This window comes from Musa acuminata, chromosome BXJ3-1 (assembly GCF_036884655.1).
Source record: "Musa acuminata AAA Group cultivar baxijiao chromosome BXJ3-1, Cavendish_Baxijiao_AAA, whole genome shotgun sequence".
NCBI classification, from domain to species: Eukaryota; Viridiplantae; Streptophyta; class Magnoliopsida; order Zingiberales; family Musaceae; genus Musa; species Musa acuminata.
Window position 1 is genome coordinate 585,308 of NC_088349.1, and position 275,922 is coordinate 861,229.

Consider the following 275,922-nt stretch of genomic DNA (forward strand, 5'->3'; position numbering starts at 1 on the left):
TTACATGAGAAATGAGTGAGTGGGAGCGTCGCTACTACCCTCTCCTTTTTCGCCTATAGTAATTCTCTCATTCATCACTGGCAATTGATGACAAGAGAAATTTGTGGACCTTGACGATGAGAAAGACGTATAGATACTAGTGAGAGCACACCCTCCCCTCATCTCGCAAGGCACTATAGGTAATAACGAGAGGAATTCATGAATCTTAATGATGAGGCCCATTCTTTCTCGCTCGAGGGTATAAGAGAGAGGAGGGGATAACTAGGTCTGGTGAGAGCATAATACAGTATAGGGTGAAGGCAGGAGTGGATCGAAAGGAAGTAGTGGTATCATAATTTTTTTATGTGGTCGAGAAATTCGTTTTATCGAATATATATATATATATATATATATATATATATATATATATATATATATATATATATATATATAATATAAGGAAAAATAGAGCCTCGTCTCTGAAGCTGGTTGGCCGACGGCACGCAAAGCTCTTACCTTTTCCTTCGTGTTCCCCGTCGTCTCGATCTCTCGCCGGTTTGGCGATCTCACGAAGGCCTCACGTATGAGCCGGTATGACCTTTTGCTTCGCGTTCCCCGTCGTCTCGAACTCTCGCCGGTTTGGGGATCTCACGAGGGCCTCACGTATGAGCTGGTTTGATAAGCTCCGTGGCTTCCCCGATCCGAGGCACCACGGCCTCATGATTCGATTCCTATACGTTCGTGTAGTCTTTTCTTGAATTCTCTATAATCTTAAGCGGAGAGCGGAGATCGGTCGGCTCTTGTGGCGGTCGACCGGCGTCAAAGGGGCAAGGGCTTCTCGAGCCGGAAGAAGTCTAGAATTGGCGGTATTATGCTCTTCTCTGACGAGTTTCCTTAACTTTCTTTCAATTGGATTTTCTTGAGATATATACATTGTTTGTTTTTCTTTACTTCCCAAGAAAGAAAATTCTATTCTTGGATTTGGTATATGTATCTTGTTTATTGGAAATCTTGATTGATTCTATTATCTATCTATAGATTGCGTCGGCGTTTAGGGCACGCTTGGAAATGCAATCTTATTCTGTGCATTGTAGTGTATAACATTAGATTACGTATGTAAGTTTTAGGATAAGGAAGATGATGGAAATGCAAGTGAACAAGTGATGATTAGATTAGGTTCGAACCCATATGGTTTGTATAAGAGGGTGTCAATTAACAGATGGCTAGCCATAATTTTAGGGTCAATGTGTCTAAAACAGAAATGTCATGTAAAATTTCTGCTTCTTGAATTCTTTCTCCCTATTGTCATTATTTATAGAGGACATATCTATTGCGGGGTCTGGGGAGAGTCAATGTACGTAGCTTTGCCTTTAAATATTTAAAGAGGTTATTTCTGTGATTTAAACCCTAAGTCTCCCGGATCGCAAAGGAGCAACCTTACCGTTGTACTAAGGCCCGCCCTCTGTTGTCATTATTTATCCTATCCAGATATAATGAACTGGTCTTTTAATTGATATCGATGGCAAAACTGCTGTCTGTTTACTATTTTTTTCCTCTTGTAGAAGATTTTGGCATCTAAGCTAATTTTCTATGGTTCTCCTTTTATTTTAAGCCTCTTGGTAGACAACAAAAGGGGAGGAATAGATGCTTTTTAGGATATTATACAAGAAACAATGAGGAACAAGCCCCTGGAAATAACAAGATGGATCAAGTAAAAGGCTCATCCACAGAGAAGATTTGGAGAAAATCTACTTAGAAAATCTTTAGGTTTCAGGACCCTGCTTTTGAACCCTTCTCAGTCTGTAGAAAAAACATATCTTGAAAAGAATGTTCTAGACGTGGCGTGTGGGCGAACCATTTCTCTCTAACGCTTTAGTGATGGGAATAAGAAAAATGTGATGCTCCAGTGTGGATTTGTTGCATACCTTACTAATTAAAAAAAAATGAAATTCTCTAGGATTATCGAAAATAACCGAGATCCAAAGTAATGTCTGAAAGAGGTATGATAGATTTTTCTGTTGCTTAATATCTTAAGTGGCACCAAAAAGGGCAGTAGAAAATGAACAAAATGTTTTAAACAAGATCTAGGAAGTTAAATGGAAGCTGGCATCATTCATGTGAAACTTCATTGCCTTGTTGTCAGCGGATTTTGAAGTTGGCAGCATCCTGTATATAATTGTTCACTAACCTGCCTAGTATGTCTAGGCTGCTTGCTACATTTCAGATTTTAGCTGTGACGTCTCTGTTGTTGATTTCTCAGAATTTGTTTGTCACTGTTTCCAATATAATGCTCTTCATTGCAGAATGTGGTTTCCATTGTTTCAAACACATGGGGTAAAACTAAACATGAAGTTCCTAATCTTTTGCATTATCATCACATGAGCCCGAACCTAAATCGAATGATATTTGAACAGACAAATGGTTGAAAATTTTATTTTGCTGATTAGGGTGCATGAATGTTTCTTAATCTGGCACTTTCTTTTTTCAATACCCAGAAATCTCCGAGTCATTTACATCTTAGCTTACTGATACCAGTGGCTAAACTGTGAAGTCGTCAATTTCAACTTAATATATTTCTTTTCATTGACTAACTTCACTTAATTCACCCCTATCAGGGTAATAACAATTGTGCAGCATGGCAATAGAGTAATAATCGCGGTGGACAATATAAGTACATTTGTAGCTGATGCTGCTATTATTACTGTTCCTCGTGGCTTCCAGAATGGAAACTCTGCAATCTCTGATCTTGGTGTTGGCATAGGTAATAAGATTGCTCTTCGCTTTAGCACCATCTTTTGGCCTAACGTAAAAGCGTTAGGGTTAGTAGCTCAGGCATCTTATGCCTGTGGCTATTTTCTCAATCTCCACAAAGCCACAGGACATCCTGTTCTTGTTTACATGACTGCTGGAAGGTTTGCTTATGACATAGAAAAACTTTGTGATGAAGAAGCTGTAAACTTTGTGACGTTGCAGCTGAAGAAAATGATACCAGATGCGACAGATCCGGTTAGTTTGTTTGCTCGTATTGACCATACGGGTACTTCAATTCCTCTAAAATCAAACGTAAATAAACTTGTTGTGATCTGACAGATACAGCATCTGGTTTCGTGCTGAGGAACATATCCAGACTCCCTCGGGTCCTATTCTTGTGATCTAGTAGGGAAGCCATCCCACTTGTATGAGAAACTTTGTGCTCCTCTTTAAAATGTATCTTTTGCTGGCGAAGCAGCAAGTGCTGGTCATTCTGAATCTGTTCATAGAGCCTACACCTCTGGCATGACGGCTACTTAAGTCTGCCGAAGGCGCCTATCGGTACAGCATAGTGTATCAGATCTCTTCTCGTTTGTGGTGAGGGAGGAATTTGCAGAAGCTATCATGCTTTAGGACTTGTATCTATTTAAAAGATGTTTTAGGTACTCTAAAAACTCTTGTTTTCTCTCTACATTTCTTGGTCTGCTCAGTTTCCATGACATAATCGTGATGATCTCTTTGATGTTTGTTGATGTTGTCTATGAACTATGCCTCAAGCACATAAACATCCTTGTTTATGTTCATGCCAGTAGTAAAGAAAATTTACATAGCACTCTTTGGGTTGAGCTTTTGCTTGTTTATACAGACATATTTTGGCTCCAACCTGTGAGCTATCTAATATAATTCTGTTAATCCTGCATGAATACAAAGAATAGGGTTCATTGATTGTGTAGAAGAGACTGTGTTGCTGACCGCCTGAGCTACTAAAAGAGTGAGTGTATAGGCTATTCGAGACGAGAGAAGAGATAAGCCGCGGTTCAAAACCATAGAGCAGAACACGGTTCGCTCCTCCTCCTTGCATCTCCTGATGAGTACGTGCAGGTTTTGCTCCATTAATGGCTGGCTTTGGCTTCATCTCTCGGGGTGCCCTTCTCCAACCTGTGGAGTTCGGGGTGCTATGATTTATGAGACGAGCTCATGAAGGTGATGGAAAGGCCCGGAAACCCGCACCGGGGGATAAGCCCACCAAAGCTGGAAGAGCTCTCTCCGACGAAGACGGTGGCCCGGCCCCTGGACCAAACAACAAACACCTCTCTCTCTCTCTCTCTCTCTCTCTCTCTCTCTCTCTCTCTCTTGGTAGACATAGAGATGTTGATGATGATGCTGATTAGTCGTGGACGGAAGAACCAAAGCAGACGTACGTCTGAAGTGGGAGCTACCAATTGAAATTGAAGACAAAAAGGTTGCAAAGTAATCTACGTTTGAAGGGTACATTCTAATCGACTCTCACGCAATCACATCGTGGACCACAACAAGAACAATATCGTAGTCCTTGATCCTATGGGTATAGATAGATAGAGAGAGAGAGAGAGAGAGAGAGAGAGAGAGAGAAGAGGGCTCGTGAACCCAAGATGGGGGCCGCAAGGGTCCCCACGCGAGGATCACATGCCCACAGGCAAAGAAAGCAGTCAGTACATGCAAAAACTTGTAAGAACGTCGCATGTGAGGACGCCTCCTCCCATAGCACGTCAAATATAATAAGATGGATATGTTCCTTTCAACATGCATGCATGTCATCAATTATGTTGGAGGTTGTCTCCATGTTGGATCCATACTTGAATTTTCACCTTACCTTACTTGAATTCAAATTCTATTTACTGACTCCAATGTGTCTTTTTCTTTTTCTACTTCAAATATTATTTGAGGAGGAGGAAGAGCTGACTAACATTCCAAATACCAAATATATATATATATATATATCTCATCTTTTATAGAAAACTCAAAGATATATTTCTTTCTAAACATCCAAAATATTCGTCACTCTCGTTGAAACCTTAAAGATACACGAGATATTTATAGAGGAATCGAATTTTAATTGTCAGGTTTTTTTTTATGATGATTTTTTCTTTTACTAGAATTTATTATCCTCCTCCCAAGACACTAACCTCAAGATTCCCAAAATAATTATTAATCTCAAAATACTTAAGTTCATTAAACTTGAAAAACAAACGACCCTAATTTCATGATTTTATACCTTTGGTTATTATAGTCTTAAAAGAATAATTTTGTTAAAAACACAAACTATGATACATATCGAATTTCACGTATAAATCGACTCGAACTCGATATGACCATCATTTTCTTTTTTATAAAAATAATAATATATAAGATATTTAAATGGTCGAATCAAACCCAAATCCGAATAAAAGATTCTTAAGCATAGACTCAAACACCCTAAAAAATAAAAAACCCTCCTGATTTCTATATCATTATCACCGTCATCATTATTTTTCGTGAAAAGATAATCTTACCGAAATATATAAGGACTCAAACTATAGTACATATCTATAGTACAGGTCATATGTCATATATTGCATGTACTATGATCATGGGATCCAATGTTACAAATGCATCCGTCATCAGGTTATAGTAATCATGCAAAGAGAAAAAAAGGACATTTGATTATTGTTGTCTCTTCTCCCATGATCTCCTCCACATGACCACATACGTAAGAAAGACATTCTAAACCGGTCCTCCATATTGTTTCTTTATGTGATACCTTCTTCCTTACACTACGACACTACATACTATTTGGTGCGTATAGGAGTTTTCGAGGGAGAAACGATAAGGATGAACTTTATCGTTAAAAGAGCCCCCCTCATCGTGTTGTTTGCTACCATGGGAATTGATTCCCAACAAAGATGCCATGGGACACAAGATGGGTCCATCCGTACCAATTGGCCCCCATTAATATATTCAAGAGAGAGAGAGAGAGAGAGAGAGAGAGAGGAATGAAACCACTAAGAAGTTGAGTTGCCCCATTTGGAGATTTGGGAGTGTGTAGATGCTCTCTTTTATATTTGTCTCGATAATTCTTTTTCTTTCTTTATTTGTTTGTTCGTTTGGTTATGCCTAAACTAACTCATTTTTAAGTAGAGAAAGAAAGGCTTTTAAGTTTTTATTATAAAAATACATACATGAAACATAAAAATATATATTTTTATAGTTAGCCTTTGTCGAGCACTATCATTTGATTGTTAATTATCTTTAAAACTCTAATTATGTGAATTATCGATGTAGATTCAACTCAAATAGTATTTTTTTAATCGTATATGATTCGAATCCTTTCTCTATGGATAAAGATTTAGGAGGTATACTCGCTACTCTTTTTTAATACATTCTATTTAGAATACCCAATTGACTTGAAAGTTGAAAGAGTCTCAGTGTTATACCTCCAAAAAGTTTTTTAGAAGTTGGATACTTTTGTCAAAATTTTTACATTAATGGATTTGTTTTTTCACATGGAACAAGCAATCACTTCTGATATTAATAAATATTAAGAGATTTTTAAATATTATTTTATGCAATTTTCAATCCAACAAAAAGATGTTAATCATAGTCCATGAAGAATGAATGCTTAATAAAAATTTATAAATATAAATAATATGGATGTCACTAGGGCGGAACGGAAAGAGTGCTTCCTTGTTCTCGTGCCCGTCTCATCCTCTATCCTACGCTCTCACTTTATTTTCCAATTAGATAGGATAGGGGTGAGGACGAGGAACTCTCGTTTGAGGCGAAAAGCTTGTGACTTCTTCATATTCTTTTACATAATTATTTTAAAAAATAAAAAATATTATCAAAATTAATTAATAATCTTAAAATTTATAAATAATAATAATATTTATAAATTTTATATATCATAATAATATTAAAAACATTATTTATTATTTTTTTTAAATATATATATATATATATAATTAGTTTAATGGTTAATATTGGAATATTGAAATTATAAATATTAGATTTAATTCTAAAATTTGTATGTATATGAAAAGGATGATAACGAGTACAAAATATGTATATATAAATAAGAGCGATCTACTTGTTCTTACCTTATAATCAGACGAATAATAAAAAATATCTCATTTATTCCTTCATCCCCATGAAAACGATGCATTTAATAAATAATGTTGCTTAGACTTTGTAAAGATGGAAATGTAAACCACCTTAGTCATGGGCTCATGATGGATTCATGAATTAGTCATAGGTGTCGAGGAGGATCAAATAGACACACCATTCTTTGCCCCAAGTCCTCATTTCAAATGAGCTTCCGAGCTCAGTCAACTTTGAAGTGACATCAAAGAATTCGAACGACAATTCTCTGCCTATTGTTTATCGCTCTATCACCGACAAATTTGATGAATATTTTGTACACATTCAACTCCCGATGGCTTTCATTAGCAGCCATTAGACGAATCATGAAATTACACCAAGTGAAATGTCTTTTGTACCCATATATATATATTTATATATAGGGAGAGAGAGAGAGAGAGAGAGAGAGAACAAAAACTAATCGACATGCTTATAGAAGATCTAAGTTGGTCAAGTTAGATGGAGATTCACATCATCAACGTCACGTCAAATTATGATGTGCCGATTGCATTGCTTTGAATCATCGGATGCCTCACATTGACCATATCTTCACATAATCGATCAAAATTTGACTATGATATGAAAGATTAGACAGATTTCACGATAAGTGGTGAAAGAGTGAAGATTAAGAGTTACGTATCGAAAGAGTCGGATGATATATATTAGATTTATCTATGACTTAATGTTCACGACATGAAGTATGATGTATCATGTCATGTGAAGATATAATAAATTTAAATTTGTAGATTAAATTATTATTTTGACTCACACTCCTCATCATTAATCTTAAATTCACATCATTTTTGGATAGTTGTGGACGTCTTATCTATAATTTATTCGATTAATTTGGATTTTTAGGTTTGTAAGTTTTTGGACAAATTAATCATGTTTTCTTTATTGCATTGTCAATCTTGATTTGGTTAAATGCTAGATAGGTTAATTGCTGCTGATGAGATGACAAGATCATAACCTAAAAATTAATTATATGATTACTAATCTTAAAAAAACTTAAAACAAATAAAAAGAAAGTGCATGAGATAATGATTCTATATTTAGTTATCATACTATAATTTTCATTTTCTTTTATTAATATCCCTTCTTTTTCTTTTCTAAAGTTGCAAAATCACTTTTTTCCCTTTTCATTTTATAAATCGATTTGCTTTTTCACAAGTTTTCCTTTCCTTTTAATAATAATGATAATAAATTTAATTTTTTTTACAAAGGGTAAGTGAGGAAAGTGAGATTTGAGCTCGAAACATTACGATAAATTATCAATTAGTCAACACCGAATGAGTTTTCGAATCCTTAACCTTTGATAAAAGAATTTGATATATTATCATGAGACCCATATTTTAGATATGAATTAGGAATCTAATGTGGACTTAATATGTGGATGCCAATTATTCCAAATATGTTACAATGACACCATAAATTAAGGGTGGGGGGAAAAAATATATTTCATACATGAACATGAGAACATGATGTTTGGTGTAATTATTGACACATGTGGAGAAAATAAAATAATAAAAATAAAAAAGACAACTTTGTAAGCGAATCTTGATTCACACGAGGCACGATTCTACGAGCTAAATAATGCCAAGTATCGCCAATTGATGTGTCTTTATCTCTACGGCATCTCTATGTCCCATTGAGGCCCCACAAGAAAAGACTCTTCCTTTTTCTTCTTCTTGAGAAAACCCAAAGGCTTGATTAATGATGGAATTAACAGTTCTTTTTCTCCTTTTAGCTATTTTATTGTTGTTTTAGTAGGCCATGTCATGTAATTTTTCGATATTTAAGCTTTAAATTTTAGAGAAAAAAAAGATATTTTGTATTTCTCAATAAACGTACTTAAAAACACTAAAAGTATTTTTTTTCGATTAAACTTGTCGTAAATAGATAGTCATCATATACATTTTGGAGCATGTTTGATCGTGAAATCTGATTCTTTTTTGGTGAATGATTGTTTGAAGTTGGGGAATCGATGTATATTTATTTTTGATCTATTGAAATAAATATATTCTAACCAAAAAAAAAAAAAAATAGAACGAGAAGAACACAAGTTGGAGACAAAGGGGAGCTGTTGAGTCCTTGTCGGCACCAACTTTAGCTGCGGGATGAGCTTCTCCTGTCCTAACATTTTGATGCATGAGTTGCAGAGAGAAGAACAAATCAAGGCCCGCATTGTTCTACACTTGCCAAGCATTTCTTGCCTTTCCCCATCCAAATCTCGCTTTTCGACAAATAAAAAATGACATGGTATTAGAGCCAAAGATTCTTTCGTTACGATATATATATATATATATATATATATATATATATATTATTCGACGACTCGAAAGTAACTCTTTGAATTTGTCCAACTTTACATCTTCTAAAATTGTGTATTTCTTATTAGTATTTCTATCTAAAATACATGACAAAAAAAAAAGTACTATTTGGTTGAAAAGCATAAGAATTATTGGTCTTTTTAGTCAGATTCGATACAATAACAATAACAACAATAATAACAACATCTTAATCGTGAATTACATGGATCTTTTCTCGACATTGAACCATCTACAAATTTCATTCTTAAAACTTGATGGTCACCTCCACCTAACTTTCTCATGCGTGATATGGATGTGATGGAAGCATCCTTCATCTTTTAATCATGCTTCCACATATATTTATTTTCGTTTTGGTACCTTTCTCTGTGGCTGATCCACCATGGACGAGGGCAGCTCCTGCAGCAGAAGCTAAAGGAACACCCCATGAGGTTGACAATTTAGGAAAGAGAACCCACAAAGTAACTTTGCATCGAGACCCAAACCTATGTAGTCACTTTCTTCTTCTTGTCATCCTTCCAGCTTTGTTGCTGTTTTGCATACAGTACATGGCAGTAGCTGTGACGACAGATGTATGCCTGCCTTCTACTCGCTATCATACACACACACAGCACCAAACATTGTTGGTTTGGTGTCAGCACACAATCTCTTGCTCAGTATATTCTCCATTTTCATACTGCATGGATTTCCGTACCTTCAGTGTTACTCTCTCCTCTTATCAGGGCACCAGAAATGTTTTCCTCCTCTTCCTTCTTCTTCTTCTTCTTCTTCTTCTTCTTCTTCAGTTCAGTTTGAGAGCCTAACCCAATCGATGATGTGTTTGGTACAAGTCACTGTTGTCGGCTTTCCATGATGTGTTTTCCTAGATATGTGAGGAACTCATGCACACAGCTTATATATATATGCCTTGCAACTCCCAAGAAAGAAGGGGTTGCAACCCTGTAGCAAGGTGTTGGCATAGGCTGGTGATACTTCTCCATCAGGGAATATTTACATGTTGGGACCAGAAACATGTTCTTGCAAAATTAGGGTTTTGTAGACAGTAGTACTCCCAAGCAGCTCTAGAATTCCATTTTCTATTATCTTACAAGAAACATTTTTCTTCTTTCTTTTTTTTATATTTATGCATTGAAATGCAATCAGTCCTACAGAAAAGCTTCTCCGGAGAAGGTGTTGTTGGTAACATCCACACACTGAATTTTCCACATCTCTTTGTGGTCTTGCTAGTTATTCAACATCATATTTGCTATCAACTATTTAGGGTTTAGATTGTGACCAGATGCTCTCTCATGCGAGACTCATTCAAAGATGGAAAGAAAATATACCCCCAAAAAAAAATCTTATGTATCAATCAAGTCTAGTCAGCCATACATATGGATTCTTGTTAGATAATTGAGGGTGAGCCAATGAATCTTGTGTTAGCTATTCATTTCAATCATCCTACATTAACATGGATAGGTTTATTAGGCATGTAAGCAAGAAAGCTTTTTCCAATGATCTACATGTTTTCTTTGATTGAGAGGAGATTTGCAATAAGTGATAGCAACTGTGCTCTCTTTTAATCCTAAGTTGCAATAGTTTGAGCTTGTTTGGTAAGTTGTATACCTTGGCTTGTGGCCTCAAGATAAGTCAAAGTCAACATTAATATATAATTGTTAACATCTTAACAGGCATATATCTATCCTTCTTGCCTAACACTTGGAATTGTATTCAAGCATAGAATCTACTGGAATAAAAATTGGAAATGCTGTAAGATTTCTTTTATCTCACATCACACACACATATATATATATATATATATGCCTTCAGTTCATCACTAGAACAGTTCTTCAGCTCACACTGCAGAGTAAATGAAGTGTGGCTTGCTGCATATTCTATGCACTTGCGTATGCCAGTCTCTCTGTAGTGCATATTCTATACTGCAAATTGGAAGACAGCATATCATCTCACGCGTCAGATGCCAAGTCATCCATCATATTTCAGAGATTTCATGCACATCTTTATCTTCTTTTAGTCCAAACTTGATGTCACTTTTCCATGGATAGTTCTCGTACTCCCAACTGTGTGTTGTCTTGATTATTCTTACACTGAAGCAACACGAACCTAGCAAGCAGCAACACAGAGAGAGAGAGAGAGAGAGAGAGAGAGAGAGAGAGAGGGGGGTGGTGTGATTCAATTCAAGCGTCCTACTCCACCACCATTACAGTCGGTGATGGAGATGAGAGGACGTCACTCGAGTGTTTCCACTCACCGCCGTTGGGGTAAAAGAAGGTTGAGACGAGCGGTTGGCTTTTGTCTCGTGCCGAGAGGAAGAGACCAAATGGAGAGGGTAAGGGCTATGGGCGTCTGTGGGACCCAATCCTTGCCACATACCGACACACTTGCCTGAGCCAGACGCCATCTACAGCAGCAACACACACACACACACACACACACACACCCTCTCTCTCTCTCTCTCTCTCCTTGTCGATATAGATTATTGGTGGAGTTTTTATTTGTGGCGTAAAGAGGTGAGGAATAAGAGGAGGGAGGGAGGGAGAAAAGTGGAACAGAAAAGAATGAGAATCGAGATGAGAGAAGGAAAAGTATGACAAGTAACTCGGAGATATATCACACAGCTGAAGAAAGAATTCCCGGCTTGGCTAGCTGTGCTGCCGCCCTTTGCCTGCCGTCTCCCTTCGTTTCCTTGCGCTTTCCTCCCCTCCCAAGCTAGAGTGAGAAAGAGAAGATAGATCACATCTTCTGGGTTTGAGCCTGCTGCAGTTGTTTCTCCTCCTCTGCTGTCTTCATCTTCCTCTCTCTCTTTCTCTCAGACACTACATGTCTCTTTATGCTTTGTTTCTGAGCCAAGTGTTGGTTTACTTTGCCAGCTTTCTTTGTTCTCTAGTAGACTTGGGGGAGCAGTAGCCAAGAGATTGAGGGTCGTCTGGTGGGTGCCTGGATCCACTCCTCTTGTACCATTATTTGGGTTTTTTCTCTCATCTTCCTCTTCTTTGGTTGTTTCCTTGTCTGTAGATCTGAAGGAGGCCTGAGGTTTGAGGCGAGCTTGGCCGGATTGATTCTTAGCGGTAGACACAACAAAATCCCATTGTTCCATGTTGGGTAGTGAGTGTTCCATCTGCAGCACTGATTTGGACTGGTTACTGATCCTTCGCAGATACCAGACAAAGAAGAGCGAGCGAGACTAGCATCTGATCCGGTTTAGAAGATGAAAGCCGCTTCGTCGTCCACGCATTTCTTCGGAATCAGGGAGGATGGCCAGCACAGCCACCAACAGCCACAGCAGCCGCCGCAGCCGCCGCAGCCGCCGCCGCCACAGGAACTAACAGCGACAGCCTCGTCGGCCAATACTCCACACTCTGCTGCTCCTCCGAAGAAGAAGAGGAACCTCCCTGGAAACCCAAGCAAGTATCTAAGCCTATTCTCCTTTACATCCTTCTTGGTAGCGACGCTGACTTGATCATACCTCCGTATGATCGAGCAAGCATCTTCTGGAACATCAACGTATGCTTTCTTGCGTCCTTATCCTCTCTTTCAACTCTTAATTTCTTCAAGAAAGGTAAGAATCCATGCATGATGGATCTCAACTCGATTTGGTGACCTAGGTTTCGAGAAAAAGGTCTCCCCTCTTCCCTTTTCTTGATGTTACCAAGTCAACCCATAGTCAAAAGCATGCGTTCTCGTGCACAGCATCTCTGCGAGTGCTCACTTTCTTTAAACCTCGGCCTTTATATGCGTTCCATCATGATTACAGATCCAGATGCGGAGGTGATAGCTCTGTCGCCGAAGACGCTGATGGCCACCAACCGTTTCATCTGCGAGGTGTGCAACAAAGGGTTCCAGCGGGAGCAGAACCTGCAGCTGCACCGGCGCGGCCACAACCTGCCGTGGAAGCTGAAGCAGAAGAACCCCAACGAGGTCCGCCGCCGGGTGTACCTCTGCCCCGAGCCGACCTGCGTCCACCACGACCCGTCGCGGGCCCTCGGCGACCTCACCGGCATCAAGAAGCACTTCTGCCGCAAGCACGGCGAGAAGAAGTGGAAGTGCGACAAGTGCTCCAAGCGCTACGCCGTCCAGTCCGACTGGAAGGCGCATTCTAAGATCTGCGGCACTCGCGAGTACCGCTGCGACTGCGGCACCCTCTTCTCCAGGTACTGCCGCCTGCATGCACCCATCTCCCATCTCCTTCTGATGCACTACACCCATCCAATCCACCCATGATTGGGCTGTCATCACACTGCAGCCTGCTGCTTCACATTGCACTGGTATCAAACACACCCTCTTGTTGGTGGAGTTAGGGTTAGGGTTAGACATGTTTTCGGATTCAGAACTGCTCTCACGTGAATCACAGCCAAGCAACACACTCATCTAATTTCTCATTGAAACCAACGCCTCTCTCTCTCTCTCTCTCTCTCTCTCTCTCCGTCTCCATTGTGTTCACGTGGGGCCTTGAAGGCAAGGCCGAGCAGGATAGTTTGTTGCCTTGCGATTTGGAGATATGTGGGCAACTGGGCATCCTCTCGGCATTGCAGGTCCACACCGATTCACAAGCATTCCTTTGGGTTGTGATGCATAGCGATTGGAAACCGAGTGCTCTCTACCTGTGTTTAAATGAGTTGGTAGAGATGGTTTACTGATGATTTGTAGCTTTCATTCTTCTGGTAACATTCTTGCCTCGGAATCCATGAGGGAGTGCATGAAGTCTGGGACTTGCATTGATGCAAGAGGAGAGCTCATTCATGCATGCTCTTGTTGGTATTCGTATTCGCTGCAAAATCTCCCTCGTTGCATTGATGCAAGAGGAGAGCTCATTCATGCATGCTCTTGTTGGTATTCGTATTCGCTGCAAAATCTCCCTCGTTGCATTGATTGATGAGTCAGTCCTAATAATGGGTGGTCATACACTGACCTTTTCCAGCTTCAAGGAGGCTTCATTCTTCGGCCCTTATTTTAATGCCTCACAGGAATTGAACTCTCTTGCCTCTGTACCTTTTAATATCATGGATGGTTTGGTAAAAGAACTGACCGGCACCTGCATCGGACTTGGTGAAGAAGCTTGTCTGTATGCTTTATCAGAATAAACTTTAGATGAACATTCATAGAACCCAAGTACTAATCTTGATTCCCTTTATTTCTTGCTGAGAAAGCTCATAATCTGCGTCGCCCTCTGTTATTCTGTCAGAACACAGTGTTCTTCCGAGTATTGTTGTCTTCTTCGATTCAATGAAACTGAAATCTTGACGGGTTAATGCTCAAAATGGATGCAGGAGAGACAGCTTCATCACCCACAGAGCCTTCTGCGATGCATTGGCACAGGAAAGCGCGAGGCTTCCAGGCGGCATAAACACCATCGGCAGCCACTTGTATGGAGGCAGAGGCATGAACCTGGGGCTCCCGCAGCTCTCCTCCTTGCAGGACCAAGCTCAGCCTTCCGCCGACCTCCTCCAACTGAGGGGAAGCAGCGGCACCGGCCAGTTTGATCACCTCAACGCCGCCTCCTTCCGGCAGCCCCATCAGCTGGCCCACTCATCCCCTTTCTTCCTCGGTGGTGGGCCGAACCAAGGCTTCGGCGAACACCCGCAGTTGCTCAAGCCCTTCCACGGGATGATGCAGCTCCCAGATCTCCAAACAAACGCCAACGCCTCATCCTCCTCCTCTGCTGCTGCCGCCGCGAATCTTTTCAATCTTGGCTTCTTCTCTAACACCGGTAGCTCGAGTACCATGAACAATGGCAGCGACGCTGGCGGCCAAAGCGGCCATCTCCTGGGCCCCGACCAATTCAGCAACGCAGGTGGAGGTACTGAGGCCATGTCGCTGTTCGCTGGAGACCTAATGAGCAATCACACTGACACCACCATGTCTTCTCTGTATAACCCCTCTGTGCACGCTGAATCAGTAGTACCTCAGATGTCAGCCACCGCACTGCTTCAGAAGGCTGCCCAAATGGGTGCCACATCCAGTGGTGGCAGCGGAAGCTCGATGCTCAGAGGTCTCACCGCCTCCTTCTCCGGTGGTGGTGGTGGAGGTGGTGGAGAGATCTCCAGAACTGGCGTAGGAAACGAGAACCACTTCCAAGACATCATGAACTCGCTTGCCAACGGGAACGGCGGGGTGTTCGGTGGCTTCAACCAAGGATTGGACGGCATGGGGGAGAACAAGCTGCACCGCAACCTGTCGATGGGCGGCTTCGGAGGATCCGACAGACTCACGAGAGACTTTCTCGGGGTTGGCGGCATGATGAGAAGCATGGTGGGAGGAATTCCGCAGAGGGAACAGCACCATCTCGGCATCGACACGACGAGCTCTATGGATCACTCGGAGATGAAATCGGGATCCTCTACTCGATCCTTTGGTGGTGGAAGACTGCAGTAAGAGCCTCCGAGAGATCGATGTAGGAGAACTCAGTAGAGGTATGTAGCCAATTGAGCTTGTTAGGTGCGATAATATAGTAGGATCTATCAAGCTTTGTCTTGTAGTCGCATGCATGTATTAGTTGAAGACGACGTCTCAGTCGAGGATATCTTCCTTCCTTCCTTTCTTTCTTTCTTTGTTTCTGCTGCTGTTGACCGCTTTACTTCTTCCGTTCTTCTAATAATAAGTCTGCTCTTTTTTCTGAACATGGTAATCAAACATATCGATATGCTGCTGCATGCACCACGCGCTTGTCGACGTGGTTCTTTGTGCTCATGCATGCATGCATGCATGTGTTGAGTCAATGAGAGATGAGAGAGAGAGAGAGAGAGCTGGAGTTTGACTTGATATGGCATGCAGCTGTTACGTGAAGAATGTCTCTTATGTTTCTATATTATATTTGAGTGATATCATAACGAATCCACCAACATATATGTATGTATCTATACATACATACATGTAGAGCTCCGCATATTGGATGCGTTTTCGTCCGATATCGTTCACATGAGGCTGCCTGTGTGATCACGTGAAGAACAGTGTACTCTCACTTCACGTACTTCATTGGCACATACATACTGCAAGCTGGCTCGGCTCACATGCTTTGTACACCTGATGATTGCATAAATCTTAGATAATAATAATAATAATAATAATGTACATAATTATAGCATTGAAGAGGTGACATGGTTTCTTTTTTCTTTTTTCGCCTTGAAATAATAATAATAATGATGATGATGATGATAACATTGATGGCACATTCCTTTGGGACACTAAATCCAATGCTTAAGAATGCCTTGTGATGTTTAAAGACCAATATACAAAGAGTAATTGAGATCCTATTTAGCTTAGACGAATTATTATATTATGTTGATCCAGCTGCAAAGTAACATGAGTTTTGTCTCATGTCTTGTCCCTGTTGTGTCGAATTACGTGGTATGAAGCATTTATTTACTGACATCTACGCATGCATCGAAGGTCACTACAGAGTTTGGCTGGCTCCCGTTTTGAGATGGGAGACTGCAGATTGAGATCCAGCCAGAAAAATCTACGTACGAGCTTTGTTATCTCGGAGAAATTAGACCACGTAGAGCGTCGATGTGAAGTTTTAATCTTACTTCTGTTGGCTCGATGGGAGTTCACATAATAAGGCCATAGTGATTGATGTAAACCATATAAATGATTCTTACAACATAGAATTTACATTGATAGGTCTTGTGATTGTAATCCAACATGTGGAGAGTAATCGTCATGGATTTAAAAGATTAACATACCTTGTGAATGTAATCCAACAGCATCGAACTACAGAGTTCTATAAAAGATTAACATGCTCGAGCATTTTGAAGGCATTAATTGTGTGAAGCTGAACTTTACTGGAAAAATGAAGATTAAGGAATACGAACGATTCAATTTTCTCATCTTAACTCCAATCATGGCTTCTTTCATCTACAAAGAGAAAGGATTTGCTAAACAAGTTTCATGTCTGCCAAAGATATCTGAGTTGTGTACATCGGTTACAGGTCATCATCATGCGGGACGATCAATGTCCCTTTGACCAAGATACTGCAAAGAACAAACATTGGCAACAGTCGAGTTCCAAGAAATGGGAGACGCCACGGTGACACAGATGGATCGGCTCAACAGTAGAACATGACTTTCTTGATGTTTTCTTTCAAGGCCGGAAGGGGTCTAACTGGTGCACCACCACCCAAGAGGTGACCGCCGCGTTGAGCACGTCCAACTGCCCCACTTGCCATCGAACCATTGTCCGACGTCTCTGGTTCCATATAAAATCGTGCTCGGAATGCAGCCAGATGCGCATAGTATGCAGGTGGCACTGTCAAAACCATGAAATAGTTTCGTTTGGGGTTTCATTTGTCCAAATAGTGTAAGTTGATGAAAAGTTCTCAAGTATCACTTCGTAAGATGTGTGAGAGAGAGTGAGAGAGAGAGAGAGAGAGAGACGGCATACCTATAGACACGGATCGCGTGCACCTTGCGTAGCTGCAAAAACATTAGTATGTCTTTAATAGACAGGGCGATGATAGCAGCTCGCAAGAACGAACAAAAAGAAAAGAAAATCTTACGTGTAACAAAGGTTGTTGGTCAGTGTTTGTAGTGTATCAGCTGTGAATTTGTTCTCGTCCCACAAGACATGGTAGTGAGCAGGTCGGCTTGTGCCCTTTTATGTGCACCATGACAAGATCAAATATAATTACCAAGCATATCTTTTATTTTCAAAAAATGTGTGCTTTCAACAAAGAGGAATAGGGAAAGGAAGTTTACCTGGATGCCAGCATGACTGCACAAGTAAAAGTCAAACTCAGTAGGGTGACAGATCTTAGAGTCAACCACAGTACCTACAAATTCCAACATCGAACCAGCTCACGGTTAATTTTTGACATCCAAGAATGATGTGTTATCATGCAGGACTCTTATTATATGCATCTAGCATTCGAGAAAACTAACCGGGCAGAATATTTTCGTTCTTGTCAAATGAACGCTGATCCTTGTGGTTACTTGCAAACAATCTAGTGTGATGACGTTTTTGAACCACTATGAAAGTTACAGGTGGCTGATAATTTGGTTCGAGTGAGGCGCATGCCTGAAGAATATTGAAGTGAAAGAAATATAAAATCGAAAACATTTGATTAAAGACTGAGTCAATAAACAAGTAAAGGTTGAAAATCTGAACATGGCAAAGACCAATCATTGTACCTTTCTGATTGCATCAAGTTCGTAAAGTAAAACTTGATAAAATTGCCCCTCGCTAACTCCATCCCTGCATCGAGACTCGAGAGACCATCATTAATCTTCACCAAAGGAAATTAATCAACCCAAACAACTCTCTGTGGTTATACCTATAAAATATTATTCGCTGCGGCTTTTGTCCAGTGGCTCTTTTGAAAGAAATAAGAAGTTCCCTGCAAATTTGGCGAAGTCAGATGGATTTCTTGGTGCAAAGATAAAGCAAAAATGGTTACATTCAGCTAGTTCTCAATGGTGAGAAATGACCATAAACATACTTTATCATTCCACCAGTTACTGTTCCACGCTGAGGATCTTGCCAGACTTTAAATAGATCTTGTATCAACTCCTGGCGATGGGCCTGAGCAGAAACCAAACCAGCATACTTTGTTATCTCTGGCCAGTCTTGAGAAGCAACGACCTGAAAAAAAGATAGATTAGGCATCTATCAAAGTCAAAATCACAGCCTAAAGAAGAAGAATGTTATTTATCATTCACATTAGGAATATCTCACAGCCGCAATAGAGGGGCTCGTATCTTCCCCAGGATGAGGATGTGTTACGTCAGCACCAAATATAATTGTAGGTCGGTCACTAACTAATGGTATGCGCCCACTCAAGGCATCCACAAGAACTGTATTTCTTCCCCCAACCTGTCCGATTTAACGCTCTTATCAAGCTCAAAAAAAAAGAGAGAAAATGAAAACGGATCAATTTTCATAGTCTTAACCAACCTTCACATTTATCTTGAGAGCAACATTAGCGAGGTACTGCTGCTTGTTCATTCTGGAAACATGTTTAGTCAAGCAGCACTGTGAAATCAGTCCAAGCTCTGTCTCACATATCCGCTTTAGATCACCTACATAAATAAATGATAACAGTTTCTAGGAGGGACCAAAGGAAAAGTAAAGTTAAAGAGCTCAAGCATAATGGAATTAAATACTGATAGTGAGCAAGCATTCAGGCATCATAGGCAGAAAAATATGAGGAATTGCATGCTTAAGAGGAATCGCACCATAAAGAGAACCATTATTATCAGGCAAGATCACAATAAGCAAATCAAGTTCTTTTCCCTGGGGTTGTAGTATTCTCCTTGCATCATGACAGAGTGCTTTTAAAGCTCGAACCACTTGGTCTGGCCTTGCACTTAACGGATGAAGCACTGGTTCAAGTGAAAATACCTGCAATAGTTAAGAGTCACATTGTTATGCTAACGTAATATCAGAATCAATGGAACAAGATAAATCATGCACAAATTAAGGAAAAAAAAAGATAAAACACCGTACCATTCCAGATGTCTGGCACATCAGTGCAAGCTCATGACAGAAGTCACGAGCAACACTTTCTTGGACATTCCGTGCAAAATTGATGCAAGTCCAGTTGTTTACTATTCCACCATTCACCACTTTCTATATGTTAAACAAAATGGAAGATGACACGATAATGAGAAGATATCAGGGAAGTACCATAGTATGCTCAAATCGCTCGATGATAGTTTTTATAACTGCAGTGACACATAACACATTGCAAAACTATAAATGCAGCATGAGATCATTCGTTGAAGTGAACAAACCATCAAAAGATGAAAAGTTTTCAGTACAGCAGTGGTAATAATGGATTATGGATGAGCAATTAGAGGCATGAGAGTGAGGATGAGCCTTATAAGAATAACTTAAATTTTGGATAAAGAAACTTTTAAGTACAACCAACTGAAACAAAATCCAAGATAGAAATTCATGGGAATGTGAGATGTACAAAATAGTACAACTCAATATGGTTTGCAAAATTATTCAGTGCTGCATGGGCACAAATCTCACTCTGGTCTCTGATTACACTTTGATTGTTGATAAGCACAAATATAGCATGCACCCTGAGATGGTAAGATGACTTTGTATTTTATACAATGACATTAAAATAAATTGCTCTTCCAGGTGGTGGGCAACATTTCCAAGCATATTCAGCAAAATCCCTTTTGATTATGTTAGTAACTACTTCAATAGCAGATAATATTGTAAATCCAACTTTCCAAACACTCAATATGATTATTACTATGTTTCAACACAATAACATATTCTTGAAACCACTTGAAGCAGACTGCAAGAGTGCAGCCTGAATTGGGTGCGGTGCTAACAACACAATTTGGAAAATTGTTTACATTTCACATTACTGACTTGAAGCTCCACTCAGCCTACAGTGTGCTTCTAATAAGAATTGACGAATGTGAGATCACTCAAGACATCACTTCCAAGCAAAAACAATTTGGAAAATTGTTTACATTTCACATTACTGACTTGAAACTCCACTCAGCCTACAGTGTGCTTCTAATAAGAATTGACGCATGTGAGATCACTCAAGACATCACTTCCAAGCAAAAACATTATATTACGGAAATCCTACAGTGTCGTAGTCAATCAAGAAGACAGTTGTTTGCACTTCATATTACACAATCACTAAAAAACTGCTGAAAACACCATCAAGAACTACTATCCTAATCAAATCTATAAGCCAGCCACTAAAAGAGCAGGACAAGACAGCAATGGGAAGAAAATGACAATAGGCCTATAGGAGTTGATGACCTCAGCAATCTTTGCCTGAGTGCCATTATCTCCATTCTCCACAATCTAATTTAATCAAGTACAATCAAATGGGGCTCTTCCACTCCTTTTCCCGTGAAGGCTGTGTAGATAATTCCTACCATCAGGTTCCATAAACCTAAGTTCCTTAAGCATAATTGATAAAATTGGATAAGCTTAAGCTTCAATATTGTACACAGATCCAAAACACATCAAGAGTTTATTGAATCCACAGCCACTTTGACACGGACACGGTGGTGATAATAGCTAAAGATAACCAAGTTTTCACTTGAGCATGGTCCCTAATTCGAGACAAAGATTACCCATCAGAGATATGCCCAGTGAGTAGCATAATTTGATCCAGATGTTTTACAATAGGTTATTTGGCAGTCCAGCTCAAATTTTTGTGACACAAATAAAAATTTTGATGTGTACAAGTTTGAGAAAAATTCAACATAAAGCTCGAGCCGAAGCATAAAAAGACAACCTATTTATGATACCAAAAGTGCATTTTCACAAAGTTATCATGATAACTAAAATAAATACTTTTAATGTCTCGGGTGGTACCTTATTCATCATATTCCACTGGCCGATTCTTGGCAAGCAGTCCCTCTCTCTGCCATTGTCATGGTATTTAAGCTGCAAAAGCAAAAGTCCAGATCAATGATACTGCAGCATATCCAATGTTTTTACTTATGAAAGCAACAACAATATCAAAATAAAATTGATCTCTGCTTACGTACCCATGGTGCAGGTAAAACACGTGCCTCAACTGATGCTAGTCTATCACTGATTTTGATACCAAATTCTCTGGCATAAGGGTCTTCATGGTAAGCATTGTGATGAACCGTCTGAAGAGCAAAATAAATATATTAGGAAGATAGACCTGCATCGAAACAAACTAATGGTTGTGTTTCATTGATCCAGTCAGTAGTTCAAGTGAATCCACCTAACTGGAGATCATCAGATTGTACCTTCTTCCAATCCCACATGAGGATTACTTCTACTCAAACAAAGGCATAACTGGACATGCAATCCATAATTTTAAACTGTCTTGATAGCATGAATTACAGCAAATTTTGTAGATTCAAAGACAACTAAAAAGTAGAGAGAGCAAACAAGAACTTGCTGCAATAGTTGACAGTCAAAACACCATATGCATTCTTTCTCCTGCGACTAGAACTGAGAACAAAAAAGACAAATTTTCTAAAAAGAGAGCAGAGATACTAGGACATGTGAAGGAAACAAAAACTTGACTCGTGAGGTGTCTTTGCCACATGGATTATGAAATTTTATACTTCACATGCAGGACTCTAAATTTCCCCATAACCTATTTCAAGATTCAAAAATTGGCAAGTCAAACATCTCAAAATTCTAACTTTCCATTGCTTAGGCATTGTATAAAAGGATTTTAAAAGGTTTATGAGGACCTTCGTTAACATTTTTCATATCCACCATGATCCTTTTAACACCTTATCATCTCAATTCTGACATAATCATGCATGAAGTAGAAACAAACTGGCAGTAGATACTCTATTGAAAAATAGAAATAAACAAAAAAAAAGCCTGCCGATTGTTTCCATCATAAGGCTGGGATATAAAATTGACATCACAACAATAATCCATAATTGAATGGTTATCTCACTTGTAAGGAAGAATCAACTCAATGCATGAACTAAAAAACAAGGATACAGAAGATTCAACAACTAAAACTGCCAAAAACCTTAAAAAGGGATCCCTGACAGGATCAGAGACTATTAATTAATGAGGTTGAGCCAAATATACCTGCAAAATGTCAAGCGCTCGATCGTGAGGACGCTGGCATGTCACCTTCAGAAGAGCAGTTATTTGTTTCTCATTCAATCTTTTGGAATATCTCTGTCCTTCCACAATCTTGCAGACCTAAGATCATATAAAAAAATCAGAACATGTATTCTTCATTATGAGGTCCTAACTGCTTTTGTAGTCATAAACCTAGAAAAGGGAACTCAAACAAGTACTTCAGGATCCATAAAACAGATAATGATATAGGTGACCTCACCTCCAAAGGCAAATAGTTTGACCTCTGCTGGCTGCCAACTTGTAGACAAGGCAAATTGGTGTGTTTGATAGTAAAACCGTATGTTTCTTGAAAATATTCCACTACAAATTTCATCGTTCCTCTTTCATCAACTGGGAAACTAATATTCCAAATTTTAATGTACCAAAATCATGTTAGCATCAAGAACCATAGTAGTAAAATAAAAAGAAAATCAATAGATTAAAAAATTAGTAGACACATACGTCAGCTCCCTAGTTGCTTGAGATGTTAAACCAGATATGCGATACTTTCTGCGCATATTCCCACGATGGGTGACCTCAACCTTTACTCCTCTAAGAGCCTTCTTGATCTAGAGTACATGTATATACACATACATATATATGAGATAGAACACCCACATGATGAAACAAAAATGCCATGCGGTTCTTCACACCTATCCATGTGAATATATAACAGAAAGGTGACAGCTTTCTCTTATATTTTCTAAAGTAAAACTAACCATGTAGAAGTTTACAGAACATTGGAAAGAGCAAACTCAAATTAGATTACAAATACAAAGAAACAAACAAAAGAGATTTTCAAAATAATAGTAAGGGAAAGACATGTGATGAGAATAAACAAGATAGTAGAAATATACCTTCACTCGATCAGCATCAGAGAGCTGTCTTGCTCGAACATCCCTATTTATGAGTTGGGTGACAAAGTCAATGACAGGCAGGGGCTCAATGAAGGCGGAAGAAGACATGTCTGCACAAAGAGAGAATTTTAGCATATACACACAACATGAGTCATGTGACCCTCCCATTTGACATCAAGCTGAAATCCAAGTCTTGTTTTGAAGGAAAAAAAAATAAACACTAAAATCCAGGTTACTTCTAACGAAATAAAATTTGTTGATTTTCTCCAGTTTGTTTAGCTGCAATTCCGTTGGTTTGTCTAACGAAGGTACCACCATCTAAAAACCAAAAAGGATCTAGAGTGGCAGCCATAAAACAGAGGGAGATATAGAGATGTCACTACCAATGTTTAGTGAGAGTCCCATTTGTGTTGGGCGAATACTCTGATAAAAGCCCCGCCAGCTTTCTAATCCATCCCCAAGTGGTTGCCTTCTCCCCAGATCAGGTGAATAGAAGGACCGACCAACAGGAAAATACCTACACAGAATCAAAGGAGATAATGCTCAGATAAAATTTGACAAAACAAATAAAAAATAGCTCAGCATACAGATATTAGCTGTTACCTTGTGGTAGGGCGTTCACGTAGCACAATGTCTAGAACTTGTAGAGCTTCCTGGGGAGCATCGGCCTGTCGCCCAGATAAAAACATTTCAAGGTGGTGGAGATCCACACGGGCAGCAAACTTTATAACAACTTTAAATGGCCTCTGCTTCCTGCGGGACAGGTATACACATCAAGAATTTCATTTGCAGAAAAATGAAATCAATATATTATTGCACCACAAAAAGGTACAGATCTCCACCTAATGGACCTTTCTGTCCCTAACCTTTCTTTGCCTGAACCATCATCTTCATCAACTAGGATTATTTGAAACTCTCTAAAAGTGAAGGGAAGAGGCCCAGCAGTGTAGAGACTCTTCCTGCCATCATAGACTGGAAGCCGTCCTCCTAAACAAGACTTTCTATGCTGTCTGACTAGCTGTTCCATCACAGCACGATTGACACCACGTGATATAACTTCCGGAGTGATTGACACCTGTGATCAAGTATATGTAACAAATATAGTGAGATAATAAGATACATAGGAAATGCACATGAATTTGAAGCACTTCTGAGAGATGAGACTAACATCATATTGATGAAGGTCTTTATCAGGTAATTCAGCTACGAAATGATTTGCCTTCACCACACATTTAACCCCACAGCTTCCTTTCCCAGGCCGTAATGGAAACCTCAAAGACTTGCTAGATGGAGCTACAGGAATCACAGTTTGTATTGCTTGAGTAGTAGCTCCATCCTCAACAAAGCATTGCTGAAATTTTTCAGTAGAGGAATCCTCTGAATGCCATGATGAACTAGCTTGTGATGATGCTTGGTGCAGATCGGGAGCTGGTAGCCTCAATGGACCTGCAGCTGAGGGGTCAGCCACATGTCCACTTGACAAACTGGCACCGCCTCGGTGTCCATATTGTTGCTGAGGTGGCAATCCTCTTCTTCGTAGAAGCAAACCTAGGCCATCATATCCTGGAGATGGTCCACATGGCTGCTGCGGTACTGAAGCCCCATGGGGCTGTTCGCTTCCTCTCCGACGATGATAACTCCCAAAACCATGACCTTGCTGGGAATGCTGAGGGTTGGCTGGACCCCAATCACGTCCTGAACCACGGACCCGTTGTTGTGAAGCAGTAGCCCTTTCAGGCAGATGCTGGCGAAAAACTCGCCCACTTCCACCACTGGTCTCGTGGAAAATTGAACTATCCCCAGCATCAGGAAGTTCAATTCTGTGATTCCTTACCATGTTGCCAACTGCATAAAAATGTGAAGTACAAAACTTAATTTAAAATTCAGAGAAAGAAATAGAATAAAGAAATCTTGCAGCCAACAAATTATGAACAATCAAGGAGGAATCATCTATACTTACTCATTTATCCATCATAACTTAGAATATATAAGCAGAAAAATTCCTTTAATTTGCTTCTCAGAATAAGAAACATACAAAAATTTGCAGTATAAAATAGTGAATGTGAGAGCCAAACTGAAGCATATCCCAGAACATACCCATAGAACAATTCCACGGTATAGAATCTGATAATGCATTGTTAAAAAATATTGAGCAACAACAAGAAACAATTATGTCGATAGGCAAACACGATATTATCAAAATCAGTGAAGGACCAACATCATCTCGACACAGTGCTTCCAAACGTGGAGATCAAATGTTTATGCTCAAATACTATGTCATAAGATTTACAAAATAAAACAGCAGATCGAACAAGAAAAGTCTTCTATTCAAAGAAATCTTGAGTACCCAAAAAATCATATTTCATGAACCATAGATATCTTTACGCTAGGTGAAGATATTATAAGATTTGTAAAAGAATTGTGAATCAAACCACACTATGCTTGCAGCAAAATGACATAACGACATTGCTGATAAAATAGTAGCAAAATCCATGAACAAAATGATTTTTTTTCCATTGTCAATGTACCTTGATCGTATAAAGGTCAACTCAGTTAGCTTAAATACAATTATGGATTATGTAATTCACAGTTCGAAAAGGGGAAATAATAAACTATGACTTAAGGACAATCATTAACCAGCTCTAAAATCAAGAAAGACTCCCAAGTTGAAACTATTAATCAAGCACGAACCGGCAACACTACTAGAACATATGCAAACTACTCCGTGAATGGAAAAAAGGAACGAAGAGCAACCAAAAATACATCTATAGAGCACGCTAGACAAACTTCAGAAAACGCCACGATTATATTCCAGTTATTACACTTAAAACTGAGAACGGTATCGGGAACAATCTATACTACAACTAAAACAAGCCAACGATCAACTCAAGGAACCACAAATCATGTTGAGAAGGAAGTATAAGATCGTCGATCCATGACAGGGAAACGATTCACTGCAACTATTAGGTAATAAATCCTCGAAATCATGAACAAAAACGTGGAATGGAAGTCGGCAGCTACGAGAGAAGAACCCCACAGATCGGTTGCCTCTGAAGCCAAAACCCAAAGTCACAAGGCAAACATAGACAGAGCACAGTACACGATCGTGCTCTAAAGATCTTAGTACTAAAGCTTTAAGAACCACCATGAAGGAGTTCGATCTCGGATCCTTAACACCCGAACTAACGACACCACCGAAGATCGATACCCAGAACCAAAAGATGACCGCAGCGATCGAACAAAAAGCAAGAAAACCTCACGAATTTGGTACTACATGCAGCGACATCAAGGGAAGCAACCACGTAACAGACCGAATCATTCGGGTCTCGAGGGGAATCGACGAGGAATACGGGAGGGGGGCTGCGAAACCCGCCTTACCGTGATCGGAAAACCGGTTGATCGGTCGGGAATCCGCTTGTCGCCTCGGGAAGCCCTCCTCTCTCCCTTTGTTCTCTACTGAGAGCCGGAGGAGTGGGTAAAAGCAGAGACGGGAGTAAAGAACAGGAGGAACTCGCACGCCTACAGACGAGATAACGCAGGCGATGAGTCGAGGAACTCGGTTGGACCCGGTATTTAAAGCCACGTCGGGGCGAGTCGGGGACCGAGTTGCACGGTGCGGTGTTGGTGACGGCGCGACGTCAGCCACGTTTCAGCTTTCAGGTGAATTTTTCTTGCGGGTCCCTCGGTGGCCCCGAAATTTCAACGAGTGTGGTTGGGCGACGCTACAGCCCGCTGCATGCACCGCTACTTGTGATCGGAGGGCTTCCTCTTCTGTCAAATCCATCCATTTCTTCCTACGTGTCACCCACATGGGAAACGTCAGTGGGCCACGTGGACGCAGGAGCGAAAACGGCGGGCCGTTGTCAGAGACCGGGAGTCTTCCGAGACTCACCTCACGGTTCGACACGTGGTTCAAAATCTGGGGCCCAGCGCTCACTCGCAAATGCAAACGAGACGTGGCGAAGATATATTGGTCCGTTTCGCGTACTGTTTTAGGATTAGTACGCTGTAAGGGATCCTTGCATGCGTGGAACGTGTAATTGAGACAGAGGACAAATGTGATGGCTGATTAGATCCACACTCGAGTTCATATATGATCATAGAATAATACGGAGATTAGATTGATGATTTGGCCACAGGGATTGCTAATCTACCACTGAATCTACTAATTAGAATATGGATTGGCGCACCCAATCCTGAGATCATGGCAAGAATTGTTGGGAGGATAACAATTTAGAAAGGTATTGCTAATTGTCATATTTAGGGTTCGCTAATAATCGAAAGTTTTGATTACTGGAATAAAAAACATTGATGAGACTTTTCTCAATAGAAAATTCTATGTATATTAGATCGAGTGATGACACATGATGCACGATAATTCTATTAGATGCAGAGTTCAATGAAAATCGATGCATAATTGTTACAAAGTTATTGGTGCAATGGCATGCTCGATCGTATCTTTGTGTTGCGTCTTTTGAACATAATTATATTTTTTTATTCAAATAATATAAAAAAATATTAAAAAAATTATTTAGGTCCTTTATCATTATTGAATTATCTAATAAAATTTACTTAATAAAAAGGATTTGTATTTATGAGAAATGTTTGTTTTAGTTTAGAAATTATTTATACATGTTTTTTTTTAAATATATATAATTTTGAAAATACCCATTTAAAATGCTTAAAATATATTACGAATGATATACGAAGTGAATTTCAAAGCCAAGGTCTTCATTATTTTAATATTGAAGTAAAATATTCACTCAATATCTGAGATTTATAATGCAGTATTTGAGGAGGATCAATATATGTCTGATTTTATTTCTGATTATTATAGCATTATTACACACAATTATAAAGAAACTAAATAGGTAAAAAATCAATTTTGTTGGTAGACTCTACCCATTGGCCCATTTTAGGTATGATTTAGAACAGCTAAAAGAATTACATTTAGGTCACTTTTCATTATTCTCATGGGATTTAGAAGAACTTATGTTTCAATCAGAATTGTTTTCATGTGTTCTTCAAAAAACATATGATTTTGGATTTACCCCTTAAAATTATATTTTTAATTATAAAAAAAAGTTGATATCTAAATAGCATTTCAACATTTCAAGGAGTATTACGAAAAAATTACTTGAATAAAGAATTATTTCTATGATTTAAAACTATGCTTACATAAACTATGATGAACACAAAGTGTGACTCAGCCAGCAGTGTGTTGATTCTGTAGTGGGTTTGCCACCCAACAAGTCCTAATATAAGATAAACACCATGGTGGATTACACATAATAGTTCATATATATATACATACATATATATATATATATATATATATATATATATATATATATATATATATATATATATATATATATATATATATACATACATATATATATATATACATACATATATATATATATATATACATACATATATATATATATACATACATATATATATATATACATACATATATATATATATACATACATATATATATATATACATACATATATATATATATACATACATATATATATATATATATATATATATATATATATATATATATATATATATATATATATTGTGGGGGTTTAGATCTTAGGGATGATAACAATGAGATTGGGTAAAGATATAAACATTGAGATGGTTAGTTCCAATAATTAACTAAATATTGGAAACAAAATAATCCTATTCTTATTGTCATTACTAAGTGGTATTACCTTTTGAACCCAAAAATATAATTATTTCACCTACTAAGGAATAATTTGAGATTCCCACAAAAAGATACATATTCAAATAAACATAAAAATATAACATAATGTTAAATGCTAAATAAAAATTTCAAATAGCTTGAATTTTAAAAGCAAATATAGAGTAGCAAATGTGAAAACAATACCAACTTGATACATTTTATCATGAATTTATTGCAATGTAATCACAACATAACATTGAGAATATCATATAAAATGATAAAAAAAATTATGACATAACTATATGATATTGTAAATACAAAAGGAATACTTTTCAAATATAAATGTAACATATAATAAGAGTATATAAAAACAAAAAAACATTTCATACTTAAAACTGTAGGGTTGAACATAGCTGGCTAAGGTTCATGTTTAAATATGGTATGCTGAAAAAAAATCATTTTTTAAATCATGATCATATCATGTAGCTTTTTCATGACTAAATCCACAACACAAATTTGAAGTCACCTTAACAAAATTATTAATTTTTTTTTTTCTGAACTTGCAATTTAACAGATAAAAAATATATTCATAATCCCTTAAAAAATTAATAAAATATTTTTTGTTCTTTATAATCCTAGTATTATCGATTTTATCAAAAAAAATTCTGATAACCCTACTGATGCCATTTGCCACTCCTAAAAGAAAAGAAGAGGGAAAGAGAATATTTATGTATATTTGTAAAGAGATGATTACAAATAAAAATCTAAAATTAGATTATTACAAATAATACTCTACAATTTTTAAAATTAAATTATAAATAATAAAGAGAGGGTTACAAATAATAATATAAAAAAAGTTTTAATACCTATCATAATAATTTTCTTAAGATCAAATCATATACCTTATTATTGTTGAAATTTTTTATTTTCAAAGAGAACTTTTCTAAAAAAAAGTTTTTATTGTGTTCTTATTTTTAGAATGAAACTATTATTTTTACTATTTATAATTTTATTTTAAATTTTTTTATATTTTAAAACTAATATTCCATAAAATGACGTAAACACTATCTTTCTTCCTCCTCTTCTAAGTTTGTGCCAAGCCGCCTCCGGTCGGAGACGTCCGTAGTCCACTCTTCCCACCAACGCATTCGCCACGCACCGGCTCTGCACTATCGAGCTCGCCTGCACCGTGCTGGAGGAAGATGGCTGTGGTAGCGTGGGAGGGGAACCACTGCCTTTGTTGTCGCCGTTGGACCTTCCCGTCTTCCTCCCATCGCAACCCTCGCTGCAAAAAGTGAACAGAACGCGTCCCGCTCGATGTGCACCGCGACGACCACCACCTTCTTATCCAATGGACAGTGCTTGCGCTATTCCACAAGCAGCCGCCCGCTCGGATACTTTCGTGCACGGGTTGAGGCACACCGAAGCCGACTGGGAACCGCCACCTCCTTGTCCAACAACCCTCGCTCGGGCAATCACCTCCTTACCTATTAGCAAGTGGGAACTCGATGTCATAGACCTTCCCCACGGACGGGTATAACAGCTCGTAGTTCCTCTTCGACGTCCGGAGAGGGGGAGCATTGACAAAGCACGAGGCGGCAATCGTTGGTGGAGAGAGCATCAGCGAAGCACGGGGCGATAGTGAGCGCATGCTGGGGAAGCGTCGGCGGCGGCAGCAGGGTGCACAGGACGGGTTGTGGAGGGAAAAGAAAAATAAAAAAAGAAAAAGAAAAATAGTATATTATATTATATTATTACTTTTTAAGGATTGTGAATAGTAATTTGGGGTTCCAAACAGTAAGCTTCTTATAGAATCCCTAATATTTTTTTACCTGATATCTAAAATATATTTTTTCTTTCCTTTTTTTATGGATCGATCAATAGAGGGAAGCTATGGATTTATTAAAATAAAGATATTTAAAAAAAATATTTTTTTGATGAATTTTTGAAAAAAAACTCGTAACTTTGGTTTTTTTTCCTCATACAGTGCCCAAGTTTTAATTTTTTTTAAAAAAATCTTTTTTAAAATGACTATTTTGCTTTTATCGATCATCGTTTCCCATCGTACCCCAGTCATACATTTGGTAGTCTTACTCATCGTGGTCGACCGTAGCCCTCATTGACTACCCTCCTCCTCCTCTCTTAGTCACTTATATTTTTAAGTGAAATTTACAATCGACCACGATATGACCAATGGGTCGAGCAAATAGACGATGGAGGTAATAAAAAATTTCTAAAATTACCTAAGGAAAAAGAATCTTTTTCACACGGTAAGCAGTGATCTTTTCAGAAGTGAAATATAAGGTTAAGGGGCTTTTTCTCATAAAATTTATTTTTAATTTTTTTAATATATAATTGTCACGTCAACTATTTAAAATTCCATGATTCCACCAATCATGCCAAGTGATGTTGTCCTCCTCTTTGTCAGCGCCACGTTGGCATCTCACTACATAACATAAAATAAAATAAAATAAAACCAAGAATCCTCCTTTGGGCCGGCCGAGTATTTGGCAATACATCGGAAAGGAAAGATTTCGATGACGATGACAGGTCACGACGATCGCCTCCTCCTTCCCTTCTAATTCCAACCCTCCGCGATCGGATTCCCCTCTTTCCCCAGCTCGATCTCGTCTCTCCCTTCTCTCTCTCTCTCTCTCTCTCTCTCTACCGAATCCCAAACCCTAAGTCCGACCTTGCCCCTCTCCGCCCTCTTCGACGCAGGCACGCAGCGACCTTGGGTGGATTCAGGTCAGTCGTTTTCCTGATTTGGGTCCGTAGGTTTCGATGTTTGCGGTTGGGAAGATGAATCGTTGGTTGGGAGAAGAGCTGAGCAAAAATCGGATTTTGATTGTACTGCGTGGAGAGGAAGCCGGCGAATTAGGCTGGCTTTGGTTTCTGCTTAATCGTGAGATTTTCAAGCGAATTCGTGATTTTCTTTCGGTTTCTTGATAAATCTTGGATCTGCTTATCTTTTTTCTGTGATGACCTTTACTGGTTGTACAGTCTTGCTTGGATTTACTATTTGTGTGCCCGAGATGGTAGTTCTCTTTCCGCTTTGGCGATGGGATTATGGATGAATTTAGGGATTCATTGAGTTTGTGGTTTTGATGAATTTTGGTCTGCTTTGGAATTATTGGGCTTCTAAAGAATGTTGGCAAAGTAAAGGAGCCTCATGTTTCCTGCTTGTGGTTGGTTATTTATTATACATGGTGTATGAGTGTCCAGTTATTTCAGACATTTATATTGAATTTTTTTTTCTTCCAAAATTGATCTTTATTCTTGGGCTTGTTTTAGATATTGTAGAAGTTCTGTTACTCAGACATGCTATATCGGTTTGATATTTTAGCCAGTGGAGTATTTTTCTTCATTTTAAAAAGTTGGTGACTGTTTTGCATTATCTGCATGTCTCTTTGTGAGCTTTTACCAGCCAGATCGGTTAAATATCTGATTGTAGTTAGTGTAGCTAGATTTTCAGTTTGGGATATTATACAAGACATCTCTCTTGGTGATGGGTCTGGGAGCTTAGCATGTGTTCTCCTGAAAGTAAATTTTTTGTGACATCAAACATTTCAAAGAGGATTTTTATCAGTCTATAACATAACAAAGCGTGTTCTAGGACTTTGTTATGTAAGATTGGTTTTCTTATGTTGAATGAATGTCATGGTTTTTGACAATTTAGCAAGAGTGATTAAGTAGTACATGTTTAGTTGTGTGTGTTGGATAAGACTTATTGATAATGAGGTCTTAACATCTGAAATGAAACTTGATTAATGATCGAAATTTTGATCCAGTACCAATGTCACAGCAGGACTAATACGGTGAGTGATGGTTTGGGTTGGTACTAGTTGGACCTCTGCAAGCAAAGATATAGGGATGGAGATCTTTGTCCTTTGAAGGGCAGACGAGTGGAATGGTGGTATAATCAAGGGAGGAATGGTGATGGAGGGCAGGGGAGCGGAGTGGAGCAGAAGCAGTGATGGTAGCGGAGAGTCTGCGAGAGCAGGGAGCTTCAACGAATAGGGATGACAAGAGGGCAGGAAAGGTAAAGATTGAGGGTGAGAAGAGAGGAAAAGAAGGGACCTAAGTCCCACTACTGGGTGGTCTAGGGCAACACTACTGCTGGATAAGTTTGACATTTTAAGCATACTGCATGTTAAGCCCATACCGGACTAAACCGGGTGAAATAGTCTTGTTATCGCACAGGTCAGCCATCGGACCTGGACAAGCAGTTTTTGATTCTTTAAGCTTTTGATAGCATATGATTTCTGTAATAATCTTTTATAGAATTAGTAGGTTAACCTTCATTAAGCATTTAGGACAAAGATTTATGAATACATGAGACATGTTATGATGCCAACATGTTCTTTTTCTAGTATGTTCATCGATTTATTATATGGTTAACAAAATCTCATAGTTTATACAATCAAGCTTATTGTACGTTGTTAAATTGATTGTGACATGGAGATGAATTGAAGTAATATCTCATCATGTACAACAAGTAATTTTGTAGGAGTTCCCTATTCCTTTTTCAATATGAACTACTCTGGCATACATGTCAATTCAGTAGTCGTAATGCATGATGAGACAGTTAAAGTGTCTTCTAAACATGTTAGGATGTTATATTTTTTGTTTATTTAATTTTTTGTTATCCAATTATTGACTCTTCAAGAGCTGTAAACCAAAAAAAAATCATCAGGTAAAGTTTTCTAGCTTACAGCCTATGAAAATACATATTGACTGTTGTAAGTTGAGAAATAAACTGCTCAAGAAGATACATATTCTGTTACAATTTATATGAGAAGCACATCGTATTGAGTTTCCTTTGAATCATTATATCACAGTCACAATGGAAGGATCTGGCAGAGGGGGCAGTGCTGATGTCGTTCTACAAAATTATAAGCTAGGAAAAACTCTTGGCATTGGCTCGTTTGGCAAGGTTAAGATTGCAGAGCATTTACTGACAGGACACAAGGTTGCTATCAAGATCCTAAATCGTCGTAAAATAAAAAACATGGAAATGGAAGAAAAAGGTATGCCATAAGCATTATTTCGGAAAGTTAGATGGATGTTATAGTTTTTGTTATTTTCTTAGCTGAATTCTGTTATTCATGCTTGCCTTTTTTCCATTTGTAATATAGTCAAATTCTAACATCCATATAAACATATTGATGTATCATCTGCAACCTAAGTGTCTGAATTCACAAATGAGTGGTGGGCTTCAGGCATAGGATCACACTAATTGCCCTCGAATTTGGTGATGGTCTTTTAGAAATTTCACTTAATTCATATCCTTCTATTTTTTCTGTTAGAGAGTTGCAAATTTGCGATTTGGTCCTATTAGCTGCACGAATGATCTAATGTAATATCTTATTCTATTAAATTGCAACAAGTGATACTAAGTTTTAACACATGAACTACTAATTGAATAGGGTGATATGTACATTTCATTGTCCAAATTTACTTGCAAAATTTCATGTAGCAACACAGTATGGGTGAAGTAAAAATGAATCTAAAAAATATGAGAATCTAACTGAGCTCTTTGAGAATAATTTTTTTATGTTTATATCTTCTTCACAGATAACATTCAAGATTTGACTTAGAAAATAATATTTCCCTTTTGATGATATTGTTCATTAACATACTTTTATTTTTATAAAAATGAATCTACTTCGTAGAAATAAAATATTCAATCAATATTTTTAATCTTCAATCAAAATAAAAATTTAAATGTATTTCTTTTTTCATATTTGTTTTATTTTTCTTCTCCTTGAGTAATCTAGGAAACTAATTCAGAAATTATCAAGATGTTGGCGTGTGACAACTAATAAAATATGCAAAATACCCCCTAAACTAATCAATGTTTTTAAAATAAAAAAAATAAATTAGTTTTGCATCATGTTTCTATTAAATAGGAACTCATCACTAGTTCTAATTATCAAAATTTGGACCAGCTTTGATTATGGAATATTTGGTTAAATCAAAGACTCTGATTCCATTCCATATTTGATGTAGGAGAACAAGCTATGATGCTAAATCTAATGTAGGACTCATATGAGTTGATGAAGTTTTTATTTAGAATAAAGGAAGATAAGAGAGGACGAAAAAATAATAAGAAAAAATTGGATCAATAAATTGAGTTTATTTTTCACATTATGTTTAGGTGGTATGAGATCAGATTTATTTATTTTTCTGATGAATTGAATTCATTATCCACGTGTGAGACATGGGAAGGTGTGGAGTCTTCACTATGAGAGTTTTCTTCTTGAGCTATAGACTCATAGCGAGTTTTCTTCTTTGTTTTTTATTATCTTTCAGTCCATCCCTTCTCTCTCTTTCTCGTCCTTTGATCGTCATACATCAGATGATCAGATTTGGTGTAGGATGAATTAATTATGAGAATGAGAGTGAAGAGAAACATTGAATGATAATAGAAAAAGAAATGTATAACTACCAAACTCACTTTGGTTTAAGAAGAAAACTCCTAGGATGGAATCTCAAAAAATACTCTCACGATGAAATCTCACACTTCCGCATGTTTCACGCATGGATGCTGAATTTCTACCATAGGAAAAACTAGCGTGGTCTTGCAAAACACACATGATATGGGAAGTAAACCCGTTGATTCATTTTCTGATGTCTTATTACATTTCATTTCCCGACCCCAAATATAATTAAAAAGGAAAATAGATAAATAAGAAAAAATTATAATTACATCAAATAAAATAAATCATTTGCTCGTTTCTTCTTCAATGGAAGACAATGTTGAAGATTTGATTTGGAAATAACCACAGATAGATCTGTTGTTTGCAAAAGAATTAGAGTCCCAACTGTCCCAAAATCCAGATATTGTTTAAAAATTCTGTTAAGCAGAAGGCTAAGAAGCTAAACATATAAAAGATGTCCTGAGGCAGGAAAATGAACTAAGAAAAAGGTGCAAGCCTGGTAAAGCAGGCACATGCTTATAGGTGCCTAAATTCCTTGAATTTCTTGGTATTCCTGTCATTGAGTGGGGAGCTTCACCTCCTCAATTGCATTGGTAGAATCACGAGGGTAAATTCATGATAACCCTCGATGGCTAAAAACAGTCTAAGATACTCATGGTTATATTCTGAAAGACTGCTTTGAAGTTATCATGTCATTGTTACTTTTTCTTCCTTGTTTTGGTGTACATAAGCTTTGGGTTGTTAGCACTTTGGCTGATGCATATCCATGTGATAAATATATCACTTCTCCATCACGGCCATGGCATATCCATGTCAGATAAATATGATGTGCCCAACATGGCCATGGCTTTGAAATTTGTCATGTCTTCACTTTGGTGGAAACCAAATATTGGTTTTGTAAACAGCTTCTAACATATCTCATGTTCTCTTTGATTGGTTAATGTGATGCTATATGACTATTCTCTGTACTGCAGTTAGACGAGAGATCAAAATATTGAGATTATTTATGCATCCCCATATTATCCATCTTTATGAGGTAATAGAGACTCAGTCAGATATTTATGTGGTGATGGAGTATGTTAAGTCAGGCGAGCTATTTGATTATATAGTTGAAAAGGGAAGATTGCAAGAGGATGAAGCTCGCCGTTTTTTTCAACAGGTACTTTAAATAAATTTCTTGTCTTGCATCACCTTTTCTGAGGTGCATATGAATATCATAGTTGTGGTGTTTTTCTTTGATAAATACAATTTACTAATATATACAATAATCTATTTAGTTTTCTGTGTTATACTGGTTTGATCTCTGCTTTAACAGTCTTTTTTCCTTAATAAGTTTATCAATATATTACATTACATGTCATGTAACAATCTATTCATTGAAACATTCCTAACTTTTTCTTTTCTTCATTTTTGGTAAAGATCATATCTGGTGTTGAATATTGTCATAGAAACATGGTTGTTCATCGGGATTTGAAACCGGAGAATGTGTTGCTAGATTCAAAATGGAATGTTAAAATTGCTGACTTCGGCTTAAGTAATGTTATGCGTGATGGCCATTTTCTGAAGACTAGTTGTGGGAGCCCAAATTATGCTGCTCCTGAGGTATGTAAATGTTCCATTATACTAATATATATTTTTTCTGTTTCCTTTGGCCTTTTACCATGTTGTCATATCCATCCTTTGTAGGTAATTTCTGGAAAACTATATGCTGGACCTGAGGTTGATGTATGGAGTTGTGGTGTCATTCTTTATGCTCTTCTTTGTGGCACCCTTCCCTTTGATGATGAGAACATACCCAACTTATTTAAGAAAATAAAGGCAAGCAATCTTTGAACATCTTAGATTTTGTTACCCCAGCTTTGCATGCAAACATAATACTCTGACATATATTCTTTCTTATCAAAACCTTAGGGCGGGATATATACCCTTCCTAGCCATTTGTCTCCTCTTGCACGGGATTTGATTCCCAGAATGCTAATTGTTGATCCTATGAAGCGAATAACCATTCGTGAGATTCGTGAACATCCATGGTTCCAGACTCATCTTCCTCGCTATTTGGCTGTACCACCACCAGATACTATGCAGCAAGCTAAAAAGGTAAGTTCCATTTGGAACGACTGAAGTCATGTTCTATTTTTAGATGCAAGTTCTAATCTTCTGGATGACTTATGTTGGTTTAGCTAATAACAGTATGTGTATTTTTGTTTCTGTTATTGGCTAATACTAGATGTTTCAGTCCATTTGCCAATTAAATGCAAGGGATGAGAAGAAATAATAGGGTTTGTTGCTTTCAGAAAGAAAATAGATTAAATTAGCATTATTTTGCATAATATGTGATGGAGATGATTTATAGTATACCTTGTGATAAATGGTTTCGGACAGAACTTGCTTATCTGTTAGCAAGCTTTTTTTTGGTGGTGAGAAAATGCTCGACATTCAAGATAAAGAGCATTTTATGTAATAGTGTTCATTGTTTTTTCTATTTATTTCACACTGTTGCCAGTCATCATACTGTATAAGCAGTAAATAAATGTATTTTCACTCTATTTTTTGTGCCTTTCTTTGTTGTGTACCTCATATGTTGTTCCCAAGTGCACATGCCAGTTCTGTATCTGAAGTAGGTTAATCAATGATTCCTGTCTTTGCAATGTCACAGTTCTAGCTGTTCTTCAGTAAATGCCATGGAAAATCCTACAACGTGTCTCAAAGAATTTGCATTCTTGCAGATCGACGAAGACATTCTTCAGGAGGTAATCAAAATGGGCTTTGACAAGAACCAGTTGGTTGAGTCTCTTCATAGCAGAATCCAGAATGAGGTATTTCATGTGATTTGTATCTTCTTCGAGTCATAACCATTCTTTCTTGTCACCATAACTTCTTCTGTTCTATAATCAGGCAACTGTATCATATTACCTACTTCTGGACAATCGTTTCCGTGCTACGAGTGGCTACCTTGGGGATGATTTTCAAGAAACTATGGTATGTGATGCATTTCTCCAGGTCTAACATATAGTTCTTACTGATGGTGTTAACTGTGTTCTTGCTTGCATAACATGCAATACGAAATGTGTGTGTTGTGTAAATGCTTGTTTCTCTAGGATGGTGGTTTCTCACGTATGGGTTCAAGTGAAACTCCTGCTATTGCACATCGGTTTTCGGTATATATGGATCAACAGGGTATTGGTTTGAGGTCACATTTTCCTGTTGAAAGAAAATGGGCTCTTGGACTTCAGGTCATCACTCGTTTATCTTGTTTATCTTTGCATTACTGTCTAGTTAATCCTCCTCCTGGCTTGAATATTTAATTTTTATCGACAGTCTCGAGCTCATCCTCGTGAGATAATGACAGAGGTCCTTAAAGCTCTACAAGAACTAAATGTTTGTTGGAAAAAGATTGGACATTATAACCTGAAATGCCGTTTTATTCCTGGCATATCTGATAATGCTGAAAGCATGCTTGATAATTCTCTGCATGCTAACCATAGCTTTAGTGATGATTCCGCCATTGTTGAAAGCGACGATGTTGCTGGGAAAGAATCCAGCACAGTCAAGTTTGAGATTCAGGTATCACACTTCTCTCTTATTTTTCAGGTTTAATCCGAAATGTTTGTCGCAAGTGTTAAGCAAAATGTTTTGTGTTTAGCATGTGGAAACAACAAGCAATGTGGCTCTACTTAATGTTCTTCCTATGCTTCAGATAACACTATTAATCGAATTTATAATTAGATCATGTGGGTAATGCTTCCTTTTTGCCTTGACCTTTGTTGGATTGCAGCTCTACAAGACCAGGGAAGACAAGTATCTCCTTGACTTGCAGAGGGTCAGTGGGCCGCATCTCCTCTTTCTCGACTTATGTGCTGCCTTACTTGCCCAGCTTAGAGTCCTATAACACTGGCCTTCTTTTCTTCTAAGTTTTGTTGTTCCTTCTTCTTGTGAATATGGAATTTGCCTAATGCTGATGTCATACACGTTGTAACTTTCACGTTGATGTGTTGTCTCCACAAGATCACACGGTTAAATGATTGCCTGATTTTTTTGGGCAATGTTTACTAAGTTTCTGATACCTAAGTCTGATCAACCTCTTTTGATCTCAAAGAGCACTAATTACATGGCTTGTTGGCATAAATAATGGGTAGAACGTGATCTCTATGATGCCCGAAATTTATCGCATCGTAAGCAATTTTGTTCATGGTGACAGTTTTCTTGTTAAGGACAGTGAGGCTTTCATGGATTTGAGGTCTTAATATCCTATATTCTTGCTCTTGATCTCCATCATTTATTCTTTATCCTTTGCTCTTGTTGCTCCGAATGAGGTACTCCAACGTTCGTTAGCAGCCCTGTGGCCTTCGTCGTCCGCCGCCGCCGCATAGGACGCCTTTCGCCGGCCCAAATTCCTCTGCCATTCCTATCAAATGGCATGCTATTGCATCGGCTTTCGTGGGAGAATTGAGTGTTCGTGCTTTAATGGTCAGGATCGGGTCGGAACGTTCGTCTCCTGGGCGGAAGGCTTTCGATCTTAAGGTGTTTGATGAAATTCGTAGCAGACATGTTGTCTCTTGGGATTCGATTTTGGTGGGTAATACGAGGTAGGTGATTCGTCAGGAGGCACTGGACGTGTTCGGAGCGAGGAGCAATGCTGATCTGGTGCCTGATGGATGGGAAGCGTGGGAAATTATACCAGACGCCAGAATGCTTCGACAGGTCTGATCAATACATTACCCACCAACTACGGCTCAGAAATCAACACTTTTGATGCGGTTGCAATTTAGAGATGTTTGGTCACTGTCGCTTTCTTTTACATGTTCGATGAAATGTTTGCGAACCTGAGCAAGAAAAGAGCTGCCTGTGGCTTCCTTATGGCATCGTGCGCAAGTAGGCGCTGAGCAGCTGACATCAATTCATGGCAGTGGCAATGCAAGTCCGATGTGAATGAACTCATGCGCGGAACTCTTCTTTTGTTGTACGGATCGAGGAGGGTGTTTGAGTAATTACACAAGTGAACGATGGATCCTGTCGGGATATTCTTGGAATTTTCCAAGCGACCGGATATAGTGAGATAGATAACAGGTGGCTTCTGTCCATCCCGAGGCCGATGGCTGCAACGCATGGCTGTCTGAGGTCGCTTCGTCCTGCTCCCCTCTTCTCCTCCTCCTCAGCCGCAGCAGCAGCAGCACCGAAGCAGCTATTCCACTATCCATGTCCTTCTCGCACTTCACTCCCCATTTCGAGAAGGGATGCGCTTCTGATATCTGTTCTGCCCCTCAGCTTCATTGCGCTCCCCCTTCCTTCGCAAGCCAGGGAGAGAAGAGGAAGGAAGGCCATCGCTCCCGAGGAGTACTCCACCAGCCGTGAGTTCCCTTCCAGTTCTTGTCTTTTTCACCATGAATGAAGTCCTTAGCTGCTAGAATTGTGCACTGGTAGCATTGTGGTTACTTTCATCAGTTTGGTTTCTGTGACTCTGGTGATAATTATGCTTACATATTATGTTTGTTTATCTTTTACTACACACTTTTTTGCAGCATATAAAATTGGATGTAGGCAGCATGGCCAGATTCAAGAGTCGATTTTTCTTTTGCTATGTTAATTGGACCTTGTATGTCTGCTCTTAATTGTTACTTATAGGAAGGGTTTAGCCCCTTGAGAGTGTTAAACCTTCACCAACTTCATCATTTTGTGCGCAATGACTGAGACAACCAACCCCTAGGTCTGAACCTGGTTGCTTTTGATGTGTCCCGAAACAGATCTGTTAGAGTAGCTATGAATTAGGCAGTTTCTCCTTAAGATAATTAACATATCTGAAAATAACGAAAAGAAATTGGCAGCATTGATAATATATAAGGCAGACTATTTAGTCCAATTAATCACAAAAATTTAGAGATAGAAAGATCTATAGCCATCATTGCTCCGGTTCCAGAAAAACCAAACAAAAGCAATTCCATTCTTTTTGACAAGCGCATAATCATATTGTTCAATTTATTAACCACTGTGAGATTTTAAAAGTCCTTTTTTTGAGATGGATCTGTTTGTTATCTTAGCATCTTCTTAAGCTATATACCAACTTTAGCAATAAAAGAACACCTTCAATTGAAAGGAATCTTATTTTTCAAAAATAAGAAAAAATAATCTTGTTTACTTATTTAACATAAGATGTTCTTTGACATGATGTTATTTGAGACCTTATGGCTCCATCCTGTTATAAATTTATGTCCAATCACCTTTAGAAATTTGAGAACTACAATAAATTTTGTAAAGAAAAGGTCGACTTTGTGGCGTTGAAATGCATTCAACAAACTTTGTGGCCCTGAATCAAGGTTGCATGAGTTATCATCTTGGCCTCACTAGATATTGCCCATAGCCGGTTCTCTGTTATGTTTTTTCCATGCAATTTTATCCCTCATTTTGTCCTGCTTTTCAGTTTGCCTGAAATCTAAATGTTGAAAACAGCTAATGGTCTGAAGTATTATGATCTTATTGAGGGGAAGGGCCCCAAAGCTGAGAAAGGTTCCACAGTTCAGGTTGGTTCTGAAATCTACTAGACAATATCTTGATCCACCTGAAAAAGTCTTTCTGGGCAAAAATGAATATCGGAAACCACTTCAAGTTTTGGTGACCTGTGTTTTTATAGGTACATTTTGACTGCATCTATCGAGGAATTGCAGCCGTCTCAAGTCGTGAATCTAAACTTCTAGCTGGCAATCGCGTTATTGCACAGGTTCTTTCAATAAGCCCATCTTGACAGGGTTTTGATATTGTCTTTAACTGATGTTTTGTTCATCATTGACTACTCTATTGAGCTTATATAATGGAGACAAACTTTTAATATACTGTTTTCAGTCCTCTCATCAAGTATTGTTTGACCATCAGGACTTGTGGAAAAACATAAAAGCTTTTAATACATGGTATCATCAATCAACTTGAGCAAGGTTACTAGTCCAAGGATACATGGTACCAGCTTCTTGGGCAATTACCATAGTGTAATTCCTACTCTTTTGCTGGTGATTGTTCACAGTTGCAAAAGAAGATCATTATGTTTTTTTCAGACCTATCTCTATTATGAACTAATGTCTTGATAGGGATTTATTTCTAATTAGTTCATAAGTTCTTATAACTATCTGTTCTCAGTGAGTTGAGGAATGTTCCAGGATTACTCAACAATTGTCAAGAGAATGTCATTGCTCGTCTTAGTATCTCCTCATATCCGGTTGGCTTGCAATTCTAGTACTGACAGAGCTTCTCTTCTTTTAGTAGCCTTATGAATTTACTGTCGGGTCGCTACCGGGTAAGGAAAGAAAGCGTGAGTTTGTGGAAAATGCAAATGGCCTCTATTCAGCCCAGGCTGCACCAAAACCCCCTCCAGCTCTGTATTCAAAAACCGAAGGAATGAAAGTCGGAGGGAAGGCAAGCGTTCCTGAAAAGTAGCTTTCAGCTTTTTCTTAATGACATAATTCAAACAGATTTTTGTAGCTTATGTGCAACTAAATGTAGTTTATCTGAGTTTCTCTTGTCCATGTTCCATCTTTATTTATGCAGAGGACTGTGGTCATTCCTCCCGAGCTCGGTTATGGAAAAAAAGGAATGAATGAAATACCAGTAAATGCCGATACTAATCTCTGATATTTTTTGTTGAATCTATTTATGAGTTTTGTTAAGAAATTAAACACCATTTCCGTGCTACGAGTGAGTGGCTACCTTGGGGATGATTTTCAAGAAACTATGGTACGTGATGCATTTCTCCAGGTCTAACATATAGTTCTTACTGATGGTGTTAACTGTGTTCTTGCTTGCATAACATGCAATACCAAATGTGTGTGTTGTGTAAATGCTTGTTTCTCTAGGACGGTGGTTTCTCACGTATGGGTTCAAGTGAAACTCCAGCTATTGCACATCTCTCTATGATTTCTATGATGCCCGAAATTTATCACATTGTAAGCAATTTTGTTCATGGTGACACAGTTTTCTTGTTAAGGACAGTGAGGCTTTTCATGGATTTGAGGTCTTAATATCCTATATTCTTGCTCTTGATCTCTATCATTTATTCTTTATCCTTTTCTCTTGTTGCTCCGTATGAGGTACTCCAACGTTCGTTAGCAGCCCTGTGGCCTTCGTCGTCCGCCGTCGCCGCCGCATGGGACGCCTTTCACCGGCCCAAATTCCTCTGCCATTCCTATCAAATGGCATGCTATTGCATCGGCTTTCGTGGGAGAATTGAGTGTTCGTGCTTTAATGGTCAGGATGGGTCCCAAGGCGATCGAAACTCGACGCCATGGAGCATTGAAACTTTTTTTTCGACATGTGAAGGATGCGTCCGAGACAAGGCTGAAGTGTGCAGCGAGTTCAACATGTTGCTAGGTCTTGAGTGGTGCAACGCGGGCTGTATTGACTGGAAGTTACAATCTAGCAAGTGTGTTTGCAGGAGGCAGAACAATGCACAGTTTGTTCAGCAAATTGGAGTAGTTCAAGGGGAAGGTGGTCTCCGAAACTTTTAGAGAGAAAGAAGTGTAGAGAAATATTGCTCCAACGGGATAATTATCTAAGAGGGATAGATCCCGGTTCTCCAGAGGGAGAATCATGTGCAACAGACCGTACATGTTGAGGAGTACCTCAGAAAACAATAACTCCATGAAGCTCAATGGACCGAGCAAGCGACGAGGAGTCGTCGCATAATCTCGCTTGAGAGAATGCATTGATGGATGCATTGCGAGATCAAGTGGGGGAGTGACCCAAAGCAACACAAATGAAAACACACTTGGAGTCGATATGGAGATCAGACTCAAGGGAGGGCTAACCCGTGGTATGGTGGGCGCGAGGGCTACCATCAACTCAATGCAAAACGAGGAGCGGAGCAACATGGGTGTAACTTGGCGAAGTACCCAAGTCGTATGAAGTGAGTCGACATAGAAGATGAAACATGGAGCGAAGGCACAGAGCTTTCCTTGGACAAAGGTCAAGGACATGAACTCTTGCAGAGGCAAGAGCAGGATCATGTTGTTCCATGTGTCCTTCAATATGATGGAGTAGACTCATCTTGTATGGTGCCAAAGACGAAGGGAGCTTCTGGGCACATGCATCTTATCTCGGAGAAGCATTTGATGGAGGAACTAAGGCAACTCAACTTGTGGATGCGAAGTTGGGTTCAGAAGGCCTTGACACAGGACAAGAGGACGCGGAGGCGGATACTCTTAAAGAATATGCCACAGTGTTGCCATGAAGGAAGCGGTGCGCAATGAAGATTGTGCTAGTAAGGGCAGAGACCTAGGATCCAAACAATGATGTACCATTTTTAGCGAAGTAGATGGACTTCGGGAGCTACTAGGCGACAGACTGTCCTAGAGCGGTGCTTCATCTAGGTGTGACCCAAGAGCGAGTGGATGAAGGTTGATTTCCAAAGAAGCGAACAAAATTGAAGGTGGAAGAGACCTTGGGATGTATTGGCATAGACCACATATGAAGGGATCACAATTCTAGTTCATCCCACAAGGATCAAAATGCAATGGAGATGTCACCAGGAGGCGACATGGTGCAGTGGATCGTGATAGAATAGTTCGTGGCAATGTGATTCACACGACAAGTCCCATGAGGGACTAGATCATACGGAGGTATAATCGGGAGCTACTGGAAGCTCCACTTTAGTGAACAACACGACGGTAAGAAGGGCTATGGATTCAAGGAGTAAAGGCAATGGTATCGTAGAGGCGGGTCTTTCGTGCGTGCATCGAATTTTACATCAGATGAAAGCCTTGGTCATCAGCATATGGGGGTTGTGCTCCACCAAGAAAAAAGTTCGAATGCAAGTACCAGTGAGTTCCATGGGAGAGACTTGATTATGCAGAGGTATGATCGAAACAGCTGGAGAGTTGGACTACTCCAAAGCTCATATTCGCTTTCGGGAGCCCAGCAAGTCAGAGGACAAGATCGAGTAAGCGAACGTTGCTACCAATGAAGCTAAGGAGAACAGAATCGATGCAAACCCTACAACGTGATGGTAGATGCCACGTATGAGAGTTGCAGTCTGTCTTTCCATTGACCAAAGGGAGCTGTTTGGAGAACACAGAGGTGTTGAAGCAGGGGGTCGAAAAGGACGAGGAAGCGACGACGAGTCTAGAGGGACTTAGCTACCCAAAATCAAGCATCAGATGCCATAAGGAAGCCACAGGCAGCTCTTTTCTTGCTCAGGTTCGCAAACATTTCATCGAACATGTAAAAGAAAGCGACAGTGACCAAACATCTCTAAATTGCAACCGCATCAAAAGTGTTGATTTCTGAGCCGTAGTTGGTGGGTAATGTATTGATCAGACCTGTCGAAGCATTCTGGCGTCTGATATAATTTCCCACGCTTCCCATCCATCAGGCACCAGATCAGCATTGCTCCCCTCGCTCCGAACACGTCCAGTGCCTCCTGACGAATCACCTACCTCGTATTACCCACCAAAATCGAATCCCAAGAGACAACATGTCTGCTACGAATTTCATCAAACACCTTAAGATCGAAAGCCTTCCGCCCAGGAGACGAACGTTCCGACCCCATCCTGACCATCAAAGCACGAACACTCATTTCTCCCACGAAAGCCGATGCAATAGCATGCCATTTGATAGGAATGGCAGACGAATTTGGGCCGGCGAAAGGCGTCGCATGCGGCGGCGGCGGCGGACGACGAAGGCCACAGGGCTGCTAACGAACGTTGGAGTACCTCATATATATATATATATATATATATATATATATATATATATATATATATATATATATATATATATATACCTTTTTCTTTAAGGAAAGTGGATTCTTGATGTCCATGATGAGATCATTCGGATTCCGGCTTTAATGGGGGATATATGAGATGGGGAATCTAAAGGAAATTGGATTCGTGCGGGCATGATTTGAAGTGGGAATAAAAGCGGCTTTCTTGATTGCCATTCTTGGTCTCAATTCTTTTTGTTGAACTTTGGCCCTCATATCTATTGTTGGCTCTGGTATTTCACATTTGAACCTTAAGTAACTTCCAACTTGAAGTACTGAATTGAAGACGATGAAGTAAAATAGAAGCCTAGTAAGTAGGATTGGGCATCACAAGACTTTTCATAGAATTTGATGAATTGATTTGTTTATGCATGGCATGTAATTGAGGGTGAGCCGATTACAAGTCTTGGAAACAACATCCGTTAAAATATTTTTAGAATCAAGACTGTACATATTTACCCCTTCAAAGATGCCAAATTTCTTGTATCTTTTTGCAATTTCTATTTTCATCAGTGACATTGCTCATCTCATTTTCCGAACTTACTATCTCAACACATCTTCTTCAGAAATCTAACCAAAAGAGGAACCCTAACCCTAACCCTAACCCTAGCTAGCCTAGGGCCCCAAACCCCGCCGCCGACGTCGACGGCGGCACTCGAAAAGGGACAGCTCAACCACCGAACCCGTAGAGAGTACGGCCCTGGCGCTTAAGAGCGTAGACGACGTCCATGGCGGTGACGGTCTTGCGGCGGGCGTGCTCCGTGTACGTGACGGCATCTCGGATGACGTTCTCGAGGAAGATCTTGAGGACGCCGCGGGTCTCCTCGTAGATAAGGCCACTGATGCGCTTGACACCACCACGGCGGGCAAGGCGGCGGATGGCCGGCTTGGTGATGCCCTGGATGTTGTCGCGGAGAACCTTTCGGTGACGCTTCGCCCCGCCCTTGCCGAGACCCTTGCCTCCCTTTCCGCGGCCGGACATTGCGCCCACAGTCGATCGATCCAAATGAGAACGGTTGGAGACGAGGAAAAAGGTAAAAGACGCGATTGTAGCAAAGGTGGACGGTATTTATAGAAGAGGGAGTCTAGGGCGGTGGCAGCGGTCGATCCGTGGGAGTGTATCGTTCTGCTGTTGGATCTCGTATTGACGGCTACGATGGGTTCTATTCGTTTGTTTCGGATGCGTGACGGGGCAGGTGAGCGGAACGGGTGTGGTTCCATGGTTCGCACGTGCGGAAGGTGTGGCACCCTTGATCTCGTTCGAAGCCCATAAAAGGCAGCTTCGTCTTCGTGGGCCGGCCCAATATGACGAAGCCTTAAGAGGAAGCGGAGGGAGAGGCGAAGACGAAGAAGAAGACGGCGGAGACATGAATAGCAATGGCGTGTGGAGAGGAGCCTATCTACCCTGCAAATCCACCTCCACGAATCCGAGGTACCACCCACCCTCCTGATCTCCTCGTTTTATCCTCCGAATACGAGGAAACACGTCCGCCAATCCACAAGTTGCTCGTCTGTATGTAGTTTCGTCCGTCGTTGCTTTCTAATCTCCATATAGTTTATAGCCCTAAATTTGAAGCCGTCGATTGCCTTTGCTTCGCGTTCCGATCTCATATATGATCGATATGCTTCCATAGATTGTTTCTTGTAATGTGAACCTTTAATTTATTGATATGAGTGCTCTAGTCGTGTCCATGTCCGACACCAAAACTTGCAGGATTTGTACTTAAGCATATATTAGGATTCATGTATCACCTGCAATTTCTTTATGTTGATGTCAGATACGAAGCCCTTCGTATCATTTGTATAAGGTTTCTAAACACATTGAATAGTGGAAATATATATGTTCTTTTGATTTTTAACTTACTGTGACTTGAATGATCTATGTAACTTTTATAAATAAGTATCTTTTGCCAATGGTTGATAAAAGTTAGATTTGTGATGATCATAGAGTATCTAAATTGGCTTGATTTATATTAATAGACAAAATTATAGCAACGTATGAAAATTATGTATTGGTAATTGTTGTATCACGAACTTAGCTAATTTTGTCTAAGTCGGTGCCCTTTCATGTCCATCCGCAAAGAGTCAGTCTATCCGAAACCTTTTAGGGTCCTTAAAGGACCAACAAAAAAGAGGACGAGTTAGCAGAAGCGTTCAATTCGGGATTCCATAAGTAGTCATTTTAATAAATACTTGATAAACAATGCAAATTACAAGCATAAACTTCACAAGCATTGAATGATTGTGCGACAAAAGATCCAAGGTTGATGCAGGACAGAAACAAAAAGAAGAAATTACTACTAGAAAAGATTCTAACAACTGACCTGATGAGGAAAATCAACTCCTTATGCTGGAGAAACCTTCACAATAGTTGAAAATATTTTTTTTTTATGATTTCATAGGCTTAGAAGAGGCCTTTATTTATATTAGTTCTAGGCCTTCAAAACTAACTAACTAACAATGTGGGACTATTGAAAGAAATATAAAACATAAAAATTAACAATGTGGGATAAATAAAAGTGATAAGTGGGTAGGTTGTTCTTTGAAAATAGTCTTCTTCTGCTTGTTCTGCATTCATCCTCGCCACTTGTGAAAAAACTCGTCCTCGAGTTTATGTTTGGATAAAATGAATTCTCATTTGAAAAGTAGCTATGTAAGTCTGCAACATTGAAGGTCTTTGAGATCCCCCAATCATCTGGTAAATCAATTACATAAGCATTGTTATTGATTCTCTTTAAGACCTTGTAGGGACCATATATCTTCGGATTCAATTTGTTGTAAGTGCATATAAGAAATCTCTCTTTTCGCAAATACACCAAAACCATATCTTCTTTCTTGAATATATTCTCTCTCCTATGCTTATCAATTGCTTTCTTGTACTTGGCATTACTAGCTTCCAACTTCTTAGGTCTCAACAAAGTTAGGACTGCACTTTGGCTCATACTTTTTTGAATATGTCTCTTTTGTATTAACTTTTCTACCTTCTCCCTCAGCATCTCATTCTCTTTTGGGTTCATCCGGTAGTGAGGAAAATTTGGTAGACTTGCTCCTAGAGTCAAATCAATTTGGTACTGAATATCTCTTATGGGTGGAAGTTCATCTGGTAACTCTTCAGGGGTGATCTCTTTGAAGTCTTCCAATATCGATCTTAGTTCGTTTGAAATCTTTGCTTCGGGTGGCTTTTCTTCCTTTACAATAAGAGCATAGCATACTCTTGTTTCTTTAGAATTGGCAATGAAATTCTTGCACAGAGTTGGAAATAGATAAGAGAGACTTCCCCTCTACTTTAGAAGTGTTGGTTTCATCTTCCTTTTTGTTAGTCGATAGAATGACAATCTTCTTTCCATTCCACCAGAACACATAAACATTCTTTCTTCTAACGTGGGTTGCATTCACATCATACTACCATGGTCTTCCAAGTAGTACATGACACGCATCCATGTCAACTACCTCATGTATAACTTCCTCCTTATAACTTTTCCCAATTGAGAAAAGAACTCTACAATTATTAGTTATGGTGACAATTGGGCCTTCTTTAATCCACCATAGCTTGTATATTGTTAGATGAGTCTCTATCTGTAATTTTAGGTGCCTCGCCAGTGATTTGGATATAATGTTGTCATAACTTTCATTGTCTATAATCAATGCACAAATTTTGTTATTAACACTGCATTGAGAATAAAAGATTTTCTTACGATAGAACTAATTGCCTTGGGATAAGTAATAATCTTTTCATATTCCCTTTCGTTCCGATAAGGTCCCTTTGATGCCTAAGGTAGTAGTTGATTCAGATGATTCAACTAGCTTTCAAACAGAAAAGATTGTGTCCTTGGGAATGTACTTGAGGTGCCTTTTATAGTGGGTTTCGAGTGTCCTTATCTCCAAATAGTAAATAGCTGTGCTTCTTTGGCAATTGGTTAGCATTAGAAGTTTGTGTATGCTTTAGTTTCTCCTCTAATGCTGCAAATTTTTAGAGTTATTTCAGTGAAATTAACAACTGAATGATGCAGGCTATCACACGACGATGAAGAATGCCATCAGAAGTAGTCTTTGGTCATCAACTCCTAATAAATATCATGAACTCTTGAATGAAAGCACATAGCTGATTCCAGTTTGAAGATTCAAACCCATCAACACAGCGAGAAACTTTGTCAAAGAAACATCATCCAGATGCCAGCAGTCAAGTAAACCTAAGCTGATTTACATTCAAGGGATTGAGCCTGATCTGGACATTCCATTCTGTTGGATGGATAATAGCCTGTAGAATCCTGACTCCTTTCTCCATGTCTCCTTGTCATAACATCATCTGTCAGGCCCAATGCAACATGATTTGGGGACTGACAACAATCATACTGATGGGTACAGTTGTACTGACTGATAGTACTGAGCATGCTAATTGTGGTATAAGAACTAGCAAAATTTCAATGACATATGTCATATATTCTCTTTTTTGAGTAGTCAATTGAACCATCAGCACTGTACAAATGTAAAAAAAAGAACGATGTTGCTGCTGTTAGAGGTGACAAGTTCAGGTTTTGGTTCAAAAATTGTGATTGTGGCAGAATTCGCAATTCTTAAATACTGCTTTGTGTTGATAAACATACAAGTGTGCACTAGTTCTTTTGAGTTCCTTCTTCAACACCTGTGGCTGGCTGCAAATGAGATGGTGGTAATGTGTGGTAAGCTTAGAATTGAGACAAATGATTTCCTATTCTTTACATGGATCATGGACTCAGGAAAAATGTGAACAACAAGCTTATTTGTTCCAGCAGATGATGAAGAGTGAGATCAACTGTCTCACACTGACTGCATGTATGCTTTATTCAACAGATTCTTACTAGTGGATCTCAGTCTGACTTGACAAAACACAGGATAAAGAGTTCATGAATTTGCCTGCACAAGAATGACAGCCTATGAAAGAAATGATAAAAATTACAGGATAAATTTTCCAACAGAAATTACCTGATATTAGATACAAAAAGGAAGCTGAGATTGTATCTTACAGCATCTGTCAGCCTATCTATGAGAGTATATATGAGATACAATTCACGTGATGTTTACAAACATCTGTGCAGACTGCCCAAGACGGATACAAGGTTAAAGGTCTCTACAAGCACATCCTTAGCTCAACTGTCTCCATTGTTCATCTCCGAGTAATCCTGTGCTTATTTTCCAATCTTACATCTTTCATAGGGCACAAAGCCCCTCGTGGACTTGATCTTGCTTGCTTTGACGCTAATGAAAGCTGAGTTCTCGCTCGGCTTTAGCTTGAAGGCACGCATGTGCTCCTTTGGAAATCCTGAACCTTCATAGCCTACCGCAGTGTGGTTACCGTCATCCATTATGCTCTCATTCCAAGCAGAAGGTGAATTGGAACCAACTGAGGAACCTTCTTCTATGGCAATTGTTTGAGAAGGGGCTTCAGTACTGGTTTGAGGCAGATCCTGTTTCGACCTCGTGTTCAGTTGGTTGGTGAATGAGATAGGTAGACTTCCATAGAATGTCGGCCAGAAAGGCATTGGAGCAACCATTTCATCAGCTGAGTTCTTTTGAACGCCATTAGGGGCCAAAAAGTAGTACATAACCTATATACCAGGATCGAAAGATCTCATTTGATTTGCTAAGCACCGTCTATCCGCTGCAGGCACCGTCCGTCTTCTAATCCAAGATCGTTGGAATCTACAAGAAGTGCAAAGGAGTAGATCCTTTCTCCTGTCCTTTTATAGGCGAGAGCGGTCTACTATAAGATCTCAGGAGATTTCCTCCTATCAAGGTCCGTAGACTTAGTCTATTGGGCCACAAAAACCTAACATTCTCCCACTTGACCCATTTAATTGATAAGATATAAAAGAGATATTCAAAATCAAAATAAACAAAACAAAATTTGTTTGAAAATAATTTTACCTAATTGGATTCAAAAGAATTTTGAAAAAAATATTTTATACATGGCCATATTTTTTAAAATAAGCCAATAAATCCAATAAACATAATAATACTATATTAAGTCCAACTATCAATGTGAGTCATAGCGGTTATATTTCATCAATGTCATACTCCCTTCTATGTACCACAACATTATTAGTCTTTCCTAATATAGTCCATAATGACCCATGTAATTTGTCTTGTCAAGACAATTATGTTATTACATTCAACCATAATATGCATAAACATAAATGTAAACAGGATAGCAGAAACATATAACTTTAATTAAGAAAAAAGAATGTCAATAATAACATCCACATAAACATGCGTCACCATATCCTTTATGATTTACTCACAAGCCACATTCTAAGAACATGTTCTTTGAATATTTTGCACTATAAGGCTTTTGTCAATGGATCAGCAATTATGATAGTGGTGCTCAAGTTCTCAATTGACACTTGTTGTTTCTGGACTCTTTCTCTAACCACCAAATACTTTATCTTAATGTGCATGGAATCACTAGAGTACTTGTCATTCTTAGAGAAGAAAACTACTGCGATGTTATCACAAAATATCTTTAGCGGCTTGGCAATTGAGTCGACCACACCAAGTCCTGAGATGAAATTTCGCAGCCATAAAGCTTGATTTGTGGCCTCAAAGCACTGGCAATTGATGCCGTCGTATGGACGGGTTCTGTGATGCCCGCGGTTCTGTGATGCGCACGCTACCCGACGTAGCCGCAGATTCGCAGCAAGCTCAACGGTGACCATTACTACTTAGCAGTTCTCTTGAAAAATAAAGGTAATTTATGCATCGTAAATAAATTTACAGATCTAATGTATTTGATCTTAAAAACCGAACTCTGATATCAAATGTAAGCATAAAATCTATAATTATGCTATATCAAAAATGCAAAAATAACCTATATGTTAGGATTGAAATCAACTACATAGATCTAATTTAATACGATACGATGCGTACCTTTTGATGTCATATGTTCAGAGATCTCGTTTGATCTGCTAAACACTGTCTTCGATCTGAGATATGCTAAAACTGAAATCCCTGTCGTTTTATAGGCGAGAGCAGAGGGTCTACGATAAAATCTCAGAGATTTCCTCCATCTCCATCTCTTGATGAATCGTAAAATATCTGAACGGAACCCAGTTAGTTATCTCATCCAATTATAAAAGGGCCACAAAAACCTAACACATAGTGCAGCAACATCGCATGGAATTCTGCCCATTTTCCCACTTATATTCATGTGACAGAAAGTGTCCCAATCCTAGAGCTTGATTCTACATATCTGTGTCAATTTTCTCTTCGTGAGAGCCAACATCAGCACTTGGCAACGACATGAAACATCGTGTTGCATTTCCATCATTAGAAGAGCATGTTTTCTGAGAATTGGCTACCAAGACTGTTCTTCCAAAGAGTTTCAGACTAGTCAGTTGTGGTTCCACCAGTGAACATTCTTTAGGATGGATCTGATCTTGCCAACCCAAATATAACTCCTACAACATGGAATACAGCAATTCAATACTAATAGATTTTAATTTATCTTCATAAATAAATAATTAGGTATTAAAGAATGTACCAGTGGAGATTTATCTAGTTTATTTGAACCATTAGATGCTGGATCTTTGGACAAAATTCTTTCCTCTCCTTCCACAGATGAGGCAGGCGAGCAACATCTATTCTTTGGTTCACTCAGTGACAATTCTACTGGATCTGATCCAACCACAGATGACAATGGTGATGTTTCTGATCCAACCACAGACAAGACTGATACAGGTGATCCACTCTCTTGTTCAGAGAAAGATGGAATTGGTGAAGAAGATTGTTCTGGTCGCTTCGTATCTGGAACTCTGGTTGTGCATAAATTCTCCAGCTTACGAGGATACGGGTGCACCGGCTTTCGCTTTGGTCGAGGAGGAGGAATCTCAATCGCATTTCCTGTACCCCAGTTGCGGTCGACCTATATTACAAGGCAACCGAAATCAGAAATGTTGTGCACTAATTCTGTGGGAAAAAACCCACATAGGAATAGTTTTGTTGTTCCTTCTTCTTGTGAATATGGAATTTGCCTAATGCTGAAGCCATACACGTTGTAACTTTCATGTTGATGTGTTGTCTCCACAAGATCACACGTTTAAATGATTGCCTGATTTTTTTGGGCAATGTTTACTAAGTTTCTGATACCTAAGTCTGATAAACCTCTTTTGATCTCAAAGAGAACTAATTACATGGCTTGTTGGCATAAATAATGGGTAGAACATGATCTCTCTGATGCCCGAAATTTATCGCATTGTAAGCAATTTTGTTCATGGTGACACAGTTTTCTTGTTAAGGACAGTGAGGCTTTCATGGATTTAAGGTCTTAATATCCTATATTCTTGCTCTTGAACTCCATCATTTATTCTTTATCCTTTGATCTTGTTGCTCCGTATAAGGTACTCCAACGTTCGTTAGCAGCCCTGTGGCCTTCGTCGTCCGCCGCCGCCGCATAGGACGCCTTTCGCCGGCCCAAATTCCTCTGCCATTCCTATCAAATGGCATGCTATTGCATCGGCTTTCGTGAGAGAATTGAGTGTTCGTGCTTTAATGGACAGGATGGATCCCAAGGCGATCGAAACTTGACGCCATGGAGCATTGAAACTTTCTCTTCGGCATGTGAAGGATGCGTCCAAGACAAGGCTGATGTGTGCAGCGAGTTCAGCATGTTGCTAGGCCTTGAGTGGTGCAGCGCGGGCTGTATTGACGGGGAGTTACAATCTAGCAAGTGTGTTTGCAGGAGGCAGAACAATGCACAGTTTGTTCAGCAAATCGGAGTAGTCCAAGGGGATGGTGGTCTCCGAAACTTTTAGAGAGAAAGAAATGTAAAGAGATGTTGCTCCAACGGGACAATTATCTAGGAGGGATAGATCCCGGTTCTCCAGAGGGAGAATCATGTGCAACAGACCGCACATGTTGAGGAGTACCTCAAAAAACAATAACTCCACGAAGCTCAATGGACCGAGCAAGCGACGAGGAGTCGTCGCATGATCTCGCTTGAGAGAATGCATTGATGGATGCATTGCGAGATCAAGTGGAGGAGCGACCCAAAGCAACACAAATGAAGACACACTTAGAGTCGATATGGAGATCAGGCTCAAGGGAGGGCTGACCCGTGGTATGGTGGGCACGAGGGCCACCATCAACTCAATGCAAAACGAGGAGCGGAGCAACTTGGGTGTAACTTGGCGAAGTACCCAAGCCGTATGAAGTGAGTCGACATAGAAGATGAAACATGGAGCGAAGGCACAGAGCTTTCCTTGGACATAGGTCGAGGACATGAACTCTTGCAGAGGCAAGAGCAGGATCATGTTGTTCCATGGGTCCTTCATTATGATGGAGCAGACTCATCTTGTATGGTGCCAAAGACGAAGGGAGCTTCTGGGCACATGCACATTTTCTCGGAGAAACATTTGATGGAGGAACTAAGGCAACTCAACTTGTGGATACGAAGTTGGGTTCAGAAGGCCTTGGCACGGGGCAAGAGGACGCGGAGGCGGATACTTTTAAAGAATATGCCACAGTGTTGCCATTCAAGTTGCCATGAAGGAAGCGGTGCGTAGCGAAGATTGTGCTGGTAGGGGCAGAGACCTAGGATCCAGACAATGATGCACCATTTTTAGCGAAGTCGATGGACTTCGGGAGCTACTAGACGACGGACTGTCCTAGAGCGGTGCTTCATCTAGGTGTGACCCAAGAGCGAGTGGATGAAGGTTGATTGTCAAATGAGCGAACAAAATTGAAGGTGGAAGAGACCTTGTGATGTATTGGCATATACCACACATGGAGGGATCATGATTCTAGTTCATCCCACAAGGATCAAAATGCAATGGAGATGTCACCAGGAGGCGACATGGTGCAGTGGATCGTGATAGAACAGTTCGTGGCAATGCGATTCACACGACAAGTCCCGTGAGGGACTAGATCATACGGAGGTATGATCGGGAGCTACTGGAAGCTCCACTTCAGTGAACAACACGACGGCAAGAAGGGCTATGGATTCAAGGAGTAAAGGCCATGGTATCGCAGAGGCGGGTCTTTCGTGCGTGCATCGAATTTTGCATCGGATGAAAGCCTTGGTCATCAGCATATGAGGGTTGTGTTCCACCAAGGGAAAAGTTCGAATGCAAGTACCAGTGAGTTCCATGGGAGAGACTTGATCATGCAGAGGTATGATTGAAGCAGCTGGAGAGTTGGACTACTCCAAAGCCCATATTCGCTTAAGGGAGCCCGGCAAGTCAGAGGACAAGGTCGAGTAAGCGAACGTTGCTACCAAGGAAGCTAAGGAGAACAGAATCGATGCAAGCCCTACAACGTGCTGGCAAAGGCCACGTATGAGAGTTGCAGTCTGTATTTCCATTGACCAAAGGGAGCTGCTTGGAGAACACAGAGGTGTTGAAGCATAGTAGGGGCGAGAAAGCGACGACGAGTCTAGAGGGACTTAGCTACCCAAAATCAAGCATCAGTTAGAATGGAGGTGGACTCGAAGGAGTACCACAGAGACATCTATTGATCGTGAAGAAAAGGAATGCAGATGCGAGGCGACGGATAGTAGGGCTATGGGCATGTCAGCGCCAGGTACCACAGAGGCGGGACTTCCGTGAAAGTCATTGATCCCTTGCTCTCATGGAGGGAGAGCGCTTGGTCGTGAAAGGGGCCGAGGAGGTGGAGCATGCAAAGGCAAACTCCAAGTACCGTAACAAGGCTGAAGGGCAGAGGCCAAGGAACTTCGTAAGACCGGTGTCAACGAGCTTCTCATCAAGATAGTCGAAAGTGAAGGACTTCGGGTCATGCAAGAGTGCACGACCAAGGAACGAAGCAGGCAGTACGCGGTGCTGTACCTTTGCTACTCAGTGGAGTAGGCGGCCGGATTGATAGGAAAGACGGTACAATCCCAGAGGCGACCAAAACTATTAGAGACTTACTCCAAGTTGGGGTGAAAACTTCCTACATTTCAGAAGTTCGATGGCATTGAGAAAGTGAATCATAGTAGCTAACTCAATGCAATGAGTGCAAACACTTCGAGTGCTTCATAAGTGTGAGCAAAGAGCAGACGAAGGTCACTAACCAGCTCAATGCATGGAGTACAACCCTTGAGGAGGCGGGCGAAGTCAAGTAACCATTGCCTTCTCAACTCTTAAGAGAATGGGCGAAACCGAGTACCATAATTCTCTTATCTATACAGCAGAGGAGCGCTGCACAAGTTCAAAGACCCTTCGAAGATAATGGAAGATAATAGTTGTCAAATCCTCACCAATGGTGATCAGTGCTATTGAGAGTAGATTATCTGCTTCATTTCCCAACAGAATGTCAATCGAAAACGGAAGTGATGCGAATCTACTTGGAAGTGACAACTAAATGAAAGAAGAGTCGATGGACATTTTGTGGAGGAAAGACCCAAAAGTTCGAAAGTTTGCGAGGCGATGCTCGTTAAAGCTCCAACAAGCATCCACTCAGTTCAAGCAGCATATGGTATTTGAGAGATTGACGCATAGTAAGGATAGTCTTTTCCTTCATATGAATGATCCGTAAGAACCAACAGGGATCAACACAACTCAGCCAACCCTACACTAGAGTCAGAGTCATTAGCGAGTTAAAGCAACATGACGGATCAAAGGTTCGACTACTCAAAAACAACAGCGGAGAGCAATTGGGAGCCAAGAGGCGCATTGCAGTTGGAGCAAAAGATTGAAGACTCAACAAAGACGATGAGTTGCAGTATCGGCAAAGGCTTCGACGAGGACGTCAAAAGAATAAGTAGGAGAGAATGTCACGGACAAAGTTCTAAACAGGATGTTTGATGTAATACTTGTATATGTCCGTCTCTTTCTATTTGTTCATACTTTGCACAGCATGTAGATGAACGGTTAAAGGCTTAACAGCCTCATTTAGTTGGATTTAATGGTCTTCTTAGGCTTGTAAATAAATGTTGTGTCATGTGAACACTTGTGAGAGATATTCGATCTATAGTGGACCATTTTGACCCTTTGTTGCGCAATCGTTCAGAGCTTGTAAAGTTTGTTTGTAATTTGATTGTCTATGAAGTATTTCCTGGAATGTCTGCTTGTGGATCCCGAGTGAGGTGCTTTCTCTAATCTGTTTTATCTTTTGTAGATCATAAGGGACCATGAGAGGTTTCGGGGAGGCTGACCTTTGCGGACGGACACACAAGAGTATCGCACGACTTAGGCAAAACCAGCTAAGTTCGTGACAATAAGCCAATGCATTGAGATGGAGACACCTATACCTGGTCACAAATTTTGTATCTTATTTTAATCCTCACGTCTTGGTCCTTTTGGAAATTGAATATGCTCCACGCCATCTCAACTGCTCCTATTGGCTTCCTCTATAAAGAGAAATAACAATTGTCAATATTAAACAAGAAATTTCAAGCATATCATTAGGGCTTTCCGATCCTCTACAGAGAGAAATAACAATTGTCAATATTAAACAAGAAATTTTCAGCATAACATTAGGGCTTTCCGGGTGAAACGATAGAGGTTGACAATCAGTACAAGAATCAAGTAACTTTAAACATTTACCATGATCAATTAGATGGTGAGAAAGCCCATTGGTTGTTTTTCTTATTTTCAAATTATTATGATGAACTGAATGGAATGAAGATTTTAAAATAAAAAATGTATAAAGAATGGCATACTCACTTTAAATATAAAGATATAACAATCACAGTCAAATTGCAAAAAAGGTGCAGTGTTCCTAAAAAAGAAGCAGCTAAATAGATTGCATGCGGTAAAACTCTTATCAACAAAAATTTTGGGTGGATCTTCAATCAACCTTATTAAATTATGCCAGGGATGCATGGAGAAAATATAAATATTTTATTAGAATATAGTCAATTACTCAATTATCACATCTGCAGGTTTACCTACTATTTCATGGCTAACCGAGTAACATAATTATTTCAGATCTGCCACTGGAAGAAGGTTCTTGCCAACAGTGAAGACACCTCAATTAATTTTCCTTGGTGCTGCTATTGTCCAACTATTGGGTCCGCAGTTTTACCTACTATTGCACTGTTCATCCAATCAATATGATGTTTCAGATCAACCACTGCAAGAAGGTACTTCCCGACAATGATGACATCTTTAATTTTCCCTCAAGCGCTGCTATTGGACCAGGCCCAAATGACAACCTGGTACCGGGTTCAAATCCAAATCTTAAATCAACATCCAAGCCTAAAGTTCCCACAGGGTGTAATCTTATATTGTGACTAACCCATGGGACCACAGGTTTTGGATGGATCTGGTTCGACACCATGTAATGTGGCGCTAATCCAACTCTGACCAGAAGCAAATAAATCTTTGCTTAGACGTAGCACCACCATATTTATGCCGATAATGACAATAATAAGAAATAGAAATCTACAACATTTATAAGAAATCAAACTTTTTGCATCTCAACATGTTGCCAATTACGATGAATTTGATCTTGCACAATGTTTCGGTGACATGCATAGACAATACATCTAATCTTATTGTACATCTTAATGCAAGGCTCACAAGATCAAATCAGGTATAGATCAATTGTATGATTTTAGATTAGGATCAGTTTCAGCTGATCATGGCTCCTACTACTGCTCTTATAATATTGCAATGATTGGAACTTGACCAGGAAAATTAGAAATTTTGATGTTTCCTTGACCCACCAACAAATGACTAAACTTCCTGATTTTACACAAAACTTGGTCAAGATCAGTAGGATCACCAAAATCCACTGTTCTTGGTGATCCCTCTGAAAAATCAAGGATTTTTCAATAACTGATTCTTTACGAACCATGATTTATGATATCCTCCTAACTCCTAACATTTGTATTTTAATTACCCACTACTTCAAAATGGAAGGCATCTTCAAAGCTCCAATTTTTAATTCTGCAGCCAACACAAGGATCATCAAAAGACAGGCTGGGATATTGATCGGATATCTTTTGTGCCTTTTAACCTCAGATGGCATGTATTAACCGCAAACACCAAATAGAACCAAACCTAGATTGCTTGGGAACCACCTAACAGAGACCTACATAATTTTATTTCTAAAATTATAAGACAGGTCCCTACCTAAAAATGGCAAGTTAAAACTATAAGAAGATGACAAAAAATGCAAAATGAGATGAGCAATGTGACTGATGAAAATAGAAATTGCAAAAAGATATAAGAAATTTGGCATCTTTGAAGGGATAAATATGTACAGTCTTGACTAAAAATATTTTAACAGATGTTGTTTCCAAGACTTGAACTTCCGTCTCCCATGTCACTAGGGAGCAATCGGCTCACCCTCAATTACATGGCATGCATAAACAAATCAATTCATCAAATTCTATGAAAAGTCTTATGATGCCCAATCCGACTAGGCTCCTATTTTACTTCATTGTCTTCAATTCAGTACTTCAAGTTGGAAGTTACTTAAGGTTCAAATGTGAAATACCAGAGCCAACAATAGATATGAGGGCCAAAGTTCAACAAAAAGAATTGAGACCAAGAATGGCAATCAAATCATAACTTGAGATTAAATAAGTTCTATCATCGGAAAGTCATTTTGATTAAAAAAAAATCAACTTTGAAAAGTAACCATAAAACGATCAGGCATTAACCCAAAACTTTGATGAGAACATTGCATTCAACCCAAATCCTTATTGAAAATAACCAAATTTTGCACAAAACAACTTGAACTCATCACAGCTGGAATAGAGCTCAACCAGAGAAAAATTAGTATGTTTGTGATAATCACGACATGCTTATGCTTAAGGTGAACTGAACTGGTCTTCAGCCTAAATCGGATCCAAAAGCCCAGACCCATTAAAAAAATCTTGCACTACACCCATTTACCCAAGACCAAACACAAAAAATAACATTCATTTTGCTGAAGAAAATTCACTAAAGCTTAGTCATTCTATGAATTGGAAGACCACAATAAAATTAGACAAGAAGTGTGGGATGGAACATGGGACGTATTTATCTTTACTATATCAAGGTAAGTATGAAAAACAGATAATCTATAAGCAAAATAGAATATGCATGCACAGTTGAACCTTCATAAAAGAGATAGTGCAGCATCAATAATACAAACCTCTTTAAATTCTTTGTCAAAATAGCACGTTCCTTTCAAGTCTATGCCCACTAGACCGTTGGCTGTGATTGGAAATGACTTCTTTCCCCTAACACTGTAACTGAGTTTTTCTTCTTTGTTGAGCTGAACACCTATACCCATGCTGGCTGATAACTACATGATAAGAACAAAGGCATTTCGCATCCCAATGTTTGGTTAGACGCTTTAAATTCAAGATCGTTGTTATGTTGCTAGCCAGGACCAGAGCATGAGACTTACCTCAGGATAGAAATGTCGAACAAACAGGGCAAGAAAACTAGGAGTCCCAGCCCCCGTGTTTAATTCTCCATGAGCCTGGCAGGACACATTTATAATAAATTATCAATCTGCTCATTCCTGACATATTAATCATCTTACAAGCAAGGAACACCGTTCGAAGCATTGAACAGGGCACATAGAGTAGAAGATTTACTGTAATGCTTTAACCAAACCAAAAAAGATCACCATTCTTGAACGAAAAGCACAAGCTGAAAGGATACTTAAAACTGATGCGATAAATTAAACGATAACCTCTAATGGACTGTTCCAAGAAATGCACGCGAGACATTTTTACCATCAATTTCCGCTTTAGACGGACAAAGTTCAACTTTCATTTCGAACATTAAGACCGGAACTTCGCAGAACACACAAGAAAACGCTCACCAAAAGAAGATTCCAAATTTACACTAATCCCCCATCCACACGAACAAAAACTTGCGATCTGTTTCAAAGCTTTCACAGGAATGTGCGGCGCAAATCGCAGGAGGGTAGAATGCAAAAGAGGGAAGAAAGAAATGAGGGGGGCAAACCTGCAGTAGGGTTTTGGAGGCGAGAGGAATCTTCTCCTTGGCGTGGATCCTAAGGGATTCGGAATCGCCATCGTACCTGAGCGAGCTCTCATCCCCTCTCCTCTTTCGAACCCTAGCGGACGAGGAGAAGATGGGACGGCAGGGACTTCTTGTGACGCCCCCACTCCCGCCCTCGCTTTTATACCCTGCAAAACCACGCGAAGAACCTTGCAACCGGGATTCATGCTACTTAGCATGGTTGGTCAACCGATGACATTACTGCATGACTACAATTAAAGAGTATAAATCTCGACAAAAGCCTATTAACAGAAGCAAAAGAAATTTCAAGTTTTAATGATATTAATCAAAATAAACCAACTTTAATTTGATTTTTAAAGGATAAATTTATCTCTGTCACAAAAAAAAATAAATGAAAGAATTAGATTATCGTAAGTTAAATTAATAACGACAAGAAAATAAGTATGATTTTTTGGTTAATTTTGGTTGTGATCAAAGAAAGTCAATCAAATTATTATGTGGTGAAGTTAAATTACTTTGATAACTCCTTAATATTGTTTTCATGTACGATATAAATGTTTATTTTCTTAACTATATGACTTCTAATGGATTAAATATCTAAATATTTAATTCTTTTTAACTAGTAACAAAACGTTATATAGAAATAGATAATTGTGAAATTGTAGAGTTGGAGATATGATATGGGGAATATTCACTTTTGCTTGGGCTTGACAAATAGAATAAAATATTTTTCAAATATCTTTTATCTCAAACCCTATCTTTCTAGCCACTAATAGATAAGAGGGGGGGCTTTGATTAGTTCAAACACAATCAAATTCATTCCTATCTCATTCATCTTGGTATTATTAATTAGAGAATGGAAAATATCCAAAGAAATCTAAGTTTATCGTCGTGTTAAAATTAAAAGCCCTCAGCGACATCGACACCCGTAGTGTAGTGTAGGTTGGATCTAAATTAGATTTGATTAATTGCCCTACTCAAAGGTGATCACCGACATCAAGCGATAATAAGATGTTTGTCAATTTACTTACATTAATGGAGTACATCATTAGAATGTACTAAAAAGATCAAAATGGTGTAGAACATGTCTATCATCGCAAGTCAATTGTGATATTACACGGATATGGTGGCAGATGACAAGGTTTAAGCACAAAAACAAAAAACAAAAAAAGCTCCTTCGGTTCTTAGCACATACTTTATACCCAGTGGGATTCTGGTTTTGAGTTCAGCTACTAATCACATTTCCAGTCTAATAACTGCAAACAATACAAAAAAAAGATCTAAAAGTCACATGTAGCTCCAAACATATGAAATGTATTGTCATAGAAACCAAAATTTCTGATTTCTTGTTGAAGTACAACATTGAAGTAGCTCAACTTGCTAGCAAAAATTTCAACATTCTAGTTTGCAGGGTTAACAAAAAAGATCTATTGACCTTTCTCTTGCTTAAGAATAGGTTTACTAACACAGAATGATGCTCTTTATTTCCACTGAAAGAGGAAATTAGTACTGAAGAAATCATAAAATATACATATAAGAAACAGTGCTCTTTTCAGAACATGGCTTACTTTTCTCCTGGACGTATCACTTCCAAAAGCTCCACATTCATTTCAAAATCAGCTCCAGGCTGCAAAGCAAATGAGAAGATCAAGCAAATATAGGAACTCATGCAGCCCAACTGAAAAACCACATTAGAAATGGTGTTTAATTTCTTAACAAAACTCATAAATAGATTCAACAAAAAATATCAGAGATTAGTATCGGCATTTACTGGTATTTCATTCATTCCCTTTTTTCCATAACCGAGCTCGGGAGGAATGACCACAGTCCTCTGCATAAATAAAGATGGAACATGGACAAGAGAAACTCAGATAAACTACATTTAGTTGCACATAAGCTACAAAAAATGGACAAGAGAAAGATGGAACATGGACAAGGGAACTCACGGCTGGTGGAGTACTCCTCGGGAGCGATGGCCTTCCTTCCTCTTCTCTCCCTGGCTTGCGAAGGAAGGGGGAGCGCAATGAAGCTGAGGGGCAGAACAGATATCAGAAGCGCATCCCTTCTCGAAATGGGGAGTGAAGTGCGAGAAGGACATGGATAGTGGAATAACTGCTTCGGTGCTGCTGCTGCTGCGGCTGAGGAGGAGGAGAAGAGGGGAGCAGGACGAAGCGACCTCAGACAGCCATGCGTTGCAGCCATCGTCCTCGGAATGGACAGAAGCCACCTGTTATCTATCTCACTATATCCGGTCGCTTGGAAAATTCCAAGAATATCCCGACAGGATCCATCGTTCACTTGTGTAATTACTCAAACACCTTCCTCGATCCGTACAACAAAAGAAGAGTTCCGCGCATGAGTTCATTCACATCGGACTTGCAATGCCACTGCCATGAATTGTTGTCAGCTGCTCTGCGCCTACTTGCGCACGATGCCATAAGGAAGCCACAGGCAGCTCTTTTCTTGCTCAGGTTCGCAAACATTTCATCGAACATGTAAAAGAAAGCGACAGTGACCAAACATCTCTAAATTGCAACCGCATCAAAAGTGTTGATTTCTGAGCCGTAGTTGGTGGTAATGTATTGATCAGACCTGTCGAAGCATTCTGGCGTCTGGTATAATTTCCCACGCTTCCCATCCATCAGGCACCAGATCAGCATTGCTCCTCGCTCCGAACACGTCCAGTGCCTCCTGACGAATCACCTACCTCGTATTACCCACCAAAATCGAATCCCTAGAGACAACATGTCTGCGACGAATTTCATCAAACACCTTAAGATCGAATGCCTTCCGCCCAGGAGACGAACGTTCCGACCCCATCCTGACCATTAAAGCACGAACACTCAATTCTCCCACGAAAGCCGATGCAATAGCATGCCATTTGATAGGAATGGCAGAGGGATTTGGGCCGGCGAAAGGCGTCCTCTGCGGTGGCGGCGGACGACGAAGGCCACAGGGCTGCTAACGAACGTTGGAGTACCTCATACGGAGCAACAACACCTTATATATATATATATATATATATAGAAGAGCAAACGATAAAGAATAAATGGAGTTCAAGAGCAAGAATTTACTATATTAAGACCTCAAATCCATGAAAGTCTCACTGTCCTTGACAAGAAAACTGTGTCACCATGAACAAAATTGCTTACAATCCGATAAATTTCAGGCATCATAGAGATCATGTTCTACCCATTATTTATGCCAACAAGCCATGTAATTAGTGCTCTTTGAGATCAAAGGAGGTTGATCAGACTTAGGTATCAGAAACTTAGGAAACATTGCCCAAAAAAATCAGGCAATCATTTAACCGTGTGATCTTGTGGCGACAACACATCAACGTGAAAGTTACAACGTGTATGGCATCAGCATTAGGCAAATTCCATATTCACAAGAAGAAGGAACAACAAAACTTAGAAGAAAAGAAGGCCAGTGTTATAGGACTCTAAGCTGGGCAAGTAAGGCAGCACATAAGTCGAGAAAGAGGAGATGCGGCCCACTGACCCTCTGCAAGTCAAGGAGATACTTGTCTTCCCTGGTCTTGTAGAGCTGCAATCCAACAAAGGTCAAGGAAAAAAGGAAGCATTACCCACATGATCTAAATATAAATTCGATTAATAGTGTTATCTGAAGCATAGGAAGAACATTAGGTAGAGCCACATTGCTTGTTGTTTCCGCATGCTAAACACAAAACATATTGCTTAACACTTTCGACAAACATTTCGGATTAAACCTGAAAAATAAGAGAGAAGTGTGATACCTGAATCTCAAACATTACAGCAACTAGGGAGCACTGTTGCCAGCAGAAGACGAGCTTGCGCTGCCGGCGTCGGACGATGACACTGGCGGCACGTTCAAATCCACCCGATGCTCCCGCCGTCTCCTCTTACTACTTCTCGATATCCCCTCGACCGCTCCCCCTGACGCCGTAGGTGCCTCCGCTGCACCTTCTTCTCCCTCCGCCTCGTCCGCCTGTTCCTCGGCCCAAGACGTCTCCCCGCCGATTCTCCCTGGATGTTGCTCTTTCCTCTTGGAGCCGCCCCTTGTTACTTCCTTGGCTCTTGCGTAACAGCCTTTCCGGTTCCTGTGGCTCGCACGGTGGCCGCCGAGTGCCTGCCGGGTGTCGAACTCTTGCTTGCACCCGTCGCAAACGTACTTCCTCTGCTGTGCTATCCCCGCGCCGGATAGCAGGAGCAAAGAGTCCGCGGCCTCTTGCTCGAACCCCGGACGCATAGACGGCGGGACGGCCCCGCGCCACTTCCGCGCCGGGTGAGATCTCATGTGGCCGTGCAGGGACTTGGCGGACCTAAATGTCCTGCCGCAGACGTGGCATTGGTGCGGAGCGAGGGCGGGGGCAATGTCCCTCTGCCACCCGCTCAGGTGGGGGGGAGGACGAAGGATATCCAAACGGGGCAACCGGTCAGGTGGGATGTCAGGGCCATCTTTTTCCTCCTCCTCTTCTTCTGCCTCCTCCTCCGAGAATACGGGGTCGGCGTCGACAGTGTGAGTCCGCTTGAGGCGGGACGGGTCGTTGCCGTCATCATCACCGCCTGCGCCACCATCATCAGCGGCAGCGAGGCCGCCGCCGCCGCCGCCGCCGCCGCCAGAACGGTGGGGCGGCGGAACAGGGGCATGCGCAGCGCTCATCGGAGTTGTACGGGCCGATGGAGTTGGTGTCAGACGAGGGAGTAAACATAGCGCACCGAACTGAGGCGTCGCACGGGGAAGCGCTGCGTTCCGTTGGCGGTTGGTTTGCACGGTTTCAGAGAAGCACAATTGTGATGATACATGACCTTTTTCAGGCAAGCAGAGGAAGTACGTCTGCGACGGGTGCAAGCAAGCTCGCTAAACAGAATGAGGATCACTTTCCATTAAGAATCTCGCTAAACAGAAGAAGATTATAACAGTATTAAAGTTTTTTTATGGGAGAAAAATACCTTAATAGGCAGCTCCTTTGTTCCTCGTCCGCCGTCTTGGGCCGAGGAACAGGCGGACGAGGCGGAGGGAGAACCATAGCTTTAGTGATGATTCCGCCATTGTTGAAAGCGACGATGTTGCTGGGAAAGAAACTAGCACAGTCAAGTTTGAGATTCAGGTATCACACTTCTCTCTTATTTTTCAGGTTTAATCCGAAATGTTTGTCGAAAGTGTTAAGCAATATGTTTTGTGTTTAGTATGCGGAAACAACAAGCAATGTGGCTCTACTTGATGTTGTTCTTCCTATGCTTCAGATAACATTATTAATCGAATTTATATTTAGATCATGTGGGTAATGCTTCCTTTTTTGCCTTGACCTTTGTTGGATTGCAGCTCTACAAGACTAGGGAAGACAAGTATCTCCTTGACTTGCAGAGGGTCAGTGGGCCGCGTCTCCTCTTTCTCGACTTATGTGCTGCCTTACTTGCTCAGCTTAGAGTCCTATAACACTGGCCTTCTTTTCTTCTAAGTTTTGTTGTTCCTTCTTCTTGTGAATATGGAATTTGCCTAATGCTGATGCCATACACGTTGTAACTTTCACGTTGATGTGTTGTCGCCACAAGATCACACGGTTAAATGATTGCCTGATTTTTTTGGGCAATGTTTCCTAAGTTTCTGATACCTAAGTCTGATCAACCTCCTTTGATCTCAAAGAGCACTAATTACATGGCTTGTTGGCATAAATAATGGGTAGAACATGATCTCTATGATGCCCGAAATTTATCGCATTGTAAGCAATTTTGTTCATGGTGACACAGTTTTCTTGTTAAGGACAGTGAGACTTTCATGGATTTGAGGTCTTAATATAGTAAATTCTTACTCTTGAACTCCATTTATTCTTTATCGTTTGCTCTTCTATATATATATATATATATAAGGTGTTGTTGCTCCGTATGAGGTACTCCAACGTTCGTTAGCAGCCCTGTGGCCTTCGTCGTCCGCCGCCACCGCAGAGGACGCCTTTCGCCGGCCCAAATCCCTCTGCCATTCCTATCAAATGGCATGCTATTGCATCGGCTTTCGTGGGAGAATTGAGTGTTCGTGCTTTAATGGTCAGGATGGGGTCGGAACGTTCGTCTCCTGGGCGGAAGGCATTCGATCTTAAGGTGTTTGATGAAATTCGTCGCAGACATGTTGTCTCTAGGGATTCGATTTTGGTGGGTAATACGAGGTAGGTGATTCGTCAGGAGGCACTGGACGTGTTCGGAGCGAGGAGCAATGCTGATCTGGTGCCTGATGGATGGGAAGCGTGGGAAATTATACCAGACGCCAGAATGCTTCGACAGGTCTGATCAATACATTACCACCAACTACGGCTCAGAAATCAACACTTTTGATGCGGTTGCAATTTAGAGATGTTTGGTCACTGTCGCTTTCTTTTACATGTTCGATGAAATGTTTGCGAACCTGAGCAAGAAAAGAGCTGCCTGTGGCTTCCTTATGGCATCGTGCGCAAGTAGGCGCAGAGCAGCTGACATCAATTCATGGCAGTGGCAATGCAAGTCCGATGTGAATGAACTCATGCGCGGAACTCTTCTTTTGTTGTACGGATCGAGGAGGGTGTTTGAGTAATTACACAAGTGAACGATGGATCATGTCGGGATATTCTTGGAATTTTCCAAGCGACCGGATATAGTGAGATAGATAACAGGTGGCTTCTGTCCATCCCGAGGCCGATGGCTGCAACGCATGGCTGTCTGAGGTCGCTTCGTCCTGCTCCCCTCTTCTCCTCCTCCTCAGCCGCAGCAGCAGCAGCACCGAAGCAGCTATTCCACTATCCATGTCCTTCTCGCACTTCACTCCCCATTTCGAGAAGGGATGCGCTTCTGATATCTGTTCTGCCCCTCAGCTTCATTGCGCTCCCCCTTCCTTCGCAAGCCAGGGAGAGAAGAGGAAGGAAGGCCATCGCTCCCGAGGAGTACTCCACCAGCCGTGAGTTCCCTTCCAGTTCTTGTCTTTTTCACCATGAATGAAGTCCTTAGCTGCTAGAATTGTGCACTGGTAGCATTGTGGTTACTTTCATCAGTTTGGTTTCTGTGACTCTGGTGATAATTATGCTTACATATTATGTTTGTTTATCTTTTACTACACACTTTTTTGCAGCATATAAAATTGGATGTAGGCAGCATGGCCAGATTCAAGAGTCGATTTTTCTTTTGCTATGTTAATTGGACCTTGTATGTCTGCTCTTAATTGTTACTTATAGGAAGGGTTTAGCCCCTTGAGAGTGTTAAACCTTCACCAACTTCATCATTTTGTGCGCAATGACTGAGACAACCAACCCCTAGGTCTGAACCTGGTTGCTTTTGATGTGTCCCGAAACAGATCTGTTAGAGTAGCTATGAATTAGGCAGTTTCTCCTTAAGATAATTAACATATCTGAAAATAACGAAAAGAAATTGGCAGCATTGATAATATATAAGGCAGAGTATTTAGTCCAATTAATCACAAAAATTTAGAGATAGAAAGATCTATAGCCATCATTGCTCCGGTTCCAGAAAAACCAAACAAAAGCAATTCCATTCTTTTTGACAAGCGCATAATCATATTGTTCAATTTATTAACCACTGTGAGATTTTAAAAGTCCTTTTTTTGAGATGGATCTGTTTGTTATCTTAGCATCTTCTTTAGCTATATACCAACTTTAGCAATAAAAGAGCACCTTCAATTGAAAGGCATCTTATTTTTCAAAAAGAAGAAAAAATAATCTTGTTTACTTATTTAACATAAGATGTTCTTTGACATGATGTTATTTGAGACCTTATGGCTCCATCCTGTTATAAATTTATGTCCAATCACCTTTAGAAATTTGAGAACTGCAATAAATTTTGTAAAGAAAAGGTCGACTTTGTGGCATTGAAATGCATTCAACAAACTTTGCGGCACTGAATCAAGGTTGCATGAGTTATCATCTTGGCCTCGCTAGATATTGCCCATCACCGGTTCTCTGTTATGTTTCTTCCATGCAATTTTATCCCTAATTTTGTCCTGCTTTTCTGTTTGCCTGAAATCTAAATGTTGAAAACAGCTAATGGTCTGAAGTATTATGATCTTATTGAGGGGAAGGGCCCGAAAGCTGAGAAAGGTTCCACAGTTCAGGTTGGTTCTGAAATCAACTAGACAATATCTTGATCCACCTGAAAAAGTTTTTCTGGGCAAAAATGAATATCGGAAACCACTTCAAGTTTTGGTGACCTGTGTTTTTATAGGTACATTTTGACTGCATCTATCGAGGAATTACAGCCATCTCAAGTCGTGAATCTAAACTTCTAGCTGGCAATCGCGTTATTGCACAGGTTCTTTCAATAAGCCCATCTTGACAGGGTTTTGATATTGTCTTTAACTGATGTTTTGTTCATCATTGACTACTCTATTGAGCTTATATAATGGAGACAAACTTTTAATATACTGTTTTCAGTCCTCTCATCAAGTATTGTTTGACCAGCAGGACTGGTGGAAAAACATAAAAGCTTTTAATACATGGTATCATCAATCAACTTGAGCAAGGTTACTAGTCCAATGATACATGGTACCAGCTTCTTGGGCAATTACCATAGTGTAATTCCTACTCTTTTGCTGGTGATTGTTCACAGTTGCAAAAGAAGATCATTATGTTTTTTTCAGACCTATCTCTATTATGAACTAATGTCTTGATAGGGATTTATTTCTGATTTGCATTTCTAATTAGTTCATAAGTTCTTATAACTATCTGTTCTCGGTGAGTTGAGGAATGTTCCAGGATTACTCAACGATTGTCAAGAGAATGTCATTGCTTGTCTTAGTATCTCCTCATATCCAGTTGGCTTGCAATTCTAGTACTGACAGAGCTTCTCTTCTTTTAGTAGCCTTATGAATTTACTGTCGGGTCGCTACCTGGTAAGGAAAGAAAGCGTGAGTTTGTGGAAAATGCAAATGGCCTCTATTCAGCCCAGGCTGCACCAAAACCCCCTCCAGCTCTGTATTCAATAACCGAAGGAATGAAAGTAGGAGGGAAGGCAAGTGTTCCTGAAAAGTAGCTTTCTGCTTTTTCTTAACGACATAATTCAAACAGATTTTTGTAGCTTATGTGCAACTAACTTAATGCGGTTATCTGAGTTTCTCGTGTCCATGTTCCATCTTTATTTATGCAGAGGACTGTGGTCGTTCCTCCCGAGCTCGGTTATGGAAAAAAAGGAATGAATGAAATACCAGTAAATGTCGATACTAATGTCTGATATTTTTTTGTTGAATCTTATGAGTTTTGTTAAGAAATTACACATCATTTCTAATGTGTTTTTTCAGTTGGGCTGCATGAGTTCCTATATTTGCTTGATCTTCTCATTTGCTTTGCAGCCTGGAGCTGATTTTGAAATGAATGTGGAGCTTTTGGAAGTGATACCTCCAGGAGAAAAGTAAACCATGTTTGAAGAGAGCACTGTTTCTTCTATGTTTTTCCATATATGTATATTTTATGATTTCTTCAGTACTAATTTCCTCTTTCAGTGGAAATAAAGAGCATCATTCTGTGTTAGTAAACCTATTCTTAAGCAAGAGAAAGGTCAATAGATCTTTTTTGTTAACCCTGCAAACTAGAATGTTGAAATTTTTGCTAGCAAGTTGAGCTACTTCAATGTTGTACTTCAACAAGAAATCAGAAATTTTGGTTTCTATGACAATACATTTCAAGTTGAGCTACTTCAATGTTGTTTGCAGTTATTAGACTGGAAATATGATTAGTAGCTGAACTCAAAACCAGAATCCCACTGGGTATAAAGTATGTGCTAAGAACTGAAGGAGCTTTTTTTGTTTTTTGTTTTTGTGCTTAAACCTTGTCATCTGCCACCATATCTGTGTAACATCACAATTGACTTTGATGATAGACATATTCCACACCATTTTGATCTTTTTAGCACATTCTAATGATACACTCCATTAATGCAAGTAAGTTGACAAACATCTTGTTATCGCTTGATGTCAGTGATCACCTTTGAGTAGGGCAATTAATTGAACTTGATTTAGATCCAACTTACACTACGGGTGTCGATGTTGCTCAAGATACGAGGGCTTTCAATGTGACGATAAACTTAGGTTTCTTTTGATATTCAAGTTAATAATATCGAGATGAATAAGATAGGATATATAAGGGCTTTCAATGTGACAATAAACTTAGGTTTCTTTCGATACTTAATAAAATCGAGATGAATAAGAAAGGATTGAAATTGATTGAGTTTGACCTAATCACACCCCTCTTATCTATTAGTAGTTAGAAAGATAAGATTTGAAATAAAAGATATTTTAAAAAATATTTCATTCTGATCGATTGACATGACATATTTTTGGTTGGGTTGAGACTTCCATTTGTCAAGCCCAAGCAAGAGTGAATATTCCCCATATCATATCTCCAACTCTACAAATATCTATTTCTATAAAGACATTTGATTACTAGTTAAAAAGAATTAAATATTTAAATATTTAATCCATCGGAAGTCATAGAGTTAAGAAAATAAACATTTCTATATTACATGAAAACATTTCCCAACACAATATTAAGGAGTTATCAAAGTAATTTAACTTTACCATGTAATAATTTGATTGACTTTCTTTGATCAACCAAAATTAACCAAAAAATCATACTTAGCGATGCGATGAACTTGATACATCAAACTCCTATCAAAACTATTTTCATGACTCGAATCCTATCATGTCGTCCTCTAAGATCTACTTGTGTACATATATTTCATAAATATATGCCAGAGATCTAATTATCAAACCCTTAATCTTCTTTATCTAAATGAAAGATTGAATCATCTTTTTTTTCCTTTTATCCAAATTAAGAAAGAGCAAATAATCATATATTCTTGTCGTTATTAATTTAACTTAGGATAATATAATTCTTTCATTTATTTTCTTTTTCTGTGACACAGATAAATTTCTCCTTTAAAAATCAAGTTAAAGTTGGTTTATTTTGATTAAGATCATTAAAACTTGAAATTTCTTTTGCTTCTTTTCATAGGCTTTTGTCGAGATTTATACTCTTTAATTGCACTCATGCAGTCATGTCATGAGTTGACCACCCATGCTAAGTAGCATGACTCACTGTTGCAAGTTTCCTCGCGTGGCTTTGCAGGTATAAAAGCAAGGGCGGGAGGTGGGGGCGTCACAAGAAGCCCCTGCCGTGTCCCGTCGGCTCCTCGTCCGCTAGGGTTCGAAAGAGGAGAGGGGATGGAGAGCTCGCTCAGGTACGATGGCGATTCCGAATCTCTTAGGATCCACGCCAAGGAGAAGATTCCCCTCGCCTCCAAAACCCTACTGCAGGTTTGCCCCCCCTCATTTCTTTCTCCCCTCTTTTGCATTCTACCCTCCTGCGATGTGCGCCGCACAGTTCCTGTGAAAGCTTTGATACAGATCGCAAGTTTTTGTTCGTGTTGATGAGGGATTAGTGTAAATTTTGAATCTTATTTTGGTGAGCGTTTTCTTGTGTGTTCTGCAAAGTTCCGGTCTTAATGTTCGAAATGAAAGTTGAACTTTGTCCGTCTAAAACGGAAATTGATGGTAAAAATGTCTCGCGTGCATTTCTTGGAACAGTCCATTAGAGGTTATCGTTTAATTTATCGCATCAGTTTTAGCTTGTGCTTTTCGTTCAAGAATGTTGATATTTTTTGGTTTGGTTAAAGCATTACAGTAAATCTTCTACTCTATGTGCCCTGTTCAATGCTTAGAACGGTGTTCCTTGCTTGTAAGATGATTAATATGTCAGGAATGAGCAGACTGATAATTTATTATAAATGTGTCCTGCCAGGCTCATGGAGAATTAGACACGGGGGCTGGGACTCCTAGTTTTCTTGCCCTGTTTGTTCGGCATTTCTATCCCGAGGTAATTCTCATGCTCGGGTCCTGGCTAGCAACATAACAACGATCTTGAATTTAAAGCGTCTAACCAAACATTGGGATGCGAAATGCCTTTGTTCTTATCATGTAGTTATCAGCTAGCATGGGTATAGGTGTTCAGCTCAACAAAGAAGAAAAACTCAGTTACAGTGTTAGGGGAAAGAAGTCATTTCCAATCACAGCCAACGGTCTAGTGGGCATAAACTTGAAAGGAAAGTGCTATTTTGACAAAGAATTTAAAGAGGTTTGTATTATTGATGCTGCACTATCTCTTTTATGAAGGTTCAACTGTGCATGCATATTCTATTTTGCTTATAGATTATCTGTTTTTCATACTTACCTAGATATAGTAAAGATAAATATGTCCCATGTTCCATCCCGCGTTTCTTGTCTAATTTTATTGTGGTCTTCCAATTCATAGAATGACTAAGCTTTAGTGAATTTTCTTCAGCAAAATGAATGTTATTTTTTGTGTTTGGTCTTGGGTAAATGGGTGTAGTGCAAGATTTTTTTTAATGGGTCTGGGCTTTTGGATCCGATTTTGGCTGAAGACCAGTTCAGTTCACATTAAGCATAAGCATGTCGTGATTATCACAAACGTCCTAATGTTTCTCTGGTTCAGCTCTATTCCAGCTGTGATGAGTTCAAGTTGTTTTGTGCAAAATTTTGTTATTTTCAAAAAGGGTTTGGGTTGAATGAAATGTTCTCATCAAAATTTTGGGTTAATGCCTGGTCGTTTTATGGTCACTTTTCAAAGTTGATTTTTTTTTATCAAAATGACTTCCCGATGATAGAACTTATCTAATCTCAAGTTACGATTTGATCGCCATTCTTGGTCTCAATTCTTTTTGTTGAACTTTGGCCCTCATATCTATTGTTGGCTCTGGTATTAAACATTTGAACCTTAAGTAACTTCCAACTTGAAGTACTGAATTGAAGACAATGAAGTAAAATAGGAGCTTAGTAGGGTCGGACATCATAAGACTTTTCATAGAATTTGATTAATTGATTTGTTTATGCATGCCATGTAATTGAGGGTGAGCCGATTGCTCCCTAGTGACATGGGAGACGGAAGTTCAAGTCTTGGAAACAACATTTGTAAAAATATTTTTAGAGTCAAGACTGTACATATTTACCCCTTCAAAGATGCCAAATTTCTTATATCTTTTTGCAATTTCTATTTTCATCAGTCACATTGTTCATCTCATTTTGCATTTTTTGTCATCTTCTTATAGTTTTAACTTGCCATTTTTAGGTAGGGACCTATCTTATAATTTTAGAAATAAAATTTTGTAGGTCGCTGTTAGGTGGTTCCCAAGCAATCTAGGTTTGGTTTTATATGGTGTTTGCGATTAATACATGCCATTTGAGGTTAAAAGGGGCAAAATATATCCGATCATTATCGCAGCCTGTCTTTTGATGATCCTTGTGTTGGCTGCAGAATTAAAAATTGGAGCTTTGAAGATGCCTTCCATTTTGAAGTAGTGGGTAATTAAAATACAAATGTTAGGAGGATATCATAAATCATGGTTTGTAAAGGATCAGTTATTAAAAAATCCTTGATTTTTCGAGGGATCACCAAGAACAGTGGATTTTGGCGATCCTCCTGATCTTGACGAAATTTTGTGTTAAATCAGGAAGTTTAGTCATTTGTTGGTGGGTCAAGGAAACATCAAAATTTCTAATTTTCCTGGTCAAGTTCCAATCATTGCAATATTATAAGAGCAGTAGTAGGAGCCATGATTAGCTGAAACTGATCCTTATCTAAAATCATACAATTGATCTATACCTGATTTGATCTTGTGAGCCTTGCATTAAAAGATTAGATGTATCGTCTATGCATGTCACCGAAACATTGTGCAAAATCAAATTCATCGTAATTGGCAACATGTTGAGATGCGAAAAGTTTGATTTCTTATAAATGTTGTAGATTTCTATTTTCTTATTATTGTCATTATCGGCATAAATATGGTGGTGCTACCTCTAAGCAGAGATTTATTTGCTTCTGGTCAGAGTTGGATTAGCGCCACATTACATGTTGTTGAACCAGATCCATCCAAAACCTGTGGTCCCATGGGTTAGTCACAATATAAGATTACATCCTGTGGGAGCTTTAGGCTTGGATGTTGATTTAAGATTTGGATTTGAACCAGGGACCAGGTTGTCATTTGGGCCTGGGCCAAAAGTAGCGGTTGAGGGAAAATTAAAGGTGTCATCGTTATCAGGAAGTACCTTCTTGCAGTGGTTGATCTGAAACATCATGTTGATTGGATGAACAGTACAATAGTAGGTAAAACTGCAGACCTAATAATTGAACAATAGCAGCACCAAGGAAAATTAATTGAGGTATCTTCACTATTGGCGAGAACCTTCTTACAGTGTTAGATCTGAAATAATTATGTTACTCGGTTAGCATTGCGATAGTAGGTAAACCTGCAGATGTGATAATTGACTATATTCTAATAAAATGTTTATATTTTCTCCATGCATCTCTGGCATAATTTAATAAGGTTGATTGGACATCCACCCAAAATTTTGTTGATAAGAGTTCTACCGCATGCAATCCTTTTAGTTGCTTTTTCTTTGAGGAACACTGCACCTGTTTTTGCACTTTGACTGTGATTGTTATATCTTTATATCTAAAGTGAGTATGCCATTCTTTGTACATTTTTTATTTTAAAACCTTCATTCCATTCAATTCATCATAATAATTTGAAAATCAGGAAAACAACCATTGGGCTTTCTCACCATCCAATTGATTCTCGTACTGATTGGCAACCTCTACTGTTTCACCCGGAAAGCCCTAATGTTATGCTGGAAATTTCTTGTTTAATATTGACAATTGTTATTTCTCTCTGTAGAGGACTGGAAAGCCCTAATGATATGCTTGAAATTTCTTGTTTAATATTGACGATTGTCATTTCTCTTTGTAGAGGAAGCCAAGAGGAGCAGTTGAGTTGGCGTGGAGCATATTCAATTTCCAAAAGGACCAAGACGTGAGGATTAAAATAGGATACGAAATTTGCGACCAGGTATAGGTGTCTCCATCTCAGTGCATTGGCTCATGGCAGCTTATATGTTTAGCCTACTCAACAATTGCTAGTCATACATAAAATTTGATTTCAATCACATCCATGTGTGCTGAAAAAGATGAGCATTTGCTGCATGTAGAGCAGTTGCAGGGATCTTCTGAAATTTTAAGCACATAATTTACTTTATTTAGTCAGTGCTTTTACTTTTTATGCATACTTCCTAAATAATATAAGGAGTAAATCAAAACTTAGGAAATTGACATTTAGCTGACCAAATTGTTTACATCTGCTTGTATGATTTGGAATTTGACATTTTAAAGATGCTTCTAAGAAATGTGACTCGCCGATAAGAGGAAATCAATTTGACAACAATAATTAATCTTGAGGAAGCAGTAAGAGGGACATGCATAGTCTATCTATATATGAATACAATTTAGGTCTTTCTGATATGATTTATGTTCTTTTTTTTTGTCTTCGTAATGCAGGTGCCGTACTTGCAGATCAGGGAAAATAATTGGACCCTCGGTGCAGATATCCATGGTAAATGGAATGTCAGATTTGATTTATGATCCAAGAAAAGAGATGTCACATTATGCCATCGAATTCCTCCATAGGTCAAACCGAGATTGTCTGAGACGGCATAAACCTCTTCTAATTGATTGGTTTTGTCATGTGGAGTGAACTCCATTAAATGCTATTTGTTGGAATATCGTAGCACACTGATGTCCTCATCTTTTCTCGTTTGATTTCGGATCCAAATCCAAAAATTGCCAGTCTTCGGATCTTTGTGGATCTTATGACGTGACATATTTGGATCCGATTGCTCCCGAATCGGGCGTGTCTTGATGTTAATTACGGAGTCGACCGTCACCGCAACGGAAGAGGTGAAGGATTCATGTCGCCACGTGGAAGAAGCGTAACCGTGCCCCTGCTTCCGAAACTACCCTTCTATTATGACTAGAGATCCCCTTGAGTGTTGGGACCGTCGGAGGAATTTTTTATATTGTTAGGGGGTTTATGGTAACTTTGTGTCTCCGAGGGTTCAGGGCTTAAGACCGCCGCCGGTTGGAGCAACGTGGTTCGTTTTCCTTCGAGCGACTGTGGCATTCAGCACGGGAACTCCGTTTCCCCGATCTCGCAGGTCGTATTGGAGGAGGGAGACGTGACGCTGCGGAGGTGGAGTGGGAGGGCCAGGAGTAGCGATGGGCGCAGGTGAAGCTGGGAAGGGCAACGGCTGGTGGAAGGGGATGCGGGTCTTCTCGCCGGAGTACTATGCTGTGTGCGCCGTCGGTGGGATGCTCAGCGCCGGCACAACCCATCTCGCCATCACCCCCCTCGATGTTTTGAAGGTCAACATGCAGGTGAGTTGTGGTTGATCCCTTAACAAGAGCTCGTTTTTCCATCGTTTTGCACTTACCTGCCCTTCTTTTGGATCAAAGTTGTTCCTTTTTCTTTAAGGAAAGTGGATTCTTGATGTCCATGATGAGATCATTCGGATTCCGGCTTTAATGGGGTATATATGAGATGGGGAATCTAAAGGAAATTGGATTCGTGCGGGCATGGTTTGAACTGGGAATAAAAGCGGCTTTATTGATTCTCTAGGAATCTGATGCCGTTGGATATTGCGAGAGTATCAAAAGGAACTCTACGCTTTGAATTCTATGTGGTAGGAATTTCCACAGAAGTGGGAGTAGAATCAATGCTTGTCATTGCAACTTTAGTGCGGGTTTATGTTCTTGCTCTAGAATTATGTCTAGGGTTGCACACTAACCATGGTGGCACTAATTTATCTAGATTGTATACCTGAGGTATAACTGGAGCTTGTTCTTTGTGGATATACTTGGAAGAATATCTGCTTACCGTACTTAGGATCCATTTTCCTCTATAAATATTTGATCTTTAGATTCTTTGGAAAATGACTTTGCATTCGGTATTATTTGGTTAAACAGTTATTTTAACCAGAAAAAAAATTCAAAAATATATATAGCACCTAATCAATATACAGGAATGACGGATTTGGCACTTAAATCTGCTTTCCTTTCAATCATAAATTTAATTGCTAGGTCAATATCTCATTCCTATGACTTGTATCTTTAATGGGTTAGGTTGTTTTCAAATTTATGCTCATAAAGCAACATTCTAGTGAGAGTATGTTTTTTATGTTTTTCTTAAGTCTATCGTTGTTTGTAATTGCTGCTAATGACAGGTGAACCCCCTTAAATACAACAGCATCTTTTCGGGTTTGCATATCCTTGTCAAAGAACAAGGGCCGTCTTCCCTTTGGAGAGGCTGGGCTGGCAAACTGTTTGGATATGGTGCTCAAGGCGGCTGCAAGTTTGGGCTCTATGAGTATTTCAAAAAGATGTATTCTGATGTATTGACAGGATATAATAGGAGCACAATCTTCTTTGCAAGCAGTGCATCTGCACAAGTAATAGCAGATGTTGCCCTTTGCCCATTTGAGGCTGTGAAAGTTCGTGTTCAAACACAACCCAATTTTGCTAAGGGCTTGATTGATGGCTTCCCAAAGTTATATGCATCTGAAGGCCTGTCTGGGTAATCATCTTAGAGAGATGGTCTTTCTTTGTCTTGTAACATAGTTTAATCTGGAACCTAGTCTGCATTAAGATCCTGAAATGATCCTCCCTAACTTTCAATCGTTTGTATGTGAACAAGTATTTTGTTTTCATTCCCAATGCAGCTTCTACAAGGGACTTTTACCACTCTGGGGCCGGAATCTACCATGTAACTTTTTCCTTCTCTCCCTTCGTTTACTTTATTTGCATGCATGATTATCATAATTTGTGTTCAAGTTATTCAATTTCCCAGTGATTGCATTTCCTTTTGTGTGCTCTAGTGCTGTGCTACTGTACAGGTGCTTTAGGTACTGTTGAGGTTGCTTCTTAAAGCAGTTCTAAAAAGAGAACATGCCTAATTTGTCCCTAGAATTTAATGATCTAGGAACAGTTTCTATGCTGTATTCTTTTTCTATATCTAAGTATTTCTTGTAGAAACTTGAAACATCTATTAACTGATGTGAATATAACCCTGTTAACTTTATCGGAGTATCCCTGTTAGCAACATTTGCTTATTGTGTTTAGCTTTGACATCTAGTAAGTTGAACGCTTTCAGAAATATACTTAGACAGACGAACAAACAGAGTACACTTCTCTATACCCTTATTTAGATAATCAACATCGCCTAGCTTTATCATGGTTTTTATGGTGTGTTTGTAATTAAGTTTCTGTCTTGTAAATCTGTTAGGCTCTTTCTATTATCATATCTCTGTAAAATAATACAACTCAAGTTTGACAAACCACCATTTATGCAGTTTCTATTCTCATGTTCTCCACATTTGAGCATACTGTGGATATACTATACCATAATGTTATCCAAAAGAAAAAGGAGGACTGTTCAAGAGCTCAACAACTTGGGGTGACTTGTATAGCTGGTTATGCATCCGGAGCTATCGGTACCGTTGTGTCAAATCCTGCAGATAATATTGTTTCTTCACTTTACAATAAAAAAGCTGACAATATCTTGCAGGTTATTATTATCTCCCCTGTTTTTCTTGGATTGTTTCTTCACCCTACTATAGATGCTTAAGCTACTCCAACAAGAAACTTGTCTTACATATATGCAGGCTGCGAAGAACATAGGATTTCCCAATTTGTTTACAAGAAGCCTTCCTGTTCGATTTACACTTGTTGGACCTGTTATAACCTTGCAGTGGTTCTTCTATGATACTATTAAAGTGTTAACTGGATTGTAAGTATCTTAAATCTCTGGAAGTTGCACAAAATCTACAATGTTCCATAGTGGTTAGTTAAACTACATTTACTAAACTATTTCAGTTGCACTATTTCTACTTCACATGAAACACTTAAACATTTCCTAGCTTTAGAACACTTGCCAATTGTAGATTCTCTTTAAATACCATTTTCACTTAAACCTGTTCTGCATTCTGTAAGGACTGGAAGTATGGAACAGATTAATGTCATTGAGCAAAAGGGAGTTGCCTTTAAAATCAGTTCCTCCGATTCATGATAGGTCAGATGTGCAGAATAAACATTATGTGAAATGAAAAGAATATGTGCATATAGATTGGGTTAATAGACTTAGGCTGTTGCACTAGATGTTGAAACCTCAATCGTGATCATTAATATATAACCTCCATTCCCTCCATATTTTAGCATCTTCTTTTAATATTTTTGAGCTAAAATGGAAAAAAAAAAAAAACTGGCCTTAAGTCTGAACCAGGCTAACAGCATCCATCAACATATGCTCCTACCTAACAAAACTAATACTGCCTATTGCCTAAGGAGTTAAGAAAGAAAAAGGTGTATATTCAAAATGTTGTTGAGATATCTACATTGATTGAAAGAACACAACATGTAATTTTTGCATTTAAATGTTTCAGGCCGACAAGTGGTGGTATTGCCCGTGATTTTGATGAAGTTAATAGCTTAACCTGATGAGATGCTTGGAATTGATGTTGATAGATTGTGCAGTGAATGAGAAATGATTGACATTCTACCATACTCCTGTATGGTACGGGAGATGGCTTCTACCTTCTTAATGGCTATGACCAACACCTAATTCCAGCAAAGCTGATTTTTTCTTGGAGTAAAAGGTTCTGCAACGAAGTGAAAAAAATCAAGGCAACACATTTCTCTTTGCAGTATGAACGATTTGTGCTTTGGACAGAAATTTTTTATGAGTTGTTTTTTATTGACTAGTGCACACCACACTTCTTTACACAGAATAATGTCATGTACTAATGATGATAGTATTTTCTACAAGTTTTCGCTAGACACATGTACACTTCTTTGGTAAAGTATATCATAATTCGAAATGTTACCATGCTTTAAAATTGTCCTACTGCCTCAGTAATGACAATTGATAGATAGCTGAAGTTGTCATTGTAATTATGATCTTTGAGCATTTCAAACAAGAAAACAGAATGATGGTTGGTCCATAGGGCCAGATGACAATGCCAGGCAGTAGTGCATAAGCACAAAAAAGATTGAAGAGTAGGAGCAGTCAATATCTTCAGAATGTGCAATGCATATGACATGGTAGAATAGCATATGACATGGCAATGAGTTGAGCTTCACTGATGCTTCAGCTATTTTTAATGATTGGATATGATATGCTAATATTGCATATAATTGTTGCTGGAAACAAAGTACCAAAGAAGCACTTATTCTTGTGCTTCATTTACTTCAGGTGCAAAGGTTGTTTAGGAGACCATTGTCCTGTGCCATATGAAATGCACAAACTACATGGTTGCCCAGATATCAGGTAGAAGTAAATGTTCCATGCATATATGACTACACCATGTAGTTTGTGCATTTTGCGGATACAAACAAGCAGTCTGTGGATTTTGTTTCATAAAAGATGTAAATTTTACTGTGCCAGTTAGATGATGTTAGTAATTATTACCCATAAAAATGCAAATAAAATAAAGATAAATCATATAGAATGGTCCTAAGACTGCCACTCTTAACTTTGGCTCTTCATCTTTTGATGAAATTTTATTTTGTGATCTCCTGCTCTAATGCTAATGTGAAGGGTAGAAATTTTTTTTTATATAAATAATTTTATCTCTTTTTTTTGTATAAATTGAGATTTGATGCAACGATTAAGTTTTTACTAGCTAAGTTAATTAGTATATTCAAATTTATAGGATGATGATGGTTTTGAAATCTCATTTAATATATTTTTATATCTAAAACATTGATACGATGATAATGTACGAAACATTGTTGTAAGATAATCTCATCTTCTTCGTCACTTACCATTTGTCAAAAAAAATTTAATTAAATATATAAAATTTTAGAGGATAATTATTATTAATAGTAATACTATATTATTATTATAATCATCATTATTATTACTACTACTATTACTATTATTTCTTTTCTTAATATTTTCGACATTATTAGGCATTTCATCCCATGTCAACGATTTTTGCCTCCCGTATTGTTGTCTTTATCTTTCGACGAAATATTAGGACAGCTTTGATTCTAATCATTCGGAAATATAGATCCCATCTGTGATTCGTGAGCGAAGTCGTCACTCGGGTTGGAAACTCAAATCGTAACCCGAAGCTGGAAAACCATATCACATCCGTCCATAACCATCTTAGCCGTCCATGTCACCGGTCCATCTCTATATATTATCCTAGCAGAGGGAGCGTCATCGGAGGAATCGGTTCCCGTTCCCTTCCCTTTCCTTCCCCGATGCCTTTCGATTTCGATTTCGATCTCGAAATCTAGGGTTAGGGTTACGATGTCTCGTTCTGGCTGATTAGATCGTACGCCTCCTTGGCTTCGACTGCGGGACGATCTACGCTTGTGTGTGGTAGAGGATTTTAGGGGTTTCTTGATTTGTGGCCGGAGAATCGATGAACGATCCGTCGCAGTTGATGAACCGGAGCTTCGGGATCTGGCCGCCGCCGGTGGCGGAGGAGTCCATGGGGTTTCCGAACCCCGTTCCGCCGCCTCCGCCCTTTGCTGCCCCTGGCGGGGTCAAACCGGGTCGGACGAACTGGAAGGCTAAGAAGGCCGCCGACATGCGGAAGAAGGCGGCGACAATCTCTGGTGGAGTAGGAGCGGGTGTCCCCCTTGGCGGCGGTGGCGGAGCCGGCGCTGGCGTCTCCGGCTACAGGCCTCCGACTCTCCACGAGCTACAGTTCCAGAACCGCGTCAAGGCTCGCAGGTTCTACCCCAAGAAGAAGTTTCCGCGCTCCGCCCCCTTCGCCCCCCGAAACACGACCTCCTTCATCATCCGCGCCAAGAAGTCTGGCGGGATTGCGTCGCTGGTGTCGCCGTGCCCCGTTACGCCGGCGGTCCTCCCGACCCCCAGGTTCTCCCCGACCCGCGAGGACCTCGCCGACATGGTTAAGGAGGAGTGGGGCGTCGACGGCTACGGCTCGATGAAGGGCCTGATCCGCCTCCGATCGCCGAGCGGCCACGAGATCCGGCCCGCCGCCGCCACCGGCGGTGGCGAGGATGACGTCGAGGACGAAGAGGGGTCGAGCGAGAGCGACGTGGAGGAGCACCTGGAGGTGGAGCGGCGGCTGGACCACGACGTGAGCCGGTTCGAGATGTTGTATCCAGGGGAGGAGCACGGCCTGGAGTCCGCGGCGGACCTGCTTGAGAGCAGGGTCGACGACCAGGACGCGCACATCGCGAGGCTGGAGGAGGAGAACTTGACGCTAAAGGAGCGTATTTTCCTGATGGAGAGGGAGATGGGGGACTTCCGGAGGCGGCTGCAGTTGCTTGAGACTCGGTGCCCCGCGAGGGAGGATAACGATCACAATAACGACGGCAGCAACAAGAACAACAATGGGGAGGCAGCCCCAGAGAACGAAGATGATGCGGAGGAGTGCTCGGGCGAGAGCAGCGGCAACCCGATGCTGGAGTGACCCGAGAAGCAGCAGAAGGCGAAGGAGATCAGATTACACTGCCGCTGCTGTGCTATGGGTATAGTCTCTTTAACCCATGTGTTTTGACTCCTATGAATTCATGGAGTAGGTTAATAATGTTGTAGAATTGCATGATAAGAAGTATATATATATATATGTGTGTATTTAGGTACTTGTGTGCTCTTCTTATCTTTGGCGCTTCATTTTATTGGATGCTTTGAATTACTTGTTCTTGATTGATTATGAATCTATTTTTATGATCATTGAATGTGAAATTTCATATGATGATCTCAAGATTGTCAAAGTTGGTCAGATCATACATTGATCGTTGTCTGTGGTTTGAGGTAGTCAAATCTATGGTGATATCGGGTAATGGTCGAGGAAGGGTTGGGTTTAGATGATGGAATGGAGGCACTCTTCGGAACGAGTCAACCGAGTCGAGCCGAACTCAAGAGTTCGATGAAGCTTATTTGAAAAGTCAACCGAGTCGAGCCGAACTCTAGGCTTCGATGAAGCTTATTTGAATCAGCCAACGGGTGGGCCACAAGGCCCTTAAGCCCAGCCATGTCAGTCACATTGTTGGGCCCAATTGGCTGGGCCTGGGCCTGGGCCCATTGTGCGTGTGGGTGTCACAGATGGGGCCTCTCTTTGCCACGTGGGCCCTTCCGGCATGTTGTTCCTTTTTTTAAGTAATAATACTGTTTAATAGGTTTCAAAATGGGACACATTATACTGAACTCAGTGTTGTTTTGTGTAATGATACGTAGCACATGAAATGATGTCTTAGAAAAAGAAAAATCTGATTGGATGAATCAAATCATAAGTTTAATAATTTGTTAGAAAAATAAAATGTTATGTGAAACATAAAAATCATTTAGATAATATTATAAAATTACTTCTTATAATATGATATTTTGATAATGAATAAAAAAATGAAGTATTTTAATATTTTCAACATTTAAATCATCTAATTAGTGAACTTTTTATGATCCAACTGACTGGTTTGGTCAAAGTTTTATAACTATGATTTTAATGTATTCGGGTGTACGTCATCATTTTTAATTTTTTTTAAATGAATTTAACAAACAATTAAGTCTTTTGTTCGAGCATCATGGTAAGTTGAGCCCTTTTTAACCAGGCCACATCTAAACCGGTCCAAGGCCGACCCATATGAGCCTTTCGGGTCTTGACCAAGCCGGCTCATTATCCTTACTTGAGGTTTTTATAGTGTTTTTTTTTTCTAACAAAAGATACCACATCACTCTAGGAATCATTTCTACGAGAACATGCAAGTGTACGCGTACAACAGGAAATCCCGTTTCGATTGCACATTGTTGAGTCTCGGAGGATAATATGCACAAGCATTACTATATCCCAATAACCCAATATTATATATAATGGATAGAGAGATGGGGTAAAAAGATTGAGTTTTTCTGTTGATATTCCGATAAAAAGAAATGTACCAATGAGAGGGGACCAAACATAGCAAAAAAAAAAAAAAGGAGAAACAAGGTCCCTAATATGTGGCCAAGTTCTCTCTGCACTTAATGTCATGGATTGGTATTAATTCTTTGGCTCTCTTTTTCTTGTTGAGGCCTACTCTGATATGCCCTCCCACCCCCATCCCCTCCCCCAAAAAAAAGGAGCAGATAAAGCTCAATCCCTTCACTGTTGCACCACTTCTTTTATATGGTCAGAATCATTTCCACAAATGAGCCAATTTTATAATGCCCATCAGATATTTTTATTCTTGTTTCTGGATATTTGTTATTCATCAGAAGTCACTGTTAACAAAACCCAATAAACAGAGAGAGACAAAAGAATGATTTGGTGTCTCATCTTTTGTCCACACATGAGAAATGTTGTTTATTTTGCTCTTTATCTGAACTTTTTTCTCTTGCATCTTCACAGCCACAAAGAAAAGTCATGGTTGCAGCACCATAAGAACCAAACACCAAGTTTGCCTCTACTTGTCATTGTGTCCACTGTCACATGTTGACATCATAGTAAAAGAAATCTGGTTTTAGTTCCATCCATCCATTACTCATAGCAAAATGAATGTTTGAATCTTGTGCACACAGCATTGACAAGTCAATCAAAACATGGCATTAAAAGCACCAAAGAAGAAGAAGATGGACAGCATTGAAGGAGGAAAGGGATCACTTTTCACTCAGTCAAAGATTAGCACTCCCCTACTGAACTAAATGCCCTCAAAAACCTGTTTCCTTTCATCTAATGTTGGTGGCCACATATCTAAGCATACTGATGACTGTCAACACAGTCCCTGGCTGCTTTAGAAACACAAAAATAATCCAAGTCTAAAACATGTGGTCAGCTTTTTCTGGTGTTTTCAGCTCACATGTTCTGCCTTAGAGAGAGAGAGAGAGAGAGAGAGAGAGAGAGATTTGTCTTTTTCATATGTATTCTGTGGATGAATGCTGTGTTGAAAGGTGGCAGCCACTGCAGAAGCCAATGGATGGTGTGGACATGGCATAAAGTGCAGAGAGAGAGAGAGACCTTTGTCAACTCACATCTTGTGGTCAGAATCCTTTCTCCATCTGTCATTTTTAGTGGCTCCATATATGTCTGCAGATATTATTGTCCCTCTTACGCTTCCTTTGTAGCAGTTTGAGTTCCATCGTTTATTGACACTAAAGTTTCCTTCTTGGGAGACTTGAGATCTGCTTGTTTTGGCATTTGTTATGTGCCATTATTTCATAGTAAATAATACATCTATTATTTCATATGATCAATTTTGGTTTTCATCTCAAATTGATTTGAAGCGATCTATTTTTTTGAGAGTTACAATTAGAATAGAGAAAAAGGTTTTAGTTGTGGGAGAGTTCCATTTGAGGGCAGTAAAAACTCATCTCGTAAGAAAATATTTATTTTATTTTGTATCTTGTTTTATGAAAAAAAATATTTGCATCTCTTATCTTGCTCAAGTCTGATGATGCAATATATATATATATATATATATATATATATATATATATATATATATATATATATATATATATATATATATATATATATATATATATATATATATATATATATATCTTGTCTCAGTCTAAGGTAGAAATATATGTATCAAATGAGGTTCGAATTTAAGTCTAATTAACATGGAATAAAGACATGTTAATTTTGCAACCATTGTTATAGTATATTAGGTGGTTTGAAGGGGAATATTCCCTTTAGATGTTCCAATTGGTGTTGGTGTCATCTTCGAGAATTGAAGTGTTCAATTAAGGCGTCATATCCAAATTGATTGAACTTCAGGTGTTAAATATTGATGGATCGAAAATACGGACCATTACAGTTGCTTGAACTTCTTATCAACCTTTTATTTTATTTTTTTTGTTTTAATTGTTTTGTAGAGAGAAGTCTCTTGCTTTAGATAATTGATGATGTCAACCCGTAGTGTAATATGGGGTTAATTATATGTTACCCTAGTTAACTATATTAATGTGGTTATGAAAATAAAATATCTAAATCCACTTATTCTAATGTCATTGATTTTATTAATAAAAATAAAAAAAATAAATGATAAAAATATAATTTTAACATTCCAGTTGATTATGTCGATATTCGCTATCACAGTACTATCCGTCACTCAATTGAAATACTAAATATATATATATATATATATATTTGATAAAATCGTAGGTAAATAGATCTAGATGTTTTACTTTTAACTATAGGGATGTTAATGTAATTTTTTAAAATATAAGGATTGAAAAACTAAAAATAAATAATTACAAGAGAATAATATATAATTAATCCGATTATGATGCAATATGATTCACATAGAGGTGGATGATTACTTAGTCATCATATCTGCCCCATTGATTGCTTAATCTCCTTCTCGCCCTAATCAACCATTTCAGTAGAACACGGTTCCTTTGATCGCTTGTTTTAACCAATTGGGAACGGAGAAATGAATGAGAAGACGACAGCCTGTGGCGCAGAGAGCCCCTAAGGCATCGTGACACGTGGCGTCGAGAGGAGTCATCGGTGACGCTGACGCGGCGGAAAAGCGCTCCGGGTCCCGCTCCCCGCCACTCGGTTCTGATCCACGTTTCGTGGCCGGAGTCGTTACAATCACCTCAACCACGTATTTATTTCCTGTTAGACTCGCCGCAGGAAACCCCCATACCGGGCCTATAGAAGGGCAGCTCCTGTTGTGTTTTTCCTTCGTGATCCAATGGAAGAGAGGCGTTTGCCGAACCCTGCTCGCGAATCCACACCAACAAACATGTGGCCGAGGATTTTTCCTCCAGGTCAGGTGCCGGCCGATTTCGAGTGGTGGAGACAACCGAAGCTTTTAATCCGCTTCGACTCCCGACAGGTGGCGGTTAGCGCAGTGGAGGGGTGCCGGTGACGTGGCATAAAGCGCAGATAAAGCTCCTCGCTTTTCATCGTCTCTCCACCTCTCTTTGAATCCGTCGCGGCCATAAATTATTATTGTGGCCACCGTTTCTTCGCTTTTCTCTCTCTCTCTCTCTCTCTTCGCTTTTCGTACGTGTGACATTCTGGTTGGCCCCAAACAGAGACTAACTCTAATTGGGAGTGAAAGGTGTCCCACTCTCCACCCACATCTTTACTCTTCCATTGTGAGCCTTCCGATTTATACACTCCATTTTTTTGGTATTTATCCACACTCCTAATCAATTTTTCAGCCATATTTCAACCTCACCATATAATAATAATATGACAAAATTTTCACAAAATTTTAATTTGAGATTTTCCATACCAATCCTTTTGAATTTTGATAATAATATATTTGCTATTTATAAATTTTGATATAGTACATATATATATACATTAATATTCTGTTTAATCATGATTAGTGTATTAATATTAGTTAACAATCAAACAATAGCTAATTGATGTATATAATTTTACATTTTAAATTTAAAAGGATAAAATACAAATATATACATGTAATTTTGAGATAATAAATAATATTAGGATGAATTCATCAGAAAAACCCCTCCTTTTTTATTTTTTCCTTCTTCCATTTATTTGATTTACAGAAATACTTATATATATTTGGAGCATAATCTGAAATTTTAAGATTATTTTGGTATTACTGAAAGAAAAAATGGTGCTCTACTAGAAATTTGAATGTGAGGGGTGTTCTATGCATTAAGGAGAAACAGAGGGGTGTTTTGGGGAAGTCGCCCATAATATTAAACTAATATCCGTAGAAATAAAAGAGAAGGGAATAAAAAGAAGGCGAACGGAAGTCCGCCACGTGTCGGTGGCTTTGGGCGTCCTCAACCACAAGAACGGGGTGGTTTCTGGTATTTCCCACGGCGGAAAGGGCAAGCCCTGCCCCACGCCGACGTGGCAATCTCCTCTGGATATTTAGGGAGCGACTTCTCCCCCATCTTCCTCCTTCATTCCCTTCGATCCCGATCGAGCTCGGCGTTCTATGCCCTGCTGTTCCCTTGCTCCAGATCCGTTCTCCATGGCCAAAGTTCTCTTCTAGCTCGGACTCCCGCGGTGCTTGTTCCTCGGTTGAAGCTCCCGTTGGTGTTCTCTCTTTCTTTCGAGGGCTTCTCGATCGTAGGCTCCAACTTTCGCAGGAATCTCCCTTCCTTCCCTTCTTTTCTGTTGCTGATCGGGTTGATGCCTCATGGAGTTCTGGTGCAGTAGACGGTCTGGTTCTTGATTTGTCTCCTGTTTGTTTCTTTTCTTCCCCCTCGCCCCTCTCGAAGAGTTCAAAGGGGAAAGGAAGTGATTAGCTGTTTCTTGAGGTCTATGTTGTTTGTAAGCGACTCTTGGTGAGTTGGAGGTAGGGAGTCATCCAAGTTGTTGTCTCAAAGAAAAGGAGAGTAACCAGAGAAGGGAGAAAAGGGGTGGAGGAAATTTCCTGGAGGGACTTCTGCAGCACTTGATCTCAATGGACATGAAGGTATGTGTCTCTGATTTCTTGATCTAGTTGTTTTCTCTATCCAATTTCTGTTTATAGAATTGAAATATGTTGGTTTCTGCTTGGGGTCTTTGTTATTTGTATTAGTTGCCTTTTGATGCTTTGACATAGCTCACTCACTGATTATAAAGCATAATCTACCAAAGAGATAGCTTTGTCTGTCCAAAAAGATTTTGGTTGGAAGATTATAAAGCATAATCTACCAAAGAGATAGCTTTGTCTGTCCAAAAAGATTTTGGTGGCTTCCAACTTTTGGTAACCAGTTTCTTGCCATTTTTAGTTTATCAAATCACATTAAGAGCAAGATATGATTTTCAGGGGAGGTTTCCCTTCAAGAAAAATAAAAAGCTGCGATTTTTTTTTTTTTTTTTGTGTTGTTGTGATTGGTTGTCATAGTCATTGATGTGAAGAACTTTATGGAATTGAACACCGACCCTGCTTTTTTGCACATATATGGAGGAGGAATATGCAAGAGTGAATGTTGAGGTGTATTTGACCAATTGTAACTTTATTTGATCTTGAAATTGGTTATTGGGAAGAGATTTCTTTTGTTTGTTATAACAACTGAGAACAATTCTCTAAGAATTGGTAGGCAGTGGAGGACAAGTGAACAAGCATCTAACAACCATGAGGTTTGGGAAGGTCAAGATGGCATGCAACACTAATCATGCATGACAGATTTTGCTTTTGGATACAGTGATGCTTTATTCTCAGTGAATCAACTTTGCCGCTATATCGATGCCTCATGATAATCTAATCTTCTAGTGATACTAAATGATACATGAGGAGTTAGATAGATAATATGGTGGTTCCAAGATTGCAAAGAACTTACAGCTATAATTCTTTTTTTGTTGAATACCAGGACAAGCGCGTTCCGTCTGTCAATGGCATCTGTATGTCAAACAAGCGAAATAAGCGGCTATATGTTCACATTAGACCATCCATTGATCAAGCTCAGTTGAAGGAATTTGCTTCATCAACAAAGGAGCTGCCTATTAGGGTATTTTTCTCCCATAAAAAACTTTAATACTGTTATAATATTCTTCTGTTTAGCAAGATTCTTAATGGAAAGTGATCCTCGTTCACTAGGTGAGGAAACCTTACACGATAACAAAGCAGAGAGAAAGGTGGACAGAAGAAGAGCATGAAAAGTTTCTGGAAGCTATAAAACTCCATGGCCGTGTTTGGCATCGAATACAAGGTGCTTCATCGGCAGTAATCACTTATCTTGACATTAGGCTCTAAACCTTTGTTCTTGTTCTGATTAAGAGTCTTCCTGCAGAACATATTGGTACCAAATCTGCCATTCAGATCAGAAGTCATGCACAGAAGTTTTTCTCAAAGGTGAACTTATTTTTCCTCCAATTATTATTTCTCTTCCATTATCTGTTCCTCCAGTAATTATTTATTCATTACGATGGGTATTAAGACTATTCCTATGTGGCTTTTTTCCCACAGAATTAGTGAACAACATTTCTGATTTCGGTTGCCTTGTAATATAGGTTGACCGCAACTGGGGTACGGGAAATGCGATTGAGATTCCTCCTCCTCGACCAAAGCGAAAGCCGTTGCACCCGTATCCTCGTAAGCTGGAGAATTTATGCACAACCAGAGTTCCAGATACGAAGCGACCAGAACAATCTTCTTCACCAATTCCATCTTTCTCTGAACAAGAGAGTGGATCACCTGTATCAGTCTTGTCTGCAGTTGGATCAGAAACATCACCATTGTCATCTGTGGTTGGGTCAGATCCAGTAGAATTGTCACTGAGTGAACCAGAGAATAGATGTTGCTCGCCTACCTCATCTGTGGAAGGAGAGGAAAGAATTTTGTCCAAAGATCCAGCATCTAATGGTTCAAATAAACTAGATAAATCTCCACTGGTACATTCTTTAATCCTTAATTATTTATTTATGAAGATAAATTAAAATCATTAGTATTGAATTGCTGTATTCCATGTTGCAGGAGTTATATTTGGGTTCGCAAGATCAGATCCATCCTAAAGAATGTTCACCGGTGGAACCACAACTGACTAGTCTGAAACTCTTTGGAAGAACAGTCTTGGTAGCCAATTCTCAGAAAACATGCTCTTCTGATGATGGAAATGCCACACGATGTTTCATGTCATTGCCAAGTGCTGATGTTGGCTCTCATGAAGAGAAAATTGACACAGATATGCAGAATCAAGCTCCAGGATTGGGACACTTTCTGCCACATGAATATACAAGTGGGAAAACGGGCAGAATTCCGTGCGATGTTGCTGCACTGTCTATGTACTACTTTTTGGCCCCAAATGGCGTTCAAAAGAACTCAGCTGATGAAATGGTTGCTCCAATGCCTTTCTGGTCGACATTCTATGGAAGTCTACCTATCTCATTCACCAACCAACTGAACACGAGGTTGAAACAGGATCTGCCTCAAACCAGTACTGAAGCCCCTTCTCAAACAATTGCCATAGAAGAAGGTTCCTCAGTTGGTTCCAATTCACCTTCTGCTTGGAATGAGAGCATAATGGATGACGGTAACCACACTGCAGTAGGCTATGAAGGTTCAGGATTTCCACAGGAGCACATGCGTGCCTTCAAGCTAAAGCCGAGTGAGAACTCAGCTTTCATTAGCGTCAAAGCAAGCAAGATCAAGTCCACGAGGGGCTTTGTGCCCTATGAAAGATGTAAGATTGGAAAATAAGCACAGGATTACTCGGAGATGAACAATGGAGACAGTTGAGCTAAGGATGTGCTTGTAGAGACCTTTAACCTTGTATCCGTCTTGTGCAGTCTGCACAGATGTTTGTAAACATCACGTGAATTGTATCTCATATATACTCTCATAGATAGGCTGACAGATGCTGTAAGATACAATCTCAGCTTCCTTTTTGTATCTAATATCAGGTAATTTCTGTTGGAAACTTTATCCTGTAATTTTTATCATTTCTTTCATAGGCTGTCATTCTTGTGCAGGCATCCCTTCTGTTACCTGTTGGATTTTTGTGGCTTGCAAATTCATGAACTCTTTATCCTGTGTTTTGTCAAGTCAGACTGAGATCCACTAGTAAGAATCTGTTGAATAAGCATACATGCAGTCTGTGTGAGACAGTTGTTCTCACTCTTCATCATCTGCTGGAACAAATAAGCTTGTTGTTCACATTTTTCCTGAGTCCATGATCCATGTAAAGAATAGGAAATCATTTGTCTCAATTCTAAGCTTACCACACATTACCACCATCTCATTTGCAGCCAGCCACAGGTGTTGAAGAAGGAACTCAAAAGAACTAGTGCACGCTTATATGTTTATCAACACAAAGCAGTATTTAAGGATTGTGGATTCTGCCACAATCACAATTTTTGAACCAAAACCTAAACTTGTCATCTCTAACAGCAGCAACATCATTCTTTTTTTTTACATTTGTACAGTGCTGATGGTTCAATTGACTACTCAAAAGAGAATACATGACATATGTCATTGAAATTTTGCTAGTTCTTATACCACAATTAGTATGCTCAGTACTATCAGTCAGTACAACTGTACCCATCAATATGATTGTTGTCAGTCCCCAAATCATGTTGCATTGGGCCTGACAGATGATGTTATGACAAGGAAACATGGAGAAAGGAGTCAGGATTCTACAGGCTATTATCCATCCAACAGAATGGAATGTCCAGATCAGGCTCAATCCCTTGAATGTAAATCAGCTTAGGTTTACTTGACTGCTGGCTTCTGGATGATGTTTCTTTGACAAAGTTTCTTGCTGTGTTGATGGGTTTGAATCTTCAAACTGGAATCAGCTATGTGCTTTCATTCAAGGGTTCATGATATTTATTAGGAGTCGATGACCAAAGACTACTTCTGATGGCATTCTTCATCGTCGTGTGATAGCCTGCATCATTCAGTTGTTAATTTCACAGAAATAACTCTAAAAATTCGCAGCATTAGAGGAGAAACTAAAGCATACACAAACTTCAAATGCTAACCAATCTCCAGAAGAAGCACAGCTATTTACTATTTGGAGATAACGACACTCGAAGCCCACTATAAAAGGTACCTCAAGTACATTCCCAAGGACACAATCTTTTCTGTTGGAAAGCTAGTTGAATCATCTGAATCAACTACTACCTTAGGCATCAAAGGGACCTTATCGGAAGAAAGAGAATACGTCGCATGTGTTGTGAAAAGATTATTACTTACCCCAAGGCAATTAGTTCTATCTCAGTGTAAGAAAATCTTTCATTCTCAATGCAGTGTTAATAACAAAGTTTATGCATTGATTATAGACAATGAAAGTTATGACAATATTATATCCAAATTACTAGCGAGGCACCTAAAATTACAGACAGAGACTCATCCAACACTATACAACCTAGGGTGGATTAAAGAAGGCCCAATTGTCACCGTAACTGAGAATTGTAGAGTTCTTTTCTCAATTGAGAAAAGTTACAAGGAGGAAGTTATATATGAGGTAGTTGATATGGATGCGTGCCATGTACTACTTGGAAGATCATGGTAGTATGATGTGAATGCAATCCACGTTAGAAGAAAGAATGTTTATGTGTTCTGGTGGAATGGAAAGAAGATTGTCATTCTATCGACTAACAAAAAGGAAGATGAAACCAACACTTCTAAAGTAGAGGGGAAGTCTCTCTTATCTATTTCCAACTCTGTGCAAGAATTTCATTGCCAATTCTAAAGAAACAAGAGTATGCTATGCTCTTATTGTAAAGGAAGAAAAGCCACCCGAAGCAAAGATTTCAAACGAATTAAGATCGATATTGGAAGAAATCAAAGAGATCACCCCTGAAGAGTTACCGGATGAACTACCACCCATAAGAGATATTCAGTACCAAATTGATTTGACTCTAGGAGCAAGTCTACCAAATTTACCTCACTACCGGATGAACCCAAAAGAGAATGAGATGCTGAGGGAGAAGGTAGAAAAGTTGATACAAAAGAGATATTAAAAAAAGTATGAGCCAAAGTGCAGTCCTAACTTTGTTGACACCTAAGAAGTTGGAAGCTAGTAATGCCAAGTACAAGAAAGCAATTGATAAGCATAGGAGAGAGAATATGTTCAAGGAAGAAGATGCGGTTTTGGTGTATTTGCAAAAAGAGAGATTTCCCATATGCACTTACAACAAATTGAATCCGAAGATATATGGTCCCTACATGGTCTTAAAGAAAATCAATAACAATGCTTATGTAATTGATTTACTAGATGATTGGGGGATCTCAAAGACCTTCAATGTTGCAGACTTACATAACTACTTTTCAAATGAGAATCCATTTTATCCAAACATAAACTCGAGGATGAGTTTTTTCACAAGTGGCGAGGATGAATGCAAAACAAGCAGAAGAAGACTATTTTCAAAGAACAAGCTACCCACTTATCACTTTTATTTATCCCACATTGTTAATTTTTATGTTTTATATTTCTTTCAATAGTCCCACATTGTAGTTAGTTAGTTTTGAAGGCCTAGAACTAATATAAATAAATGCCTCTTCTAAGCCTATGAAATCATAAAAAAGAAATATTTTCAAGTATTGTGAAGGTTTCTCCACCATAAGGAGTTGATTTTCCTCATCAGGTCAGTTGTTAGAATCTTTTCTAGTAGTAATTTCTTATTTTTGTTTCTGTCCTGCATCAACCTTGGATCTTTTGTCGCGTAAGCGTTCAGTGCTTACGAAGTTTATGCTTGTAATTTGCATTGTTTATCAAGTGTTTATTAAAATATCTACTTATGGGATCCCGAATTAAACGCTTCTGCTAACTCGTCCTCTTTTTTATTGGTCCTTAAGGGGACCCAAAAAGGTTTCGGATAGGCTGACTCTTTGCGGATGGACATGCAAGGGCATCGACTTAGACAAAATTAGCTAAGTTCGTGATACAACAATTACCAATACATAATTTTCATACATTGCTATAATTTTGTCTATTAATATAAATCAAGTCAATTTAGATACTCTATGATCATCACAAATCTAACTTTTATCAACCATTGGCAAAAGATACTTATTTATAAAAGTTACATAGATCATTCAAGTCACAGTAAGTTAAAAATCAAAAGAACATATATATTTCCACTATTCAATGTGTTTAGAAACCTTATGCAAATGATTCGAAGGGCTTCGTATCTGACATCAACATAAAGAAATTGCAGGTGATACATGAGTCCTAATATATGCTGAAGTACCAATCCTGCAAGTTTTGGTGTCGGACATGGACACGACTAGAGCACTCATATCAATAAATTAAAGGTTCACATTACAAGAAACAATCTATGGAACCATACCGACCATATATGAGATCGGAACGCGAAGCAAAGGCAATCGACGGCTTCAAATTTAGGGTTATAAACTACATGGAGATTAGAAATCAACGATGGACGAAACTACATACAGACGAGCAAAGCTGTACTTGTGGATTGGCGGACGTGTTTCCTAGTATTCGGAGGATAAAACGAGGAGATCAGGAGGGTGGGTGGTACCTCGGATTCGTGGAGGTGGATATGCAGGGTAGAAGCCTCCTCTCCACACGCCATAGCTATTCATGTCTCCGCCGTCTTCTTCGTCTTCGCCTCTCCCACCGCTTCCTCTTAAGGCTTCGTCATATTGGGCCGGCCCAAGAAGACGTGGCTATAGGCCTTTTATGGGCTTCGAACGAGATCAAGGGAGCCACACCTTCCGCACGTGCGAACCATGGAAGCACACCAGTTCCGCTCACCTGCCACGTCACCCATCCTAGACAAACGAATAGAACGCATCGCAGCCGTCAATGTGAGATCCAACAGCGGAACGATACACTCCCACGGATCGACCCCTGCCCGCGCCCCAAACTCTTCTATAAATACCGTCCGCCTTTACTGCAATCGGGTCAAAGACTTCCTTCCTCCGTTACCTTTACCTCTTCTCCAAGCGTTCTCTTTTGGATCGATCGATTGTGGGCGCAATGTCCGGCCGCGGAAAGGGAGGCAAGGGTCTCGGCAAGGGCGGGGCGAAGCGTCACCGAAAAGTTCTCCGCGACAACATCCAGGGCATCACCAAGCCGGCCATCCGCCGCCTTGCCCGCCGTGGTGGTGTCAAGCGCATCAGCGGCCTTATCTACGAGGAGACCCGCGGCGTCCTCAAGATCTTCCTCGAGAACGTCATCCGAGATGCCGTCACGTACACGGAGCACGCCCGCCGGAAGACCGTCACCGCCATGGACGTCGTCTACGCTCTTAAGCGCCAGGGCCGTACTCTCTACGGGTTCGGTGGTTGAGCTGTCCCTTTTCGAGTGCCGCCGTCGACGTCGGCGGCGGGGTTTGGGGCCGTGGGCTAGCTAGGGTTAGGGTTCCTCTTCTGGTTGGATTTCTGAAGAAGATGTGTTTAGATAGTAAGTTCGGAATATTGCCTTCTGCTATTGAGAAACTGAACGATCTAACTTCATCTAATTTTATTGGGTGATTAATGTTTTAGTTAATTTGACGGAAATATCTCACGGAAGGGCAAAGGGAGGTTGATTTATGATAAATACATATTTAATGTGGATGTAATTAAAAAGGGCTTAAAATTAATAATGTAAAACATCTTTAGTGTTGAGAGTGGGATTTGAACCCACGCCCTTTCGGACCAGAACCTTAATCTGGCGTCTTAGACTAACTCGGCCATCTCAACGTTATTACATTATTCCTCAATAATATTATCCGATATTTCAATTTTTTTGTCATGGTGTCTATATTATTAGATTTATCATAATAATCTAAGCTGACTGCAATAAATCTAAGTTAAAAAAAAATGTGATCCTTGTCTTTACTAACTAGAATTTTCTATTTTTATCATTGAAAATTTAAATGCTTAGAACAAGGAGTTGTCTCCCTCTACTTTACAATTCAAGTAATAGCTTGGACTTGAATAAGGTGTAAACAAGGTGTTCACCCATGCAATTTATTGTTTGAGATGAAAAATATAGAGCCTCACCTGCTCATGGAAGATCCTCAACTCACATGGTTCTTACGGTGAAGGTGGAGGTGTTATATATATATATATATATAGTGTCTGTGTGTGTATTGCTGGCCAATTTTATTAAAATGTATGAAAGATAGCCACTGTATTAGAATGGTGAGAAAAAGCTTGTTATTTTTTCTAGGAAAAGTTACCTATCCTTCCGGTACCAGCTTTCCCACCCGTTCGGTGGCTGGGAAACCAGCGTGGGACCCGCGTAAGACGGTGATGTCAATAGACGGTAGAAAATAAAAAAGAATGGAGAATCGGGGAATCAAAATTGACTATCGTGATGCACGTCACAAAGAACGGATGGTCAACGCGGGCACGTTTAGGCTCCCACAAGTCTTCGGTCAGACCAAACGCGGCAAGCCAGCTTGTCCGATGCGGGAATCAGACGTGTCCCAATGTCTATGTTTCACCTAATGGCATTCTTTAAGCGGCTCTGATGCTGCCGATCTTGACATTGTAGAAACATCCGTCTCCTTTCCGTGGAACTTTCGATCGAGTCAAATAATATCACCGGCCACATAAACATATAGGTTTGAGTATCCAATGTCCATATAAACTACATGAATTTAAAAGAAAAACACAGAACGAATTAAAAAAATCATTTTTATAAAAAAAAGAAGAAAATTCTAGTGTTGCCAGACCATTCGCTGTGCCCCACCGGGGCCCGCTGCGCTGAACCACTTGTGAGTCGCGTCTCTGACGAGGGTGTCGTTCACCTCGCAGAACATCCCGGCCCAACCCCTGGGTTCGATCGGCTCCGACCCAAGGCCGGGCGCCCGATCCCTCGACCCCAGGTTGGTCGTCTCCTTCCAGTCGGCGACGTAGGTCGACACCCGCCGGCGGAACTTGGCCTTGAACTCGTCCCAGGCTTGGTACTTGTAGTGGTTCACCCGGGCCTGCCTTGCCGCCGCCCACCGCGTCCTGAACCCCTCCCTCAGCCTGAAGTGGTGGACCGAGTTGACCAGCGAGTGGGCGACCGCGTCGAGCCGCACCACCGACTTGTGCCGCTGCTCCTTCCGCCGCCGGCACGTGTACCCCTGGGTGACCCCGAGGCGGGGGTGGGCTCGGTGGCCCGATGGCCCGAACTCCAGGCATCGGATGGAGACCTGCCCCACCTCCGGCTCGACTGCCAGGAGCGAGCCCATCATGGATCTGTCGGGGCGATCGGAGTCAGCCCAGGCCGGGGAGAAGACGAACTCGTCAACGTCGAGGAACGCCATCCACTCGCAGGCGTCCCGGTTTGCCGCCGCGCAGTGGGAGAGCCCGGCCTCCTGCGTCTTCGGCCACGGCCAGTAGCGAGTGGTCACGTTGAACCCTTCCGAGCCGAGTCGACTCACCGCCGCGTCCAACTCGTCCTCGCTCCCGTTGTCGTACAGGAAGAAGCGCCCGACGCCGACACCGGCGTGGTACGCCACCCACTCCGGGAGGAATTTGGCGACGTTGTAGACCATCGTGCAGGCGCAGACTCGTGCGCGGCCCGGCAATGCCTTGCTGTCGGTCTCTTGGACGCGTGGCGTGCGGTAGCTGGCCACAGTCGGGATCGGCGCCGCCTCGGGTTCGGTCGCGAGGGACACCCGCATAGGCACGGCACTTGAAAAGTCGGCGGCGGGTGGGTGGGGGCAGCGGAAGACCTCCTGGGCGGAGGAAGTGGCGATGGTCCAGGCAACGGGACCTCCTCCAGAGACGGGGGAGAAGACGCAGCGGAGGCCCGCGGCGGGGCGGCCGATTCCCTGCCGGTGGTTGACGCTCTTGGCGAACACGATGACGTCGTGGGTTGTGGAGAGCGACTCGTAGGTGAGCCGTGTTGACCAACGGATCATCTCTCGCGGTGGGTCCTCCTGGCCGCGAGACGAAGCCGCCGCGGAGGTGGCTCCGGAGAGGCGCGGGGTGTAGAAGGGACGGACGCGGCGAACACTATTCGGGAGGGAGCAGCGGAAGGAGGAAGGGCCGGCGGGGAGGGCTGGGGAGGTGGCGCCCGTATGGAAGAGGCAAAAGAGCTTGGCGCCACCGGCTGCGGCAGAGGAACTATTAAGAGGGAGGAGGAGAAGCACCTCCCAGTCAGGGAGGAGGACGGAATCCATGGGAAGCGGGGATTGGAGGCGGCGGAGGGATTCGGGGAGCTCGTGGACGGCATGGTTCATTAGGCGGTCGATGGGCTGCGTCAGGGTGGCGGGGTTAAGTGCGGCGGGTGGGAGGAAGTCGCGGGAGACATGGAAGGAGAAGGAGGCAGCGAGGAGGACGAAGACGCCGATTGATAGCAGTGACGTCGTGAGCTTCCGCCGCATCGTTGCGCTAACGGAATCAGAAGGCGAGGAAGAGGGGCCGGGTCGACATACCATCGAGGTTTCCATGCCACAACATTACTACTAGAAATACGATTAGAAGACTGGTGATACTCGTGGGTCCCTCGGTGGACCCACTCACGACGTTCCTTAAGGAAGCTAATTAGGGAGCTTAACGGAGATTAGTGGTGAATTAGGGTGCTTAATGTCTGATTTCGGTCAACGATCAACAGAAGTAGAATCATATTTCATATTCGAAAGATGACATTATTACTCTTACTTGGGAAGGCGAGAGCCATCCTAAGAGTTCCAAGTAACCAAAAGACAAGGAGAACATAGTACGAGTACTGTGCATGTTGTTATTCTTATTACACCAGGATAACAGTGTCATGCTCATTTGAGGACGACGGCCAACCCAAAGGAATAGAAGTTGGGCTCGCTCCCGGCAACCATTACAGTAACTAGGGAGCACTGTTGCCAGCAGAAGACGAGCTTGCGCTGCCGGTGTCGGACGATGACACTGGCGGCAAATTCAAATCCACCCGATGCTCCCGCCGTCTCCTCTTACTACTTCTCGAAGTCCCCTCGACCGCTACCCCTGACGCCGTAGGTGCCTCCGCTGCACCTTCTTCTCCCTCCGCCTCGTCCGCCTGTTCCTTGGCCCTAGACGTCTCCCCGCCGCTTCTCCCTGGATGTTGCTCTTTCCTCTTGGAGCCGCCCCTTGTTACTTCCTTGGCTCTTGCGTAGCAGCCTTTCCGGTTCCTGTGGCTCGCACGGTGGCCGCCGAGTGCCTGCCCGGTGTCGAACTCTTGCTTGCACCCGTTGCAAACGTACTTCCTCTGCTGCGCTATCCCCGCGCCGGATAGCAGGAGCAAGGAGTTCGCGGCCTCTTGCTCGAACCCCGGACGCATAGACGGCGGGACGGCCCCGCGCCACTTCCGCGCCGGGTGAGATCTCATGTGGCCGTGCAGGGACTTGGCGGACCTAAATGTCCTGCCGCAGATGTGGCATTGGTGCGGAGCGAGAGCGGGGGCAGTGTCCCTCTGCCACCCGCTCAGGTGGGGGGGAGGACGAAGGATATCCAAAGGGGGCAACCGGTCAGGTGGGATATCAAGGCCATCTTTTTCCTCCTCCTCTTCTTCTGCCTCCTCCTCCGGGAATACGGGGTCGGCGTCGACAGTGTGAGTCCGCTTGAGGCGGGACGGGTCGTTGCCGTCATCATCACCGCCTGCGCCACCATCATCAGCGGCAGCGAGGCCGCCGCTACCAGAACGGTGGGGTGGTGGAACAGGGGCATGCGCAGCGCTCATCGGAGTTGTACGGGCCGATGGAGTTGGTTTCAGACGAGGGAGCAAACATAGCGCACCGAACCGATGCGTCGCACGGGGAAGCGCTGCGTTCCGTTGGCGGTTGGTTTGCACGGTTTCAGAGAAAGACAATTGTGATGATACATGCCCTTTTTCAGGCACGGTGAATTCTTGTCATCTTATTGTAGGCTACCTTGTGATAACCATGACTTTAACATAGCATACCCAAAGGCGGAAGCGGAGAAGAGGCGGAGCTGCGATGGCGCTGACGTGCGGCACCAGGAGAGGGAGGCGAACTGGCAGCAGCGAAGGTGGTGGCGGTGGTGCAGGGGAGGGGATCCGAGTTGGGAAGGGAGAGAGCCGAGCCTCGAGGCCATTGGAGATCCTCTCTGCCTTTGCTCTCTCTTATTGGAGGAGCAACTCGTTGTTCGAGTTTGCTCGTTGCTTTCGCTTCTCGGAGTCCCGCATGTAACGGAACGGAGGCGAGCGTGGAGAGTGGAATGTGGCAGAGGAAAGTAACTCTTTGATCTCAATACCGCCACGCCGAACTCGATCAGATCCTCTCCTTAACAGTGTTTGATATAATGTGTGTGTGAACTGTTATTGTTTGGCGGTAACGCGAGGCAAAAGGTTGGTAAAAGAAGACTCGGGTCATCTCATTCGAAGTGGCCTTTGAATTATTTATTTACGTTGACTGCCGTCAAAAACCGCTGATCCAACGGGCGAGATCCGAGCCTCCGACTTCTCTTTACCGAGGCAAAAGAGTGAGCACCTCGTGGACACCGTCAGACGGAAGAGCAAGCAAGGGAGCTCTCATGTCATCCCTCCTTGCCTCCAAGCTTCTTTCTGAGCCGTCTCCTTCCTCCTCCTATGACGAGGGTAATAACGGTGATAATACTCGGGTGACATCAGTTACCTCGGGTGAAGTCAGCTGCCCCAAATGACGCCTCACGTCTCTGTTGACCTGTCAGCACCTGATCAAAGCGGACCGAAACACCGGCCAAGGCACATTAACACCCTGCTCAGGCTCGATCCCTCACACCATGCCAACATCGATGTCAGACACTACCAGAAATACGATCCTGCTCCCTGCGGGCAGACATATCAGGCAACGGTAATTCTCACTATAAAAACCCTCGCGCCTCGAGGAAAAGACAGAAAAAGGAGAAAAGAGGGGGGGAGACGAGAGGCACACAAGAAGACACAACTTAGTAAAAAAACCCCCTGCGACTATCCACTAACTTGATCGTCGGAGGGGTCGGGTCGAGCTCCCCGACCCGACCTTTGTGCAGGTGCGAAGGCGGAGGTCACCCACTAAACGCACAGGCAAGGAGTTCTTTCTCGGAGGGAATAACGACCCCGTCCCGATCGGAATACCGTAATCGGCCACCTCAGCAATCTCGAGGAACATCCCAGGGAGATCCCCCATCATCCAGACCCGAACCAAGCCGCGTCGGCCCCGAGGCCACGGCTTAAAGTTATTTACACTAACATTTTGGCGCTAGAAGGAGGGCCTAAATGTCGAGGGATTAGTAGATCGACTCAGACGAACCCATAGTTGAGGGGTCACACCCGATCGGAGCTCCGGGGGGACACCCCTCGTGTGGAGAACCTCGAGATGAACACCCTGCCGCGACCTCAGAGCGCTATTGGCGGATATACAACAACCCGGGCTGGTCGTCGCCCGAAGGTGTCCCAGCCGACCCTTCGCCCGTGTCGTCCGGAACCTTTCTGGACCTCACTCATCAAGTCCGAGTTCTAACGGGTATGGTGCAAACCATTATCCCGCTCGTTTCTCATCCGGCGCACCCGCTTGTGATCCAACCACTGCGGCAACAAGAGCCGCCCGTTCGGGCCCACACGCCACTTCTGGAGCTCCCCACTTTGCCTCGGGTCCGATCGGCCCCACTAGGGGATCGAGTGATGGAAAACCCGAGCGGTCGCCCAGAACCCGAGGCATTATCTTCGGATTCAACGGACTCCCTACGAGCCCAGCTATGCTTTGTTAGTCAGCGGCTCGATGAAGTGGAGGAGGAGGTTCGCATGTCAAAGGGAGAGCTCGGGGAGGACGCACACCAAGGGTCTCCGTTCACGCCCGAGATACAAGATCAGACAGTTCCCCCGAACTTCCGGCTCCCCTCTTTGGACGCATATGACGGCTCCACCGACCCAATAGACCACGTAGCTGCTTTTTGTGCCCAAATGGTGCTGTACGGAACCTCTGACGCTTTGATGTGCAAGGTGTTTCCCACGACTCTGAGGGGGCCAGCCCGCACATGGTACAACGGTCTGAAGACCGGGACGATCGCCTCCTTTGATCAGTTCGTCAAAGACTTCGAGCTTAACTTCTTGGCTTATGCCCGACCAAAGCTGACCGTTGCACTGCTCCTCGGACTCAACCAAAGGGAGGACGAGCCCCTCTCCCATTTTGTGAATCGCTTTACAACACAAATCCGGGGGTTGTCGGATGCTCATCCCTCTCTGTTAGTGCAGGCGTTCATGACAGGCTTGTGACCTTCCAGATTCTTCTGGTCTCTGGTGGAGCGACCCCCCACCACAGTACCAGATATGCTCCAGCGGGCTAACTAGTACATCACGGCGGAGGCCTGGGTGGCCGTGAGGGGAAGGAGCGACTTTTGGCAATGGGCTCCATAGAAAAAGTCAAGCACCCACGGTGGCTATCCGATGTAGTCCTCGTAAAAGGAATCTAGGCCCTACCTCGGTCTCTTACGAGCGAAGGCTCAGTGTCTACCTGATCGCCTCCCAGCTCGCGGTTAGCTCCGGCCTAACCCCCTTTTTGTATCTACACAGCTCGATCGCAGACTGCCCGAATCCACATCAGCACGGCCTGCCTGCTTGAGCCATGTCCCTCGGCCGCAGTCTGCCCGAGACCACGCTTGCGCAGCCTGCCCGCTTGAGCCATGCTCCTCGGCTGCATGTTGCCCGAGACCACAACCTCTGCACGGCCTGCCCGCTTGAATCATGCTCCTCGGTCGCAATCTGCCCGAGACCACACTTGCGCGGCCTGCCCGCCTGAGCCGTGCTCCTCAGCTGCATATTGCCCGAGACCACAACCTCTGCACGGCTTGCCCACCTGAGTCGTGCTCCTCGGCAGTATGTTGCCCGAGACCACAACCTCTGCGTGGCCTACCCGCCTGAGTCGTGCTCCTCGCCTACATGTTGCCCGAGACCTCCACCTCTGTGCGGCCTGCCCGCCTGAGTCGTGCTCCTCGATTGCATGTTGCCCGAGACCACTACCTTTGCGCGACCTGCCCGCATGAGTCATGCTCCTCGGTTGCGTGCTGCCCGAGACCACTACCTCTGCGCGGCCTGCCCACTTGAGTCGTCCTCCTCGGCTGCATGTTGCCCGAGACCACTACCTCTGCGCGGCTTGCCCGCCTGAGTCGTGCGCCTCATCTGCATGTTGCCCGAGACCACAACCTCTATGCGGCCTGCCTGCCTGAGTCGTGCTCCTCGGCTGCGTGCTGCCCGAGACCACAACCTCTGCGCGGCCTGCTCGCCTGAGTCGTGCTCCTCAACTGCATGCTGCCCGAGACCACTACCTCTGCGCGACCTGCCCGCCTGAGTCGTGCTCCTCGGTTATATGTTGCCCAAGACCACTATCTCTGCACGACCTGCCTGCTCGAGTCACGTTCCTCGGCCGCATACTGCCCAGGGCCACCGCTGCACATCCAACCCTCCTTAGTTGCTAAACTCCACAATTCCCGCACCCCTGGTAACGGGCTGGCAACCGCCCAACAAGGATAGTTTCTTAAAGCTGAACCCATGCCTTGAACCCCCCTTTACAGCAACCGACGCATAGCTTCCTTCGGGGGGGGGGGGGGATATGATGAGGGTAATAATGGCGATAAGACTCGAGTGACGTCAGCTGCCCCGGGTGACATCTGCTGCTCCAGATGATGCCTCACGCCTCTGTTGACCTGTCAGCACCTGGTCAACGCAGATCGGAACGTCGACCAAGGCACATTAACACCCTGCTCAAGCTTGATCCCTCACGCTACGCCAACATCGATGTCAGACGATACCAGAAGTACGATCCTGCTCCCTACGAGCAAGCATATCAGGCAACGATAATTCTCACTATAAAAACCCTTACGCTCCGAGGAAAAGGTAGAAAAAAGAGAAAAGAGGGGGGAGACGAGAGGCACACAAGAAGACACAACTTAGCTAAAAAAAACCCCTTACGACTATCCACTAACTTGATCGTCAGAGGAGTCGGGCCGAGCTCTCCGACCCGACCTTTGTGCAGGTGCGAAGGCGAAGGTCACCCACTAAACGCACAGGTGAGGAGTTCTTTTCCGGAGGGATTAGCGACCTCGTCCCGATCGAAACACCGTAATCGGCCACCTCAACAGTCTCGAGGAACGTCCCAGGGAGATCCCCCATCATCCAGACCCGAACCAAACCGCGTCGGCCCCGACGCCACGACTTAAAGTTGTTTACACTAACACTCCTCTCGGTCGTCCCTCTTCTTCTCCTCCCCCTCTCCTCCCTCTCTTCTCCCGCGCTCCGTCGCCTTTCCTTTTCCTAAGCGGAGAAGATGCCGCTTGAGGTTCGTCCGGGCCCAAGATTCGGACACCGTCGCTTCCGGTGGCGACTCCAAGCCCCAAAATGGCAACCTGCGACGCTCTCGCTTTTAACTTGGACATGATGACTCCTCGAGGTGATTCTTATAGTATTTCTTGGTCTTACCCTCTCCTTTAAGGTCGTCTTGCATGCAATTTCTTTGTTTGGCGGTTTTGAGATCAAAGAGTTACTTTCCTCTGCCACATTCCACTCTCCACGCTCGCCTCCGTTCCGTTACATGCGGGACTCCGAGAAGCGAAAGCAACGAGCAAACTCGAACAACGAGTTGCTCCTCTAATAAGAGAGAGCAAAGGCAGAGAGGATCTCCAATGGCCTCGAGGCTCGGCTCTCTCCCTTCCCAACTCGGATCCCCTCCCCTGCACCACCGCCACCACCTTCGTTGCCGCCAGTTCGCCTCCCTCTCCAGGTGCCGCACGTCAGCGACATCGCAGCTCCGCCTCTTCTCCGCTTCCGCCTTTGGGTATGCTATGTTAAAGTCATGGTTATCACAAGGTAGCCTACAATAAGATGACAAGAATTCACCGTGCCTGAAAAAGGGCATGTATCATCACAATTGTCTTTCTCTGAAACCGTGCAAACCAACCGCCAACGGAACGCAGCGCTTCCCCGTGCGACGCATCGGTTCGGTGCGCTATGTTTACTCCCTCGTCTGAAACCAACTCCATCGGCCCGTACAACTCCGATGAGCGCTGCGCATGCCCCTGTTCCACCACCCCACCGTACTGGTGGCGGCGGCCTCGCTGCCGCTGATGATGGTGGCGCAGGCGGTGATGATGACGGCAACGACCCGTCCCGCCTCAAGCGGACTCACACTGTCGAAGCCGACCCTGTATTCTCGGAGGAGGAGGCAGAAGAAGAAGAGGAGGAAAAAGATGGCCTTGATATCCCACCTGACCGGTTGCCCCCTTTGGATATCCTTCGTCCTCCCCCCCACCTGAGCGGGTGGCAGAGGGACACTGCCCCCGCCCTCGCTCCGCACCAATGCCACGTCTGCGGCAGGACATTTAGGTCCGCCAAGTCCCTGCACGGCCACATGAGATCTCACCCGGCACGGAAGTGGCGCGGGGCCGTCCCGCCGTCTATGCGTCCGGGGTTCGAGCAAGAGGCCGCGGACTCCTTGCTCCTGCTATCCGGCGCGGGGATAGCGCAGCAGAGGAAGTACGTCTGCGACGGGTGCAAACAAGAGTTCGACACCCGGCAGGCACTCGGCGGCCACCGTGCGAGCCACAGGAACCGGAAAGGCTGCTACGCAAGAGCCAAGGAAGTAACAAGGGGCGGCTCCAAGAGGAAAGAGCAACATCCAGGGAGAAGCGGCGGGGAGACGTCTTGGGCCGAGGAACAGGCGGACGAGGCGGAGGGAGAAGAAGGTGCAGCGGAGGCACCTACGGCGTCAGGGGGAGCGGTCGAGGGGACTTCGAGAAGTAGTAAGAGGAGACGGCGGGAGCATCGGGTGGATTTGAACGCGCCGCCAGTGTCATCGTCCGACACCGGCAGCGCAAGCTCGTCTTCTGCTGGCAACAGTGCTCCCTAGTTACTGTAATGGTTGCCGGGAGCGAACCCAACTTCTATTCCTTTGGGTTGGCCGTCGTCCTCAAGTGAGCATGACATTGTTATCCTGGTGTAATAAGAATAGCAACATGCACAGTACTCGTACTATGTTATCCTTGTCTTTTGGTTACTTGGAACTCTTAGGATGGCGCTCGCCTTCCCAAGTAAGAGTAATAATGTCATCTTTCGAATATGAAATATGATTCTACGTCTGTTGATCGTTGACCAAAATCAGACATTAAGCACCCTAATTCACCACTAATCGCCGTTAAGCTCCCTAATTAGCTTCCTTAAGGCACGTCGTGAGTGGGTCCACCGAGGGACCCACGAGTATCACCAGTCTTCTAATCGTATTTCTATTAGTAATGTCGTGGCATGGAAACCTCGATGGTATGTCGACCCGGCCCCTCTTCCTCGCCTTCTGATTCCGTTAGCGCAACGATGCGGCGGGCTCACGACGTCGCTGCTATCAATCGGCGTCTTCGTCCTCCTCGCTGCCTCCTTCTCCTTCCATGTCTCCCGCGACTTCCTCCCCCCAGCCGCACTTAACCCCGCCACCCTGACGCAGCCCATCGACCGCCTAATGAACCATGCCGTCCACGAGCTCCCCGCATCCCTTCGCCGCCTCCAATCGCCTCTTCCCATGGATTCCGTCCTCCTCCCTGACTGGGAGGTGCTTCCCCTCCTCCCTCTTAATAGTTCCTCTGCCGCAGCCGGTGGCGCCAAGCTCTTTTGCCTCTTCCATACGGGCGCCACCTCCCCAGCCCTTCCCACCGGCCTGTTGGTGTCAACAACCTTAAGCCGTGGCCTCGATCAACACGGCTGAGTTCGGGTCCGAATGATCGGGGATCTTCCTGAGCGACCCTTGAGACTATTGAGGTGGTCGACTGCGATTGTCCGATTGCGACGGGACTGTCGTTTCCTCTGGAAGGGAACTCCTCGCCTGGGCATGCGGTGGGAGGCACTCCGCCTTCGTCCCTGCACACAGGTTGGGTCGGGAGGCTCGACCCGACCCCTCCGCCGATCAAGTCAGTGGATAGCCTTGGAGGATTTGTCTACCTGATCCTTTCTCCTCTTTCTGAGCGCGAGAGTTTTTATAGGGAAGGTTATCGTTACCTGATGTGTCCGCTTGTAGGGAGAAGGATCGTACTCCTAGTAACGTCTAACACTGGTGTTGGCTTGGCATGAAGGACCGGGCTCGCGCAAGATGTTAATGTGCCTCGGTCGACGTTCCGGTCTGTTTTGGCCAAGCGCTGTCAGGTCAACCGAGACGCGAGGCGTTAACCGGGCGCAACTGACGTTAACCTGCGTCCCATCGCCATTATTCCCCTCATAATATTCCCCCCCTCCCCCCGAAGGAAGCTATGTGTCGATTGTTGTAAGGGGGGGTCCGAGGCATGACTTCAGCTTTAAGAAATTGTCCATGTCGGGCGGTAGCCGATCCGTTACCAAGGGTGTGGGAATCATGGAGTTTAGCAATCGAGGAGGGCTGAGGGTGCAGTGGTGGTCTTGGGCAACGTGCAACCAAGGAGCACGACTCAGTCGAGCAGGCCGAGTAGAGGTAGTCTCGGGCAACACGCAACCGAGGAGCACAACTTAGTCGGGTAGGCCGAGCAGAGGTGGTCTTGGGCAACATGCAGTCGAGGAGCACAACTCGGGCGGGCAGGCCGCGTAGAGGTGGTCTCGGGAAGCATGCAACCGAGGAGCATGACTCAGGCGGGCAGGCCGCGTAGAGGTGGTCTCGAGAAGCATGCAACCGAGGAGCACGACTCAAGCGGGCAGGCCGCACAAAGGTGGTCTCGGGCAACATGCAACCGAGGAGCACGATTCAGGCGAGCAGGTCGCGCAGAGGTGGTCTCGGGCAGCTTGCAACCGAGGAGCATGACTCAGGTAGGTAGGCTGCGCAGAGGTGCTCTCGGGCAACATGCAGCCGAGTAGCACGACTCGGGCGGGCAGGCCGCGCAGAGGTGGTCTCGGGCAACATGCAGCCGAGGAGCACGACTCGGGCGGGCAGGCTGCGCAGAGGTGGTCTCGGGGAGTCTATTCGGTGAGGAAGGTCGTGTGCTCTTGGTCCTCGGGCGCCCTCCTCTTCTATGAAGCCCGCTGCTAAAAGTCGCTCCACCTCCTCACGACCATCCAGGCCTCGGCCGCAATGTACTGGCTAGCCCGCTGGAGCATCTCTGGTACCGTAGTGGGGGGTCACTCCGCGAGGGACTAGGAAAATCTGGAAGGTCGTGGGCCTATCATAAACGCTTGCATTAACAGAGAGGGATGAGCGTTCGGCAAACCCCGGATTTGCGTGGCAAAGCGATCCACAAAATATGAGAGGGGCTCGTCCTCCCTTTGGTTGAGTCCGAGGAGTAGTGCAACGGATGGCTTCGGCTGGGCATAGGCTAGGAAGTTAAGCTCAAAGTCCCTGGCGAGCTGATCGAAGGAAGTGATCGCCCCGGGCTTCAGACTGCTATACCATGCGCGAGCTGGCCCCCTCAGAGTCATGGGGAACGCCCTGCACATCAGGGTGTCTGAGGTTCCGTAAAGCGCCATTTGGGCACGGAAGGCGACTACATGGTCCGTTGGGTCGGTGGTGGCGTCGTACGCGTCAAGAGAGGGGAGGCGGAAGTTCGGGGGGACTGCCTGATCTTGTATCTCAGGCTCGAACGAAGACCCTTGGTGCGCGTCCTCCCCGAGCTCTCCTTTTGACCTGCAAACCTCCTTCTGCACTTCGTCGAGCCGCTGACTAACAAAGCGTAATTGGGCTCGTAGGGAGTCCGCTGAATCCGAAGATAATGCCTCGAGTTCCGGGCGACCGCTCGAGTTTGCCATCACCCGATCCCCGAGTGGGGCCGATCGGACCCGAGGCGAAGTGGGGAGCTCCGAAGGTGGCATGTGAGCCCGAACGGGCGACTCCTGTTGCCGCAGCGGTTGGATCGTAGGCAGGTGCGTTGAACGAGAAACGAGTGGGACAATGGATTGCACCATACCTGTCAGAGCTCGGACTTAATGAGCGAGGTCCTGAAAGGCCTCAGACGACACGGGCGACGGGTCGGTTGGGGCACCGTCGGGTGGCGACAAGCCCGGGTCATTGAATATCCGCCAATAACGCTCTGAGGTCGTGGCAAGGTGTTCATCTCGAGGTTCTCCATGCGGGGAGTGTCCCCCTGGAGCCCCGATCGGGTGTGACCCCTCAGCTGCGGGTTCGTCTGAGTCGATCTGTCGATCCCTCGACATTCAGGCCCTCCTTCTAGCGCCAAAATATTGGTGTCAACAATCTTAAGCCGTGGCCTCGAGACAACATGGTTGGGTTCGGGTCCGAATGATTGGGGATCTTTGTGAGCGACCCTTGAGACTATTGAGGTGGCCAACTGCGGTGGTCCGATCGCGACGAGACAGTCATTTCCTCTGGAAGGGAACTTCTCGCCTGGGCACGCGGTGAGAGGCGCTCCGCCTTCGTCCCTGCACACAGGTCGGGTCGGGAGGCTCGACCCGACCCCTTCGACGATCAAGTCAGTGGATAGTTTTAGGGGGTTTTTTCTACCTGATCCTCTCTCCTCTTTCTGAGCGCGAGGGTTTTTATTGGCAAGGTTACCGTTGCTTGATGTGCCCGCTTGCAGGGAGCAGGATCGTACTCCTAGTAACGTCTGACACCGGTGTTGGCGTGGCGTGAAAGACCGGGCTCGTGCAGGATGTTAATGTGCCTCGATCAACGTTCCAGTTTGTTTTGGCCAGGCACTGTTAGGTCAATCGAGGCGCGAGGCGTCATCCGGGCACAGTTGACGTTAACCCCCGTCCCATCGCCATTATTGCCCTCATCAGAGTTCGAGGCCAAGTTTCGCCGGCGAGTGTCGACCTACGTCGCCGACTGGAAGGAGACGACCAACCTGGGGTCGAGGGATCGGGTGCCCGGCCTTGGGTCGGAGCCGATCGAACTCAGGGGTTGGGCTGGGATGTTCTGTGAGGTGAACGACACCCTCGTCAGAGACGCGACTCACAAGTGGTTCAGCGCAGCGGCCCCGGTGGGGCACACCGAATGGTCTGGCAACACTAGAATTTTCTTTTTTTTTATAAAAATGATTTTTTTAATTCGTTCTGTGTTTTTCTTTTAAATTCATATAGTTTATATGGACATTGAATACTCAAACCTATATGTATATGTGAACGGTGATACGATTTGACTCGATCGAAAGTTCCAAACACACAACAATTGGCAGCATGCCGGCCTTGCTAAAAGGATTACAAATCTAGCATGTTGATCTTGCTAATTCATATGAAATAGGACAAGAGTTGTTTCATTTTCCTCACATCTTCGACACACAAGTCATAGCTCCCAGCTAGGCTCTTGGCTCTTGTTGGCACCAAGAAGCAGCATTAAGGATACATGCCATCTTCCAACAATCCGAGTAGAAGATTCAGCTGCAGCTTCACATTTCATATGACCAACTTCTCTTCATCCAACTCTGGCACGGTCACATCTCCCCTCATCATGCCGCGATAGGCCTCGTCGATACTGGCACCGGCCTGAGAAAACAACTCAACCACAGCAGGTAACTTTCCATAGTACCTCCTCAGCTCATTCATCAGTGGCTTGCCACTGCGTGCGTCGGGCACATGCCATACATACACCGGTGGCACGAGATCGTCCAAAGTGGCCTCCTGCCAAGCGTGTTGTCCATCTCGCATTTGGTGCTTGTAAGCTTGGCAGATCCTCGCCCGATTGCCCTTGATACCCACCTGGACCTCAGGGCAAAATCCACATGTTTGAGCAATGTACTCTGTCATTAGCTTCGAAACACCTGACCGCAACTTCTCCCATGCTTCCATTCCCTGTGTAGCTATACCTGCAACAAGGATGCACCATGGTGTGTTAAATGTGCAAGCAAATTAACAAAAGATTAAATGGAATGCGCGACTAAAAATTGACCAACAGATCACCCACTATGCACTAAATATCAGAAGCCACAATGAGTTCAACACAAATTCCACAAATACTTTGGCTTTCGGATCGTATGAACAGGCTGTACCAACCAGATTCTAGGCCTAAACATGGTATTACTTGATGGAAACAAATGATTACTTGGTCAAAACCTCTATTTACTAAAGTTGCCACAAATTTTCAATTTAAGAATCATACAGAAAGCAGAAACAAGGTTAAAGCAACATCAACTGCAGACACCACTATATACATTGTTCGATCGGAATCGGATTCGAAGATTAACTGATTTTACTATATTATTACCAGCATCATATTGGTACAGCTACATTCTTGATGATGAAATACTTATTATTTATGAAACAGATAATACTTATCAATTCTGGTTGCAATGAGCACAAAAGATTAAGCATGTTTTAAAGGGGCTCAATATAGGTTCAACCAAAAAAACAAGTCCTTGAGTTTTCTAGAGTTGTATAACTTGAAAAGACTGGGAGATACATTTATCCTTGGTAGAAACCACCTGCACCGAGCCTTTGTGAATTCAACGAAAAGAGAAAAGAAAATGATGATCAATATTTCGTTCTTCATCGATAAAGTAAAATATACTTTTCAAGCAATTCAAGAGTTATAAAACAATATTTCTTCAATTTGCAGACCGGAATAGTCTTCTTCATATAATGTAGTTAACAAGACAGCTACCAATAGTTAGATGAAACACTGTATCAATGTAGAACAAACCTTGTGCACTATCAGCATATGGGAATGGTTGAGAATCACTGCATCTTTGGCTGTTCTTTTTCTCCCAAAAACCATGTGTTTGGATATCTTTTCCATTGGAATAATCTCGAGGAAACTTCCTTTCAAAATCAATCATCTTTCCTGCAACATTATAGACTGGAAAGATTCTTCTCTTTGTAGGGTACTCGGGAACATCCACGCCTGCTTGGATGCAGAGCTCTACGACAGCTGGAATCCTATCGACCAGCAGCCGTTCCTCGTGTGAGACTGCCCTGCCCAATCTATCATAGAGATGAAAGGACTCAACCAGAGGAAGAACATGCTCGATTCCTCCTCTTGTCCAGCTGTGCTCTTTGCTTGCCGGGCTTCCAGCAACATCACATGTGCGTATAAGATGAGGAACTGTTCCTACATGAACTTCTCCACACACTCTGCAACGTTTACCACCGATTTGCAGAAAACCAAATCAACAATTTAAGCCAACACTGACCTCTTAATTCATAGGTGCACAGCAAATCGTAAGTGTAAGAATCAAATGTTACCTGCACACATGAACGGGGACATTGTCCAACACCCTCGAAGCGCAGCCGAAGAGCACCTGCCTTGCGTTATAAACCTCATGTGCCACGGGAACTAATCTCTTGACCAAAAGCCCATTCTCGGGCGGCCGCAGCGTGATCTCTCTCACCACCTGCCTCGATTGCCTCTCGGATCTTGCTCTCCGTTTGAGTTCGTTGACGGCCGTCACGAGCGGCTTCCTTTCTGATCTCTGTCGCCTCCTCGGAAGCTCAACGTGCTCGGTCGACCGAGCGGGATCCGTGTAGAATGCTGGCACTAAACTCGCTGAGACATTTCGTCGAATACCTTCGGAGCGACGCTGCTTTATCAACCCACTGATTCGCCTGGGTAACATGTGCACGGCCCGCTTCAAGACCTTCATCTAATCGCATCTAAATGGGATTCGGAAAGGAAGGAGCCATTGGCTTTGGGAACGGGAAGAGTTGCGAGAAAAGATACGGGAAATTGGAGCTTTAGTTAGGAAAAAAAGGAAGTGCTACGTGTCGCGGGTTAAGAAGAGAAGGGCAAACGACTCAGGCCACATCAGCAGGTCATATTTTGTAGTTTCTTAAGTCGGGACGTGACAACGCTACATGTAAAACTCTTTCGAGCCTTGCTTCTGCAGCGACTTAGGTGATGATATTAAGTTGCGACTAAGCTTAAGCCATATAACCATCACGCTAACCGGCCCGAGTTTGAATCGAATATAATTGGACCGGTCCTGATTGCCTGATTAGGGTTAAGACAAAAGGCCGAGCGACTATTGGGCGGGGGAGCGGATCAGCAGGACCACTGGATAGCCGAGGGAGGGGAGGGAGAGAGAGAGAGCAGAAGGCGAGGGACTCCCGGTGAAGTCTCTGCACGAGACGGCCAGGCACGTGGTGAGGGTGGAGCTCAAGAGCGGCGTGCTCTATTGGGGAATCATGATCGAGGGCGAGGACAACTGGAACTGCCAGCTCTGGAATATCATTTGCACCGCCAAGGTCCTCTTTTTTTAACTCTGCTACCCCGATAGATCTTCTCTTTCCCTCTTTGGTTTTGATCTACTGTCGTCGTTCGTCTCCAAGATCGCAATGTTCATGTTTTAAGACGCATGTCTGCATGTGATGACAGTAATTGATCTCAAATAGTTCATGTGTTTCTATGGCTTCAATACGTTAGGAGTTACTGTAAATGTTCTTTTTTGTTGGTTGAGTTGTGATGGGAAGGGAAAGTGTCACGACTGGAGTATGTTTTTGTCCGACGAAGCTAAGTAAGGTAAATTGATCGTACTCAACTTGTTATCGCATGCTTGAATCCATTGAATGCAGTCTGCGTGGGATCACTTTGTTTGTGGTTGCTAGCACAGGTTAATGGTGCTGAAGAATGTTCAAGCGTGGGATCACAATGTTCAAGCGTCTTGATGCGAGAATTAGAGTGAGATAGGTGTTGCCTATCATAGTCTTCTTGTTTTCCTCCTTAAATTCTTAAGTTACATGATTACGATTACTTCTTCATTGAGGGCAAAGGATCAACAAGAGCCTAGCTGCTTCTTGGTGCCAACAAGAGAGCCAAGAGCCTAACTGCTGGGAGCTATGACTTGTGTGTTGAAGATGTGAGTAAAATGAAACAACTCTTGTCCTATTTCATATAATTTAGCAAGATCAACATGCTAGATTTGTAATCCTTTCAGCAAGGCCGGCATGCTGCCCAATTGTTGTGTGTCAACAATCATGAACGGTGCGAACAATCTTAGCTTGTGACAGAGAATGTATTGGACAGCACTGATAAATACTTTGGATGAGACAGTTGATATCCATGTTGATGAAAAGAAAAGAAAAGAGGACTCGAAAGCAATACCTTCCATGGGCATTTGTCTCTGCAGGCTTCTGGTTCAGCACTAATCGCATCTCATGCACATTTGCACTCACTCCATCACAACAGCCCAAGGAGAAGCTTGGGATGTGCCACTTCACAGTTGCTGAACATCTCAAACCAAACAAATAAGCAAGCAACTCATTGCATACTTGCCATTAAGCTACACAGGAAATATGCTGTAATAAAACCACCATTTCGCAATGATCGCAATGATCGTGTATACCATTTAACAAAAAATAACTTGAAGGAAAAAGAACCATTTAACACTATTGTAATTCGTATTCCGTTACTCGTTTGCATCACAACAATTTTTTTACTTCTAATGCTGAGTCTTGTACAGGCCAACAAATATGGAGGCATCTTGACTACTATCAGTGCGCATAAGATGATGATAGGTCAATGTGCTGCAACCTCAAAGGTCTGGGATTCACTACTGCAAGAGTTGTGCTGCGCCCTCAGATGTTCTCTCCAGGTGGTAATTCTGGAAGCTTAGGAGAAGTTCCAAGCACCCTTTCCATGTCAAAGCGGACTTCAATATTACGAATGCTATAGCCAACTACCATCATCCAAAAAAGCAGATTGGCAAGTTGAGAAGCGCTTGTTTCTGTCATCGACGTCTACGGCAATAATAAACAGTTACTTGAGTATCACTCTATAAAACATCACTGAAGTTACTGACATAAGATTCATCATGATGATAAGACCTTAAAACATGCTTATATCATGATGCTTCTATTGTTTCGATAGGTATAAGTGGAATTCCATCTTTGCCACAGTTAGTATGAAGTTTATATCTTTTACTTGTGAAATTAACCAAGAGAAGATAACCAAAAACTGCATCCAAGATCAAATCTCTTTACAGCCCTTGCACCTGTATGACAAGTCCAACAAAGCTCTATTACCTTGATTTTTTGTTGCATACATCCTAGATGTCCAATTTAATCATGAGAAAAAGCTTTTTTAACTAAAGAAGTTTGAAATTGGCTCTGCTGAGAAGGAGACAGATTGGCCTTCATAAAGAGCTACACATGGATAAGAAAGAGGATACCAGGATAAAGCCCTTCCTAGAATCCCATCCCCGCTACATAGTTATCATTACCTTTATATTATGCATTATGCAGGCACCAGGATACCAGCATTAGCAGATCCAAGGATAACAAAAGCATATGTTACTATTTTCTAAAACACACAGTAGGTCTTCTCTTCCACTTGCTGTTAGTGGAAAAGCAATATGTTAACATGAGACTTGAATTTCAACACCTTCGTATATGAAAAAATGACTATGAATGAAATTAATTCTGCATAACATAATTACTGATGAAACATTATCTTTCAAGATGCATCTGAACCTAAACAATAGAATAACATGGAAAATGGAAAAGTAGTTAGAAATGAAATCAAACCTTCATTTGTTCAGGATCCGAAACTGACAGAAGACGCTTTATAAAGGTGTTCATAGCAAAAACAACATCTTCTCCAGCACTACTTGTCAGTTCCTGCATAGATTTATCACACAGCCTAATTATAATGCAGATATCTATGTCGCAGATACTTAAAAAGAGTACATCAAAGTTCAGTCTTCAGAACACTAAGTGATGATTGCTAAATAATACAATTTGATACATGTAATACGATGATTCAAATTGTCTGAAAAAGACTGCCTGAAATATGACACACAAACTCAATTCCATGCATTTACACATAATCTTGTAGTTGATAAGACAGACAATAGCATGTTCCAAGGTAACTATCCAGTTGAAGGACATAGTAATAATTACCTCAATTAAAAGTTGGTATACCTTCATTATGAGACCGATCTTTATCCAATATCACGATGTTCAACTGAACAGATTTTGAATCTTTTAGTATAAAAAATAATCTTACAGATCAAAGAAAACTATCGTTTGCACTCCATGAAGAGGAAATGACTCCTTGAGATCCAGTACTGTATGATAAAGAATAATTTCCTTTGATAATTTTAGAAGCATAAAAAAATTGTGCTACCTTTTGGTTCATAATTCTGTTAACATGAACGTCAACTTGTGTTTTTGGGTTTGTATAAAAAGTGATAGGTTGTATCAGAACAGTATGTTCAAGTTCAACCAACCTCAGAACTGCAATTCCCCTTTACTAACATAGCCATACTCTATATGCTACAAACCTTCTAGTCTCAACCACAAATATGATAGGCACAGATTTGTAGTTTGAGAAACATGATGAACCTTGTAACCCGAGCCATATTGGAATGTTTTGAAAGATTCTTTCTACTAGCATTCGTTGAACAAGGACAAGGGCATTCTTACTGGCTGAATAAAGCTGGTCAAATGTTTAAAAAACATCTATTTGTGCCTCTGCCACAACTAAGAGGGAAAATACTGGGCACAGAAACAGCATGACATCTTATAGCTTGAAGGTCACTACCATGCCGAAGCTCAGATAGCTCATCCTGCAGGCCACAAATATTATATACCTTTAAGATAGAAAAGATAGGTAGTAATTCCAGAAACAGAAAACTACTGCTACAAGTAGCTTCACCAATAATTCTATATCACTGGAAACAAATGCTTTAGATAGAAAGGTACTTGAAAAGAAAAATACTTGCATGAAAAGTTTCACAAGACTAATAATTTAAGCAAGCAAAAAATAGTCATCACCTTTAAATTTTGAGGTTCGAGTGATTTTAGATATTCCAAAAGTTCATTCTGTCCATTTGCAGATTTCCTTGCAACTTGACGATTTAGTTCTTCAATTTCTCTTTCAAGATATTCAATGTACTTCATGGCATCCATTTTTTCAGGGCCAGTAATCTTGTTCCACCTAATAATTTCTCCAGTCACCTTTTTCTGTGAACCAGGTGCATATTTTGGAACTGCCTACACCATTTAAGAGGGCAAATTAAGCAAAATTTATAGTCAAAATGACTCCATATAAAAGGTGCAATAGATCTTGGGATGCAGCCATGAGGAGGGTAATCATTATATAATTTTACAAAAACATAAATAATTCTTTGCTTGCTACAAAACAAGGATATCCGTTTTCTAATCACACTTTCTTTAAACAGCACTGGGAAATGCTCATGAAGCTAAATCTGACTCTGGCGTTGTTTAGTAGCAGCATAGACTAGTCCCGGATAACATATAAAACGCAATATCGGTTGACTTCGAAGGATGATGATCAAATATGCAATTAAAAGATTTATATCTGTTCGACGACTACCACATGATCAAGAAAAAACATGAAAACAAATTGCTAGCTTGAGATCCTTGCACCATTATGTACACTTAGTTCACCAAAGAGAAGCCTTCATGTAAACTAGCTTCACAACATAATTTGCAATTTAAGTTAAAAACCATAAAGCTTCAGAAATTACATCAGTTCTGATCCATTTGTGAGAAAGTTTTCCAAACAAACTAGTGTTCGCTGAAAAATTAAATTAAGACAATATATTTACTCTATTTGTTCCAGCCTTCCAGGAGAGTTGAGAAATATAGATTTAAACTCAATAAAAAATATTTTGCAATTGAAGTTGGTACAAAAGAAAGTAGATCTTTTGTGATCATCTTCAACAGTGAATAAATTTTTTCCTACATAAAAGAGAGTCCAATCTTGGTTGGTCCGAGCTAAAGGATAATTTTAACTTCTGACTAAATCCACCCTGTTCCTAGCATAGTTAGGATGGGAGCCTCAGCAAGGGCCCTGGGATTGTGTTACTTGGAGCTCATTAGTCATCTCCGCCAATCGAAACTCAGAAGAAACACAGTCTATGAGGCTACCAAGATGCCACTCGCAAAATATGTGATAGCGAAAATGATCCTTTAAAAAACAAAGTAAAAACAATAGTTATTTAACATGACAACAAAGGCACCATTCTTGGCGAAATACACTCGATGCTTCAAAATTGATTATATCAACTCTTCAAAACTATTTTGTGTTTTTCATGTGTTTTAGCAACTTAATGGAGCTTCAAAACATTTAAAAATATCTGTGCTCTGTTTTTGCAAACTATAAACGAGACACCTGAAATTTCCAACCTATACTAGAGGATCTAAATGTATTCACTTTATGCTGTCTACTCTCAACTCAATTTGTTAGGTGTCGTTTAAGTCTTTGTTTCATATGTTAACACAGCTAGATAAAAAGGCAGCTATTTAGCATAATCATGTTAAATAAAGGTTTCCAGGGCTACTATTATTCAAGGTTTGTTATACCATAGCATACCGCTCGATGTGAGCGGTATGTATTGGTCCAACAGGAGACCAGTATGGGCGGTACATACCAGTTTGTCAGTATGCCCCATAGTACCATGTGTCAGTACATTGGTACGATTCGGTATATACCATATCGATAGTCGATCGATATACCGGTACAGACCGATAAGACTACCATGCTAGTATCATTGAAAAAAATTCCTATATTACATAACAAAGCCAACCAGTTAAAATTGATGTCAAAATTAAGCTACTGAAAAAGTTATACACAACTCGAAATGGTATGTTTTACCAAAATGAAAAGAAATGGTGTAACCATTTCTTTAAAATAAGAACATATAAGAATCAAATCTTCAAGCAGATATTATGACAAAGCCACCACAGGTATCAATACCCTACGCTTTATCCAGATAAAAAATGCTTAAATTTCCAAGCAGATATCAAGAAGACCGGGCACCAGAGGTGTCAAAACCTTACACACTTCATCTAGATCATAATGTTTAAGAAGACATACATTCTTCTCTTCTGGATCAGGGAGAGCTATCTGATCTAGACTTAGCTGCAATTCCAAACGGTATTGTGCATTCCTAAACATGTAACCAGTCATCATAACACTATACATAAGTTGTGCCAGGTTTTCTGCAACCTGAATCCAAAGCAAAATACACATGAAAATCAGAATCAAAACATCAAACTCATGGTTGCAAGGGAAATCTTTCAAAATTATGGCTATACCATATATGTGATGATCTCACTACCATTTTACCAATGAAACAGATAGAAGACTTTAGCGTCAAAGTACCATACCGTAGTAACAGTAATTGCAAAGAATTGAGGTGGAAGTGTTCCGATCATATTTGTGACAGTCTGGCGCATGGCATCGACAACCTCCAAGAGCAAAAAAGAAAACAGGACATTAATTTAAGGAAATATAATTCTGAATAAGCACAGGTTCTTTTTCCAATTCCAGTGGTCACAAAGAGCGAAACAAGATCCACAATAACCAATAATATATTTGAATCTTTCAGAGCAGGTTACAAATGAAGGATGGCTTCCTAAATTACGACAAAGGAAAATAATAACTATAATATATCAGATCATAACTTACCTGTTGTGGTGCTCTTTTTGTAAATAAGTCCATGAACTCTGGCTGAACATTTTTCACATATTCCAAAAGAACATCCCTCCTGTTCTTGGGCTGATAATATTCAAGATCAGAACAATGCAGGTGTGATTAAGCATACATGTAATACATCCACATGATTGCTCTTGACTAACAGAATGGTCTCCTAATAAAAACACATAAATAGTGGCAGGAAACCAATGCAACTGCCATGAAAAATATAGACAAGCATGACAGTGACTCACTAATACCGTTCTGTTTCTTCTCCTCCTTCCTCTTCCTTCTTCCTTCACCACCCCACCCACCCCACCTTTCAAATATTACATATTGATCCTAATTTAGTCCTCTTGGGTCATTTATGCAAAGTGAGTACTATCTTATTATTTTTTTACAGTATAGTTTCATGACATCTGCAACTAATAACTTGATCAGATGGAATGTCGTAGGCAGTCCAGTCACTTCTAACTTTCTACAAGGATGCACTATTCTTGAATCCTACACAAAATAAGGAAATAGACAATCACTCTTCTAAACCCAGAAATCACCGAAGAATGCAACCTTTAGGTATGCTATGTTAAAGTCATGGTGATCACAAGGTAGCCTACAAAAAAATGACAAGAATTCTGGTAATCAACATCAGTTGCCACAAACAGGTCACAGATTAAACCCCTGAAATCAATGAAATGACTCCAATTGAACAAAATATCGAGACTAGCACGCAAATACAATATCGAATATCCTACAATAAGCTGGGTATGAAGAAACCTTTACTCCCATTTGCAAGAAAATTGCTGAACATGATTTACTACTAATAAATGGACCGGGACAAAAGTACATGAACGAATCACCTGGAATAAGCTCAGCATTAAGGAACAATTCTTCCCACGAGTGAAAAATGGTAAGCAATACTGAAAATAAATTTCAAGATTTTCTCAATTTCCTAGCAAACAAACATCGAGGTAAATATTTACAAAGGAAAACAGTTTTCCCTAATGTTTTCTATGCAATCACACAATCCTAGATGCATATTTGTCTTTTTCTAGTAAACATGCCCAAACAGCTTCAAATGTCGTCCAAAGCAAACAACGAACAGAAGCATGATAGTTTCCTCCTTTTCGATCTCAAACGCTAACAACTGCGGATGAAATGACAACACCGGTCCCCAGTGGGAGAGACGGAAAATTGCATGCAAGACGACCTTAAAGGAGAGGGAAAGACCAAGAAATACTATAAGAATCACCTCGAGAAGTCATCATTTCCAAGTTAAAAGCGAGAGCGTACCAGGTTGCCATTTTGGGGCTTCGGGTCGCCGCCGGAAGCGACGGTGTCGGAATCTTGGGCCCGGACGAGCTTCAAGCGGCATCTGCTCCGCTTAGGAAAAGGAAAGGCGACGGAGCGCGGGAGAAGAGAGGGAGGAGAGTGGGAGGAGAAGCAGAGGGACGAGCGAGAGGAGGAGGAAGGCGACGGCTCAGAAAGAAGCTTGGAGGCAAGGAGGGATGACATGAGAGCTCCCTTGCTCGCTCTTCCCTCTGACGGTGTCTACGAGGTGCTCACTCTTTTGCCTCAGTAAAGAGAAGTTAGAGGCTCGGATCTCGCCCGTTGGATCAGCGGTTTTTTAGGGCAGTCCGTGTAAATAAGGTAGTTCAAAGCCCACTTCGGATGAGATGAGCCGAGTCTTCTTTTACCAACCTTTTGCCTCGTGTTGGCACCGAACAATAACAGCTCACACACACATTATATCAAACACAGTTAAGGAGAGGATCTGATCGAGTTCGACGCGGCTTTATTGAGATCAAAGAGTTGCTTCCCTCTGCCACAGACCACTCTCCACGCTCGCCTCCGCTCCGTTACATGCAGGACTCGGAGAAGCGAAAGCCACGAGCAAACTCGAACAACGAGTTGCTCCTCTAATAAGGGAGAGCAAAGGCAGAGAGGATCTCCAATGGCCTCGAGGCTCGGTTCTCTCCCTTCCCAACTCGGATCCCCTCCCTGCACCACCGCCACCACCCTCGCTCGAACGTCGACGCCATCGGAGCTCCGCCTCCTCTCCGCTTCTCCGTCCCCAGGCAAGAAACCTCCTCCATCTGTTACATATCTGTCAACGTTGGATGATGACAAGGAAGCGCTTCTAATTCGTCTGTGATTCGTTTATAGTAAATGATCTTGATACAAATCTATGTTTCTCATCGAAGATTGTAGATCGAAGTTCTACAGGAAAACAACGTCAATGGGATCTCTCATCATTGAGGTTTATTGAGGGGTATTGTTAGAAGGTAATTCAAGAACCATATAAAATTGAAGTAGATAATTCAAGTCCTATAAAATTTAAGTAGGTAATTCTGAATTGCTATCAGAGTTGTTCAAACCACAGTTGTGGTCAAATCTCAAGTCATGAAGAAACGAATGAGAGATTTTGTCAGAGGTAAGTGAGGAATATGTTCTTTAAGAAGCTACAGTTTCAATATTATCCGAGATTGACTGATTTCTGTTAAGTAGTTTGGCATTATGGTTCCAGTTGAGTATATTTACTTTGGAGCTTTCGAACAAGCTTGGTCTAATTTTTTATAAAGCTATTGAAGGAACTCGTAGAAACATGAAATTGTAAGGTATTTCTTTTGTAAGTTTATGTATTGCTACATTGGCAGTTACTACACAAATCAGTGACATGAATCACTCTTTCTCTAGAGAGAAACCATTCTCTTTAAATTATTTACTGGGTTGAATTCTAAGATGTTTCGTGAATGAGAACCCCTAATAACACTAACAAACATCAACTGAAAAATATATTAACAAATATTTATAGATTGATTAAGATTTAAATTTTTGATATTTCTATATTAATTTAACTAAATAAAATAAAAATATTTATTTAAAGGGTTAAGGTTCATTTTAGCCCCTGTGGTTTTAGCCATGGACAACTTAAGCCCTTATGATTTACTCGTATCTAAAATAACCCTACATTTTAAAAAACGTAGCATATAAGTCCTTCCCATCAAGTTTGAGTTAACAGACATTAGAGTTTACTTACGTGGCATGATGACTCACAATAAACTATTAATATAATGACACATGTGATTTCAGTTTAAAAAAGTATTAAGGTTCATTTTAGCTCTTGTAATTTTGGTCATGGACCACTTAAGCCCTTATGATTTATTTGTGTTTAAATTAACCCATATATTTTAAAAAACGTAACATATAAGCCTCTCCCGTCAAGTCTAAGTGAACAAACATTAGAATCTGCTTACGTAGCATACTAACTCACAATAAATCATTAATATAATGATATATGTAATTTGAGTTTAAAAACTGAGATCACCATCAGTGGCGAGAGGAGGCATCGTCATGGAAATGACCACTAGCAGCAGCACCAAGTCACTGCTACCTAGTAGGGCATTGTACGCATGCAGCCTCTCCCACGCTGACAACGAGCTTAAGAGCTTATAGTCCTGCCTCAAGTGGATGTGAGTCGACCAGTCCGACAATAGGCACGTAGTGGTCTCCTAGCCCCTCTTCCTCCTCTTGGGCGTCTTCGTCCTCACCGCCTCCCACTTCGTCCTCTCCTACGCCCCCACCCGTCGTGCCTACAACATATTGGTCCAGCTCTCCGTCACCTCCGCCTCCGGCCTCTCCTACCTCTGCCTCTCCGTCCGCCTTTATTCACCACTACGACCTCCGCCGCTTCCTCTTCTTCGACAAGATAGACCTTAACTTTTTTTAAAACTTAAACTAAACGTGTCATTTTATTAATGGTTTATTATGAGTCAGTATGTTACGTAAGCAAACTCTAACGTCTGTTAACTCAAACTTGACGAGAGAGGCTTATATGTTATGTTTTTTAAAATGTATGAATTATTTTAAACACGAGTAAACCATAAGTGCTTAAGTGGTCCATGGCCAAAACCATATGAGCTAAAATGGACCTTAACCCTTTTTTAAACTTAAATTACATGTGTCATTATATTAATTATTTATTATGAGTCAACATGTCATGTAAGCAGACTCTAACATCTGTTAACTCAGACTTGATGGGAGGGGCTTATATACTACGTTTATGAAAATATATAGGTTATTTTAGACACGAGTAAACCATAAGGACTTAAGTGGTCCGTGGCCAAAACCATAGAGGCTAAAATGGACCTTAACCCTTATTTAAATCTTTATTAATTTGAGTCCGACATCCATATTCAATCTATATGATATTCCAAATACTATGTGGAAATTCAGACTGTTAGAAGCCATTTCTTTTTGTATTAGAACACTATGCTCAATGAATATGGTTTGTATTAGACTCTTCTTATCAACACTGATAAAAATAAAAAAACCAAAATTCTTGTAAACCATGTTGCTATAAACAATATAGTATGTTCTAAATATTTCACAAAAATGATACAAAGATGCACACATTAGCAATTCCTTTAAAATGTGGATGCTAATGAGGGCATGAGGGCAAGAAGGCTAATGAATCCACTACAAGCTTAAGACGTTAAGGAGAGAGACTCTATTTTGGACTAGTCATCTTAACAAGAATTCTAGTCCTGCTTCAATATCTTTGATGCTGTTCTGTAATGTTTGGAACCACTCTTGTGCCTTCTTTACCCTCCCATCATTAGCTTCAATATCCTCATGTTCACCCTCTTAGGCCACTTTCCTCTTTTGAAATGCCTTTGAGATAAGAGAACATATGCTAGTTTTGGGTTTTGGCCTTGGCACGGACAAGAAGTTAAAGATTGATTAAAGAAGAGAGATGGTGAGATCTCTTGCTTCCTTCAAAGTTGTTATCACCATCCATGAATCAGATTCCTTATCATCAATACAACATAAGGCGTATTTATCATCCATCTGCTTCAGGAATCTGAAGCAATTCTTTACATCTTTCTCTGCCTTGTCAGGATGAACGTAAGCTTGCATCTTGCTCTGGGCAACTGTTTCTCCTTGTCTTCTAAAAATCATTTTGAGGCCTTTAATCTGATCCTTTTTGAGATCATGCTGTCTCTCATGGTGCTAAGCAAGTCCAACAGCCTGATGGACACATCCAACTCCACTTCCACCATTTTCTTTTGTTTTGGATTCAAGAAGATCTGGTTGCTGCTAGGCAAGCAAAGAAGCTCCTTGATGCACCTGTACAGACCTTGGAGCCCTCTCAATCCCTTCCATATCATATAGGTTGTTGAATAAAATTTAACTACAGAAGACTTGACCGGCTGCAGCTCCTCTTCCACTCTGAGCATGAGGGGATGATCTCTCAGAGGCATGCTAGTGGATCGGGACATGGAAAAGCTGAACTGATGCCGCAGGGGAATCAACCATATTTACGATGTGATCTTGGAAAACCTTTGCCATTTATTATCAGCTGAACAAATAGGATGGGAAGATGTGACTGACCCTTGAACTCATCCTACTTGTAGACTCAATTACTTGGAGCAGATGGGAGGCAAATGGAATCTTACCAGCTCAGCTCAACCTGATATGTGAAACTTGGTATTTGGATTTGGTATCCTTTTTGCTAGGCAAGTCTGACTTATATCTCTTTTCTTTTTTACTATATTCCAGCTCCACATGCATGTGTTAGATTGTGACAGAACACCTCAATCTTTATTATATACATGTTTGTTTTTTGAATCTTTAACACGTCCTTTAAACAGATTTGGATTCTGAAGTCTGTGAGCTGGTTTCCTAGCCTTGTTGATCATTGTACTAATCTAACATACATGGGTGTCATATGTCTGCTTTTTAGGTCAAACCTTGAACATAGTCTTTATTATATACATGTTTGTTTTTTGAATTTTTAAATCTTACTTTAAACAGATTGGATTCTGAAGTCTGTGAGCTAGTTTCCTAGCCTTGTTGGATCATTTTACTAATCTAACATACATGGGTGTCATATGTCTGTTTTTTAGGTCACACCTTGAACATAAGGTTTATGAATAAATCCATGATCAATTGTGTATGCTAACTGCAAGTCACACTGGTGAATATATCGATAAGCAACAATCAGACAAGAAATCAGAAGAAGAAAAATTACATATGTGAATATATATATATCTGTGTGTTTGGTGTGCATATGGTAGCAAAATCTACATGATGAGGTTCTTCGGAAATACATCTTTTTTAGCAAGACATTTGTCAAAGGATTTGAATTTACTTTTGAAGGCATTTTTACATCAATCATATTAAATGGATTAATAGGAGTATTTGTAATTGAAAATTGATCTTTTTTATCATTATCGAAAAACTAATATGAAGAAGGATTTTATTTAACCATGTTTATCTGCTTTGAGGACATGAAAATATAATAACTACTAAATTCCAAATTCAATTTATTATATTAATCACATTCATGAAAGCCACATTGTATGGAATTTAAACAATTTTACAAATTATAAGAGGTGTCACATTGAAAATGATTTTGCAATAGGTTCATATACCAAGGAGCACCATGTTCAAAGAGATTGTTACCAGGCTTCTCATCTGTTATCTTTTATCTGACATTATTGATGAAATATTTAAACAATCTACTGTTTTCTAATCAATGCATTAGCTTTTTCATTTTCTAAAATAATTTTTAAAAAAAGCAACATTGCTAAAAATAGAATGCAAAATCATTGTGGACCACTTTACGGTGAACAGTATAGTGTGACAAAAATGAGACAACATACACGCATTAGCAGTCCCTTTAAAATGCGGATGCTAATGAGGGCGTATGGGCAAGAAGGCTGATGAGTTTATTACAAGCTTAGGATGTTAAGGAGAGAGACTCTATTTTGGACTAGGCTTCTAAACAAGCATTCTAGTCCTGCTTCAATTTCATCAATGCTTTTCTGTAATATTTGCAACTGATCTCGTGCCTTCGGTACCCTCCCATCATCATTAGCTTCAATATCCTCGTGCTCCCCCTCACAGGCCACTTTCCTTTTGTGCAATGCCTTTGAGATAAGAGACCATCTGCTAGTTTTGGTTTTTGGCCTTGGCATGCACAAAAACTTAAGAATGGACTGAAGAAGAGAGACGGTGATTTCTCTTGCTGCTTTCAAAGTTCTGACCACTGTCCATGAATTAGATTCCTTATCATCAGTACAACATAAGGCATATTTGTCATCCATCTGCTTCAGGAATCTGAAGCAATTCTTGACATCTTTCTCTGCCTTCTTGTCAGGATGAAGATAAGCTTGCATCTTGCTTTGGGCAACTACTTCTCCTCGTCTTCTAAGGGTCATTTCGAGGTCTCGAATCTGCTCCTTTATCAAGATCATGTTATCTCTCAATTTGCCAAGCAAGTCCAACAGCCTGACAGACATTTCCAACTCCACTTCCACCCATTTGTTTTGTTGTGGATTCACAAAGATCTGGTTGCTGCTAGGCAAGCAAAGAAGCTCTTCAATGCACCTGTACAGACCTTGGATCCCTCTCAATCCCTCGCATATCATATGGGCCGTTGAAGAGGATTGAACTACAGAAGACTTGACTTTCTGCAACTCTTCTTCCACTTTGAGCATGAAGGGATGGTCTCCAGAAGGCATGCTGGTGGATCGGGCATGGAAAGGCTGGATTGTTTTCGTAGGAGTGTCAACCATGTTTACAATGCAATCTTGGAAAGCCTTCGGCTTCTGACTGTTGCAAACAGGATGGGAAGATGTGACTGACCCTTGAACTCTCCCTACTTATAGACCCAATTGCATATTGCAGATGGGGGCAAATAGAATTTTACCAGCTCAGCTGAACATGATATGTGAAGCTTGGTATTTGGATCCGGTATCCTCTTGTCCAAACAGGTCTGACTTTCTCTTTTTCTTTAACTGTTTTCCCAGCTCCACATGCATGTGTTTGTTTGTGATAGAACACCTCATAATCTTTATTATACACATGCTTGTAGTTTTGATCTATAGCTCATTTCCAAACTACGTTAGTTTTGTAATGATGAACTTTGGGTAAAGGTATTGAACTACCCTGAGATGCACAAGTGTCATGTCTGCTTGTTAGCTCACAACTTGAAGATAAGATCCATTATTAAATATTCTATATTGGTCGCTATACACATTGGCAAATAATGCAATAGCCAGCAACCAGACAGGAACACAATACATGGGTACAAAAAACAATAGATAACAGGAGATATCAAATGGAGTTAGAATTATTATTAGGCTGATTCGATTTAGCAGCGTTATAATTATTACATGAGTGCTATATGCTGGCTTGTCTCTCCAACACAATCTGGCAACAGGTACACTGAAAATGAGTTATAATGACAATGATAGTCAGCTAAGCTAAACCTGTACGTGTGCGTCATTGCCTTTCGTAATGGATCTTGTAATGAATGGCATATATAAGCAAGTTAGTTTCTGCTTATAGAAATCATACATCTTGGGATCTGAGACAGGCTTTTAGGTATGCTTTTATTTAAAATGTATAAAATGCCATAAGTCCGCCTGTGATCTAAAATGAGTTTGAATGATTATCCACCCTTTTGCATGAAATATTGTTGTACTCAATAACCAACAACTAGATGAAACAAGCTTATGATGGTGGCTGTGTTATCACATTGTTTAACAAATGAGAAGTAAGAAAACAAGATGTATTCTTGTATGGGTTACATATGGGAAACAACATTTTTTGGTAATTCCTTTCTAGATTAACTAATTCACGTTATGCAGTTCTGATCACATTCTTCCAAAGGTGACCATGTTTATTTTAGTGCAATGAAAGGAGAATAATCTAGTTTTTGATGACAAGATTTAATACAACGAATATCTGTATAAATTATTTACTATGTTAAAATTAGGGTGAGCTTTGGTACAACATTAAGATTACTCCTACGTAGTCTGAGTTATGAGGATTTGAGTCATGAAAATATTCTTATTACATATAAAATAAAGGCAAAATAGCCTTGCTGTTTGTAGGAAATAGGCTATGTACATTGATTCACTTGGGATCCCCATTAACAAGAGATTCATGTGCAGCTTATAGGAATAAGGTGAAATAATCTTGCTACTTGTAGGAATAAGACTGCGTACATCTATCAGTTCCACACACCATGTAAACAAGAGCCTCATGCATTCAGCCATATTGCAATGTGATAATGATTGTCTGAATAGTATGTTGATCAATGTTTGTAGAATACTTTTTTAACATAAAATTTGTCAATGGTTTTGGATTTAGCTTTGAAGATTTTTCACACTAATTATCTAAACAGATTAATATTTATTCATAATTGGAAATCATTCTTTCTAATTGATACTGAAAAGAATTATGAAAAAAATGGTTTATTTAACCATGTGTTTTTGCTTCGAAGACATTATGAGAATGTAATGAGTACTAAATTTCATTTTCAGTTTACAATATTACCCACCTTTGTGAATGCCAAACTTGTGGAATTTAGATAATTTTACAAATTACGACAGGTGTCACATTGAAAAAGATTTTACAATAGGCTCATATGCGCAGAGAGATTCTTACCAAGCTTCTCATATGTTTGTTTTTTTTTTTCCCCTACTAATGAAACTGTTAAACTATCGACAGTTTTCTTATTTATGCACTAGCTTTACTGGCTTGTAAAATAATTAAACAAAATAAAGGAAACTCTGATAAGAATAGAAAGCAAAATTATTGTGGACCATGCTTTAGAAAACAGTGTAGTGTTATAACTATTTCACAAAAATGATACAATATGAATGCATTAGCAATTCCTTTAAAATGTGGATGCTAATGAGGGCATATGGCGAGAAGGCTGATGAATTCATTACAAGCTTATGATGTTAAGGAGAGAGACTCTATTTCGGACTAGGCTTCTAAACAAGCATTCTAGTCCTGCTTCAATACCATCAAAGCTGTTCTGTACCGTTTGCAACTGATCTCGTGCCTTTGCCTTCTGTACCCTCCCATCATTAGCTTCAATATCTGCATGCTCACCCTCGCAGGCCACTTTCCTCTTGTGCAATGTCTTTGAGATAAGAGACCATCTGCTAGTTTTGGTTTTCGGCCTTGGCATGGACAAGAAGTTAAATATGGACTGAAGAAGAGAGATGGTGATTTCTCTTGCTTCCTTCAGAGTTCTGACCAGCATCCATGAATCAGATTCCTTATCATCCGTAAAACATAAGGCATATTTGTCATCCATCTGCTTCAGGAATCTGAAGCAATTCTTAACATCTTTCTCTGCCTTCTTTTCAGGACGAATATAAGCTTGCATCTTGCTGTGGGCAACTGTTTCTCCTTGTCTTCTGAGGGTCATTTCAAGGTCTCTAATCTGCTCCTTTATAGAGTTTGTGCTATCTCTCAAGGTGCCAAGCAAATCCAACAGCCTAACAGATACATCCAACTCCACTTCCACCCATTTCCTTTGTTGTGGATTCGAGAAGATCTGGTTGCTGCTCGGCAAGCAAAGAAGCTCTTCAATGCACCTGTACAGACCTTGAATTCCTCTCAATCCCTCACATATCACATAGGCAGTTGAAGAGGATTGAACTACAGAAGACTTGACTTTCTGCAGTTCTTCTGCCACTCTGAGCATGTAGGGATGATCTCTAGAAGGCATGCTGGTGGATCGGGCATGGAAAGGCTGGATCGGTGTCGCCAGAGAATCAACCATCTTTACAATGTGATCTTGGATGGCCTTCAGTATGTATTATCAGCAGAGTGGCACAAACCGGATGGGAAGATGTGACTGATTCTTGAACTCTCTCTACTTATAGACCCAATTTCATACAGCAGATGGAGGCAAATAGAATCTCCCCAGCTCAGGTCAACATGATATGTGAAGCTTGGCATTTGGATCTGCTATCCTCTTGTCCAGACAGGTCTGACATATTTCTCTTTTTTTTAACTGTTTCCAGCTCAACATGCATGTGTTTGCTTGTGATTAACTGTGCTTGGTGTTTGAATTTGTAGCTCATTCCAAACTACGTTAGTTTTGTAATGATAAACTTTGGGTATTGGACTACCCTGAGATGCGTGAGTCATCTGTCTGCTTGTTTGCTTACACCTTGAAGATAAGGTCAGTACTAAATCCATTATTAAATATTCTATACTGGTCACTTGGCATATTGACAAATAATGCAATAACCAGCAACCAGACAGGAAATATAAAAAAGAGTGGAAAAAACAATAGATAGCAGCAAATACCACATGTAGTTTGCAAAGTACGTCATTAGCAATCTTATAATTGTTAGGCTCAAATAATTTAGCAATTTTATAATTATTATGAGTGTTATATGCTGGCCTGTCTCTCCAACATAGTCAGATAACACGTACACTGAAGAGTAATAATGACGATAAGAGTCGGCTAATCAAACCTGTACATCTGTGTCAGTGCTTTTCATGATGGATCTTGTAATGATATATCTAAGCCAGTCGGTTGCTGCTTTTATGAATCATACATCTCGGGATGTCAGACAGGCTTTTGAGTGTGCTTTTATTTAAAATGTATGAAATGTCGTAAGCCTGCCTGTGATCTAACATGAGTTCACCTGATCATGCACCCTTTTTGTGGGTAATCTAGAAAAAAAAAGGTTTCTGTCAATTTTTTTCATCCTGTTTTTGAGTCATGAACCTTCTCTTGCATCAGTCTTGAAAATTGTGTATTCATAATTATTATCAGCCGTTGGTTCTGGTCATTATCTGCCTTCTTGTCAGAATGAATGTAAGCATGCACCTTCTTGCTTTGAGCAGCTATTTCACCTCATCTTCTAATGGTCATTTTGGGGTCTCTTATCTGCTCCTTTATCATGCTCTCTGTCATGGTGCCAAGCAAGTCCAACAGCCTGACAGACGTCCAACTCCACTTCCACTGATTTCTTTTGTTGTGGCTTCAAGAAGATCTGATTGCTGCAATGCTAGCAAAAGAAGTTCCTTGCTGTACAATGAGATCTCCAAAAGGCTTCAGCAAGTACCATCAGCTGTGGACTAGAGCAAACAGGATGGCTATATTTGAATGACCCTTGATTTCTCCCTGCTTTTAGACCTTGTATCCACTTCTCTAAACAGGTCTGACTTATTTCTCCTTTTTAAAGTTATTCCATCTCCACATGCATGTGGTGGCTTGTGATGGAACACCTCATAATCTTTATTATATACATGTTTTTCATTTGAGTTTTAACACTTTAAACACATTGGATTCTTAAGTCTATTGTTTTGCTTTCTAGCCATGATGTGGATTGTAATAATGTAAGATGCACTGTTGTCATTTGTCTGCTTGTTAGGTCACATTTTAAAGGTCAAGAATAAATCCATGAACAATCCTGTATACTAAGTACAAGACACTGGCAATCATGTATACTAACTACAGTTGCTAATGACGCACTGTCACGATCTTAGCTGGTTTTGCCTAAGGCGTGCGGCACCCTCGCGCGTCCGTCCGCAAAGGTTAGCCTCCCCGAAGCCTCCCATTGTCCCTTAGGACCAACAAAAGAGAGAACGAGTTAAAGAGAACGCCTCAATCGGGATCCACAAGCAAACATGTTCGAAAAACACTTCATAGACAATGCAAATTACAAACAGACTTTACAAGCTCTGAATAGTTGCACAACAAAGGGGTAAAATGGTCCATTACAGACCGAAAAGCTCTCGCACGTGTCTACATGACACAACCTTTATTTACAAGCCTAAAGAGGCCACCAACCCAACTAAAATGGGACTATTAAGCCTTCGGCCGCCCCTTTACATTCTGTACAAGGCATGAACATGCCAAACGACACGGACATACATAAGCATTACATCAAACACCTTGTTTAGAAGTTTGTCCGTGACATTCTCCCCCACTTATCCCTTCGACGTCCTCGTCGAAGCCTTTGTGAACACTGCAACTCTTCGCCTTTGCTGAGTCTTCAATCTTCTGCTCCAGCTGCAATGCGCCTCCTGGCTCCCAACTGCTCTCCGCTGCTGTTTTTGAGTAGTCGAACCTTTGATCCGCCATGCTGCTTCAACTCGCCAATGACTCTGACTCTGGTGTGGGGTTGGCTGAGTTGTGTTGATCCTCGTTGATTCCTGCGGATCCACCAAATGAAGGAAAAGACCATTCTTACTGCGCTAGTTTCTCAAAATTTCCACATGCTGCTTGAACTGGGTGGATGCTTGTTGGAGCTTTAACGAGCATCGCCTCGCAAACTTCTGAAGTTTTGGGTCCTTCCTCCACAACATCTGCTCATTGACTCTTCTTTCAGTTAGTTGTCACATCCAAGTAGGTTCGCATCACTTCCGCTTTCGATTGGCATTTCGTTGGGAAATGAAGCGGACAATCTACTCTCAGTAGCACTGATCACCGTTGGTGAGGATTTGACAACTATTGTCTTCCATTATCTTCGAAGGGTCTTTGAACTTGTGCAGAGCTCCTCTGCTGTATAGATAAGAGAACTGGGGTACTCGGTTTCGCCCATTCTCTTAAGAGTTGAGAAGGCAAAGGTTACTTGACTTCGCCCGCCTCCTCGAGGTTGTACTTCATGCATCGAGCTGGTTACTGGCCTTCGCCTGCTCTTTGCTCACACTTCTGAAGCACTTGAAGTGTTTGCACTCCTTGCGTTGAGTTAGTTACTGTGATTCACCTTCTCAATGCCATTGAACTTCTGGAATGCAGGAAGTTTTCACCCCAACTTGGAGTAATTCTCTGATAGATAATGTCGCCTCTGGGATTGTACCGTCTTCTCCATCAACCCTGTCGCCTACTCCACTGAGTAGCAAAGGTACAGCACCGCGTACTGCCTGCTTCGTTCCTTGGTCGTGCACTCTTGCATGACCCGAAGTCCTTCACTTACGGCTATCTTGATGAGAAACTTGTTGACACCGGTCTTACGAAGTTTCTTGGCCTCTGCCCTTTAGCCTTGTCTCGGTACTTGGAGATTGCCTCTGCATGCTCCACCTCCTCGGCCCCTTTCACGACCAAGTGCTCTCCCTCCGTGAGAGCAAGGGATCAATGACTTTGACGGAAGTCCCGCCTCTGCGGTACCATGGCGCTGCCATGCCCATGGCCCTACCATCCGTCGCCTCGCATCTGCATCCCTTTTCTTCACGATCAGTAGATATGTCTCCGTGGCACTCCTCTGAGTCCACCTCCATTCTAACTGATGCTTGATTTTGGGTAGCTAAGTCCCTCTGGACTCGTCGTCGCTTCCTCGCCCCTTTCGACCTCCTGCTTCAACACCTCTGTGTTCTCCAAGCAGTCTGTTTGGTCGATGGAAAGACAGACTGCAACTCCCATGCATGGCCTCTGCCATCACATTATAGGGTTTGCACCGATTCTGTTCTCCTTAGCTTCCTTGGTAGCAACGTTCGCTTACTCGACCGTGTCCTCTGACTTGTCGGGCTCCCTTAAGCGAATATGAGCTCTGGAGCAGTCCAACTCTCCAGCTGCTTCGATCATACCTCTGCATAATCAAGTCCCTCCCATGGAACTCACTGGTACTTGCCTTCGAACTTTTCTCTTAGTGGAACACAGCCCCCATATGCTGATGACCAAGGTTTTCGTCCGATGCAAAATTCGATGCACGCACGGAAGACCCGCCTCTGCGGTACCATGGCCTTCACTCCTTGAATCCATAGCCCTTCTTGCCGTCGTGTTGTTCACCAAAGTGGAGCTCCCAGTAGCTCCCGATCATACCTCCATATGATCTCATCCCTCACGGGACTAGGTTGTGTGTATCGCATTGCCACGAACTGTTCCACCACGATCCGCTGCACCATGTCACCTCCTGGTGACATCTCCATTGCATTCTGATCCTTGTGGAATAAACTCGAATTGTATACCCTCCATGTGTGGCCTCTGCCAATACATCGCAGGGTCTCCTCCACCTTCGATTTTGTTCGCTCCTTTGGCAATCGACCTTCATCCACCCACTCCTGGGTCACACCTAGATGAAGCACCGCTCTAGGACAGTCCGTCGCCTAGTAGCTCCCGAAGTCCTCCGGCTTCACTATAACTTGTGCACCATTGTTTGGATCCTGGGCCTCTGCCCCTACCAGCACAATCTCCGCTGCGCACCGCTTCCTTCATAGCAACTCGAATGGCAACACTATGGCATATTCTTCAAGAGTACCCGCCTCTGCGTCCTCTTGCCCCGTGCTAAGGCCTTCTGAACCCAACTTCGCCTCCGCAAATTGAGTCGCCTTAGTTCCTCCATCAAATGCTTTTCCGAGATAAGGTGCATGTGCCCCGAAGCTCCCTTCATCTTTGGCACCATGCAAGATGAGTCCGCTCCGTCAGAATGAAGGACCCATGGAACAACATGATCCTACTATTGCCTCTGCAAGAGTTCATGTCCTTGACCTCTGTCTAAGGAAAGCACTGTGCCTCTGCTCCACGTTCCAACTTCTATGCTGGCTCCCTTCATGCGGCTTGAGTACTTCGCCAAGTTACACCCAAGTTGCTCCGCTCCTCGTTTTTGCATTGAGTCGATGGTGGCCCTCGCACCCACCATTCCACGGGTCAACCCTCCCTTGAGTCCGATCTCCATATCGACTCTAAGTGTGCCTTCATTTAAGTTGCTTCAGGTCGCTCCCCCACTTGATCTCGCAATGCATCCACCAATGCATTCTCTCGAGCGAGATCATGCGGCAACTCCTCGCTGCTTGCTCGGTCCATTGAGCTTCGTGGAGTTGTTGTTCGTGAGGTACTCCTCCTCAACATGTGAAGTCCGTCTCACATGATTCTCCCTTTGGAGTGCCGAGACTTATCCCTCCTGGATAACTATCCCGTTGGAGCAATATCTCTCTTTGTTTCGGAGACCACCATCCCCTTGGACTACTCCGATCTGCTGAACAAACTGTGCATTGTTCTGCCTCCTGCAGACACACTTGCTAGATTGCGCCTCCACGTCAATACAACCACCGCTGCACCCCTCAAGGTCTAGCAACATGCTGAACTCGTTGCACACTTCAGCCTCCTCCGGACGTATCCTTCGCATGCCGAAGAGAAAGTTTCAATGCTCCATGGCGCCGAGTCTCGGTCGCCTTGGGATGGCCACGAACATTCCATCGTCCGCATACAAGCCCATGCATGAGTACCAAATTCTTCGAGTTAGCAATTCCCCTCACCTCTGTGAGCTTTGCATAACTCTTTTGGTCGTTGAGCAACTAATTCCACCTTGGATGGTCTCATTCTTGCCAAGCGCCTCGCTTGCCTAGAGCAACATCAAGTATAGTTGTCAACGTTGAGCCGTAGCTCAAACTCAGCCATCCCAACCTTTGTGCGCTCCGAATTCTTCCAAGCTTGCCTGTTCTCGTGGTGCCTCTCGCGCGAAGGGTTGGCCATTCCTCTGAATGCCAATGTCAGATGCCCGCTCCTCTGAGCGACTCTTTTCCCTACATCTCCATGCCCGTTTTCCCTCAAACGGTCGCGCGTGTGCTGACTGCCCTCAACGCAGCCCCGCTAGGTCCCCCACGTTTGCATGTCAAGTGTTTCTATGAGTGCTTGTCCCGCTCTGATACCATAATGTCACGACTTTAGCTGGTTTTGCCTAAGGCGTGCGGCACCCTCGCGCGTCCGTCCGCAAAGGTCAGCCTCCCCGAAGCCTCCCATTGTCCCTTAGGACCAACAAAAGAGAGAACGGGTTAAAGAGAACGCCTCAATCGGGATCCACAAGCAAACATGTCCGAAAAACACTTCATAGACAATGCAAATTACAAACAGACTTTACAAGCTCTGAATAGTTGCACAACAAAGGGGTAAAATGGTCCATTACAGACCGAAAAGCTCTCGCACGTGTCTACATGACACAACCTTTATTTACAAGCCTAAAGAGGCCACCAACCCAACTAAAATGGGACTATTAAGCCTTCGACCGCCCCTTTACATTCTGTACAAGGCATGAACATGCCAAACGATGCGGACATACATAAGCATTACATCAAACACCTTGTTTAGAAGTTTGTCCGTGACAGCACGTTGCAGAAAAGCTGATCTGATTATTATAACAGTAGGATATTGTGAATAGAGACTATTTTGGATTAGTGTTCTAAACAAGCATTTCAATCCTGTTTCATTAACCTCAATGCTGTTCTGTAATGTCTGCAACTGATATTGTGCCTTATGTATCCTCCCATCATTACCTTCAATGTTCTTCTGCTTTCACTCACAAGCTTTTTCTTTTTATCTTTTTGCAATGCCAATAAGAGACCATCAGGTAGCTATGCGTTTCGTCCTTGGCATGTGGACTAGAAGATAAAGATGGATAGAAGAAGAATATTGACGTTCACTTTTGCATCACTTGAAGTCCTGATCACCAATGTCCATTGATCATTGCCCATGTCATGTGTACAACATAAGATGTGTCAACTATCTACTTCAATATTTTTTAGCAATGTGAGCGTGCATCTTGCTGTAGGGCAACTGTTACCCCTGGTCTTCTAAGGGCTATTTGAAGATCTCTGGTCTTCTCCTTAATTGTCACCATGCAATTTATCATGGAGCCGAGCAAGTCCTACAGCCTGACAGACCCATCCAAGTCCACTTACACCCATTTATTTTGTTCTATGTTGGAGTATTTACTGCTATGCAAGCCAAGAAGCTCCTCGATGCACTTGTACAAACCTCCAGACTTGATCTTCTGCAGCTCTTCCTCTACATTTAGCATGAGAGGATGATCTATAGATGGCTTGCTGAAGGTACAAACATGGTAACACTGATTGGTGTTGCAGGAGGACCAGCTATATATATCAGTATGTTCTTGGAAGGCCTTTGGAATAAATTATTAATTGAAGACTACAGAAAAGAAGGATGTGAAGATGTGAAAGAGCTTGGAACTTCGCCAACTTAAAGACCCAGTTTCATGAAGCAGATGTGAGGCTAGTGGAATTTAACTAGCCAATATGGTACATGAAGCTTGCAATTTGGATCTTGTAGCCTCTTCTTCGAACAGGTTATGTTCATTTCTCCCTTTTTAAGTACTACTTAGTTCCACATGCACGTGTCAGGCTTGTGATGATACACCTCACCACCTATATTTTAAACATGATTGTAGTCTAGATCTTAAACACCTTCTTCAAACAGGTTAGATTCCATTGTTTGTGAGTTAGTGTTGTAGTTTTGATATTGATTATTGTACTAATCTAAGTTGCATGAGTTTGATGTCTGCTTTCTAGGCTACACCTTCATGCCTTACCGGTCCGTACTGATGTACCGATCGGTCATCGGTATGATATTTACCAAATTGTACCGACACACGATATGGTGGAGCATACCAACAAACTGGTATGTACCGTCTATACTGATCCTTTGTTGGACCAGAACATACTGCCCATACTGGGCGGTACTCTGCAGTATGGTGAATCTTGATGCCAAGGTCAAGATTAAATGGAAAATAATCATGTATACTAATTACAAGACACACTTGCAAAGGGCAATAGTCCACAACCAGAAAGCAAGGGCACTTGATCAAGTATCCTAGTGACTACAAACTAGAAAATAAGGCAATAACCAACAACCAGAAATTAGTAAAAGAATCCATGTATGTGTCTTTTAAGTACATGTGTGGCAATCATAAAATTTAAGCAATGGGATGTTTGGACTGTTTTTTATCAGAGTTTTTGAAGTTATAATTTCAGTCATAGAGAAGTAAATGCGATGCCTTGAGGATTTCCAGTGTAAGCACTGACTTGAATAAGAAATCTGAGTGAATTCTTGAGACAACTAGAAGATTGTATTGGATTTTAATAGTATACAGATTACTGTACAAAACTGTTAACACTGATCAGCAGATCTCCTAAAATCTGGATGCTGATCATAGCATACAAGGTTTCATGAGCTACTTATGAGCTTAGGATGTTAAGAAGATGGACTCTGCTCTGAATTAGCTGCTTGAACAAACTTTCTATTCCACTCTCAAGATCTTTAGTGTTGTCCTCTAGCATTTGCAATTGATCGTGGAATTTTACTACCCTGCCGTCACCAACATCTTTGCAGGATATGTACTCGAGCGAAGCATGCAGTGAGAACAAATCTGATCTTTCAATTCCATTTCCATCCTCATGCTCCCTCTCGCATGCCACTTGCTTCTTGCTTAATGCCTTGGAGACAAACGACCACCTTCCTGTCTTTGGTCGTCCTGCCTGCAATGACAAGAAAGACGGCACTAGATGGATGAGAGACAATGTGATCGCCTTCAGTTCCATCAAGAGCCTGCTCACTATTGGTTTTCCACAGTCCTTGTCTGCACATTTTCCCTCCACCTTCAATGATCTGAAGCAGTTCTTCACATCCTTGTCTGCCTTCTTAGTAAAACGAAGGTAAGCATTCACTGTTCTTTCTGCTGCAGCAACATCTCTTCTTCGGAGCGCCAGCCGAAGGTCTTTGATGTGCTCTTTGATCATAGCCAAGCCATCTTTCAAATCACTGCACAAGTCCAGCAATCTGATGGACCCATCCAATTCATCTTCCAGCCATTTCTTCTGCAAGGAACAGTGGTTGCATGGCAAGCGAAGAACCTCCTTGATAGATTCATACACAGCCGCAAGCTCTCTTAGCCCATCGGAGATCATCTGTGGCGATGAAGGAGAAGATGTTGCTACAAAAGTCCTAAGCTTGCACAGATCTTCTTCAACTCTAAATATCACAGGGTGAGGTCTGGAAGGCATGCTAATGGAACGGAGATTGCAAGGCTGGGATGTCATATTTGCTCCTGGCCAAAAGTAGGGGGGATCACTCAAGTTGTGTGACTACTGAAGATGATCAGAGGAAATATGTGTATCCGATGGGGATTCATCCTCAGACTCCCTCTTCTTATAAACCAGCATGGATACCCAGAGGTTGGTCAGACGAAGGGGACAACAAGAATCCCTCTTTCTTGAGTTGTCATGTGATGCCAATGTGGTTCTTGGCTTGCAATGTGATTTTGTACCATCACCCAGCATCTCATTGTTTCATCAGTTGGCAGCAAAGAAGCAAGACAAGATTGGCAATAATTATTATTGGTGGGTACAACCGAAAACCACAGGGAGAATCTGATGCACAGGTGCAGTGTACACATAATGAACTGCTTTAAGTGAGTACTTGTTTATGATGCACAGGTGCTGTGTGCCTGCTTGTCTGCCCAACGCTCTTGTAAGTCTCTCTAACCAGCCTCTGTCATGGTTTGCAGGATGAGCTGCATGTATGAGTTGGGGAATGCACCTCTTGCAGTGATCTCAAAGCAGGATTGTCTCCTCATCATAAATGGTTCCTTGTCATTATAATATTCGAGCTTCACCGGCTAAATCTGGATCTCGAGGTACATCTGCATGAAACGATGCCATCTTCCCACCTGTTCTCAAGGTAAGCCTCGTTCTCAGGCTAGTCGATATATTTCTTGCTTGCTGTAACAGTCCTATGCAGTCGTTGATATATATGGGAGAGGCAGCCACCGACCATCAATATATCACTTGTCCCACACGCCACTTTAACCTATCCATCACCTTGCTTTCCCACGTGTTATATGGGACCCATGAGGTTTGCTATACAACATTGATGGGAAAACTAACTTAGTTAACGATTACCGGATTCGACGTATAATCCCACGACTCATTAATGATCAGATGACGCATATTACAAATAAGTCCCGTAAGTATATTCTTTGAGGACTTGACTTGATATATTCTCCAACTTGAATTCACCAAAATTAAGATTCAGATCATATGTAGCCTTTACCACATAAAATTTATTCATATGATTGTATCTGAAATATTCATTATTTATTAAAATTTTAAATTGGAATAGTAGTTTATTAATATTTTAATTTGATAAAAAAATAGTTATTCAGTCATATTGATTATATTTTAGTACTGGATCATCTACTATTGTTTCCCCAAAATTTTACATGTTATTCTGGTATTTTTGTATAATTGAAATCATTATTCTCGAATTACAAAAGTTTCCGTAAAAAAATTAATTTGAGTTCGGGTCCGGACCGAACCAAACCGCGGTCTGATCAGGCAAACCCACCCGGAATCAACCTGCGCGACTTGGGTTCGGCCCACATCCTGGCCCGACGCGTCCGGCTCAATCTCGGAGCCTCTGGCTCAGAGGCCGGCGCGGGTCGGCTCAGTCCTGTGTGGCCCCGTTCGGGCCGGTACGGCCCATCATCTTAAGCGCCCGTGGAGCCCAGCAGACAGGCCCTCTTCTGATCGGCACGTGCGGCTCACATCCGCCGGTTTCGTCCCCTTGCAGGCTCGGCCAGGGTTGACGCCAGGATTCAGCCCACAGCGTCTGGTGGTCACCGTTTTAGCCCAGCGAGAGCCGAAGTGACCACTTACTGAGGCTGAACCAAACCGGTTTTATCGATTTTGATCGGTTCAAGCCTCTTTAACCTAAATTAGATCTAATCAAATATGAAGATTCCAGACTAGTTCTATGAGAATTTTAGATTGATTCAATTAGCTCCTAGTCGAATCTGAGTCCAGATCAAGTTATCAACTATGGTTGCAAGTCAATTGAAGTTTTGATTAAGAGATGACTTCTTATATTATTAATGTATGCATATGAATTTGATATGATATGTCGATAGTTGTGGATCTTATCCATGGACAAGAAGGCCAGTTATCAAACGTGATTGCTAGATGGTTCCTTTCGAAGGAATGTATTGACAGGTGAGGCATACTACAGTATCTACGATTGGGAGTGTAATATAGTTTCTCTCTATCTACTGTTTTAAAAAAATCGAATCTAACGAACAAAGCATCCTCATTCATTATTGGAAAAGTGCTCAACTAGAGTCCGACATATGCCAAATCTTAGTACGATTTGAGATTGAACATGCTATCGAGACTAGTTATTGAAATTTATGATTGTACATATCTTATTATTGATTTTGTTATATATTTTAAGATGATGATTATGAGGTTCCTACTCATCATTGTTGATTTATGTTATTAATGTGTTTTCAGAGTAGCTTTCGTATTCTAATATTGACTCTAGTGTCGAACGGAGCATCATCTATCGTTAGCTAGCACTGGAGGCTTATAATTTTTGCGGTTCTAAAACATGTCATTAAGATTTGATTGCGTGATGTGAGATCCTATCATTTAAAATATATTTAAATTTTAAATTAAAAAAATAGTTAATTTACATAGTATTTTTTGTGTGAAAAATATCAAGGAAAAAGAGGACATGGAATGTGATAAACAAACTCAAGATTGGTACATATAACTATCAGAAATGTCCTGTTGAGACATAAATGGATTTAATTAAGTTGATTTTTAGTACGAATCAGATCAAACGTCAGCAAAGAAATTGGAAACGTTGAGAGATGGAATTAAATAAGATGCAAGTAAACAAAAAGTTGAAGTCAATTGATTGCCAACCTAATCCATGATTCACACAACACGCATGTTATTCACGTGCCTGCGAACAACACAAGTCACGTCTGTGTCTCTGCAACGTAAAGTCTCAATCCACCACTTTACTGGTCCACTTTTCCTTAAAATAAAATTAAGAACAGTCAATCGAAAGAATCAAGTGATGTCAAGTTTCCCTTGAAAAATCTCATTCACTCTCGTAGTGGAGGAAGGGGAAGAAGAAGAAGTAGAAGACAAGTGATGTGGATCGAACAATATAAAACAGGAGGAAGGTGTTAGGTGAATAATAATGATGTGAAGGACGCAAATTAAAATAGGACTAGGAATAGTCCCACCTTGCTGACTACTGTAGAAGTTAATTCTAGATGCTTATTGGTCAATTCAATTCGTGAATTCCGATGTGAAATTAAACTAAGGAAGTTCGCACTTCGTGGTTCGAGAGCTCCTTGACATGCAAGAATTGATGAAAATAATAGAAGATAAAAATAATTATTGAAAATTTTATTGAAGAAGTGAAAAAAATCTAAATATATTAATATGTCACTCTCCTATCTTATCTTCTATCATGCCCCCGTAAGATGGTGCTCCTGTCAACGATATTAATATTGAATCGATGCAAAGAATAGTTCACGAGCGAAAATTTTTGTGAGTAAAGCAAGAGCAGATCGTTGCTGCGGCATTTCGCTTTTTTCATTGTTCTGATACCATGATGAAAATAATAAAAAATAAGAATAATTATTGAAGAAACTTTATTGAAGAAGTGAAAAAAATTTAAATATATTAACATGTCCCTCTCTTATTTATACAGATTAAGAGGAAGAATTTTCCTCAACAGAATGTAGAGATTTTCTCAACATATTATAAATAGTTTTACAGTCCAGGTTAATTGAATTAGTAACAAAATCGAGAGATAAGATTTACGTAAAAAAATCCTTCAACGTGCAGAAAAAATTTATCCTCTACTATAAAATAATGAGATCATAAAATTTATTAAATATCATATGAAAAAAAATTGAGCATAAGAAGAAATCTTAAGCATATATACCGATTAATTTAAAGAGCATTGTGTTTGGATCAACCTCCGGATCGCCTCTCTACTGAACTAATAATGATCATTACGATCGTTCAAAGCAACCACAAACAGTACACGATTAGGTCCTTACTAGTTTAGCTCTTTCTCTATCAAGATCATCACCTTCGAGTGACTATCGACTCTCCTTCCACTCCCTAAAAAATGAGAATCCTTTTCAACCAAAGTCTTCCGACTACCAAAAGAAATGGAGGGAGAAAACTCATTTTGATCCACATACCGACATAATCATTTGTCATGCAATTTGTCACATTCTCGAACAATCATTGGCTATGAATCAGCTTGTGAGTTATATGACATTCACATTATGTCTGGTTCAGTAAGATCCAAGTATCCATGATCAAATCTATCATAAACTTTAATTATATTTAAAATATTAAAATTACTATATAAATAGATTTTTTTCTTCTTCTTCTTCCTACTATTATTATGTATTGAAACTGAATTGAATTGGAATCAAAACCGAGCTAAACTAATAATCTTGATTTCTAATATATATATATATATATATATATATATATATATATATATATATATATATATATATAATCGATTCCAAATCGACCCCAAAAGGATTCTCAATTATCGATTCCGGAACCAAAACCACCGATTCCAGAATCCAATAGGATCAGGTGTTCTTTCTTTAGTAGATACGAGGATTCCTAAAACAGTAAATAAAAATACCAAGCTGGCTACCGTAGACGGCCTAAAATGCCTATCATTGGACGTCTACAGTGGCACGAGACGTCACCCAGTAATCCAACACACGTGGATCGAACGCTACTACACATCCAACTGGTACACCAAGTGGGCACCTGAGAACACGCTTTGCCACACTCACATGTACTATCCATGCCCTTCCGCTGTGGAAGAACACGGAAGAAGTCTTCTTCTCTTCGAGCTTATCCTGTGGTGCAGACAAAGAGACACAGCGGAAGGCTACTCCGTTTCAACCTCACCGTCATCCACCGCTTTCAGACGCGGTTCGCCCGGGGCTTTGTCGTCCCCGTTGCATGTCCCACACGGCGCAGCACAGTGCGTGCACATAAAGCAACCCGACTCCAGCTTTTCTTTGGATCATCGCAGATCCAGGACCATTCAACGAGCAGAAACCCCTACCCCTTTGTTCGTTACCTCGCCATGATTGCTCCCATGGCCATCATTACGAGCTCAGCGACAGAGGGAGAGAGAGAGAGAGAGGAGGGAGAGCACAGCAAGCAAAGACATCACTGAGTTTTGCAGCAGTAGGCTAGCAGTACGTACGATTATAGTTGTAAGAGGAGGCAGAAACAAAAAAGGATCGACCCATGGCGGGGAATACAGCGGATAAGTACATGCAATTCCCATGCTCTCCTCATCCCCGTCGGGGGGACAAAATAGCTAAGGACCAAACCACAGCAGGGATCAGCATGGCTTCTTACTACCGAGTGATCTCAGCTTGGAGGGTGGACTTTAGGCCGACCTGCTCCATTTCCCAGCTCAGTTTGGCGACTACAGCATCCTCCACAGGCACGTATTCCTGCAGTATGACATTGAATAATGGGTGGTGTTTTCGCTTACAGTCTAAAGGGAAACGAGGGAATACTACATTAGACAGGGTAGGGGAGAAGAGAGAGAGAGAGAGAGAGGGGTGGGGGAGAACCAAGTCATTACCTCGAGCTTTTGGACGAGGTCATTGGCGGTGGGGGCGGAGACGAAGATGTGGCGCTGATATGGCTGGATGAAGCCGTCCTCCACGGCCTTGTCGATGAAGGCCAGCAGGGAGTTGTAGTAGCCGTCCACGTTGAGCAAGCCCACCTTCACAAACACCTTGCTGCGTTAGCGTCATCTCTCTCATGGAGCTATTGGGGGTTGGGAATGCTTACAGGCTTGTTGTGGATGCCGAGCTGCGCCCAGGTGATGACCTCCAGAAGCTCCTCCAGGGTTCCGTACCCACCTGAAGAGAACTCAGAGCAGGAGATAAGATCGAGAGGTGGTGGGTAACGAAAAGAGGAGTAGTTTTATGGAGGAGGGGGGTCGGACCCGGCAGCGCGATGAAGGCGTCAGAGTGGCGGGCCATCTCGGCCTTGCGCTGGTGCATGCTGGCCACCGGCTTCACCTCCCCAAGCGTCTCCCCCGTAATCTGATCGCCATACAAACGCAAGAAATGATTCATACAGACATGGAAATTAACGAGAAGGATCTAATGACGCGAACGACAACCTCTTTGGCCATCAGAGTTCTTGGGATGATCCTGCAAGAAAAAGAAGAGGAAAGGTTAGAGACGATGCATCTGAAAGAAGAGAGAGAGACGGTGTTGTCTGTGCTAACCCGATCACGTGGCCACCACCATGATGAACAGCTTCGGAGACCAGACCCATCAGCCCGACGCTGCCGCCTCCATACACCAGATCGACCTTCCTCGCCACCTGAGCAGGAAGGAAAAGAAGGCCTCAGCAGCTGCGCGCAGCAGCGCAGAGGAAGTAGGGAGAACAAAGACCACCATAAAAAGGTTACCAGCTCCTTTCCCAGCTCTACGGCAGCATCTTGGTAACAGTTCCTCTTCCCTGTGCTGCTCCCACAGAAGACACACACCCGCTTGAACCTTGAATTCCCCAACTTCACCTCCGCCATCTCCCACCACGCCAACAGGGTTTTTACTCGAGAATCCCCCACCCCCTCCTTTTCTGCCTGGCTGTGGCTTGGGAACCGCAGTTCTCTTCTCGAGATCCCTTCACTGGCCCCTGCCTTAAAGAGAGCTTCTGATAAGATGTGAACCAGTATATATAAGCCTTTCCTGACCCTGTCTTTTTGATCTTTCCACTGCCCTGCACACCAAAGACAAAACGGGAAGAAAAAATGAGAGAGAAAGAACGAAAGTGAGGTGTTTCATCAGCCCACGTAAATTCATATGTCGTTCTCAGCTCCTTTCTCTTGCGTACTTCTCGGAACACTGAAGATAACAGTATGGCAAGCTCAAATACACAGTAGAATACAGAAGATTCGAATGTTGTGTGTATGTGTGTACATATGTGCATTATAGAGAGAGAGAGAGAGAGAGAGACATTCTCAGCACAAAAGCACAAGGCAATCACGCCTCCGTAGTCATCCGCACGTGTAGGCCGTCCGCTTCCCTCGGAAACTCGCACATCCGAACTGTTCTCTTCCCTCTGCACGCCTACATCTCCCACTGCACTTGTCTTATGTGTTGCACCAGTGTGTGCGCGCGTCTCTGTCTCTCCATTAACTCTTTGGGCAGAAGCAGAAGCTACATGGTAGACTGCAAGTCAGCTAGGCATGCAGGACACAACAGCTGGATGATTACCGAAAGAGGAGGGCAGGGGAGGTTCAATTCAATAAAGCAGAATCATTCATTTGCTACATCCTCGCACAGGGCTGGCGAAGGAGACAGTGAGAGGGAAAGTGGACTCTCAGTTTTGTTCTCCATCCCCATCTCTGTCATCCTCTGTATCTCCTCCCTCTGGAGGGCTGCATGGGGGGTTCTCATGTTATCTCTGACCTCATTTCATATCTCTGCAACAAAACAACACAGACTCTTGGAGACCTTTCATACCATGGGAATTAAAGCCAAAGTACCACAGTGGAGTAAAATAGCTGAAAGCTATGATAAATGCATATAAATTTACCTCAGCGTTGAATGTTCTTCCTCCTCACATGAGTGGCTGCCATATCAACAAAACCAGAGCATGCCACAAACTAAAAGGCTGACCGATGAACGACGTGTATCACCACGACTCACTGGTTTTCTACGGATTCCCTCCTTCCGAAGCAACTTCATCTTGTGGCTCGAATCGGTTGCGTGTAAGATCACATCAAGTCAATTTAGCCATTATAAAACTGCAATAAATAATTATGTCTGCGGGACTTCGAACCTATTATAAACGTACATGTCAATTGGTATAAGTCGTATAACAGGGATTTTGTTCGTATATTTTATTTATATTCTTATGCTGTGTTTCGCGTGTTTGTATAAAGAACGCGTATGAGGGCCCCAGCGGGGGAGCCAATTGCGTGACCAGGATTTAAACACGGTGGAGGAAGGGGTGACCGTACGCCGGTCGACGTGGGGCCCCCAGCGGTTCGGGAAGCGTGGCAACCTTTGCACCGTACACTGATTCCATTCAGTACTCGATGGCCTCTGATACCGCGATCGCTGCCGTTGACGTGGCTCTCATCATTAAGATGCATCAGGGTTCGACGCTTGTCGGACCCGCCGCCCACCATGCTCCCAGTTCCGTGCGACCACCATGGTGTCTTGGAGATTCGTTCATTCGTCTTTTATTTGAATCAAACCGTTCATCAGTTACTGCACGATTTTCGAATTTGTTTATTAGCCAGTTTGACCGCATTCAAATAGAACAATAAAGTGACCCCATTGATCGCCTTCCCTGGCAAAGCACGGGACCACCGGGGCCCACGCAAAAAAGGTAGGGCTACCAACCAAACGCGGAGATCCTCCATCCCTGCCATCAGGCGCCGTTGAATCCGGATCAGACAGCGGCGGCGAAACGCCGTCACAAGTACGCCCTCCCTTTCCGAGGGAAATCCCGCCGACGGACAGAAACGGCGGAATCAACGCCACTGGCGACGTGGTCCCCGCGTGGGCCCCCCCCCATGGACGGTGCCGCCAGCGGTCGTCTTGGACGGAGAGCGTGTTACGATGTCCCCCCACGTGGCAGTTTGCAAAATCGCATTTACAACCCTCTAAAGTTTGTGATCTTTTCCTTTCTTCTTTCCATTTTAAGTTTATCGAATACGTGAACATTGCAAGGATTAATACGTAAAAGAGAACGTCATCGGCAGAACGCGACTCAGTCGTCTGATCTCCTCTTTGTCAGACGCCGAAGTAGACCACTTTTGCAGCGGATCTTCTTCGATGTCCGTTCCACTCATTGTTGTTATTCTTTCCATGGCGGGATGAGTGGTAACATCATGCAATAAATTCCGGTTCCCTCGGCGTCATAGCCGACTAGTTAGCACGTGAGATGACGGTGCGCGTGGGCTTGGGTCTGGGAATCGGGGCTGTCACATTGTCGTGGTCACCGGCCATTGGATATTGACCCAGTCAACCATTATTGACGCAATCATATCATGAATAATCTCTCGTAATTACTTGATCATAAATGACAATATAACATATAGCCCCCTACTAATCTTCACGTAATTGTCTTTGATTTATGTTTTGATGCGTGTATTTATACTCTCATTCGACGAACAGTTCATGTGCCTAAGAAGAGTCGATGCCAACTTGACTCTCCCCCAAAATCTTATGATTTGGATTTATACATCACATGATTTGGATTGCACACATCTAACATTTGAGCCGGCGATATATACCAGAAAAAATGATTAATTATATATGAGATACATCACAATAACGTGGCCTCCATCATCAGCTCTTCCCTCTTCGACCAAATGCTGAAGCATCGGAACCCCTTTTACAAGTACGACGCTTTCATAGCCGCCGCGAACTCCTTCAGCGGGTTCGGGACGACCGGTGATGCCACCACTCGTGCGAGGGAAATCGCTGCCTTCTTAGCACAAACCTCCCACGAAACAACTGGTAATTAAGGAGCTTTTGACATGTTAAGCTTCGCTAGCTGAATCATGCATGATAAGGTAAACAAACTGTTGATGTCGGAAAGGTGGGTGGGCAACGGCACCTGACGGTCCATATGCTTGGGGCTACTATTATGTCACGGAACAATCCGACACATCGGATCACTGCCAATGGAGGCCGGAGTGGCCATGCGCTCCCGGCAAGAAGTACTATGGCCGAGGACCCATGCAGATCTCCTTGTAAGTTGATGCACTCCTCCGTCTTGTAAGCATGCAGTGGATATCTCCTCTAAACAACTACCTCACGCTTCAGCAACTACAACTACGGACCGGCGGGGCAAGCCATCGGCGTCGACCTGCTCAACAACCCGGACCTGGTCGCCACCGACCCGGTCGTCTCGTTCAAGACGGCCTTGTGGTTCTGGATGACGCCGCAGTCGCCGAAGCCGTCGTGCCACGACGTGATCACCGGGCGGTGGACCCCGTCGACCGCCGATCAGTCCGCAGGGAGGTTGCCGGGATACGGTGTCGTCACCAACATCATTAACGGAGGGTTGGAGTGCGGGATAGGGCCCGATGCCCGGGTTGCGGACCGGATCGGATTCTACAAGACGTACTGTGACCTCCTGGGAGTGAGCTATGGAGACAACTTGGACTGCTACGGTCAGAGGCCTTTTGGATTTGCCTCCTTATCCGAGAGTCGAGAAGGCTAAATGTGTGTCGGCTTCAGCAGCATGATGGATGTACTAAATAAAGCAGCCGCCTCTCTTATCGCCACAATGTGTGGCAGCCCAGGATAAATTACCTGTGCCTGTTGTCACTCGACAATGTTCTCGAGTTCTTAATTCCCGCTATCCTGTAATAATAATCTTGTTTTCCGCGGGACAAAATTTAGTGTGTCGTGGCACGATGACTTCGACGATTGCGGCGTCATCCAAAACCAGACGGCAGGTTGCCGAGCAGGTCCGATACGATGGCTTGCCCGGCCGAACATGCAGCATGACAGACTTGGTGATTCGTGGTGAAGTGCTACCGTGGTTCCTCGTTGACTTCGACTCTGCTTTTATCGACAGTTCATCGTTTCGCTTGTATGTCAACCACGCTTATTTTCTTGACCAGGTCAACGGAACCGAGCAGTAGTTTACGGAGAGTAGTGGCATCCTCTATAAGGAATGCAATCCATTCTCTGCTCGCGACGGCAAAGAGAGTGAAAGCAGGGTGAATAAGATGATATGTATCCTCCTTGTCCTCCAAAGGATGCTGCAGTTATCTATAGCTTTCAGACGATTCTCTTCTTGCTTTCGTGTTCTCTTACTTTTCTGTTACCTTCTCTTTACATATTCTCAGGACGGTCAAAGAGGTCAAAAAGAAGGGGGAAGAGTTACACTAGTGGTGCGTAAGATTCCCCTGACAAATCTTCCCCCCCTTCTCTCACAAGGATTCTGCTACCACAATTACAACTTTGCTTTTGATATTTGCTCTTTTTCTCTCTCTACCCTCACTGACAGACAGCCATATCCTCCTATGTTTGTAGCCGGTTTTGGAAGTTGTACGCAGAGAAATTACATGTTTTGGCATGGGATATCTCTCTAACAAATAATCCAAGAGACTTTCTAGCTTGGGGTATGATCTGCTGAGCTATCATCTGTCACTCCTATGTCCTAAGTTCTTAACATTGGAATTGACTGTTGGTGCAGTGAATGGAGGAGGCTTTACTGCTGTTACTGCTCCGCAGGTTTCATTTCTCTTGGTCACTTCTTCCATGCAATTTACCTTTACCCTTTGCTTCTCCTAGCCTGTGGTAATCAGACTTGCAGAGTAGAGCGAGAGCTAGAACAAATGTCTTCTTGGTTCCCATGCCCGGTGGGCGTGTTGAGCTGTTCGTTTCAGAGCACGTAAAGTGTTTCCTAACTTCCTCCTCGATCAATCTGTTGAGAGCTCACACACCATCCGAATGACCAAATTCTGTTCATTCTTTAAAGAACACTCTTATGTTCTAAAGAGATTTAAATATGCTTTGCATGTCTCGCACTCACTGAGGCAAATCTTCTGCACAGATGACGGATGGCCAACGCACCCGAGAGTTCATGATGTCCCAGTGCACCTCGGACTCCTACGATCGCTCCATCGACATACCCATGGCTGATAACAATATGGACTCGGGTGCTGTTGGTGGTGATGATTCCCAGCCATGGCTTGCCCCGCAGGCTATGGCGACGGGCGCTCAAGCTCTTCCCTGGGATCTCTACGCCTCCCACTTGAACTTGTTCGACAGGACGAAGGATGACGACGTCCTGCACGATGGCTCTACCAGAAACTTCTTCCTTCTCGGCAATCTTCCACCTCCGCTGTCGGAGTCCATGGTCGCTAATGGCTTCCCGGAAGACGCATTGGCGTATCAGCAGTCGCTCCTGACGACCGCGAGCAATCTGCACTGCCACAATTTTGGTGCGGAGTCGTCAGTGACTCGGGAGATCGCCGGTCACGGTAAGGAGTCCCTGAAGATGGAAGGCAATGCCCGAATCGAGTCGGGCTCGGAAGGCAGCGACGATGACGAGGAGCACCGGCCGGCGAGGAGGTCGGGCAAGCAACACTGCTCGAAGAACCTCTTCGCGGAGCGAAAGAGAAGGAAGAAGCTCAACGATCGGCTCTATGCTCTGCGCGCATTGGTTCCAAAGATCACAAAGGTTGCAAATCATCTTCTAGCCGAAGGATCATAAGCCTTACTTCGTCGAACGATGCTAATGACAGAAATGTTGGCGATGGGTAGATGGACAGGGCTTCGATACTAGGAGACGCCATCGAGTACGTGATGGATTTGCAGAAGCAAGTGAAGGATCTGCAGGACGAACTGGAGGAGACGAATCAGGAGGACGACGGCCACGACAAGCAGATCGGAAGCAACCTCCGCAACAGCAACAGCCAAATGGATGTCCCGATCCCAAATGGGTGGCTGGATCACGACGATTCTGGGAACAATCCCAGGACGGCAGCCGCCGCCGACGATAACAAGCCATCATCCGACAAGGGTCAGCAGATGGAGGTGATCGATCGTCTTTACATGTTCTACCGCTGCAACACTAGAAAGCCCTCCTTACTGCATCTTGATGCACATGAGCAGCCACAGGTGGAGGTGAGGCAACTGGAGGCGAACGAGTTCTTCCTGAAGGTGCTGTGCGAGCACAAGCAAGGAGGGTTTTCGAGGCTGCTGGAAGCGATGAGCTCCCTGGGACTGGAAGTAACCAATGTCAGTGTCACCACGTACGGGAGCCTAGTCTTGAACGTCTTCAGAGTTGAGGTAATATGATCAAACTCTCAGGCTAAAGTCTCATGGAAATCGAGCTTAATTAAATCCATAGACGATCCATATGCAGAGAAGAGATGATGAAGTGGTGGAAGCAGATCGAGTGAGGGACTCATTGCTGGAGGTGACGCGAGATCCGCAAGGGTGGTCAGGGCTTGCACAAGCAGTGGAGTATCAGCAGCAGCACCCCCAGCACGGCCACAGCCACCACGAGCTCGGCTTCGACCATCACCTTCATTACCTTCACCACCAAGCATAGCTTGGCAACACAATGGTGTGCTTCACAATGATTGTAGTTTGAGCTCATCTACCGTGTTATTAGTCCTCTTATATTCTCTAGGAGAAATATAGAAATGGGGGCGTGAAATAAATCCAAAAACTTAGAGCTTTTCTTGGGAAATTATCAAAAAAATATTAGTAAAGAGGAAGCATTATTTTCCTTAATTAAAAACTGCCAAATATTTTCCAAAAATAAAAAAAGAGAAGACCTCATTTTCTTTCTCTTTCTTTTGTTTGATATGATGATTATTTTGCACACTGTACATTTCTCATTTGATTTCAAATTCTAAGATTTGGCGCCAAACTCTACAAAGAGGGCGTTAGTATATTAAGAAGCGCGACTCGCGTGTTCACCAGACTCCTGAACACCCTCCCGTTTCCCTCCTCCAATCCCTCCATGCTCTCCTCCATCGCCTCCATCGCCCCTTCCTCGCTTCGCTTCTTCCATGCCCTCCTCAACACCCGATCCGTCCAAGAACCCTTCGACAACGAGGAGGCGGCCGACGATGACACCGCCGCGATCGCCAAGAAAACCGCCATCGACGTGGCCGCCGTTGCCGCCACCGCTTCCGCGATGATGCCGGCAACCTCGGCCTCGGCCTCCTCCGCCCACAGCCCCGGGTTCAGGGACCGAGATCTGGCGAGATCCTTGACGGTCGAGGCGAGCCTGGCGAGCTCCTTCTCCGCCCGGCGGTGGGACCGCGCAGCGGAGGCGAGCCGCACGGGGTCGCGCCGCCGGATCGCGGCCCGGGCCTCCGCGTGGTCTTGCCCGAGGGCTGTGACGACGGAGCGGAGGGAGCCGTGGGCGTCGACGAGGCGTAGGAAGCCGTCGAGAAGGCGGTCGGCCCAGGCGGGTCCGCCTCGGAGCGTGTCCTGGGCCTGAGGTAATCGGAGGAGGTCGTCGAGGGCTGCGAGGAGGCGGTCGATCCGGCCGAGCCCCGCGGCGGGGGAGGAGCAGCGGGTGCAGGGATCCGGGCAGGAGCGGATCTGGTCGATGAGGTGGGAGAGGGCCGGGTGGGAGCGGCAGGGGAGGCTGGTGGAGCGGAGGTGGCAGGGCTCATCGAGGCGGTTCGAGCTCGGCAGAGACAAGGAACGGTGGAATCCTGAGACCATCTCCTTTGGTTTGGTACGCTTCCTGATCTCCAATCTCTTTAAGTTGAGCTTCTTTTTCCGTCTGCGTATCTTGCGGAGCGAGGGATGAGAGGGAGAGGAGTCGGAGGCCGGCAGTTCTTAAACGAGGGCGGGGTTCGGTGAGCTTAGAGTACTAAACAAACTAATCCATTAAAGAAAGAGAGGAAAACCAAAGGCGCGCACGAGCGGTGGAGTGAATCTTCTACCAACTCGGATAAGCACGACCAACGCCATACTGTTGAACCTTTTAGTAGTGAGCTTGCCGAGAGAAGCCAGCCCATGCGTATTCGTCAATTCATCAAACACATTGAAGGCCACAAATTGGCTCATGATTCGTTGCAAGTCACATAGATCCCGCGCGAGTGCGTCCGTGGTCTATGCAAGGCGGATCCGGTGAAATCCGGGGAGTTGCGGAACCACGATTAGACTAATGGAATGTGTGCAAGCCAACCGGGCATGACAGGTAGCTCCTTCGCATCATATCTTACAAACAATATGCGCTGGTTTGATCTGCAATTACTTTAGTCATCAGAGATTCGTACTGTCTTTCTTCTCTGGTTCGGAATAAGATGCCCGCACGGGGCGCGAGGAGCCCTGAAAGAGTTCTTCGTCTCTATGTGCGTTTGGGTGGCCGATAGGAAATAGAATTGAGAGATGGCGAGAATTCAAAATGAATTTAAAAGGGTTTGGTTAGGTGATTGATTGAAACTAGGAACTAAAGAGTCCGATGGTTGAACCAAGTTGTTCAGATCGGCTCAGCTCGGCAGGCAACTCGATTAAGCCCAGTACAAACGATGATGAGTTTGTGGGCTTGGACTAAGTCAAATGCTATATGCTAGATTTATCGATTTCAAAGATAAATTAGAGTTGTTTAAGCTTGATAGGGAGTGTATCGATCCCAACATGACCAGAAGACTCCAAATTAGTGGTGAAATTGACTCCAAACAGTAAATTCTGCATGGGGCGACTGCATCATATAAACATTGCTGCAAAAGAGGCAGTCAATCACCAAAACCAACATTACACGGCTGAACTATCAAATTATACACGCATAAACAACCTGCAATGTAGCATTAAAGATGGAGCCCGAAACTGCAAATCCAACAATGAGTCGGCAGACGATTTGACGTTCCATTGCCCAAATACGTAACAAATGAACAAGAAAAACATGTTCAATCCATGTCAAAATCCAGATTTATTCGCTAAAGGTTTTGGGGAAATCAGATGGCTGGAAACTCCCATGGGTTCCACAATCTGCATCCTAGTAAGAGGCCTGTATGATAAGAATATGTACATTGAATGAATACCAAGTCTATTCGTCTATAGCTACTATTAGGAACGTCAGAACCAGCAGCATGCTTGTTCTTATTACAAGGTGTGATTCAATTATCCAATGAAATATAACCAGTTTATACAAATACTATAATTTATTAAACCATATATAAGGCCATAGAAAATAGCCATAGAGCATGAAAAAAAAGATTAAATCTAACTCACCAGCAAAGGATAAAAGGAGATTACTGTCATGCATTTTTCCAGATTTGTTGATCAAAGAGATGAGACTGAATTAAACTAAACTGAATAGCAAAAGATAATCAAAGTACTATTATATCACTTAGGTTGATCAAATATCCATTAGTTTTGTAACACCTAATCCCAACTCTCCACATCCAATCCTAAGCCTCATCCTGATATGCCATCTTGTTTCTTGCATTACAGCCTTGACATTATTCAAATGCATAAAAGACGGTGAGAGGTGGGCCACAATCATGTTTCTAAAGGATTTGCTGCAGAACTATCATACGCTTGATGTATTTATGAAAACTATTATTATGCTAACATGTAATTACGTCAAGCAAGTAAAAGGCATCAAGTGGGGATGTCCTGAAAACCACAAACATGGCACATCCAGGTAAAATTGAAACACCAGATGATTCAAGGTGCTAGTAGGACTACAATACCTCATTTTCATGCCCATGTTCGTGAGAGTGGTCACCATGTCCTTCCCAAGGATGACGCCAACCCTACGAAGAGTGTATCCATACCACAGTGAATACATTGAGATAATCAAAAGGTCATACATCAGTATATAGGTGTATATTCTGAGATAAGAAATTTACCAAAACTACTGGACCATCTTGCTTAGCCCTGTAAAGAACCCAAAACCTGCAAAAGAATACAGATAATCCTTTATTATTAAAAAGAAAATAATAAAGAAAATTGTTTTGCCGCACAAGATGCTTAGTTCATTCACCTCAATGGAATCTACGAGGCATTGCCTAACTACATTATACTTGCTAAGTTCAAGTAAGGCATCTACAAGTGAGGCATCATAGTTATGGTTAAAGTTTGTAGAGACCGCCATGCATCAGCATCTTCACACAATTTTTCATACTAGTCAAGCATGAAAACAGCACTTTTACCATAAACTATTTGGAGTTAGCTACATCAATCTTTCCCCACTGTTTTACACTTATATATGGTTGGGCTTTTTGATGCATAACGGTTTTGTCAAATGATCCAAGACACGCTTAATAATTTGCCAGTCTTCTAAATCATCCAAATTGAGATTTGCCAGAATATGATCAACTACAATGACAATCCCTCTTTAGTGCCATATGCTTAATAAATCTTTACATTGTGTGGATTTAGACTCCTGCCCTAAATAATGCTTCGTGAGAAAAATAAATGCACAAAGAACGGGGGAGCAAATTTGGGTATAACAAAAATAAAGGTAGTACTAGTTTTACAGGAAAATAAATAATGAAATCGTTTACCAGCTACTTTTGGACCCTATGTGCTTCAGAACAGCAACCAGTCGAAGATTGCTCATACGGTGTTTCCTCCCGAGTTATGGAGTTAATATGGAATGGCACAAAGCCACAAAGGAAGCTCTGGAATCACAGTGTGCATGTGGCTCCCTATAAAAAAACATTTATTACTCCGATGAAATCGGTGGTTAATGGCCATGACGCGTGTTCGCGGTCAAGATCAAACTCGAGAATTGAAGATCCAAGAATGTGGTTTGTGGATTTGGACGACCGGTAGATCGAAAATTTCGTGGACCCCCAAATTTGAAGATCGGAAACGAGTTTAGAAAGAAACCCTATAACATGTGATAACCATCGCAACTAATCAACAAAGTAAAGAGGGTTGGATCGAGGAAGAAGAGAAGAGGGCAGAAGATGTAGAGGGGTTAGAGTCAGCGTCAGGGAAAGGGATTAAGGGAAATGTGGTCACCACATGATGGCGGAGAGGCTCTTTCCGGTAACGACGTGCCACCGCTTGGGGTGGTGAATGGTGAAACCCTTGTACGTCGTGCTCTCACCATGGCCGCCGCCGCCGCCCATCCTTCTCCTTCCCACTCTCCCGATCGCTCGATCTCGATCGACCGACCCGAACAAAGAGAGACACGAACGTCGGACCGTTCTTGTGATTAAACGGACGGTCTGGATGTGTCTACAAGAACAGAAATAAATTAACATTATTTATACTAGCCAAACTAAAATTTAAAAGCTATAATTGTTCTTAATTCGATTAATGAGACTTAAAAAGGGAACCTTTTTTATTTTATTTTTTCTAAAATAAAAGACTTTGAGGACATTATAGAAAATGAAAGGAATCGAATATATATTATTATATATATTGTTGTTATTATTATTATTATTATATATATATATATTGATAATTATATTGGTAATGATACGAGTAATGATAATGGTAATGGTAATAGCAATGATATTGGTATTGATAATGATATTAATAATGATAATGGTATTCATAACAATATAGAGACTAGTAATAATAATGATATTGGTATTAATAAAGATATCGATAGTAATATTAGTAATAGTACTGATATTATTATTAGCAACGGTATTGGTATTAGTATTGATATTGATAATCATAAAACTATTTTTATTTATTGGTAATAGTATTAATAATAACATTGATAATGTCAATGGTAATGACATCAATATCGATACCTACGAAGTTAGTAATAATAATGATAATGGTAAAAAGGATTGGAATTGTACGGTTCAAACTCAATTTCACCCATTTTAACCTTCTATACCCACTCAATAATGTCAAGAACAAATTTGAGATGAGAGAAGTATACATACAGAAGCAACCTTTCAACCTTCTTTACCTACTCAAATAATGATAAGGATACAGTTCCGAATGCCACAACCTTAGAAGGACCTTTATTGTGGATGGCTTTCCAACAATCGCAATCAAATTAATCATGTTACATGGTTAGTGTATCAGGAAGAGCATTAGGGGCACCTAAAACCTTCCCACCAACATCAGGAAAACACTCATGGTTGGGCAGGGGACCAACCTTACCATCAGCTTCCACCTGAATAGGGTATCTTAGTAGGTGACCTGTAAGCGCCGTCATTTCCTCAGCAGTATATCTCGACCAGTTATCCTCGGCCGTCTTGTTTACGAATTTTACGCACTCCAAGCTGTTGGGCTCCTCGAAGCGGTCATCTAACATCCCCATATGCTCTGCCCACAGTGACATCCGATATCCATATACCTGTAGCAGTTCAATTTTTTATTAACATAGAAAACGCTTGATATAATACCCTTGCATTCTCAAAAAACAATTGCAAATAATGTTGGAAAATCTCTCAAAAAGATGGTAGAAATCAAAGAATGCTCTCTTTGATCAGCAGGAGAAAGATATAACAGGCCATCTTACATGCCGGGGATGCTATATAATGAATGCTCGAGAATAATTCGACAATTGCATTCCTAGCTTTCAAATATATATGATGATATAGAACGACAAGGACATGAAAAGACTATGAATGGTACTAACCTGGCCGTGTGGATGTCTTCTGTTCTTAGTCCATGTATGATGAGGCTGATAGGCTCCCATGGCTATCTCAGTATCTCTTGAACCAGCCAAAGATCTTTGGTTAATATTGGCTGAACCAACTATCACATACTCATCATCTACAATCATCCCTTTTGCATGAACATATATCATGAACCGCCGGAACTTTTGGGACAAAGTCTGAGCTTATTCAAGATGGAATAGTTACGTATTAGTCGCGAAGCACACTAAAACATAATGTCAAATTATGTCATGGATATGTTACCGCTGGGGATTTTTCCAGAAATTGATCATCTTGCTGCAGTTTATCTGCTGGTGTTTCTTCACGGTTGCCAAGACAATAGAAATTAAGGTAGTCTTGGGGATGTGCATTTTCAAGGTTCATGGATTTAAGCTCCTGTGCCACGATTTCGTACATCATCTGAATTGTTTGGCCCTGAAATGAGCATGAATATAAACAGTTAATTATATTAGATGGAAGGATGAAGTCTCAAAAACCTTAGCAGCAGACAGGATCAACTTTGCATCGTCTCAAGAAATGATGTCATATGATTAACATAAACACCCTCAATAATGTTCTACCAAATTTACATGCAATATTGTCAGGAATTGTGCCAGAATATTCTCCAAACATGGATAATAACCTTTTTTGAGCATGAGTTAAAAGCTATCCTCAATTGCTTCATAGCAAATTCTACTTTTATGGACAATCATTTGCAATATCATCCAAATAGACAATGACTTTTGCCTATGAAGCTATTGTTCTTATCGAGTAGACAATGACTTTTGAAGCAATAACAAACATGTTCTTCATAACATTTCCAAGATCAAGATTGATATTTTTCTTTTTGCAGAATGATGCTTGTTGCAGCATCATCATGAATTATTCAGCAGCATTGTTTATAAATTTCCTTCCATAAAAATTTATGTTACGCATGATGTTCATATTTGATAAGCCAACAAGGAAAAGATTTGTGGATGATATTGGATGGATGAAGCAACGCCAAATGTGCATCCACTACGGAAAAAGACATGAGCTAGAAAAGGAAGAAAAGAAATGGTCAATCCATAGAAATTAAGTTCAATCTGTACTTAAATTATGATCTGTAAGCACAAATAATTTCTGAATTTAGATGTAAATACAAAGCAAAAAGTAATCAAAATGGCTATAAAAATTGCAATGGTTAAGTTCATCAAAAGCTGAATGGCATCATTTTGTTTATTGAGGATCAGTTTTCGAATATATGAGGGTTTTAAATAATACCTGCCAAAAAAGAATTTCTTGCACGGCATTCGAATTTGGATCTCCTTCAGGCCACATTGGCATAACCACATAAACTGCAAATCGCTCATTCGCTCTAATTTTGCTGGCAACTTTCAGGGCTAACTCCATGGGTATCAGGTTATCGGCACCTGTTGATGCCAAGGGAGATAATGAATTGTGCATAGTGCATACAATAGAGACAGAAAGGAGCTACAATGAAATTCGACATAAGAGAATGTTGTCAATAGTAGTGTTACACATGTAAACTGTCAAATGCTAATGAATGAAAAGTGGATGCCGCTTACAAGTAAATGATTCTCAACGACTTATCTAGTTGTCAACTTTCCATCTGTATCATAAAACTTTTAATTATCTGCAATTGACTTATCTAGTTCTCAACTTTCCATCTGTGAAACAAGTGTGAGAGTACCATGCATCCTGTCCCTATCAAAATGTTGCCCGATGTTTGAATCATTCTTTGATAATTGCTAGTATTTGCTAGTAACATGTATCCTGTCCCTCTCTCTCTCTTTCATGCCTCATGCTGCCTCCTCCAGCCACATCACTTCCCATCCTCATTGAGCCATGGCTATTTTCCTGCACCTCATTGCATTGCTCCTACCACCACCTCCTCCTCCAATCGGACGGGTGTAGTGATATTGTATACACCCCACCATACCGAATTGAACCATTCTGCCCAGAACCGGTATTGGTACCAGACAAAAATCTAGAACCTTGATTTAGAAAATAGCTAATTCTAGAGTGCTTGATGATACCTAAGAGAGACTATTAATTGGCTGATCATCTGACAGCTATTAACAGAGAAGATAGATGGTCGCTTTTTGGTTTTCTGTTTTTTAGTTTTATTAGATGAGTGTTTAGGTTTCAGAGATTTAATTTCTATCATGGAGAATTATATGGTTATATGCATTTATGCACTTCTTGGTGGTTGGTATTCTGTTTTTTAGTTTTATTAGATGAGAGTTTAGGTTTCAGGGATTTAATTTCTATCATGGAGAATTATATGGTTATATGCATTTATGCACTTCTTGGTGGTTGGTCTTCTGTTTTTTAGTTTTATCAGATGAGAGTTTAGGTTTCAGAGATTAAATTTCTATCATGGAGAATTATATGGTTATATGCATTTATGCATTTATTGGTGGTTGCATATCATGATTTCTAACAAAGGCACTCCAAACTAAAATGATTCTTGTTTACTGAAAATTTATACAGTACAATGTAATTGCTGCAAAATCATACCCGGGTTCTTATAAGATGGCCAAGCAAATGAAGAACCAAGAAAATACTGATTTTCGATATATATGAAATGTTGGGCCGATCTGATTGCCTTTACATATGCTGTGTGGATGCTCTTATCAATAACCAGATTCTTTTGACAAACAAGATTCTGCAACAGTGAATAACAGATAGTCGACAAGACAAAGACAAAGGCATCAGAACTATATAGTTTCTGCAGAATACTGTGAACAAGTACTCGCATGAGCACAAACAAAATTGATTCTTCAATCGTTAATAATGAAAGAGATCTAATGGTTATATGGAGGATGCTAGTATATTGTGAAGGCAAAAGACTGACCACATTCATAGCTTCTTGGACATTGCTGGGAAATCCTTTTACTGATCCAGAGTCTATGGATCTAAAGACCTGACAAATTAAAGAAAGAAGCTATAAGTAACACTTGAAATAAGCTTGAGGTTATTCACCAGCTAATTAATTATGTACAACCTGAACATGCCAGTGATCAGAATCTTCCTCCCGGGAAACCCATAGGCTTGGATCATCATCTGGAACAGAAGGTGAAGGACTAAGTATCCATGAAATTCGTTCAAGTTTTATTAGTGCATCATCTTGCCATCGGGATGTTTTTCTAAAACGTAGACTAAATTCCCGCCATTTTGTAGCCTTCCGCCAGCGCTGCTCAAAATTCTTCAGGATATCATAAGCAGCAGGACCTTCAATTTTGCAATGCAAATCATGCCATGGTTGTCTTGGGCCGTTAGTTCCTGCCTAAACATAACCAGAAAATATGAAAAGTTACATAAAACCAATAATACATGAAAGCTCCTAGGTCATTGACCAAACATGTTCGTCTATGCTTTTCATGAGTAGCTTGCCAAATTAATAGATCACATTTTAAAAAAAAATCTAGGTATGGACCACTAAGTCCTGCCAAACATTACAAGAAAATACAAAAAGAGAAGTTGATAAATTTACATAAATCCCACAAATTCTCAAAGCTCCTAGATATCGAATGTGCAAACTTTTTTTTCTAATGGCCTTTAAAAGTAACTTGCTGGATTTATCGGCTGATTGATCTACTAATCATGAACTTCCAATTTCCTTCAGTTGTGTCATTGCTGTCAGTATACTTCGACAAATTTATCTATTATATGCATGTGTGAGCCACGAACAAAAAATAGAAAAGAAATGACACCATATACTAGGAACCTAAATGCAACCAAACAACTTATTGGTGTTTCATACTTTATCAATGATTTATTCTAAAAAATCATATCTGAGCAAGCCTCCCAATGTATTCATTACAATCAGCTAAATTCTGTAAAGAAACATGTGATGAATATTACCATTTAAACTCCCATACTAGGCAGTACATATCCATCCAACAAAAGGCCAGGATGCAAAACCACCTTATTTCACCAAATACTAAGCAACACCCTATCATGATCAATCTCAACCAGTTTAGGTCAAAAACCTAAAAAACCATCTAGGTTTCCACCAGTTAACCAGTTCAAACCTTTGATGAAATCTTGCAAAACCCTTGACACACATCCCTTCCACAAATTTGGGCATGGGCCTCTCTCCACCACCACCACTCACTGAATCAGATTAGCTGTGCATTCACCCTCACTCAAGTACCTCATGCTCGGGGTTAAAGGGGATCGGATAATTTCTGTCTGAATCTGTTGCTTGTAAGACTGGAGATAGGTATCATTACTCAAAAAGTGTAACCATCAAATTTGAGCATTCATAATCAAATCTTATTAACCAAGATATATTGGATATGGTTACAATAAGGATTGTGTTCTAACTGTACCCAAATATATGAATGTAACTCCAAGTGTTATATCTATGTGTGTTAACCTAAGAAAAGTCATTACTGCATTGATTTTTCAATGTAGAACATATTCTCTTTTTCTTGTGCTTCTTTTCTTTTTCATGTTATTTTTCTCAAACTTTTATTATATAAAATATATGAGTGATAGATCTGATATAGTTTCATGATTTTTTTAAAAGATTACTATTCATGGCCCCTTTTTACTATTGACAACCCTTTGAAAAAATAATAACCTACTATTCTACTATTTACAGGTTCAGTATTACGATTTTATCCTTCGTTTTTTTTTTCCTCACGGCCCCTTATTTCATACTCACTGCAGACACCCCTCCCTACCAATGTCGTTGCCGCTTAATGCCGGCATCACTCGCTGCCAACATTGCTCATCGCTAACATTGCTCGCCGTCATGGCCAACTCCGTCTGACTCCACTCACCACCCCCTTGACACTGTTTGGCCCCACTCACCGCCCCCTCGATGCCGTCCTCCAAGGAGAAAGAAGAAGAGGAGGCGAAAGAAGAAGGAAGAGGAGGAAGAAAAAGAAGAGGCTATTTACGTCCATTTTGCAAAAAGATAGTTTAGAAATATTAAAAAAAATTAAAATAAGATTGCAAATAGTAAAAATGGGATTGCAAATAGTATTCTTTGTTTTTTTTTTTTAGCCGGATGACAAAATAAAAAATTCTTTCATAGTTAATTTATTCCCTAAGTTGCATCTCTAGATCTTTATGGCTTAATATCAAATATTCAATATAAAACTCTATGCATCAATGGTAATGTGTAGATATGTTAATATATAAATTATCAAGTTTCTGAAAATTATTTTGACAATTTCCCACGCATGAAGCCTATATTAACTTTGTCATCTAATGCATGCTACAACACAATATGATAAACATATCATAGTCAAGATATGAAGGTCAATGGAATAGAAAAATCTAAAATGCTAAACATATAAACTGGTAACATGATAGCATAGTATAACAATACACAGCTAAATTTTTCTTCTATTTTTTTCAAATGCATAGTTGAGTTTGATAAACATTCTCAATACATATATTTCTATATCAATGACTAAAATGTGGATAGGACAGCAGTGCCAAGTGCCAACCAACAAAGATAAGTCATAAACATGGTTTTCCAACTTTAGAAATTCTAGTTAAGATCTGATATCCAATAAATGCAGTCTACCTAATAAACAAACTTAGCAAGTTGCATCTGAAAAACCATGAACTTAGAAGAAGAAATCAGAAAGGACAAATAAACTCACAGAAAATGTAGGATTATGGACATCATTCAAAAATACTGTGTCCAGATCACGAAAAAGTCTATGTTCTGGTGTATCATAGCGGCCATCACAAAGATCTAGGCCTCCTATGAAAGCAGTGATCTTTCTCTCATTTCCAGAAGCCTGTGTATCGACCAATACACATTTCTGATGGTGTGTAAAAAGGGTCCCTACCACCTGCATGAAGAGGACAAACAAGTAACTATACCGCAAAACAAAATAAAAGAGAAAAACTGTAAATTTTCACTCTTTTAGATAAGGACACTTCAGTATTAGTTACAAAAGACATTAAAATTAAAACAGGACTAAATTTTGTGTTCATAGATAATGCTCATGGTTAACAAAAGAAACATATTGTTAATTGAAATTTTCAGTGATGATAAGTAAAACACAAAGTACAAACAATAGACAAAGTCACATCATCACATGATCAAAAATATATCCTATCAAATCTTCTAATAGGTAAAACTGAATTGGTTTTGTTTGAACGCCAGCTTAAAATCATCATAGAACCGATTCAGTTTGGTTCAGAGGAAAATTTAGAACAAAATATATTAGGATCCAACATATAACAGGTGGCAAAATTGTTCCCTATTTAATTCATAGCAATGGAGGAAATCCTCGATAGATAAAAGAAATTAAAAACAGCCAGAGTCCCAGTTATGGAATTACTTAGTGGCTTATCTCAGTGCAAGTTTAAAATCCTGTCCAGATTAAGTGGCACTTGTATCATCTGAAAACTTTCAATTGAAATGATATGAGCTCTAATGTATCTTATAAGACCAAACTGATGGATACAGACGGTACATGATTAAATAAATATGCACTAAATAGTTTGTAGTCACAACTTTAACCTTGTTGATCATTCTTTATTGTTCACAACTTCACATAAATATCAAACCTAATAGATTATAGATACAAACGTAACTATAGTTAAGACATCAACTTTGATTCTCATAAAACTAGATTTTGTTACTTTTCCAATCTGTTATTCATTTAATTTTTGCAGTTTTCCAACTAAATCATGTGAACACAAGCATTTGTCCAAAACTATCTAGATAAAGTGCTACGCTATGTAATTCAATAACATGATTATTCATGTAATTTGATCTTTAGCTAAAAGGATCTTTCGAGCTACCTATAGCCAAATGGCCTACCTAAATATTTTACTAAAATATATGAGAAGAATAGAAGAATATAATGGTGTAAAGCTTGCCTGCTGCTTGAAAATGCTAAGTTTACTGCTGGCATAACGAGGTGATAACACACAAATAACAGAGGAATGCTTGAAGAACTTCCGGGTCTCCTCATCATGAGTTTGCATTACACCTCCCTGCAGAAGCATATGTGCATGCAGATCAATAAATTTTATCAAAATGCCTAACTATGATAGTTGGCTCAGAAGCAGCCTGATCTTTAGCTTTGTTGTTATTTAGCGTAGAAGAAAGCATACGATCATTTTTGTGGAAAATGTGTACTACAAGATAGTCACACATCATTTAAGGCTTTAGATAGTATATGAGTTGCTATCTACCCTCAAAAGGCACAGTACATGTACTTTTTTAAGGAACTCGACTCGCACGGGTCTTTTGCAATTTTTTTGTGGTTTGCTCCTAATCATTTGGTTATATGGAAAGACATTTATCATGAACCACAAATCTAGGGTGTCATTAAATTTAGCCGATATATTTTTTTACAAAATATATCAAAATTCCATATATTCTCCATTTTAAAAATATTTTTCCAATAACTAAGTAGGCAAATTAATTCCGAACTCTAGCCGAACTTTCTGTATAATTTCTTAGTCTTGAATTATTACAAAATGGTAAATTTGTGATCATGGTCACACCAGCAATAAGATGTCCACCCCCAGCTACTGACCCAATATTATGTAAGAGGGTGCAGAAACTGAGTGATTCTTTGTAGCAGAGAATGATAAACCATAATTTAATGTGCTAAGCCTAAGGTTTTTAAGTTCTTGCATTAGTTATCTATGAAAAAACTTGGTAAATAGAAGAATGTGATTCTAAAAGGCCAATCAAATCTAGACACTGGTCAGCAATACTCAAATTTTTTAATGTTTCCTGAAACATGTTCTCTGTAAAAGTTTTATTACAATGCTATATAATTTAGAAAACAAAAGAACTAGTAATTTGCAATGCAACAGGATTATTACCCTCTCAGATCAAGAAAGAACATGACGGGATTAATTGAAGAGATGAAAACAGAGAAGGTTCTCTCGACTGCAAAGGTGGTCACTATCCATTGGATGAAGATGGAGATACTAATTACAACTCTAATGCTAAGTTATAGCAAACGAATGAATAAAAGGACTTGCAATTGAATTGGTCTTACCGTCTTGACAAAAAATTTGTCGTGGGAGGTCTTGTCGTCCCACACCAACATACACACTCTCACCCCCTCCTGCGACTTGTACTTGAGCAGCTCTCCCAGTGTGAGCTTACCTTCGTTCGGCAGGGGCCGCGTTGGCTCTCTCACCAGCTTAATCTCGTGGTATATCGACCAGCCAACCAGATAAATCAGATGATGCGCCTCAAGAATCGCATGACAGATATCCTCCCAGCAATTCTCGTGCTTAAACACAGCGCCTCTCTCGAGCCTGACCTCCGGGAGCTCGTCCTTCCTCACCTGAGCGTCCTGGTAGAGCTTGACAGACCCTCCCCGCCGGAGCGGGAAGTAGGTATCCCTCACCCCAAGCTTGTTCGGATCCCCGGTGATGCCGTGCTGGTATTCTGGCTTCTTGGCAACGGGGGTGAATTCGATGGAGAGATGAAGGGCGGTATCAGGCTTCGGAGGCTCTCCATTGGGGCCGAGAATGGGGAACCAATCTCGGATTTTCTCGCCGGACGCGATGTGGACAGCGGAGATAGAGACGGTGCCGATGTGCTGCGCACCGAAGACGTCGTCGTCCTTGACGTGGAGCACGAGAGCGGGTGCGCGGTGGGCGAGGGGGATTTTGAACTGCTCATTCCAGACGGGGTCCTCGGAGTTGGAGATGACGCGGGTGCGGGCGACGGTGGCGTCGGCGAGGGAGGCGGTGACGTAGGGGTCGCTGGTGATGATCTTGCGGCGGTGGTGGTGCTGGTCGCGGGGGGCGACAGAGTCGGATTTGGTGCACAGCGTGGCGCAAGGGGCAAAGCAGCGGCGGATGCGCTCGGAGAACATGTCCATGTTGGGGAGGCGGCGGGCCTGGATGACGGTGAGGACGAGGTCCCCGTGGAGAAGGACGTCCTCCTCGGTCCCACCGACCGTACCGGCGGAGGAGTTCGTCATCGCTCCGATGGAGGTCGGCGAGAGGAGACAAAGATGAGATCCCTTAGTCCCGATGGAGAACAGGAATTGGGGGGGAGCCTTCCGAGGAGGAAGACACAGAAAGCGAGCTTAAAACTACGAACCAGTTCACAGGGTCTTTGAAGTCTCCTAATTACTCCTTCCCATTCTATATATTTCCATAAATACCCTCGTCACGATAGAGGCATTGCTTCGACAGCAATACTTTTCACCTCCTCCAAACCGGACGCAATAAAACCCTACCCGGCTTCTTGTTGCACGCAGCGGTGGAACCCACGTGGGAGCCGCAGTGAGGCCGTTGCCTTTACCAGCCACCCCATCCACGACGCAGGCGGAGGCGGAGGCGCGGCGAGGTGGCGCAACCGACCTGCGTCCAACTCTCCACGAATTCAACGCGGGGGGAAGAACCGGTGTAACGGTCGACGTGCGTGCGGGTCGTGCCTCGTGATGCGCACTATCGCCATCGGATACGGTGGGCCGTCCATCGGGTGGACAACAACCCTTCCACGTGCGCTCGCCGACCCATCGAACGGCGGCGGGGGGGGGGGGGGTGGTGGTGGCGGGCGGATCTCAGTTCCTCACCGAGACGCCACGCCTCCACAGCCTGGCGCTGCGCTTAATAACAAATAAGTCGATCTTCCGGAAATAGCTTCTTTATCTTTTCTGTCCAAATATTCTATTTAAAAATATTACATCCTTATAATTAGAAAATTAGAATTGGTTCATCCTATGAATCCATTATGTTCCTTGAAAGGTATGAAAAAATAATACAGCATAAGAAAAACAAAAAAAATCCCGAGAATCCTAATAAATAGGTTGAAAATATTTAAGTTAAATATTTTTTTATCCCCGATGATTGGAGGCAGCGGTGGGGACCACAATGGGACCCGCGAGCGGCCCACCTTACTCGCAACCACCAGCGAAGCAGGATGCCAGATCCCGAGCCTCCGGTTTGGCTCCGCAGAGTGGTTGGTGAGGAGAGGTGAGCCCCACCGCGGGGCCCATGGCTACAGCCAATGGGGCAAAGTTGTCGATATGAAGCTTGCGTTTTCTACGTGGATGTATGTAATTGATTTATATATATATATATATATATATATATATATATATATGAAGGAGGGGATAAAGGAGGAGTGGGTGGTGGTGCAAAGTGGGGGTGTGAGTTAGCTTGGAAGAAGAGCCATTGAAGTGGGAAGGATGCTTGACTTTTGGCGCACTGCACGGAGGAATCCTCCAATGTACGTACGTACGTTAAGTTGCAAGTGGAATGGGATCGCTTGGCTTGGTTAAGCAGGCTTCCGTTTGCTTGCGCCGTGTGATTCATGGGTCCCTTCCGAGGTCGCGTGCGCTAAAATTCGCATCTGATTGATTATTTTGAACATCATTCATGTGACGGTTACATCACATATGTCTTCCATCTGATATAAAATAATATCGTTGCATAACAACCATTATCATTGGGTAAAATAGTACTGTCGACGCTAATCGCTCCCACCTTCTCATCATCGCCTCCACCCCGCCCCACTCCTTCTCGTTGGTGACCTGCCATCGGTGGCGATTCTATTGGGGGCGGCGGTCACATAGGCGTCACGGTGAAAGGGTCGCCCCGAATGGCGAGACATGGTATTGGTTTTAGTCGTGGCTGAGTCTATGGCGTCGCGACGGGAGATTTTCCCATGAAAAATATGGGTTTTGACGAAGGAGGTGTCACGGGGCCCCGCCCCTTCTCGCTGGCGACAATGGCGAGGAGGAGGGGACGGCTGGCGGTGGGTACCGAAGGGGGGAGCCGGAGGTTGTGAAGGAGACAACGGCGGTGTGGTGGCAATGGCCGGGAGGGGCGGGGTGGAGGCCGTGGCGAAGGCGGAGGGGAGACTGATGGAGGAAAGGGTGGCGGCAGCAACGCTGGAAGCCGTGCGGGAGTGGGGGGTCAAGGAGGAGGCGGCGGCGATGCTAGTGGTGGTCTGATGACGATCGAGGACGGATGGTGGCGGAGAAATATTTTCGTCAAAGTAATAATAAAAAAAAGCTCCCAAGCAAAAATTAATTAGGAGATATCATCGAATAAAAGCCTTTAGTAAACTTTTTTTAAGATCAAATATTTTTTATCCTATAATTAGTTACCTTTAGTATTTTGATTCTTATATTTTTAAAAATTATATCAATTTTTTTATAATTAGAAAAGTAAAATATTTATGTCTATTTATCTTAATATTATCGATTTTTATCAATAAAAATATAAAATAAAATAATTTTAATAATTTTAATGTTCAAGTCGACATCGTTGAAAATGATGATTTGCTATTGTGGATGAAGAGATCAACAACTAGAGACAAAGATCACTCTACATCTAAGTAGATACTGACGTATAAGTAAAGCGACTCTTATCTCTCGTCGTCGTTCTCTTTATTCACAATAATCACTCATCACTTCCAAAAACAGTATTGTTCGTCACTACTAATATTATCCATCGTCATTGATTGAAATATTAAAAAAATTTATTTTTATATTTTCATTAGTAAATCGATGTGTTAGATAAATAAACATAAATGTTTTACTTTCATAATTATATTAACGATAAATTTAAAAAATATAAAAATCTAATTTTTAAATATAATTAATTAGACGGATTAATATATAATTAACCCACTCAAACAAATTTTATTATGTGTTTTTGATATAGGGGTAGAGACATGTCTAACATATCATCATCATGTGAATGGTACTGTAATACTGATCGATCGATAATTCATCTTCATATATCAAACACCTGATCGTCACATAATCAATATCTTACTATCACATTATTAATATCATATAATCAACATCTCAACAGAAGATTGAATGGACTAAATATTATCATACCTCATATTTGACTCACTATGATCATAATTAAATCCAAAAGTGGTGCACCACCTTTCCTATAACTTGTGATTGCTACGAAAATAATGGTACTTGGAGCACTATAAAATGGCTCATAAGATATGTTTCGATAAATAGCTCTCTCTTGAAAATACGAGTTGAATCATTTGAACCTCTATTAACTTAGGCATCATGAGGTCTTATCAAGAATTTCTGACATAATTTTATAGGATTTGGTACGATCGGAGATGGATAAGAATGGTATCAATTAAATTCACTCGATATAAGGGTGGAAAAAGAATCCCGATTAACTCCAAATCAATTTCTCACTCAGATAATCAAAAATTGACTTAATAATTTTAAATATAAATTTATGATAATATTAATAATATTACTTTCATAATCTAACATCATATATTTCTAGGTTAAGATCTATTTTAACCCTTATGATTTTATTCATTCGTCACTTAAGTCTTTATAGTTTACTTGTATTAAAATAATCTTTATATTTTCAAAAAAACGTAACATATAAATCTTTCCCATCAAGTCTGAGTTAATATACGTTATGATCTGCTTACATGACATACTAACTCATAATAAATCATTAATATAATGATATATATAATTTAAATTTAAAAAATAATTAAATTTTATTTTAGCCTATATAGTTTTAGTCATTGAACACTTAAGCCTTTATGATTCTTATATTTTTAAAAATATAACATATAAGCTCCTCTTGTCAAGTATAAGTTAACAGACTTTAGAATTCATTTACGTGACATGCTGCTGATTCATAATAAATTATTAATATAATGATATATATAATTTAAGTTTAACAAAAGGTTAAGGTCCATCTTGTTGAGAAAGAGGAAATGATAGAGGTTGTAACGCCGGATGAAGACAGAGAGATAGAGGTAGGAGAGACGGGAGGCAGAGGTGAGAGAGAGATGAACAACTATGTTATAAGCATGACAGGTGGGGGTGCATGAGAGAATGAAGTGGGAAGCGATGGAGACGATGATGCCAAGGAGAACGAAGAGGGACCAGGAAACCACTTCCTGCTTAACGTTAAACTGGTTAATGCACATATACCTGAGGCAGAACCAAAATCTTTTGATATTGTCATCAGAGCGGGAGATGTTGCATGTATATGATACCCTACTAGGCAATAACGGATCAGTGCTACTACTGGTCATCATTTCCACGATGATGTGTTCTCCTATTATTAATGGTGGTCTTATTTTTTTTTAATATTTACATAAGTAGAACGTCCGTTAAGTTAGATTTGACAAGATGAGTTTATATGTTATATTTTTTAAGATATAAAAATTATTTTATATATAAATAAATCATAAGGACTTAGTGATTCATGATCGAAACTACAAAGGTTAAAATTAATATTAATTCTTTTTTAAACTTAAATTATATATTATTATATTAATATTTTTTTATAAGTCAGCAGTAAACGTACTTTAACATATCTTAAGTAAGATTTAACGAAAAAGATTTATATATTATATTTTTTATAAAAAAAATAGAAAAAATATTTTAGATATAAATAAACTATAACAGTTTAAATAGTTTACGATTATAGCACATCATCTGGTGGCGGTATCGTTGTTGGTCCGTGTTGTAGGCCTTCGGCCCAACAACGTGCGCTCTACGGAACAACAGAGACGGATGCGGATCCACTGCTTTCGATCGCCGACAACGGCGTCGCCTTCGATCTGCGTCGGTTCTCCCCTCTTCTCTTCACTGCGCTCTTCTCCACTCGAGTGGCACGCAGAACAGCTAAAGACGTGATTTGTGGAGTAAATCTGAGCCACTAGGCTTCGTACCGCTCGTTCTCTGCCTTCTCGGTTGAAGAAATCTGTTCTTGATCCGTGTGTTCTTGCTTCTCGTTTCATTTTTCTGTTCGATCTGTGCAAGAATTCTGTTCGTGATCCTCTCCCTCTCTAGGTTTCTGCCTTATTTCGTTGGATATGTCCAAGTGCCTTCTTGATGAAAAGAATCTGTTCTTGATCCGGTGGTTTTGCTTCTCGTTTCTTTGTTCGTTCGATCCTTCGGGTCCCTTGATCCTTTCCCTCTCTAGTTTTCTGCCTTCATTTTCGTTGTTCTATCGAGTGATTCCGATGGCTTATTGATGCAAGAGTTCTGTTCTTGATCTGCAAGTTCAAGAATCTAATACAACCTTCCCTCTATAGTTACAAGATGGAAAGCGGGAGTTAGGAAGAATGGAGACTGAAGCCCAGCGCTTGCTCTCCTTGCGAGCCTCTTATCGAACGGAGAGGGGTAATCGGAATGCTGGCACCAAAGGTTAGATGGATTGAATTTTCGTTCTGATTTTGCAGTCTGTTCTTAGAAGAGTTGGACTTTTGTAGATGCAGCCGATGAAACCGATGTCTCTGCCAACGGAAGGGGCATTAAAGATCCTCTGAAGATGGTCTGGCGGAGGGGTTTCATACGGTTGGTCCTCGTGTCAGCCATTGTGTGGATGCTGCTCATCCTTTTTGCCTTGCTATTTCATTTGTGGTCGTGTCATTCTTCTATTAGCTTCTTGTCAGGTAAATTCCTTTTTTTTTTGTTTTTCTATATAGGATTGGTTAATTAGTTGTAGAGTTTCTACTATGATATTGGAACTTCTTGGTCGATTTAATGTGCTGTGAGGAAAGTGAATGAATTATATTGATCTGTCTGATAAAATTCAGTAAATCTAGTGATTCTTGCTCTTTAAATTTTAGCTCTTATGCCCCTTGCACGCTTTCTTTTGTATTCTAGTGTTGTTATTAGAACAATCTCCCACCAATTTTTTCTTGAATGATGCAATGATGAACAAACTTCGTAGAAGACATTTTAGAATATTGAATCCTCTTGATCAGCACATTCACGTTTTGGCTATTCCATTCAAATGGTGACAGCCTATTAATCAGTGAGCAGCTTTGGACTTTCTATGGAAGTAGCTTTGATCTTATTACTATTGCTGCCATGGTTTTGGTGGCATATTTGGAGCCTGGAATATTGACCATTCTGCTGCCACTAGAATATTAAATATCAAAGCATAAAAAATTAATCAAGTGTTATCATCAGACAACTGATGGAAGGTTTGTTAAAACCAAAAATCGACAATGCTTTTCTTGTAAAAATATTAGTTGACAATGCTTTTCCTGTAAAAAAATTAGTATATATTTCTTGTCTATTAATGATTATTTAGTCAAGATGCTGAAAAATGATGGTCCTTTACAAATTCAGGATGATAACTCTTTGAACAGCAAAAATACCACATATAATGTATGAGCCATCCCATCAAAGGAAAGCAAAGCTTAGGAAGTGTTGGGCAGGAGAGTCTAGTTGTTGGTGAATATATCATGTTCCAGAGGCATGTATGCTGACAGGTGTTACCTTAGATTTCCAGGTCTTGTTAACTTCTTTTGATTAATGTGTTGCTACATCTATGTGGATTTGACTTGGAAAGCATTTGTGTGGAAATATGAAATAGTGTGGCCTCGTTAGATGCTATTTATGCGTGAACTATTGTCCATCGCTAATTAGTTATATTCGGGCTCTGATGGTAACAAAAAGCATCATGGCAAAAAAAATAATAATCGAGTTACACCTGTATGTAACATGACGTGAAGAAATAAAATTTTCTGCATAGAATATTAATAACATTTTCTATGGATGCACTAGTGAAAAGGCCTGTATTTCATGCTTTTGAGAAACTGTAGCCAAGACATACATAAGTGAATTACATTGTGGCTGACACTGAAAAAAATAATCATTTCAAGCTGGAGTTTTGAAGTCAAAACTCCAGCTTGTAACTATTATTTATGATTATTGGCGACTATTTAGATCTCTTTCAAATTTTGCCTCTTTTTATCTTCTCTTTTATAGCCAGTTGGCTTGCAGAATCATCTGATCCAGGTTGGGATTCAACAAGTACAATTGTCAAACCCTTGGTTTTCAGGGAATCAAAAAGGACCAGTTAATTTTGTCTGGTCTCATGCTTGTTTGACCAATCTCAGCTAAGTTGCAGTTATTCTCATCAGTCTGGCGAATTATCCGCCACTTAAGCCCAATTGCTGCTATCCTACTAAATATGACCTATATCAATCAATTTTTAACCAATCAGACTGTTCCTAACTAAATTCAAATCTGTTCCTGATTTCCAATCATTTAAAAAAAAAAATCCGGAACCATGATTGACTTGGATGATCCAGCATATCCAAACCAATCCGGATCTAAATTTCATCATTCACCCCAAATCTTATCCTGATCCGGCAAACATTGTATTACATTCAGAATAATTGGTATCATTCAGAATTTGTGTGTACATAATTGGTATCATGTCAAAAGCCAACAGAAGGCATCCTATGTGAGGGATACTGCTTTCCATTAAATAAAGTAGTTCTTTCAGTGAACTTGATTAGCTGTGATCAGTCTTTAAACAGCTGTTTTAGACTTTGCCATATCATGGAAGAACCTAATAGCAAACTACTAGCATATTATTTGTCAAGCACGAGTACAGATTGTTTCTTCATTTTATGCTGTTTTATAGAAAATAGTCAATACCATCATTTTCAAAAAAATACTGATGGTTGTGGATATGTACATGCACACACAAACATACGTATATATCTGTATAATGCATCATTGTGTCTGTAGATAGGTGCTCTCCACATATATACTTGCCTGTCATTTTATCAGCAGAATATCAACACTTGATTGATATTAGTTCATTGATGTTTATTCTCTTAACTTGTTTTTCCTACCTGTTTTGTTATCCAACCTTTTTTTTATGATTTTCACTAATTCTCAGTCTTAAAATACCCTCCCTGAATGTAGTAACCAAAAAAAAAAAAAACAATTCTAGATTTTACATACTTTAAGGTTTCTATTGCTCTCTTTTCTGCAGCTCTTTGTAAAAAAGACAGCAAAGTTCTTGGTATCTTAGACACAATGGGTCTCACTACCAAGCAACAACATCGTAAGACTACCTTAACATTTTCTATGCAAGACTTGGTATTGCCCACTTCTTAACTTTGCACTTTGCGCATGTAGGTTGCTCAATTCCTCTTATGGATGACCCAGATGCCATAGTCATTCCAAAGAGAACTCCCGATACCATCCCAAAATTTCTAAAATATGTATTGGAAGATGACCAAGGAAATGCCAATGAGAAGTCTCAACCACTTTTTGGGGGACATCAGAGCTGGAAACAAAGAGAAAATAGTTTCAAACTGAATACAACTATGAAGGTGATTGTATAGTTGCATGTAATAGGTGTGGAAATCATCTTTACTGCACCTATGTGTTTTGTCATTGTGAAATTCAATATTGCACAAAGGCATATTTGAACATGAGCAAGCATTTGCTATTACTCACTAAGTGTGTTTTGAGCAGGCCTTACCTTTGTCCCGTTGAATATGTTGGCATCTTAAATTTTCATTCTTGTAAATCCATTATGATTATAATTCTAGAGAAAAAGAGGATGTGCTTGTTGGATTAAGATGAAATTTTCTGTAGCTATAATTCTTGTCCTTTTGCTATTAGTCCCTGTCCAATACTTTGCAGTGGCCTTGGCTTTGCTTTTGCATTGTAGCATGTATCAACTTCAATAGCAACTGACTGACTTGGTTGAGTCAGTTAATTAAATTTTCTACATCTTAGAGAGGGAGAGAAGGAGAGAGATTATGTTGTGTAGTCAGAAATGGTGCAACTATTTTTCTACCACATTAGAAAATTTTCACAATTTTAGATATGCATATCTTGTAATGGGCCATAGAATAATGTATTAGCTAAACAACATAGGTTTCATCTTGCAAGCCGCAAGCCTTCGCATGTGCATATCATTATGTGCAAGCATCTAAAATGTATATCTTGAACTTTTTTATATATGCAACAGTGAAAGAATTCTTACCTTCATGATTGACATTCTTATTTATCCAGATGAATTTGATGATATCTTATCTTGGAGATTTTTATTTATTGTTTTTCTATTTGTTCTTTAGGTGCACTGTGGCTTTATGAAAAATGGAGGTGCAGAAATGGATGCTGTAGATGTGAAATATGCAAAGAAATGTAGGTTTGTTGTTGCCTCTGGCATTTTTGATGGGTATGACACTCCCCATCAACCTTACAACATAAGTCTTCGTTCCAGAAAGCTGTTCTGCTTTCTGATGGTAGTTGATGAGGTCTCTCTTGATTTCATTAAGCAAAATGTAACTGTTAGAGAAGCCAGTGATGGAGGAAAATGGGTAGGTATTTGGCGCCTTGTGACACTACATCATCCACCATATGATGAACCTAGAAGAAATGGGAAGGTTCCGAAGATACTAACACACAGGCTGTTTCCTCAAGCTCAGTATAGCATTTGGATTGATGGGAAAATGGAGCTTATAGTTGACCCATTGCTTATTCTAGAAAGGTGGGTTGTTTCTTCAACTGAATAACTGACTAGTAAAATTTTCCTTTTTTGTCTTTAGATTTCATGACTTCTGTATTCTGTGAACTCTGCAGATATCTCTGGCGGGGAAAGCACACATTTGCAATTGCTTGTCATAAACATCACAGGAGTATCTATGAGGAGGCAGATGCAATCAAGCGAAGGAAGCGGTATGCTCGGCCGCTGATCGATTTGCACATGAAGATTTACCACTATGAGGGAATGGAGCTATGGAGTCCAAAGAAAAGGACAATCAGTGGTAAGAACATGATATTTTTTCAGTGCCAGATATAATGACGATTACAATATTTTCATACACATTGATGAGAACATTCTTTCATGTTATTGCTCATGATGACGGCTCTGACTTCTAAGTTCCAATAATCTTTGTCTCAGTAATTTCATTTTAAAGATGATGAAGTTAACACTGTTAGTATGGCTTCATAATTACAAAAAAACAAATTTTGTTAAATATTATGATTATCTAGAGATGGATATACTGCAAGTACAGTATATCTTTGGCCTATTCAGAAAGTGTTCAGTGGTTATCCTGTGACGATTTTCAATTTATTATCTTGATGATGTCGGGATATTACTCTTTGTTTAGACTAAGAAGGCAATCTTTACATGTTTTATGATAGTAAAAAGCTTCAGTCGATGATGATTTAAGTCGTTAGGCAATGCTATAAACCAAGAACCTTCAGTTGGTGGAACTCCCATATCAATGCCTTGATTTTTTTTTATTGTTATCTTTAACTGTTAAACTTGTTTGCGAAAAGCAAAGTTTTAACAGAGCAAGCGATTGAACATATATATTATACATCTTTTTATTTTTCTCGCCGATAGAGTCAATAGAAGTTGGAATTTAAATTGGCATGTAGAGCAATATCAATTCCCATCTCACATCATATTCCATTTGTGTCATAAAGATCTTATGTTAATCTGTCATGACTGTCTCGATAATAAATTTAAAGCTGCTAAAATAATATCTGGCGGCTTCTTTAACTTCAATGTATATTACTGATGAAAATTCCTGATGAATGCAGATGTACCAGAGGGTGCAGTCATAATACGGGAGCACACAACAATGACCAACTTGTTCAGCTGCCTTTGGTTTAATGAGGTCAATCTTTTCACACCGAGGGATCAACTTAGTTTTGGCTATGTGGTGTACAGATTAGAAGAGTTCAAGTTTTTCATGTTCCCCAACTGCGAATATAATTCATTATTCATATTGCACAGACACACCCGGGAACATTCTTCTGTTGTTGAGTGGGTTAAATCCCTAGATGAATTTAAGGGGAACAAAACTGGACTGAAAGAGAGTAGGGGAGGGCTAGGACTGTGGACACCATATCCAGGGGACCTCAACTCAGTCCAACTCCCTTCTGTCAAAAGAACATCACCCGCAGGGTGAACATGCAAAATTTACTCTCCTTTGGCTCTATCAGTAATTTTCCATCTCGGAGAACATTTTGCTGTCTTGTGTATCGTCCAACTTTTCGGAATGTTTCCGAGGACTTAAATTTTGCACTCACAGAGTTTGAGGTTGAAACAAATTTGAGGTGCACTAGAGGACTTAAATTTTGCAGATGTCTAGGTCATTGTTAATATTTCCATGGAATCTCCTTAAAAGGTAGACTCGAGGATAAAATGAGATGGGGAATTCCCTAATTGTTATCTTGTTGATGCATCAAGTTGCAGGTTATCAACCACCTTATACAACTGTGAGAGCACAGCTTATATATATTGATTCGTTCCATGCTTTGGAAAGATAAACAAAGGAGTGATTACCTTCTTTTTTGTTTTTTGGTGATGACTCTTTATCTTATATATGATTAGCTCCATGCTGAAATGTTACCTTTTGTTACTGGACAATCAAACATGAAAGCCTGCAGCAGCCAGCAGTACTGTTTAGCCCTTTATAGGACTCTGCGCATCACCTGTTTCTGTGCATCCCTCGAAGAAGGTACTCTTTTTTCTTCCTCTGTACTCTCCCGTGTTTTCATCCTTTTTCATTTTGTAGAGCTTTTGAGTTCCGGGAAACCATGTCGCTATCGCCATACATATATAATACTTGGGTAGAATTCATACCTGAAATGATTTTGACTGCAGCTGGTAACCACCTCGAGCAATAGTGCCACAGAGACGACTGTTATGTTGATCCTCTACCAACAAAATGCGACTTTAGGCTATGGAATGTTCTTCTTCTAGTCCTTCCTTTTTCACTCACTCAACAAAAAGATGCAAGAGGAAAAGAAGAAAAAGCATAAAATATGGTCCAACACAAGTACTGTCAGAAGAAAGCTTCTGTCCATCAATACTCTACTGTAAGTGTCAGCTCCTCACATGATATGCCATGTTATATTAGAAGGCAGATTGTGTTGACCAAACAAAACTCCGGACCTTCACTCGAATGCTAAAAGGGTTAGAAAACTCTATCCAGCATTCAAACAATACTTACAACAATGGCTGCCCACCAAAATAACCCTGCTCCTACTATCTAACTACTACTTACATAAGATCTTAAGTTAGCAATCGGGATCTTAGCAAGGCCCACAAAAACTGGGGCAGCCAGAGCACCTAAAACAACTACACAATGTTGCCCTTAAGCCTGCACAAGTAGCCCAGACAAGAAGTTTCACCATCTTACTATCTGCTATTGACCTCCAACTCGGAGGAAGAGCCCTCCGTAAATGATGGTTTCCCGGTCGTCTCAATCGCTGCCTTTGCTTTCTCATTCCGTGATAGTAGTTCGTCGTAGAGTTTCAATGAATCCTTGGCAAACTCCGCGAGTGACTCAAAGGCACTGGCCAAGCCTATCTTGAATCCGTTTAGGGTGACTTCCTGCGTCGCCCGCATGCAATTGCGATGTTTTTCTTTCTCCATCTCCAGTTTCTTCCTGAGCATGTCGAGCATCTCTTTCTTACCGGCTAAATGTTCAGGTTCATTTTCTGACAGCTTTAGATCCAAGACCTTATCCTCTGCTTTCTGGAATGCGAGAACCCTGCGTTCGAGCTCCTTAGTGAGGGCATCCACTTTCTTCTTCTGTTGTTGTTCCTCTACTTGCTTAACCGATAAGAACCTCACGGTTCTGGCGAAACTTCTCATGCTATAAGATACGGCACTGTCACGCAACTTCCCCAGTGAGGTCGACCACTGGTGACAGATGACAACTAGAGGTGGGCCACTAGCTATATGCGAAAGTGAGGATCTAGTCCGAGAGTAGAATTCCATGTCAGGTAAGATGAACTTCGACAGCCAACCATCAAGAGCTTCAACATATGCCTTCTGCGCTGAAATGTAACCTCTAAAGTATCTCCTCCAGTGATGAAGCTCAGCGACCAGGGTGAGCGTTGCAAGTCGCTGTGAATCGTTGCTATATTTTCCATAGGAAGGGCACGTGAATAAGTTTACTTCAAACATGATTTGCTTCTGGGCTTCATGCGATTCGAGCATTACCTTCCAAGACCCCATTAGACTGCACAAAATGAGAAGAATCAGAAAGAAAACAAAATAAACTATGCAACATTCCCATATTAGTAGCTGGCTACTGTACCCTTGTAGAAGCTCAATGATCTGCGGCTGCAATTCTTCATCCCTCAATTTCTGTATCCTTTCAGCGATCGATTCGACTGCACGCAATGCTACCCAGATTCTTGAATAGAGGTCTCTTACAGCAGCCCTTGTCTTGTCAACCGATCGTGATTCGACTCCCTTCGCATTCTGATTTCTTAGCTGCAAGCATTTCTTCTCGTATGCCTGCCGTATTTGATCTCCAGCCTAAAGATTAACGAGATGCTATGCATTACATTAGCTAGTGGAACCTTGCTAGAAGAAACAATAGAAAAACCTACATTGAGCAAATTTGACTTTATGGAATATCAAATTTCACAAATTACACGACATCAAGATTTAAGAGATGCAGTGAACCTTCTAATAATTCCTGTCATGCTAAACATTTGTAAACTCTCTTGTGGTGCATAATGATGACATGCTAAACATCTGAATGGAATAACCAGACATTTAGTTGATATTACCGGAAGAACATCAACTAAACGTACATTTGGAATACAAGCGAACAAAAGTTTGAAAGCTGTGAGGCTAATGAGGTGGAGAAAAAAAGAAAAACTTGGGAAATGGAACTATTACTATTGACAAATACTGTGCATGTGGACTATGAGAATATAGGTAACAGAATATAGTCTCTGGATATGAATTGGTGGTATATATATAACGCAAGAGCACCAACACTATTTGGATGAGGCAATGCAAACTTATCAATCGCAACTCTAGAACATAATGCCTTATCGAAGCCAAACTGTTGTTAGGACCAAGAGTCTGTTATACGCAACTCTTGAGTGAACTAATACTGAAGCAATAATATGAAGACTGGTGCCTGTTTTTGGGGATCCCTAGTTTAGAGATGAGTCAGTCATTCGTACGATAAGGAGCTTATGCAAGAAGTTGTCATCTTGAACTTAATCGACCAACTTTTATGGGGGCCTACATGAAAATATTCATTTTATGGTTGGCTGGGCTGTTCTAGGAAGGACAGAATTGTTTCTACAAACCTAAGTAGACAATAAATCTCAGATAATTCAAGAGACCGAAAGAGTTCAATGTGTTTATGTTCTGTAAGAGAGCCATCAGTACATAAAAGCATAACTTTCCCATTGCAATTACTGTTCTAAACTTCATTACATGTATTTCTGTTTGCAGCTACACGATTCGCCAGTCACAGGAGCAATACCCAAAGTTAATTCATAAATAAGATCAGCAAGCATAAAAAACATGACAATCCATAAAATAGTGAACAAAGTTACCTTCACTTCTTCATATAGTTTCTTCTCCCAAGCATATAATCTTCCAAGAGTCTGTGAGTGGCTTCCTGATTCCATTCCACCATAATCATCGAAAAGGTCACTCTTACTTTCCGACCATGTTGTACTACTAGAGCTCGACGCAAGGTGACTCCAATAGGATGAAGATAACGACGAAGGAGACCGATGCCATGTGATGGCTTGTATCATTTTCGACGAATTCTCTGAATCAACAATGGTGGCAAACAAAGTAAGTCATAGAGTGAGATGCACCCTGAACTCGAAACAAATGTAGCATAACTCAATCATATAAGAGGCACAAAATTGTCAATTATAGCTAATTGCATGTAACGTGATAATGAACTTGCATATGCTAGAAAAATATATTACCATATGCAGTCAATCAAAGCATGATTTTTTTTATGAACAATGATGCAAATCATTACCAATACCTGAGGAGAAAGAACCCTAAGGCGCTACTGGATGAGGCAAACTTGACTGAGAAGAAAATATTACAATGTATCTTGAAGTACTCATGAAAAGCAAGAACTTTTCGGCATCAGCATTTCGGAGGTAGAGGAAGACAGAAAGGAATCACCTTTAATCTCCTCAAGCCCAGATTGGAGGAGAACCATGTTGGCCTCCAGCATCCTTGAGACCTCTTTGCCGGAATCATGAGCCCTGATGAAGTGATCCTCCACATCCCTCAGCGCTTGAAGCAACTCTCGACCGCTCCCCTGCATCTCGGCCACCGCCAAACCCTTCTCTTCCCCTCCTCCGCTGCTGCTGCCAGCCACTTCAACCTGCACTCTGCCGTCACAGTGTCCCTTGTCCTCTGCACCCAAAGCTACCACCTTTTCACTCTCCTCTGTCGTTTTCCTGTCTTCCACTTCCTCCAGCTCCGGGATGCCCTCCTCCTCCCTCACCAGCCTCAAGTCCTCATCTGAGCTCCGGTCCAGGGACCCCACCATCGCCACAGCCTCCACCGTCGTTTGCATTCCGTCGAACGGGTTAAAGAAGTCCCACCCGAACACCTCCGGGGACGGGGACGGCGGCAATGGCGCCGGGGCCGAGAAGAAGTACCCAAACCCCATCTCCCCTCCCCTTCCGTCCTCCTGCTCTTCGGCCACCCCCGTCGCTTCCACGCCCTCTACGTCATCATCAGAGCTGGAATCCGACGACGGGGAAAGCGGGAGAGAACCTGGGCACTCCAAAGATTCCGCATTTGCCTCGCGCGGCGTGTGGGGAAGGAAGGCGGAGGAGGAGGAGGGAGGGGACGGGTCGACGTCGGCGTCGGGAAGGGTGACGAGGATGGCGGTGGGGGCAGAGTGGCGGACGACGAAGAGGTCGATGGCGGAGGCGACAGCGTTGAGGGAGCGGACGTAAGCGGCGTGGGCTGCAGCGAGGGCGTACCGCCGCTCCACCGCCACCTTGAGAAGCCGCTTCCGCTCCCGGCAAAGCGCCACCGGGTCGTCCTCCTCGCCGCTACCGCCGAGCCTCGAGGTGGCGCAGCCCCCCATCTCCCCTGCGCTTGATACGGAGGACGAAAGCGAGCGGGGCTTAGAGGAGGGTTTAGAGGACAGGAGCAGTGTGTGGAGTTTTGGGAAGGAGTGAGTCAAAGTCAAAGGTGAAGAGTGTGAGAATGTGAACAAAGAGGTGTTTACATCTCAAAGCTCCAAAATTGATAGTTTTGGGAAGACAAATCTTTTAAGTAGAATGAGTGATTAATGCACTATCAAATGATCTTTGTGGAAATGTTATCAAATACACACACAAAAAAAAAAATAGTGTTTATGGTTGAATGTGCATTTATAAGGTAAAAAAAATATGATTATTGTGGGAGGAGAAGATAAATCCTATACTAAAAAAAAAAAAAGAAGAAATAGAATTAGTAGTTGATTTAATATCAAATAATTTTGGGGGGAAATGTTACCAAAATATATAATGAATTAGGGTTTATAAATTTGGGTGTGCATCTCTAATGTGAAAAAATGGATTGTTAACTAAAAATGTTTATTTAGTATCAAATAATTTGAAGGGAAATCTTATTAAAAATATATCATGAATTTATTAATGTAGGAGGAGGAGAGAAATCATATGGTTTGTTTGAGTTAGGGTTTGTGATAGGGGGGTGTAGGATTCTTATATTAAAGATTTTAGGGGCAGTAGGCAATTAAATTATTGTTATGAAGACATCTTAGTGGAGTGAGTTAGGGTTTTCCCTAATGCTAAGTATCACAAGGAAGATGCAAGCAACAAATGGCATGTGTGTTGGTGTTTAGGCTGCTATATCACAGAGGGATATGTGATGGTGATGGGTGGGCAAGTTCATCAACCACTGAAAACACATGTTAAAGGGTTATTTGCTGCTATATTTAACTTAGATAGATCTCTTAGAACATATATATTTGTTCTTTAAATCTATAGGTGTTTAGTTGTCACTTCATTTGTATTCAATGTGACTTATGACTTCCTTTTAGGATATTTGTGGAAATTTTGATGGATTAGAATAAATTGTAGAGTTTTTTTTTTATTTGCCCAGAAGGTAGGATAGTTTTCATTTTTTTCTTTTAAATTTTTTTAATACCTTAAATATCGTTTATCGTAATCATCATCTTCTTCGGATGGATATTTATCGATTATTATTTTCTGTCCCTATTCAATTATCTCATTTTTTTAGTTATGAGATTGTGTCATTTCGACTATACCATTATTATAACGAAAGAATAAAAAGATAACAACGATGACGAAGAGTATTTAGGGTATTAAATAAAAAATATCAAATGAAAAAGCTAAAGGTCAAATATTTTTTGAAAATAGTCAAAATTAAATATATTTAAAAAAAATCTAAAATTATATCTTCACCCTTTGTGATCACGTATCTTTCGACTAATATTCATCTCCCTTCTTTTAATTTCCAAGGATTTGACAATTTAATCTTAAATCTTGTGATCAATTGACAAAGTATTATTTACATACATAGGTATGTATTGATCTTTTGTTAAGTTAAAAAAAAAGGACAAAAGATAAGAGATTTCATTACCAAATTATGAGAGAAAATATATTTATTATTTTTATATTAAGTTCTTAACACTCAATCTTTACTATAAAAGCATCTAAATTTATATGGACAAGCATTACTCTCTTTTCAAATTTCTAAAATATTTCCAAAAACACAACTCTCTCGTCTTTTAATATTAATTAATTAATTTTCTTGTTTAGTATTTGGACGAGTGATTCTAATATCAATTTAAGAAAATAAAATTTCCATTAATCGTATAGAAAAGAAAACGATACTATTAAAAACTATTTTAACCACTAAAAGCTTTCATCCTTTTTCATCTTTGGTGTAACATAATATTATCGTTATAATAACAATAATAATAGCAAATGAATGAAAAAAGAATTTTCGAACAACACTAATTTAGTAACAAATATGTTTCTCTTGAATACGATAAATCACAACAATACAGTTTTGCTTTCAATAAGTCGAATCGAATTTGGCATGTTGTATCGACAACATAATCATCGTCTTCTTTCTTCTTTTCTACTACACTAAGTTACTAGAAGAAAATACAATTATGTAATTTATCACTCATTTAAATTATTTTAGTTGAAATCAATTTTAATTTCAATTTAGATGTTAAGAATATTAGAAATAATTAAGTCGATTATTCGTGTGTATGAGTCAGATTGTATATATTAAGTTTGATCTTTTAATCTTGATGGGATTGACTCGGATTCATCAACAAATGATGTGCACTCTAGAGATCTCGAAAACCTTCTGATCCCCTCCGAGCAATCCAAGAACAGAATCTCTCGGGACAGAGCAGAAGCTTGAAGATTCACAGGAAGCTCTCAAATGAACAGTTCCAACTCTATCCCCCGCCCATTTTTCCAAGGAAAAGCGGTGCCTGTTCTCGACAGCAAGATGGTCTCGGGTTTGGGCCGTGCAGTGCGGTCATGGCGGCAACAGCAGCGGGGCGGTATTGTTAGAAACAGCGCAGGGAAACGTTGTTGCTGCTGATGAAGTGCGTGCACAGTGATGAAGCAGCAGCAGCAGCACCACCACCACCACCTCTGATGCGGTGGAGGAAGCTGTCGGTTGGCCCTTCTTCTACTGCTTGTCCTCTTCTGCTGCTGCGGTGTGCTCTTCCAGCGTGCATGCGAAGCTGTGCGGCAGTCGCAGAGGGAGGCATCGGTTGGGTTTTCCGAGAAGAGGCAGCGATGCGCAGCGCAAGCGGATTCCAATTCTGTATGGCTCCAATGCATAGGAGATTGTGAACGTGTTTCTAATTCATACTGCAAAGCAGAATAGTTAATGCTGTTTTAGACGAATTATTGATGGATTTATTAGGTTTTATGCCCCGAAAAAAGGTTCAGAAATCGCAAGGCATATATGAAATTTTATATTCATAATATGTATACTCAAAATCAAAATCAAAGTATTGGTTTTGATTTTGATTTTGGAAATAGGTCAGATCGGATCGAATCGGAGATCGGATCGAATCGGAGCAAGTCAAGTCATGTTCGTTCGAATAAATTATGAGATGAGGAAGGAATGATAGAAAAAGATACATAAAGATCGATGACTTAAAATTTATCCAATATATCTTTAAAAAATACCACCTAACTTGACTTGAAAATATTGAACTCGAAAGATTACTAATCGAATCTTGTCTTAATTGTTTACCTTTTAAAAAACAATCAATTAGCGATGCTTCTTGTATTAGCTCTTTTTACAATCAATTTAGCTTATTTCGCGATAAATTGTTTTGAAAATAATTCAAGTATTCCATTAATTTTTTAATGTTCACCTAAATTCATATAGTAGACATTAGCGATGGATCGCTTAAGTTCTTAAAAAAAATATACTAAATTTTTTTATATTAAAATAAAACCTATAAACTCGAATCTTTCGAGTCTACGATGATGATGATGATGATGATGATGATGATGATGATGATGATGATGATGATGATGATGATGATGAAGAAGAAGAAGATGATGATGATGATTTAACATGTCATCAAAATGAAAAATGCATTTGGAAGATTTGGTCAACTTAAATATGATGAGCAACAGGGATTGATGGATCATTAGAGGCAAACACCAAAGTAGCATTAGTTAAAGCAGATAAGAGGAGGAAGATGGAGATGGGGACATCACAACTACCACTAGCGAGCTCTAATCTTTTTTCTTGTCACGCGTCTTCCCGTCCACGAAGCCGCCATGCATCTTCTTATCATCTCTCACCTCTTCTCTTCCTTCCTTCCTTCCTTGGACTCCAGACTTTGAACCGGCCGAAGCATTGGATTCACATACACGCCGCGTAATACTGTGACTTCTTCTTCCTCCTCCATTGAGGTGGCCGTGCTGGTCAAGTTGGAAATGATGCTGTGGGTTTCCGTCCCTCTCACAAGCAATAACCATGACTTCTCTCACCAGTTCATACGCATCCTCGTTGACTTCCATGCTGATGGCATCCACTTCATTATGTTCTCTCTCATCAATTGACTAGTTTTATCGTGAGCCATGTGAGGCAACTCCGTGAGACGTGGGCTTTGGGTTGTCCAGTGGATGCCATGCACCAGAGAGAGAGAGAGAGAGAGAGAGAGAGAGAGAAGTCAATACATAGTAGTCAATTGTTCATCATGATGATAAGATCAAACACAAGTTGATATAGTCATATATATTAACTTAAAGCTAATATTTTTTTGCTTATTTAAGTCACTTATTTTAGTGGTCATTCAGATGAGAGTTTTGGAAGATATATCTAAAACTATTTATTGGTTGATCGATTTAATGGTGTCACTATTTGGCCTAAATTGTCATATTGGACTAAATTAAACCAAATAAATTATAATGTTATTTTTAGATCCATATAAAATAATTAATATATTTTTTTAAAAAAATAAAATAAGTCTTCAGTACATTACCATCAAATCAATATTTAAGATATAATCATGTTTTTAAGTATTATAATACTTTGGAGGAATACAAATTTGTTATTTGAAATTTAACTCTCTCTTTTTTTTTGTTTCCTTGAATTCAAGCCAAACCCTAATATATATTTATATATGTCTAATCATGTCAATGATACATTGTTTTATTCACATTAAGAACATTTTTGCACCCATGTGGGCTCATATGGCATGGATCACTATAAAATTCATTTGTAATATATAATAGTTTTCATTAAAAAAAAAAGTGTACTTCTTCTTCCATATTTGATCAATATAATGCACATATCACATATTTTACCTTATAATAATAATACTACTACTACACATTGGTCCAATAAGGAGTATCATTGCATGCTACCATTCTAAATTATTTAGGTTGCTCCAATCAAAGAGTTGGAAGAACCAATAATAAGGTGATACAATGATTTAAGCCACATTGTTCTCATCTTTTTGATGCATTAAATGATAAATGTCTGTATCATTTATTGGTGGATTGATGCTTCTGTTAACTTAGGTTTCATATTAAGAATCGTATGAAATAAGGCCTTCTATTCAAATGTTGACTGGCCTTCATTGGTGTCACCGAGTCAAAGTAAGCTGCCAGGAAACCCAGCTTTGACTGAGGCAGATGACATTTGGCGTCGCAGTCAACCCTCTCGACCAACGAACGGAGGGGAGCTCTTCGCCTGCATCATCCCAAGAAAACACATCGCATCCATGAAGTACGTGAAGGCTCATGTGGTCAAGTCTGCGACGACAAGTTCTCTACGGCAACTACCATTTGCTTTGGGTGTTGCCAGTGCTTTAAGAGGCCTTCGACGCCTTCCCGTAGACTGTGCTCCTTCCTTCTTCTCTGAGTCTGTTCTCCTGATCGCCTCTCTTCCCCAGTCAACATGGCCCGTCTCTGGCTGCTGCTCCTCGCTGCCCTGCTGACAGCGGCGGGGTCGGACGCCGCCGGGATCGGCTTCGAGTTCCACCACCGGTTCTCCGACCGCGTGCGGCAGTGGGCAGAGGACCGCGCCATCCCCGGCGCCTGGTGGCCCCAGAAGGGCACCGCGGAGTACTACGCCGCCCTCGCCCACCACGACCGCGCCCTCCGCGGCCGCTCCCTCGCCGACGCCAGCGCTTCCGAGCTCACCTTCGCCGACGGAAACGTCACCTACTTGTCCGGTTCCTTGGGATTGTAAGCCCTCTGTTAATCTCAGCTCCTTCACTCCTTTTCCTCTGATGTATGGGACCTAAATCAGAGTTGGGATTTTGATGGCGATCCGCGTGTTTCTTCTCCTCTTGTTTGGATCGGGAATCAGCTTGCATTACGCGTTCGTCGAGCTGGGGACTCCGAACGTGACGTTCTTGGTGGCGTTGGACACCGGCAGCGATCTCTTCTGGGTGCCCTGTGATTGCCAGCAGTGCGCCTCCACCCATCTCGTCGTAAGCCTCTTGAATCTAACCCATCTTTTTCTTCTAGTCTTGTTGCGATTGTACCTCGGAAACACTGATCGAACACCATCTCCACTCTCACAACATCTCCTCTATTGTTCCTGCTGCTGCATGATTCACAGAACATCATGCAGTAGTTTGTGATCATCCAATGGAACTAACAGAGGTAGTAACAATTGATATTTTGTGCTCCGATCATACCACCATTTATCGATGTTTCTGCCATCGTCATCAAGAATCTTGGTGCCTATGTCTCATGTTATGAACTCAAATTGCAGCAGGGCTTGGAGTTGAACGTATACAGCCCCAGCAATTCATCAACGAGCCAAAAGGTCCCCTGCAGCAACAGCTTATGCGATAACCAAAACGCGTGCACCGGAACAAACGGCAGCTGCCCTTACAATGTTCAGTACTTATCCGCTAATACTTCATCTTCTGGATTTCTAGTAGAGGATGTTCTGTACCTGACGACGGAGGACGCGACTCCCCGGATTGTTGAAGCACCAATCGTGTTTGGGTATGTCGCCTTCGATCAGTACGATCAGCTTAGGATTTAAGTGGGTTCTAATCTCCATTAATCCTGCAGATGTGGAGATAGACAGACTGGTGCATTTCTAGATGGTGCAGCTCCCAATGGTCTGTTTGGGCTTGGAATGGAGAAGGTGGCAGTCCCCAGCATTCTATCAAGCAAAGGATTCACTTCTAATTCCTTCTCCATGTGCTTTGGAGAGGATGGTGTTGGGAGAATCAATTTTGGAGACAAAGGCAGCTCAGATCAGCAAGAAACTGCATTCTTCAACGACAGCAGACAGTGAGTCTCCTTGTGTTTGCTTTCATGTTGTTGAGATCGAATCATATGTTCCTCGAATCATTCAGCAGATCCCGTTCATCTAATGTTCTTCTGCATATATGCTTCTGTAGCCCATCTTACAAAATCAACATGACTGGAATTGTGGTCGGAAACAGTTCTACTGACATGGTGTTTGATGCACTTGTTGATTCGGGTACTTCCTTCACATCCTTGGCTGATCCAATGTATACGTACATCGCCGAGAACGTAAGCTACTGATCGCGGTACCGAAATCCGAAGTCTGCTCGATCAATAATCTTCTTCTGTCTTATGATTCTTTCTCCTTCTTTTGACAGTTTAATGCACAAATAAAGGAGAAACGATACAAATCCGAATCGAACTCCACATTTGAGTATTGCTATGAACTCAGGTAACTCTATCCGCACAAGAAACAGATACATGCTGACATTTAATCTCAAGGAGATCATCTAATGCATAACACATGCTGCAGCCCCGGGCAAACTCGGGTTTTGTTGCCTGTGATAAACCTAACAACACTTGGTGGAAGTGTCTTCCCTGTGAACGACCCAATTATCTTTCTCACAGGACCGGTAAATCTATAAAGATATCATCTATGCTTATTCTAATCTGCTGTGGATACTTACATTTCTTCTGTGTGTGATGCAGGCAAATCAAACTATATATTGCCTCGCTCTTCTGAAGTTTTCTGGAGTCAATATAATCGGGCGTAAGATTTCTCTACGCCTTTCATGCATGTCCGAGTGTTTTGGTTTCTGAGACGATATTGTTCATGTTTAATCTTTATAGCAATTCATCAAACACGCTGTTTGATTACAGAATCTTCTTATGTGCACCTTTCTAGACTAGCTTTGCAAATCTTTATTTCCAGTTCGATTGTTTCTGACATGAGTTCATGGGGATACCCTCTGCAGAGAACTTCTTATCGGGGCTTCGCGTGGTCTTCGACCGAGAAAGGCTCGTTCTGGGGTGGAAGAAGTTCGATTGTAAGTTGTGATTCTATTGACATTTCGTCGAACACATCGATTCCGAAGCAAATTTGAGTGATATGGGAATTGTAATGACTCAGGCTACACTGTGGACAACTCCACCGCTCTGTCCACGCCCACCTCGTCCCCATCAAATGCAGTTACTCCTGTGCCGAGCAGCTACACTCAGGAGATGACAAAGACAGACCCAAATGCGGCTCAGGTGCCGGCGAGGAGTCCTCCGTCGAGCTATTCACCGCATTCCAAGGCCATGTCAAATCTCTCCCCGGTGGTGTTGCTGATGCTCTCTCTGGCTCTCCTCTGGTGATCATTCTCCTTCTGACTGCTATAAGCTTCGTAAGCTTTACCAGCCACACAGGAATAATCCTATGTTTATATTGCAATCGATACTGTAGAGAGAGATTGTCTTGAATAATTTCATAATGGAGAATTGTGTTTCTTGTGAAATTTTAAATTACAGAAAAATAAATAGTTTTTATTTTCAGTGTTTGGTATAGAGAAAAAATATTTTGAAAAAGTAAAAAAAAATTAGTTTTGAGGGTATCGAACTAATTTTCAGTCTTTTCAGTCTTTCTCCTTTTGTGTTTGTCTCAGTTCAATCTAAGCTAATAATTTGTTTGTCTAAGGGTATCGAACTCTTCAAAATTATATCGAGATATTCCTTATAAATATTCTTTTGATGTTAAGTTAGTCGAAATTCAGAAGAACATTTAAGTACGTCAAAAAAATAACACCCAAGAGGAGCTCTTTTATTATAGGTTCTTATGATCATTACTCACATGATCAGTATTATGGGGAATAGTTGCATGTTTCTCTCTCGTTTGAATGTGATTAGAATATGAGATACAATAACGATACAACAAAATCAACAATATAATATTAAAATATTATTCATATAATGAGACGTTAGGTGTGTGATACTAGAGTGTCATCCACATAATCATAAGGCATCGATTACACGATATCGATGTGTCGATATATGTTTTAGATATCGTTGAAGTTTTTTTTAATTAAAATAATTTAAAAAATTTACTATTGCTTTATATATATATATATATATATATATATATATATATATATATATATATATATATATATGCATTATTACATTAAGTTTTGTATAATTCACATTTCATTGGGTAATAAAATACATATCACATTATCCTTCTGTAGCTTAAATTTGGCCCCTTCCAATTCAAACTCAAAAGAAGTCAAACGTCAACTGCCGCCCTCTCCAACGGCTGTAAAAGCCTCCCAAGCCTCCTTGCTTCGATGTCTGTTTCCCTTCCCTCCCTCATCCGCCTCTTCTCGTTCTCATGACTTCCGCCGGTGGCCCCAGCGGACAGCTTCGCCGCTTCTGCCTCCTTATCGCTCCCCTCCTCGCCCGGTGTGCTCGGACACCGCCGGGATGGGCTTCGAGTTCCACCGCCGGTTCTCCGACCGCGTGCGGTGGGCGGAGTCCCGCGCCATCCCCGGCGACTGGTGGCCCCAGAAGGGCACTGCGGAGTACTACGCCGCCCTCGCCCGCCACGACCGTCCCCTTCGTGGCCGCCTCCTAGGCTGACGGCGATGCCACCTACTTGCTCAGCTCCCTGGGATTGCAAGCCCTCCCCTCCCCCTCTAGGGTTTATGGATTTGGGGTTTCAAAGTTGGAATCTTTAATGGTGATTGCATGTTTCTTCTTATATTGTTTGGATCGGAATCAGCTTGCCTTATGCTTTCCTCAAGCTGGGGACTCCGAATGTGACGTTCTTGGTGGCGTTGGACGCCGGCAGTGATCTCTTCAGGGTGCCCTGTGATTGCCACCAGTGCGCCGTCGCCAAATTCGATGTAAGTCTACTGATTCCAATCCTTTTAAGCTCGAATCTTTTGTGGGATATGGTTAATTACTACTCATATATGTTAGTTTGGTAAGTCCCATTGTCTCACGTCGGGAAAATCAGGATTATTATTTTCTATTAGAACTATAAATAAGGGTCTGGGCTTTGAAGTCAGAGGCATCACAAGAAAAACTTAAGTGTTTGCTTTGGTTTAAGTCCATACTCAGTTAAATAGTTTGGGCTTAAAGTTTGATTTTTCTTGTTTAGTATTTTCGGGTATTTTATGGCTTAGGAACATCTTCCTAAGGTATTTGTAATTGTCCCTCTTTTGTAGTAGTAATTTGCTCATCTTTCGTCCGTGGATATAGGTCAATTGATCGAACCACGTATATCTGGTGTTCTTATCTCGCTTTTATTCTTTCCGTTTTATTGTCTTGTTGGGTTGCCAAAATTACCTTGTTGTAAATATCCTGATGTCAGCTCTAACAAATTGGTATCAGAGCCTGGTTTCGGGATCTTTTGGCAACGATGACAATAACAAAGATCGTTGTCGAGAAAGTCAACAGAAATGTCAACTTCAGCATGTGGCAACTCAAGATGGAGGCCATTATGGTTCAAGACGGAGTTGATTTGGCACTTTAGGGTGCTGAGAACATTCCAGATGATACGAGGTTTTACGGGAGGTAGCTACGGAGACTACGACTAAGAGCATGTGTGACAATCTTAAAGCCTTGTACATGAAGAGGACAGTGAAGAATCGTCTCTATCTGAAGCAGAGTCTATATATGCTTCAGATAACTGAAGGTACATCTATACTCTCACATCTTGATAAGTTTGATTCTTTGGTTATGGATTTGGAGAATATAGATGCAAAAATTGATGATGAGGATAAGGCTTTGTTACTCTTGTGTTCTCTTCCCCAATCTTTTAAACATTTCCGTGATACTTTGATTTATGGAAAATAAACAGTTTTGTATCAAGAAATTAAATCTGCACTGAAATCTAAGGAGCAGATAGACAGGAATATTACTGGGGAAAGTAAAGAGAATCAGGCTGAGGGTCTGATTGTTAGGGGGAGAATGGATAAAAGAGAATTTGACAGTAGTAGATCTAAATCTAGATCTAAATCCAGACATAAAAATTTAGAATGTAGATATTGTCATAAAATGGGGCACATTAAATCTGATTGCTTTAAATTGAAAAATAAATTAAAGCAAAAGGAAAAATTTGTTGAGAAAACTATTGAATCCGCTGAAGTTAGTGTAGCAACTGATGAGAATGTTGGAAATATTTTCTCTGCTATTGATGACAGGACGAGGTCTAAAAATGAATGGATTTTAGATTCGGGTTGTTCTTATCACATGTGTCCCAATAGGGATTTGTTTTCCATATATGAATATTGTAATGGTGGAATTGTTTTGATGGGTAATAATGTTGCGTGTGATGTTGTTGGTAGAGGAACAATCCGAATTAAAATGCATGATGGTATTGTGAGGACGCTCACTAATGTTAGACATGTTCTTGATTTTAAAAAGAATCTCATCTCTTTAGGCACCCTAGAGACTCTTGGGTGTAAATACACAACTGAAGGTGGAGTTATGAAAGTTTCTAGAAGTGCCCTTATTGTTATGAAAGCTTGTAGGTCTGGTAGCCTGTATATTTTGCAGGGAACTACTGTCATAGGTTCAGTTGCAGTCTCGTCATCATCATTGTCTGATTCTGACATCACCAAATTATGGCATATGCGTTGGGTCATATGAGCAAAAAAGGTTTGAGTATATTGAGCAAATGAGGTCTACTTTGCGGACAGAGTACTGGGCCAATAGATTTTTGTGAACACTGCATTTTTGGAAAGCAGAAAAGAGTCAGCTTCACTTCTCCGGTAGTTCACAAAACGAAAGGTACTCTTGACTATATTCATTCAAACCTTTGGGGTCCAGTTCATGTTCAGTCTAAGGGTGGTGCCCGGTATATGTTGATTTTCATTGATGATTATTCCAGAAAAGTTTGAGTTTATTTTTTGAAGCATAAAAATGATGTTTTTCTAACCTTTAAACAATGGAAGGCTTTGATTGAGAAACAAACAGGTAAACAGATTAAGTGGCTTCGAACAGATAATGACATGGAATTTTATGAATGTGACTTTGAAGAATTTTGCAAAAATGAAGGAATTGCTCGGCATCGCACTGTTAGGATGACGCCTCAACAAAATGGTGTGGTCGAACGTATGAATAGAACACTCTTGGAGATGTTAGGATCAAGAGCACTAAGAGGGGGGGGGCGGGGGGGTGAATTAGTACAGCGGAAAACCTTCTATGATTAAAATAAAAACTACGTTCGTTCGATAAAAGTGATTTTGGTATGAAAGCTGATTCGTAAATCACTTCAAATTTTGACTAGGAAAGATGCAGTAAAGATATAAACGCAGTTTGCAGTTATGATGCAAATCAGAATATAAGCGCAAACTGAAATACGACGTTCGTACGATAAAAGTGATTTCGGTATAAAAGCTGATTCGTAAACCACTTTAACTTGAGATAAGGCGAGATGCAGTTAAAGCAAAGATATAAAGGCAATTTGCAGTTATAATAGAAATCAGAACGTAAGCGCAAACTGAAATACAGCGTTCGTACGATAAAATTGATTTGCGTCTTAAACGCCGATTCGGAAAGCACTGAACTTTGAAACACGTTCGTAAAAACACAGAAGGCAGTAAGCTCTTGAGGAGGTTTGCAGTAAAGATAAGATGCTCAAAGTAAATGCAAACCGAGATTTAGAGTGGTTCGATCAAACTTGATCTACTCCACTTTTGGCTTCCTCCACCGACGAGGTCACCGACGTCAACTAGAGGCCTTCCTTCAATAGGCGAAGGCCAACCACCCTTTTACAGTTTCACTCCTTTTGACGGGCTTAGGAGACAACCCTTACAGAATTTTCTCTCCTCTCTTTACAACTCAGAACTTGGAAGAAAATAGGGAGGAGAACTTTTGGCCTTTATAATAATTTTGAGCTCTAGAAAAAGATCAAGATTTTAGTGTAAGTTCATGCCTTTTCAGTGCTGAATGAGTGGGGTATTTATAGGCCCCAACCCAGTTCAAATTTGGAGCTCAAAACTGTCAATTCCCGGAATTCCGGGATCAGGCGGTTGCACCTCCTGACTGAGGCGGTGCAACCGCTTGGCAGAGCTCGAAGACTGAGCCTCTAGGCGGTGCTACCTCTTGTCAGGGGTGGTTGCACCTCTTGTTAGAGCTCGAAGACTGAGCTCAAGCGGTGCCACCTCCTGTCAGGGGAGGTTGCACCGCCCAGTCTCGATCGGAGACTGAGCCCAGGCGGTGCCACCGCTTGGCTGGAGCGGTTGCACCTCCCAGTCTCGCTTGGAGACTGAGCCCAGGCGGTGTAACCTCCTGCCTTGGGCGGTTCAACCGCCTAACAAAAATCAGGATTCGAATGGGTTGATCCATTCGGCCCAATTTGGGTTTTTCAGGGGCCCAATTGCCCCAAGATTAAGTTAATGGGATCACCTCCCATTTTCAACTTAATCATTGTGCTAACTATGATAATTCCTAAGACAATTTCTGCAGCTTGCTCCGGTGCGTCAATCACTTCTTCCGGCAAACTTCTGTCGATCATCCGATGAACCCTCGGTGATGCTCCTACGGACTTCCGGCAAACTCCTGGACTTGCGACGATCCACTTGGCGAGTTCCGACGAGCTTCTTTGGACTTCTCGGATTTGTTCCCGTAGAACCTCCGACGATTGTCCGAACTTCCGTCGAACTCTCGAACTCCCAACATGATCATTATCTTGACTCCGGCGCAACTCCTGCCGCATATCTTACTTTTATTGTAGTTAATCCTGCATGCTTAAACTAAAACTTAAATCGAGACAATTAATCCTAAGCAATTAACCAAGTTGTCCGGCATGTCATTGGTCCCTCGACGCTTCGTTCGATTTTTCGGTGTATCGTCCTCTCCTGCAGCCTATTGCCCAATCGGCCAGTTGACTCTGCAACTTCGATATCCTTGGCACAATACCCGCTCTTCTTGGCCCGATGCCCGAGTCCACGGCCCGAAGCCTTCTGTCGATACGTCGACCGATCCACCGGCCCGACATCCAATCTTCTGACATGTTTCTTCGGCACAACATGATTTTTCTGCTTTAATTGTCTCATCCTGATCGAAACATCTTGCGTCACTCAAAACGCAGATTAAATCATAAACATATATCAAGTAGTTTCATCATCAAAATACGAGATTCAACGATCTCCCCTTTTTTATGATGACAACCACTTGATGACGGAGTTAAACTTAACTCCGGGAGTTTAAACAAACTCCCCCTATCAATATACCATATTGATAGAACCTATAATTCAAACTAAATTCAAGTCATTGCAATATTCAACATGAATACTTGCAACATGTCATCATGTATAAACTTATGCATAACATCATACTTCTCCCCCTTTGTCATCAACAAAAATGAGAAGTCCAACTATTCTTGTGTTTGGAATATTGGTTCAACTCATTGCATGAAAAACATAATATCAAGTTTTATCATCATGCAGTTTTGAAGCTAGAAAATTTAACAAATGTTACATCATGCTTAGAATATTCAAGCTATCAAGTTTTAGATATGCAAGTTTTACAGCATACAAGATAGCACTTTTAGAACATGCAAGCTAGCAATGTTAACATTTTAGAACTTACAAGCTAGTAATTTAGAGATGTTCAAAAAGGCAACTCTTGCTTCTTAAAATATGCAAGTTGCAAGCTAGCAAATTTTTGCTTCCTTTGTAATGTTAACTTTTGATATTATAACGCAAACATTTCAGGTGTTTATCAATTGTAGCATTTCATCATATGGCATGATATCAATAAGTAAAGTTGCGATGCTAGTTCTTGATATATTACTATAATGCAACTATGGCATAGAGCAAATATGACAATCATAGCATCAATTTATATATTTCTCTCCCATTGTCGTTAATAAAAAGGAGAACGATATAAGCAAATTTTAAATATAAGTGCGATGTCATAAGCAGGTTCATGTCATTTTTCAACAAAGAGTGATAAGATACCAAATATTCAAACATCTCAAGGAAAACATGACATGGAGATAGCTTTGAAAACTTCTTCCATTTTATTTGTTATTTTCTTATTGCATGAAGGAGGAAAGCTATTTCTGAGCTTACTCGAATGAAGTTAAAATCGATAAGATATTAAAGCACGCTTCATTTTTACAAGTATCAAGATATATATGTGAATCAAATCTTTGTACGTAAAAATGACTTCCTTTTTCAAGAAGGAATTTATAAGCAGGAATCATTTCATCAAATCTATTTCTCAAAATAAAATATTGTTCACATGATAAGTGTATGAGAGATGTATTTGCTAGTTGATTCCATATGTCAAAAATCAATGATATGAATTAAACTTGATATGACATATGCTTATTAAGTCTCGAAGAGGATAATTCAAAAATTTAATTGTTAGGATACCAATAGTTAAGAGAATCCGAAAATGAAATTAATACTTTCATGCATTCGGACAAGGCTGTGCTATTGATTTTCAAATACAATCATGAGGACAAAACATGCTTATTATCATGGAAATTTTTGTATCCAAAGCACATAATTTCCAACCTGTTATTAGGGCATGTAATTGTATAAAATCATCATGGCAGTCGAGTGATTTGATCATTCAATCAAGAAAGTCCGAAAATTAATTTTAACAAGTTCAATCATTCGGACATATTTTTGCCATAGTTTTTCAAATACAATCATGAAGATAAGATATACTCATCATCATGGTAGTACGATAGCAAGTTTACAATATGCAAACTAGTAAAAAATTTTTAACATTTTAAGACACGTAAGCTAGCAATTTTCTCTTTAAGATATGCACATTAGCAACTCTTTCTCCCCCTATGTCATTTGCAAAAAGAAGGGAAGACCCTTTACATAATTTCGAAATCATGACAAAGGTAGGTTTCAATCTTATTTATGCATCATTATATTTTTAAATTCGAACATGCACAATTTCAAAAACCTTATATTTCATTCATGCATGATACTGAATAAATCAATCAATATTATGAGCATATCATACATGATACTTAAATTTTTTAATTATTTATCAACATTTTGATCATGATACCAAACATTCATCATTTAGAGTATTCATGACATTAAATCAACATACATCATTTTAGTAACAACTCATAGCATTTTAAATCATGATTTATATCATATGCAATACATCACATCATAATTAAAAAGCTGCATGCATCATTGCAAATCATAAATGCTTCATATCATGATGGTATCAATTTTGTCAAATTATATCCTACCATGTATGATCATAACTTTTCATTTATATACATCAAAATAAATTAATGAATATTTCATGTATTCATATCATCACATAAGGAATATCAAAAAGAATTGGTAATGAGATTTACGAATCATGTAGACAAATTATGAATATTAAGAGACATATTATGATTCTTTTTAGATAACTCAAATAGCAAAAAAAAGAATCATAGTAAGTTATTTTGATTTATAAAAAGAATTCTCAAGTTATAATTCCAAGAAATCACGATTCATTTCAATAAATTTCAATAAGAACACAAAGTAGGAGATCTTGATTCATAAATGATTTCAAGTTATAAATAATGGGAAATTAAGATCATGATTTCGATAAAACCCATTAAATTCAAATCATCAAAATCTCAACATTACTTTCAAGAGATTCAAAATGGCATAGATAATTTTATTGATCACTTAGTGAAAAAGTCAATAAGGTAGAGAAAAATAAATTTTCAAGAAAAATACTTTTCTCTTTTTAGTTGTTTTAATTCATATGATTTTATTTCATCTATGCTATAGCATGTTTTAAAATAAAAAATATAAGTTTTATTATGACAAAGATCAATAAGGCACTTTCATTACCGTGAAAATAAAAAATCACAAGATTTATCATCCATAATTATAAAACCAATAAACACGATTTTTAACATCTCATGCATAGAATAAAATCATGGTATCAAAACATCATTATATCATCAAGCATGATTTCATATTTTTAATCAAAATCATTTTGTTTGTTTATCATAAAATATATATTTTTCATGATTATTTTTCAAACTACTAGCATGATCATAAATTTTGCATTTTCATCATATTTTTTTTAAACATGTAATTTTCAAGAAAATTAATTCTATATTAAAAAAGAAAATACATTATGAAGAGCATCATGTAATTTCAAAATAATTCATGAGAGTTGAGTTACTTACCTTGTAGTCGAAGCCCGTCAAAGCCCAATTCGCCGTTTCACCTTTGGAAGTTCTTGATTCATCCTTGGTTGCCTTCTTCTTCTTTGGCCTCTTCCTTCGTTCAAGTTCATTGTCTATTTTAAATTTTTGTTTAATAAACTTATTAAGATTTAGTGTTCGAAGTTCAAGTTCATCATTGCCCTCATCACTTGAGTCATCGCTCAAGTGGTATTCATTTGTCCGGAGTTCCAAATCCTTCCTATTCTTTGGAAGGTGATTTTGTTCAACATGTTCATCATGTGCATTGTGCACCATTTCATATGTCATCAACGAACCAATTAGTTCTTCAAGTGGTAAGTTGTTTAGGTTTTTAGCTTCTTGTATTGCAGTTACTTTTGAATCCCACTTCTTAGAAAGAGAACGCAAAATCTTGTTTACGAGTTCAAAATTCGAAAAACATTTTTCAAGAGCTCTTAAACTATTGTCGCCTATAGTCTCGTTTGGTTGCATTCGAAAAAGCTCAAAATCATGTAATAAAATGTTAACTTTCGAGTCTTTGACTCTACTAGTTCCCTCGTGCGTGATTTCAAGTGTTCACCAAATGTCAAAAGCCGTTTCGTACATAGAAATCCGATTGAACTCATTTTTGTCCAAAGTGCAGAATAAGGCATTCATAGCTTTTGCGTTTAAAGAAAAATACTTCTTCTCCAAATCTGACCATTCGTTCATCGGTTTAGAGGGAAGTTGAAAGTCATTTTCAATGATATTCCATAAGTCCAAATTCATAGAAATCAAGAAAACTCTCATTCGAGTTTTCCAATAAGTGTAGTCCAATCCGTTAAACAACGGTGGACGAAAAACTGATAAGCCCTCTTGAAAGCCATGGAGAGCCATTACTCTCAGGTGTAAGTCCGAAATGAGAAATACCGGGCTCTGATACCAATTGTTAGGATCAAGAGCACTAAAAGGGGTGAATTAGTGCAGTGGAAAACCTTCTACGATTAAAACAAAAACTACGTTCGTTCGATAAAAGTGATTTTGGTATGAAAGCTGATTCGTAAATCACTTCAACTTTTGACTAGGAAAGATGCAGCAAAGATATAAACGTAGTTTACAGTTATGATGAAAATCAAAATATAAGCGCAAATTGAAATACGACGTTCGTACGATAAAAGCGATTTCGGTATAAAAGCTTATTCGTAAACCACTTTAACTTGAGATAAGGCGAGATGTAGTTAAAGCAAAGATATAAAGGCAGTTTGTAGTTATAATAGAAATCAGAACGTAAGCGCAAACTGAAATACGACGTTCGTACGATAAAACTGATTTGCGTCTTAAACGTCGATTCGGAAAGCATTGAACTTTGAAACACGTTCGTAAAAACACAGAAGGAAGTAAGCTATTGAGGAGGTTTGCAGTAAAGATAAGATGCTCAAAGTAAATGCAAACCGAGATTTAGAGTGGTTCGGTCAATCTTGACCCACTCCACTTTTGGCTTCCTCCACCGACGTGGTCACCGACGTCAACTAGAGGCCTTCCTTCAATAGGCAAAGGCCAACCACCCTTTTACAGTTTCACTCCTTTTGACGGGCTTAGGAGACAACCCTTACAGAATTTTCTCTCCTCTCTTTACAACTCAGAACTTGGAAGAAAAGAGGGAGGAGAACTTTTGGCTTTTACAATAATTTTGAGCTCTAAGAATCACAGAAAAAGATCAAGATTTCGGTGTAAGTTTATGCCCTTTCAGTGATGAATGGGTGGGGTATTTATAGGCCCCAACCCAGTTCAAATTTGGAGCTCAAAACTGTCAATTCCCGGAATTCTGGGATCAGGCGGTTACACCTCCTGACTAAGGCGGTTGCACCGCCTAGCAAAGCTCGAAGACTGAGCCTCTAGGCGGTGCTACCTCTTGTCAGGGGCGGTTGCACCTCTTGCTAGAGCTCGAAGACTGAGCTCAAGCGGTGCCACCTCCTGTCAAGGGAGGTTGCACCGCCCAATCTCGCTCGGAGACTGAGCCCAGGCGGTGCCATCGCCTGGCTGGAGTGGTTGCACCTCCCAGTCTCGCTTGGAGACTGAGCCCAGGTGGTGCAACCTCCTGCCTTGGGCGGTTCAACAGCCTGACAGAAATCAGGGTCCAAATGGGTTGATCCATTCAGCCCAATTTGGGTTTTTCAGGGGCCCAATTGCCCCAAGATTAAGTTAATGGGATCACCTCCCATTTCCAACTTAATCATTGTGCTAACTATGATAATTCCTAAGACAATTTCTGCAGCTTGCTCCGGTGCGTCAATCGCTTCTTCCGGCGAACTTCCGTCGATCATCCGATGAACCCTCGGTGATGCTCCTACGGACTTCCGGCAAACTCCTGGACTTGCAACGATCCACTTGGCGAGTTCTGACGAACTTCTTTGGACTTCTCGGATTTGTTCCCGTAGAACCTCCGACGATTGTCCGAACTTCCGTCGAACTCTCGAACTCCCAACGTGATCATTGTCTTGACTCCGACGCAACTCCTGCCGCATATTTTACTTTCATTATAGTTAATCCTGTACGCTTAAACTAAAACTTCGATCGAGGTAATTAACCAAGTTGTCCGGCATGTCATTGGTCCCTCGACGCTTCGTCCGATTTTTCGGCGCATCATCCTCTCCTGCAGCCTATTGCCCAATCGGCCAGTTGACTCTGCAACTCCGATATCCTTGGCACAATACCCACTCTTCTTGGCCCGATGCCCGAGTCCATGGCCCGAAGCCTTATGTCGATACGTCGACCGATCCACCGGCCCGACGTCCAATCTTCTGACATGTTTCTTCGGCACAACATGATTTTTCTGCTTTAATTGTCTCATCCTGATCAAAACATCATGCGTCACTCAAAACGTAGATTAAATCATAAACATATATCAAGTAGTTTCATCATCAAAATACGAGATTCAACATGAGAGAGCAAGGTGTATGATCTCAAATGTAGGGTTGACAAAAGACTTTTGGGCAGAGGCGATTAATATGGCCTGTTACGTTGTCAACCGCGCTCCTTCTGCAGCACTTGACTTTAAAACTCCAGAGGAAGTTTGGTCATGTACTCCTGCTGATTACTCTGATTTAAAAATTTTTGGGTGCCCAGCATACATGCATGTAAATGAAGGAAAATTAGAATCTCAGGCTAAAAAGTGCATTTTCCTTGGGTATGCTTCTGGGGTGAAAGGATACAGATTATGGTGTTCTGATCCCAAATCCCAAAAATTTGTAATCAGTAGAGATGTTACTTTTGATAAATTATCTATGCTATCTTCCAAAGAGGAATATACTAGTTGTACAAATGATAGTGCGCAGAAGCAAGTGGAGCTTAAGATTGGTAGTTCAGATTCTTTTAAGTCGAACTCTTCTACTCAAAGAATGTCAGTAGATGATCCTGAGTCTACTAACGCAGTTGATGCAGAGGAAGAGCAATATTCCATAGCCAAGGATAGACCACGGAGAAATATTCGACCACCACAAAGATATGCAAATTTGGTTGCATATGCTTTGTCTATTACAGAAGAAACAAGTGAAGTTGGTGAGCCTACTTCCTACTCAGATGCAATTTCTTGTGATAATTCTGTTAAGTGGTTGATTTCGATGAATAAAGAAATTTAGTCTCTCCATCATAATAGAACTTGGGATCTTGTGAAGCCGCCTTCGGGTAAGAAAATTATTGGATGCAAATGAGATACTATCGCTGAGGGAAAGGTCCTTGTTCAGAAAATTCAGACGAAGGACAATCCAACAGATGTGCTTACGAAGCATATTCCGGTTTACAAGTTCAAGCAGTGCTTGGACTTGGTTGGTGTTCATTGTTGGTGATTGCCTGTTGGGGCTTTTATGAAGAAGGTGGAGCAAGGTTTGTTGGGACATAAGGTAGAGATTTGTTAGTTTGGCAAGTCCCATAGTCCCACATCGGGAAAATCAGGATTGTTATCTCCTATTGGAACTATAAATAAGGGTCTGGGCTTTGAAGTCAGAAGCACCACAAGTGGCATCACAAGAAAAACTTAAGTGTTTGCTTTGGTTTAAGTCCATACTCAGTTAAATAGTTTAGGCTTAAAGTTTGGTTTTTTTTGTTTAGTATTTTCGGATGTTTTATGGCTTAGGAACATCTTCCTAAAGCATTTGTAACTGTCCCTCTTTTGCAGTAGTAATTTGCTCCTCTTTCGTCCGTGGATGTAGGTCAATTGACCGAACCACGTATATCTGGTGTTCTGGTGTTCTTGTCTCGCTTTTATTCTTTCCGTTTTATTGTCTTGTTGGGTTGTCAAAATTACCTTGTGGTAAATATTCTGAGGTCAGCTCTAACAATATATGTAAACACAGTTCTTCTCTTGGAATAAGTGTTTATTCTTCTTGCTGTGTGACTTCTTTCGATTGAGACCGAGAATGTTGCCCTGATATCTAAATCATTCGGTCTTATTTGAATAACCTAAATTCTCTTCTCTAGATTTATTGTGGGTTGACTTGATTAGAGGCAGACATGAATGAGATCTCATACTTCAAATCATACATTGGTGTTTCTACCATTTACATTAGCCTGCTTGATGCGTTTTGCTCTTCAGTGTTCTTTGTACTCTTCTCTGACGATGACAAGATTAGTCTGTCTGCCTATGGCTCGCGTACTCGGTGTATTTGTTTCTCTTGATGCCTATGTTTCATGTTATGAACTCAAACTGCAACAGAACTTCGAGTTCGACATATATAGCACCAGTAATTCATCAACAAGCCAAAAGATCACCTGAACAGCTTATGCGACAACCAAAATGCATGCACTGCAGAAACCAGCAGTTGCCCTTACATTGTCCAATACTTATCTGCTAATACTTCAACTTCTGGAGTCTTAGTTGAGGATGTACCGTACCTGATGACAGAGGATGAGACTCCTCGAATTGTTGAAGCACCAATTGTGTTTGGGTATGTTGCCTTCAATTACTACAATCATCTTAGGCTTGAATGGTAATCGATTGATATATATATATATATATATATATATATATATATATATATATATATATATATATATATATATATATATATATATATATATATATATATATATATATATAACCTATATGTTGAATCTTGCATTTTGATGATGAAATCAATTGTCATTTGTTATCTAATCTATATGTTGAGATAAGTGTGCAGGATTAACTACAGTGAAAGTAAGACATGCAGCAGGAGTTACGCCGGAGTCAAAACAATATCACGTTGGGAGTTCGAGAGTTCGACGGAAGTTCGGACGGTCGTCGGAGGTTCTGCGGGAACAAATCCGAGAAGTCCAGAAGCTTGCCAAAGAAGCTCGTCGGAACTCGCCAAGTGGATCGTCGCAAGTCCAGGAGTTTGTCGGAAATCCGTAGGAGCATCACCGAGGGTTCATCGGATGATCGACGGAAGTTCGTCGGAAGCTCGTCGGAAGAAGTGATTGACGCACCGGAGCAAGTTGCAGTAAATGTCTTAGGAAATATCGTAGTTAGCACAATCATTAAGTTAGAAATAGGAGGTGATCCCATTAACTTAATCTTGGGGCAATTGGGCCCCTGAAAAATCCAAATTGGGCCGAATGGATCAACCTATTCGGACCCTGATTTATGCTAGGCAGTGGCACCGCCTGAACTCGGTCTTCGAGCTCTGGTAGGAGGTGCAACCGCCCCTGACAGGAGGTGGCATTGCCTGAGCTCGGTCTCCGAGCTATGGCAGGCGGTTGAACCGCATCAGTCAAGCGGTGGCACCGCCTGAGCTCGGTCTTCATTTTCTGGCAGGAGGTGCAATCGCCCCTGACAAGAGGTGGCACCGCCTAGAGGCTCAATCTTCGAGCTCTGCCAGGTGGTGCAACCGCCCCAATCAGGCGATGCAATCGCCAGACCCTGGAATTCCAGGAATTGATAGTTTTGAGCTCGGAATTCAAACTGGGTTGGGGCCTATAAATACCCCACCCTTTCAGCACTGAAAGGGCACCCAAAATAACCACCGAAATTCTGATCTTACTTTGTGATTTTTAGAGTTCAAAAGTATTGTACGAGTTGAAAGTTCTCCTTCCTCTTTTCTTCCAAGTTCAAATCTATTAAGAGATGAAAGAAAATTCTGTAAGGGTTGTCTCCTAAGCTCGTCAAAATGAGTGAAACTATAAAAAGGTGGTTGGCCTTCGCCTATTGAAGGAAGGCCTCTAGTGGACGTCGGTGACCTCGTCGGTGGAGGAAGCCAAAAGTGGATGTAGGTCAAGATTGACCGAACCACTCTAAATCTCGGTTTGCATTTACTTTGAGCATATTATCTTTACTGCAAAACTCCTCAAAAGCATACTGCTTTCTGCGCATATATGTTCGGGTTTCAAGCTTTGCATTTTCCGAATCGACGTTTAGACGTAAATCGGTTTTATCGTACGATCATCATATTTCAGTTTGCGTTTATGTTTTGATTTCTATCATAATTGCAAACTGCCTTTATATCTTTGCTTTAACTACATCTCGCTTAATCAAGTGATTTACCAATCAGCATTTAGACGTAAATCAGTTTTTTCGTACGAATATCATATTTCAGTTTGCGCCTACTATCTGATTTGAACCATAACTGCAAACTGAATTTATATCTTTGCTGCATCTCGCTTAATCAAAAGTTAAAGTGATTTACGAATCGATTTTTTTACCGAAATCGCTTTTATCGTACGAACGCAGTTTTTTTTAATCGTAGAAGGTTTTCCGCTGCACTAATTCACCCCCCCCCCCCTCTTAGTGCTATTGATCCTAACAATTATATGATATAATAATGATATGAGGAGTTAGGTGTGTGCTAGTTGTGGTTATAAGGTGTTGATCATATGATACTAGAGTGTCATCGACATGATCGTAAGGTGTCGATTACACTATCCCGATGTGTCGATAGTATGCTTTAAAAGCATTACTATTGCTTTATATATATATATATATATATATATATATATATATATATATATATATATATATATATATATATATATATATATATATATATCCGAATCAACAATATAATATTCGGGTATTATCTGATATAATAATGATATAAGGTGTTTGGTGTGTGTTAGTTGTGGTTATAAGGTTTTGATCATATGACACTAAAGTGTCATCCACATGATCGTAAGGTCTCAATTAAAGGATGCCAATGTGTCGATAGTATGATTTAGATATTGTTAAAGTTTTTATCTAATTGAATTAATTTAAAAGTTTTACTATTGTTTTAATATATATATATATATATATATATATATATATATATATATATATATATATCTAACTAACTCAACAATATAATACCATGATATTATCTGTTATAATAATGACAAGAGGCATTAGGTGTTTATTAGTTGTGGTTATAAAGTGTTGATCATATGATACTAGAGTGCCATCCACACGTAAGGTGTCGATTACATGATGTCGATTTGTTGATAGTATGCTTTAGATATTATTGAAGTTATTTTTTAACTGAAATAATTTAAAAAAATTACTATTGCTTTATATATATATATATATATATAACCAACTCAATAATATAATATCAATATATTATCTGATATAATAATGATATGAGGTGTTAGGTGTGTGCTATTTGTGGTTATAAGGTGTTGATCATTTGAAACTAGAGTGTCATCCACGTAAGGTGTCGATTACACGATGTCGATGTGTCGATAGTATGTTTTAGATATTGTTGAAGTTTTTTTCTAACTGAAATAATTTAAAAGCTTTACTATTGCTATATATATATATATATATATATATATATATATATATATATATATATATATAACCCGACTCAACAATATAATATTAGGATATTATCTGGTATAATAATGATATGAGGTGTTAGGTGTGTACAATTTGTGGTTATAAGGTGTTGATCATTTGATACTGGAGTGTCATCCACGTGATTGTAAGGTGTCGATTACACGATGTCGATAGTATGTTTTAGATTTTGTTAAAGTTTTTTTCTAACTAAAATAATTTAAAAACTTTACTATTGCAATACATATATAAATAAATAAATAAATATACATATATATATATAAGTAATTAAATAATATAATATTATGGTATTATATGATATAATAATGATATGAGGAGTCAAGTGTGTGCTAGTTGTGGTTATAAGGTGTTGATCATATGATACTAGAGTGTCGTCAACTCATCAACATGATCGTAAGGTGTCAATTACACGATGCTGATATGTCGATAGTATGTTTTAGATATTGTTGAAGTTTTTTTCTAACTGAAATAATTTAAAAGCTTTACTATTGCTTTATATATATATATATATATATATATATATATATATATATATATATATATATATATATATATATATATATATATATATATATATATACACACACATATAACCCGGCTCAACAATATAATATTAGGATATTATATGATATAATAATGATATGAGGTGTTAGGTGTGTGGGTTATAAGGTGTTGATCATTTGATACTGGAGTGTCATCCACATGATCATAAGGCGTCGATTACACGATGTCGAAATGTCGATAGTATGTTTTAGATATTGTTAAAAAAAATTTCTAACTAAAATAATTTAAAAGCTTTACTATTACTTTATATATATATATATATATATATATATATATATATATATATATATATATATATATATATATATATATATATATATATATATATATATATATATATATATATATATATGACCGACTCAACAATATAATACCTTGATATTATCTGTTATAACAATGACATGAGGCGTTAGGTATGTATTAGTTGTGGTTATAAGGTGTTGATCATATGATACTAGAGTGTCATCCACACGTAAGGTGTCGATTACATGATTTTGATTTGTCGATAGTATTTTTAGATATTATTGAAGTTATTTTTTAACTGAAATAATTTAAAAAAATTACTATTGCTTTATATGTATATATATATATATATATATATATATATATATATATATATATATATATATATATATATATATATATATATCCTACTCAATAATATAATATCAAGATATTATCTGATATAATAATGATATGAGGTGTTAAGTGTGTGCTATTTGTGGTTATAAGGTGTTGATCATTTGATACTAGAGTGTCATCCACATGATCGTAAGTTGTTGATTACACGATGTCGATTTGTCGATAGTATGTTTTAGATATTGTTGAAGTTTTTTTCTAACTGAAATAATTTAAAAGCTTTACTATTGCTATATATATATATATATATATATATATATATATATATATATATATATATATATATATATATATATATATATATATATATATATATATATATATATAACCCAACTCAACAATATAATATTAGGATATTATCTGATATAATAATGATATGAGGTGTTATGTGTGTGCTATTTGTGGTTATAAGGTGTTGATCATTAGATACTGGAGTGTCATCCACATGATTGTAAGGTGTCGATTACACGATGTCGATATGTCGATAGTATGTTTTAGATTTTGTTGAAGTTTTTTTCTAACCAAAATAATTTAAAAACTTTACTATGGCAATACATATATAAATAAATATACATATATATATATATATATATATATATATATATATATATATAAGCAATTAAATAATATAATATTATGGTATTATATGATATAATAATGATATGAGGAGTTATGTGTGTGTTAGTTGTGGTTTTAAGGTGTTGATCATATGATACTAGAGTGTCATCCACATGATCGTAAGGTGTCGATTGCACGATCCTGATACGTCGATAGTATGTTTTAGATATTGTTGAAGTTTTTTTCTAACTGAAATAATTTAAAAGCTTTACTATTGCTTTATATATATATATATATATATATATATATATATATATATATATATATATATATATATATATATATATATATATATATATATATATATATATATATATATATAACCAACTCAATAATATAATATCAAGATATTATCTAACATAATAATGATATGAGGTGTTAGGTGAGTACTATTTGTGGTTATAAGGTGTTGATCATTTGATACTAGAGTGTCATCCACATGATCGTAAGGTGTCGATTACACGATGTCGAAATTTCGATAGTATGTTTTAGATATTGTTAAAAAAATTTCTAACTGAAATAATTTAAAAGCTTTACTATTGCTTTATAAATATATATATATATATATATATATATATATGTATGACCGACGCAACAATATAATACCATGATATTATCTGTTATAAAAATGACATGAGGCGTTAGGTTTGTATTAGTTGTGGTTATAAGGTGTTGATCATATGATACTAGAGTGTCATCCACACGTAAGGTGTCGATTACATGATGTCGATTTGTCGATAGTATGTTTTAGATATTATTGAAGTTATTTTTTTAACTGAAATAATTTAAAAAATTTACTATTTCTTTATATATATATATATATATATATATATATATATATATAACCAACTCAATAATATAATATCAAGATATTATCTGATATAATAATGATATGAGGTGTTAGGTGTGTGCTATTTGTGGTTATAAGGTGTTGATCATTTGATACTAGAGTGTCATCCACATATATATATATATATATATATATATATATATATATATATATATATATATATATATATATATATATATATATATATATATATATATATATATATATATATAACCAACTCAATAATACAATATCAAGATATTATCTGATATAATAATGATATGAGGTGTTAGGTGTGTGCTATTTGTGGTTATAAGGTGTTGATCATTTGATACTAGAGTGTCATCCACATGATTGTAAGGTGTCGATTGCACGATGTCGATGTGCCGATAGTATGTTTTAGATTTTGTTGAATTTTTTTCTAACTGAAATAATTTAAAAACTTTACTATTGCAATACATATATAAATAAATATACATATATATATATATATAAGCAATTAAATAATATAATATTATGGTATTATATGATATAATAGTGATATGAGGAGTTAGGTGTGTGCTAGTTGTGGTTATAAGGTGTTGATTATATGATACTAGAGTGTCATTCACATGATCGTAAGGTGTCGATTACACAATGCTGATATATCGATAGTATGTTTTAGATATTGTTGAAGTTTTTTTCTAACTGAAATAATTTAAAAGCTTTACTATTGCTTTATATATATATATATATATAACCAACTCAATAATATAATATCAAGATATTATCTAATATAATAATGATATGAGGTGTTAGGTGTGTGCTATTTGTTGAAGTTTTTTTCTAACTGAAATAGTTTAAAAGCTTTACTATTGCTTTATATATATATATATATATATATATATATATATATATATATATATATATATATATATATATATATATATATATATATATATATATATATATATATATATATATATATATATATATATAACCCGACTCAACAATATAATATTAGGAAATTATATGATATAATAATGATATGAGGTGTTAGGTGTGTGGGTTATAAAGTGTTGATCATTTGATACTGGAGTGTCATCAAGGTGTCGATTACACAATGTTGAAATGTCGATAGTATGTTTTAGATATTATTAAAAAAAATTTCTAACTGAAATAATTTAAAAGCTTTACTATTACTTTATATATATATATATATATATATATATATATATATATATATATATATATGACCGACTCAACAATATAATATCAAGATATTATTTGATATAATAATAATATGAGATGTTATGTGTGTGTTAGTTGTTGTTATAAGGTTTAGATCATATGAACTTGTGTGTCATCCACATGAACTTAAGGTTCGATGTGTCGATAGTATGTTTTAGATATTGTTGAAGTTTTTTTTGTAACTGAAATAATTTAGATCCGTATTAAATATAATATTATTTTTAGATCTATATTAAATAATTAATATTTAAAAAATTAAATAATTTTAATAAGTAAGTCGAACTCTCAACCTTTAATAAGTGTGTCTGATACATTACCATCAAATCAATATTTAAGATATAATCAAGTTTTTAAAATCCACCTATTATCGATCACAGCTAATTACAGTTAAATATATCTAATATTCTTATAATCACGGTGTGTTTTTTTAAGGGGATTAATGTTATTTAGAGTTTCAATTAACATATACATAAATTTTTAAGTATTATAATACTTTGGAGGTATACAATTTTTTTGTTTCCTTGAAATCAAGCCAAACCCTAATATATATTTATATATGTCTAATCATGTCAATGATATATTGTTTTATTCATATTGAAGCAAGGATAGCAAACTTAGCCTTAAAAAACCAATTTACATTAAGAACATTTTTGCACCCATGTGGGCTCATATGGCATGGATCACTATAAAATTCATTTGTAATATATAATAATTTTCATTAAAAAAAGTGTAGTTCTTCTTCCATATTTGATCAATATAATGCACATATCACATATTTTACCTTATAATAATAATAATAATAATAATAATAATAATAATAATACACATTGGTCCAATAAGGAGTATCATTGCATGCTACCATTCTAAATTATTTAGGTTGCTCCAATCAAAGAGTTGGAAGAACCAATAATAAACTGATACATAAATAAATATAGCTGCACATGTTATTCTCATTCTTTTTATTTTATTGTATTTATTTGTTATGCAGGAATATGATACAATGATTTAAGCCACATTGTTCTCATCTTTTTTATGCATTAAATAAATGATAAATGTCTGTATCATTTATTGGTGGATTGATGCTTCTGTTAACTTAGTTTTCATATGAAGAATCATATGAAATAAGGCCTTCTATTCAAATGTTGAGTTGGACTTCATTCGTGTCAAGAAGTCAAAGTTAGCTGCCAGGAAACCCAGTTTTGACCGAGTCAGAAGACTTTTGGCGTCGTAGTCAACCGTCTCGACCAAGGAACGGAGGGGAGCTCTACGCCTGCATCATCCCAAGAAACACATCACATCCATTAAGTACGTGAAGGCTCATGTAGTCAAGTCTGCGACGACAAGATTCTCTACCACAACTCCCATTCACTTTGGGTGTTGCCAGTGCTTTAAGAGGCCTTCGACGCCTTCCCGTATACTGTACTCCTTCCTTCCTTCCTTCTTCTCTGAGTCTGTTCCCCTGATCGCCTCTCTTCCCCGATCAACATGGCCCGTCTCTGGCTGCTGCTCCTCGCTGCCCTGCTGACAGCGGCGGGGTCGGACGCCGCCGGGATCGGCTTCGAGTTCCACCACCGGTTCTCCGACCGCGTGCGGCAGTGGGCAGAGGACCGCGCCATCCCCGGCGCCTGGTGGCCCCAGAAGGGCACCGCGGAGTACTACGCCGCCCTCGCCCACCACGACCGCGCCCTCCGCGGCCGCTCCCTCGCCGACGCCAGCCCTTCCGAGCTCACCTTCGCCGACGGAAACGTCACCTACTTGTCCGGTTCCTTGGGATTGTAAGCCCTCTGTTAATCTCAGCTCCTTCACTCCTTTTCCTCTGATGTATGGGACCTAAATCAGAGTTGGGATTTTGATGGCGATCCGCGTGTTTCTTCTCCTCCTGTTTGGATCGGGAATCAGCTTGCATTACGCGTTCGTCGAGCTGGGGACTCCGAACGTGACGTTCTTGGTGGCGTTGGACACCGGCAGCGATCTCTTCTGGGTGCCCTGTGATTGCCAGCAGTGCGCCTCCACCCATCTTGTCGTAAGCCTCTTGAATCTAACCCATCTTTTTCTTCTAGTCTTGATACGATTGCACCTCGGAAACACTGATCGAACACCATCTCCACTCTCACAACATCTCCTCTATTGTTCCTGCTGCTGCATGATTCACAGAACATCATGCAGTAGTTTGTGACCATCCAATGGAACTAACAGAGGTAGTAACAATTGATATTTTGTGCTCCGATCATACCACCATTTATCAATGTTTCTGTCATCGTCATCAAGAATCTTGGTGCCTATGTCTCATGTTATGAACTCAAATTGCAGCAAGGCTTGGAGTTGAACGTATACAGCCCCAGCAATTCATCAACGAGCCAAAAGGTCCCCTGCAGCAACAGCTTATGCGATAACCAAAACGCGTGCACCGGAACAAACGGCAGCTGCCCTTACAATGTTCAGTACTTATCCGCTAATACTTCATCTTCTGGATTTCTAGTAGAGGATGTTCTGTACCTGACGACGGAGGACGCGACTCCTCGGATTGTTGAAGCACCAATCGTGTTTGGGTATGTCGCCTTCGATCAGTACGATCAGCTTAGGATTTAAGTGGGTTCTAATCTCCATTAATCCTGCAGATGTGGAGATAGACAGACTGGTGCATTTCTAGATGGTGCAGCTCCCAATGGTCTGTTTGGGCTTGGAATGGAGAAGGTGGCAGTCCCCAGCATTCTATCAAGCAAAGGATTCACTTCTAATTCCTTCTCCATGTGCTTTGGAGAGGATGGTGTTGGGAGAATCAATTTTGGAGACAAAGGCAGCTCAGATCAGCAAGAAACTGCATTCTTCAACGACAGCAGACAGTGAGTCTCCTTGTGTTTGCTTTCATGTTGTTGAGATCGAATCATATGTTCCTCGAATCATTCAGCAGATCCCGTTCATCTAATGTTCTTCTGCATATATGCTTCTGTAGCCCATCTTACAAAATCAACATGACTGGAATTGTGGTCGGAAACAGTTCTACTGACATGGTGTTTGATGCACTTGTTGATTCGGGTACTTCCTTCACATCCTTGGCTGATCCAATGTATACGTACATCGCCGAGAACGTAAGCTACTGATCGCGGTACCGAAATCCGAAGTCTGCTCGATCAATAATCTTCTTCTGTCTTATGATTCTTTCTCCTTCTTTTGACAGTTTAATGCACAAATAAAGGAGAAACGATACAAATCCGAATCGAACTCCACATTTGAGTATTGCTATGAACTCAGGTAACTCTATCCGCACAAGAAACAGATACATGCTGACATTTAATCTCAAGGAGATCATCTAATGCATAACACATGCTGCAGCCCCGGGCAAACTCGGGTTTTGTTGCCTGTGATAAACCTAACAACACTTGGTGGAAGTGTCTTCCCTGTGAACGACCCAATTATCTTTCTCACAGGACCGGTAAATCTATAAAGATATCATCTATGCTTATTCTAATCTGCTGTGGATACTTACATTTCTTCTGTGTGTGATGCAGGCAAATCAAACTATATATTGCCTCGCTCTTCTGAAGTTTTCTGGAGTCAATATAATCGGGCGTAAGATTTCTCTACGCCTTTCATGCATGTCCGAGTGTTTTGGTTTCTGAGACGATATTGTTCATGTTTAATCTTTATAGCAATTCATCAAACACGCTGTTTGATTACAGAATCTTCTTATGTGCACCTTTCTAGACTAGCTTTGCAAATCTTTATTTCCAGTTCGATTGTTTCTGACATGAGTTCATGGGGATACCCTCTGCAGAGAACTTCTTATCGGGGCTTCGCGTGGTCTTCGACCGAGAAAGGCTCGTTCTGGGGTGGAAGAAGTTCGATTGTAAGTTGTGATTCTATTGACATTTCGTCGAACACATCGATTCCGAAGCAAATTTGAGTGATATGGGAATTGTAATGACTCAGGCTACACTGTGGACAACTCCACCGCTCTGTCCACGCCCACCTCGTCCCCATCAAATGCAGTTGCTCCTGTGCCGAGCAGCTACACTCAGGAGATGACAAAGACAGACCCAAATGCGGCTCAGGTGCCGGCGAGGAGTCCTCCGTCGAGCTATTCACCGCATTCCAAGGCCATGTCAAATCTCTCCCCGGTGGTGTTGCTGATGCTCTCTCTGGCTCTCCTCTGGTGATCTTTCTCCTTCTGACTACTATAAGCTTCGTAAGCTTTACCAGCCACACAGGAATACACACGAAGAGATCGATGGTTATAGATTTTTCTTAATTTTTATTATGTTTTTATTCTTTCGAATAATCCTATGTTTATATTGCAATCGATACTGTAGAGAGAGATTGTCTTGAATAATTTCATAATGGAGAATTGTGTTTCTTGTGAAATTTTAAATTACAGAAAAATGAATAGTTTTTATTTTCAGTGTTTGGTATAGAGAAAAAAAATAATTTGAAAAAGTAAAAATAAATAGTTTTTTTAATTATCTGAGGTGAAGATTGATTTTGAGTCAAACAATATCTCTTTTGTGTTTGTCTAGTGTTGAACCCTTCAAAATTGTGTCCAGATGTTCCTTATAAATGTTCTTTGGATGTTTAAGTTAGTCGAAGTTCAGAAGAATATTTAAGTACATCCGAAAAAAGCACCCGAGGAGCTCTTTTATTATGGGTTCTTATGATCATTACTCACATGACTAGCATCGATTATGATCATAACAGAAATATAATATATTATCCGCTGAAATGTTAGGTGTATGATAGATTACACGATGTCAATGTGTCCATATATGTTATAGATATCGTTGAAGTTTTTTTTTAATTAAAATAATTTGAAAGATTTACTATTGCTATATATATATATATATATACACTCATTATTACATTAAGTTTTGTATAATTGACATTTCATTGGGTAATAAATTTGGCCCCTTCCAATTCAAACTCAAAAGAAATCAAACGTCGACTGCCGCCCTCTCCAATGGCTGTAAAAGCCTCCCAAGCCTCCTTGCTTCGATCTCTGTTTCCCTTCCCTCCCTCATCCGCCTCTTCTCCTTCTCATGACTTCCGCCGGTGGCCCCAGCGGACCGCTTCGCCGCTTCTGCCTCCTTATCGCTCCCCTCCTCGCCCCGGTGTGCTCGGACACCGCCGGGATGGGCTTCGAGTTCCACCGCCGGTTCTCCTACCGCGTGCGGTGGGCGGAGTCCCGCGCCATCCCCGGCGACTGGTGGCCCCAGAAGGGCACTGCGGAGTACTACGCCGCCCTCGCCCGCCCCGACCGTCCCCTTCGCGGCCGCCTCCTAGGCTGACGGCGATGCCACCTACTTGCTCAGCTTCCTGGGATTGCAAGCCCTCCCCTCGCCCTCTAGGGTTTATGGATTTGGGGTTTCAAAGTTGGAATCTTTAATGGTGATTGCATGTTTCTTCTTATATTGTTTGGATCGGAATCAGCTTGCCTTATGCTTTCCTCAAGCTGGGGACTCCGAATGTGACGTTCTTGGTGGCGTTGGACACCGGCAGTGATCTCTTCTGGGTGCCCTGTGATTGCCACCAGTGCGCCGTCGCCAAATTCGATGTAAGTCTACTGATTCCAATCCTTTCAAGCTCGAATCTTTTATGGGATATGGTTAATTACTAGTCATATCTGTAAACACAGTTCTTCTCTTGGATTAAGTGTTTGTTCTTCTTGCTGTGTGACTTCTTTCGATTGAGACCGAGAATGTTGCCCTGATATCTAAATCATTCGGTCTTATTTGAATAACCTAAATTCTATTCTCTAGATTTATTGTGGGTTGACTTGATTAGAGGCAGACATGAATGAGATATCATACTTCAAATCATACATTGGTGTTTCTACCATTCGCATTAGCCTGCTTGATGCGTTTTGTTCTTCAGTGTTCTTTGTACTCTTCTCTGACGATGACAAGATTAGTCTGTCCGCCTATGGCTCGCTTATTTGGTGTATTTGTTTATCTCGATGCCTATGTTTCATGTTATGAACTCAAACTGCAACAGAACTTCGAGTTTGACATATATAGCACCAGTAATTCATCAACAAGCCAAAAGATCACCTGCAAGAACAGCTTATGCGACAACCAAAATGCATGCACTGCAGAAACCAGCAGTTGCCCTTACATTGTCCAATACTTATCTGCTAATACTTCAACTTCTGGAGTCTTAGTTGAGGATGTACCGTACCTGATGACAGAGGATGAGACTCCTCGAATTGTTGAAGCACCAATTGTGTTTGGGTATGTTGCCTTCAATTACTACAATCATCTTAGGCTTGAATGGTAATCGATTGATTGCCGGTATAATTCTGCAGATGTGGAGATAAAACAGGCTGGTGCATTTCTAGATGGTGCAGCTCAATCCTTCTCCATGTGCTTTGGAGATGATGGTCTTGGTAGAATCAACATTGGAGACAAAGGCAGCTCGGATCAACAAGAAGCTGCATTCATCATCAACAAAGCACACAGTAAGTGCATCTGGATTTGCATTTTTCAGCAGATCATGTTCATCTAATTTTCTCTTGCATATTGTTTTTTGCAGCCCATCTTTCAAAATCAACATAACTGGAATTGCAGTAGGGAATAAATCTACCCACATGGTGTTCGATGCTCCTGTCGATTCTGGTACCTCTTTCACAGCCTTGGAGGATCCAATCTATAAATATATTGCAAAGAGTGTAAGCACCTAACAAGATTCTGATACCCAAATTCTGATTATATAGTAATTAATTATCTTTGTCTTTTTTCATTCTACAGTTCAATGCACAAGCACAGGTAAAAAGATACAAAACAGATCCAGATTCTACTTTCAAGTATTGTTTTGAACTGAGGTAAATTATATCTACAGAAAGACAAATGCATATTCACATTGAATCATAAGCATATCATCTAATGATATACAATACATGCTGCAGCCTCAACCAAACCTCAATTTTGCTACCTGAAATAAATCTCACAACACATGGTGGGAGTGTCTTTCCTGTTAGTGATCCAATTATCATCTTTCATGGGGATGTAATTTTGTAAAGATATCATCTATGTTCATTCTAATGACGTGTGCTACTGTATCTTCTTATGTGTAACGCAGACAAATCAATCTATATATTGCCTGGCCATTGTGAAGATTTCTGGAATCAGTATACTCCGGCGTAAGCTTTCACATACACTACAAGAAAATTGCCTGCTGCTGTGGAACTTTTTGTTCCAGTACTACTAAGCTTATGTTTCACAAAGAATCTGACATGAGCTTCGTGGATGTACCCTTTGCAGAGAATTTTCTGATGGGACTTCACGTCGTCTTCGACCGAGAGAGGCTCATTTTGGGGTGGAAGAACTCCGACTGTAAGTGTGCTCCCACTAGTCATTTCGTCAAACACGACTTGTGAAGAAAATTTGACTGACATAGGGCTTGTGACGGCTCAGGCTACGCTGCTGACAACTCCACCGGCTCTTCCCCGCCCCTTGCGCCTGCTCCTTCGCCCAGTGGTTGCACGCGGGAGACGGAGGCAAGGGGAAGTACTGCTCAGGTTCCAGTGGTAAGCCCTCTTCGCCATTGATCTCACAAACACACACACACCCACTCTCCCTTATTTTCTGATGATGATGTGATGTTTTCTTGGTGTCATACTAAGCCTTGTGATATCCAATAAATTGCATATGAACTGGCTGTCAAAAAAATAAATTTAGAATAAATAAGTACAAAATGTTTATGTAAATATCAAATTATGCAAGGCAGAAACTTGAAAGACTATACTTTCTACATATCAACTCCTAGAAATATATCATGATATTTCAGGATTTAAGTCAAACACTCTTAGATCCAACCTATAATGGGAGAACTCACAGTGCCAATGAAAAAGCCAAATACTTGACATTCAAGTTCTGAGGATGCTAAAATAATTGGACTTTAATTTCCCATGCCATTAAATGCCTTAATAGGTCTTTGATTTGATTGTATGTCTCATGTATCTATTCTCTCTCTATTTCAATGTTACATTTTCCTTGGATTCTGGTCTTTGATTCACCTTTGGATGTTTGATGATCAAGTCTTCAATAATTTTTTAGTACAAGCAAATGATTTCAATTAATTAGCTACTCTCATCATGAAATTGTTATAGTTCAAATGATGGAATTGCATTAACAATTCAAAAAGGAAAGTCTCTTAAATCACTAATTCTCAAAACTTTCTATTAATTTTGCCTTCTACAAAACATTTTTATATGGCCCTACTTGTTGGTTCCATGGTTGAAAGAAAAAGGTTGGGAAAAATATTTTTCATCAAACATAAATATAAATAGTTCAAAATTACAACAAAAAAATCAAAACCATTTTCCTTTCTGTGTCATGTTTTATATATGTATGAAAATATATTTTTGGAAAAAAAATACCTATAGAAATATTTTGTTTTTTCCTTAAAATCTACAAATTAGTTTTTATTTTATTTTATTTTAATTTCCTAAAAAGAAAAATAGGTTTCTCCAAACATCATCCGCTAGAATATTTTTCTCTTTTTGTTTGTTAGCCTTAAATGGATAAATATCGTTTTATTTTTTTTTCATGACCATATAAATCAACAATTTTGACTAATCCACCAATAGACTGTCATCAAGACAGTCACATAAAATAATGTAGTGGATAAACATTGTAGGGGATAAGGATGGACGTGTGGCATCCTCCCAATACACGCCGATTCATAGTATCGCCCTCGATCTCCGTACATCACGATCATCCAACGGCGGTCGTCTCTTTGTCCTTGATGGTAATTAATGGGCTGTTCAGGGGCTTTCTTCTTGATTCGAGGACGAACCCTAACCCGGTAGGTGACCCGTTCGCCCGCTCTCACGCGGATTGGTATATGAGGAGGAGCGGTCGCAGTTGGAGCCTTCTTCAGGGCGGAAAAGAAGTATACGAGCCGTAGAGGGCGAGGAGTGGGAGCGATATCCGAGGTAGGAGACTGCGGAAATCCCTCTCAATCTTGTTTCTTCGTCGTTTCTGGTTCTCTTCGTCGCTTGATTCATTCCTCGCTGCTCTCGGAACAGTAAAAATTCGATTTTTTCCTCATTTTCTTCGCTATAATCTTGCCTTTTTTTGTTTCAATCTTTCCAATATGGTTTCTTGAGTTGATTTCTGTGGCTTTGCTCGGTTTAATTTGGTTCTCTTGGTTTCCGTTCGCTGTAATTGGCTATCTTTTTTCCTGTTTTATCGCAGGCGTCTTTGTTTCCTTTGTTATTTTTTTGACAGTAGTCTGAGGTTTTAGGGTGATTGACTAATTTGTGTTGCCCAAAATTTGATCGTTTTGGTTCTTTTGATGGATGGGAAGATGGATCGGTACCAGAGGGTGGAGAAGCCGAGGGAGGAAACCCCGATCAATGAGAACGAGATACGTATCACGACTCAGGGGAGGATGCGCAACTACATCACCTATGCCACCAGCTTGTTTCAGGTATATGCCATATGTTGAATCTTATAGCTTGGTCTCAGGTTCTCTGTCATTCTTAAGATCTGTTTATGAATTCGTGTGGCGAACAAAGTTATGATATTAAACTAGTGACATTTATTGTTGGATGCTAGTCATTAACGTGGAATTGAAAAGTTACGGTTTTTCTTCTAACCGCATCATCGTTTTCCTATGTTCATCAGGGGACAGTACTTCATAAATGAACTATCCTTGCGTTTTTCCTTTTTCAAGGATGTGTACATGTAAGAGTAGTAATGTGATAAATGGTAATGCAAATAAGCACCACATCAGTACACCATCGGCTGATTATGTACAAATATTCTTGGCATTGTGTTGGTATATATGATATTCAAGTTTACTTAGTGGAGGTGTTTAAAATGCAACATAATTATTACCTAGACAACTCAGACAATAAATGGTAGTTCAAAAGGTTGAAACCTCTTTGATGAAGCATGTAGACAAAAAGAATTCTATCTGTTGTCTCTATTGAGACATCCGATTGGTTAGTGCATTGTTGCACAATTGATAGGTCTTAGGTTCGAGTCCATGAGTGAGCGTCGTTTATGCAATTTAATGTTATGAATATTTCTTTCAATTAAAAAAGAATTTATCTGCTGTTGCAGCTGATATAGTTTAGACTTCTTCTGTAGGCTCCCGTCAAAAGTCTTGATAGAGTCAATGTAATATGTCTCATCCTTATAACTAGAGTCTAGGGTGGTTGATTATTTCTGCGACTTGGACCCTGATTATCTAGATCTAGAAGGAGCAACCTTACTGATGTATTATGGTATTGTTTGTAGATAAATCGAGAAATAATATACTGGATTGGATTTTTGATTTTATGTATTCAGGTTTTTCTTATGTTCTTGTAGAGGTTTCATTGGTTTTATCACTCATTAACCTTGTAGAGGACATTTGCTGTCTATAATGATGAAATTGATGGACGAACTAATCTGAGGTCAATAATAGAAGGGATTTGTAATGAGATATTTGTGAACATTTGACTTATGATATGAGGATCTGAGGCCACTCATAATCGCTATGCTTGTTTAGAAGTATACAAGTAGTACTTATCTTGACTCTGTTTTTTTGTTGTATTTGTGTGTCTAAAGTTTCACAGGTGTCTTTTTTCGGTACAACTAACATGTTTATTCATTATTCTATAGGAAAAAGGTTCAAATGAAATCATCTTGAAGGCAATGGGTAGAGCCATCAATAAGACTGTTATGATTGTGGAACTGATCAAGGTATTCTCTATATCTAGTCTATTCTCCTCTTAAGTTCTTAAGAATTAATCTTCTTAACCACATCAAGTTACTTTGATTATGCTGATTTTTCTACCATAAAACAAAACTAAATGTAAGAAATTTTTGCACTCATGTATTTTACTTATAATGATGAACAGAGAAGGATAGTTGGTCTTCATCAAAATACTGCTATTGGATCTACTGACATAACTGATACATGGGAACCATTGGAGGAAGGCCTACTTCCGTAAGAAGACATCTTTCTTTTTCTTTTGATTCGGAGAGTCTGGTACAACGTTGTCATGCCTAACTTGCAAAGCTGGATATGTTTTCCCATGTGTGGAGCTTTGAAAATTTCCCTTATTTTGTATCTCTCAATTATTATTTTCAGGCTTGAGACTACTAGGCATGTCTCTGTGATCAGTATAACCTTGTCAAAGAAAGAATTGGACACATCAGCTGTTGGGTTAGTACAAGACCTCCTTATAATTGTATAATCTGAAAATTGATGATTAAAGTTGGAGAACATTATATTTTCTGATTCATGACTTTAAGTTATAGCACCACAGACAAGTTATTGCATGAATCTTCTTCCTCTGTATTGGAGCTTTATTTTGGAATCAAATAGTTGTGATTTTTCTTGTCTCTTATTGGTTTTCCTCCGTACCATGTGGCCTTGAATTTTGATTTATATAGACATTTCTTAGATTCGGTTTCTGAACTTGGCATGTGTTTAGATTTTGTTTTTTCAAACCTTTATACCGAACAAGTGAGTGGAGTGAAATGATAAGAATCGTCTTACTTAAATTTGGGAAGTTTTTGTCTTAGTATTTGAATGTTATAATTTACCTTTTAGGCATGTTTATTTTGTCATGTTAGGGCCTGTGTTCATTTTTTTGTATTAATTTTTTTGTCATTCTGGTAAGTTATAAATGACAAAATCTGAGGCAAGAAACTTCAGTTGATAATACTGGTGTCACTCTTTTAGAATAACTTGGTCATCCGTAGTAATCTACTGGCCTTTGTCGAGGTTACCGAAGCCAAAATGGTCCATTTTCAAGATTGGATTTTCTTTCCAAAACCTTTGGTTCGTTGTGCATTTCTTTTTCACTTACCCTGCATCATTGCTCATTAAGACATTTGAACCTGATGGTCTATACATTTTGTGCATGTTGACTCATCATCAACCTTGTTATCAGTAGTTTGTTACCAATTATGCTCCCATTACCTTTACTTCACTGGAGATATTCATTTAAGCAACAGGTAGAAATCAGAATGTGCATTCATGAATCAGTAGTGGAATAATTCTCTAAGTTTTTTCTTTTCCTTCTTAAGGTTTCCTTACTGACTGTACTTGGTTTTAGAATCATATTGACTCGACATACTTCTTTAGGTATCAACCCCCCTTGCCCAAAGATCAGGTGAAACCCTTGGCTGAATTTGACTACGAAGAAGGTAAATTATAAGCAGCAAAAGATCAAATGCATTTAAGTGCTTTGATGAAATGTTTTTCTGACATCTTATTTGTAAATATAGAGGGCTCACCTACTGGTCGAGGTAGAGGCCGTGGTCGCCGTGGTGGCCGTGGCAGGGGAAGAGCTCGTGGTAAGCATCTGAAGAATCTCTTTTCAATCTTTTGTATATGGAATGCATATATTTTTGGGTAGGTTCATTCTGGACGATGCAACTATTAAGGGTTTGGTTGTGTTGTACATTTAGGAAATGGTACAACAGACTATGGTGATGGAGACTGGGATAGCAGGGCTCATGGGTATGGCAGAGGTGGCTATTCCCGTGGCAGAGGTCGGGGTTTTCGTGGACGTGGCAGGGGTGGCTATGGTGACCAGCCTGACTATCAGCAGGAAGCCAGTGGCTATGATGACGAGTCTCCTATACCTGCCCGTGGTAGAGGTTAGTTTCCATGAGATTATAAGCATTTAGTTAATGGCCAATTCTTGTGAAGACTACCTTAATGAATATAAACCCAGTTTTAGACCTTTTTTTGTATTTAGCTGTGTCTTTGATTGTTAAAGCAAGTCCATATCCTATGAACTTAAATTGTTGCAGGTCGTGGTCGTGCGAGAGGCCAAACTCGAGGAAGGGGCCGTAATTCTAGACCAAACGATCTGGTCCAAGCTGATGCTTCTGGTGCGTAAATTAGATCGATCTCATCTGCAAGAGTTCTGCTTTGTGATTTGATGGATGCCTGCTCTCAAGAGTTTATCGTTCGTGGTGATGGATCATCAATCAATGTATCTCAATGATTCTAAAAATTTTTAGGCAGCTATTTGTTTCTTCCATATAAGAAAACTAACTGTAGGACCTAATTAATAGAGCAGTACATTCTTTTATTTATTTAAGAGTGTGGTAATTACTTAACCATGATTTCCTCTCTGTCTCTCTTTCTCTCTCTCTCGAGTTAGCATCGACATAATTCTATCGTGTGAGATCTTATTTTTTCTTAATCACAGTGACAATTTCCGAAAGTTGAGTGTTGGCAGCTATGTGCAATGGATATATGCTCAAATAGAATTATCTTGGAAATGCTGTTTCTTTTGGTATATGAAATAGATATTTTGTGTCAGGTTTTACTACTTTATGGTGAATGAAGCATTGAAAGATATGTCCATTCTGCTACTGATCATATTCCACAACAATTACATGAATCATACTCAAGTCCTCAACATGATATATATATATATATATATATATATATATATATATATATATATATATATATATATATATATATATATACACACACACACACATCAAGACTGGGAGAAAGAACAGCCTTTTCTCTCTTAAGAGCCATTTCTTCTGTGATCATAATTTGTTCTCTAAATTCTTGTTGATGATCTTTTTTAAGGTATATGATCTGTTTGATAGACTTATATCCTCTTAGAGATAAACCTTTAATATCTTGATCTTTAATTTCTTCAATCAAGAAGATTATGATCTCCAATTTATTATTTTTATTTTTATGTATTTAGTTTTTTTGGGGATAGATATTGTCTTATAATATATACAAAATGTTTCTAAATTAATCAAATTTATTTGATGAAAAAATAAAATAAATTGGATATGCATCATATACAATAATCATCATTCTGGTCTCTCTCAAATGAAGAAAATAAACCTCCGTTGAGAACTAAGCAATGTTGTAATGGAAACCGAAGGAATCAAGCCATTGCCTTGGCCGCTACAGCACCACCTTCCATCACCTCCTGCGCCACCATACTTCTGCTCCTGTTGATGGTGATCAGGCACAAGTAGACATGCTCCTCCAGCTCTTCCAGCTGCTCTTCCACCCGTGCCGCCCCGCCCTCCACCTCCTTGGCCGCCTCCCTCGCGAGCTGCAGCTCCCTGCCCCTTAATGCCATCCTCGCCATCTCCCGCTCGTGCTCCACCTCGTCGTGCGCCCGCCGCACCGTTCGGCTTATCGTGTCGAAGTCCCTCCCCACGATGTACGCCCCCTTGGCGGCGGCGCCCACCTGCGCGCCCAGCCGCTCCAGGTGCCTCGCTCTCGCCGCCCTCCCCCGCCTCATGGCCGCCCGCGGCCGCGTCGTCATCACCATCGGAGCTGCCGCCGCCACGACCCCGATCCCGATCACCGTGTGCGCCGCGATCGCCAGTGCGGCCGCCACGGCGATGCTGCATGCGCTGACGACAACGATTCTGGCGGCCTTCTTGGTTAGCCGGATGAGTCGCACCATTCTGAGGGTTCTCCGGTGGGCTTTCGTCAGCTGCTGCATCAGAATTCTATACTGGGATTGCACAGAGTAAAACCGGGCAAGGTTTGCCGAGCAGAGTGGGTTCTCCAGCCGAAGGAGAGAAGCGAGATGGTCGACGTCGGCGCAACACTCATTATCATCGAAGCAAGCAGATGATACCTTGGCGAGAAGATGGCGGATCGAACGGTGGTGCTCTCTAGCGCGGCTGAGGGAAGCCAAGAGCTTCGCGCATGCATCACAGGCCTGGAAGGTGACGTCAAAGTACTCGAGGAGGAGGGAATGGGCTCGGAGGTGGGCGCTGCGGCCATAAACGGTGGCCATCGCTGCGACAAGGGATTCTTGACTGGGTTCAAGAAGGTTGGCGTATGAGACATGAGAAGAGTCGGTACATGGGCTTGTATCAAGATGACTCGCCTCCGCCCTATCCTCGTCGCCATCGTCACCGTCCTCCGAGGACGAGGCGATAGATGAGACAGTCCGCTGGGGCTGTTCTCGATGGACTCTGGACCACATGTCAAGGAAAGACTTGGTTCTGAGAGTCTTCTCGTACTCCTCGTTGACGTTTAACGGGGTGGAAGAACCGTCAGCGTTGCTCGCCATGAACAGCTCTTCTCCTGTAGGTAACGAAGGAGCTTCAGCGTTACTACTCCATAACGAGTAAGTCTTAGCTACGTGATGTTACTCACCAGTTGCTAACGAGTTGCAGGATTTGGATGAGGAAGAAGGCATCAACTTCCACCACATCGTCATGTCTTCTCTATCGGTCATGCAGCGAGTTCAAAGCTTCAAAGCATCAGCTGCGCAGCTGTATATATACTGCAAGAAGGAGAGGAGGATGGAGAAGGGCAGGCACGAAGGAGGCAGTTGCTTTAAAGGCAAGGGAGAGGGGGGGAGAGAAGGGGAGGCGGCAACGAGGCCACGCCGCCACAAAACCGAAGCCGCGGCACACGTAAGAGAGCTGGCCATCTCCTCCGCCACGCGCCTCCATCTCACTCTCTTCTTCCTCGCCTTCCCTTCCATCCCCTCCTCTTCTTTCCTCACCAAGCAAAGCAAGTCCTGTCTGTAGCATTCACAGACACTTAGCTTCTGCCAAGGAAGTCACAGTCAATTTAGTGGCTCCTCGTTCTTCACGTAACTTTCATGTGGTCAACGTGAACCCTAAAATTAATGGTACTTGACGCAGTTTACGACATGACAATATATTGCATTTGTTGCAGAAAATAATAGAAACTTCGATGAAATCTGATCTAAAAATCATTCTTTACACTAATATATATATATATATATATATATATATATATATATATATATATTAGGGTGAAATAATACTAAATTATTATATATATATATATATAATATTTTTTTTAGAAAAAGATAAGTGACGAAGACACGAATTGATCGAAAGATCTTATTATTAATATTTAAAAATTTTATCAACTAAATTAATTAATATTTAAAAACATTATGAGATAAAAAAATTTATTAGACGAAATTTCGAACATTCCACCTCACCTTTGGTAGCCTATAAAAATGCTGCATTCAAACCTAACAATTTTCTAGCCAAATATTTACCAAGAGTTAATGATTGAAATGTTAATAAAATACTGCCACAATAATAAAATCATGCCATTGATTATTGCAAATCTGTAAGTAATAAATACTGCAACACTATGCTGTTATATTATTTTTATTGTTGTAAGACAAGGAAGACTGTCTTGCATTGATTTCATGATCATTAGTTGTAATTAATGATTGCTGAGGCAGACGATTGAAGGAGAATATGGATCACAAACTTTAGGGAAGAGGACAAATTGGCTTTGATTGGAATGGAGTGCACATAAGTAGCCACACATCATTTCATGAATCCCGGCAACAATTATATACGTGAATGAATGAATGAATGAGCTTCGCAGAGAATTCGGCAATATTGGGGCCCAAATCATTGGCTTGTTGGTGACTTACTTGGTTCATCCAATTTCCATTGCTCAAGAAAAGGATTTCGTGCGATGGCCGGCAAGTAAACAGAAGACTCGGAATACATGCAATATGATTTGGGAGTTTGCTTTAGTGATGATTACGATAAATATCAACTCATAAACTTATCAAACTCATATGCAATGGTATCATGTCATTGCAACTAAATGATAGTGATTCACATAGTTTCTACTTTACGTCCATCCGTCTCAACGTGAAATGGTATTAGGCGAAAAATGTTTTGAGATCGTCGATTCGGAGCTATGTTGAACCCTGCAAAACTGTGCTCGATATTTCTCGTAAAACTTATTCGAAACTTAAGTTAACGTTTAAGTCAGTAGATTTAGCTAGGTCTTGAGTATATAAGAGCATAATACACTACGATGCGATCGTGTTATGCATCTTTATTATTGTAAGATTCAATATTGAGCTTGCGGTCGTGGTTTAGTATTGAAAATGATTATGCATCTTTATTGTTATGGGATGCGATCGTGTTATGCGAAATCCAGAAAATATGATATGATCATAAATACGTTCCAAAAGTGATAATATATTTCTCGATAAGACATTGATCATGTGGTAGTGAGGTATTGATAATTAGACACTGAGGTGTTCATCATAAGACACTCAAATATCATTCATATGATAAAAGTGTTGACAGCTCCACTGCTTATTATACTCATTACGATTCTTAGCTTTCAATGTCCTATCTCTCTCTATCTCTCTCTCTCTCTCTCTGTATATATATATATATATCATTCCATAACAAAAAACAGTAGAGATGAATGAGTATGGAAACCCATATTAATGGTCCTCGGAGAGGGCATTTTGAGTCTCACATCACATGATGATGGACATACTAATCCAAGTTTTAGGAAAACAGGGGGCAATCTTCCCAAGAAAAATCACAGTAACTCATTCATATATCACTTTAACATGCATGCACTGACTTCTACATCACCAAAGATTCTTCCTAATCTGTAACCAAATCAAAGAAGATATGATGGCCTAAAAGACACCCCACCATCCACACACCAAAAGCTGCTCCATAACTTCCAATGTTCCAACCCGTCAACGAATCTTTGTACCGCCATACAAGAATCTTTCGATCACCGTCCACAGAGAACACGTTTTATGGGTCGATCTTATTTATCGAGAGCATACGAGGATTAATAACATGGTAGATGAGCTGAAACCATAATTATTGTGGAGTATAGCACACCGCTGTGTTGCCGAGCTATGCTTGGTGGTGAAGGTAACGAAGGTGATGATGGAAGCCGAGCTGCTGCTGCTGCTCCACTGCTTGTGCAAGCCCTGACCACCCTTGCGGATCTCGCGTCACCTCCAGCAATGAGTCCCTCACTCGATCCGCTTCCACCACTTGGGCATCTCTTCTCTGCAAATGGATCGTCCATGGATTTAAGTAAGCTCGATTTACATGAGATTTTAGCCTGAGAGTTCGATCGTATCCACCTCGACTCTGAAGACGTTCAAGACTAGGCTTTCGTATGAGGTGACACTGGCGTTGGTCACTTCCAGTCCCAGGGAGCTCATCGCCTCCATCAGCCTCGCGAACCCTCCTTGCTTGTGCTCGCACAGCACCTTTACGAAGAACTCGTTCGCCTCCAGTTGCCTCACCTCCACCTGTGGCTGCTCATTTGCATCTAGATGCAGTAAGGAGGGCTTTCTTGCGTTGCGGCAGTAGAACATGTAAAGATGATCGATCACCTCCATCTGCTGACCCTTGTCGGATGATGGCTTGTTATCGTCGGCTGCGGCGACCGTCCTCGGATTGTTCCCGGAATCGTCGTGATCCGTCCACCCATTTGCGATCGGGACATCCATTTGTCTGTTGCTGTTGTGGAGGTTGCTTCCGATCTGCTTGTCGTGGCCGGCGTCCTCCTGATTCGTCTCCTCCAGCTCGTCCTGCAGATCCTTCACTTGTTTCTGCAAATCCATCACGTACTCGATGGCGTCTCCTAGTATCGAAGCCCTGTCCATCTACCCATCGCCAACATACCTTTCATTAGCATCGTTCGACGAAGTAAGGTATATGATCCTTCGGCTAGAAGATGATTCACAACCTTTGTGATCTTTGGAACCAGCGCGCGCAGAGCGAAGAGCCGATCGTTGAGCTTCTTCCTCCTCTTCCGCTCCGCGAAGAGGTTCTTCGAGCAGTGTTGCTTACCGGACCTCCTCGCCGGCCGGTGCTCCTCGTCGTCGTCGCTGCCGTCCGAGCCCGACTCGGTTCGGGCGCTGCCTTCCATCTTCAGCGACTCCTTACCGTGGCCAACCATCTCCCCAAAATTGTGATACGCCGGTGCGTCGTCCGGGATGCCATCGTCGACCATAGACTCCGACAGCGGAGGTGGAGGATTGCCGCAATGGAAGAAGTTCCTGGTAGAGCCATCGTGGAGGAAGTCGTCATCCATCGTCCTGTCGAACAAGTTCGTCTGGGTGGCGTAGAGATCCCAAGGAAGAGCTTGAGCGCCGGTGGCGACTAACTGCGGGGCAAGCCATGGCTGCGAATCATCCCCACCACCACCACCGCCACCATCAGCACTCGGGTATCCACCGTTATCAGCCATGGGCATATCGATGGAGCGGTCGTAGGAGTTCGAGGTGCACTGAGACATCATGAATTCTACGGTGTGCAAGATCTGCCTCTGTCAGTGCATGACATGCAAATCTTATTTAAGTCTATTTAGAACACAAAAGAGTGTTCATCAAAGAAGGAAAACAACTTGGTCATTCGGATGGTGTGTGTGAGCTCTCAGTGGATTGATCGAGGAGGAAGTTAGGAAACACTTTACGTGCTTCGAAACCAGCAGTTCAACAAGCCCACCGGGCATGGGAACCAAGACATTTGTTCTAGCTCTCACTCTACTCTGCAAGTCCGATTACCACAGGCTAGGAGAAGCAGAGGGTAAAGGCAAATCGCATGGAAGAAGTGATCAAGAGAAATGAAACCTTGGGAGCAGTAACAGCAGGAAAGCCTCCTCCGTTCACTGCAACAACAGCCATTCCACTCTCAAGAACTTGGGACATATGAGTGACAGATGATAGCTCAGCAGATCATACCTCAAGCTAGAAAGCCTCTTGGATTAATTGTTAGAGAGATATCCCATGCCAGAACATGTAATTTCTCTGGGAACAACTTCGAAACCAGCTACAAGCATAGGAGGGAGGATATGGATGTCAGTGAGGGAGTAGAGGCAATAAATCTCAAAAGCAAAGTTGTAGTTGTGGTAGCAGAAGTAGTAATCCATGCGAGAGAACAGTCAGGGGAATCCTACACACTTACTTGTAGAACTCTTCCCCCTTCTTTATGGCCTCTTTGACTGTACTGAGAATGTAGAGAGACAGTGATAGAAAGGTACGAGAACATGCAAGGAAGAAGCGAATCATCTGATAGCTATAGGTAACTGCAGCATCCTTTGGGGGACAAGAATGGATGCATGTCATACCACACCATGTGGCCTCTGAATTAGACTTCGACTTCTTTCCCCAGTAGTTATAGAGAAGTAGAAAACACTTGATTCCATGTGGCCTTGGAGACCTTCTAAGGTCGATTGCACTGCTATTGAAGTCTGAATAGCCTGTAGTGATTAGAGAAGGAACTAATATTACTATTTTTAGAATGATAATGGCAAGATTTTCTACTCAGAAATTCTCATCATATATATTTTATATATTATATTGTGTTATTTTGCCGTGCATGCCAAAAGAAGTCGATTACATTTATCCTTCTTTTGCTCACTGGTTTTGGGACTGCGTGGGAAACGCCGTCACATTGGCCATGGCTACTGAACTGACAGAAGCTGAACTCACTTGCCATTGCTGCTCCTGAAGGAGCTCGAAGCCTTCACTGCCGCGGCCAGCGCTCCGGCGAACGGGCCCACCCAGAAGATCCATTGGACCACCGCAACTCCAATCACATGAACAAGCTGAGTGCTAATCCTAAAAGCAAACCAAGTGCGGCCTACGAGTTCTGCGGACAATTCACGTGATCACGCCATGCCGTGCGCTGGTCGTACAGTACCGCCGCTCCGAGACTCCTCGCCGGGTTGATCCCCGTCCCCGTGATCGGAATCGTCCCCAGGTGGCCGGTGAACACCGTGAGCCCGATCGGCAGTGGCGCCATGACCTGCACCGCATGCAGCTCCGAAGCGTTAGTGGGAACACACTCGTGGAGGAGATGCAGTGTGGCGATTGGTGCAGACCGGGACGTGGGAGCAACCATGACATGCGCTTGGGGTCGGTGGCCGAGAAGACAGTGTAAACGAGCACGAAGGTGCCGATGATCTCGGCACCGAGAGCGGTGCCCTGGGAGCAACCTGCGGCCACTTGGTTGGCTCTGCCGCCGAGGGAGTTGTAGGGGTGATTCATGATCCCCTTGACGATTCCGACGCCGCAGATAGCTCCCATGCACTGCAACACCATGTCAAGCACCGCGCGCAGCAGCGAGATCTTCCGCCCCAGCAGCAGCCCGAACGAGACCGCAGGATTGATATGCTTACCTGGAAGAAGTCGCATCCATGAGTCGCCTTGAGATCAAAAGAGAAGAAATCATATGCGTGAGAGAGAGAGAGAGAGAGAGCGGACGGTGCAGTAGGCGAGGCCCGGTAGAAGGACCATCGGCGAAGCTCGTGGAAGCCGAGCAGAGGCGCCGGTGGCGGGTCTTAGTAGTCCACCGGTGGCCGCTCTGCCTCTGCCGTTCTTCTCCAAGGCGTGGTAGCTTGAGATTTATAGTGCAGGGAGGGATTAAAATGGCATTATACGATGCTCATACAAGCTTTGGATAAGATTGTTTTTGGCCCGCAAGGATCGAGCCCCGACAATGTTCAAGTTCCCGAGGTGATGGAGCCGTGCCCATCTGAGCAAGAAAGGGTCGAGTGGACTTGATTCATGTTATTTATATCGAACAAGAAATCATGTTCTTATAGAATACATATACAAAGCTGGAAGAAGTAATCTTCCATTGAGATGAAGTCTTGTTCTGTCTGCGGACCATTGAGGATCCGCTTCAGTCATTGTTTTATTTCGGACCATGCAATTATAATCTCAGTCGTCCATGTCCACTATTATAAGGGCCAGCACGACGTTCGCTGCTTAAAATCGTATCGATTTACGTGCATGCGATCCACAGAGAAGACGCCACGTCACGACACGTAGCGGTTGTAAGCACACCATCCTCACCCCCCACCCGCAGATTGTTGTCTCATCCAACGGCTCGTGATGGTTCCTACGTCCAAGAAAGATTGATCGAACGGATATATATATATATATATATATATACGTGAAACTACTTGATCTCAAATTTAGTTGTAGGATTCTAATTCCTATTTCCATAGACTTATAAACGAATATTATATTTTAATCCATATAATAAAATATCTTTCTTATTTTATTCATATTTTTATTTTAATTTAATAAGACTATGCATCGATTGGTAGGTGATTTTATGTATATACACACACACACTAATTGAGTGAATAAAATAAGAAAAAAATATAAATTTTAAATCCAAAAAATGGTCGAATAGAGTGCATCTTTTAATTCATTATTTAGTAAATCTTTTACTGATTTTTTACCTATGTTTTTTACAGTTATATATATATATATGTATAATACATATATATATGTGTGTATATATATATATTTTAAATTTAGAGTTTATCACAAAATAATTAAATAGGGGATGAAAGGCAAAGAGGGAAAACGGACAAATGGATTTGGTGGTGGAGACGATAACGTTAATTCAAGGGATTGTAATCCGACTCCACTGCCTTTGTTACTGCCGACTTAGCAGATCCAATAAATAAAGACCCTTCTTTCGCAGGCAGTTTTAACCCTCGCCTCCGCGCACGCTCTCACCGTCGCAGAGAGAGAGAGAGAGAGAGAGACGCGAAGGTTTCCCTTCGCCTGCCGATCTCTCATCTGATCTCTTGTAATCTTTGGAGAACTCGCACCGCATTCCATCGATCTTCCCTTCCATCTCGTCACTCTTTGTCGAGATCAAATCTTGATTCAGGTTTTTCTTCTTGTATTCTCTCTCTCTCGCTCGTTCTTTTGAGAGATCGCTTCTTGATCGCCGTTGGCGGCGCAACCCTAACCCTAGAATCGACGATCATGACAACGGCCTTCGATCCCTCCACCCCCGCGTCCGCCGCAACCGTCAGACGAAGCCCTGCCCTCTCCTGGAGCCGCGTCGTTTGTGGTGAGCCCCGAGCCGCCGCCCCTTCCACCTCTGACCCCGCCGACCGCCCTCCGACTCCTGGCACTGCTGCCGAGACCGTTGTCGCCGGCCGAACGTCTCCCTCGCCGCCGCTGGAGGGCGCGGAGCGTGTAAACGACGGCAATGCGGCCGGACGGAGGCCGGGTTGGAACGTCCCGGCGAATGGGGCGAGCGAGGGGGATTCCGTGATGAGCGTCGGCTCCTGGCCCGCGCTCTCAGAGTTGGCCATGGCCTTCCCCAGGTCATCCTCCTCCTCGCAACACTCCAACGTTCCCGCGGATGGATCGAACGGCGATCCAGTGGTAAGTCAAGTCGTTTTCATGGATCTTACTGCTAGTCGCAACTCGCAAGAAAACTTTGATGTTTATTGTGGTGTTGTTCTTGTTTGCATCCTGGTAGGGGTCTGTGATCGTAACTCCGCCGCCGATGGCAAATACTACCGATCCTAACCCACGTTCTAGCCCGTGTCGGCCGAATTCCACACCTAGTTCAATGGATACGAGCAGCACTAGCAGTGCTTCATCGACCAATAGTGCACCCGTGTCACCTCAACCAACCCCCACCTTGGAGGAGGCCTTTCCCGTTGGTATGGAAGTAGGCTGGGAACCTTATCCCAGGGATCACAATAGGGTCAATAACACATGGGATCGCAATCGAGGCAGTGGTTTCGCACCACAGCACCATAGCGGCAGTGACCGCCATGGGGGATACAATAGAAACCGGCAGCGAAATAATGGTGGTGGGGGATTCCATCATGGAAACCATGGAAGAAGACAGGATCATGAGTGGGGAGGCTATGACTGGAATGCTTCTCAAGGTTTTAATGGTAGAGATCCACATATGACTACCCCACTGGTTCCGCAGTGGGGCTATTCACGGCCGTTCCTTCAGCAATCCCCATATACTCCGGTACCATTCATTGGCATTCCTCCGCATGTCCAGCCCTTTGTAGGTGGTCCCATGGGCTTCACGGGTAAGTAATCTTGTCATGGATATTATGATTTGCCTTCATTATGTATGTTCCATAATTTTGGCCTTTGTGCTCTTTTTTTCAGATGTTCGTTCTGTCTATTATGTTGCGCCAGTGCCACCTTTTGATCCAATGGGAAATGTGCCATCAGTTTCTCATCAAGCACCAACTGCAGCACGTCCTACTGTGTTTTTATCCCCATTGGATCATACGCGTAATATGTTAATGAGGCAAATTGAGTACTATTTCAGGTATTATATGGTTGTTATACAGGTAATCTGTTAAGGTTTGATTTTGTTAGTTCATTCTGTATCTTTTTTTGTTCTTTTGCAGTCGTGAAAATTTGTGCAAGGATTCATTCTTGAGGGTGCATATGGATGACCAGGGCTGGATTCCTGTCTCCTTGATTGCATCCTTCAATCGAGTGAGTAGTTTACGGTTACTTCTCTGATAACCTTCCCTAGTCTTAAATTGGCTTCTATTATCCTTTTGCTCTATTTTGATACAATTAGAGAAGTTGCATTATGTTTGAAAATTGTTTCAATATATATTATATATATGATTATTATGATTTATTTAACGTAGCAGAAATCATTTATGATACGGTTATTATGATTTTTATAATATAGTAGAAATCATTTGTGATTTTCTTTTTCTCCTTTATACTACTGGAGTAACATTGACCCTTTCCATCGGAGGAGTCTCATGCACCGGGTACACCCTATGGATATTTATGATCGTTTTGTATTTGATTTGCACTCTTGTGCTTACAAACTAAATCAACATTTTCTTCATTTTTATGAAAACAATTATCAATATCTATTTAATAAAACTATAATATAATTATATGGAAGCTTAATTTCTCATTGCCAGCATATGATGTGGATTGTTGTGCCATATTGAATGGTGCACCTCAGTATGTTACTTCTAGTTTGTGCTTGATGATGTTGAGAATCAATTTAATTTCTCCCCAGAAGTTCACTTTGGACATGCATTTAAAATATGTTTTAAATATATAGCTATAAATTTTGTTTATGTGGAAATAGTTCATTCATTAATTTCAATGAGAATACCAACTACTGAAGATAAAATTAGGAACTAATTTCTTTGATATATTGAGCAATATACTTTGGATGTTCGTCATTTGAGAATGTTTGTTTATGCTGTTCATATTGTCCATACATAGTATTTTGATCTAAGATTAGATTATTTCGTGTTTCATTAATAGCATATTTGTTTCATAGAGCCAAGGTTCAAAATATGAAATAAAAAAAATGTTTTCACTACTCTACCACCATTTTAAAATGATTCTATTTGAATATTTGAGATGTTTCTCACATTTGATGATATTACAACAAGATCAACAACAGAGTCGTAAGTCCCAACTATATGGGGTTGGCACATGAAACCTCTATCGCCATTGAGATATGTGAAAAGTGAAATAAGTTAAGACCAATGTTCATGAGACCAGACGTAGTTTTGCCTTGGCTGTTAATGACCTAACACAATCTTTCACCATTTTCATCCGAGCTTGGGACCGGCATTGCCAGGGTTACCTTGGATGATGTTATGTTGGTTAATTATTTTTAGATTCAATTCTATGTTTTATTGTGTTGTTAATATCATGGCCTCAAATACTGATATGTACTAATTTGGGCAAAAATGGTCAATATTATTATTTTTAAATATTTTCTGGGTGATATTGAACTGATATATTAATACCATGGTTAACATTAATGTTAAAATATAGTTCTATATTTATTAGGGTTTATTTTATCAGCACATACAGCTGCAGTGGTATATGGAAACCTTGTACTTGTTGAAATGGCCAATACAGATTATCAGATCAAGAAAGGACTAGTATGGAACCATATAGTGCGGTAATGGTTGTGATATATATATATATATATATATATATATATATATATATATATATATATATATATATATATATATATATATATATATATGTGTGTGTGTGTGTGTGTGTGTGTGTGTGTGTGTGTGTGTGTGTGTGTGTATATATATGTATATGTGTATATATATGTATATATATATATATATATGTATATATATATTTGGTTGTTACTGGGCAGTATGGATCATACACTGTTACCACACCGAGTGCGTAGATTATTGAAATTGTTATAGGACCAAGATTTAAAACCTTATTACAAACATTGAATAATTATTAATAGTATGTTAATAAAGGTTTCATCACAAGATATTTGTGGTTTTATTTTAAATAATTGTATATTATTTTAATGTACTAATTACCTGATATTAGGAAATAATCCAGTTAGATTGTCTGATGTCACGATGCCACATAAGACTTAATGCCAAAAACTATGACATAAGTGGTGGAACAATGTGTTTGAGAACCATCAGATGGCATTGCGGGCATGGAGCAAAATTGTGTTTGCAAGCCTTAGATTATTTGTCCTGATTACTGATTGCTCAAGACATCATCAGGCCTTTTGCATCATCACATTTCTGTAAAACCGAAAACCTTATTAGTCCATTTCCTGCCAGGAAATATTGCTTATGGACAGCTTATTATTTGTTTCCTGATCTTTCCAATAAACATTCGTTCTGCATCTAAATGCTACTCAATTAACCACTAAAATAGGTAAATACTTTAAGAAAACAAGGTTTGATCCCTATGTATTGCATGCTTTGGCTTCAGAGGAGTAAGTTTATATATGTTACTAAGTCAGCATGCAACATGTAGAGATGCAAGGGAATAGTTAGTTATATTATTTGTATGTGACCTAAAGCTAAGTGGTATGCAGCTGTGATATGCTTGATCTCATTATGCTAACTTGTGATCTAAAACATACCACTTGAACTACCTTAAACTGATTTTATTGTTTGATATTGAATAGATAAGACAATCAGTTGTGCATCCATACAGTGTACATGGATTTGCCATTCTTGTGGTGACCACGTGATCCTTTTCTCTTGTGTTTCACTCATTAGTTTAATTTTTTTAGGAGTTATCATTAGTTATTAATATTAGCTCAACTTTTAAGGATTGAATTATTAAAATTTAGTGAACAATTTTCTGATTTTTGGTAAATTTGATAATTTCAATAATTGTGGTTGTTTCACTTGAAGTTTCAATGGATTTTAATCTATATTAATTAGGATGATGATTTTAGTTAATAGTGTTCACTTTTTATGGAATCAATTTAATAGAACCTATTTTGTTTTTGTGATATGCCAATTTCTAGTTTCAACAAAGGTATACTTGAAATTCTAAGTGGTCAAATGTACTTTAGAAGAAAAGCAAAACTTCAAGGTAGATTTGGATTTGGACTAGTCAATTCTAATGTGTAACACCCCCGATTAGTCCCACATCGGAAGCGAGTAGCATTAAGATTAGCTTATAAGAGTTTGACGAGTGTAACTACTATCAACTTTAGCTTAAGCATTTTGACAAATGGTTTAGATTAAACGAAGTTGATGGGCTAGTTAGCTTATCAGGCTCGAGTCGTGACATTTTGTATCAGAGCCGACCTAGTATTTGGGCATGGTGAGGTGGCGTGAGTAGGAAAGGATTACCCGTGGATGGAGTCGAAAGAGTCGTTACAACGTGGAGCCACCACCAAGCTATGCCTCACATGCACCATGCTAAGGTTTGATCTAGGCTATGCTGGGTCTTGATGAAGACGTCAAGCCCTTGAATGGGAAAAATTATAACACCCCAATTAATCCCACATCAGAAGTGGACAAGACTAAGATTGACTTATAATCATATGATGAGTGTACTACTATTAGCTTCAGCTTAAATATTTTGACTAGTGATTTAGGTCAACTCAGATCTTGCTAAAAGAAGACTGCTGACTAGGAAAGATAGCAGATAGAAAGAAAGAGTTACACAGATGTGTGAATTTGACCAATTAAGCTGGGAAATTTTGCTGTTTTGGGGGTCCTCTAATTGGGCTTCTTGTTTGACTTTTCAGCATTGTTATTAGGAAGAAAACAATGAATAGAATTGAGTTCGGTTCAGTGGAGAGATTTATATCATTCATTCTGTTCTCTCTCTAGATCTCTCTTATGTATCCCTCGGCTTGGTAATTTATATTACAACATGTGTCACTGACACATGTTGCTCCTGTGGTGGCCCTCCATTACAGTGAGCCTGGAAATTACATCATGTGACAAAAGCTCTGTGACTTTTATCATTTCTCCTCCCTTTTGCTTGTTTCTGGGAGTTGTTTCTCTTTTTTAGCTTATGTATCTGTTGTGATGGGAGCTGAGTGAATACTTCAAGATGTTTTCTTTCTGGAAATGTTGGGGATAATTTTTCAAATATATGCTTTTGTACAAGCTTTCTGGCATTAAATACTGAGTGAAATTTGTTTGTCCTGCTTAGGAAAATGTTTTGAGATATAATGTGGTTGTACAGTAAAGGAGTACTTCATATGTTCTTACTTTCGGTCCCAAAGCCAAGGCTCATTTGCATGAGGCTCTCACCACCATGTTTATGAAAAAGTGGGTGGACAAAATTAAACATTCTTTGAATTTAGATGGGACTGCTACAGATAAATTCAGATCGATGGCAGTTATTATTTTTTGACAAGTATCTAAAACTGAAGTGTGAGCAAACATCTCTCTACCTTTTTGCTCATGATTTTGTTTAGTTATGGTAGCGCTAAACTTGGTTTAGGTGAGTTTCACTGGTGTTCCTGCTGTGGTGTATTTACCCCACCAGCTATGGTAGTGTTTTAACATATTGAATTTCTATAAGGTCGTGATGACAGAACATCTGTTTGTTTAGCAAATTATAGAAGATGAATTGAATTTCCTGTGGACTTGATATGCAGACTTTCTTTGTATTGTATGAATGTAAGAAAATGTTTGCCATTATTGAAACTTGGTACTCTGTCATATCCTCCTATATCACTCACTGAATGGTCTCATTTCTGGTTTCTTTTTCCTTTTTTGGTTGTTGTTGTATGCAGGTTAGGCAATTATCAAGTAGCATACCATTTATATTGGATTCCATCCGAGGCTCATTGGTTGTGGAAGTACAGGTAGTAATTACAGCTGTTTTAGCTTTTAGCTTTGATTTCAAATGTCAGGGCAGTCTTTATTAAACTTTCTTGACTGTGATATCGCAAACCTCCCCCAAGGTCGGCAAGTTTTGTGCCATTAGTTAGACTTGATTTATGCAAATCTTTTATCTGTCATGACACTGTTATATTCTTACAGAGAGAGTTTATTGGCATTTGGATGAGTATATTCTTCCTTGGTGTGATCTGGTGGTGCAGGGTGAAAGAGTCAGAAGACGCAGCGATTGGATGGATTGGATTCTTCCTCGAGCGCAGGGGCAAAATGGTGTTGTTGCTTCTCCACTTGAGTCTCCAGCAACATCTGCCCATGATTCGGTGACTGCCCACGACCAAAGTCTTGGATTGGACGAGGGTCCATCTTGACGATGGGCCAGTCAGGCGCTGAGGCAGTACTTGGTAGTAGCTCAGTTGACCGGCTGCGGGATGGAGGTCCAGTAGAGAGCCAAATGGGGAAGGTTGACGCTACTCAGAATCAGAATGATCCAAGTATGTGAATTTTTTTGATTTGGGAGAATGTGGGCATTCATTGTGAATTGGAGAGCAGTGGCGGGACTTATGGTAATGTTCCTTTTGGTTTGAGATTTTTGGTACACTCAAAGGGGAAAAAAAAAATAAAAATTAAAAAAAAAAATTAAAAAAAAAAACAAAAAGAAAACAAAAAAAATCTAAAAGGACAAATTTAGATGGGATAGTTACATGGAATTTTTTATTTTTATTTTTTTGTCGATGGTGTTTGTTGGATAAATAATTCAGTTTAGAGTCGTCAGAACCTTTGTTTAGAATTTGTGGACAGATGGATATGTGTATATATATCCAGGAATTTTGAATAATGAAAATGAGGTAGTTTAGTGATAAAATTTGTTTCATATATTATCATGTTTAAGTAGCCTTGTTATCTAAATTATATTTTATATTTTCCCTAACAGATCCTGTTGTTTTTGATATATGATAGCCAAGAATTCAGATTTGTAATTAAGATTGGTCGCAATTTTGTAATTAAATCCAACTTCGCAATCGTTATTTTGCATCTTTGTTTCGTGTATATGCTGTGGGAGCAGCTTTTGGGGGGAGAATTTATGATATATATTATTTATTAGCTATCAACTCAAGAAACCCAATAACAGCTAGAATAGAACGGAGTACGTATTTCGATTTACTACACATTTGAGTCCTTGAATCTTGGTCCCAATGAGATTGCCCACTTAGTTGGATCGATCTATCTATTGTTGTTATATATTCTTGTCGAGGAGGACAATGCAAATATGTTAGTAGATCCCTCCTTACATGGCCAAAACACACGAACATTACAAGATACTGATGTTAATATTACGGACTTCCAGTAATCAGCTTGGAGACCGAGTGTTGGGTCTCCATGTCAGCAATCCTTCTATACTATCGCACGAGTGAAGTTATCCAATGGACCTGCAAAATTGAACCAACAAGCATTGCTGAATTAAAAAAAAAAGGCGTGAATTGAACTCATAAAAAGATGTCCCGAGGAAGTAAAGAAATTATTGTATGGGACACAGAAAGCATAAAAATAATGGATAATGGAAAGCTGCATCGTATCATTGTACAAAATAGGTTTCTGCAGATCATATTTCATTACCGATATGGATATTGCTTCAGATGGCATTGGTTTACTCACAAATTCCCAATGGTTAGAAAATCTTAAAGCATGCGGCATCCTTGTCATGGATGTACATGTGCAAGTTTTACATGTATGAAGAAAAACTAGCATTTATGTTCATTTCAAAGGCACATACAAGAATATAATGTTCGTTTGAAAGAAAGAATGAGAAAACGACTTGTTCATTTGATATCCTTGTGATGTTGGAATATAAAGACAAATAAAACGATACAGAGAGTAGAAATGTCATTACATATGTGGGTTCAAGCAAGCTATAACATTTAACATAGATGACCCAGCATACAGTAGAAACAAGATGGACACCTCCTATTTGCCTGTAACATTGTTATTTTTCTGAAAGTGATATGATGATGAATGCAAATTTTTTATCATCTCATTTTTATCTATAATTATGTAAATCCAAACCTTATTCAAATTTTTTGCTTACTTTTTTGTTGAAAATAAATGAATAAGGTATTAAGTCCTCGTATTATCATGTCTCAAAATAGTTTTTCAAGAATGAAGATGGAACTTAGCCTCCACATTTAGTACTCTAAATGTAGAAAGTTTGGCTCCACTTTCAGTAAGTTTCCAGAAAAAGGGAATTTGACCTCACACTTGGGTTCGCTAGAACAAAATCACCAACTAAAAGTGTTTGAGAGGGTCAAGCTGGTAGCCATTCCAATCAAGTAGAGAATTTGCCTCCACGGTAAATTTTTGTCACCCTCACCAACTCCACTGCCACTTTAGCCACACAATAATCACCACATTTGCCACTATTGCTATGTAATAATAACCCATGATCGCCAGCAACACTCCATCACTATGACCATCATACACCACTACCACCAGCTTCCGACCACACCAACACCGCTATGGCCACTATCACACCAACAACACCATTGTGGTTGCTTCTGGTGTTGTTATCGTTGGTTTGTCACTACCAAGAAGTTCAAGGACGAGAAAGAAAAAAAGAGACATTTTCCTAATTTGAATAGGAAAAACTAGTTAGGAAACAGAAATGAAAAATGGAGATCTAAGTTTAAAAAATCATTTGCTAAATTAAACATGCCCTTCTAGTCAAAAGTGAAAATTACTGATGTGAGACTTACAATGTTGTTTTTAGGGTTTCTCCAGTAAAACCCTTGTAGTGCGATGACAGCTATGTTCGAGGCCACAAGAACAAAGATGCAAAGAGAATGCCTTCCCATCCACTCAAACACAAAAGTAGGACACCTATATCCATAAACGTCCACCTGCATAAAAAAGAACAAGGCAAGCAAACAAAATGAAACATAAAGAAAATAGTAGATTTAGTTACAAATGATGAATGCACACGAAATATGTCTGAGGAAAACATATTTCAGCAAAAGATGTCCACTCCATCTGGTACAACATTCCGTTAGTCAATGAAAGAACTCTACACGGTTTCATAGAAGAAAAAGAAGCCTATTCAGCTTCTAAAGGGATTAGTTCTCATCCACCCTCGGTGGAAGAATAATAGTGTTTTTTGTTTCCTGATGTGATTTTTGGACTGACTTTATTTATGGTTTTCTAGCAGCTATCTTTTAGAATCATGAGAATTGTCTTTTGAATCTAATTGGTATCTCAGGTCAGACTACAGCTATCAAATAGGTGGCAACCTCTCTTCCTTCCCTTTCAATGTCTCTAAGGTGGCCTTCTCAACTTTAACAATACCCCTAGATGGAGGGTCGTATCCTATCACAAAACTCTTCACTCTTTCACATCAAATGTCTATTTAGATAGAAAATACACTTGGAATGAACCCAACAACTTGAATGGAGCAGGCTAACCATGTAGCTCAGCAAATTTTTATGTCAAGGCAGTAGATGCAGCCCCATGCAACATATACAAGATATTCCTTTTCTCCTTCACATAAAAAATTAAATTACATGATTTTTCACTATCAAATTCCTGAAGTCTTCTTGAGGCCACAACATATCTCAGAGGTTCTAATGCAATAATACTTAATCTTCTTTCATCATGTTAAAATATCCTTGGTTCTTTTCATGGGTAAAGTGTAACCAAGTTTGTAAATAACAGGTGGCATGGTGCCTACCAACTGATATTTACTAGTCCGATGAAGGACCGGTATCGGACCATATGATCTGTACTTATCGATACTATCTCATAATTATATTTTTTTGACTGGTATTGGACGGTATGAGTCTGTATACCACCCAATGTACCGATACCACACTGTCAAATATATTATGAAACCAGTACAGGCCCAAGATAAAACCTTGTGTAACATTATCTGAAACATCACTCTAGCCCTGGAAGGCCAAAGGCCCTTATAAATTGTACCAGTTGTTACGATCTAAGCAATTTGGCCTAATAAGTTGGATAAAAATGCCTAGGTCTACATAATCTATAGCCAAACAAATTCATTTATACAAGCCCATAATATATGGGCGAGAAGGAGAAGTCATCAGTTGAACAAGCCAGCTAGCGGATATGGTTTGCTCTGGCATGATGACATGGCAGAAAACCTGCTGACATTGGCCGTGAAGGTTTTGCAAAAATGAGCATCATTGTCATCATGATAAAAAGCTTAAATTCAAATCAAATGTCTGCCCTCATATAACACATCCACGCACTATTACAAATTTATTATTTTTTCATCTCTTCAACTTTATAACAATCTTAAACAATTAGAAAAAGTTGCTTTCAAGTTGAAATTTAGATCTTCAGTATTCTCCTCTCAAGTACTTCCTCTATTAATAATACATCAAGAATTCTTTCCCCAAAGACAAAATTAACATTATAGCAGAGGATAAAAGAAAGAGGAACAGAGAAAAGAGACAAAGATAAATGGAAGAACAAAACCATGAAAACACACGTCAAAGGCCATTTTACCATCATCAAGGAAACAAAATTTTTTAGATAAATGTACAATAAGCCTAACCAAGCTGGCATATTTTAGCAGTAAACAAGGAAAGCATCAAAATGTTATATAATCTGTGCCTCAAAATTCAAATATTGTCCATGTGTGAAAAGGGCTGAACTTTCATACTCAATTCTGGAGCTTACCAGTACGTATAGAGCACATAATACAAATCCAGCGACACCCGTTGTAAGTAACATGTAACTGATTGTATATAGTGATTTGTTCAGAGGAACTCCTACAAAATTTTGAATCTCTTTCAGCTAATAGAATATAGAACTAATTCTATATTTCAGAAAAAGTCAATCAGGTTTAAGCGTAGGAAAGCAACTTGAGAATTACCTATAAATGCAAGAAATAGCCCAAGTGTGAAAACTGAAAGTGAAAACAGTAGCCATTTTGTTAGTCGATCCTTGTGATCCTGAAATATTGCCATTGGTAAGACATACAAATGCCAAATTAGCTATTGAATTTGATTTAATGAACTGGGAACTTCTTCTGGAAAAGAATTCTAGAAAAATGAGCATACATAAATCAACAGAAAAATGTAATCAAATGTTTTCAAAAGCATACAGCAAAAGAGAATCTCATGCTCAAGTCCATGTGTGAGCTGTATTGTACGTCATTTAATGTAATGAAAATAGCATTTTCTTTTTAACACAAGATAGAGTTTCACGAAAGCATTAATAGCAGAGACTAACCAATACTATCAAGGCTATAGTTATCTTGACATAGTGTTCATACCTCCAAAAGAACAAGAATATGACCAAAATGAAGCCCAAATATGCAAGTCACAACAGCAGTTAATGAGCTGCAAACAGATTTTTCATACATGATCAGAAATCAGTAGTCTTGCAAAAACAATAACTATAGATGAGAAACATGTAGATATGTCCTTGATTAATAAATAAAGTATATATGATATATACCATATATGAAATCTGACTATACTAGCTAGTTTTTGTTGATTGAATCAACCCATGTTATCTTATGCAACTTACTCCATCGGCTGCTTGTTAGAAATGAGATATGATCTCGATGCATGTTTTTTAATGAATTTCTAGGCACATAGTTTATGCAAATTTGTGTGAAACTTATTCCATCAATTGATATGCTATGGAGTTTAGCAAGACAACCAGAAATAAATGTTTGATCTTTCATGTGGAAACTTTGTTAAGCTTTTAAACAATTAATAGCTATGGCATATTGAACCAAGGATTTTAATTTTAAATAATACCACCCATACTGGGCGGTATATACTGGTCCGCCAGTAGACCGGTATGCGGACCGCCCGCTACTGGGCGATACTATCGATTGGGGTTGCTTCCGCCTCGTTACCACCCTAAATCGGTCGGTGACGGTTGATTTTGACCGTCGCTGCTCGCTACCGGGTGGTATTAGCCGAGGGAGAAAAAAAAAGAGAGAAAAGAAAAGGGAGAACCTGGAGATCCGGCGCCGCTCTCCCTCGACGATCTTGATTCGTCGCCGCCCTCCCTCGTCGGATGCCACAAATGAGATGTCACCTCCTAGGCGACGAGGCCTCGACGTCGTCGATGACTTCTCCTCATCTGCGTGGGGAGAAGAAGCCTCTGTGTCATCGCGGGGAGAAGAAACGGAGCGTCGTCGAGGCGATACACCCTGGTGTACTGCTCGATACTCTGTATCGTACCGAGCTACGCTCGAAACTTCGGTATGGTACGAAATTACAATCCTTGTATTAAACACATTGTAAATTCGGAGATGAGTTTGGAACCTGATCATTCTCTATTGGTACTTAAAAGCTGTGCATAAGCTTTTGTTTGGAAGGTTTGTCTACACACCTATGCTAGGCCTAACCTCCCTAGCATGAGTATTCACCAAGTCCGAAGGTCAGCGACTCAGCTATAAATAAATGGAAGAGTAATCAGATGAATAAGCTATGAATATAGTGGATTGTGTTTCACCTTGTTCCTGGTGACCTGGGGAGCTGAAAGTTATACTTCAAAGAGAGGTTATATAGGAGCATTAGGTTTTTTTTTTTAAAGGTAAGGTATAATGCTAGTCAAAGGACTACCAGCTAGATGATGAACATGATTTTCATTTAAATTTTTAGTGACCACTGAAGGTCGGTCATAGTTTATAGAGTTTGCTTCTTTTCAGTCATAAAGATCTTCAATAAAAAGAAAGCAAAGCAAAGAAAATGAATTTAATCCATAATAGGAGTAAGAATGGAGTACTATATTATAATGTTCGCAATTTCGGTCCGTATCGACATACTGAGCCTTGCTTGGTATGGTACGTACCGACGATATACCAGGGCATACCGAGCGGTACACCAAACATAGCTAAAAGGTCGATAATGGTTGAAACCACCCAGTACAAGTCAGTAACGATCGAAATCGATTGGTACTACCTGGTACAAGTTGGTAACGGTCGAAATTTCAATTGTTACCGTCCGATACAGCCCCATATCGCCTGATAGAAGGCCAAAAATTTGGTACCACCCGGTAACGGCAGTTCGCGTGTGTTGAGACACTCTCGGACCGGTACATATCACCTGTACCGGGCAGTGTACATCGAAATTAAAAATCATGTTATATTACAAGAGATTCAATATTTGCCATGTTTGGCTAACACGTTCACTGAGCTTTATAGGCAAGCTTTTCTGGAAGCTACCGAAAGAGATTGAACGTAGGGATTATGCCCATGCAACAGGGAAGAAGCTGAGCTTAGGCCTACTACTCGACACGGATGACAGATACAAAGTTTGACCTTAGTAGTGAGGAAGAGAACAAAGAGAGAAAAAACTTAAAACAGATGATTGTTGATCATAAGTCAGTTAAAATGGTATTCATATGGACAAAATAGAGCCATTTTCAATATTTTCAAAGGACCAACCAACCTGTATGACCTAATGAAACTCATGATTTAGCTCAGAGTGCTTAGAACCCTCTTTACTTGCTAATATGCCACGCCAAATGAAAATGAAGTGGTAAGTTTGAAGATTGTCAGTCTGCCACATTGTTGCCAAGTGTTCAGACCTGATTTATACTTGTGTAAGGTTTCTACCTTGGGCAGTCCTAGACAAGGTCTTTAGTTGGACTTCCTATTTTGCTTTTGTTTAGAGATGTATTTTGGTCCATACTTGTAGTTAATATATTCAATCAAGTTCCAAAGTTGAGATGTATTCTTATCTTTGGGTCCTATTTTTCTTAAAGAAGAATAAGATGCTAGGAGCCCAGTATAGATTTTTAGAGGTGTCTTCTAATAAGATCTCATGGGATTTTGTGATTTTCAAATAAAGAAATTTTCTCACATAAGTTAAACTTAGCTTACCAATATCTATAACTCTAGAGGCTGTCTTAACATTAGCAATTTCATTACTGAAATAGGATTATCATGGTTTAGTGGTATATTCTTTCTTTTCATCCTTTGGATGCCAATTATCCTATAATTGGACATTACCCTGATATGAGGCTATCATCCTATCTTAAAACAGCAACTGTGTACTCATGATAGTAGGACATATTTAATGATTGATCGACATTGAAAAGTACAGGTTACATAATTCAATATATATACCTTAAGATGCCTTCCGGATCAAAGGGTGCATGGCACCAGGGTGGGTAAGTATTCACTCCATTACCATCCTTCGGAGTCATACATTCCTATTTGTTAAAAAGACAATGGTTCGAAAAGTGAAATTATCCCCAACATCTAGATAAATATCAAATGTAAGTTCATTACCTTCAAATGTCTATATACAGGTGTTTTATGCAGGTGTTTGATGCCAAGGACATTGCGGTCAATCATTCCAGCCGCATTACATGCTGGTCCAAGATCACCTCTTATTTCACATTTAACCTGAGAATGAGAAAATTAATGTCCAAGTACATGTATAGCTAACATCATATGGTACCAATATTACAGATCTCTTAAACAAAGCAAGTTCATTGTATAGCCCTGAAGAACATAATTACAAAATAGAAACAATAAAGAGATATTACCGTCTCAATGGTGTAACTAGTTGGCAGGGAAGAATTTAATGATATTTCTTGCATTTCAAACTGCCAATCTGGAACATATGCACCATACAACAGCCCCAAGTATATACCAGATAGTAAAACCACTATGATCCTAAGAAGAAATTAGTAGTAATAAGTAAAAGACAAGGATAAGCCTTTTGTTATCGAGCATTACCATGCTTCTGCATGACTTGAGAAAATATGCAACCATCATCTTAACCACAAAGAAAGATTTTGCAATGGAAGATAATCTCATGTTCCAAATATTTGACAATAGCTCCAAGTATATGCCAAACAGTAAAAACACTATGATTGTAAGAAGGCACCAGAAGTAGTATGTAAAAGACAGGGATAAGCCCTCTGTTGTCATAGGTTGTCATGCATCCTCATGACTCAAGATAAAATGGAACCATCATCTCAACCACAAAGAAAGATTTGGCAACAAAACAAAATCTTGTGTTCCACATAGTTACTACATATGATCCACTTCACAGAAGCAAAATTATTCACATTGGATATCTTTAATCTAGATGCTATTAGATGCTGATAGACAAAAAAGTATTCATATTGGATAACCTACATATTCTCCCTTTCCTTGGCTCACATATTTACTTCAGTAACAATACCTACTTTAATAACTTTTTCTTTTGCAATATAAAATTCAAATCTGCATTCTTCTTAATATAAGATACATGTATTTATAAAGTCTTTGAACCACTAGATGTCTACGAATATAAAGTAAAAGTACTACTGTAATAGCACAATTTAAAAAAATAAAAATAATTTCCATCTTCTTTCAAACCTAGAGTGATTGAAATCCAAAAGACACTGAGTAGCCGTATTAGCAATAGTGCAAGGCAAAATTATGCGATTGGATACGGATTTACGCATGGAATATTATTTCGCTCAGACCAGTACAAAATGAGCAGTACATACTGGTTCAGGTATGAACCGATACAAGGACTGCCCCATCTCAAGAGGTCCAATCCGATCCATTAAAAAAATAAAAAAAAATTAATGTCTTCTCAGTATGCAGGGAGTGCAAAATCATGAGTCACCACTATCGTCCACTGCCACCTATCTCCCAACCAGCCACTACATGTTGTTGACCACAGGTATGCTTCCTCCACTCCTCCTTTGCCTCCATCGGCTCCACTTCTTCCTTCCTCTTCCTCCTTATCCTTCACTGGCTCTTTTGTTGTTTCATCTTCCTCCTTCCTGATCCTCTTCCTTTACCACCTCCTCTTCCTCCTGCCTCCTTTCTCCTCCACTTCCTCCACCACTATTTGTTCCTTCCTCTTCTCCTTCTTTTTCCTCTTCAAGTCACTGGTGCGTATCGATATGTCATGTCGTATGTCAACACAACAGTACCAACCAGTACCAATTCGGTCAGGGACCGACATGGGTCCCGCATTCGGTATCCAAAATGGCATTTGGATTTATGGGTGGCAACCCATCTTGGCTCAATTGCAAGTATCAACTTGATCTTCAAACTAATTTGGCCTTAGGTTTCCACCCAGCCTAGCATGTCCTTAACCCTGACGACTACTGGGCATGGCCTACTTAAGCCCATATACATATAAATTGCAAATTTGATTACAAAAGTAAAGTCGAGACTTACCAAGTCAAGTGCAATGGCAAAACTATAAATCCAAAAGTCTTATAGATTTATAATACACAATCAAACATCAAAGTTATCCAAATTAGATAAAGATACACATGCCTAAATAAAGTAACTTAATTGACAGTCACCAAGTTAAGATTGTGCATTATAACAAAAAAAAAAACAATTTGCATACCACTGATATTGATAATTCTTAAACATTCCACGTTCAACGTTCATAGTTCGGTTGCTCGAAAACCATATTTCACATAAAGCAGCAACAATGTACCCAATAGCTATCCTCTGTTTTTCATGAAGTTGAGAAGCAATAATTAACATAAAAATCAAAATCTTAATATCAAGGCATTTTTAGAAAAAAATAATAAAACATGAAACAAGTATTGCATTAAACAATATATCAGGAAATGAAGCATTTACTCTGTAATAAACTAATACCTGTAGAACACCAAACAGACGAATTTTCTGAATATCAACACCAAAAGTCAGCGAATTTATTCCATGAAAGTAACCACCTGAAATAACAAATGACATAACATGGTAAATATTCAACTCGGTCTATTGTTAAAAGAAAATAAACTAAACAAACTTGATTATGTTACATAGAATGTTCAGATAAGACAATATGCTACTGTAGTACCATGCTTCCAATAGAACAGCCAATACACCTTGATAAATGTAACCTAACATTATAGTTCATGAACATAAGAAAGCATCTCTAAAGAGATATCAATAGCATTAGACCTTTAAAAAGGATGACATCCTTAATAGAACTGAATGGTAGGAAGGACTTGTAGTGAAACTTAAATAGCTGGTGTAACAAAAGTAAATCAATGGCACATATGAAACAAAGAAGAGAACATCCTGATACAAAAGGGCATCTAGTTGATTTTTACTATCATTGTCTTATACAGCGCATACCATCAATATACTCTTATCCCTAGAACCTAGGGAGAATAACAGGAAGACTACACTAAAAGTAAGAGAAGTGGCATCTAGTATGTAATACTTTACAAGGTCATTAAGGACCATATTTCTAAAAACTGCAGGAAGAGGAGAAATTTATTTAGATATCCAAGGGCTCAACCACTCAAAAGTATGCTGAGATTGTGTGTGCGTGTGTGTGTATATATATATATATATATACACACACACGCACACACACGCACACACACACTGTTCCACATTGCTGTAATTTTGCTTAAAGAATATGGTTGAATATAGTTATATTCACTATGACGGAGAAGATTTGCAAATTTTTGGGCAATTGCTTCAATTTCCACCAGCTTTGCAAACTTGACCATTACAGGGAAGCTATTAGAAAAAGCTTGAGATGCAGGAAATTAAGAAAAAAGGTTGGAGATATTAGTCAGCAAATAGAAATCACCCCTGCTTTTCTCATTTCAATCTCATATCTCATTCTGCTGCCTATTGAACATGTTTCAAGAGTGCACCATCAAATACCTACATAAACATATAACAAAGTTGAAAAAACTATGTCCATTGACTTGGGAAGTAGCAAACTAACTCTAAAGTTCATATTGGCAGAAATGCTTGGTGAACGGAGACCTAAAGAAGCAAAATTTCGATGGAAGTAAAAGAGTATTACAGACTGTATAGAGTTATGTCCATAAACTACCTGAAAATTTTCCATGTCAACTTTGAGGAAAAAAGATTAGTTGCAGTCAACACTCGAAAATTATGGAAATTGGATACAAGGGCAAAGATGTCATGCACAAGAGAATGCCAGGAGGGAACTTATTTAGGAGTAAAGGAAAAGGTTGTAAGAGATAAAGCCACATTCATCATACAGAACAAAAAAATAATGGATGCACAAGCATTGACAAGTGACATTTGCAACCAAAGAAAGGGAAAGATGTAAATGGTTAAATGCAAACAAGAAACAGACCTCACTAAATAAGTCACCCTAACGAAGTTAAACCTCGCAAGAAACACTTGAACCTTTTAAAGAGCATATTTAATTAAAAATGGTATAAAAAGTAATGGAATGCAATGGCAGATCTAGATCATGAAGTAAGAATTCATTTTCTAACAGCAAACCAGTATAGCACAATGGAATTGCCAATCAGAGAGTATGAACCAATGAACGATTAATTAATTGTTTGTTTTTTGTTTTACTGTCTGTAATGAGAGAATCTTGCTGGTACATTATATAGTTATATGTCGTTTTATTATTTATTTAAATAGCATCATTTAGGTTATAAGACACAAGAATCAACACTTTTTTCATAAAGTATTAATCAAAATAAGAACAAATACATATTCAAGAAATTACATAAGATAAAAAGCACCTTCTGAAAAAGATAGAGAGAACATCTGATACTGTTACCTTGGAGAAAAATACCGACAATGAAGAGTTTAACTGCCTTTATCATTGCCTTCCATGTTAATTGAAGTTTTCTGGATTTGTTCTGAATCAAAAAAGGGATTTTCATTTATTCATGGAACATTCTGATGTGTCACAAACAGATCCCTGGTAACTTCATAGATTGTATAAAGTATAAACAACTCGAAAATACATTAAAATATGAACCTTTTTATTCTAAAAACAGAAGAACAATATTAGGAAAAATTAGCATATTGCTTTTGGAGAAGATTATCTACAAGATCTGCATTTAAAATCCTAGTAAAATCCAAATTTAAGTGGATTTTCATGAGTAAGCAATAGTCTGCTGCAGAATGTATAAGAACAGCTCATTTGTATATGACTATACATAAAAATGACCCTCCAGCCACCCCATTCTCAAATTTGAAAATAAAGTGCAAAGGTTTTTATACTAGAGAATAGAGAGTATATGCTAAATATCATAAAAATTAGGACACAATGACTCTAAAGAAGAAAAGGAAGAAAAAGGTACAAAAGAAGAAATGGAACAAAGAAACAGTTAGAACTGTTCATTCATAAAAGCAGTTATTTAGAAGTGATGGTTATAATAGAAATACTGTTCCTAAAGCAAGTGAACTCAGGGCCTGTTTAGCATGGGGAATTCTTATGAAACTGCAGAATTTTGGCTAAACAACAATATTATTACGCCCAAGGATCTCCACACTTAATAACATTATGCTAGTCTCACCCTCCAAAGCCCACTTTCATTTCAGTTCCAAAGATGAAAACCATTTGGCAGGGGAAATGCCATTATAATAATGCAGAGTGAGATAATCAATCGAATTCAATTGTTTGGTTCTTATTCATCCAGAAGTGATTGAACTAGGCTTAAAAATGCACTATCGCACCAAGTAAACTACATTCACTCCTTCCCTGTTTACGGCTACAGGGCTGGATACCCTCTAATCTCACCATCAAATGGACTCAGCTCTAAAGGTACCGCTGTGTAGCTTCCAAATCCTATTACAAATCCCCATTGACATATTTTCATGCGTGAAATACCAAAATCAACAACAACATTAATCATTAGTTAGAATTTAGAAAAATTCCAATTTGAATTTTAGATCCCCACTTAAATTTTTAGAGGAACCCAGATAAAATATATTGTGTGCGAGCAAAGTGCATCAATGCTTAAAACTATACAGTATGTGGCAGAAGATATAAAAGAATTCAATTATGATTAGTCCTTATATAAATAAACATTACTTTGTCATCTTGCCACCTCATTGAATCCTATTAAATCTTGGATTCGAACTACAAATATTTTACTTTTATATTCTAATTCTAATACAACTAAATTCTCAACAAATTTAAGACTACACTTTAACCTAGCAGATGGCCAATTTACTTACCGAGATATGCAACTCAGTCAAGCATTATGGATTCAGACAAATCATGAACATGGATTAAATCTCATGTTCCAACACAGTGCCAGTCACAAGTTGGTAAAGTAGCGTACCCCAAGACACCCCTTGTAACTGCTTAAAGTAGTCCATGTTCTACAAAAGATTAGAGAGGTTATCTCTGTGACTCAAACCCCGGTATCCAGTTACAAAGGAACTTGGTGCACTAGGTAAGCCCATCAGAATTAGCTAGATTGCACAATAACAAACAATCCTAGTGTTTGGACCTACTACCAGACTAATTCTAGCTAGTCAACCTAGATTGGTTAGCATATGTCATGCATATATATGTATTTAATTCATCCCAGATTATATTAAAATTTAAAAGATCCAGATCAATGATGATCTTGCATACCTAGGGGCAATCTATGTTACTAGAGCTAGAAGTTCAAAACAAACTTTTGGAAAGAGGAAGAAAATAAAAAATGAGTGCAACTTTGTATTGCGTAACATTACTGGCATTATAAGTTCTCTCTTTTTCTTTTTGTTTTGAAGGCATCTTATGTTTTTCAAGCAGTATGACCACTTGAATCATGAGAGATACTGTCATCAGTGTCATGTGGATGTGGCAATATATACTTTTTAGAGAAACTTCCAATAACACTAAAATTATTCCAAAGAAAAAAGAAAAAGGAGAAAATAACTAGATTTAATTGAGAACATGTCAATTGAACTTGAATCCAAATTAATCATTAATCCAAACAGATTTGGTTGGTTTTTTCCCTTTCGTGTCTACTGTAGCATCAAAAGGTCTCCCAATTTACATCACTTGTACCATACCAATTCTAGTAATTATCGAAACTGGTTATTGAACCAAGATTTAAATTCTCTACCTCAAAGTTTGAACATTTGTAACATTTTATTCAAGGATATTGGACGATACAGATCTATGTATAGCACGGTTCTCTGGAACTGTATCATTCTAATAGAAAGTCCTCTTAGAAAGTGTTACACCAATTGATCGGCCAAAGTGTTACACCAAATTCCTCTTAGAAAGTCCAAGTCAAAGTGAACAAGTGCTCAGTGAATTTGGTACTAAATTGTCTAGGTGACTTTTCAAATTTGACTCCTTTTTTAATGACAAAAAAGAGTTTCCAGTTGTTTATTTTTCACCTCTTCCTCTATCCTCTGCCATCTTTATCTTGGAATTTATATGTTCCTTCTAGCTCCCCTAGATCTATACCTTCCCTGCCTCTATATTGCAGTCCATCAATCACTCCACCAATATTGTAACTCCCCCTGCATCATGTCTGAATGGTCATCTCCAATTGGCAAAGTTCTCATTTTCAGAAAAGAGTTCCTAGTTGGCTAGCCCTTTATCCTCATCTCTGTTCCTGTCCCTTTTTTTTAATTCATCTTAGTATCTTATATCACTTCTACCTCTTCTACATCTCTTTTCTTACTCTAGTCCCTATTATCACTGCAGCCAGTGATCACTTTATTAATATTTCTGCTGCTCCTGCTTCATGCTTATTTTATTTCACAAGAAACAATGGAAACATGAAAGTGTATACATACACATGAATCACTCAACAAGAGGAAAGGGAAGTAACTCCCTGTTAAGTATTGATTTCTTTGTTTGCATGGGTCGCTAAAAGTATGCATACATATATGTATGTTTGTATATATATACACACATATGAACAATCCACAAGAAAAATGGAAATTACCTCCCTGTTAAGTATTGGTTCCTTTGTTTGCATGACTCACTAACTTTGCAAAATTAATAGACAGAAATTAAACATGTGGACAACATATGATTATCAGTTTATAGATAAGAAACATGTCAAAGAAAACTTGACATCACAAGAGGAGGAAAGACTTCTTACCTTGTAGACAATTGAAACAGAAATACCAGCGATGAAAAGAAAAAATGGCATCACAAAGTCCGCAAGGCGTACACCAACCCAAGGAGCATGAGCAACAAATGGCAGTACAGAACCAGCATAATCAACAAATATCATCAGCTGCAACAGAAATTTGGGATACATTCTAACAATCATCTCAACAAGGATATCAACTATAAAAAAACACCAAGCACAGTTTCAAGAACATTATGGAGCAAGAAACAACCAACTCCATTAGAGACAAATTTTTAAACACAGTATCATTAGCTGTTTCCATGAGAGCATATATAAAATCCTGATAACATAGTGCACATTTGATTTAAGTAAGGAACTACCAGATGTACTCTATTGGAAATTATGATACTAATATATGCCAAATAACCTATTTACTTAAAAAAACAAAGTTACAAGTTATATATAGAAGTACAATTCCAAATAAGATTTTAGTTAGGCATTAGTAATGAGGAAACAATTATCATAAAATATGCAGAGGCTCATATGTAACACAAATTAGTCCCACATTGGAAGTGGGCTAAGGCTAAGATTGGCTATAAAAGTGTATTATTGTTAACTTTAGCTTTAGTTATCCTATCAGGTTGGATCATAAAAATTGGTATCAAAACCGACCTAGTATTGGGGGTATGGTAAGGGGTTCTAGTAGAAAAGGGCTACTAATGGGCAGGGTCGGAGGATATGTCATGGCATGAAACCATCACTGAGATATGTCTCACATGCACCATGCTAGGGTCAGATCTGAGTTATGTTGAGTCTTGACGAGGATGTCAAGCCCTTAAATGGGGAAGATTGTAACATCCTGATTAGTCTCCCATCAGAAATGGGCTAAAACTAATATTAGCTTATAAAAGTATAATAGGTATATTATTATTAACTTCAACTTAAATATTTTGACCAGTGGTTTGAGCTCAACGAAGTTAATAGGTCAGTTATTCCAAAAATTATATGTATCAAAAGAAGATATATATCTCCATTGTGAATTTGGAAATCTTTATTAATGATATATATATGTATATAATTGTATATTGATATCATACCAGTACATACATATATAAGGTAGTATACAGACTTATGATAAGATGTGCACCTATCAGCTAACCATACTAAATAGGAAACTTGTAAGAAACAGTTTGTTTTAATTTTAAAATGCAAAATATGTTGATTATTGAATCTAATTACCTTAATTATACATATAAATAAAAATAAACAGCTCATGGGACAAAATAACTCACGCACATAGAAGTTATCAGTTGCCAGGAAGGAAGGAAGGAACCAATCAAGCTATTTACTAAAACTTCAAGAATATCTTGTTGTTCTTCAATCGGCACATCATTCTGCATGATTTGATTGGGCCAATTAGACTATGCAGTTTCCGCATGCGAAAGAAAAAATGGCCATATTCAAAAATCCACCGCAACTAGTATCAAAATACCCTTCATCAAGAGAGAAAGATGATGTTCAGTGTTAGCATGTCACTCTCCTATGAAAAAATTGGTTAGTTCTGAGAATAGGCTCTGCAATTTCTTGTTGGTTTCTGAATCAATACCAGAATTAATTTAACCATTTCAGTATGTGATCATTTTGTTTATATCTGGATTATCATAGAGAGCGTTGGAACTATTTGAATCAGGTCATGATTAGATAAATGATAATATTAAAGCCTAATTAAAACAGTGACTAGCTTCTTTAAATAAAGCAAGTTAGATATGAATATAACTATATATCGGTCATAATTAGTCCAGCTACTGCCGAAATCAATATCAAACTAAGATTTATATCATCGCTTGGAATGATTTAAATCATAACTAGATATGACTAGATATAATGCATTTGGTATTTTATATCTTAATAATTTTCTTAAGTTAGCTCCATAATTTGCTTGTCATCCAATCATCTCACGTTAGAACACTCAGATAAACACGTGAAGGAACCAGAAACAAGAGCAGATATTCCCTTTGCAAATAAGGTTCAATAAAATTGGTGTTACGTTTATTCTAATATATTATCACACTACAAGGTGTCTTCACTCCTCTCAAATTCTTGAATTAAGCATCGAACTTGTCATAGCTACATCAGACTATTCCCACTGCAGGTTATCTGCATAAGACTCAAGAAATGATTACCTTAATCTGGACACAAAACAAAATAATTGAATTACTAGTTCGAGAAACTGGAAGATTCATGCGGTCGTGAGTCAGAACATACAACTTATAATGAATCTCAAGATTAAGAAACCGACTCACTAAAAACCTGATTCTTTTTCCAAGCATTCATTTATCAAGATAAGCGTACAATTTGCCACCAATCAACTGGCTCAACATGTCGCATTACTCTCTGCGTAACATACCAACAAGTCGCAAAGATCAAGAAATAGACCATGACCTAATTCTTGTTCAAGAAACGAGTACCGCGACCTTATCACGGACTAAACGACCGAAACAACAGTTCAAGAAATGGAAATGTGCCCGCAATCGACATCAAGATCACGAAATCGACCCACTAAAACCTAAATCTATTCAAGAAAAGAACAGCATGACCTAAATCAGGAGACCAGCGACCGGAATCTAGGGGTCAGAGAAGCTAAGAGAGAGCTCACAGCGATCGAGAGACCTCGGAAGACGTCGAGAGAGGCGACGCGAGTGCCTCCGGCTCTCCTTCCTTCCTTCCTCGAGGCTTCCGCTTCCTCGGGGCCTGGGCTCAGTGGGACGTAGTCCCCCATTTCTTCTTCCGTAGCGAACGCCCCAAGATTTGGGCGAGACGGCAGGGAAAGCGGAGAATGGTCGGAACCGATCAACTTTTTCCGTGAGTGGTTCACTTTACGCTGAGGCGAGAGAACTGGGAATATGCGCGTACGTTCCACTCACGTTGCTCCGCTAACGAGCATGGAGGCGTTAGTTCTGGTGCCTCGCCGTTCGCCACAGGCCTTTCGAAGATGGTCCAACGGTCGCAGGTAAGATGAAAGTCTTAGTGCGGTGAACGTACTCGCCGAATGTGATAAGCGACGCTACCTCTATTAATCACTACCCAGTTTAATACCTGCCTTATGATTGGGCGAAGTTAGCAACACAAGGCAGGTCGGTTGGTGGGTTCGGGTACGGAATGCCAAAAGTAATCGCTGTTCAGGCCGCCGCCGTGAGAGACTTTATGATTAGCTGACAGTTGCGGGCCCCACGGAAACAGAAGCGACATTTATATTCTCGAATCTGCTCCGTCCAGCCATCGGACCCTCCTATCTCAGCCGTCCATTGTAATCGTACGAGGTGGCATGAATGTTTGGGGTAGGTGAGAGTGTGTCCCGCCGTTCAGGCGAAGGAATTGGTTCACCGTACAGGGAATAGTGATGGCTGGAGGTGATAATAACGTCCAATAGCTTTTCGTGTTGGCCCCACCCAGCAAATGATAACCATGGCAAAATGTGACAAAACAGAAACAATAATAATCATAAAAAATATTATACTAAATTATAGTATTTTTCGGTAATATCTAAAAATATTATAATATAGTATAAAATATATACTAATATTTTTATAAAAGTTATATTTATAATATTTTTATACTAAATTATAGTATTTTTCAGTAATATCTAAAAATATTATAATATAGTATATAATATATATTTTTATAAAAGTTATATTTATAATATTTTTATTTTGTGTTATAGTGCTTTCAAAAAATCATAAAAGGATTATAAAGAGAAAATATGGGGAACAAAAGTATTGTAAATAAAGATAAATGCTAATTATCAGAAGTCCACAGAAACTGGTGATGACATGTAACTGAAGATCTGGGAGAATTCAGAGTCTATTATCAAGCACAAACAAGAAAGGACAACACTGATGATGCTATTGGTGTAGATGATAGGATCAACTTGTGATGACATTTGGTTACAGATCTAAAAGAACTCAATTTATCAAGTTCAGAAAAGACACTAGAAATTAACACATTAGGTTTTAATAAGAATAAAACAAGGACAGCAATGGAAGACCTTTGTCTATATAGAACAGATTTGTGCATGGTTGCTACGACTAAAGTAATCCAAAAGAAACAAATTAATAGTAGATTTTGTCATACAGCAAACTCTGCAGATCTACTAATAGCTTCTTTGCAAGATTTTAAAGATGAAAAATCAGTACAGACTAAAACCAAAGAACTGGCTAATGAGAATGGCTAGTCCCATGGATATTGCTACAAGAGAAGCAGCCCATGTTAGCTTCTCTGTAATCCTAGGAACCCTTTCTTTCAGTGCCTGAGTGAATGAACCTATGAAAACTGTGTAACTTGCCATGGCAAACACCGTGCCAACAAGAAACATACACAAAAATGCAGCACCAGCCAAGCGCGACGGAAGTGCTAGCGCTGGCAAGACCATCATGAGTGCATCAGGCTGCAGACCATGCACAATGCCGGTAGCAAAGGTTGCAAATCCAAACTTCTTTTTCCCAGTCGGACCTGCATCCAAGTGCTCGTAGATACTAACATCACACTCCCCATTTTCTAAAGCGACACAAGGCGTGGGCACCTCTGAGGCCTCTCTGAATCCAATTGCACCAATGACAAGCAGAGTTAAACCAACAACTCTTGTTCCCCATGTACGAATGACCTCAATGTGCAGACGATCTTTGAGCATTAGGAACAGTAATCCAAATACCACTTGACCAGTATCATGGCCGCATCCCCAAAGGGCTCCTACTACAGCACTCTCGATCCTCGTTCTGCCAATGGATAAGGGAGCCAAGGCAGCAAGATGGTCAGGGCCCGATAATGTGTGTAGGCAACCAGCAAGAAAACCAGTCCATGCACTGCTTAATAATTCCGTTCTAATGAGCCTTCCACCAGATCTGGCAGCAGACTGCACTGTTGCATAGGAGGGCGGCACTAGAATTGGTTGGATTATTGTAAAAATTATTGCTGATGTGAGAACAAGCACTGCAGAATGTACAGCCTGAAAGGAAGAGATCTGAAAATTTAAATACAACAACAAAATGAGAATTTCCAATTATAAGGGGTCAGCTACATGGACTTTCCCCACCATTAAGCTTAGTCAAGGGCAACAACAATAGTCAAACTAAGAACACATCAGACAATTAAATATGGACAAAGAACCATCAACCAAAATGATCACTCAAGTGCACCTGAGACATGGTAGAATACACACTTTCATGAAATAGATGCATGAAAAAGATCCACAAAAGGCACTAATGAACATGGTCTTTCCATTAAACAAAGATTGTCAAAACCACAAATCACTAAACAAGCCAAATCAACCAATACTTGCCTGGCAATTAATTGATCGCAACGTGGAAAAAACAAACTAAAATTGGCCATGTGCCTTCTATACAAATTAACACAATCTTTTAACCATGCCATTATCTTTGCAATTACTGGTAAAAATTTAATGCCGCAAATTCACATAAATTTGACAAGTCTGAATCTGTACTTTTCTAGACACACTACGAAAAGAAAACCCATATTCACATGAAATGTATCTTCAGAAAAAGCATCTGCATATGCCAGAAAATGGATAGTAATTTATTTTGTTAAGTTAATTATACATCATCTAAACATAGAAAAAGAAAAAGAAAAAGCTCAAGCATACACAAGGAATTGATTCCAATGCTACAAACCAAAGCCTTAAGACTTTGAAGTAAACATGTCCAATCACTATTCTTAAAGAAAGCATACTGTTGATTTTCGAGCGCCGAGATTCATCTTGTGATGCAGCTTAGGTAGATTTGGCTCAATAAATCTAAAAAGAAGCTAATCCTAGTTAGACAAAAAAAAGAACCCAATAAAGAAGGGTTTAAAAAAGTTTTGCTTGGGAGTCCAAAACAGGTTATCTAGACAAGTCTGTGTGAATGAAAGGAGATCAAACATGAGCTTCTCGACATGGAAGGTTACTTTAAGTCTCTATCCTGGATTACTGACCATTGTTGCTATAACAAGAACTGTTAGAATTTTTATTCCTAAGTATATTATTATTTATCATTAGCCCACTGATATTGTGTCTCCCAGTGTACTCCTCTTTCTCTCCCTTCTCCTCTTATCACTCATCCCCTTTTCTCTTCCCCTACTATTCTTGATCTATATCAAAAACTTCACATCCACATCATGTTGCATCACTGAACCTCTGGACACCTTGCAATTCCTGAAAGCACAGTTGTCACAGAATCCCCAAGCAAACATCTGCATCATCTACCAAAATTGAGCTGAGCAAGGGGGTGCGCACATGAGATTAGATCTATCCATTTAAGTTCTCTAAATCTAATCTGTTCAAGGCTCCACATTTTTTTATGCAACTATAACCCCGGACATTATGCACGCTAGGAGTGTCATCCAGGAATAATAGGAATTCTGGAAGACCGTATTGCTTCCAACACGTTCAGTGCTGCAAAAATTAGGTCCTTGCTAACCATACACTACGATGTAACATCCAAAAATTCCAGATAAGAAACAATTCTCCAACGAATGCATAAAAATTTGAGTCCAAAACTTGTTATAAGCACAATTACATTAAAATATGTAGCACTTATCCGTCAGTCACGCCCAACAAAGCAATCCTAAAACCCAATCCGAAGATAAAGAAGTGCTAAAGAAATCACCTTTCGCAGGATAGAACCGGCGGATGCTCTTCTTTCGGGATATAGCTGAGCCATCCGGGCCTCCTCGGCGGAGCGAGAAGCCGAGGCATCGGAGAGGGAGGAGGAAGAGCTAGGAACAGCAGGCGTGGGCGTGGGCGGCGGCGGCGGTCCTACTCGTTTGGAGAAGAGCGAAGCCGCGGGCTTGAAGCCATTGCGCGGGAGCCAAGGAAGGCTGTGCTTGGGGTACGATGGGGGTCGCCGGAGGAGGACAGGCGGGCGAGGCCTCGCGAAGGGCGGAGCCGTTCGACAGGGGGAAGGGATAAGCCTCTCCATGAGAAGAAGGAGAGCGCTCAGCGAAAAGACGGTGGCCTTTTATTGGTCAGAGGCGGAGAACGACGGATCCAAAGCTCCACGATAAGATCCGAATCCGAAGTAAGCGGTTTATGTGAAATGAAATATTATATTAGCAAATTCATTTATGTGAGGTTTTGAAATTTCGATGTTTAATTGTTCGATTTAATATCGTGTGAAAATTATCGAATAAGATTTGAAATTCTTGATATTCGAGTTTGGATTTATATAATATTTGATATGGATATATCATGATAAGTAAATCTGATACATAATAATTACATTCATATTTTGATAATTAAAATTAATATATCACGCGTTTTATGTATAAAATTTATCGAATGAAATTTTGGATCAGTTATGTTTTATAAGTATATATTACCAGCTTTATTTATAAAATGTATCCAATAAGATTCTTAATAAGTTTTTCTAAAATATCGATCAATATTTAAGGTGTAAAAATTTATTTTATCAAAATTTGAATCTAAAGCATTGATAAGTATCACACTATCAGATAAATATTTTAGATATATAAATTTATTAAAAAAGTTTCGATATTTATTGAAATTTAAATTTTATGAAATGAGATTTCAAACATAATGGGTCTAAATGACATAAAAAATATTATAATTATATAATGGATAAACATAATAACGCTTTTGCTTTATCATACGACGCTCTCATAATTAATTTTTATTAATGGGATATTATTTAAAAAAAAACTCTGATAATATTATTGAATCAGGTTATTTCAATATATATATTTATAAGTCTGTTAGGTCCAATATAATCGTTACGATCAAAGTTAGGTCGATTCGGATATGATCAAGATCAAAGTGTAACCCGGACTTAATATAAGTGTAACTCAAATATAATACGAGTGTAATCAAGATACATTCATCAAATCAATCCAATTTTTTTTTGTCAAAACTACTAGCACAGATATTTAATATTAATTTTTAATATTCTATGACTTTATGATTAATAATTTTAAAATAAGATATTTGTTTGGTTGAATCAATAATCGAGTATAACTTATTGAATTTTTACCTAATTTTTCTAAACTTCTCAAGAAATACTATGATAAGATGATAATATATTCAATACCATTTTTAAAATGTTTGTATTAGTTTAAAATAACTAATTTTAAAAATATCATAGTTTTATGTTAAATGTGATTTGAGTGTAACTTGATTATAACTCTTTAAATTTTCATCAAACTTTATTCAAACCTTTTTTAAACTGATATGATGAGATAAAATATATTTAATATTTATTTTTTTATAAATTAATATGATTATTTTTTAAAATAATATATTTTTTATGTTAAATCTATGATCGAATGTAACTTGAGTATATATATATTTTTAATGTAAACTATAAGGAGAAGGAAGAGGGATGGAGGAGCGCAAGAGAGTGAGATGAGATGACGGAACTAGAGAAAGAAATAATGTAGTGTTAGAGTTGGAGTGGGAGATTGGGAAGAGAGGTCGAGTGAGAAGAGGATGAGTGAGAGAGCTAGGAGGAGAAGGAAGAGTGAGGATGAGAAAGTAAACGAGGAAGAGGAGGAGGTGTTGGTGGCCTACGGAGATAGCAAAGAGGGGAGGGGGAGAAGATTAGGATAATTTTTAAAAATTAAAAAATAATTTATTATTAATTAAATTAAAATAAAAAACAGTTAGGATTTAATTGATTCGATTTGATCCGATTCATTTAAAAAAATTGATTTAATTAAAAATCGATTCATTTCAAATAAAGTTAAAAAGATAATCATTATCTTTATTTTTTAATGATTGTATCATTATCTTTATTTTTCCGGTAAATTGACCCTTTTTCTTTTTCACTTCAATATTAATATCAAAAGCATCTGGCATCAGGGGCTGCGGATTGAACGGAACACGCGCAACACGGTGCAGCAAATCTAACCAATGCGCTGCCCCATCGCACTGAAGCATGCCTTTGTCATTATTAGTGATGACGTCAATCTCCGAACGAGTGGGGCCATAGCGCGGGGTGCCTTTACGAGACGTGACGTCACTGATCCGGACAGCCTACATGGCGTGTGATTCGCGTCAGGCTAAGTGCAACTTATGCCACAACGTTATTTACGAGTTCGCTTACGAGAACTGTGTATGAAGTGGCACTCATCCGGACGTGCCCTACTTCCCGGGACCCATCGACCTTTGGACTCCTGATTTAGACACGTCGACTTCGTAGCGCCAGTCGGAAGCTCATTCTGTATCATATCGTGGAGAGAAATACTTGGTTACCCGTTTATACGTTACTCGAATGTCTACCCGCGTAAGGATATGATTGTTTATGTGGGGTCCTTCTCCGGAGTCGCCACCACCCTGTTATTTAGGAAGGGGACTGCGGGCGAAGAACCGGCTCGATTTCCCGTTTGAGAAGCATGTAGAAGGCGGAAACTGCTGCGCTCCCTTTTCGCTCTCTCCTCACTCTCTCCGTTTCATCGAGGGTTCCAAATCTAGTGTTCCTCGTTCCATCATCCCCTGTTCTTCTCGGGCTCTTGGATTTGGTCCGGAGATGGAGCCAATCGCTTCCGCTCTGGATACGATCAAGGGTTTCGTTCAATCCGGTGAGCAATTCGTCAAGGGCGCATTCCAGAGGTGCTTCGATCCCCACCGCAAGAACCCAGTATGGACGATCCTTTTTCTTCTTTTCTCTTTGAATCAAACCCTAATCGTTGTCTTCCTTGGCATTTCTGACACCAAGATCTTTGCTTTCAAACGATCCGCTTCCATATCCAAAATTTCATTTGGTGTGCAGTGGTTTTGTGGGGCATACATGCGAGTTCATCTTCTTTATCTCTTCTAGGTTTACTTAGCCACACCGGTTTACCTGGGAAATATACAATATCAAGTTTGCAGTGTATAAAGTAAAAGTTGCTGAGTCGAGAAGGTATTCCGAACATTTTCTGGCAAGTTAGGATAGTGTTAGAGCCATTTTGGAGTTACGATGTTTGAGTTAAAATGTCTCCTGGTGTCTCTTATGGCTTGAATCAATCTCAATTGCCCAAATGTAAATGTGTCATTGCAGTTTGTTGGCAGATTGATTTTTCCTTTAGAAATGAAATTAGCGACAAAGTAAGATATGATTATATAGACTTGCAATTAAGTTCATGTTGTCACACTGTTGAGTTCAACTTATTGGCTCATTCTAAAACAGTCATCGATAACTGCAAAATGTACCTTAAACTCACAACAGCCAAGTAGCCAACCTAAGTCTCTGGTTAACCTAAATGAGGTGATGAGACTAATTGATCTCTTAGTTGTTTGAATTCCACCACTCGAAGTCCTTGACTTGATTGGACCACAATATTGTTTTATAATGGTAACATCCCTCAATTATTTTATCTTGTGAGACATCACGGTTATGGTACAGCAACACAGGCAAACTAGGAGGGATATTTTGTTTTTCAGTTTTTAGTAATCAAGAGATAATGGTTAAATATGAAAAATTTTAAGAGGGCTTACAAAAACTTATGTGGGGGAGCTTATGTTTTTATTTTTATTTTTTTTGAAACTTATAGCTGAATTTTTTGGTCAGAGTGTAATAAGGAATGATGTGTTCTACAATATCGTGATAATTTAAAAGGTTACACTTAACTTTATCTTTTATTTTGTCTTTTTATGGAATCATTAACTCGAGTGTAACTTCTTTAGCATTCAATGCAATATTTTTGCTCTCTGATGTTTACATAGATGTTATTTGAAGCATTGCTTCTTTATCTGGGTTCTTACATGTCACATGCATTTTTGTGGTACTTTTACTCTCTCTTACTCTTATTACTTTCAGATAGAGATTTTAAAGCGTTTGCAACGGGAAACATTTTCTGATTTGATGAAGATAAGAGATAGACAAGATAAAGTTGAACGCATAATTTCTTCATTCATGTCTGGCAAAGGAAGCCCTTTCCATGAAGCTAGCACACAGTTGAAAGGGATAATCAACGTTGATGGTGCTTTGCTTTTTCAAGATGATCAGCAAGCATATCATGCTCTGGATAGTTCCAGAATAAATACTGGCATTGATGCAAGGTTTACTTTTAAGATTAATCTTAGACAGAAAGATGCTTTGTTTGCAGAGTTTGCATCTCACCAGAACACGTATCATGGCAATGGAGTTACTGGCAGCCCTCTTGTACTGTCAAAAGTGATGTATCTGGCGAGTATCAGTGACTCGCTGTCTGTGATTTCAATACCATATGGAGCTACTTGTAATGATTTCCTATATGATTCAGATCATACACAGGTAAAGTTTTTCTAGTAATGAGATTTATCTGTATGCCTCTGGAAACAATATTGTTGCAAATTGATCCATTTATAGTTTTGACAGGGTGAGTGCCTTACTGTTAGACCACCTTTGTTCAATTTGTATCATGCTTGTGCGGTCGGCTTATCTGTTAAAACATCAAATTTTGCTGCTGGTTTTGCTGAACTGTTCTCTGGTTGGAGAACAGAGATGGGTCCTGCTAGTCACAGTAATAAATTGAGCACGTTTGGGCAAATATCCTTTCAAAATTTTGGAGAAACAAGACTCACACTGTCTGGTGTGTGGCACATGCCAAGATCGTTCTCTCTTCCAATTAGGCTTTGCCGTTGCGGATCCTGTTCTAAACCAGATGAAATGGAGCTAGCATTTCCTGTCACTGGAAGGCGGTCAACAGGAAGTTCTGGTGGATCCATCTATATGTCAATAGATATTGATGAAAGTTCAAAATTTGGGGTCTGGTTTGAGGTACAGAAATTAAACCCAACTATAACAAAGTGGGCTTTCTCCTTGTCTGACATGCCAGAAAGTGAGATTGGATGGGGCATTACAGTGGAAGGAAGCTCGAAAGGACAATCTAATTCAGTTATGTTGGAGAGTTATCTAAATTTTAGTGTGGGCAAAAAAGCCAGTTTGCAGCCAGGTCTGGCCTTTATCATTGACGAGAGAAGTCGAGCACCTGCACTGGTGTTTCGGTCTACGTGGTCTTTTTGAATTTTTTTTTGTTAATGAAAGCTTATCATTAGTCATGAAAGGTTGGAAATTACGGTGATTCTGAGGTTTAGTAGGCACTTAATCCTCCTGAACCAGGTTAGACTATTTATTTGTTTTTCTACAGTCTTGTTTCTCTCATAACTATTTTGTTATATACTGTGATAAAAGAAAATATCAGTGCAGATGTCATTCTTTTGTCATACAAAAATGTTCCAATATTGGATGCCCAGGATTTTTGTTATTTTAGCTCAATTCTTGTGCTAATTGCAGAACGTGTCACTGTTTCGTTTGATCAATTGTGCTCTTCTGTGAAAATGTCAGAAATTTTATGCTTTTCTGTTGACCGTCTGTATGACTGATTTTTTAGCTTACCAAGTGTCACTGCTTTGGTAAGGCATCTTTGGTCTTTTTGAGACTGTGCAATGTCAATTTACGCAATAAATGAGCTTACTTTTGTTTATTCTGCCAAGCTACCACTTGGATACTTTTTCTTTTTCTTTTATTTTAGCTTAATTTAAAAGTGGCATCTTTACATGGATCTGAGAGATGGTTATAATTCCTTTTCTAATCTTTTTGCATAGTTCTTTTCAATTAATAACTTTTAAATTTATGATTACGTGGACTTACGATTTTCTTGTTGTTGTATTTGCACATCTGCAGTCCATCACAACACTGATACATGAGTAGAAGTGCAAGTTCAGGCATCAGGAATTCTGATAGTTTTTCTCAAGGAATTTTGAGTTTATGGACTGCTAGAGACTTTCAAGGATATGATGAGATGAACTTTGTCGGGGGGATTAAAATTACTATGCTGACTATGTTAAATATGGTCAGTACTGTCCCACATGGTCTGCAAGACTATTACCAACTTCCATTGGAAAAGTAAAATTTGGCTAATTATTTTAATCTAGCAATTTATATTTTCATTGGCAACTCTGCTCAGATGATGTATTGGTCAAACCTGTGAATTCATTTATATTGCAAGTTCAATCTCGAGTTATATTTTTGTTAACTATAGGGACATAGTTTGTCTTACATAATTTCTGTAATCAAGATATAATCCTCTTACAGTTATTTAGCAACTCAATGCAAATCATTGTTGGAGTCGAAAACTTGATATCGATATACAAGAAGAATTAAATTTGTTTTCTTTTTTCTTCTTATCCTTCACGAGATTATTATTACGAGTGATGTGATGGATTAGGAATTAAGAAAAATTAAAAATATCTGTAATCTTAATGATTGATTGTTTTGTTTAGTTCTTATCTTTTTATTGGTGAAAATAAATGAATTAGGATAATAATTAAGAGAGTCTCTAATCAAGATAATTTTTTTAAAATAATTTTATTATAATTAATTTTTTTTATTGATTGATAATTATTATTAAAATTTAATTAAGTCTATAATATATCTTACGACTATTAAATGTATCACATGTATTGCAAGTTGATTGACTTTTTAAGGGATAAACTAATTGTCTTTGGCTCATAATCATATAAAGTTTTCTTTTATATTTGCCAGAAAGTTTCTTGATGTGATCTCCCAACTCAGAAAAGGTCGTCATTTCTTCTTCTAACTTCGACACAGCCTGTGACTTGAATTTGATTGATGCCCATTTGGTAGATGGAGATTGGTTCGGGAATCTCTGCTTTGGTTGATCAAATTACCAAAAGTTAGCCCATTAAATTGTTACTCGTCGCAAAATTGTAATCCTAATTGTTTGTAGATTCATATATTAATTGTGATTCATGTAAATCATCATAGTCCTGTCATATTCTGAAGTCGGACATTGGAAGATCATTGCAAGGCTAAAGGAATCGCTGTGAGGGAGATAAGAGAGGCAGGCGGAATGCCGTTCCTGATGTGTTGCCCGACAAGCATTCGTACCGCAGCCCTCCAAAACCCCTCGAATCCTCCGTCTCATCGTCCTTGCGATCGAGCTCTCGATCAGGCCTGATCTTATCCGCTTGATATTAATGTGCGTGCGAGAGAGTCAAATGAAATCAGCTTCCGGAGAAGGATTCATCTTTAACATCGGATTCGAGCTTTATAGTGTGCTGATGAGGGATCGATGGGTTCTTCTCGATGGTCGCTTCAGAGGTTTGGGGGTGGGCTGTCGGTGTTCTGATGCTGGAGGAAAGATTTGATGGAGATCCTTCTCGGGAACCATCAAACCTTTGGAAAATAAGCTATCTTTGGGAGCTTTAATTGCTCTCGCGTTTTCTGAAGCACAAGCTCTCGAGTGTGACATCCTCTTCTCCCAAACCTTCTTGTCGGCATCTTGAGCTGCAAACCTCTGCTGATGTTTCTCTGAATCCTTCTTCTTCAGTCGGCGTGAAAATGACATCCTGAGAACAGCTCGGGGAGCTCCCGAACGTGGCCCAACTGGCGGGCCTCAACGCCGTGCAGCTGATCGGGCTCATCGTCCAGGCGGCTAACACTGCCCGCTTGCACAGGAAGAACTGCCGGCATTTCGCGCAGCATCTGAAGCTGATCAGCGAGCCGCCGGAGCAGCTCAAGGTCTCGAGCGGCTTGAGGATGCGCCACGGCGGTCTTACATTCTGGCTGGACAGCTGTCAGAACCGGAGTTACGTCTACCTTCTTGCAATGGCTCAGAATGAGATTGATCGGTACCTCAAGATTATGGTGAGGGTTCTGGCTTTCCATCCTCTCTATTTGTCAATTCCATGTCACATATTGATTGTTAGTCCCTACTTTTAGTATATTACAAGGTGATGCTTTGGTTTTTGTATACTTTGATGATGACATTGTGGGTGCAGTCTCTGTCAACAGATGCTGCATGCTCAGCCTAATATAATGGGGGTTTGAAGAAGCTTGGATTGTTCTCTATTAATCGATTTAAATTTCTTAATAAGTTCTCTAAATGAGTCATAATGACTAAGCAAATGGCCTCAGGTTTGATGAGATAGATTCAGTATCTCTTGAGGTTTTGACGAGCTTTACTGTTGCTAACAGCATTGTGTTCCAATCATCTGTAATATGATCAGTTTTTTAGGTGGCTAAGGGAAACTTATCCAACCTTTTCCCCTTCTTCAAGGATGTTCTTTTGGCATTCTAGTGCCAAATCAAGATTTACTGTAAGTATAATCGACATGATCAACTCAAATTTTTTCTCAAATTATTACACTAAATATTTCATATACATTCTCATATGCATGTTCTGATTTAGTAGAACCATCTCAGGGACGGAGCAGCTCCTGGCCTCAAACCATGGCATGCTTCTGGGTCCAACTGCGAGCAGTGGATTCATATCTTGAAGAGTCATTCTTGCACATATGAGCAATCTCAGGGACCAGTGGACCATCAGGGTTTGGATCTGTGAGCAAGGAACATACGGAGAGTAACACCTGCATCCAATCCATGTCGTAGAGAAGTTGAATACAATGTTAAAATCCAGGTATTCTCTTTTGCCTACTTGAGATTACTTGTGCATTTGGTACCTTTGAAATGATCAGAGCAGGATTCCACTGATCCTTGAGAATGTCCGAGCAGATGTTCCCATTGCTGTTGATGTTTGGATGGAAAACCTTCGTTTTGAATGCTACCGCATATGCCATAATCTCAGTGAACAGAGGACTTCATATGAGTTTCGAGTGTTGCTGATACCCTGGGAGGCTTGAATGGAGAGTCTGGAGCGAAATAAATGGTGACAAGGAAGACTCCACCACCATAAGCTCAGTGATCATACTGCACTTAGCTTTCTGATTCTACTAGTTAATAAATTGAAGTTATTTTGATTCAAATTTGGAAAATTTGTACAGCAGTTTGTTTCAGTTGAGTTGCCCTGGGAAAAACTTGCATTTCCAACTTTGTTACCTTTATAAATTATGGGAACTAGTTGGGCTTCTAACTAGGAGTAAATTAGGCCCAGCACCATGAAGGCTACCATGACTACAGAAGTCGGAAATTTTAACTGCAGATTGCAGAAGCAATCTTGAATTGTGACCCGAAAAACCCAATTAAACTAGAGCACCAGACTATGACGGCAATTATGACTGCTGAAGTCAGAAATTTCGAGTGGAATAAGTTGTGACTTGAAAATTTAAGGAACCAACTTACCTGGTGGAGAGGAATACAGGAACTATAGTTTCATATTTAGGTATTGACAATTATAGTTAGTGGCAATTGGAAATTATAGTTTCAATATATATTGACACATAGTCGAATAATTGCTCATATATGTTTAATATTCTTTTTGTCTGTTATTGTTTTATGAAGGGATTTAGATGCTGCAAGCATCGTCAAAACAAATGAGAAATATTATTTTTTCATAGTACCAAATTAAAAAGGGACAATCATTATAAGGTTGCTCCTTTGAACTGTGGTGCTACACTTACTGAAGTTCCACGGTACCACTGCAAACCTTGGTGTCACGGTAAGGTTGCTCCTTTGAATGTGGTGAGCAAATTTTGATCATGAAAATAACTTCGATGCTTGTAGGGCGTAAAACTGGATATATGCATTAGCAAGAGTCTTATATGCATTGGGCTGCCTCATTTTTCTTTGGACAATGTCTTTTTTATGTGTTTGATTTTATTTTGTTATCAGATAGCTATGAACCAAAATTTACTAAAATTTCATGATATCCAGCTCGCTGGAGTTGTGGCTATTGAAATGACTGGGAGGGCCAACCATCGGCTTTGTTCCAGGAAGACATGTATTTGCTAACATGTTTCTTTGTAACTAGCTGGTTATCTGATGATTGCATATTGGATAACACTTTCATTTGTTGTACCAGGATTCATCAGTTTGCCCAAGAGAAGGACGACTTCCTGATGCTAAGCAAGGTTTAGCAAGATACCTGTTTACTCATTTCATCGTCCCAATAAATCTAGCACTTTGCATGCGGTGAATACTGAATATTTTCCTTAATTTATTATGCTTGTCATTTTGGAAACAACAAAAGTATCTCACTTTACGTATATGACTTTATTTGAACTATGTTTTACATTATCTTTCAAAGTATTTCTCACTGATTAGGTGCAATATTACATATTCAAACTATGGTTTGCAGAATTTTCTAAGCTTTTCCTTTGAATTATTTGCCATGATATTTCAATATTTCAAATTCCATGGGGGTAATACATTTGTTCAGTAGATTCAGCCTGCAATTATTATTATATTCAGTGTTCTGTTGTTGCATTTATTTGAAGTACATTTTTTTTTGTGGGTTGCAAAGCATTCCTTTTGTCATATTTGCTTGAAAATGTCAATACTTAGAGACCCAGTGAGCATTCGTGGTCATTTTTCAGGGAGACTAAGTTGGTTATTATGGTGAATATGCTTGATTTTGTTCTTTGAGATGTTTCATGTGATTGATATGGACTACATCCTGTTTTAACATCCTTTCAAAATTCTAAAGTTGATGATGAGGGGCATACTGATCATATACACATGCATGTATCTGTTGTTTATTGCAGGTGCGCCCCATCTGAGAGCCATCTTTTACAGGATGGGTTTGTCAGATAAGGATATTGTAGCACTTTCTGGCGGTCACACACTGGTAGTGGTGTTTCCATTATATCGGTAGGACACTGCATGATGAACTCCCAATTTCCTCACAACTCAATTGTTTTTTCTCTTTAAGGGAAGGGCTCATCCTGAAAGGTCAGGATTTGAAGGTGCCTGGACAAGCGAACCCCTCAAATTTGATAACTCTTATTTTGTGGAAGCAACACAAACTCGTATGAATGATCTTAGTGCCAAAAATGTTTTGTCAATCATTTTCACCATCTTTTAATTAGAACACTGAATATGTTAGAGAACCATACTTCAATCTGTGAATAAACAGTGAGTTGCTCAAGGAAGAAACCGAGGGACTTCTCAAGCTTCCAGCCGATGAGGCTCTCTTGGGTGATCCTGAGTTCAGACACTATGTCGAGATGTATGCTAAGGTAATTCTTGATATGTCCTGTATGATAAGGTTACATTATGATTCGACACTCGAAATACCAGCATGATTTCTTCTTTTCCTCATTTGAATATTTCGTTCAGATTTTGAGCCGATAAGAAATTTCCTTTTGCCAGGACGAGGATCTCTTTTTCAAAGACTATGCAGAATCACATAAGAAACTATCAGAATTGGGATTTACCCCACGACACACCGATTCTGCCACCAA

General features: G+C 40.3%; 38 protein-coding genes, 6 long non-coding RNA genes and 2 pseudogenes across 71 annotated transcripts; 24 read left to right on the top strand and 22 right to left on the bottom strand.

The window, feature by feature from the left end:
* Positions 1-2,308: 2,308 nt before the first annotated feature.
* LOC135628283 (polyamine oxidase 5-like) lies at positions 2,309-3,476 on the top strand (annotated as a pseudogene).
* An 8,227-nt stretch (positions 3,477-11,703) lies between these two features.
* On the top strand, positions 11,704-15,829 carry LOC135629426 (protein indeterminate-domain 5, chloroplastic-like). Of its 4 annotated transcripts, none has more exons than XM_065136753.1 (6): positions 11,704-11,994; positions 12,083-12,141; positions 12,228-12,280; positions 12,370-12,616; positions 12,967-13,363; positions 14,480-15,829. In XM_065136753.1, exons 4-6 carry the CDS (start codon positions 12,421-12,423, stop codon positions 15,582-15,584), a joined length of 1,698 nt encoding a protein of 565 aa, XP_064992825.1. In that variant the 5' UTR covers positions 11,704-11,994; positions 12,083-12,141; positions 12,228-12,280; positions 12,370-12,420; the 3' UTR covers positions 15,585-15,829. The 4 variants fall into 4 exon arrangements, with proteins under 4 accessions (XP_064992825.1, XP_064992823.1, XP_064992821.1 ...); XM_065136751.1 differs by having other exon boundaries at positions 11,704-11,974; XM_065136749.1 differs by having other exon boundaries at positions 11,704-11,958.
* A 1,253-nt stretch (positions 15,830-17,082) lies between these two features.
* LOC135629733 (protein argonaute 1A-like) lies at positions 17,083-27,147 on the bottom strand. Of its 2 annotated transcripts, none has more exons than XM_065137607.1 (23): positions 26,997-27,147; positions 24,787-25,463; positions 24,485-24,693; positions 24,222-24,371; positions 24,002-24,135; positions 23,619-23,728; positions 23,224-23,330; positions 22,982-23,120; positions 22,726-22,842; positions 21,684-21,791; positions 21,508-21,579; positions 19,654-19,776; positions 19,383-19,548; positions 19,102-19,226; positions 18,883-19,020; positions 18,647-18,789; positions 18,482-18,544; positions 18,339-18,402; positions 18,090-18,225; positions 17,907-17,980; positions 17,708-17,802; positions 17,593-17,624; positions 17,083-17,457 (listed from the first exon to the last, which is right to left on the bottom strand). In XM_065137607.1, the coding sequence occupies exons 2-23, from the start codon at positions 25,453-25,455 to the stop codon at positions 17,258-17,260; spliced, it is 3,174 nt and encodes a 1,057-aa protein (XP_064993679.1). In that variant the 5' UTR covers positions 25,456-25,463; positions 26,997-27,147; the 3' UTR covers positions 17,083-17,257. The 2 variants fall into 2 exon arrangements, with proteins under 2 accessions (XP_064993679.1, XP_064993678.1); XM_065137606.1 differs by having other exon boundaries at positions 24,461-24,693.
* A 4,673-nt stretch (positions 27,148-31,820) lies between these two features.
* Positions 31,821-39,860, top strand: LOC103980841 (SNF1-related protein kinase catalytic subunit alpha KIN10). Its single transcript, XM_018827948.2, has 11 exons — positions 31,821-32,070; positions 34,164-34,352; positions 36,740-36,924; positions 37,185-37,367; positions 37,452-37,583; positions 37,677-37,862; positions 38,492-38,581; positions 38,661-38,744; positions 38,864-38,998; positions 39,084-39,329; positions 39,541-39,860. Exons 2-11 carry the CDS (start codon positions 34,169-34,171, stop codon positions 39,652-39,654), a joined length of 1,539 nt encoding a protein of 512 aa, XP_018683493.2. The 5' UTR covers positions 31,821-32,070; positions 34,164-34,168; the 3' UTR covers positions 39,655-39,860.
* A 943-nt stretch (positions 39,861-40,803) lies between these two features.
* On the top strand, positions 40,804-43,521 carry LOC135629748 (peptidyl-prolyl cis-trans isomerase FKBP18, chloroplastic-like). Its single transcript, XM_065137629.1, has 5 exons — positions 40,804-41,113; positions 42,210-42,280; positions 42,391-42,477; positions 43,014-43,163; positions 43,296-43,521. Exons 1-5 carry the CDS (start codon positions 40,858-40,860, stop codon positions 43,377-43,379), a joined length of 648 nt encoding a protein of 215 aa, XP_064993701.1. The 5' UTR covers positions 40,804-40,857; the 3' UTR covers positions 43,380-43,521.
* A 2,378-nt stretch (positions 43,522-45,899) lies between these two features.
* LOC135629751 (uncharacterized) lies at positions 45,900-46,735 on the bottom strand. Its single transcript, XR_010493333.1, has 2 exons — positions 46,243-46,735; positions 45,900-46,161 (listed from the first exon to the last, which is right to left on the bottom strand). It is a non-coding gene; the product is annotated as an uncharacterized LOC135629751 (long non-coding RNA).
* Positions 46,736-46,907: 172 nt separating this feature from the next.
* Positions 46,908-47,542, bottom strand: LOC103979724 (histone H4). The gene has a single exon (XM_009395914.3). It carries the CDS (start codon positions 47,483-47,485, stop codon positions 47,174-47,176), a length of 312 nt encoding a protein of 103 aa, XP_009394189.1. The 5' UTR covers positions 47,486-47,542; the 3' UTR covers positions 46,908-47,173.
* Positions 47,543-51,387: 3,845 nt separating this feature from the next.
* LOC135628284 (uncharacterized) lies at positions 51,388-62,948 on the bottom strand. Its single transcript, XM_065134889.1, has 8 exons — positions 62,921-62,948; positions 62,746-62,777; positions 62,388-62,612; positions 61,819-61,893; positions 61,561-61,713; positions 58,724-58,822; positions 54,020-54,400; positions 51,388-53,936 (listed from the first exon to the last, which is right to left on the bottom strand). Exons 1-8 carry the CDS (start codon positions 62,946-62,948, stop codon positions 53,721-53,723), a joined length of 1,209 nt encoding a protein of 402 aa, XP_064990961.1. The 3' UTR covers positions 51,388-53,720.
* Positions 62,949-63,193: 245 nt separating this feature from the next.
* On the bottom strand, positions 63,194-66,012 carry LOC135629750 (uncharacterized). 2 transcript variants are annotated; one of them, XR_010493332.1, is made up of 4 exons: positions 64,352-66,012; positions 64,177-64,236; positions 63,974-64,032; positions 63,194-63,661 (listed from the first exon to the last, which is right to left on the bottom strand). It is a non-coding gene; the product is annotated as an uncharacterized LOC135629750 (long non-coding RNA). The 2 variants fall into 2 exon arrangements; XR_010493331.1 differs by lacking the exon at positions 63,194-63,661 and having other exon boundaries at positions 63,673-64,032.
* A 3,017-nt stretch (positions 66,013-69,029) lies between these two features.
* On the top strand, positions 69,030-71,941 carry LOC135629747 (peptidyl-prolyl cis-trans isomerase FKBP18, chloroplastic-like). The gene is made up of 6 exons (XM_065137628.1): positions 69,030-69,314; positions 70,411-70,481; positions 70,592-70,678; positions 71,228-71,377; positions 71,513-71,572; positions 71,715-71,941. The coding sequence occupies exons 1-6, from the start codon at positions 69,059-69,061 to the stop codon at positions 71,775-71,777; spliced, it is 687 nt and encodes a 228-aa protein (XP_064993700.1). The 5' UTR covers positions 69,030-69,058; the 3' UTR covers positions 71,778-71,941.
* A 1,585-nt stretch (positions 71,942-73,526) lies between these two features.
* LOC135629749 (outer envelope pore protein 21B, chloroplastic-like) lies at positions 73,527-77,998 on the top strand. Its single transcript, XM_065137630.1, has 5 exons — positions 73,527-73,676; positions 74,161-74,235; positions 74,341-74,493; positions 77,183-77,281; positions 77,767-77,998. Exons 1-5 carry the CDS (start codon positions 73,584-73,586, stop codon positions 77,848-77,850), a joined length of 504 nt encoding a protein of 167 aa, XP_064993702.1. The 5' UTR covers positions 73,527-73,583; the 3' UTR covers positions 77,851-77,998.
* Positions 77,999-78,147: 149 nt separating this feature from the next.
* On the top strand, positions 78,148-82,136 carry LOC135629746 (mitochondrial phosphate carrier protein 1, mitochondrial-like). The gene is made up of 6 exons (XM_065137627.1): positions 78,148-78,642; positions 79,488-79,837; positions 79,983-80,026; positions 80,613-80,827; positions 80,925-81,049; positions 81,702-82,136. The coding sequence occupies exons 1-6, from the start codon at positions 78,484-78,486 to the stop codon at positions 81,754-81,756; spliced, it is 948 nt and encodes a 315-aa protein (XP_064993699.1). The 5' UTR covers positions 78,148-78,483; the 3' UTR covers positions 81,757-82,136.
* Positions 82,137-83,493: 1,357 nt separating this feature from the next.
* LOC135629745 (uncharacterized) lies at positions 83,494-87,112 on the top strand. 2 transcript variants are annotated; one of them, XM_065137626.1, is made up of 2 exons: positions 83,494-84,771; positions 86,795-87,112. In XM_065137626.1, the coding sequence occupies exon 1, from the start codon at positions 83,691-83,693 to the stop codon at positions 84,711-84,713; it is 1,023 nt and encodes a 340-aa protein (XP_064993698.1). In that variant the 5' UTR covers positions 83,494-83,690; the 3' UTR covers positions 84,714-84,771; positions 86,795-87,112. The 2 variants fall into 2 exon arrangements, with proteins under 2 accessions (XP_064993698.1, XP_064993697.1); XM_065137625.1 differs by lacking the exon at positions 86,795-87,112 and adding an exon at positions 85,062-85,450.
* A 2,984-nt stretch (positions 87,113-90,096) lies between these two features.
* LOC103979665 (protein REVEILLE 1) lies at positions 90,097-93,627 on the top strand. Its single transcript, XM_009395836.3, has 6 exons — positions 90,097-90,636; positions 91,517-91,654; positions 91,744-91,855; positions 91,937-91,998; positions 92,157-92,537; positions 92,620-93,627. Exons 1-6 carry the CDS (start codon positions 90,625-90,627, stop codon positions 93,340-93,342), a joined length of 1,428 nt encoding a protein of 475 aa, XP_009394111.2. The 5' UTR covers positions 90,097-90,624; the 3' UTR covers positions 93,343-93,627.
* Positions 93,628-97,508: 3,881 nt separating this feature from the next.
* Positions 97,509-98,078, top strand: LOC103979653 (histone H4). Its single transcript, XM_009395819.3, has one exon. It carries the CDS (start codon positions 97,595-97,597, stop codon positions 97,904-97,906), a length of 312 nt encoding a protein of 103 aa, XP_009394094.1. The 5' UTR covers positions 97,509-97,594; the 3' UTR covers positions 97,907-98,078.
* Positions 98,079-99,142: 1,064 nt separating this feature from the next.
* LOC135629744 (glycosyltransferase family 92 protein RCOM_0530710-like) lies at positions 99,143-101,013 on the bottom strand. The gene has a single exon (XM_065137624.1). The coding sequence runs from the start codon at positions 100,989-100,991 to the stop codon at positions 99,267-99,269; it is 1,725 nt and encodes a 574-aa protein (XP_064993696.1). The 5' UTR covers positions 100,992-101,013; the 3' UTR covers positions 99,143-99,266.
* Positions 101,014-101,383: 370 nt separating this feature from the next.
* LOC135628285 (zinc finger protein ZAT2-like) lies at positions 101,384-101,881 on the bottom strand. Its single transcript, XM_065134890.1, has one exon. The coding sequence runs from the start codon at positions 101,879-101,881 to the stop codon at positions 101,384-101,386; it is 498 nt and encodes a 165-aa protein (XP_064990962.1).
* A 10,734-nt stretch (positions 101,882-112,615) lies between these two features.
* LOC135628880 (APO protein 3, mitochondrial-like) lies at positions 112,616-115,130 on the bottom strand. Its single transcript, XM_065135830.1, has 3 exons — positions 114,596-115,130; positions 114,054-114,484; positions 112,616-113,220 (listed from the first exon to the last, which is right to left on the bottom strand). Exons 1-3 carry the CDS (start codon positions 114,991-114,993, stop codon positions 112,811-112,813), a joined length of 1,239 nt encoding a protein of 412 aa, XP_064991902.1. The 5' UTR covers positions 114,994-115,130; the 3' UTR covers positions 112,616-112,810.
* Positions 115,131-115,184: 54 nt separating this feature from the next.
* On the top strand, positions 115,185-117,247 carry LOC108953136 (uncharacterized). 4 transcript variants are annotated; one of them, XM_065135835.1, is made up of 5 exons: positions 115,185-115,868; positions 115,960-116,205; positions 116,284-116,330; positions 116,400-116,482; positions 116,809-117,247. In XM_065135835.1, the coding sequence occupies exons 2-5, from the start codon at positions 116,186-116,188 to the stop codon at positions 116,959-116,961; spliced, it is 303 nt and encodes a 100-aa protein (XP_064991907.1). In that variant the 5' UTR covers positions 115,185-115,868; positions 115,960-116,185; the 3' UTR covers positions 116,962-117,247. The 4 variants fall into 4 exon arrangements, 2 of the variants coding, with proteins under 2 accessions (XP_064991907.1, XP_064991908.1); XM_065135836.1 differs by having other exon boundaries at positions 115,185-115,594; XR_010493060.1 differs by lacking the exon at positions 116,400-116,482.
* LOC135628881 (uncharacterized) lies at positions 116,643-123,451 on the bottom strand. Of its 3 annotated transcripts, none has more exons than XM_065135831.1 (7): positions 123,081-123,451; positions 121,785-121,874; positions 121,484-121,564; positions 121,191-121,322; positions 119,123-119,341; positions 117,872-117,964; positions 116,643-117,085 (listed from the first exon to the last, which is right to left on the bottom strand). In XM_065135831.1, the coding sequence occupies exons 1-7, from the start codon at positions 123,300-123,302 to the stop codon at positions 116,924-116,926; spliced, it is 999 nt and encodes a 332-aa protein (XP_064991903.1). In that variant the 5' UTR covers positions 123,303-123,451; the 3' UTR covers positions 116,643-116,923. The 3 variants fall into 3 exon arrangements, with proteins under 3 accessions (XP_064991903.1, XP_064991905.1, XP_064991904.1); XM_065135832.1 differs by lacking the exon at positions 116,643-117,085 and adding an exon at positions 118,772-118,914; XM_065135833.1 differs by lacking the exon at positions 121,191-121,322.
* A 277-nt stretch (positions 123,452-123,728) lies between these two features.
* Positions 123,729-127,196, top strand: LOC135628884 (uncharacterized). The gene is made up of 3 exons (XR_010493063.1): positions 123,729-123,865; positions 123,992-124,221; positions 126,689-127,196. It is a non-coding gene; the product is annotated as an uncharacterized LOC135628884 (long non-coding RNA).
* Positions 127,197-128,524: 1,328 nt separating this feature from the next.
* On the bottom strand, positions 128,525-129,370 carry LOC103980831 (uncharacterized). The gene has a single exon (XM_018827524.2). It carries the CDS (start codon positions 129,368-129,370, stop codon positions 128,525-128,527), a length of 846 nt encoding a protein of 281 aa, XP_018683069.2.
* A 2,057-nt stretch (positions 129,371-131,427) lies between these two features.
* Positions 131,428-132,583, bottom strand: LOC108953133 (uncharacterized). Its single transcript, XM_065135834.1, has one exon. The coding sequence runs from the start codon at positions 132,379-132,381 to the stop codon at positions 131,533-131,535; it is 849 nt and encodes a 282-aa protein (XP_064991906.1). The 5' UTR covers positions 132,382-132,583; the 3' UTR covers positions 131,428-131,532.
* A 7,059-nt stretch (positions 132,584-139,642) lies between these two features.
* LOC135628882 (uncharacterized) lies at positions 139,643-142,263 on the top strand. Its single transcript, XR_010493062.1, has 2 exons — positions 139,643-141,757; positions 141,854-142,263. It is a non-coding gene; the product is annotated as an uncharacterized LOC135628882 (long non-coding RNA).
* A 4,101-nt stretch (positions 142,264-146,364) lies between these two features.
* LOC135628268 (cytokinin riboside 5'-monophosphate phosphoribohydrolase LOG1-like) lies at positions 146,365-147,871 on the bottom strand. 2 transcript variants are annotated; one of them, XM_065134873.1, is made up of 7 exons: positions 147,631-147,866; positions 147,445-147,542; positions 147,337-147,367; positions 147,157-147,256; positions 147,000-147,070; positions 146,788-146,931; positions 146,365-146,653 (listed from the first exon to the last, which is right to left on the bottom strand). In XM_065134873.1, exons 1-7 carry the CDS (start codon positions 147,745-147,747, stop codon positions 146,555-146,557), a joined length of 660 nt encoding a protein of 219 aa, XP_064990945.1. In that variant the 5' UTR covers positions 147,748-147,866; the 3' UTR covers positions 146,365-146,554. The 2 variants fall into 2 exon arrangements, with proteins under 2 accessions (XP_064990945.1, XP_064990944.1); XM_065134872.1 differs by having other exon boundaries at positions 147,000-147,256; positions 147,631-147,871.
* A 2,646-nt stretch (positions 147,872-150,517) lies between these two features.
* LOC135628269 (endochitinase-like) lies at positions 150,518-151,595 on the top strand. The gene is made up of 3 exons (XM_065134875.1): positions 150,518-150,697; positions 150,780-150,933; positions 151,007-151,595. Exons 1-3 carry the CDS (start codon positions 150,550-150,552, stop codon positions 151,404-151,406), a joined length of 702 nt encoding a protein of 233 aa, XP_064990947.1. The 5' UTR covers positions 150,518-150,549; the 3' UTR covers positions 151,407-151,595.
* A 437-nt stretch (positions 151,596-152,032) lies between these two features.
* Positions 152,033-153,069, top strand: LOC135628270 (uncharacterized). Of its 2 annotated transcripts, XR_010492816.1 has the most exons (4): positions 152,033-152,085; positions 152,251-152,316; positions 152,391-152,588; positions 152,751-153,069. It is a non-coding gene; the product is annotated as an uncharacterized LOC135628270 (long non-coding RNA). The 2 variants fall into 2 exon arrangements; XR_010492815.1 differs by having other exon boundaries at positions 152,391-153,069.
* Positions 153,070-153,071: 2 nt separating this feature from the next.
* Positions 153,072-154,358, top strand: LOC135628286 (transcription factor ABORTED MICROSPORES-like; the record flags this gene model as incomplete). Its single annotated transcript, XM_065134891.1, has 4 exons — positions 153,072-153,380; positions 153,464-153,736; positions 153,815-153,991; positions 154,068-154,358. Coding segments are annotated over 4 exons (948 nt in total), but the record flags the coding sequence as incomplete, so codon positions are not given.
* Positions 154,359-154,582: 224 nt separating this feature from the next.
* Positions 154,583-155,389, bottom strand: LOC135628287 (uncharacterized). Its single transcript, XM_065134893.1, has one exon. It carries the CDS (start codon positions 155,387-155,389, stop codon positions 154,583-154,585), a length of 807 nt encoding a protein of 268 aa, XP_064990965.1.
* Positions 155,390-156,355: 966 nt separating this feature from the next.
* Positions 156,356-158,832, bottom strand: LOC135628932 (NADH dehydrogenase [ubiquinone] 1 beta subcomplex subunit 2-like). The gene is made up of 4 exons (XM_065135937.1): positions 158,648-158,832; positions 157,528-157,573; positions 157,369-157,431; positions 156,356-156,680 (listed from the first exon to the last, which is right to left on the bottom strand). The coding sequence occupies exons 1-4, from the start codon at positions 158,755-158,757 to the stop codon at positions 156,669-156,671; spliced, it is 231 nt and encodes a 76-aa protein (XP_064992009.1). The 5' UTR covers positions 158,758-158,832; the 3' UTR covers positions 156,356-156,668.
* A 625-nt stretch (positions 158,833-159,457) lies between these two features.
* Positions 159,458-169,604, bottom strand: LOC135628914 (phospholipase D delta-like). The gene is made up of 10 exons (XM_065135899.1): positions 168,258-169,604; positions 167,119-167,235; positions 165,885-166,079; positions 163,265-163,546; positions 163,115-163,183; positions 162,778-162,925; positions 161,518-161,666; positions 160,519-160,689; positions 160,236-160,433; positions 159,458-159,950 (listed from the first exon to the last, which is right to left on the bottom strand). The coding sequence occupies exons 1-10, from the start codon at positions 169,194-169,196 to the stop codon at positions 159,657-159,659; spliced, it is 2,562 nt and encodes an 853-aa protein (XP_064991971.1). The 5' UTR covers positions 169,197-169,604; the 3' UTR covers positions 159,458-159,656.
* Positions 169,605-173,700: 4,096 nt separating this feature from the next.
* LOC135582346 (probable hexosyltransferase MUCI70) lies at positions 173,701-180,313 on the top strand. Of its 11 annotated transcripts, none has more exons than XM_065135194.1 (8): positions 173,701-174,008; positions 174,278-174,389; positions 174,461-174,637; positions 176,986-177,057; positions 177,132-177,328; positions 178,082-178,497; positions 178,590-178,774; positions 179,562-180,313. In XM_065135194.1, the coding sequence occupies exons 2-8, from the start codon at positions 174,308-174,310 to the stop codon at positions 179,930-179,932; spliced, it is 1,500 nt and encodes a 499-aa protein (XP_064991266.1). In that variant the 5' UTR covers positions 173,701-174,008; positions 174,278-174,307; the 3' UTR covers positions 179,933-180,313. The 11 variants fall into 11 exon arrangements, with proteins under 11 accessions (XP_064991266.1, XP_064991265.1, XP_064991267.1 ...); XM_065135193.1 differs by having other exon boundaries at positions 173,701-173,956; XM_065135195.1 differs by having other exon boundaries at positions 173,701-173,932.
* Positions 180,314-180,932: 619 nt separating this feature from the next.
* On the bottom strand, positions 180,933-185,129 carry LOC135628500 (protein ALTERED PHOSPHATE STARVATION RESPONSE 1-like). Its single transcript, XM_065135180.1, has 4 exons — positions 183,937-185,129; positions 183,342-183,562; positions 182,075-182,298; positions 180,933-181,996 (listed from the first exon to the last, which is right to left on the bottom strand). Exons 1-4 carry the CDS (start codon positions 184,856-184,858, stop codon positions 181,168-181,170), a joined length of 2,196 nt encoding a protein of 731 aa, XP_064991252.1. The 5' UTR covers positions 184,859-185,129; the 3' UTR covers positions 180,933-181,167.
* A 4,934-nt stretch (positions 185,130-190,063) lies between these two features.
* LOC135628598 (aspartyl protease family protein 1-like) lies at positions 190,064-193,046 on the top strand. 2 transcript variants are annotated; one of them, XM_065135350.1, is made up of 10 exons: positions 190,064-190,487; positions 190,612-190,735; positions 191,026-191,261; positions 191,331-191,555; positions 191,666-191,801; positions 191,891-191,964; positions 192,046-192,145; positions 192,222-192,282; positions 192,488-192,559; positions 192,643-193,046. In XM_065135350.1, the coding sequence occupies exons 1-10, from the start codon at positions 190,198-190,200 to the stop codon at positions 192,867-192,869; spliced, it is 1,545 nt and encodes a 514-aa protein (XP_064991422.1). In that variant the 5' UTR covers positions 190,064-190,197; the 3' UTR covers positions 192,870-193,046. The 2 variants fall into 2 exon arrangements, with proteins under 2 accessions (XP_064991422.1, XP_064991420.1); XM_065135348.1 differs by having other exon boundaries at positions 190,070-190,487; positions 191,023-191,261.
* Positions 193,047-214,634: 21,588 nt separating this feature from the next.
* Positions 214,635-217,734, top strand: LOC103979525 (aspartyl protease family protein 1). The gene is made up of 10 exons (XM_018829138.2): positions 214,635-215,110; positions 215,235-215,358; positions 215,646-215,884; positions 215,954-216,178; positions 216,289-216,424; positions 216,514-216,587; positions 216,669-216,768; positions 216,845-216,905; positions 217,111-217,182; positions 217,266-217,734. Exons 1-10 carry the CDS (start codon positions 214,821-214,823, stop codon positions 217,490-217,492), a joined length of 1,548 nt encoding a protein of 515 aa, XP_018684683.2. The 5' UTR covers positions 214,635-214,820; the 3' UTR covers positions 217,493-217,734.
* A 482-nt stretch (positions 217,735-218,216) lies between these two features.
* LOC103980797 (aspartyl protease family protein 1-like) lies at positions 218,217-222,232 on the top strand. Its single transcript, XM_065134833.1, has 8 exons — positions 218,217-219,783; positions 219,858-219,993; positions 220,073-220,146; positions 220,231-220,297; positions 220,404-220,464; positions 220,586-220,657; positions 220,739-220,851; positions 222,095-222,232. Exons 2-8 carry the CDS (start codon positions 219,913-219,915, stop codon positions 222,107-222,109), a joined length of 483 nt encoding a protein of 160 aa, XP_064990905.1. The 5' UTR covers positions 218,217-219,783; positions 219,858-219,912; the 3' UTR covers positions 222,110-222,232.
* On the top strand, positions 222,118-226,399 carry LOC103979514 (uncharacterized). Its single transcript, XM_009395692.3, has 9 exons — positions 222,118-222,261; positions 222,636-222,758; positions 223,940-224,020; positions 224,179-224,267; positions 224,412-224,486; positions 225,414-225,475; positions 225,557-225,625; positions 225,740-225,931; positions 226,088-226,399. The coding sequence occupies exons 2-9, from the start codon at positions 222,636-222,638 to the stop codon at positions 226,174-226,176; spliced, it is 780 nt and encodes a 259-aa protein (XP_009393967.2). The 5' UTR covers positions 222,118-222,261; the 3' UTR covers positions 226,177-226,399.
* Positions 226,400-227,202: 803 nt separating this feature from the next.
* On the bottom strand, positions 227,203-228,527 carry LOC135628288 (putative UPF0496 protein 2). Its single transcript, XM_065134894.1, has 2 exons — positions 228,441-228,527; positions 227,203-228,368 (listed from the first exon to the last, which is right to left on the bottom strand). The coding sequence occupies exons 1-2, from the start codon at positions 228,520-228,522 to the stop codon at positions 227,203-227,205; spliced, it is 1,248 nt and encodes a 415-aa protein (XP_064990966.1). The 5' UTR covers positions 228,523-228,527.
* Positions 228,528-230,518: 1,991 nt separating this feature from the next.
* Positions 230,519-231,345, bottom strand: LOC135628714 (uncharacterized). The gene is made up of 2 exons (XR_010492953.1): positions 231,202-231,345; positions 230,519-231,124 (listed from the first exon to the last, which is right to left on the bottom strand). It is a non-coding gene; the product is annotated as an uncharacterized LOC135628714 (long non-coding RNA).
* Positions 231,346-231,707: 362 nt separating this feature from the next.
* On the bottom strand, positions 231,708-232,930 carry LOC135628289 (transcription factor TDR-like). Its single transcript, XM_065134895.1, has 2 exons — positions 232,810-232,930; positions 231,708-232,736 (listed from the first exon to the last, which is right to left on the bottom strand). Exon 2 carries the CDS (start codon positions 232,365-232,367, stop codon positions 231,708-231,710), a length of 660 nt encoding a protein of 219 aa, XP_064990967.1. The 5' UTR covers positions 232,368-232,736; positions 232,810-232,930.
* Positions 232,931-233,437: 507 nt separating this feature from the next.
* Positions 233,438-234,442, bottom strand: LOC135629515 (aquaporin PIP2-7-like). Its single transcript, XM_065136994.1, has 3 exons — positions 234,334-234,442; positions 233,952-234,248; positions 233,438-233,875 (listed from the first exon to the last, which is right to left on the bottom strand). The coding sequence occupies exons 2-3, from the start codon at positions 234,169-234,171 to the stop codon at positions 233,739-233,741; spliced, it is 357 nt and encodes a 118-aa protein (XP_064993066.1). The 5' UTR covers positions 234,172-234,248; positions 234,334-234,442; the 3' UTR covers positions 233,438-233,738.
* A 1,127-nt stretch (positions 234,443-235,569) lies between these two features.
* On the top strand, positions 235,570-242,677 carry LOC135629514 (la-related protein 1B-like). Its single transcript, XM_065136991.1, has 6 exons — positions 235,570-236,268; positions 236,366-236,939; positions 237,022-237,187; positions 237,270-237,360; positions 241,904-241,975; positions 242,213-242,677. The coding sequence occupies exons 1-6, from the start codon at positions 235,861-235,863 to the stop codon at positions 242,375-242,377; spliced, it is 1,476 nt and encodes a 491-aa protein (XP_064993063.1). The 5' UTR covers positions 235,570-235,860; the 3' UTR covers positions 242,378-242,677.
* A 442-nt stretch (positions 242,678-243,119) lies between these two features.
* LOC103980779 (uncharacterized) lies at positions 243,120-260,781 on the bottom strand. Of its 3 annotated transcripts, XM_065136993.1 has the most exons (14): positions 260,460-260,781; positions 259,086-259,183; positions 257,817-257,954; positions 254,528-254,609; positions 252,616-252,692; positions 252,356-252,462; positions 250,539-250,668; positions 250,279-250,395; positions 250,114-250,199; positions 247,297-247,363; positions 246,895-246,973; positions 246,699-246,790; positions 244,757-244,900; positions 243,120-243,436 (listed from the first exon to the last, which is right to left on the bottom strand). In XM_065136993.1, exons 3-14 carry the CDS (start codon positions 257,949-257,951, stop codon positions 243,407-243,409), a joined length of 1,146 nt encoding a protein of 381 aa, XP_064993065.1. In that variant the 5' UTR covers positions 257,952-257,954; positions 259,086-259,183; positions 260,460-260,781; the 3' UTR covers positions 243,120-243,406. The 3 variants fall into 3 exon arrangements, with proteins under 3 accessions (XP_064993065.1, XP_018683325.2, XP_018683323.2); XM_018827780.2 differs by lacking the exon at positions 259,086-259,183 and having other exon boundaries at positions 260,460-260,780; XM_018827778.2 differs by lacking the exon at positions 259,086-259,183 and having other exon boundaries at positions 260,446-260,779.
* A 1,154-nt stretch (positions 260,782-261,935) lies between these two features.
* Positions 261,936-264,781, bottom strand: LOC135629386 (chloroplast protein FOR GROWTH AND FERTILITY 2-like). 2 transcript variants are annotated; one of them, XM_065136667.1, is made up of 2 exons: positions 264,449-264,781; positions 261,936-262,791 (listed from the first exon to the last, which is right to left on the bottom strand). In XM_065136667.1, the coding sequence occupies exons 1-2, from the start codon at positions 264,758-264,760 to the stop codon at positions 261,976-261,978; spliced, it is 1,128 nt and encodes a 375-aa protein (XP_064992739.1). In that variant the 5' UTR covers positions 264,761-264,781; the 3' UTR covers positions 261,936-261,975. The 2 variants fall into 2 exon arrangements, with proteins under 2 accessions (XP_064992739.1, XP_064992738.1); XM_065136666.1 differs by having other exon boundaries at positions 261,936-262,806.
* A 2,399-nt stretch (positions 264,782-267,180) lies between these two features.
* LOC135629385 (uncharacterized) lies at positions 267,181-270,772 on the top strand. Its single transcript, XM_065136665.1, has 4 exons — positions 267,181-267,433; positions 268,595-269,050; positions 269,135-269,878; positions 270,443-270,772. The coding sequence occupies exons 1-3, from the start codon at positions 267,323-267,325 to the stop codon at positions 269,780-269,782; spliced, it is 1,215 nt and encodes a 404-aa protein (XP_064992737.1). The 5' UTR covers positions 267,181-267,322; the 3' UTR covers positions 269,783-269,878; positions 270,443-270,772.
* A 219-nt stretch (positions 270,773-270,991) lies between these two features.
* Positions 270,992-275,922, top strand: part of LOC135629387 (L-ascorbate peroxidase 5, peroxisomal-like) — a 5,243-nt pseudogene continuing 312 nt past the window's right edge.

What these genes read in the sequence shown, in the direction of transcription:
- LOC135628289 (XM_065134895.1), bottom strand. Translation starts at nt 232,367, where the DNA reads ATGATGTCTCAGTGCACCTCGAACTCCTACGACCGCTCCATCGATATG.
- LOC135629515 (XM_065136994.1), bottom strand. Translation starts at nt 234,171, where the DNA reads ATGGTGTTGCAGTGCATGGGAGCTATCTGCGGCGTCGGAATCGTCAAG. An exon ending in ATGGTTGCTCCCACGTCCCG is followed by an intron (nt 233,876 to 233,951) that starts GTCTGCACCAAT and finishes CATGCGGTGCAG; the next exon opens with GTCATGGCGCCACTGCCGAT.
- LOC135629386 (XM_065136666.1), bottom strand. Translation starts at nt 264,760, where the DNA reads ATGGAGAGGCTTATCCCTTCCCCCTGTCGAACGGCTCCGCCCTTCGCG. An exon ending in CCGGTTCTATCCTGCGAAAG is followed by an intron (nt 262,807 to 264,448) that starts GTGATTTCTTTA and finishes TTAAATTTTCAG; the next exon opens with ATCTCTTCCTTTCAGGCTGT.
- LOC135628598 (XM_065135348.1), top strand. Translation starts at nt 190,198, where the DNA reads ATGGCCCGTCTCTGGCTGCTGCTCCTCGCTGCCCTGCTGACAGCGGCG. An exon ending in GAGTATTGCTATGAACTCAG is followed by an intron (nt 191,965 to 192,045) that starts GTAACTCTATCC and finishes CACATGCTGCAG; the next exon opens with CCCCGGGCAAACTCGGGTTT. An exon ending in GGGGTGGAAGAAGTTCGATT is followed by an intron (nt 192,560 to 192,642) that starts GTAAGTTGTGAT and finishes GTAATGACTCAG; the next exon opens with GCTACACTGTGGACAACTCC.
- LOC103980779 (XM_018827778.2), bottom strand. Translation starts at nt 260,568, where the DNA reads ATGGGGGACTACGTCCCACTGAGCCCAGGCCCCGAGGAAGCGGAAGCC. An exon ending in CTGTTTCAATTGTCTACAAG is followed by an intron (nt 254,610 to 257,816) that starts GTAAGAAGTCTT and finishes TTTTTGATTCAG; the next exon opens with AACAAATCCAGAAAACTTCA. An exon ending in CTAGTTACACCATTGAGACG is followed by an intron (nt 250,396 to 250,538) that starts GTAATATCTCTT and finishes TCTCATTCTCAG; the next exon opens with GTTAAATGTGAAATAAGAGG.
- LOC103979653 (XM_009395819.3), top strand. Translation starts at nt 97,595, where the DNA reads ATGTCCGGCCGCGGAAAGGGAGGCAAGGGTCTCGGCAAGGGCGGGGCG.
- LOC135628880 (XM_065135830.1), bottom strand. Translation starts at nt 114,993, where the DNA reads ATGAAGGTCTTGAAGCGGGCCGTGCACATGTTACCCAGGCGAATCAGT. An exon ending in GTCCCCGTTCATGTGTGCAG is followed by an intron (nt 114,485 to 114,595) that starts GTAACATTTGAT and finishes TAAACGTTGCAG; the next exon opens with AGTGTGTGGAGAAGTTCATG. An exon ending in ATATGCTGATAGTGCACAAG is followed by an intron (nt 113,221 to 114,053) that starts GTTTGTTCTACA and finishes TCCTTGTTGCAG; the next exon opens with GTATAGCTACACAGGGAATG.
- LOC135629748 (XM_065137629.1), top strand. Translation starts at nt 40,858, where the DNA reads ATGGCTGCAACGCATGGCTGTCTGAGGTCGCTTCGTCCTGCTCCCCTC. An exon ending in CGAGGAGTACTCCACCAGCC is followed by an intron (nt 41,114 to 42,209) that starts GTGAGTTCCCTT and finishes TGTTGAAAACAG; the next exon opens with CTAATGGTCTGAAGTATTAT. An exon ending in AGAAAGGTTCCACAGTTCAG is followed by an intron (nt 42,281 to 42,390) that starts GTTGGTTCTGAA and finishes GTGTTTTTATAG; the next exon opens with GTACATTTTGACTGCATCTA.
- LOC135629514 (XM_065136991.1), top strand. Translation starts at nt 235,861, where the DNA reads ATGACAACGGCCTTCGATCCCTCCACCCCCGCGTCCGCCGCAACCGTC. An exon ending in TGGTCCCATGGGCTTCACGG is followed by an intron (nt 236,940 to 237,021) that starts GTAAGTAATCTT and finishes TCTTTTTTTCAG; the next exon opens with ATGTTCGTTCTGTCTATTAT. An exon ending in TGATTGCATCCTTCAATCGA is followed by an intron (nt 237,361 to 241,903) that starts GTGAGTAGTTTA and finishes TGTTGTATGCAG; the next exon opens with GTTAGGCAATTATCAAGTAG.
- LOC135628914 (XM_065135899.1), bottom strand. Translation starts at nt 169,196, where the DNA reads ATGACGAACTCCTCCGCCGGTACGGTCGGTGGGACCGAGGAGGACGTC. An exon ending in ACAAATTTTTTGTCAAGACG is followed by an intron (nt 167,236 to 168,257) that starts GTAAGACCAATT and finishes ATGCTTCTGCAG; the next exon opens with GGAGGTGTAATGCAAACTCA. An exon ending in TCCAAGAAGCTATGAATGTG is followed by an intron (nt 162,926 to 163,114) that starts GTCAGTCTTTTG and finishes TCACTGTTGCAG; the next exon opens with AATCTTGTTTGTCAAAAGAA.
- LOC135628288 (XM_065134894.1), bottom strand. Translation starts at nt 228,522, where the DNA reads ATGACCGATAGAGAAGACATGACGATGTGGTGGAAGTTGATGCCTTCT. An exon ending in CTGCAACTCGTTAGCAACTG is followed by an intron (nt 228,369 to 228,440) that starts GTGAGTAACATC and finishes CGTTACCTACAG; the next exon opens with GAGAAGAGCTGTTCATGGCG.
- LOC135628500 (XM_065135180.1), bottom strand. Translation starts at nt 184,858, where the DNA reads ATGGGGGGCTGCGCCACCTCGAGGCTCGGCGGTAGCGGCGAGGAGGAC. An exon ending in TGGGCTTGAGGAGATTAAAG is followed by an intron (nt 183,563 to 183,936) that starts GTGATTCCTTTC and finishes TTGTTGATTCAG; the next exon opens with AGAATTCGTCGAAAATGATA. An exon ending in ATCATTGAGCTTCTACAAGG is followed by an intron (nt 181,997 to 182,074) that starts GTACAGTAGCCA and finishes CATTTTGTGCAG; the next exon opens with TCTAATGGGGTCTTGGAAGG.
- LOC103979514 (XM_009395692.3), top strand. Translation starts at nt 222,636, where the DNA reads ATGGATCGGTACCAGAGGGTGGAGAAGCCGAGGGAGGAAACCCCGATC. An exon ending in TTGGACACATCAGCTGTTGG is followed by an intron (nt 224,487 to 225,413) that starts GTTAGTACAAGA and finishes ATACTTCTTTAG; the next exon opens with GTATCAACCCCCCTTGCCCA. An exon ending in TATACCTGCCCGTGGTAGAG is followed by an intron (nt 225,932 to 226,087) that starts GTTAGTTTCCAT and finishes AAATTGTTGCAG; the next exon opens with GTCGTGGTCGTGCGAGAGGC.
- LOC135629733 (XM_065137606.1), bottom strand. Translation starts at nt 25,455, where the DNA reads ATGGTAAGGAATCACAGAATTGAACTTCCTGATGCTGGGGATAGTTCA. An exon ending in AAGACCTTCATCAATATGAT is followed by an intron (nt 24,694 to 24,786) that starts GTTAGTCTCATC and finishes ACTTGATCACAG; the next exon opens with GTGTCAATCACTCCGGAAGT. An exon ending in GGGACTCTCACTAAACATTG is followed by an intron (nt 23,729 to 24,001) that starts GTAGTGACATCT and finishes CTCTTTGTGCAG; the next exon opens with ACATGTCTTCTTCCGCCTTC.
- LOC135629747 (XM_065137628.1), top strand. Translation starts at nt 69,059, where the DNA reads ATGGCTGCAACGCATGGCTGTCTGAGGTCGCTTCGTCCTGCTCCCCTC. An exon ending in GCAATCGCGTTATTGCACAG is followed by an intron (nt 70,679 to 71,227) that starts GTTCTTTCAATA and finishes TTCTTTTAGTAG; the next exon opens with CCTTATGAATTTACTGTCGG. An exon ending in AAGGAATGAATGAAATACCA is followed by an intron (nt 71,573 to 71,714) that starts GTAAATGTCGAT and finishes TTTGCTTTGCAG; the next exon opens with CCTGGAGCTGATTTTGAAAT.
- LOC135629426 (XM_065136753.1), top strand. Translation starts at nt 12,421, where the DNA reads ATGAAAGCCGCTTCGTCGTCCACGCATTTCTTCGGAATCAGGGAGGAT. An exon ending in GAACCTCCCTGGAAACCCAA is followed by an intron (nt 12,617 to 12,966) that starts GCAAGTATCTAA and finishes TCATGATTACAG; the next exon opens with ATCCAGATGCGGAGGTGATA. An exon ending in TGCGGCACCCTCTTCTCCAG is followed by an intron (nt 13,364 to 14,479) that starts GTACTGCCGCCT and finishes AAATGGATGCAG; the next exon opens with GAGAGACAGCTTCATCACCC.
- LOC135629749 (XM_065137630.1), top strand. Translation starts at nt 73,584, where the DNA reads ATGGAGAGCTCGCTCAGGTACGATGGCGATTCCGAATCTCTTAGGATC. An exon ending in CCTCCAAAACCCTACTGCAG is followed by an intron (nt 73,677 to 74,160) that starts GTTTGCCCCCCC and finishes GTGTCCTGCCAG; the next exon opens with GCTCATGGAGAATTAGACAC. An exon ending in GATACGAAATTTGCGACCAG is followed by an intron (nt 77,282 to 77,766) that starts GTATAGGTGTCT and finishes TTCGTAATGCAG; the next exon opens with GTGCCGTACTTGCAGATCAG.
- LOC103980831 (XM_018827524.2), bottom strand. Translation starts at nt 129,370, where the DNA reads ATGGTTGACACTCCTACGAAAACAATCCAGCCTTTCCATGCCCGATCC.
- LOC135628881 (XM_065135831.1), bottom strand. Translation starts at nt 123,302, where the DNA reads ATGTCATCCCTCCTTGCCTCCAAGCTTCTTTCTGAGCCGTCGCCTTCC. An exon ending in AGCCCCAAAATGGCAACCTG is followed by an intron (nt 121,875 to 123,080) that starts GTACGCTCTCGC and finishes GAATATTATCAG; the next exon opens with CCCAAGAACAGGAGGGATGT. An exon ending in TTGCAATTACTGTTACTACG is followed by an intron (nt 121,323 to 121,483) that starts GTATGGTACTTT and finishes CTTTGGATTCAG; the next exon opens with GTTGCAGAAAACCTGGCACA.
- LOC135629745 (XM_065137626.1), top strand. Translation starts at nt 83,691, where the DNA reads ATGAACGATCCGTCGCAGTTGATGAACCGGAGCTTCGGGATCTGGCCG.
- LOC108953133 (XM_065135834.1), bottom strand. Translation starts at nt 132,381, where the DNA reads ATGGTTGATTCTCTGGCGACACCGATCCAGCCTTTCCATGCCCGATCC.
- LOC103980841 (XM_018827948.2), top strand. Translation starts at nt 34,169, where the DNA reads ATGGAAGGATCTGGCAGAGGGGGCAGTGCTGATGTCGTTCTACAAAAT. An exon ending in CATGGAAATGGAAGAAAAAG is followed by an intron (nt 34,353 to 36,739) that starts GTATGCCATAAG and finishes TCTGTACTGCAG; the next exon opens with TTAGACGAGAGATCAAAATA. An exon ending in CAAATTATGCTGCTCCTGAG is followed by an intron (nt 37,368 to 37,451) that starts GTATGTAAATGT and finishes CATCCTTTGTAG; the next exon opens with GTAATTTCTGGAAAACTATA.
- LOC135582346 (XM_065135188.1), top strand. Translation starts at nt 174,308, where the DNA reads ATGGAGACTGAAGCCCAGCGCTTGCTCTCCTTGCGAGCCTCTTATCGA. An exon ending in TCGGAATGCTGGCACCAAAG is followed by an intron (nt 174,390 to 174,454) that starts GTTAGATGGATT and finishes GGACTTTTGTAG; the next exon opens with ATGCAGCCGATGAAACCGAT. An exon ending in CACTACCAAGCAACAACATC is followed by an intron (nt 177,058 to 177,131) that starts GTAAGACTACCT and finishes TTGCGCATGTAG; the next exon opens with GTTGCTCAATTCCTCTTATG.
- LOC135628284 (XM_065134889.1), bottom strand. Translation starts at nt 62,948, where the DNA reads ATGAAAACAATATTAAGGAGTTATCAAA. An exon ending in CCTTTAAAAATCAAATTAAA is followed by an intron (nt 62,613 to 62,745) that starts GTTGGTTTATTT and finishes CATGCTAAGTAG; the next exon opens with CATGAATCCCGGTTGCAAGG. An exon ending in AACTAGATAAATCTCCACTG is followed by an intron (nt 53,937 to 54,019) that starts GTACATTCTTTA and finishes TCCATGTTGTAG; the next exon opens with GAGTTATATTTGGGTTGGCA.
- LOC103980797 (XM_065134833.1), top strand. Translation starts at nt 219,913, where the DNA reads ATGGTGTTCGATGCTCCTGTCGATTCTGGTACCTCTTTCACAGCCTTG. An exon ending in AAGTATTGTTTTGAACTGAG is followed by an intron (nt 220,147 to 220,230) that starts GTAAATTATATC and finishes TACATGCTGCAG; the next exon opens with CCTCAACCAAACCTCAATTT. An exon ending in ATGGTGGGAGTGTCTTTCCT is followed by an intron (nt 220,298 to 220,403) that starts GTTAGTGATCCA and finishes TGTGTAACGCAG; the next exon opens with ACAAATCAATCTATATATTG.
- LOC135629385 (XM_065136665.1), top strand. Translation starts at nt 267,323, where the DNA reads ATGGAGCCAATCGCTTCCGCTCTGGATACGATCAAGGGTTTCGTTCAA. An exon ending in ATCCCCACCGCAAGAACCCA is followed by an intron (nt 267,434 to 268,594) that starts GTATGGACGATC and finishes TATTACTTTCAG; the next exon opens with ATAGAGATTTTAAAGCGTTT. An exon ending in ATGATTCAGATCATACACAG is followed by an intron (nt 269,051 to 269,134) that starts GTAAAGTTTTTC and finishes TAGTTTTGACAG; the next exon opens with GGTGAGTGCCTTACTGTTAG.
- LOC135628287 (XM_065134893.1), bottom strand. Translation starts at nt 155,389, where the DNA reads ATGGTCTCAGGATTCCACCGTTCCTTGTCTCTGCCGAGCTCGAACCGC.
- LOC103979525 (XM_018829138.2), top strand. Translation starts at nt 214,821, where the DNA reads ATGGCCCGTCTCTGGCTGCTGCTCCTCGCTGCCCTGCTGACAGCGGCG. An exon ending in TTGTCCGGTTCCTTGGGATT is followed by an intron (nt 215,111 to 215,234) that starts GTAAGCCCTCTG and finishes ATCGGGAATCAG; the next exon opens with CTTGCATTACGCGTTCGTCG. An exon ending in TTATCTTTCTCACAGGACCG is followed by an intron (nt 216,769 to 216,844) that starts GTAAATCTATAA and finishes TGTGTGATGCAG; the next exon opens with GCAAATCAAACTATATATTG.
- LOC135628932 (XM_065135937.1), bottom strand. Translation starts at nt 158,757, where the DNA reads ATGGGCGGCGGCGGCGGCCATGGTGAGAGCACGACGTACAAGGGTTTC. An exon ending in AGCCTCTCCGCCATCATGTG is followed by an intron (nt 157,574 to 158,647) that starts GTGACCACATTT and finishes ATTCTTTTGCAG; the next exon opens with GTTTTGGGTTCTTTACAGGG. An exon ending in AAGATGGTCCAGTAGTTTTG is followed by an intron (nt 157,432 to 157,527) that starts GTAAATTTCTTA and finishes CACTCTTCGTAG; the next exon opens with GGTTGGCGTCATCCTTGGGA.
- LOC135629746 (XM_065137627.1), top strand. Translation starts at nt 78,484, where the DNA reads ATGGGCGCAGGTGAAGCTGGGAAGGGCAACGGCTGGTGGAAGGGGATG. An exon ending in AAGCTGACAATATCTTGCAG is followed by an intron (nt 80,828 to 80,924) that starts GTTATTATTATC and finishes ACATATATGCAG; the next exon opens with GCTGCGAAGAACATAGGATT. An exon ending in ATTAAAGTGTTAACTGGATT is followed by an intron (nt 81,050 to 81,701) that starts GTAAGTATCTTA and finishes TAAATGTTTCAG; the next exon opens with GCCGACAAGTGGTGGTATTG.
- LOC135629744 (XM_065137624.1), bottom strand. Translation starts at nt 100,991, where the DNA reads ATGGAAACCTCGATGGTATGTCGACCCGGCCCCTCTTCCTCGCCTTCT.
- LOC103979665 (XM_009395836.3), top strand. An exon ending in TGTTTGGCATCGAATACAAG is followed by an intron (nt 91,856 to 91,936) that starts GTGCTTCATCGG and finishes GTCTTCCTGCAG; the next exon opens with AACATATTGGTACCAAATCT. An exon ending in AACTAGATAAATCTCCACTG is followed by an intron (nt 92,538 to 92,619) that starts GTACATTCTTTA and finishes TCCATGTTGCAG; the next exon opens with GAGTTATATTTGGGTTCGCA.
- LOC135628285 (XM_065134890.1), bottom strand. Translation starts at nt 101,881, where the DNA reads ATGAGATCTCACCCGGCGCGGAAGTGGCGCGGGGCCGTCCCGCCGTCT.
- LOC103979724 (XM_009395914.3), bottom strand. Translation starts at nt 47,485, where the DNA reads ATGTCCGGCCGCGGAAAGGGAGGCAAGGGTCTCGGCAAGGGCGGGGCG.
- LOC135628268 (XM_065134872.1), bottom strand. Translation starts at nt 147,747, where the DNA reads ATGGCGGAGGTGAAGTTGGGGAATTCAAGGTTCAAGCGGGTGTGTGTC. An exon ending in TAGAGCTGGGAAAGGAGCTG is followed by an intron (nt 147,543 to 147,630) that starts GTAACCTTTTTA and finishes CTTCCTGCTCAG; the next exon opens with GTGGCGAGGAAGGTCGATCT. An exon ending in ACCTCGTCCAAAAGCTCGAG is followed by an intron (nt 146,654 to 146,787) that starts GTAATGACTTGG and finishes GTCATACTGCAG; the next exon opens with GAATACGTGCCTGTGGAGGA.
- LOC108953136 (XM_065135835.1), top strand. Translation starts at nt 116,186, where the DNA reads ATGACTTGTGTGTTGAAGAT. An exon ending in ATGACTTGTGTGTTGAAGAT is followed by an intron (nt 116,206 to 116,283) that starts GTGAGTAAAATG and finishes TAATCCTTTCAG; the next exon opens with CAAGGCCGGCATGCTGCCCA. An exon ending in TTTGTCTCTGCAGGCTTCTG is followed by an intron (nt 116,483 to 116,808) that starts GTTCAGCACTAA and finishes AGTCTTGTACAG; the next exon opens with GCCAACAAATATGGAGGCAT.
- LOC135628269 (XM_065134875.1), top strand. Translation starts at nt 150,550, where the DNA reads ATGCTGAAGCATCGGAACCCCTTTTACAAGTACGACGCTTTCATAGCC. An exon ending in AACCTCCCACGAAACAACTG is followed by an intron (nt 150,698 to 150,779) that starts GTAATTAAGGAG and finishes GATGTCGGAAAG; the next exon opens with GTGGGTGGGCAACGGCACCT. An exon ending in GGACCCATGCAGATCTCCTT is followed by an intron (nt 150,934 to 151,006) that starts GTAAGTTGATGC and finishes CTCACGCTTCAG; the next exon opens with CAACTACAACTACGGACCGG.